Genomic DNA, 271,619 nt, shown 5'->3' with positions numbered 1-271,619 from the left:
GTTGGGATGCTTCAGACGGTCGTAAGGTTTGACTTATTTTTTCCCCCAGTGCTGCTGAAGTTTTGAAAGGTTGCTAAATGGTTTTTAAGTGGAGAGCTTCCCTGTAATTTTCTGGCTGACTTTTCGGGGACTTTGGAGGACCCTGCAAAACGAGGCTGTCACTAAACGAGGACTTCCTCTAATTATTCAGGTTTATCCTAGCCGCCAACTCCGATGGAGATGCGACAGGAGGGAGATTTTACACACACGCAGCGGTACAAGCCTAGCCCGTCGCAATTTCGAACCTTCCCTGGAGATAAATATTTACATTCCTCCCAGAAATGAAGACGGGAGGGGGGTGCTTAAAGGGACCCTCGGAAAAACCGCAGCTGAAGAAATTCCCCTTTCGATGGCCGGTGGAAACAGGAGCTGACCCGGCTCCACTTTTTCAGAAGCAGGTTTGCGAGGAAACAAGCCAGTTTAAGAAAGAGCCTCAAGTCCAGCGACGGGGGGAAGAAACCCGAGAGCTGGGTTCAAGTTTTAAGCAGCCGCTCGCTTGGCCAAGGACCCACCTGGCAGCTGGTCAGTGGCTCAATACGGCCGGTTGGCGTCTTTGGGGCGTTTTAACTGCACCTTCAACCGTTTCATCCCAATCTGGAAGCCGTTCATGGCTTGGATGGCGGCTTGCGCGCTGGCGGGATTGTCGAAACTTACGAATCCTGCGGTAGGGAGAGGGAAGGAAGGAAGGAAGGAAGAAGAGCCAGGGGCCCGCTGAGACCCCACGACAGAGGAGAGCAGGGGCCCCACGCGGATCTCCCAAAACCGGGCAGGAGGAGTCTGAAAGAAGTGGAATTTGGAGAAGATCCGGCTTCCAAAGCAGCATTTCTCAACCCCACTTGGAAGACAAAGTTGGAGGGGGACCTTGGAGGTCTTCTAGTCCACCCCCCCATCCTGCTCAAACTCCCGGAATCTCCCAACCAGCACAGCCCTTGCTAAGAGTTCTGGGCCTAACTTCCACCAAGCACTCTCAAGTTGAGGAGGTCCACTTGGGGGCTGTCCTTTGGGCCGTGGGAGGAAAGATGGCCGAGACCCCCGGTGGAGACCTGTGCATCCATACCGAAGCATTTACTCTGATTGGTCGCTCGGTCGACAAAAACTTTGGCCGAAATGACGTTCCCGAAGGGGAGGAACATCTGTAAGATCTCTGAGTCGGTGAACTCCTGCGGCAAGTGATAAATGAAGATGTTGCACCCTTCAGGACCTGTCAAAGAATAAGAAAAAAAATGTTAAATCTAACTCAGCCGACCCTCTTTGCAAAAATCCAGATCTCCACCAGGGGGGGCAGCAAAACCTCCCCTTTGGGCGCCCACTGGTGGCTTCCCAAGGATATTGCAGCCCCAACATGATCACCCTGCTTCTCTTTTTGGTTGCCGCTGGCATTTTTGCAGCTGGGATGACCCTGGGCTTGATCTGGGGTGGGGGTGGGGGGCTCTCGGGACCCCAACCTTACCTTCTCTCTGCTGTGGGGGAGCCTGCTGGGTTATGATGGCCGGCTGCTGGGGAAAGGCAGTGCTGACCAGTCCGTAGGCTGTAGGGTAGGCAGCTGTGGGAGGAAGGATTAGTGAGGCTCAGCTTTCGAAGGGGAAGGTGTCTCCAGAAGCAAGCTCTCTCTCTCTCTGTGTGTGTGTGTGTGTGTGTTTGTATACCTGTCCTTACCTGTGTAATGTTGCATCCCGGCGTAGGCCTGTTGCAAGGGATCGACGGGCGCAGCTGAGCTCTGTGCTGTGGCATTGGGGGTGGGGGTGGGCAGATGGGAAAACACCACACACTTGTGAGAGTTGCAGGGGTTTCAACAAGGGCCAAGCATCCCCCTTCCCTCCTCCCCCCCCCAACAAGGAGGATCGTCCAGGTGCCTGTGGCGAGGCCACCACAAGCTCCACCTCTCTCTAAGCCCCACTTCCGAGCGGCAGAGGTAGACTGCCCTTGCACAGGGAGGCTCGAAGCTCAACAGGCATGGCTTACGTTGAAGACATGCCTTTTGTTCTAAAATTGGCAACGAAACGGCTTTAAAAAAGGACTCTTGAGCTTCCAAGGTCCTGAACTCGCTGGTTTAATCCTGGCTGAAAGAGACCCTCCCCTTCAATCCAGGGTTGAACAGGGTTAAGTGGGTTTAATCCGGGGTTTCTGAACTTCAGCCGCTTGGACTTCAACTCCCAGAATTCTGCAGCGGGCATGCAATTCACACACGGACTTCTGGGAGTTGAAGTCAAAGCATGCCGGCTGAGGAATTCTGGGAGTTGAAATCCACACGTCTCAGTGCATGCTCGCTGGGGAATTCTGGGACTTGTAGTCCGTGCATCTTAAAACATACTGGCTGGGGACTTGACGTCCACCCATCTTAAAACTCTTGGAGTTGGAGAAACCCTCTTCCCATCCCACCCCCAAATTACAGCAAATGCTCTTCTTTTTCTCTTTCTGCCTGGGGAAAAGGCTCGAACGAGGCTCTGGGTTCGAGTTCTACGCATGACCCCATCCAACCCTGCGCTGAGTCCACACGGGTGGAAGAAAACCCTAACTTGGATACGCCAGGAAGCGAGAGAGTAAAAGGTGGGAATGTGTGTGTGTGTTGGGGGTGGGAAGTACCTGGAAAGGGGTGGACGCCGTTGGTGTACAGCCCCTCGGAGGCCGCTTGGCCCGTGCTCTGCGTGGCCACGGGGCTGTAGCCGTTGACGCTGAGGGTGGCCGGGATGGCAGAGACCGGGGTGGCTGCGATGGTGGGTGGCGTGCTGCTTCCTGCGGGATGGAGGCAGACCCAGTCGACAGCTGCAGGGGGCTCTCTCTCCCGCAGCCCCCGACCCTGACCCAGCTCTGGGGCAGCAATGCCTGCCGCCCATTCCGACGTGCGGAATGCCCCTTTGCTGCACTCAATGCAAACTTCAAGACCCCCCAGCCCCCCCCCACTACTTCCCCGGGAGGCTTGGGGTCCATCTGCCCCTCCCCAGAGGCAGCAAGTCCAGGGGGTTGGGATGGAGCCCCCTCCCCAGGAAGAAAGGGCCGGGCCGGGCGGAGTCTCTGCAAGTCCCTCACCTGAGGAAGGGGTGATGGGGGTGGCGATGAGGCCGTTCGGGGCGAGGGTGGCCATCTGCTGCATCTGCACGGCTGCCATGGGGTTGAGGTAGGCAGAGTGGGCGGCGACCAGGGCGGCCTGCTGGTGCATGAGCTGCGGGGGGGGGGGGAGGCAAGAGAGCCCTGAAGCCTCGAAGACCCCCCTCTCCTCCCTCTCCCTCTCCTCCCCTCTTCCCGGAGCTGCGCGGAACTCAAGCCCCCTTGCCTTTCCTGCCCGCCCCGGGCTCCTGGAGGGGGGGGGAGCAGGAGGACCCCAGCCCACTTACGGCCTGAGTGTAGGCGCTGTACGCCCCGAACTGCAGCGCGATGGGGCTGAACATGCCCAGTTGGTTGGCCACCTGCTGCATCCGCCTGAGCCCCCGCTCCTTCTCCGTGTCCGCAAACTTCACCACCAGGCTGGAAGAGGCGCCCTGCGGGGAGGGGTGGGGGGGGTGGGGGGGGTGGAGGAAGTTGGGAAGCGGCCGGCTCTGGAAAGTGGGGAGCCTTCCTTCCTTCCTTCCCTTTTTCCATCTGTTTATTCCTCACCCTCCCCTTCTCCTTCCTTCCTTCCTTCCTTCCTTCCTTCCTTCCTTCCTTCCTTCCTTCCTTCCCTTTTTCCATCTGTTTATTCCTCCCCCTCCCCTTCTCCTTCCTCCCTCCCTCCCCTCGATTTGGGACCCGGGAACTTTTCACTGCACGGTGTGGAGAGGTTGCAATGGCGCGACCTGGCCACCGGAGGGCAGCAGACTCCACAGGAAAAAAATTCTCTTTTTTTTTCTCTCTCTCTCACTCTCCAGCCTGCAGCGTTTCTAATTATTATTAATTCCAGACGGACCCAAAGCATCTCTGAAGCCGCTAACGGGGGTGGGGTGGGGTGAGGGGGGCTCCACTCACCGGCAACGTGCGGCTCCCGTGCAACGTACTGATGGCCGCCTGGGCTTCTGCGTGCATCTGGAACTTCACAAAGGCGCAGCCTGACGGAGAAGGAAGGAAGGAAGGAAGGAAGGAAGGAAGGAAGGAAGGAAGGAAGGAAGGAAGGAAGGAAGGAAGGAAGGAAGGAGAGGAGGAGGAAAAGGGGGGGTCAGAAAAGGAGCGAGCAGGTTTTGCAAAAACAGACCGAAAGCGAAGGCTCTCCTCGGGCTCTTGCACCTGCGGCTTTGCAACTTTGGCAGCACGCCTGGAAGGAACTCGGGGAGCTGAAGCCCACCCATCTTCAAAAATTACCAAGGGTCGTAAACCTTCCCTGACCTTCCTGGGGCTGAGCAAGCGGGCACCGCCCATGCCAGCTCACCTTTGCTGGTGCCATCTGGGCCCCGGAGTACCGTGCATTCATCAATAGTCCCGAAAGGCTCAAACATTTTCCGCACGTCTTCGTCGGTCTGCTGTTTGCCCAGCATCCCCACAAACAGCTTCCTGTCTTCTGGAAGACACAAAGAAGCAGGAAGTAGGGCTCCCCCCCCCTAAAAAAAGGAAGAAGCGCTCCCTCACAACTGACCAGCCCCTCTAGTCCTTAGCAGAGCCACAGACCAACATCCCAGTTGATAACTTTGGGGGTGCGAATGCTAAATAAATAAATAAAAGAATCCAGATTTTGCTCGGTGCTCTGGAAGCTTAGTTGTTTGGATAATTGCAGAAATCAAAGATTAAAATCTACAGGAAAATGCAGGATCTGCAAGCCGTAATCACAGCGTTGGGCCTGTACACACACACACACACACACACACACACACACACACACACAAGGAAAGCATATACCTCCCCTACTTTCGCTGTCTGCAGGTTTCACCTGGATTGGCCGGTTCATCTGGAAGAAAAAAAAATGAATTTTGAGGCCAGAACAGTCAAGTTTGGTTTGCAAATGGTTCATTGGGAATATGCCTCAAAGCAACCATTAGGGAGCTGACCTGAACGATTTTGTCTCATTCTTTTTCCCCCCTTGCTTTTGTTACAGCTGTTTTCCCTCTAGTTTCATTGTTAGAAGCGAAAACAGAGCGAAAAGTCTGCAGATGTTACAAAAATCACCCCAAATCGGCCCTTTTTAGAAAGCTCTGAACAGCCTCTTCAAACTTTCCAAAATTTCCAAAACCAGCTGTGCATCTTTGCCACCCAAAACTATTGTTTTATTTATTTTATTTTTATTTTTATTCCATTTATATCCCGCCCTTCTCCGAAGACTCAGGGCGGCTTACAAGCTTAGCAGTATTGTTAATCCATTTCTCCCCCCCCCACCCCAATTTAGGCTTTTATTACACAGCAAGCTGGATCTATTTAATAAATAACTAAATAAAAACTCAAAGGCAACAAGGCTTCGGCCTGGAGAAAATTGTGTTCTGCTGTAGAAGACCGAAAGGAAGAAAAAAATGGATGGTGGGGGGGGGGGGCAGGTGAATGGCCCACTGCATAGTAATTTAAATTTAAATTGATCACTGTAATAATAATTTAGTCGTCTTAAAAAATACAGTATAGTAATTTTTTAAAAATACAGATATAAAGGCGCTCTTTATTTTTTATTTTTTATTAGTTTACTTTATCCCAACCAATCCTGGAAATTTGTGGGTCCCTCTTGAGTTTTTTTTTGTGGGGGGTGGAACCACATTTGCAAAAGTCCCCGTCCAAACTCGGAAGGAGGCATTCAGCTCTGTTGCCAGATGTGCAAAATCTTCCCAGCCGCCTCCTTCATCCTGGAAAGGATGCCCAAATCTCCCTCCTGCCTATCACAGCGCAAGAGGCAGGGATGGTGATGGGGTTGCCATGGCGCCCGAGGCCTGTATCTTTCCCTGCCTCCAGTTGCCTAGTTATGTCCTGTTGCCACAGTAACCAGAGCAGCTAAGAGGACCAGTTTGGCTTTTGCTTTCCTCTCTGGCTATCATTATCATGATGGTGATTATTCTTCCAGACAAGTAGCAAGCTTATTTAATTGTTTTAAAAAACAAACAGGCCTTGCTCTTTCTTTCCGCTTGCAGATTTGATGGTGGCTGTAAAACCTCGCCCAGTGCAAAGGATAGAAAAGAGTCCTCGCTCTCTTTAATAGAATTTGCTTTAATCTGTTGTAATATAGTATCTACTTTTACATAATTCATATATTATAATATTATAATCATAAACACGAAGGCAGGGCCAGGGAAAACCTCAAGAAAAGCTTGCTTTTTTTTTAAAGTACAGAGCCATGTTTGAGTTGATTTATTCTGATTTGTTTTCCGTGCAACAACAACAACAACAAAAAAACCAGGGTCTGAATTTGCAAAGGGAAGAAAACGGAGGACAGAGAACCCGGAGGAAAATCTGAGTTTATTTCCTTTTATTTCCCAAACTGAGTTCAGAAGAAGGTACATGCAGCTTTAAAAAACAACAACCAAATAATGTTTTTTAAAAGAGCATTGCAATCTTGCCAGTGCATTGATACAAAATTGAAAATAAAATGAGGGAAAAAGCAGGGATCATCCTTGCCAAAAACAACATCTCTGATCTATTAAGTCACAACTCCACCCCTCCAGGGATAGATAGATAATAGATAGATAGATAGATAGATAGATAGATAGATAGATAGATAGATAGATAGATAGATAGATAGATGATAGATAGATAGATAATAGATAGATAGATAGATAGATAGATAGATAGATAGATAGAAAATCGAAAAGCAGAAAAAATACATAAAGCCTTAACTTTGGAAAAGCTGTTTGCTAAGAGAAAATAAAATATTGAGTTTTTTTAAAAAAGAAAAGTTTGGACGGGTGGGGGTGCCTTGAAAGAGCAGCCAGGAAGCAGATGCCCAGTCTCTATGGCAACTGGAGCAAATACACCATGGCAACTACCCACTCATCTCTCCTTTATCCCTTCCGGTTGCTATGGGAACCATGCTGACATCATCACTTATCTCTATAAACAATGACCAGGAGCGTTTAGCAAAGAGGAGGGCAGATTTGTGGGGGGGGGGAGGAGAGAAAAGAAACGGTGTGCTCTTTGGGGGCTGCGGGGGGGGGGGGCTGTTTGGCAAAGCAGCCCGAAGCAGATTTAAAAATAATTTTTAAAAAGAATCTCCTCTCGAAAAAGCCTATCGGCTCCCCCACCTCGCCTTTTATCTCTCCAAGGCCTTTTCCTCGGAATGTATTTATTTTTAAATCTCTGCACAGTTTAAATCAGGGCAGGCCCTGGAGATTTTAACTGGGGAGGCGGTTTGTAAATCTTTTCTCCAAAGGGGATTTTTTAAAAAAAAAGAAATAACATAGAGGAAGATTAAAGAGAAGAAGAAAGACGATATGAGAAGTGGAGAAAGAAGTATAAAGGGGGAAAAAAGGAGAAATAAAGGACTTCTGATGTTCTTTACGGCTTGTTCTCTCTTATTAAAATGAACAGCATAATTCCCTTCTGCCATAGGTAAACCATTTTAATCAGCAATTCTGAAATCATTTCCTTCTTCCCTCCCTTTTTCCCTTCCTTCCTTCCTTCCTTTCACTCCTTCCCTTTTTCTTTCCTTCCTTCCTTCCTTCCTTCCTTCCTTCCTTCCTTCCTTCCTTCCTTCCTTCCTTCCTTTTTTTTCTTTTCCTCCTTTCCTTCCCCCTTCCTTCCTTCCTTCCTTCCTTCCTCTTTCTTTTTCTTTCTTTCTTTCTTTCTTTCTTTCTTTCTTTCTTTCTTTCTTTCTTTCTTTCTTTCTTTCTTTCCTTCCTTCCTTCCTTCCTTCCTTCCTTCCTTCCTTCCTTCCTTCCTCTTTCTTTCTTTCTTTCTTTCTTTCTTTCTTTCTTTCTTTCTTTCTTTCTTTCTTTTTCTTTCTTTCTTTCTTTCTTTCCTTCTTTCCTTCCTTCCTGCCCCTCCCTTCCTTCCTTTTGCAAAGCAAAACAATCAAGTTCCTAGTCCCTAAGTGTCATCCTCTGGCTTTGAGGTTGGCTGAAAGCCTGCAACATGACCTCCAGCAAAGCCAGAGTGGAGGCCCCCCCCTCCCCCTGCCCTCTTTTTCTCTCCATCTTAATTTCAGTTTGGCCCAGGTAAAACCCTCCTTACGTTTAGGATCCAGGAAACGGGGCCCAGAGGTGGCTGACAAACAGGACCAGCGGCCAGGCTGGGCTGGGCTGGGCTGGGCTGGGCTGGGCTGGGCTGGGCTGGGCAATGCTGCCGGCCCCTTCCCCACCCCAGGACATCCTGCCTCCCCCCCCCAGGTGGGGAGAGAGGAGGAGGATGGCGTGGGTGCGAAAGACGGCACAGGGCCAGGCCAGGTTCTGCCCTTGGAGCATCGCAGGCCTGGCCAGGTGTGTTTGCTGTCTCCAAAGAGCCTGGAATGGTCTCCAGACCACCAAGGAAAATAGAAACCGGGGTTAGAGAGGGATTAGACAGGGATTAGTGACATCACGAACGTGGTTTAACAGCTTCCCTCTGCCATCTGGAGCGAGGGAACCTCGGGTGCCTTGGCAAAGAGGGAGGAGATGGGGAGGGGGGCCTTGGTTCCCCACCCCCGGATGCTTTTGGGGGCGGCAGAAAGCCAGTGGGGGAGTGTTGCCACCACGGTCTACAGATTTCCTACTTTCGCAGGGCAGAAATACCCTTTATTTCGCCTCCCCCCTCCCCAAAAATGGAAAGAAAACTTGACTTTTTAAAAAACAAACAAACCATTTTTTAAAAAAACAAACAAACAAAGAGATGCAAGGAAAATAGCTTTGGGGCCTGTTTTGCGATTGATTTATTCATGAAATTTATCTGCCCTCCCCCCCTCCCCCTATCTTGTATCCGACAACATTTGCGTTGCTCACAACAGAGTGCAAAAAACTCATTTAGTGACAGGCAAAAAAAATCTGCAGGCGGAGCATCAGAGACTCCTTTGCCGCCGCCGCCATTTTGACTTTTTTGACTGTACTGGCCAAGAAGCCAGCAACGGAGAACTTGAAAAATGAATCTTTTCCAACTGGGATTTCCCCCCCACTGCCTTCGCACCCACCCCCTCAGTACCAAGGACAGCTCCCCATCTCATACCTCTGCGCCTGCTCTGATGCCTCTTAGCGTTGACTTTGGGATAACAAATGGTAGACTTCTCCTGCATGTGGGGGCTCTACTGCAGACACCTCCCCCCTCCCCCCAAAAGGAGGCATTGAATAATCCCTTTGGGGATCCATTTTATTAGAGGAGCCCCCCCACAATCCTGCAGCACTAAGGACTGGAATGTTTTCCTGCATCGCCTTGAGCCCGGATGGCGTCTTCTCCTCCTTGTCCCCTGCCTGGGGTGGGGGGGGGGAGGAATGGGGAAGGGGCTGGAGATCAGAAGGTCTGGATGCCCCCTTCCCTAATCCAGCTTTGCCTGCCCCCCCTTACCCGGGCAGCCCTGTTGGCTCGGCCTGCCCAAGCCTAATCTGGAGATAATCCACCAAATTCCAGATCTCCTGACGAAGGAGGGGGGGGGCCGTGGCGAAGGAGGGGAGGCAGGTGCAGTTTTGAACCCATGGTTCATGGCGCATCTGGTTCCATGAGTGGAAGGGTCCTTGGAGGTCTTCTAGTCCAGCCCCCTGCTCAGGCAGGAGACCCTATACCATTTCAGGCAAATGGCTGTCCAATCTCCTCTTAAAAACCTCCAGTGATGGAGCAGCCACAGCTTCTGGAGGCAAGCAGTTCCACTGGTTAATTGTTCTAACTGTCAGGAAATGGAGGAGGAGGAGGAGGAGGAGGAGGAAGAGGAAGAGGGGAGAGATCAAGAAACAGCAGGGATAAAACAGCATTGCAGAGTTACAATGGAGCCCCGTGTGTAGGAGCAGTCTACCTCCAGATGCTGGGGAGAGAAATAGGAGAAGATGCTGGACTTGTGCAGCCCAATTTTTGAGACCCATTGGGGTGGGCGTTGGTGTGCGTGCGGCTTTTCCAAGATGCCCCTTTTTTTCTAATTTTCTGAACTTGAGCTCTAATTTTCCAATTTTCCTTTTGCAGCCAGCCTCTTCCCCGCCCCCCCCGCCCCCCCGGGCTTTGGCAGGAGGCCGTGCCAGGGAGCAAGGTGAGCACTCCTAGCTGTGCGACAGCTGGCCAAACACCTGCTCCCTGTCGCGGCCCCTCCCTGGGCAAATAGCTGGCAGGGAAGCCGAGCGAGCAGGCGGGGGGGGGGCTCAGCCAGGAGGGCAGGTGGGCTGGGGGAGACATGGAGTGGCGCCTTCCTGACTATGGGAAAGAATAAGAAAAGGAAAAGGAAAAAGGAAAGAAAAAAGGAAAGAAAGGGAGGGAGGCAAGGAAAGAAAGAAAGAAAGGAAGGAGGGAGGGAGAAAAGGAGGGAGGGAGGGAAGGAGCGAGGGAGGGAAGGATGAAGCAAGCAAACGAGGGAGGGAGGGAAAGAAAGAAAAAGAAAGGAGGGTGGGAGGGAGGGAAGGAGCAAGCAAGGAGGAAGGAGGGAAGGAAGGAGGGAAGGAAGGAAGAAAGGAAGGAAGAAAGAAAGAAAGAAAGAAAGAAAGAAAGAAAGAAAGAAAGAAAGAAAGAAAGAAAGAAAGAAAGAAAGAAAGAAAGAAAGAAAAGCTTCCTTGGCCAAAGAAGTGTCTGAGCAACCCACCGTCCCATCCCCAAATAATAGAAATAAACTCTCTGCTCCACCCGGCAGGGTCAAACTCTTCCTGGGACAATCAGGGGCCGTTTCCCCTGCATCTCTTGCAAGGATTAAACCTGGTTTGGCTCGTTCACAAGCCGACAGGGTTGTCTCCTGGCCTCTTCCTGCTGCCCTCCCTTCCGGGGTCTTCGGGGTCTTCGGTTTCACTGAGAGGGCCGAGGCTGATCCGATTCCGTAATCCTATTTACCACCAGTCCTTTCTCCCCAGCTCTTATCCCTCGACTGCAGCGTAGCAAGCAAGGCTAAGTCAAGAGTTAATGCCCTGGACAAGAAAGCCAATCTGCTTAGGCCTGAGAAAGATTCCTCAACCCCCAACCCCCCCATTCTCCTTGCAGGCTTTGCTCGATGTGCAGCGCTGAGGTCTAGAAACATGACTACTTCTTTTAAATGAAAAAAAAGCCCAAGGCTCTCCAAATGCTCTATTCTGCCCTTGGGGGGGGGGGTATGTGTGTGCCCTATTTGTTGCAGATAAGCTGCTAATAACAACAACCACAGGGTGACTTTCTAGCTATGTAAAAACTTTTTTTAAAAAAAACCCCTGTCATCTTGTAAAAAAAAGAAAACACACCACCAGGACAGGCAGACGGACTCCCAGCAGCGGGCACCGTCCTGGGACTTACCCCTGGCAGCGTCTTCTGCTCATGCAGCGCGCTTTGGGCCTTGAGGGCGGATTCCCGGGCACAGTACGTCAGGAAGGCACATCCTGGAGGAGAAAAAAAGAAACACTGATTCAAACCCGGTTTATCCAAGATAGCCATCCCGGTGCCATTTTGCTGCCAAATCTGTAATCCAGCCTGAAACTGGTTTCACAGCCCTTTCCTTTGAAGCTCTAAATGAGAGAAGCAAGCTGGAATTAAGGAGAAACTTCCTGACAGTGGCAATCAACCAGTGGAACAGCCTGCCACCAGAAATCGCTGGAGGTTTTCAAAGAGAGACCGGACAATCACCCGTCTGAGATGGTATAGGTCCTCCTGCTTGAGCAGGGGGCTGGACTAGAAGACCTCCAGGGTCCCTTCCAGCTCTATTCTATTCTAAATCCCCACAGGAAAGACCCCCAAACTGGCAGAAAACAGAAGCCACCAACTCGAAATCCAAAGAACTCGGTGTTCAGAGGCAGTCTACCTTAACCTATCGGCTCTGGGATAGCCTCGACAGCGGGTGACTGCCCCCAGCTGTGCTCCAGGCTAACATCTGGCCAGCTCAGGCAGGATGGCAGATGACATACAGAGGAGTTTTCAACTTTATATGGCATCAAATTATAATCATCTTTCCTCTGGATATTTATTCCCTGTGTTTTCCATCCTCTTTAAACACGTGCCATGCCTTGGGGATTCGGAGATCACTAAATCTGGGGGTGGGGTGGGGTGGAAAAAGAGATATTTTACGCTGGAAACAACCAGGTTTAGAAAGCTGGCTTGTTAATCTACAGGTGAACTGTTTTATACACACCAAATGCTTTTTTTCCTTCCAGCTTCGTGGAGCTTAAGCCCTGATTCGAAACAGAATGTTTTTAATGACTTTTCCAGATGTATTTATTTTGATTTTTTTTTTAAAAAAAGGAACCGAAGGGATTCGGGCTGAAGGGTGGGACTGCCGAAAGCTGATTTGAGACTGTTTGTCCCTGATGCTTCTTGCAGACATTTCATGACCCAACAAGCTAACATCATCAGGCTTCTGCAACCCAGACGGGTTCCAATAACTTGAAAGCTGCCCTGAATTTAAAAATTGGCCTGGCTGCCCCCCTGCCCCCACGGTTTGCCATAGGCCGGGGGACCCAGCACCATCGCTATGACCGTTGCCATCCAGAACAGAATATTGCACGGATAGTTCTCCGATGTTCCCAACCAGGCAGCATGGCTTCTTTCGCTTGGCTCCAGAGGCGAAATCGAGCTGGGTTTAAGGACTGAATTTGCTGCTCGTTCGGGGTGAAGTGGGACTACAAAGCCCATCAGCTTTGGTTCTGGCTTCCTCTCCCTCCAGCTCTGGGCCCGGTTTAAAAGAAAGGGAAGTTTTTCAAGGTGATGCCCTCCCATCCCAGCTTCTCCCTTTCTCTGCCCATCTTTAATTTTAATTCCCCTACCCCCCCCCCCAACATTTTCATCAGCAAAATATGCTCCATTTCTTCCCTGGCTTCGGCGCAGGGCCTATATTTAGCCTCTGCCTGTCACAACGGGGCAACGAAGTGGAAACGCTAAGCCTGCCACGCTCCAGCAGCTCGGCCTGATGGTGCCACGTCAGCCCAGCCCTGCCAGCCGCCAGCGGGAGCTTTCTGTGGGGGGGGGAGTTTGTAGGGGGGGGCTAAAAGGAGGGGGGAAAAGGCTACGGGGCAAAAAAATCGAGCCCTTCCCCTCTGCCCGTCCTTCTGATTCTCTTTCTCCAAATAAATGGAGGAGGAAGCAGGGAGAAAAGGGGGGGGAAGGAAGAAGGAAAGAAAGGAGGAAGGGGGAGGAAAGAAGGAAGAGGAAGAAGGAAAGAAGGAAGGAGGAAGGAAATAAAAAAGGAAAAAGGAAGAAAGGAGGAGGAGGAGAAGAGGAGGAGATGGAGAATTGTTTTGTTGTTTGTTGTTGTGATGATGATGATGATGATGATGATGATGATGATGATGATGATGATGGGGCTTCTATGGGCTTCCTCGTAGGTGACTCTCTTTTGGTGCTTGGGACCATCTCAGCCCCCAAATTCAAGGGGGGGGGCAAAATTATTCCCCGTCTCGGTTAAACCTCACCTGCAGAACAGGAAAGGAGTCAGGAAAGTCTCTGATTATTTCCCCGCATCCTCCTTCAACCTGTTTTGTAAAAGTCCAGCGTCGTCCAAAAGCCTTCAGGGAGCCAAAAGCCAATTTTTAATCCACCCCAAAGCCGAATCCTGTTTTTTTGGCTTTTTTTTTTTTTTGCAGGATTGTCACACACTGCCCAAAGTCGCTTTCCACGAGACGGGCAGCCCTATACATTTATTTTAATAAATACAAATCCATCTCAGCCCTCCATTTTGCCTCTTAACCGGCTGTTTTCCAAAAGACAAATCCTAAACCCACCCACCCCTTTTTTTTGCTCTGGGTCAGTTCCCTTTGGGCCCCGATCCTTCCCAATTTTCTGGGAAAAATAAGTCCGCTTCTTCCTTTTAATTTAATTTAAAATTCCCCTGTTGATATGCTCAAATTTTTTCGCTTTGCTTCCTCTCTTCCTTAAAAAATTTTTTTGTTGCATTCTACGTTTTGACAAACCTTATCTTGCTGGTTCAAACAAGCCAAAAGAGAAAACATACGTAAAATATCTTGAACGGGCCTGGGGGCAAATCCCACCGATTTGAGTTCCTTCTAAGTTAGGAAAGATTCAGAGAGTTTTGCTTGGATCTGCTAACTACACCTTTGCTAAACCTGCAGGTTGCAATCCATTGCCTTCATTTTAAACCTCTTTTTGACCCCAAACAAGGTACGCTTACGTCCATCATCCTCAGCCAGGTTGCAGCTGCAGAATAAGGGACCTGGCCTTATCATTGGCAAGGGAGGACCATTGGGTGGGGTAGAGAATAATAACCCAGTCAAAGCACATAAATGTAATAAAGAAATAAAATCCAGGCCACCACTGGGGAGATAAAAGACACCCCCCCAACTTCCCAACCCTTGCCAGCAAAGAATTGTTTTCAAACCTTGCAAAAGCCAATTGATTTGATCAGGGCTTTGCCAAATTCAGAATAACTGTCCAGTGACGGCACCCCAAATTCTCCTACCAAGCCGTCACTCGGTCGAAGGGGCTAAAGCAAGAATTTTTTTTCTGCCCTTCTGCCTGAATTAAAAATGCCTTCCTCCCCGCCCCAGTCCATATCAGCCCAGCCTGATATACAAACTGGCCTCAGTTTTAAAGTTGGACTTTGCCTTTTGCAAAAGTCCCCTCCACTTTTTCTCTTGGCCCCTAAACCTGGCAGATTTTTGCCCCTCAGCGATCCGAACCAGCCCATTTTGGGGCGAGGATAGGTTTTTATCCCGGTTGGCTGCAATGATGAAGAGTCAAACCGCATTGGCAAGCCTCCTGTGCCAGGTCTAAAAGGCCTGGCACGTGCTCCAAACTGGCAGCCAGAGGGAGGGTGACAAGGCGCAGGGCGTCTCTAGCTTTGAACGTGGAAGGCGAGGATGCTCAAAACAAACCCTAATTAAATGCTGGCTTGGAAACCCGGTTGTCAAAAATTAAAGAGAGCCTCTAGGTTTGAAAGTGGAAAAAAAACCCGACCAAATATTGGCAGAAAAAAGAGATTTTGTGCCACTTTGCATGGGGAAAAAAAAATCTTGGGTGCCATGCCCCCTCCGCCTCCAGGAAAAACCTTTGATCTTTTTAAATTTATTTTTAAAATTAAATATCTGTATAATTGGAGAAAAACAGCTGCCTCCCCACCCATTCCCTGGCAATGTCACTTTATCACCCCAACTCAGTCAGTGGAAGCAACCCAAATCTGGGTCTGTGTATGTAAGTTGCTAACTTAGGAGCAGAGGCAAGGAGCCAATTCCCTTGAGGACTAGTAACCTGCCATGATGAATTTGCCCTGGAAAACTTGTGCCTATGGGGAAAGTTGATCCTTCCTATTCTCAGCTCTTAATCCTGAGCCACTGATGGTTTTTTTAATAGATCAAAACATTCTCAGATTTGAAATAGGGTCTCTTCTTTGGTTGGCTGCTAATGTTGATCAGAAATTTATCTGAGGAAATTAAATTATTATTTTTTTCTCCCAGGAGCATTTTACACCAGTAGTAACTGGACACCGCTCGCTGGGTGTGAAATTTCAAATCTTTGTTTACTTATTTCCTCTTGCAAAAATTCTTGCAATCCTAAAAAGGTCCAGATTGATTTCCATCCCACCAAGTTTTTCAGTGGCATCTCTGCAGTTTGGCTTTGCCCTTAAATAATATCTTTCGCCGCTTAGAACTGGATCAAACTGCTGTTCTGAATCAAAAAGGCATCCAAAAACGGTCGGTCTGTTTGCATTTTTTTTTTAAAAAATGGGGGAAAAATAGAATTCAGATGCTAAAAAAAACATATGAAGTTTGTTAGATCCTGTCCAAGCCCTGATGAGAGATCACTGTCACTCTGGTCCTTCACAGCAGGCAAATATGTAACCGATCCCTGCAAAATAAACTAAGGTTCTAGTCCTCAGTGATTCTTGGGGAAAAAAAAAACAACGCCACAAGCCAGCCGATTGAAACTTGAACCTACATAACGTTCTTGTTCTGCAGCAGTTTTAAGAGAAATATCTTTTTTTTTCCAACTCAAGTTTGGAGACAGGAGGTGCTAATTATGGAAGAGCTGTGCTGTTTTCCTGGATTTTAAAGCGAGAATTGACTCAGCAAAGGCTGCTTCTCTCCCCCCCCCATCCCTTCCCAGTTCCTTTCCCGTTGCCAAAAACTCTTCACAGCACGACACAGTGCACACCTGCCAGACTGCTTCATCCATCGTAGTTGGGATCGGCCAACCTAGGTGAAAACAAATCCTTCCCCCTCGCTGCCTTTCCTTGGCTGGATCACCAAAAGTGTGTGTGTGGGGGGGGGGGGGAAGGGTTGGGGATTTAACCCAGATTAAGGGGGACCCAGACTTGGGGATTTATCCTGACGTGTGTGTGTGTGTGTGTTTTTCCCCCTTTCAGCCTCTTTTAACGTTCCTTTAGCACAGTGGCTTTAATTAGATTTTATTCTTAGCTGACTTGCCTCTGGGGAATTGCGTCTTTCCCTCCTTTTAAATGTTTACAAACCAATGCAGATGGTCCTGGTGTTGAAGGGGGGAAAAATCCTCCCCCCCCCTTCCTCTATTTCTTCCTTCCTTCCTCTCCTCTTGTTTCCTTTCCTCCCTCCCCCCTCCCCCCTCTATTTCTTTTCCTCCCTCCCTCCTTCCTATTTCTTCCTTCCTTCTCTCCCTCCCTTCCTTCCTCTATCCTCCCTCCCTTCCTCTCTTCCCTTCCTCTCCTTCCTTCCTTCCTTCCCTCCCCCCCCTCATCCAAATGTCAAAGTTTCGGCCGCTTTCCAATCCCCTTCAGCGCCCACCCACCGTGTCCCCAATAGCCCCCCCCCCCGCCCTCCAGAGAGTCGGGCAAACTCACGTCCCCTTCGGGAGCTCCGTCGGGAAGGCCCGGCCGCTCCTGGCCAGCTCCGGGGGAGCATCTGGAATCGCGGCCAAAGGCCGGCTGGCGAGCGCCTCCTCGCCTTCCCTCCCCGGAGCCAAAAAGCGGAGCCGGAGCTGAGTCAAGCTTGGCGTCTTTCGCCTTGGAAGGAAGCCTCGCTCGGCGGCTCCCCCAGCGCCAAGGCCGGGCCGGGCTAAAAATACCTCGCTTTCCTCTTTGTTCCCTCAAGAGCGCCGGCGGCAGCCTCGCCAGCCCCCCCAAACAGACTCCGACCGCCTCCCGGGGCGCCCGAGCCCCAGACTCCTGGCCGAGACAAGCCTCGGTCTAATCTCTGCTTGTTTTCAGCTCCCACAAACCACAGACCAACCTTGCGCTTTGCAAAAATGCTCCATCCCAGCCACCTTGCGCGGGCGCCGCCAGCCTGCTCGCTCCTCTAGGAACCTTTCTAACACCCCCCCCCGCCGCTCCACCCCACCCCATCCCTGCTTCCGTTGCATCTCCCCCCCCTTCGTGTTTGCACCTTCGCGACTCTTTGCAAGCCCCCCCCCCCAAACCAAACGGGGCCCTCTCAGCTTCTGCCATGGCCTGGAAAGGAGAGGAGGGGGGGGCCTTCCCCCCACTTTCTATTCATGCAAATCTCCCAGCTCAGTCTCCTGCCATCTGCTGTGCCACCTCCCCCCCCTCGCAACCCAACACCCACATCTCCCCTTGCTCGGAAACCCCGCCGAGTTTTGACCGCCTTCCTACCTCAAAAGTCGGTTTACGCGGCCGGCGACCCCTCTTTTAAAAGTCTTTGGAGGGGGGGCGGTCGGTGCCTCTCTCTCCCCCTCCCCAGCCAGCCTGGATTCCCCACCGATCCCTGCCCGCTCCACAACCCCTTCCCAAGACCCCCCCCACCCCCTCACCTTTGTGCATGCCGGTGTATTTATCTTTGATGACCGTCAATTCGTAGATTTTGCCAAACTGTTCGAAAATCGGCCGGAGGTCCTTCTCGTCTAAATTCCGAGGGATCTGTCCGATGAAAAGTTTGATAGCATCCGGTTCCTTCATTGGTCCAAAAGGGCGCAGAACCGGAGCGAGCCTCGAATTCGGAACGCCGAGCCCCAAATCAGAAGCGTTAAAAGAAGCAGCAGCTAAAGGAGAATTACCAGTCTCCGAGGCCAATAAAATGAAAAGGAAATTCGCCCGACTTGGCAGCAGGAGACAAAGAAGATGAAAGGTGGGGACAGTTTCGGATTTGGGGGGGGGGAAGAGGGGGGGACAGGGCTTGGAAGAGCCCTCCGGTCTGGATTTAATTGACTGGCATCTCCTTCCTTCCTTCCTTCCTTCCTTCCTTCCTTCCTTCCTTCCTTCCTTCCTTCCTTCCTTCCTTCCTTCCTTCCTTCCTTCCTTCCTTCCTTCCGCCAAGCCTTCTTCTTCTTCTTCTTCGCAGGAAAATTAGATTCGGTTCAAAAAAATAAAAATAAAAATAAATAAACGGAATCCGATCGAGTTTCTTGCTGGGGTTTTTTTTTTGCCCCCCCCCTTCCCGACGCCGCTTAAACCCGGAGTTGGAGAAAGCTGCCCCCTTTACTCACGAGTTTTCTCCCCGACCCCTCATCCTGACGCTTCGCGGGGGTGGGGGGCGCGGGAAAGGGGGGGGGCTGCAATTGCCCTTAATGAAGTTTTAATCGATCAACTTTTATGCTGGAGCCTTGGCGGATTTTATCCACACCTCCGTCTGTCTTGCTTCTTCTTCTTCTTTCCTTCTTCTTCTTGGTGTGGGGTTTTTCTCCGGGTCCCAACCCCGCCTTCTCGGGCCCCCCCTTTCTTCTCTCGGCTTCTTCCCTCCCCCCCAACCCTCCTGGACCTCAGGTCGGAGTCTCCGGCTCCGCTTCTCCAGCCCTTCGCCTTCTTCACCCGGCGAAGCCTCCAGATCCCCGCTTCTCCCTTGGCTAATAACCGTGTCAGAGTTAGGGACGGGCTACAAAGTGCCAACTCGGGAGAAAAACGCACGGCTGCCAAGCAGGCCCTTGGCTTCCAGGCAAGATCGGAAAGGGGGTGGGGAGAGAAAAGGGGATTACAGCTAGTCCTCGCCACCGTTCGTTTAGTGGCTGTTCAAAGTTACGACGACACTGGGGGGAAAAAAAGGGAGCTTTGACCATTTTTCACCATTGCAATTCCCTGATCAACATTCAGACACTCAGCAACTGACTCTCATTAGGATGGTCGCAGCATCCTGGTGTGTGTGTGTGTGTTGATCCCCTTTGGCGACCTTCTGACACGTAAAGTGACCGGGGTGACTAACTTATCAACTGCAGTGACTTAACGCCTGTGGCGAGCAAGGAAGGTGGCGAAACGGAAGGGGGGAGGGCAAAGCTCACTTAACGAATGTCTCGCTTAATGACAGAAAATGTTGGGTTGTAAGTCGAGGAGTGCCTGGATATATAGTATTTTAACACTGTAAGCCGCCCGGGGTTACCCTGTGGTGAGACAGGCGGCCAACAGAATGGCATCAAGTAAATAAATAAGATTTTACATGGCTTTGCAGCACAAAGCTGGGCGACACGGACGGAATGAAAACTACTAGGTATTTTCAGGCCAAACGTTGACCTAAAAGCTGCATTTTTTTTAGAACTTCAGATCCTGGCCTAGAAATCAACATCCGTGCAACTAGCAAGAGTTAAACATGGGCCGTGGATTCACACAGCCCAGAATCTGAACTGAAAGAGTGTTTCCTTTGCTTCACTCTGAGTGATACTGGTCAAAAGGAACTTTGGGCCGTAATGCACATCCAAGATTTGAGGGGATTAATAAAATCAAGAACAACACCAGACCGTCTCAAACGGTTGAAAGAGGCCTTAGAATAGTCTGTTGCACCAGAGACCCAAAAAAAGGAAAAAAAAAAGCCAGTTTGTTTCACCCATCCAGGGGCCACGAAAATGCTTTGGAAAAACAGCCATGATTCTCCTTTTCTATTTATTCAAGGTAGACTATCTCTGAGTTGAGAAGCTCCATTGCACCATTCTGGAAGGCACAGGGGCTATCAACAAACCTCCCTGGATATATCAATTTAAAAAACAAAACAAATCAAGAAAAAACAGTCCCACCTCTAAACAACAGCCACGATTATTCTCCATTTCTCCATTAAGCACCCAAATGGCAGAGGAATGTCACTATTCTCCTTCCCCAGAATATACAGCCCAAAAATTTGCTTTGTGGGGCGATAAACCCCTAAATTTTAACAAATTTCCAAGCTGCTAATTCCCTCCCTCAGTTCCCAGAAGGCAACCTAAATAAACGTCTTTTCTAAATCTTTTTCTTTCGCTGAACTGATTTGTTTTTCCTGACTCTTCAGCTACCATTTCAGATGGAAATTTTTTTTTGGGGGGGGGTCGAGTTTTTAGGGGGTGGGAGCACCAAGAAAACCTCCGAAACCATCAGTCCCTATTTCTGCATCTCTTCCTCAGCCTGTTCTAAGTTGCATTTTTTCCCTGGCTCCCTCCGGGATGGTGAAAACCAACAACAACATCCACAGACTGCATTGCCACAAAATGCAAGAGATACCACATTAGATACCACCCTCTCCGCCTTTTGGCGAGAGACCCAGGCCTGTAGCTTCCCTTTTTTTAACCCCCATGTCCTGAGCCGAGAGGGCGGCCAGTGGGAATGGGAAAGGGGTCAAAATGTACATTTGGGGCTGAGACATCCTGACCCACAATCTATTTTGAGTGGAGAAGCAACCAGGAAGCTAGAGAGAGGTGGATTTAAACCCTCCCCTAAGGGAGACAAGGACAGGGAGGGGGGGGGCTGGAGATGGAGGGGGCCCTGGAACGGAGGGGGGGGGAGTTGCCCTGCCCTCCCCCTTCTTTCCCCCTCCCCTCCCCCCTCCTCCTGGTTCGGAATTTGCAGAGGGTCCCTAAGTGGCGGCGCAGTCCCATTGTTCAGGAGCTGTCCGCGGTGCTGAAACACAGCTGGCCAGATCACAATTAGAAGAAAGCCGGGCGGAGGGAGGAGGGGCGAGGGAGGGGAAGGGGAGGGGGGGGCACAGCCGCCTGCCCTCGCCTCTCCCCCTTGCCAGCTCCGGCCCTAAAGGAGGCTGAGACAGGGTGGCGACCGGCGTCCAGGTCCTCCTCCAGGCCTTCCCGTGGTGCCGGAGCGCCTGCAGCCAGAGCGGGCTCGCGTCTCTGAGCATGCACAGAGGACTCTCCCCAGCTGGGAAAAAAAAAGACAGTCCACAAACCCAGCCTCTTTCTTCTCTCCCTTCTATCTTTCTCTCTCTTTCTTTCTTTCTTTCTTTCTTTCTTTCTTTCTTTCTTTCTTTCTTTCTTTCTTTCTTTCTTTCTTTCTTTCTTTCTTTCTTCCTTCCTTCCTTCCTTTCTTTCTTTCTTTCTTTCTTTCTTTCTTTCTTTCACCTACCTAACCTATCCATCTTTTTCTATCCATCGCTCTCTCTCTCATCTATTTCTATTATCTGTCTGTCTGTCTGTCTCTATCTACCATCTAAATAGCCTTCTGCTTCTGCATTTCAAGCAACTCAGGAGCCCGGCTGGGGGGCCAGAGGGGGCCATCACCAGAGTATCTTCCAGAACCCCCGGCTGAAGGACTTTGCCCCCCTCCCCAATGCACACGCGCAGTCCCAGTCTCATCTCAGCCAGAGCTGAGAAATTGGGGATCCTCCTCCTGGAGCCACTGGCTCCCACAATGCCTGGCCAGCAGGGCCCGTGGCAAAGGATGCTGGGAGCTGTAGTCATGTCGCTCTCCCTGGCCACTGAGCAGAGCTGAGCCCTCCGGAGGTCGCAAGGCCTGGCAAAGTCCTGCCTCGGCGAGGGAAGTTGGCCTCTGGCGAATTTTGGCTCCAACCAGCTGGCGGCCCTCAGCACCTCTTCCCTGGAAGACCGAGATGCTCGCCGAGGTAATATATATTGACATCTGTCGAGAAGCGTGCCCTGCTTGTGGATATCAGAAATGGCAGGATGATTTAAGAATTTGCTCCCTTCCCACAATGATCTCATCCCTAGAGGAGATGGGAAGGGGGACACGGTCTCCTTCCTGCCTTTGTGCAAACACACCAACACACACACACACACACCCGTGGTGAAAATGTGCACATGGAGACAGCAGGCACACCCACGGCAGAGTGGGCTCCGCGTTTTGCACCTTTCCTTTGTTTTATGCAAGTCAGTTTTTTAAAAAAAATAAAAATGAACAGCCTTGGCTGGACATCCAGGAGCTGAGGCAATTGGGTTATTGTAAAATAGGGGAAGGAAGGAAGGAAAGAGAGAAGAGAGGGAGGGAGGAAGGAAGGGAAGAATGAAGGAAGGAAGCCTCTGCCTGTTTATTGACAATCAACCTGCCTCCCCCCCCAAGGCTATTTCTCATGAATTTATTTTGGAAGTGAGAAAGGCTGAATTCTCACAAAAAGCTCTGCCCATCAACGACTGTGCTTGCAACCACCGCCACCCCCCTCAATCCATGGTTGGAAAACCCAGAAGAACAAAGCACCCGGTGAATCTGCTTTGTGCATCCTGGTTTTACTTTAACCCTGGTTTGTGTGGCACAAGATATGACGTAGTGGGCCTCCACGCTGCCAGTCCGGTGGGCAGGGCTTCAGACCCTGCACAACACAAGCCTCCAAAGCATCAATTGGGGCCTTTTTTTTCAAGTCACAACCATGGGCGGGGGGGGGGGTAGATTGTGAAAAAGAATCCAACGGAGTGGCTTTTTGGGAGGTGGGAGAGAGGTTGAAACAAAATAATTGCATTTTTTTTTCAGGAGGAAAAGTTCCCGGCAGGCCAGATGCAACCGAATAAGAGCTCAAGGACCAGTTGCAGCGTTGGAGTGGGGAAGCGGGCTGGGGGGGGCCCCCTGCAAAATTAATGCAACCCCTCCCCCCACCCCAACCCCACAGACCACCCACTGCTCTCTTCAAACCCAAACCTTGCGTTTGGAATTTGCTTTCCTTGCAAAGCCAGGTGCGAAAGCAGGAAGAGTGGAGGTGGGGGGGAAGAGGAGAAAAAATAATAATAAAGGAAAACAGAAGGGGGGGGTTAACAGGCCTGGTTCTGCGGGCAAGGCCTTGCAACCCCTAGCAACTGTCCCTATGGCAACAGCGCCAACAGCTTCTGCCAGGGACGGAAGCTGCCACCGTGCAAAATGGTTGACGTCACGTCAGGTCTGGAAAACCTGGATGTGGGGGCCCTCCACCCCACGCAGCTGCGTCAGCTCATGACCTACAAGGTAGGGTAGGGGGGCAAGGGACCCCCCCTTAATTTTTAAAGCTCCCCCCTTGCTTCCCAAAGCTGAACCAAGCTGCCAACCCAGAGGAGCCGTGATGCCTTTCCCTTTGCAGGGAAATTCCAGCACACCCCCCCAAAAAACTTTAATCCTAAGGCACCCCCAAAAAAGAAGCTTGTGGGTTTCCTCGATGGGGGAGGGTCTTTCCCCAAAACTAGCCAGCTTGGCGCTAGCCGAGATCACAAGAGACCCAGCTTTGCAAACCGAGATGGCAAAATTGGACGGAAGTTGGCTGCCAATACGGGTTGAGTTTCGGGGTGCGAATGTGGGTCAGCTTGGAAAAAACGACAATTCTGAATTGTTCCGAAATGTTTACTGAGACAGAGGAGGAAATCCTCGATTTGATTTGATTTGATTTTTTTTGGGGGGGTTCCACACGATAAAAAATGTGGGAATGTGGACAGGATTGTTTTGAACAAGCAAGCAGAATGCAATGACAAAATCAAAGGGTTGTTTTTTTTTTGGCAATTTAGGATTTGCTTTCCAGATTTGGGAAAAGAAAATTCTGCCTCTTATGTGTGTATGGATTTTAAGCCTTTCTCCCCCAAACCCTTTCCTATTTCTTCATGGATGGGCTCCCTTTTTTCTTCTTACATCTGTGGGGTTCAGATTATTATTATTATTATTATTATTATTATTATTATTATTATTATTATTATTATTATTATTATTATTATTATTATTATTATTATTCACACAGTCAGCCACATGTTGAGACTGGGTTTGACATTTTGTCTACTTATCGAGTCCTTACCAAGGACCCTGGGACTATTATTATTATTAAATATTATTTTATTACTATCATTTTATTATTTTTTTATTATTATTAGCTGCATAATGCTCAAGGGATTTTAGCATCTTTACGAAAGGCTCCATACCTTTGGAGAAACACTATTCTGACCCTAGTTATACAACCAGGGGACAATTACAAAGAAGTGTAATAAACACACACACACACACCGCACCCAGACACACAAAACAACAGGCAAACCCCCACCCACCCTTAAGAAAATGACGTTAAGGCTGCAGACTATTATTTCATTCGGAGATTTGAAGCAACTGATTCAACCTTAGCCCTTTTCATCTTCCACGCAGCCCTGCAGGGTAGGCTGGTTTTGTAAGGTAGGGGACTGCCGAACGTGCCATTTTAGGAACAGAAAACTGAAACGAAGCCAGGCACCGGAAATGGAGGGGTGCTTCGAAACACTGATTTTTCTGTCTTCTTTTTGTATCTCTGGTTTTTTTTTTTTTCTGTAGATCAACACCAAAATTAACAATGAACAGTATCTCCGGACTCACACCGAAATTGAGGTGCTGCTGTCGGGATTTCTCAGGTCAGGAGGATTTTTTTAAAAAAATTGTTTTTCTCAAGGCAAGGCAAGTCACTTGGTTGTTGCTGATTCAGACAATCCTTAACTTACATCCGTTTAAGTGACCGTTTGAAGTCAACACAATAACGGACTCACAAGGGCCCTTGGAGGTCTTCTAGTCCATCGGCCCTGGGAAAAAAAAAAAGGGTCCGATGACCGCTTTCCGCACTCACGACGGTTGCAGCCTTTCCCTGGTCACGTGTCCAAAATCAGTGACTGACTCATACTTATGACGGCCGCAGTGTTCCAGAGGGTTCGTGTAACAACGGGTGGTGAGAAAGGCCATTAAATGGATGGGGCAAAACTCACTTAACATCGGTCTCATTTAGCAATGGAACTTTTGGGCTGTTGTGGTCGTAACTAGAGGACGACCTGTGTAAACGGGTGAGCGGCCTCTCCCTCTTAGCGGCCAACTCGCTAGCCAAGAATTGTAGATTCGAACTGACGTTCAGCTCTGGAGGAAAAAAGCCACCGGTGAACGGGCCAAATGGCAGGCTGGAGCCTTAGGCTGCCAGTTGCCGACCCCTCGGACTCCAAAATCAATCCTGGGGAGGGGGGGTTGTTTTCCAGGTTCCCCCCCCCCCTTGTGATTTTTCTCCTCTTCTTGTTCGGTTCAATTTCTTTGAACCAACTTCTTTTAACCTCGGTTTTGGGAGCGCCCGGCTAATTGCTTTATCGATTCCCGATGGCGGAGCTGCAGCGTTCCGAAAAAGGTATTTTTAATTGTAATATTTCCTCAGCCGGCTGACTCTCGTAGGCTTTTGTCAAGGTTTATTTTTATTTTTAATCATCGAAAGCTTGGTTCGGGCCCCCCCCCCCGCCCTGTTATTCTGCCCACGCAGAAGAAGGGCAGATATAAATTAAATGTTTTCCTGGGTTGCTAATTGCCTTATCGATTGTCGATAAGGGAAGGGGGTCATTTACCAATTTGACAAGGGCCGAGTCTGGATCGGCAAGCAGGAACTTCGGGGGGGGGGGAATTTCTTTGAAAATCTGTTTTCTGTCTCTCCCCTCCCCTCACCGTTTTTTGTGATTTCCAGAGACGTCTTGATGAAAAGGCCGGAGAATATACGAGAATTTGCGGCAGGTAAAGAATTAAAATTTATTTGAACAACACCCATTGGAAGGTCTGGAAATGTCGGTGTCCAATCAACGCGTGTGCAAAACACACCAGCCTGGGCTGCCGATTGGCCGGAATCAGACTGGCACCGTGGAAAATTCCATTATTATTATTTTTTTTGGCTAGACGACTTTGTGCCTCTCCCCCAAATGTTCCCTACTTCGCCCCAAGGACAACTCTCTTCTGCCGGGATCAAATGCCCACCCGGGTCCTGGTGCTTCAGGGATGCTGCTTTAATGTGGATTATTTTGGACCCTCCCTGATTAATGCTTCCATTGGGAAGGATCCCTGGAGAGTGTGCCAAGCAAGCGTGGCTTAAAGAGAGAGAGAGAGAGAGAGAGAGAGAAAAGCAGAATCCGCTCCCAAAGTAAATAAGGTTTGAAAGAAAGGAACAAGTCTGCTTCAAATAATGAATAATAACTAGCTGATTGCTCAGGCTATGATCAATGACTGCTTAAATTCAACTTCTGAAGATTTTGCATGAAATAGGATCTTTAATGGTGATACGGCTCTCTTTTAAACTTTAAACTTCCTTCCTTCTCTTTTTTCTTTGCCTTTCTCTTTCTTTTTCTTTCTTTCTTTCTTTCTTTCTTTCTTTCTTTCTTTTTTCTTTCTTTCTTTCTTCCTTCCTCCTTTCTTCCTTCCTTCCTTCCTTCCTTCCTTCCTTCCTTCCTTCCTTCCTTCCAATTTCCAATGTGATTAAAACTCCGGATTGCTGATATCACCGCCCTGAGTCCTTCGGGAGAAGGGCGGTATACAAATAAAATTAATAAATAATAAATAAGTAAATATCTGTGGCTGCCTACACACCAGGGCTGGTCTAAAGCGTCTTTCCCTTCCCATTCGCCTTCCAGACTATTTCACCAACCCCGAGCTGCCGAAGAAGATCCAGCAACAGATGATGGAGAAGCTAAACCAGGCTACTTAGGGGCCCCCTCGGGTTGAGCTCCCGCTTTGGGGCTGCCTGAAAATTTAAACGGCCCCTTCTTCTCACAACCCCCCCCCCCCCGAATTATTATATTTCTTGGAATCTCTTTTCTTTCTTTGGTTGTCAATAAAACCAAAACATGCATGAAAATAGCTCGTTTTTTTGCACCCGGTGGGGGGAATGAAACGGGCAAGTCCAGGCACGGCTGCATCCTTACAGATAGTCCTCGGCTTAAGAACATTTCATTTAGTGACCGATCAAAACTCACAACGGCATTGAAAGCAGAGACCTAGGGCCGTTTTTCACCCTTACGATTGCCCTGTCGTCTCCGTGATCACGTGATCAACCCCAGAGGCTCGGCAACTGGCAGGCACTTACGGCAGCTGCAGCGTCCGTGTGTGTGTGTGTGTGTGTGTGTGTGTGACACGATCCCCTTCTGTGACCTTCTGACAAGCAAAGTCAAGAGGGCAAGCTGGGTTCACTTACTGACCGCATTAAAAATGGGGTAAAACTCCCTTAAGAAACGCCTCCGTTGCGGTCGTAAGCTGAGGACTGCAGGCAGCTGGCCGTGTGGCTAAGTTGCAAGCTAAAAGTCCATGGGGATTGGGAATACCCCCCCCCCACGGCCCCTCACCCCCTCAAGCCCCCATGTCACACCCAAAGGTGGCATCCTGGGCTGCCCCCTGGCCGATCCGAGGGGGCAGCCAAGACAAGCAAGGGAAGAATTTTAGCAACTTTTCTGCCTCTCCTTCCTTGCAGACCCCACCAGGAGACTCTCGGGAAACCCTCCAACTCAAGCCCCCCCCCTTTGTGTCTAGGGTGCCCACACCCGCTCTCTCCCCCCCTCCCTCCCCCAGGCCTGGCAAGCTCTCCCGACATTATCTCAGCAGTCACCTTGATAAGGTGGGACGTCAAGCTGGCCGTAATGGATGGGTCTTCCGCAGCAGGCAGAGCTCCGTGTGAATATTCATGCCCTGCTCCGCCGGAGTGCCCCAAACATACCCCCCCTCCCCAGCACCCTCACGTAGGGCTCTAATGATATTGTTGGCAGCTGTCCCTGTTTTGGCTCTTAGGAGGGGGGGGCGGGCAGCAGGCGAACTTTTCCCGTTATCTTCCCCGATGGAGGACGGATGACACGGGGATGGGTGGGTGGGTGGGCTGGCACTCCAGGGCTTGGCAGCTTTGTGTTTCCTTGGGGGGGGCAGAGAGGAGGAGGAGAAGCATGGGTGGGCATAAATTAACCAAGGGATGGCTTGGCACCAGACCCACCAGGGTGCCAAGGGACAGTACACGGGGGCACTGTGTTCCAGCCGGAGCCGAGACGGGACTGTTAATGCAACGAGGGACAGTTGTGTGTCAACGGCAAGTTTTGCGATGTCTGGAGATTGTCGCAAACAGGCCGTTCTGGGACGCGCCTGTCTTTCCCGCAAGGAGCCTGGCATGCCGGGGGCAGCGATGCTAGGAAGGGGGCAGCGGAGACAAGCAAAGACTGCCTGCCCCCCAAAAAGAGAGGGAGAACAGCCCTTTTAACTAACTCGTTTGCAGCCTGTTACTTCCTGCCCCGAGTTCGGATCCAGACCTGTTTGTGGGGAAACTCTTCCTGTGTGTGTGTGTTGCATTTTTGCAACCAGTTAGAAGAATTCAGCCGAATAATCAGCAAACATTAGGGGACTTAAGACCGAGCAGAGGCTAGTTTGATTGAGTTCTCGACCTGCCGCCAGTGCCACCGATTTTAAAACTCTTGAAACATCAAGACTGTCGATCTTTTAAAGGGATAAATCGCTCCAGGCTTGGAAAGACACCGCTACGTTTCTACTTCTAACACCAGTTTGGTACTTCAAAAACCTCCGGCTAATCTAGCCGAAGTTATGTTTCTGCGTAAATTTTAGGGCGACCGGTTGGCTGGCAAGTCCCGGAAAAATAAACGATCCCCTTGGTGGTGAACCTATGTCACGTGTGCCACAGGTGGCAAGCAGAGGCCTGTTACCACTCGCGCCGTCACCCCAGTCCTAGGCCTTCAGCAGGGTTTCATAAAACCTTTACGCTTTAGGTCTCCACCAGCATGTGCAAAAATATATATATGGAGATGTCCATTTTCCTCTAGGAGTTCATGGTGACCTAACCCTAACCCTAAGTGGAATTTTCCTCCAATGGGATTTTCCCATGTATTTTAGCAGGAAACATAAATAGGGCAGCCTAGAAAAGTCAGTGCCCTCCTAACCATACCCAAGAATTCCGAGTTTGTTGGCGATGTCCATTTTGCTGTATGAGTTCACGGTGATCTAACCCTAAGTGGAATTTTCCTCCAATGGGATTTTCCCATGTATTTTGTCAGGAAACATAGATAACCTTAAGTCCATGGTGGCGAACCTATGGGAAGCGTGCCACAGGTGGGCACATGCGCCATCGCCCCAGTCCTAGGTCTTCAGCTGGCTTTTATAAAACCTTTTCGCTTTAGGCCTCTGCTGCTGTGTGCAAAAAAATAAAAATAAATAAATCTCGCAAAGTTGGAATTAACTGAACTTTTTAGTTGCACCCAGTCGGCCGTTACCACTGCAGCCACACCCACCCAGTGGGCCACACCCACCTGGCACCCGACGATACATAAGTGGGCTTTGGGTCTCATTTTGGGCACTCGGTCTCTAAAAGCTTCGCCATCACTGAACGATCCCCTTGAAGCAAAAAGGGATGAGAAGGCGGTCAATTCAAGCCAATAAGCTTTACTATTATTTTCAACAGGCTGGAGTATGGATTTTCCCGACATTAAAAGTCCAGAAGCCACTAAAAGGCAGCTGTTGTTCGCAAGGGGGCCTTGCAAACAAGGCATCGCCACAGAAAAATTGGCGGATGTTTTATTCACCGGTTCGTGCAGCATCTTACCACTTCTGGGAAGACCCACCGCCTGAGGCTTCAAGAGACCCGAAATCAGGCTGGCTTCATGCACCGTGACCAGCTGAAGCAGCCCCCCAAAAGGAGTTTTTGGCTAGAAAAATCCGAAGCTCTGATTCCAGAGCCGGTGAGAAAAAAGTCACTTCCCAGCCTCTTTTTCCAGGAGGCCTCCAGGTCTTCCCACTTCCCCCTCGGTGTCTGGTTCCTTCTGGGCAAGCCGGAGACGTTGGCTGTTCGATTTCGGTTCGGCAAACTGCTGTACCGAAAGAGGGACGCGGACGGTGTCAAGTCCGTTCACCTGCAACGGAGGAGGAGGAAGGGAAGTCAAGTGGCAGGCAGTCCCGTAAACACCCCAACAAGCCAACTGCAGGAGGCAGCTGAGACCCCAAACGCCTTGCAGAAAAGCCCAGAGGGTGCTTACCGTAACTTCGCACCAGTAGCTTCCCAATTGGGTGATGGGCTTTTCCGGGAGAGTCAGCGCCTGGGGGGGCACTACAACTCCCAGCTGGAAAAAAAAAACAAAACAGGAGGGGGGGGGACATACAGCTCCTTAAAAACAGGGTTGCGGATGTGTTTCAAAGGCTCAAGTTGTGTTTCAAGCTAAGTTTTGATCACATGGCTGTGGGGATGCTGCAACGGTGTGAAGAACGGTCATAAAGCCAGGTTTCTTTCAGTCCCGTTGTAACTGAATAGTCACTAAACGAATTATGTTGAGGACTGCCTGTATTAGTCCCATATGCAATAAACAGAAAGATACGGTGATGTTGGTGAGACGTCCGCAAGAAAACCACCAAGCTTAGAGAGTACCACAGTTCTCTTTGCAAACCCCTCTTCTCCCTTCTAGCACTGATGGTGTTGGCTAGTTGGGTCACGAAACGTCTGCAAGAAAACCAGAGCACCACAAACATTAAAAAAGGGCGAAACTCACATTTCGGAGGAAATGGCGGCAGACAATTTCTTTCGTCAGCTCCCAGTGGTCAGACTCGTTCACGCCGATCTCCAGGGTGCAATTCCTGAGGAAGCGGACAGTCTAAAGAAAAGGAACAGGAATCTTATCAGCTGCTCAACTGAGGGAGGCAGCGATGGGAACCCACCCATTTTAGCGGAGGTTCCTCCAAAACATGACCGAAAGGGCTAAAAAACGTAAAATATATTAAATATTTAACAGCTCTAGATTTGTTAGCAGCTTAGGATTTCGGAGAAAGGAGGGAAAGGAGAAGTATAATTCAAATTTTGGGAGAGGCTATATACCCTGCTGTAGTGGCAATTCTTGCTAACAGAAATGGATGGACAGACAGACATAGATGATATAGACAGACATAGATGATTGGCAGACAGATATATATATAGATAGATAAGACGGATGGATGGCAGCAGCTTCTCCAGAATTCAGCTTTCAAATAAAGCTCACTTATCAGTAATATTCAAAAAACCTTGCCAATTATCCCCTTCAAACAGGACTTGTCCGTTATTCTTCCTAGCCTCACCTTCATTCCGCTGTGGGTTTGTAATCTCGGCAACTTCCCCTCTTGACGTAACTACAGAATGAAAACAGAAGAGGAGATGCAGAGAAAAAAATAATCAAGATTTTCTCTAATTTTCCAGCTACGTACGGGAACCTAGTGCCCGGAGCAAACTTACTCGGTTTTCTTCGTCGAAAAACTTCTTGTTTTCAGGAGAGGCATAAACAGCCCGGTTGTGGCGCAGGAGATGGTTGCGCCCAAAAGACCTGTGGACGAAGACCGTCTCCCCGCGGTTTCCCACGTCTGCAAAACGAGACACGGAGAAGAGTTGGGGGGTAACGGTTTTGGTGTGTGTGTGTGTGTCTCGTCCTTGGCTCCTGCTAGTCCCCGACTCACAACAGTGACCATTTAGTGACCATTCAAAGTTACAAGGGCCCTGAAAAAAGAGACTTACGACCGTTTTTCACAGTTACGACCGTCGCAGTGTCCCCCTGGTCTTGTGATCAAAATTCAGAGGCTTGGCAACTGACATGTTCTTATGACAGTTGCAATGTCCCGGGGTGTGTGTGTGTGTGTGTGTGTGTGTGTGAGGTGACCCCCCTTTTGCGAGCTTCTGACCAGCAAAGTCAGTGGGGGAAGCCGGATTCCCTTAACGACCATATGACTAACTTAACAACCGCTTAACAACGGTGGCAAGAACGGCGAGGCAAGCTTCCCTTAAGAAATGTCTCCCTTAACAACAGAAATGTCGGGCTCCCGCTGTGGTCGTAAGTCGAGGACCCCGTACCTTCCACCGGCTCAGTGAGGATGAGTTCGAGGGGCTCCTTGGGCTGATGCTTGAGGTCCTCAACCAGGCGGAAGACGCGGAAACGGGAGTGGTTGATGCGAGGCTGCCGGTCTTTCTTGCTGAGCGGCACCTGCCACCAGCGCTCCACCACGACCGTCCCCTGGAAGGCAGAGGAGGCGGGAAGGGCTCGGCCTGCTGTCCAGTCCCCAAAGGAGGGGAAACTAACCGGGATTTTAGCCAGGTGGGACAAATGCAGGGGCCGACCTGCTTGAGAGCAGGGGAAGCAGACGGGCCAAAGCCCTGGCAGGGCAGGGGGCTCCTTGGGACCCCCAAGTCGGGGTGGATCTAGCAAGGTGCAGCCTTTCCTTTTTTCCCTTTCTCTTCCTTCCCTCCGCTTTCCCTCCGTCTTTCCTTCCTTCCTTCCTTTTTTCAACTTTCTTCCGTCTTCCCTCTCTCCTTTTCCTTCCTTCCTTCTTTTCCTCCCTCCTTCTTCCAATCTAACCATCTCTCCTTTTTTCCTCTCTTCTTTCCTGCCTTCTCTCCTTTTCCTTTCCTTCCTTCCTCTTCTTTCCCTCCTTCCCTTTTTCCTTCTCACTCTCTCCTTTCCTTCCTTCCTGCTTTCCTTCCCATCTTCTCCAGGACGCCCATTCGGGCCACCCAGCCTCTACCCAGGCCAGCCACCCCTCTATGGCCCGGGGCTGCCTCCCAACGCCCATCCTGCGCAGCCTCCCCCGCCGCTGAGCGGCCGCCGTTCTCTCCTGGTGGTCTCCCATCCCTCCCTCCCACCTTCCCGCCAGGACTGTCCCGCCCTCCCCCGCCAGACTCCACACCCGGCCCGGCCCGGCCCTGCAGCGCTCACCCGCGGGGCCGAGAGGCGCAGCCCCCTCCTCAGGGGGAGAAGCAGGAGAGGAGACCCCGCCGGCGCCCACCAGCGCAACGCCGCCGCCATCATGGCTCCCGCCGCCCCTGCGCTGCAGGCCCCGCCCCCTGACGACTGCGCAGGCGCCAAGGCCCGCTAGGCCGCGACTAAACCCCGGCCTGCCGTAGCGCCGCCCTCCCGGCATGGCCCTCTCCTTGCGGGCGGCGCCGCCACGGCAGCCCCCGGCTTCTGGTTCGGCCGGGCCAGAGGGAAGCCGATTGGGAGGGCTTCTTCTCAATACAGGGTGCTGGCTTTGCCTCTAAGCATGCCCAGATGCCAAACTTTAATAGGGTGGGAGGGAAGGGGTCTCTGAGCATGTAAAGAGGGCTGCGTCACCCACCAACAAAGGCATCCTGCCTCCCTGCCATGGATGCAAACTTGTAACAGCGTGGTAGGGAAGGGCAATCTGAGCCTGCACAGAGGGATCTCTGCCAAACAGAAGAGTGGGCAGCACAGTGCCTCTGAGCATGCACAGAGAGCTTTTCCTCCTGAACATGAGAAAGGCTCCAAAGATCCTTTCATTTGGAGGGGATGGTACAAAAGGCTTCTTTTCCTCCCAAGGCAGAAAGAATTCTGAAAAGACCTCATGCCTCTGAGCCTGTACAGAGTGTTTTCTTTCCCACAACCCCAATGTCTTCTAATCTTTGAAAACCAACCACCCAAGTGGCTATAAATGGGGATATATATTGGGTGACCCATCAAGCAACCCCACCCTTCCCCATAAACTGGTTTCAAGTCAGTTTTGGGGAGGGGGCATGTGGACAAGCCACTATGGGAGGGGCCAGAAATGGGAGGAGCTTGGCCTGGGTGGTCACAATGGGAGTCTGTTGTGCGTCCGGTTGCCGGTCTGGGACCACCAGGTCACAATGGGGCCTTTGACTTGGGGTCCTAGTCCTCAGGGGCCACTCATCCCTGGCCAGATGCCACCCAAGATCCGGAGATCGCCCAGGGACCCCGCTGCCTGCTTTGGGGCAACGCTAAGTCTGCTCGGATCCCCTTTATAGCTTCATCCAAACTTCACCCTGAAGGAAAAATGACCCCCTCAAATAGCGAGTGAGCCTCCGCAGCGCCATCTGGGCAACGCTGCCCGTTGCAGCTGGCTTATCTGCTGCTAAGCCAACAATCGTGGTTTGCTGACCCCTGGTGGCCAAACCTGGCAGACTCAGATCCTTCCTTATTCAGGCAGGGCCAACTCATTTGGGTCCCTGGGATGCTGGCTGGCAGAGGGAAAACTAAAAAACTTCCCAAAGTTCCCACTCCAAATGTTTTGCCAGCCCAAGAGCCCGCGACAGAAACCCATGGCTTGTCCTTCTTGGCTGATCCAAGATCACCCGGAAGGCGAGAGAAATGGGAAACCATTTCAACTTTGGCCCTTGCGTTTCACGTGCAATATCCAACTTTGCTCCTTTTGCAAATTGTTCGTGTTTGCAGTTTAAGGATTAAATAAAAGCTGTGAATGCTCCAACATGGGAAGTTTTTAAGAGACTGGACAACCATTTGTCTGAAATGGTATAAGGTTTCCTGCCTGAGCAGGGGATTGGACTAGAAGACCTCCAAGGTCCCTTCCAACTTTATTACTGTTATTAATTTTAAAAAGGTTGGAAAAATGTCATTTTACACCCCCCCTCTTCTCCTCTGCCAGAGCTACCCTCGCCCACCGTGAGATTTTGAGCATCCGTCCTCGCTACTGCCCGCAGTGTTCCTGAGTTCGAGGGCGCCAGCCCCAACCGGCACACCCCCAGTGGCCCGGCAGACTGGCTGAGCCCGACTGAGATCTACAAGGTAAGTTCTACCAAAACTCGGGTTTCAAACCAAGCGTGGCTAGTGGGAGGGGATAATGGGCACTCCTGGGAAGAGTCCACCTTTTCAAGTTTGGTAACTTTAAAATGATGGGACTTTTGACTCTCTGCTTTCTCAAATTGGCCAACTTTAAGAGGGCTGGATTTCAACTCCCAGAATTCCCCAGCCAGCTTCTGGGAGTTGAAGACTAGCCCTCTTAAAGTTGCCCATTTGAAAAACAAACAAACACTACACTGCCAGACTAGTATTATTCTCTTTCAGAAGCAGACAAGTGCTTAAAAAAAAGGAAATAATGTAAAAGCGTGCAACTTTTCACCCTAACGTCTGAATCGCCTAACTGGTGTTTTATGCAATTTCCCTATCCCCCCCAAACAGGCTGCCAACCTCACTGTTTTTGCTAGCAACCGTCAACACCCAGATCAGCCAGTGCAGCTGGATTTTCATTTCGCCCATGGCAGCCAGGGCGCCAGCCACTGGCACGGTCTTCTGCATGGACGCACCCTTTTCCTGGACACCCCCCGGCTGGCGCTGGACTTCAACAGCCGTGAAAGGTGAGGAGGAAGAGAAGGTGGCGGCAAAAATGCACTTAGGAAAAAAAGGTGGCAGGCTGGCTAGGAGGACAAGGAAAGGGTTGGCCTCTGGAGGAAGGGGGGAAAACTTGGTTTAAAAAGCAGGAAGCAAGTTGCTAGTTCTCAAGATCTTTAGCAACTTGCCAATCGGAATTCAGAAATCAATGTTCCACGTTCATTCTTCCTCCTTAGTGCTAGGTAGTTTTTCTCTGGAATTATATTCCTTGACATACAATCACTTCAGTGACCGTTCCAGGTCACAGCACTGGGAAAAAAGGGACTTACGGCCAGCTCCCACACTTACAACCATGACGGCGTTTTCACATGATCAAAAGTGGGATAACCAGCGTGTTATTTATGACAATTGCGGTGCCTGGTGGTCATTTGTAGCCTTCCCATCTGACCAGCAAAGTCAGCAGGGAAAGCTGGATTCAATTAATGGCTTGTGTTGCGAAAGAGAGATCCTAAAATCAGACTCGCTTAAAAACTGCCTTGCTTAGCGAGGGGAATTCTGGCCGTTAAGGCGAGGACTAGCTGTGTGCTGGTTTTCCAGAAGACTCGGATCATTTTTTCCTTGAAGGATCCGATCGGGAGTGTCGGAAATCTTTGCCTCGTAAGATTGTGTGCTATTATAAAACCTGAATCGCTGACTACACGCTCGCCTCCGATCCTAGCTTGACCGCCACGCTGGAATACATCGAAGAAAAAACGGAGGCAGAGCAGGTGCTGGTGAACTTCCGGAAGGCTCGGCGAGACCGAGGTAAAGCAGCGGCTTTTTTGGGGGGGAGGGGACAACTTTTAAGCTGGGTGGTTTGGCCCGAGAGTGAATTTCCCAGCCTCGGAAAGGAAAATCGAGTTTTGTGGGTAGCTTAATTAATCCAAATTATAAAGGGGAGGGGAAAAAAGGAGTTGAAAGAATGAAATTGGAAGGAGGGTCCCCATAACAGGTTGGTGAAATACAGGCGGTCCTCGACTTAACGATAAACCAAGCCTGAAATTTCCATCGCTGAATGGGTTTCTCCCCGTTTTGCGATTTTTCTTGCTGGAGTTTAAGTGAGACGGTTGTAAAGCGAATCTGTCTTCCCCGTGGAATTTGTTTGGTCGAGGGTCGCAAAAGGGAGTCACATGACCCCAGGACGCTGCAACCGTCGTAAATATGAATCAGTTGCCAAGCCTCTTAATTTTGATCACGCGACCCCAGGGATGCTGCAATGGTCGCAAGCTTGAAAAATGATCCCAAGTCCTTTTTCAGTGCTGTTGTAACTTCGGTCAGTAAACAAACTGCTGTAAGTCAAGGACTACCCGTAACTTGTCAGCTGGCATCCGGCCCTCGCAAAGAGAGGCGGAAGGCGACAAAAGCTGGGGGGTCCAGTCGGCCCTGCACCACTAACCCTGCTTTCCCCTTCCTCCAAAGGCGACTTGCTACGAGCTTTCGGCTTCTTGGGATTCGAACTCGTGACCCCCGGCCGTCCTGGCCTGCCCCCCTGGGAAGACACCATCTTCATGGCTTACCCGCTGGAACGTGATCTCGGCTGGAATTCCCAACCCAAGCAGGAAGATGCTGGTGGGGCCTAGAGGCGGGAGGGGGGGCGGTGCTGATGGGGACCCCTCCCCTCCGTTCGAAGCAGCTTAATTTCAGAGCCCCCCTCCTCCGAAAAAGGCATTAAAGTGGCATCAACACTCAGCAGTTTTTGGGTAAGTTATGGTAGGGGAGAACCTCACCCTTCCTTGCCCCCCCAAGCACCCCCTCAATCTTCCATCCCATCCCATGGGAGAAAATTGGGTTCAATTTGCGGGCACCATCCTTGCCCCTTTCCCCCCCGCAACCCCACAACTCTGGCCCCCACTGGCCCCAGCCCAGCCCACCCCGCATTTTCAACTCTTGGGAGAGAAACTGCTAAATACCAGCCTTTATTTCAGACAAAAAGATACACCGAGGCGTCTTCGCTGAAAAGTCAGTGCAGCCATTTTCATCGCAGCCTTTCCAGTTTTAACACTCTGGGTGGCTTTCGAAACCAAACTTAATTCTTGCAAAACGAACTCTCCCTTCGTATTATCCCTGTCCTTTTTAGACCCCCACTTCCCCCCCACACACACACAGACACACCCAGTTTTGGACCAACAATGCAGGGTGTGCCAGGCATCGTGGCTTAGTCCAAAGAAACACAGGCTACCCCAACTTTTCCAGACAGGTGGGGGACCACAAAAAGGATTTAGGGTAAAGAACCAGGGTCTTAACAGCCCAACGTGAACATAAACTTGGGTTTGGGGGCAGAAACAGCCAGCCCCCCCCCCCGCCCCTTCGTCTTCTGTGCAACTTCCCAGAGAAATGGCGACACAAGCGGCTGAAATTCTGTCCAAACTCAGCTTGCCAGGGCAGCCAGACAGTGCCGAGGGATTGTTGGGGGCTGCATGTCCCCCACAAGATTCCAAATCGTCCCTCCGGCAGGTGGGATCTTCCTGTGGCCCCTCCAAGATCTGAAGCAAAGGAAGGGCAGAAGTTAAGATCCGCTCTGTGCAACCCCCCCGAAAAAAAACCCCTACCCCCCCTCTCTCCTTCCATAAGGGTTGGATCTGGGGTGCAAATCGCAGTTAGGGCAGCCCCAAAATACTGGGGCTGGGAACCTGGTTTAGACCAAGCCATTATGGATTAAATTTCTCTGAGCTAAAGGGGGTGAATGGTAGATGGGACACCCACCCCAAACGGCTCTTTTCAAGCCCAAGGGTTTTCAAGGGAGCCTGGGAAATCTAGACTGGAGGGGCTGGGCTCTGCCAAACCTGAGGGTCCCACACTGGGACCAAGCAATCCAAGACCCCCTCCCACCTTATGTTTGGTGCACACACCACAAAGTGTCGTTCCCTCGCCCACCTTCCTGGGACCTCTGAGGCTCATAGCATCACCGTGTTCTCCTCCCCTTCCGACAGGGAGGCCATTTCTGCAGGATCTAGAGACAAAAGATCAGCCTTTTGAGTGGGTGGGCGAGGTGGGAAATGAGGGGCAGAGCTGGAAACAGCCCTGCCTTCTCCTCCCCCCCCCCGCAAGGAAGTCAGGAGTTGGTTAGCTAGCAAGAGAAAACAATGGTTTGAAAGGAAAAAATGCTTGATAGAGACAGAGGAAGGAAGGAAGGAAGGAAGGAAGGAAGGAAGGAAGGAAGGAAGGAAGGAAGGAAGGAAAAGAAAGAAAGAAAGAAAGAGAGAGAAAGAAAGAAAGAAAGAAAGAAAGAAAGAAAGAAAGAAAGAAAGAAAGAAAGAAAGAAAGAAAGAAAGACTCAGTAATACATTTGGGGGGGAAATTTTGAGCCCTTTTGTCTGATCCAACCAGGAGGCCCTCTGCAGTTGTGGGTCCTTAGGATCACTTTCTAACTCTCAACACACACACACACACACACACAATGGGGCTGGCGTAGGACAAGCTGAGCGGCATCTCCTCGGCACTCTGGCGCCTACCTGACAGATTCTCTAACGACGTCCCTGCAAGGTTTCCCTAGAAAACAAGCAGAGCAACAGCTTTGGAAGGGGACGGCAGAGGTGGTTTATTTCTGCCGTTAAAACATTCCTGCCTTGGGCCGGGAGGTTGGACTGGAAGACCTCTTGAGGTCCCTTCCAGCTGTACTGCCCTATCTGCGGCAAGACAGACCGCATGTGGACTAGCCACATAGTCACCCACCTGCCAAATCAGCTGACCCCCCCCCCCCAAAGAGGCTGGATCCACAGCCCGATTACTAACCAGGTTTCCGGGCAGATCCCTCGAGGCTTCCCCGTCTCCGTCCGACAGCTTCCGCACCGCGTAGCCCAACCGGATCAGTTCCTCTCCCACGTCGACAAACTGGGAGAGAAGCCAGGCTGAAAACCCAACTTTTCTTAGGCCAAACTTCACCCGGGAAGCCATTTTGTTTTCCCTTGGAAGGTCCAGGCTGGGAGGGTCTCACCTGCCCGTTGGCGGGTTCGAACAAACGGACGTACGGCCGCACGCTGCTCCCCACAGGCTGGTAGGTGCAGATCTTGCAAAAGACCGACGTCCACTGAGCGCAGTGGGTGAGGCGGTCGAACTCATCCAGGGCGGCCTCTTCCCAACACGGGCCTGGAAACCATCGAAGTCAAGGTCCGAAGGGGAATGCAGGGTTAGATTAAATTCCTAACCCAGGTCTCCGATGCCCCTTGGCAGGGGCTTAACTGCAAAAGCTGGGTGGCTGCAGCTGTCCCACATCCCCCCAGCCAGCCAGCTTTTAAGATGGTGGGCTTCCAACTCCCAGAAAGCTGGCTGGCTGGCTGGGGAATTCTGGGAATTGAAGTCTGCACCCTTTTAACGCCACCAAGATGGCAAAACACTATCCTGGGAGGAAATCAGTTCTGATCTGGGGCAAGGAAGGACTCACCAGCGGGTGCCACACCGGCCAAGCTGCACTCGATGGCCTGGAAGGGGAGGCCCAGGAAATCCCCCCTTCCAAAACAGAAAAAAGAGAGAGGTTAAGAGGAGGAGGAACAGAAGACCCCATCCTGGCCACCCCACCCCAGTTCTCGCCCTTCCTAGCCGCCTCCTTTGTCCCCATCACCCGAGTCTCCAACCTCTCCAGCTGGACCTTAAAATCAGGACAAAATGAAAGTCACCCCAATTACGCGGGGTCTCCGTCCTGTGTGCCAGCCCCTCCACTAAGTGAGCGGTCGTACGTCAAGGACTACGTGCAGGTCACCGTTACGGCATCACCCTGGTAAGCTGGGCTCTGTTCACACAGGACCAAAAGCCCGGCTGATGTCCTCCCAAGAGCTTCAAAACCACCACGTCCCCCACAATGCCGAGGACCCCAAGTTGCGTCTCCTAGCGGTGGGGTCTATGACACCCCCGGTCCAGCCCTCACCGCAACAGCCGCAGCTTCTCCAGCGGCATCTCTCCGTTGTCCCCAAAGTCTACGTAATAAATGTCCAGGTTGCCATTGTCCAGGGTCCCCAGGACCTCGGCCCGATACCAGGAACGATCTTCTAGATAGTAGGCCGCCACGATGTCCCCCACCTGCACGCTTTCCAGCTGGGGAGGGGAGAGACAAGGAGAGGGGTGACGCCCGGGGAGCCACAGCCTTCCCGCCTCGGGGTTCACCATCTCCCCACTTCCGGACCGGGGCCTCACCTCGCCGTCGTCGCTGCCGTCGTAGTATTTGGTCATCTCCTGGACGAGTTTGTCAAGATGGAGAGCCTTGATGCCGATAATTTGGATCCAGAAATGGCTGGGGCTCTCCGAGGCCGAGATATAGACCTCCAGGTGATCCTTGGCCTGGAGGCTGAAAGCCGGGCTGGGCACTGAGCGGGAAGGAAAAGGCGGATGGGTTAGGGGGTCTCCCAGTCAGCCGGGAGTGGCCCTTTGGGCCTCCCAAGTTAGTCACACGGCTTCCTCCTTTGAATCTGCCGGTCAGAAAGTTGCAAAAGGGGATCGCGGCACCCCTCCCGGGACGCGGCGACCATCATAAATACGAGTCGGTTGCCGAGGGTCCGAATTTTGATCAGGTGACCACAGGGAATGCGGCAACGATCATTAAGTGTGAAAAAGGCTCCCACATCCGGTAACTTCCGTTGCAAGCCAAGGACCGTCTGTGCTGTCCTAACTTTGCAGGGTCATCGTAAGCTGCAAGATCCAGGCCAGTCCTCCAGGTCCCGAAGCAGTCTACCTGGGTGACAAAGGGGAAGCCCCATTTTTTAAAAAAACTTGGGCTCACCTTCAAACACGGAGCTCAGCGCAGGCCAGGGGTTTATTGGGGACCCTGCTCCGCTCAATTCTTGGGGATCTCCTGAGCGATCATCGGGGGGCTCGTCGCCAGCCTCTTGGTTCAGGCACCCAGCATCCGGCGTTCCACTGGGAGGCTCTGGGTGCGAGTAAGGCCGCTGTCCCTGGTCGCCAGCCGCCATCTCCCTCCGGGTGCCCAGTGGCTGTTTCCGGTGCAAGCGGGAGATTGCCGCTTGCGACAGCTGGCTGCGGAAAGCTCCGTCCTCCGACAGCTTTTCTCGGATCATTTCCTGCTGGCACAAAATGGGTCAGGGGGAGTGTCTGCTCGGAAGCCCCCTGCCCCTCGTGGCCCCTTAATTTCCCTTCTCCACTGGCCCTGGATTCCCTCTAGCCGGGCCATCCGAGGACGATGGCAACCGTAGCCTGGAGGGAACCGTGTGCTGTTCTGGGCACGACACCCTAACGAGGTAGGCCGTATCAGGTTGGAGGAGAGGGAAGCCCAGCCCGGCTTCAGCGGCCAGGCTCTCACCTTGGCGGCCTGGACCTCCTTGCGCGTCCCAGAGAGGGTGATGAGGCGGGTGAGCGACAGGGCGCCCTCCGCCTCGCGGTTGCACTCGATCTTGGCCCCCGTGCTCCGGCATATGGCCCGCACACTCTCGCCACCCTTCCCTGGGGGAGGAAGAGCAACAGCTGCTGTGAGCAAACAGCCCTTTGGGACAAAGGAGGGGGTGTGTGTGGTGGGGGTGTCCAACAACTAGGAACAACCCCCCCCCCTCCGTGGGATCCACACTGCTCTTCGAGCTGGGTGGTTTCCTTTGCAGACATTTCATGACCCAACTGGGGAGTGGCATCAGCGGTAGAAGGGAGGGGGGATTTGGAGAAGGAGAATGAGGAAGAGGACAAGAAGCAGGAGCGGAGGAGGAGGAGGAGGAGAGGAAGGAACAGAACGAATGAGGGGAGAAAAAGAAACCGCGGGGTCCTTGGGACTCTCCGAGCTGGGTGGTTTCCTTGCAGACGTTTCATGCCCCAACTGAGCATCGGTGACAGAAGAAAGGGGATTAAGAAGCAGAAGCGTGAGAGGAAGAGAGGAAGGAGAACAAATGAAAAGAGGAGGAAAAGAGACATTTCACAACCCAACTAGGGAACGTCATCAGGGCCAGAAGAGAGCAGGGTTTGCAAAGAGGAGGACTTAGCGGTTTCCTTGCAGACGTTTCACGGCCAAACTAGGCCACGTCATCATGGCTAGCCCCCCCCCTTTCCAAATCCCAGAGCTCTTGATTGCTGGCTTCCCAAACCACTCAAAAATCAGCCTTGGGAAGCCCAGCGCGGCCTCAGGGTCGCGAAAGACACACACACCCCCGGTCTTTGCTACTGCTGGCACTGCACACACACACCCCCACAAGGAAAGCTTTCAGGTACCGATGATGCGCCCGACGGCCCGATTCGGCACGGAGATCTTCTCCGACACAGGCAGGCTCTCCTCCAGGATCTGGTGGATGGCGGACTTAGCCTTGCACACCTGGACGGGGGAGCCCGTGATCCGGATCAGCCGCTCCTCGCCGGAATCCTCCAGATCGACGTGGATGCGGGCGTGGGTGTCCTTCCGCAGCTGGGATGGGAGGAGAAAGCGCGGGGGCTCGTCCGGCTACTGTGGTTCTCTTGCCAAAGGGCCCCCGGGAGGGAGGGAGGGGGGGTCTCCAGCCCACCACCCCCTTCTTCCACTTGCCTGGTTCACCTTGGCCCCCTGCTTCCCCAGGAGGAACTTCACGGCTTCTTGGGGCACCTTCAACACAAATTCGATCTCCTCCTCCCCCACGAACGGGATCCGCTCTTCTGGGGGCACCAAGGAAGAATCCTGAGACTTCTCCACTATTTTAGGAGGAACTCCACCCTCCTAAAGAGCGAATGTGTAAGAAGCCCCCCCAAAGAACAAAGTCCCCCTGAAACACACACACACACACACACACACACACACACACACACAGCCCACAAAGCATGTGCAAACTTGCCAGGAACCAGCCCCTGTACTCTCCAAACATTAAACCTGGTGGGCCTTCCTTATTTCTATTATTTATATCCTGCCTTTATTATTTTTACACGTAACTCTGGGAGGTGAACATATCCAGCATGCCTTCCCCCTCTGTTTTTACCCACAACAACAACCCTGTGAGGTGGGCTGGGATGAGAGAGAGAGTGTGTGTGTGGGGGGAAACTGGCCCAAAGTCACCCAGCTGGCTTTCATGCTTAAAGCAGGACTAGAACTCATGGTCTCCTGCTTTCTAGTCTAGTGCCTCCATCCTTAAGCCCACCCTCCCTCCCCCTTTTCAAAGCCCCCACTCCTCTGCCCCAAGGAAGGAAGGAAGGAGGGAGGGAGGGAGACGGGTGGTGAAACATGGACCAGCAGAAAAGTCAAGCTTTGGCCTTGGAGCATCTACCCGGCATTGAGTGGGGGTTCAACACTGCAGGGAGGGTGGGTGGGTGGGTCTGGCACGCTCACCTTGGTCCTCCCAGTACTGGCGGTACAAGATGTAGAGGATGGCGGCGCTGGCTGGGATGCCCAGGCCCAGGGCGATCTTCTGCAGCCAGGTCAGGCCTCCGCCCCAGGAGCCGCCTTGGTCAGCCATGGCTCTGCATAAGGCGTCTGTCTCCTTGGGGAGGGGGGGGCAGAAAAACACACAACCGGGCTGCTTGCCAAGAGCCTGGCTTCCCAGCCCCCCAAGGGGGTCTTGGCCTCCCCCAGGAAGAGAAGGAGGGAAGAAAGCCAGCAGCTCCGACTTCCTTCCCCTCCTGCAGATCTCCAGGGAATCCACCCACTCGGGCCTGGATCCTTCCTTCCTTCCCCCCCCCCTTCCCCGCGCTGCGCAACAAAGCCGAGCATCCCTTTATTTCTACATTGCAATTCTGGATTGCCCCCCCCCCCGCGCCCCGCGCTTCTGCTGAAAATCTGCGAATCCCAGAAGCTCCCCACCCCGCAAAACGGCAGAGGGGAGGGGGGCTCCTCCGCCTGGGCTCCCCTCCCCCAAAAGTAATCATCTTTAAAAACCCTTCGCAATCAGCACGTTGTTCTCGTTTCTGCGGAGCGCCTGCCTGCCTGCGTGTGTGTGTGTGTGTGTGTTGGTGCCATTCCAGCCCTCCCGTTTCGCTATTGCCTCCCCTGCCTTGAACTGCCTTCGAGAGCCGCTAGACTGCCCCTGTCCCTGGAGGCTCCATTTGCCCAGGCCAGGCAACGAGAAAGGGAAGATGTAAAGCTTTTTCCTGGCCTGGTGGGGGGGGGGGGGAAGGGATCTTCGCCGCTTTCCTCGCTCTCCCCGCCTCCTGCAGTGACCCCTCCTCTTTAGGGGGTCCTCAGTGGGGCTGGGAGGGGGTCTCTCTCCCCTTAATTTCGGTCTATGCAGCCTGAAATTTAATTCACCTGTTACCTCTTCCACCCCTCTCCCCGCCCCCTCCTCTTATTTGCATGCTAATAATTCAAATCCGGCTTGCAATGTTCTCTTATCCCAAAAAAATGCTTTCTCGCAAGCAGGCATGCCGGGCTTCGTCCAGGTTCTCCCTGCGGTCCTCCCCGCTTTAGGCCCCGCCCACGAGGCGAAGCCCCACCTGCCCAACCGCCGCCTCTCGCCCGGCCGGCGCTCCGCCTCTGCGGGACCCGCTATTTATAACCTCCCGCCCCGCCCTCTCGCCACGCGCCGGCCTTCCGGCCAATCGGCGGAGAGAGCTAGCTGCCGACGGGAGGGGGGCGGGAACTCGGAACGGAGGGGCCAACCAATCGGGAAGCCGCGGAACGACGAATATGGAAAGGCGGGGAAGAGGAGGCCGGCGTGGGTCCTAATTAGCCAATCAGCGAAAGATGGGGCAAAGCGGGGAACAAATCAGCAATGAGAGTGGGCGGGAGAGGGAGATTTAACTGTCGCTCCCGCCCATCGCGAGAGGCACGTGGTCTCTACGCGGCTTTTTAAAAAAATATATTTTATTAATTTTTTCCCCCCACTCAGTAATTGGTGAACAGTGTGTTTTTCTGGGTTACATTTGTAAAAGAATCATTAACAATTAATTTCTATAATCCACATTCCACATATTAATTTTAGCTTAATTTCCTCTTTCCCCAGAATGCCCTGCGCTCCAAGGGGGGGGCTGCTGAGACTTCATTTATTACCCATAATGCCCTTAGCAAGCCCATGATTGGCAGTTGAGAAGGGATGCTTTTAATTTATATGCAAGTTTTAGGAGTTTGCACACAAAAACTGGATCTTGCTGAATTTGTTCATAATCCTTTACCCTAAATTGACAATTTAATCAAGAAATTTCCATTTTGGGGGGCCAAAATATCAGCTCTTCGCACCAGCTCAGTTGACAGCTTGACTATCCTTGCTAAAAACTCCCCCCAAATAATGGATTGAGAGGAGCACTAACCACAGTTTGCAGAATAAACTATCATATCTCAGATTCTCGCCTTGCATTAAGCCTTTATGAATGTCCCTGGCTGGATTTGCAGGCAGGCCAATCATAGGAAGCCTAATTTTTGAGTTTGGAGGGAAATAGTGGGACCCCCCTCCATTTATCGATCTGAAAAGTTGGATGATGGCTAAGGGAATCCTAAAACAAATGTTCCAAAGAAGAATTCCCTTCCTTGCGGAAAACTTTGCACCCAATCTCTTTTGTTTTATTCATCATAATACCAGCCAAAGTCATCCAGTTTCATTAAATCTTCCATTCCATTGTGTGGGTCTTGTAAAAATTCAAACAAAATTTATCAGCATAGCTTTTCAGTTTATCTATGTGCAATCTCTGAAACAATCTTTTAAGGTACAAAATGCCGTTCTTCCGTCCATTGGCCACACAGAGGATATACACAACTGTATTTTGATGGGTAGTTTCTACCTGCTTTGAATTTCAATACCCAGGGCAAAACATTTCAAGCCCGATTTTCATTTGAAATTGCTCAATCAGCAATTTCCAAATGGTTCTGGAGACTGCCGACTCACACAATCAGCCATGGGGGAAAAGACAATTTATTGTTGAAGGCATAAATTGGGTGCTTCTAAACCTCTGCAAGTCATTTGAAATAAAACAAGTCTAACGGATCCTCCTCGGGGTCTAAAACATGGCTGCTAAAAGAGAAGACGAGACGAGAAGGTGTAGAGAATGTAATTGCGTGTATTCAGAATGACACATAACATTACAAACATGGAAAGCAATCCATAAATAAGATTGAAAACAACAAGGACTGCAAGTTATGTTAGTTTTTAACAGAGGCCAAGATTTGCAAGCTGCCGTTTAATCATGTACACAGGGTGATAATAACTGCAGAAATCAAGCCGAATTCTGAATTGGATAATTATGAAGTCTTCAAATCACAGAACCAGACATCGGTAGCAATTCTCTTTATTTGAAGTTAAATCCCTTTCCTTCTCCTTCCCCTCTCCCTGGAATATGTCTCTGCTTTTCTATTATTCTGCTGGAAAAGAAAAAATCAAAACGTTTTCTATTGTTGCTTATTTTCCAGAAAAGCTATCGGATTTTAACGTCGGGCCCTTCAAAAAGCCTGCATGGAAATTTGCAGACCCCAGAGTTTTTAATCCACGGTAGGAGGTTTATGGGGAGATGTGCTAAATTTAATTGAACAGTTGTAGCTCTCTGTCTGACTTTTCTCCGAGATCAAAAGACACACAACTTTACAAAAAAAAAGGGTTATGTGTTTCTTCTTTTGCATAGAGAGGAGTTAATTTCTATTAACGTGAACATGGGTCTCGTAGCAGAGACAACTCAAATCCCTTCTGTGGGTAGATTTCTTATTACTTCTCTGTTTAAAAAATCCATAGCAATAATTCTGAAAACGAAGAGGTTGTTCCTTTCGAGAGAAATAAATAAAAGATCCTGAGCGTGAAAGGGGAGATTTAAGAATTTGTAGGGGATCTCAGAGATCATCTACTCCAGCCCACAGCTCAATCCTTGTTCTGCTACTTGAGATGCAGCTGGGGCATTTCTCTATTTGTTAAATTTACATCTTTCTTCCAGGAGCAAAGTTGTGGAGTAGTTTAGGCTGAAAGAAGGGGAACGGGGCAAAATCCAGGGAGCTGTGGTAGCTGAATTTGATTCCAGACCTTTGCTCTCCCAATACATTCAACCTTGAACTATATCAAACTCCCTGAGTGATGGCTGACACCTCCTTAACTGAATAACATAATAAGAGAGCTGAAAGGGACCTTGGAGGTCTTCTAGTCCAACCCCCGGCTCAAGCAGATCATCCTATAAAGCTTCAGACAAATGGCTTCCAATCTCTTCTTAAAAATCTACCTTTCTGTACATGAGTTACCTACATCTTTCATAAAAATGGAATGATATTATTGATCGAGAAGGTCTAACAAAAGGGGGGGACCAAGCCCTCACCTCCTGTTTCCCGGTGCACAACGCTTCTGTATACTGTATAGAGCTGAATTTGGCAGTAGCTTTTTTTTTAAGCAGGCATGTGATACAGCAAGCTCCATTAATATGATTCAGCCAGATCGTTTTAAGAAAATAGAAACTATAACCCATCTGAGTTTAAAATGCTCCCCCGAGTTTAATCCATGGAAAGTCCACGGTGGAAAAATTGAAAATGCGGACGCAAAGCAGTTTAGCAGTGGTCACTGTGCAGTCACGCTTAGTGTGTAGCTTAGCTTGGTGAAAATACGCTTCCAGGGTGCGATGCTTCGGCGCCTAACTGGAATAAAACCGCTGCAACCATAGCACAGCTCAAAAGGAACATTTGCTTTTGTTAAAGGATTCTGAGCATCATCCTCACAGCCGACGGATCCAGCTAGCTGCGAGGTACAATTAAATATCATTCTCTCGTTTCCTTTCCTGCCAAGTCTTTTAAGGTGACGTTGTTATTGGAGGGGTGTTAACGCAGAATGAGATTAAGCCAATTACTTCCCTTGCCACATTTTTTTTAAAAAAATGCCAACGATGTTAATGCTATTTTTCTACATTTTTCTCCCCCCGACACTCATGAGGCCGAGACCTTGGCTCCTTCAAGGCTGAACTGGCTTGGATGTTTGTGGCAATTAAAAAAAAAATTGCAGTTGCGTAGCACACATGCAACAAGGAGGGTTAAAAAGACAGGATAAGATGTCATGCCCAGAATATATTTCTTGCAAAACCTGGAAAATATTTTGCCCTTCAAAGCTGGAGGGGAAACCAGGTCAGCAAGGGTCACCAGGAAGCCAAATGAGAACCTCATTACTTAGAAGGACTTCCTTAAATTTCACTTCCAGATCAGAATAAACTCATCCATCGCTTTGTCTCCCCAGGAAAAACAACAACACCACCACACATTTATTTTCCTGGCACTTACGGGCTCTCCTACCACCATCAAACCTTGAGCACTTCTGGAAATGGCCAAACAGACCAACCTCGTATGTACGGTTGGACAGCCTGGTGACCCAGGGGGAGAAAATACGCATGTGCGAAGCGTCCAGACGGAGACCTACGTCTCTCTCCCGGAATTTGGGGTCCTTGGTACGCGGCTTGATGTCTCCAAAGCCAGTTCTTTTGGAAAAAAAGGACAGCGATGGAAAAAAGATATATTTTTTTTTGGCAGTGTGATGGGATCCCCTCCTAGCTACAGATCTGGTCTATAACAAGAGGGTTACTATGGCAAGGAAGGCGGCTCCCGAAAGCGTCAGATCAAGCTCCAGGATTACGTTGCTACTAAGAGCGACCTCAAAAGCCATAATTTCCTCCCTGTAGCCTTTTTCTGTAGCTGTGCATTTGAAGACACCTTCGACCATCGGCGTGTGCTGGCTGAAGCGAAGCGTGCAGGATTGGTCCTCCATGGAACAGGCGTAAAACTTCTCGTCCTTGACCCAACTGTAGCTGGCATGGTGGGACCTTAGCGGGCAGGGCAGGTAGATGTAAGCCGTACGGTCCACGCTGACTTTCTTGATGGCATTTGGGGCCAATTTTTCTACCGCATCCGGCATTTGGGGAGAGAGAAAGAGGAAGGCAGAGAGAAAGAGAGAGACACTCAAGGCAATGAAAAGAAGTGGTGGTGGTCAAAGTTGAAACGCTTGTAAGGATGGGCTGCAGGACAGGACGGGACCAGCTCAGCCCTTCTCCATGGCACTGCCAGAGATCTTAAGGGCAAGGATGCAGAAGAGAAGAGCCATCAACCATACGTGGCTTAGGAAGGTTTGAGTACCTTCTGGGTCAAGTAAAGGGATATAAAACACAAATTTAACCAAGCCAACTTCTTCTCCATTTCCTACCCTTTGAGGTCAACATTGCCATGGGGACAGTATGCTCCAGGCCCTCTTCAGAGAGTTGGCCATTGTATTTACAGGGTGCTATTCTTCTAGGCCTACCCAACCTCCTAAGGCCTGTTTTAGAGGCCCTCCCTTAGGTTGCATCCATGGCTCATGTTGGATTGATCGTGACAAAACAGGGAGGCCCTCTTTGTTAAGGTCACATCCACCTTTCCACCAACACTCCATGTTCCTACAAGGGAACAGAGTTACCTTCAGCAGCTTTGCACGCCTGAGTGGTGCTGGACGAATCCAGGTTCTGAATCAACCTGTTGAAGGACAAGGTGGGAACATCTCAAGAACTTTGCTGCATCAAGCCAAAGCACCCTCTCATTCAGTCCTTGGTTTCTCCCTAGTCAATGATCCCATACTCAATGTTAGCTAACTTCTTAAGGCACACAAGACTGCTCTGTGTGTCAGAAGCTCATGCACAGAGCATTCTTTCTCTTCGCCCCCCCACCGAATCCTCAATTTTATTCCTCTTGGCTTTTGACCAACCTGCTGGTGTGGTTTTCCTGGGAGATGGCAGAACAACTCTTTCCAGCTGCATTCCACCCACAGTAAGGGTCCTGGGCCAAGATGCACTTCCAACAATTTCCATTATATTGGTTGCAGTCTTGCAAGGGGAGACGCGTGACTTCAAACTCGGTGCTCACGTAGAGATGGCCCTACCAGATGAAGATAACCAAGATGATTCCTCAGCCATGGGAGTGAAAAACATATTAGGAAGGAACTCTCTATTATGCTCACTGTCTAGGACCACCATGAGAGCTGGAAAATGTACAGTTAACTCCATGGATCCCTTGACGTTCCTAGCTATGTAACTTCACCTTATTTCAGGAGGTAGAAGTCAAATACCAACTCTCTCCTTTGTTGGCCACAAAACCAAGTAAGTTGGGAGATATTACCTACCATGGTGTCTGCTGAGTTTCTAGTATTTGCCCCCAAATGTTGCAAACTACCAACAGGTCTATTCTTCGTCTTACCGTGGTGGCATCCAGGATCATCTGGGTGACAGGTGCTTCAATCTTGAAGGGGCTTAACTCAGCGATGATCACCATCTGTTCTTTGCTTTGGAGGACTTTATGGATCTTCCCTTTGGCTGCCACACAATAAACAGAACTCTGGTTAGGTGGAGGGAGACCACAATGGTTGTTGCCTAAGCAATAATGTAGATGCAGGATGTCTGGCTAGAAAAGCCTTGGGTCCATCCATCCACGGGGTGAGGATGGCTTGCATCTAAGGATGGGGAAGGAGCAGACTTAATTCAAGAGTGGATGCACTAATGAATCCAGAACCTCAATAGATTTCTGTTCTGTTAAGGTTTTGTTGGTCACCCACTTCGGTGCACAGCACACTCACAAGTTCCAAGAAAGAGGACATCACGGGAGATGTTGTTGGCATCCCGTACTTTATCCATCACCACCTGAGTGTAAGTATCATTCATCTGAAGGACATACAGGGGTTGTTCCTCATCTGGATAGACAACGGCATCTAACTCTGGGTGGTCCTTAATGAAGGCCAGCATTTTGGCCAAGGAAGCACTGGAATCCGGTGGAACACACTGAGGTTGTAGAAAAAAAGAAGCATGAAAAACTAGGGTAGAGAAGGACATCCCAAATTTTAACCCAAATTCTGTCTGATAATGCAGAAAAGTCACTTCCTTCACTTATTTTCCCGGCCAATTAATTTCAAAAGGTGTTTTAGAACACCCTCTCAATCTTAACTTGCAAACTTGCAAGCCCCAAATATTTTACATTATCGTTGAATATAGCAATGGCAGAAATATTCAGGGCTGCAGGAAGACAACAAAATTAAGTGGCAATTAGACACCTAAAATCCTCTTTGAAAACAACAACTGAATCACCCAAATCAGAGTGTCCAATGAACTTTACCGTGCCAGGTCTGGGATGAGGAGTGGAGCCTGGAGCATCCTTGAATTTGGAAGTTTCAAAATAGGACCTGATTCGATTCATGGAGTATGAACAAACCGCAGACGTGCCCCTTGGTAGAAATAAAGCAGAAATGAAAACTTCAAACTATCAGGTGGTGAGTTTTGCACTGGTGTATCCTGGTTCCAAGTCACAATTGGGAATGCATAAGGATTACAAACTGGGAATTTCAGGACCATGGATAGCACCCAAACAGAATCTAGGTAGTCCTTGACTTACAACAATTCGTTTGGCGACCGTTCAAAGTTCCAACGGCACTGAAAAAAGTGACTTATGACCGCTTTTCACGCTTACGACCGTTGCAGCATCCCCGTAGTCATTTGATCAAAATCCAGATGCTTGGGAACTGACTCACACTTGTGACAGTTTGCACTGTCAGGTGCTCACCATTTGTGAAAGTCGATAGGGAAGCCAGATTCACTTAACCGTGTTACTAACTGAACAACTGCAGGGATTCCCTTAACAACCGTGGCAAGGAAGGTCATAAAATGGGGTGAAATTCCCTTGGCTTGCTTAGCAACAGAAATTTTGGGCTCAGTTGAAGTCATAACTTGAAGACTATCTGTATCAGTCTGGGAATTCCAGGACCATGGACAGCACCCAGGTAACCAAGTTGCTCCCACAGGGAATGGATTTAAAGGCTACGCTGAAATTCCTTCTTTTCATTGAACTTAAAGTCTTTCCTTCTAAGGGTCAAGGTTAGATCTCCTATTCCCCCTCCCCCAAGTGAATTCCAGCATAAGCACCATCCCAAGTTCAGAAGACCTGATTGATGTGGTGCATCCAGAACAGCAAGGTTCCAGATGCAACTTCTCGTTGAACTCTCCGTCGTATCTCATCACTCACCATGGGCTGGAGAAGACCCCGTACAACGTCGCCTCGGCCTGACCCGCCTCTCTGAAAACAAAGGCATCCTCCAGGCGGTGGAAAGTCAGGGGTTCGTGGGGGCGCCCACACACCAGCCTCGCTTTGAGGAAGGTGCTCCAGAAATCACCCGAGGCTGGCTTCTCTCCTTGATCCACCTGGAGCCCCCAAGAGATAAAGTCACAGCCTGAATCTAATTTCTTGACATTTTCGTTTCTTTCCACTCCATAAAGACAACGTTCCTTCCCACGATCTGGATACAAATTCAACCTTGGCAGTTCAGATTGGTTTTCCTTAGATGCTCTCATCTGCCCATATTTTCCTAAGATGCTCTGCTCAATCACCCTACAGGCAAGATGGGACCCCCTCCCCTTTCTTTCATGGCCTTCCAGAAAAGCATCAAGACCAGCACTGCCAGCTGGCATGGAGGGTGGGTCTAAGAGTGCCATGCAATCCTGGGGTGGGGTGGGGTGGCGTAGGGTGTCTTGAGGGTGCTTCCTCCGCCGTTTTTTAAACCCTTAAATCGTTGTAGTTCTTAACTTTTAAAACTCTGCTTTCAATAGGGTTTTATTAATTAATTCAACGTAGATGCTGCCCGTCTGACTATCAGAGAGACTCTGGGCAACCTTTACGTTCAATAGATGAATAAACAGAATAAAAAACCCCAGAGTTTAAAAGTCAAGCAGGACAACGGTTTAAAAAAGTTCTTAAAAGTTTCGATTTGGTTTTGGTTTTTCAAAACGCCCAGCGTCATGAAGGTAAGAGAGGTGATGCAGAAATTTGATCGATTGATCCATCTATCCCTCGTCATTTCATTCCACACGTTGCTCTCGCAAGCCCTTACACTTTCCCCCTTGCCTCCCAGGTGGGAAGGAAACGCCCCCTTTTCCCAACCTTGCAGACGCGGCCAAGCCAGACTTTATACAGCTCCTCATCCAAGCCGGCTGACCAGTTGACCTCGTTGTAGAAGAAGAAAATTTCATCTTTCCTTCGGTCTTTGTGCGGGAGGAGAGCTGCTCCTGCAAATTCAGCATCTAGAGCAGAAAATTCAGGGTGAGGGAAAAAAAAAAGGTAGAAAGAAGCAGCCCTAAACGATCACATCCAGAGATCGGTTGCTGTGATCTGCTGACCGCCTGCGAGCTTTGCTATGGAAGCTTCTTGCGGGAGCCCCAAATTTCTGCTGCTAAGTGATACGTTGCTTAAGTGGGTTTGGCCCCGTTTGGGCCCTTTGCTTGCTACGTTTGTTAGGTGGATCCCTGCAATTAAGTTAGTAAAAGGATTGTTAAATCAATTCGGCTTCTTTTCCTGGTCAGAAGGTCGCCAAGGCTGACCACATGACCTTGGGATGCTGCCGTTGCCATAACTGTGAATCAGTCGCCAAGCATCTGAATTTCAATCCCATGACCACGGGGACGCTGCAACGGCCCTAGGTGGGAAAAATGGTCACCGGTCCCTTTTTTCAATGCCGTAACTTTGAATGGTCACTAAATGTCGAGGACCGCCTGCGTTCCATTTTCAGGAAAGTGGCCAAAGTAACAAGGACCATCTCTTACTGCTGATCCAGCTGTCCCTCGTCTTGAGCCCTTTCTTCCGTCCGTAGCTCCTCTGGAAGGAACTTTTATTCCCAGATAGGGCCGAGTAAAGACTGTCTTCTGAAATACAGAGAAAAGCCAGAGCTGAGATCTATTCTTTAACACAGAAATGTCGAAATCTTCATGAGCGACGCTGGTTTGATTTCTTTTGCATAACTTCCTAGCTCTGATGCTGCTATCAGGGGGAAAAAAAATAAGTAGCTTGAGATCTGGAAAGATATTAAAATTTTGGCTTCTTCCGGAGCCCTTACCAATGGCGACGGTGACGGCTTTTTGCGACGGGGAGGCTGAGATGACGTTCTCTCCTACCATGGTGAAAATCTGTCCCTGGCTGCTTCTCTGCAGTGCTGTGTTGACCTGAAAGAAAAAGAGAACCGAAGGCCATCCTGCCCATAAAAGCTGTTCAAAACTGAGAATAATATCCTACTGATTACTGTGGGTCCTCCTGTTTCCCAAAGCTCCTTCTGTATTGGCTGCCAAAGCCCCTTACCAGAATCCAGCATTTGGGAGAACCTGCATTCGTTCCACAGACCAGGGTTTTATTCTCTATTCTTTCGATCATCTGGATGAAATTATCACAGTTGCCCTACGAATGGCAGAACAGGAAAAATAAACCCCATCCAACTGAATCCAACCCAACCCAACCAGCCCAACCAACCCAACTCAACTCAACTCAACCCAACTCAACTCAACCCAACCCAACCCAACCCAACTCAACTCAACCCACCCAACCCCAACCAAACTCAATCTAACTCCTCTCAACCCAACCCAACCCAACCCAACTCAACCTAGCCCATCCAATCCAACCCAACTCAAATCAGCTCAACTCAAACCAACCCTCACTTGGCCTGCTAGAAGACCTCTGGGTGCTCTGTGCCTGGAAGTGGTAGGAAGTAACTGAGGGAGATAAAGTCCTGACAAGTTCCCAGTTTAAGGTGGCTCAGGGAGTTGATTCTTGTTCTTGGAACATGCTAAGATAAGGCCAAACCATTCCCCCCCCTTTCAAACTATCTCACCTTCTGTGCTCTCTTACAATCCTTCTCAGCCTTCTCTTCGACGTGCACTGGCACCTGGAAACCATGGAGAGACACATTATGATTTTTTTTTTAAATCAGGGTCATTACACAAATCACCGGCTCATTCAGCCAGTCCAGCTTCCCCCTCCCCACCCACCCCCATTGGCTTGGCTTATCGGAAGCCAGCTGGGGAGGTCGCAAAGTCTAATCACGTGACCGCAAGACACCCCCCCAACCATGTGAGCTGGTTGCCGAGCAGCTGAATTGTGACCCCATGACCACAAAAGTGGTGCATTGCTCCCAAGTCACTTTGTCCAATAGCATCGTAACTTGGGTCCATTGTTAAACAAACGGTTGTAAACCGAGGACCCTCTCTGGAGGGTTTGGAAGGGGGTGGGATGGTTTACCTCAGTGGGTATGATGTCAGATCCCTCAAAGGTCAGAACCCATACTGCCCCTCGCCCTCCGACAATCAGCTGGGAGGACCCAGCCTCATGGAACATGGCCAACAGCCGTTCCTTCTGATTGAAAGTTCGCGTCGCGACATCTGGAAAAGAAAAGGGCTAAAATCAACACTCTTATTAAAAACAACCTTGCTGATTTGGAACCCGGTCCAAGAGCGCAACCTGTGGTTCAAATCCATTCCCACGTCCCACCTGAGCTTAGCTTCGGTGCCCCAGGGGACACCCTGGCCAGCCCCACTTTGTTCTCCTCTTGCCATTAGAGTAAGGGGGCTAGTTAGAGAAACGAAACCTCTGTGGCTCTCCAACACACACTGTTCACAAGAAAACTGTGGGAGGATGGCACACCTCCCCCCCCCGAGAAAGAAATATTTAGGGACTATTAAAAGGCAGAATATATTTCCCCAAAGGATCTTCAAAGCAGAAAAGCAGGCCCAGTTTTTCTTAATAGCCCCCGGTAGAAACTCAGGAAGCCACTATTTTAGAAATGCAGATGTGATAATCCTATTCAGAAAGGTTGGAGTCAGGAAGCTAGAAGCTGATGAGATTAGAAAGACAAAGACCCCTAAAATCTACACACCCCCTCTCCCAAACCCATGACCTTTAGGACATAATAGGGTTAACCCACCACCCTCAGAATACCAGAAAGGCACACTGAAGCTCAGGTCAAAGTTCATGCCAAAGGAACAGGAAACAACCTCAAAAGCCCAAAAAGGTATAAAAACCCACCACTCCCAGCTCCCTGTGGTCAGCTTGGCCAGAGACACATTTCTGTCTCGCGCTGCTCTTCAAGAAACTGCAACCTTCTTTCTAAAGCAGCCTCCATTTTGTTTATTCCCGGCTTGGACCGGACCCTGATGAAGATTTCCTTTCAACACAAACTTTCCACGCCTTGGCTATCTCCTGCGGAAACCAGGACGTCGCGTCAGGCTCTGCAACAAGCCAGCTCTGTTATATTTGGGCTGGCCTGGATGCTGATGACCTATTTATCCTGGTTGGGTGCAAAAGAGAACATCCAGAACCCGCGGTCGTAATCCATTATGCAAACAGATGCGCTCGCTGAGACGCCTGCCCGGTTGGGCCCTGGGAAATTGCAGCAACAACAGCAACGCTCAGCCACAACAAGGGACCACACCTTGTTGCTGTTTGTGCCCTTCGTGTTATAACCCTCGTCTGTCCTCAGCGCAGGGGAGGGAGGGAGGGAGGGAGGGAAGGAGTTGGCACTGTGGTCTGCAGGGATGAGTCAGAGCGAGGGAAAAACCAGCCCCCCCCAGCAATGAATCCAGAGCACCGTCTGTGTTTTTCTTCAACCCCCCCTTCGAACTCTCCCCCCCCCACTCTGTATCTGGGTTTTATCTGCATTGCAGAGGGGGCCCAAATGGGTTTGACCTGGTGGAACAAAAAAACTCTCCTTTCCTGAAAAGCAATGCTGGGCTGCTTTGCAAAACGGCCAGTTTGTGGCATTCAACGGTCCTTGCACTGGAGGGGGTGGGGGTGGGGGGTAGAGGAGGACAAAATTAATTGCTTTTTTCCCTCCAAGACCAGATTCCCCCCCCCTTAGAGCTGAGTCCTGCTCCTGGGTGGAAAAGAACCTCCCCTCCTTATTTTGCAAGGGAGAATTTTGGAATCGTTGCAAAGGGGAAGAATTGATTGATGGATTTGCTCTCCAGGGCTGGTGACAAATAAAACTGCGCTTTGCTGATTTTCCATGTTCCACGGATTCCATGTTCCACATACCGTGCACGGATTACAAGTGGATCCGGGACCTTAGACTCTTGTATATATAATGAAATTCGAACCTGGGCTGATTTGCACGTTAGGCAGTTGCTTTAACCTCTAGGCCACAGGCTCTTTCTCAGCTGCATTAGGGAAGGAAGAGACGAGGGGAGGAGATACGTCTTGAGTGTTTTTTGAGCACCTCGTCGGCCCAAATTTGTGGCTTGTCAGGGTTTTCACTGACTAAACAGAACTTCCAGTTTGAGAGGCAGTCTATCCGTCAATCGTAGACCTGGGTAGGGAGGACTTCACCCTTTGTGGGCTTCTCAGAAGGATCCAGTGGATCCCTGTGGGGAGGCAGGACTAGCTGGGTTGCAGTCTGATCTGATCCGATTGTCGTGGGATTGAATATCAGAAGGAAATGCTAACATTTTAACCTCTTTCTTCCACTTCTTGCTCTTAATTCAACTGTTGGGAGTCAGCCAGGCCAAGAAACGGGAGGGTGCAGCTTTTGTAAAGCACTCCGAACCGTTTTTTGTTTGAACTGGCCTTGAAAGCATTCCTAAAAAAACAAATTGGGACGTTAAACCTTTGTGGACAGGGGCAGTATATCTGAACCCATAGCGTCCAGAACTCCAGAAAAAGCAGCCGGGCCTCTTAATGCCTTTCTTCTCCCCCCCTGCTTTTGGGGGGCTTATTCACCCATTTAGGGACTCAGCCAACATTTATTTGAATTTTACAGAATTTCTTGCCAACCAGCTTAGGCTGGAGAAGACACACACACACACATGCACACAGCTTTAAAACAGTGCTGGAATGGGCAGATTTTAGCCAGCTTTGGCAACTATTTAGCAGCCATTCTGTGGCTGGAAAGGGGGGGATCCCCCCCTCACCCAAAGTGCCTCTGGAGCTCAATGTTGAGGGCTCTGGCGCCTTGCCACGCTGTGCATCAAAAAATATCAGCCGGAGCCAAAATGTTTACGCTCAGCAAAAGACCAACCAGAGCCAGCAGTTTAATCTCTCCTGCAGAAAACCTCTCTTAAGGAAGCTGCACCCAATTTTAGAATTTTCTCCCCCTCCAATTGAGCTAATAAGATAATAAAAATGTTCCTGTAAGTTCTTTAAAATGGTGAAAAATCATGCTGTCTACGGTCTAAGTGTTCGAAGAAACAAAACGTGAATTTCCCTCACCTTAGACAATGTTTTTTTTTTTAAAAAAACCTTACAGAACCTCTTTTCCTATCTTAATAGCTTCTTGGAAGCCTCGTTGGTGCTTCTTTGCAAACCACATCCTGCTTCTAGTCCTCAAGAATCTCTCTAAATGCTATCAATGCTTTTCTAAACTCCTCCTCTTCCAGTTCCCGCCTTGGCAAGAGAACGGTGGGTTTCAAAGTTCATTTTGTTGCAAGAAAGGGCAGCATTTGGTCTAGCAGCTCCAGGCCCCACATAGGGTTCCCTCCCCTAGCCACAACCGCCCTGCAAGGTAGGCCAGTTCCAAAGTAACCCAAGGAGCTTCCGTGGCTGAATGTCGGGAACCCAAATTTCCCAATTAAATCCATGAAGTCTCAAGAATACGGAGTAAGTAGCCACTAGTCTATTTTCTAAAACGTTCATGACTCAGCAGATCAAATGCACCATCCCTTGCTAAGCAAATGGACCAGAATTTTAAATTGCTTTTTGAGGTTTGCTGAGCATTTTGCAAAAGGAAGAGAGGATTTCAGGCGGAGGTTGGGGGGGGGAAACACCTCCATTTTGCAACAGGATTCTTGCTCTCTCTTTTCCTGCTTTAATTCAGGATCCTGCCTTAATCCAATAGATTCATTAAAGGAGGCAATATTTTTTCGCAGTCCTTTAGAGAACAAGATTTAAGGTGGGAGGATCCATTCCATGGGCAGCTGGAGGTTTCAAAAGCTTGGCATTTAGAAATTCAACTTATGCACCCTCTGCAATTTGAAAACAGGTGCAGAGCAATCATAAAATAAAAGATTTGCAGATCCCAGCTCCTTGGGAAGGACTGGAGGGGTAAATAAAAAATGCCAAATTCAGACTGAACATCTGGATGACTGGGCAAACCACCCTCATAATAAAACAGGTCACCGATTGGAATCCAAATAGGAATAGTAATAATGGAAAAGAAATCTCTTTTTTAATAATAATAATAATAATAATAATAATAATAATAATAATAATAATAATAATAATAATAATAATAATAATAATAATAATAATAATAATAACAGAAAAAAGCGTACCTTTGGAAATCAGAAGGAAAAAACTCATTTTGGCAATGGGAATCATAATAACAGGGGAAAAAAAGCTTACTTTTTGCAATCCTCACCCTAGGAATTATATAGATTTATTATTCCCCTTTGGAATCAACATAATCGTAATACTAGGAAAAAAAGCTCTCCTTTGGAATCAAAATAAATAGGAATTACAGTGATCAAAACTATAGAAAAAAATCCTATGGCATCAAAATAAATAATAATGATAATGATGATGATGATGATGATGATGATGATGATGATGATAATAATAATAATAATAATAATAATAATAATAATAATAATAATAATAATAATAATAATAATAATAATAATAACAGAAAAAAGCGTACCTTTGGAAATCAGAAGGAAAAAACTCATTTTGGCAATGGGAATCATAATAACAGGGGAAAAAAAGCTTACTTTTTGCAATCCTCACCCTAGGAATTATATAGATTTATTATTCCCCTTTGGAATCAACATAATCGTAATACTAGGAAAAAAAGCTCTCCTTTGGAATCAAAATAAATAGGAATTACAGTGATCAAAACTATAGAAAAAAATCCTATGGCATCAAAATAAATAATAATGATAATGATGATGATGATGATGATGATGATGATGATGATAATAATAATAATAATAATAATAATAATAATAATAATAATAATAATAATAATAATAATAATAATAATACCACAGCTTTAGGAATCACAGTGATTAAAAATTAGAGGGAAAGGCTATAATTACAGGAAAGAGCAGCTGACCTTTAGGAATTGCAGTCATCAAAACGTCAGGAAAAAGCCTTTGGCTTCAAAATAATAATCAGAATAGGAAATAAAGCTCACCTTTAGGAATCAGCCTCAGCCGGGGAACAATTTGAGAGGCTCCCAGGTAAAAGAGCGCAAAAAGGCAGAAATGGGAAAACCACCCCATTTTTTCAGTGTGGGGGGGAAGATTGGCTGAAACTCTGCGGGAAAAAGAGGAATTTCAGAAAGCGCTGCAGCAAATTTCTGAAAAGGCAGGAGGACTTGATCCTGCCTGGAGCCAGCGCCGCTTTGCGCCTACCTCCCTTCTCTGTTTTCTAATTTATAGACCCATTAAATAAATAAAAAAAGAAAGAAAAGAAAGAGAAAGAAAGAAAGAAAATAGGATCTGCCAAGAAGCGGCTCCCTCAAGTGGCGGGAGGGGAAGTGGAGAGCCGGCCGGAGTGATGCTGCTGTTTGTTGTTGTGTGTTGTTGTTGCTGGAGAAGGTTGTGCAGGCAGCGGGGAAAGGATGGGGATGGGAAAACAGGTACCCAAAATCCCTGCAGAAGAAATTTTAAAAAGGGGCGGGGGGGGGCGGGGGAGAGGGTGTCATTAGCCACACAGCCCCCGCGGGGGGGGGGATCGCAAGCAGAGAGGGCAGCTTTGGAAAAGATGCAGGATTTTTTTAAAAAAATTATTATTGTTGTTGTTTTGGGTGGTGTGAAGAGTGAATTGAACAGGGACTGCATTTGGCTCAAAATGAGACATCTTTGGGGAGTTTGAAATATTGCTAGATATTCCAAGAGGACCTTCCTTCCTTCCTTCCTTCCTTCCTTCCTTCCTTCCTTCCTTCCTTCCTTCCATCATCTTTTCTTCCTTCCTTCTATCATCTTCCTTCTGTCACCTTCCTTCCTTCCTTCCTTCCTTCCTTCCTTCCTTCCTTCCTTCCTTCCTTCCTTCATATCTTCCTTCCCTTCCTTCCTTCCTTCCTTCCTTCCTTCCTTCCTTCCTTCCTTCCTTCCTTCCTTCCTCTGCCTTTCTTCCTTTATTTCCTCCCTTCTTTCTTTTCCTCTCACCTTCCTTCCTTCTCCATCTTCTCCTCTCTTCCTCTGCTTTTCTTCATTTCTTCCCCTCTCTCTTTCCTTGCTTTTTTCCTGCTTGTCTTCCTTCCTTCTCCATCTTTTCCTCCCTTCCCTCTTTCCTTTCCTCCCTCCCTCCCTCCTTTTCCCAATTTCCTTCCCGCCTGCCTCTCCTCCTGCAGAACACTTATGGGAGGAAACCCCCCCCTCTGAAATTCATCCCGTGGGCTTCACCCTCTCCTGGTGTCCGGCAGCCAAAATAAATCGATCCCTCGATCAATAACTTTCCCTCTTGCTGTGTCATGCTTGTTTTCAAGAGAGAGAGAGATGGAATCCTGGAAGACGCCTGGTGCTGATGTGAGAATCCATCACACACACACACACACACACACACACACACACACACACACCTTTGAGCATCATCAAAATCGTTATAGCCCCCCCCACCCCCCAATTTTTCTGAGCAGCTGCTGGCTGGAATTCACGTTGAACCTCATGATGGCAGATGTGTTTATAAGCCCTTTCAATCACCGCGGATGCAAAACAAGCCAGCTAATTTTTCTCTCTTTCAATCTTTCAATTTGCCAGATCGGCTTTCCCCCCCCCCCCGGCTCAAAATTCCCACCCTTGGCGTGGGAGAATTCGAACCCACTTCTGCGCAGGAATTTCCAGGAAAAGCAAGGACCACCAATGGTGGCTGTGCTCCTTTGAAATCGGGCGCCCTTCATTCAGTCTCGTAATATAGGAAGCCCTTGACAACGGAGCCCAAATTTTTCGTTGCTAAGCGAGACGGGTGGGAGGGGGGGGGGGTTAAGCAAATTTTGCCCGATTTTACGGCCTTTCTTGCAACCGTTGTTAAGTGAAACACTGCAGTTCTTAATAAGGTGATGGTTAAGTGAAGCCGGCTTCCCCAAGTGAATTTGCTTGTCAGGAGGTCGCAAAAGAGGATCATGTGCCCCCCACCCTACCCCGGGATGCTGCAACTGTCATAAATGTGAGTCAGTTGCCAAGAGTCCAAATTTCGATCACGTGGCTACGGGGATGCTGCAATGATGGTGTGAAAAATGATCCTAAGTCATTTCCCCCCCTGTCCTATAACTCCCAGAATCCCCCCATCAGCATGCATGGACTTCAGCTCCCAGAATCCCCCAGCCAGCAGGCCTTTTTAATTTTTTTTTTAATTAAAAAGAAACTTCTACAAACTTCCAACTACTCTGAAACTGCCAGATTGGGTTTCAGAGAGTGGAGTCTGCTCTGGACAAATTTTGTGGGGGAAAAATAGAATTGCTCAGATTAATATAATTAGAGGCTGCAACCCAACAGGGGTAGTTCAGGAATAATAATGGTAATGATAATAATGATAATAATAATAATAGTAGTAGTAGTAGTAGAATTTTCAGGTGCAAGAAAGAATGGGGCGTGTTTATTAATAAGTCTTGGATAAATCTGAATTCCTATCTTCTTTTTTCTACAATTAAAGAATTATTTCCCTGTTTGTCAAAAAGTTTGATTACTATTTAAGTTTTTTTTAAAAGAATTGCAAGGGAGATGCTGCTCAATCTGTTGCTAGGTTATTATTATTATTATTTTTTGTCCTAGCTATATTTCCAGGCGAGAGAAAGACGGCGTATTGGGGCGAACCGAAGAAATGGCTGTGATTCTCCAACAGTCCCCTTCCAATTATCTGCTTGGACGTCTTGATGGAGAAGAATGGAAGGAAGATTTGCAACAGGAAGCAACTCAAGTCTTCATCTCAGCCTTTTTGGGAGAAGTTCTTCGTAGTTTTTGGGGTGAAGTTCTTCGCTGGCCTACGATGGCCTTGTAACCTCGGGAGGGACGGGGCTCGGCGTGAATCACCTGGTGGGTGACCTTCCCTCTGCCTCTGCTGTAGAGGAAGATGAAGGAGAAGCAGAGCAGGACGGAGCAGAGGAAGGGGACAATCCCGATGACCAGGATGCCCACCCAGATGCTGGCGTGGATGAAAAAGAGGGAGGACATCACCGTTCTATTGTGCAGACCGAAGTCCTTCCAGACCAGCGACTGGTTGAAGACAGGAACAAGGACCTTCAAAGAAGCAACCATAGAATCATTGCCGGCTGTGTTGCTCGCAACACAATGGTACAATCCACTGTCTTCAGGGAGGGCGAATTGAATCTTAAGAGTCCCATCGGGAAGGACAGTTGACCGGCCTTTGTGGTTTGAGTCTAAGGTGACGTTTTGAGGGTTTAACCAAGAAATGATGGGTGGTGGATCTCCATCACTGCTGCAAGTCAAGCTGGCCTGCTCTCCTTCATGAACGACCACTTTCTGGAGGGCCTTGTCCTCAATTGTAGACTTCCGACAGGTGAAGTGCTGTGGTAAAGCCCTGGAGAAGTCATGGAAGATCTTTTCTCCTCCTTCTGAGCTGACCGCACAGACAGGCATCTGAGCCTCAAAGTTCAACCTCTGCCGCCTCTTCAAGATCCAAAGGAGGCGGCAGTCACAGGCCAAGGGGTTTCGGTCCAGCCGAAGGACTTCCAGGTTCCCCACTGAATGGAAGACCCTTTCCTCAAGGGTCTGCAGATGGTTGGCCGAGACATTGAGGAGACGGAAATGGACGAGGCCTTCAAAAGCGTCAGCCTGGATGGTGGTCAGTCGGCCCCCCGTAAGGTGGAACTCTTGCAGACGGGAGAGATCCAGCAACTTCCTTCCATGGATCACGGAGATGGGATTGTAAGAGAGGTCGAGGAAACAGAGGTGGGCCAGGGGCTTGATGGCCCTATAAGGAACATCATGCAGGTTGCTTCTGACGATGGACAAGGAAGTCAGGTTGAGGCTAGAGAGACTGTGAGGCTCCAGGGTTTTCAAGAAAGGCCACTGGTTGATCTCCAGAACTTTCAACCGATGGAGCTTCCGAAAGGAATAGTTGTGGAGGACCCTGAGGTTGAGAACATTCAGATGGAGCTCCACCAGATGGTGAAGGTGGGAGAGGGCCTCTGTGGGCAGGCTGGTAAAGTTGCATTTTTGCAGCGTGAAGCTCCACAGATGTTGGAGGCCTCGGAAAGCCTGGCCTGAAATCAAGACCAGAGGATTGTCTCTTATGTCTAGATTCCCCAGGCTGAAGAGATCTTTGAAGGAGTGATCCAGCAAGACGAGGATCTTGTTTTCCCGCAGGTCAAGAACGGAGAGGTTGGGCAGCCCCGTGAAGACCCCATCTGGGATCATCTTCAACTTGTTGCCTGCTAGTCGGAGGGTCATGATCTTCTGAAGGCCGTTGAAGGCCCCCTGTTCGATGTTGGAGATGATGTTATAGCTGAGGTCCACCTCTTTTAGGGCTTGGAGACGGGAGAACATGCCCTGGTGGAGGGTACGGAGGGTGTTTTGGCTTAAGTCCAAGAATTCCGAATCCGGGGGGATCTGGATGGGCACCGTGGCCAGATTCCGGCTGTTGCAGAAGACAACCTTCTCCTGAACCAAACATTTGCACCTGAAAGAGCAACTCCATCCAGGTCCCACCAAGAAGACCATCCCCAGGAAGACCAGCAACCAAGAGGGTGGGAGATCCGGAGAAGACCGCCCGCTCGACATCTCGAGAAGTTCCTGAAACAACAGAGCTAAACAACAGAAAGACTTTCGTGGTTAGAAGGCAATCAACAAACGTGAAGGAGACCCTACTGAAGCTGGATTTTTAACGTCTGCAAGGATCCTTTGCTAGTTTTCTTCACCTTGGACTTCCTTTCTTGCTTGGACCTCTATCGCCCATCCATGCACAGAGGGCTTTGCAAAAAAAAAAAAAAAAAAAGCAAGCTCCTGTATTTCCACACACACACACACCACACACCAGGCCTGCTGCACAGCTCCAGACCCCAGCCACCGCAATGCAATTTCTTTTAAGTAACGCCTTGGCAAAATTCCCACCGGTGCATTAAAACAAGAGGCGTCCGTAGCAAAAGGAGAGACGGAGGCCAAGAGCAGTGAGGCTACGGGGCAGCCTTGGGGGCAGGAGATGGAGAAAAATGGGTCAGGAGAAGTCAGGAGAGGAGATCAAGGTGGGATCTAGGGGGCTTGGCGATTCTCAGCGTGCCCCGTGTCTCTATGGGCTTAAAGTTTGATCCCGCAGAAGAGAGAGTAAGCCAGGATGAACAGATTAACAGTCGGAAGGGACCTTGGAGGTCTTCTAGTCCAACCCCCTGCTCAAGCAGGAGACCGTATACCATTCTGGACAACAAACGCTCGTCCATTCTCTTCTTAAAAACCTCCAGTGATGGAGCGTCCACAACTTGTGAAGGCAAACTGAGAATGCTCCATCCCTGGATGATTTTAAGTTCTACTGCTAATTGTTCTCACCGTCGGGAAATTTCTCCTTAATTCTAGCTTGCTTCTCTCCTCGATAAGTTTCCATCCGTTGCTTCTTCTTGTTCTGCTTCGCTGGCTTGATGTGGGCCACCAAAACCAAGCCACGTTTCGTTCCCTCTCTCCCCCTCCCCACCACTTCCAAACCACAATCCCAACAACAACAACACACTAGCCCCTTTTATAATAGCGTGCTTAGCGCACCAAGAAAGAGATCGGAGGAAGCTCTCACAGGCCTGTTCTAGAAGCCGATTCTTCTTAATTGCAGAAGCTCAGGGCTGGAAAGAGAAATTGGCTCACTTGCTAAAAGCTCTCCAAGTTTATTCTAGCTTAGCGCTGCGGTTGAGATGTTGGGGTGCGACCAATGACCTCTGGAAGGACCGACAGCAACGAAGGTGCTACGTGGCAAATTTTGGGGTGGGGGAGCCCCGTTTTTAGAGAAGTAGGGGAAAAAAAGGTGCTTTGGGGGGAAAAAAATAAAATTTTAAGGGAAGCGTAGATGGGTGGGGAAAAAACAAACCTGAAGGGTTTTTGGGGAGGGGGGAAGAGGAGAATTTGCAGCTGTTCCTTCCTCTTCGCAGTCCTACTCAGCCCTCACCCTTTACGGAGAGCGAGATGTGATGCAAAACTTGGCACATTGCACATTTTCAGCGGGGTGATAGCTCCCGCAAAGTCCCTGGCTCGGAATTTGCATCTTAATGGGAACATTTAATTAACCCAATGCAGTCAAAGTGGGCCAAGAAGAGGCGTTAGGGGGGGAAAAACCCCAAAAACACAAAGCTTCAATGGGAGATTGAGGTTTTTTTGGATTTGCAGGCACAGGAAAAAAACAACAGCCCTCCAGAAATTTCCCCTTTATATATATCTAAAAAAATAGCAATGTATCTGGGTATGGTCCCCCCTTCCTCACATTTCCTCTGAAAAAGCACCAGGTTTTATCCTGGAAGGAGAATCCTTTCACTCCAGATCAGCGCAAGCTTCTAGACCTCACTGAGGAGCCCAGATTTAGCAAGCCATTACATTGAATTCTGTGGGCAGCCTGCTTGTTATGACAAGTCCCTGCTGCTGTCTTAAACCTGTTGGGATTAAACGCCAACCCACCCGGGTTATTTTGCCAGATATTTAACTTACCTTGCTGGTTTAATGGCTAGACAGCTCCGAATTTCAAAGCTTCATAAAGTCTGGTGTAAAAAAATGAGTTGTCAGCTCTTGAGTCCGTCTCCTGTCGCTCCCTCTTCTTCTGCAGTTGTCATCCCTGCCTTGGGAACATTCCCTTCCCGACTTTCTGTAATTTTTCTTCTTCTGTTTCCCCCCCCCCACTGCTTGGCACACGCAGCAGCAAAGCAGGACAACACGCACGCACACACACACACTCACATTCTCACAAAGCTAAAAGCAGTCACCGTTTTTTCATCCCCGCCACCGAACGTCTGTTGATCAGCTTGTGAGTTCAAAGATTAAACCCCGCCGTTTCCAAACTAGGATAGGGCGGGTGGGCTTCCCGCGCCGGGAAGCCCACCCCTCGGTCCCCATTTTGTGCAGGAAGTCCTCGGCTTACAACCCCAATTCTCCATCGTGAAGCGAGACAGTTATTAAGTGGGTTTTGCCACTGCAGTCCTTATGTTAGCTCAATGGATCTGGCTTCCCCCACTGGTCAGGGGGTCTGCAAAAGGGGATCACGGGACCCCGGGACACCGCGACCGTCATAAATGCGAGTCAGGTGCCAAACATCTGAATTTTGATCACGGGACCCCGGAGCGCCACAATGGTCGTTAAGCGTGAAAAACGGTTGTAAGTCCCTTTTTTCACGGTCCGTTGAGGACTACCTACATAGGGAATTAGGGAGCAATCAAATTACTTATCCATGGCACATATCTTGATGCTTGGGAAGACCCTTTACTTGTGGGTCATGGTTTAAGGTGGAAAACCAACATTCTGTGCTGGATTCCACCTCCTGGCACTCAACAGCTACTCTGCCCCTGTATAGGGAGGCTCCATTTAACCCTTAAAATGCCCTGCAGATTTGACAGCTTGCTGTGCGACCTGAAGCCTCTGGAAATCATTCATGCAAACATTAGACGCCTGCATATAAACCACCCTGATACCAAATAAACATTGTTAGATCTGTTTTGTTAAATCTAATTGAAGTCTAACTCCCATTTCTACAACGGTTTTGCAACATCTTCCCACTTTGCTTAATTCAGTATTCTGGATAGATCTGGAGGTTTTAAGGTGTGTGTGGTGGGTGATTCTTTATTTCCCCAATGACCCACACATTTATTAATCTGCATGGCCCTTACGGCCAATTTCTGAAATTTAATTTCTAGCAATGTCACAGTGGCAACCGAATTCTGACTGCCTCAGCAACTTATTCCAAAGCTCACAATAATTAAAAGAGGGCTGGCCAGAAACACAGGTGGCAAAATTGGAACTCCCCTTCGTTGCCTTTAAAATGCTCAGCGGTTACCTTTCCACCTGAAAAACCCCACCAAAACAGGGCAATAGCAATAAAATAAAATAAGGCGAGCCAGCAAGAGAAATAAAAACCCAACCATCTTAGCAATACGCACCGTGGTTTAATTAAATTAAAAAGTAGCTTGAACGGTTTCCATCGTACGCTTTCTAAAGGCCGATTTCTCTAAACTTAGCTTAATAAAAAATAAAACTTTTTAAACTGGTATTTACACAGCCTCCCTTCCCTCCTGTGCTTTAAATATTTCAAAGTATTATTTTTTTTAAAAACCCAAGAAAAAGAGAGAGAGAATAGAAAAAGGAGTTATGTCCACGTGTATCCGATGCAAAGTTGGTGGATTTTTCTGTGCGAACGGCATCATCGGAGCAGCTCTGGACGGGAAAACTAAGAGCATCTTAAATTTATTCCTGCAAGCCGAACCATTTGCAAGGTAGGACGTTCAAGAGGGAAGGTTTTAAACATCAGGAGGCCAACGTGGATTGTGTTGCAGTTTGTCCAAGATTTTTGTGCTATTTACTCCCATGTTGTGCAGATTTCGGCAGAAGAGTCAGGCTTAAGCCACCAACCCAATGCCAGTTTGAATGCTAGGCTGGAAAATTGGCAAGGAAAATTCCGGCTTCCCCATGACAGAATCATTCCCCCCACCCACCCCCGTGTCCCTTGAAGAAAGCTCCCTCAAATTGGCCTCCAAAAGGCATCCTTCAAAGAGATACAGGCATTCAATTTGGGGATAAAACCCAAATTTCGTTGGTGTTTTATAACCGGCCAGGCTAGGGGGAAAATTAGCTTTCCCAAAGCCGATTCCCTGAAGGGAGGCGTGGATCCTAACACTCAGTAAGGAGCTTCTCTCTAAGGGAAGTCCTCAACTTACGACCACAAATGAGCCCAGAATTTATGCCGCGAAGTGAGACATTTGTTAAGCGAGTTTTGTCCCATTTTCCACAGCTGTGAAGTGAATCGGGGCAGCTGTTCAGTTAGCGACACGGTTCTTAAGTGAATCAGGCTTTGCTCGTCAGAAGGTCGCAAAAGGGGATCACGTGACGCACACCTCTGGGACGCCGCAACCGTCATAAATCTGATCTCTGCATTTAAAAAGATCCTGGGAAGATCACCACCACTGCTGTCTCCGAAGGAAACTGCGCCGGCTTTGGGGAAATTTGGGGGGGGGGGAAGTGCCAACAAGCCAACTCATTTGGTTTCTAGATCGCCACTCCAAAGCGGGTCTAAGCGGCCGAGATGTATCCCGACAAGCGCACTTTTTTTTTGCACGAGTGCCGACGTTGAGGCCAGCGGACAAAGTGAGAACGCCAAAGAGAAAGGGAAGGAAAAACAGACCGGGAGATTCCTTGGTTATCAAAATACAAAGTTGGCAGAAAAATAAAATCTATCTTAAGAGGGCCGCCTCTGTCCCTCTCTCTACGTAGGCATACATATATCGTTTCTTTTCAACTCGGCGGAGTCTCTGGCTGTTTAACTGCACAATGAGGTATATTCTGGAGGGGTCACCTAAGCTGGCAGCTACGTCCGAGGCTGCCTTCCGGTGACACCGTATCAGGGTAGATTTGTCGGTTTCGCACAAGGCTCCCTTAACCGCTTAGTGCCTCGGTGGCCGCTAAAACGTAAACTGGAACACTTTGTGGACCGGGATCCTTCCAACGAGGGGAGACAGGAGACCCTGGCCTGCTTTTCTTCCAGGATGAAGCAGGAGGCCCCCCAGAATGAGGACAGACAAGTGATCGCCAGCTCCTGCCCACCCACCACTTCCCTCGATCCGATTCGGCGTTTTGCGCCTGGCTTCCAGCAACCGGGAGGCGACGCCTGGTCTGTCCTCGGCTCGTGGGGAGGGAGTTACTCCCCTGTGGGTCCCTGGATCAGTGGGTCAGAGTCTGAACTGAAGAGTTCTTTGTACAGGGGTGGGAAAACCGCGTGGACGCCCATGGGGTACATCTGTCGAAAGGAGCGGAGCTTCTCCACGTGCTGGGAACAGAGGCTTCGCAACTTCCCTTTGGGTGGCAACTGGAAAGAGAAAGCGGGAGAGGGAATAAGACACCCTCACCTGGTCTGGCTCACCTGGAAGGTGCTCCACTGTAGGAGATGGCTGCTGTTCGAAGCTCTGGAAGGGACCCACCTTTGCCAGGATGCCTTCCCGGTGATTTTTCTGCAGCATCTGCTTGAACGCCACTTCAAGGTTGTTTTGCAAATAAGCCACCTTACTTCTCTCTTGCAACCACGGGCGATCTGCGAAACGCAAAGAGAGGTTGGCCGGGGGCCTCACTCCGTTTGGAAGAGCAGAGCTGTGAAGCAGGACGTTTGGAGACGGGGGGGGGGGAGGCAGAAAAACCCAAAGATTGTTCTCTCTTTGAACAAAGAAGCTGCAACTTCCTCAAACCAACAGCAATTAATAGTGGTCCAAAGAGGAGACGGCCAGCGTTTGACTCCCCAGCCAGAAACCCCCGTTCTTACTTGCGTTGATCAGCACCAGAGCTGTGAAGAGGGCAATTTCGTTCTCGGAGAAGTGGAGCGAACACAGGCTGTGCGCAAAGTCGAAGATGGAGTTGATAAGCTCACTGCACCCTGAGAAAAACAAGAGCAGTCGTTCAAATCACACTCTGAAGAGGAGAGGGAGGAGGAGGGAGAGGAGGGGACAAAGAAAGAGAAGTAGGAGAAGAGGAAGAGGAAGAGGAGAAGGGAGGAAAAGAGGAAGAAGAGGTGACAGAAGGAAAAAAAAGGAGGAGAGGAAGAGGAGGAGGAGACAAAGAAAGAGAAGTAGGAGAAGAGGAATAGCAGAAGGAAGAAGAGAAGGAGAAAGTAAAAGAGGAGAGGAAGAGGAGGAGGAGGAGGAGGAAGAGGAAGTCTATAATAATTCAATGTTCTTCTTTGGAGAAGTTAGATGAATCTTGGAAACCAACTCCTGAAGTTGCAATCACTTCTAGGTGTCAGTTGACGTTCCTCAAACCCACTCAAGTGGCAGGCTTCCACCCTGCCCCCAAAACCTCTTGCCAGACCCTCCCCTTCTATGCCCTACTTTAGACCCCAACCTGGATCTACAGGGGGTTCCACCATTCTTGATCCAGCTAGTAGGGCGCTCTCGTACCCAGAGACTTGAAAACTTCTGAGCCAGCGTATTTCCCCTCAAAGAAGACCGTCCGGTTCTCAGAATTGAAGGCTCGGCACATCCTCACCAGAACGACCTCCATGGCACCTGAAGGGGGGGGGAGGAGAAGGACATCAGGCCCGGCCAGTCCCTCCCTTCTGGGGGGAAAAGTTTTGGCTGACGTCCTCTGCTCAGACCGAAATGGGGTTCTGTGCCCGCCTTGGCTGCTGTTCTGGCCTCTACCCGTCTTTGGGACGGGAGAATCTTTAGGACTTTTCCCACGCTTCTAACCCAGTCGATCAGAAGCCGGATTAGTAAATAACAAGAAGGGGGGGGGGAAATGAAAACATTAAGAGCAAAGCCGAACGCGACGACGTAAACAATGAGTAAGTAGCCCAGGAAAGAAAAAGCGTGAATCCCAGACACCCAGCATGAAGGGCGGGCCTTAAAAACCAAATAAAAGGAAGTATAGTTTGTTCTCCACTGAAAAGGTCCGGTAGAAATCGGATCCACAAAAGTCACTTGGGCATTGGGTGTGGCATCGCACCCCTTACCTGCTTTGAGAAGCACAATCTGATCATTCTGGCAGAGGTCCATGAATCCACCCATTCTCTTGGCAAACTCCACCACATATTGGATGGCTTCCGTGATGCGGCATGCACAACTCTCCCACATTTCCTCCATTGTCTAAGGGGGGGGGGAGGGGAAGAGAGAGAGAGAGAGAGGTGATGAAAAAGTTTGGGTACATCTTGAAAAACAGAGAGGAGTAAAAATTCAGAGGGGTTAAGGAACTAGTCCTGATGAGGTTCCTTAGTTGGGGTCATGAAATGTCTGCGTGAAACCCATCAAACTCAAAGAGCACCAAGGACCCCACAGTCCTCCTCCTCCTCCTTTCCACAAATCCCCCTCCCTTCTACCACTGATGATGTTACCTAGTTGGGTCATGAAACATCTGCAAGGAAACCACCCAGCTCAGAGAGCCCCAAAGACCTCACAGAGTAAAGATGATCCAGAACATCTCTACATGATTTGTGTAGGGATCCTAGATATGCTTCTTAAAACATTTCCTTTATTCTTTAGGCCTCTGGGGCCACAGTGTCCTTTGGACAGAGTGGTCCCTTCTGCCAGAAGTTGAAGTCTCAAAGATCTCATGAAGGTTCAGTGTGACGGTGACCTTCTACCAGGAGATGACTTCTTCCAAACTTGCACCCTAACAATCAGTTGACTGTTCATAGTGGAGAGGGCCATGGGTCTCTTGTGAAGACTTCACACCTTGCCTGCCAAAATAGAGGGCACAGTTCTTTAAGAAAAGGGTCTCTCTCTTGAGGATGGTGGAACCCCATCTTACCTTCTTCTGGTAGCTCCCAATTTCTTCTCGGGTGAAGGTCTCCCACCTCAGCAGCTGGAGGTCTTCCAAGCGGAGTTGACAGGTCTCGCGGTAGGACTTGAGAACGTTCTGGGTCAAGTGCTCTGCAGGAGGAAGACAATAAGATGACCACACGTCTGCTTCCACAGCCCCAGGGAAGCTGCCCCGGGTCTGGTCTCAGCTGCCTTGACTTCTATTGTTTTCCCTAAGCCTGATTTTGAGAGAGGGGCTCCAAACCCCAGTTGTGTCTTGAGATCAAAGAAAGGGTCTTGACAGATTCCTGGAGCAGAAATCTTCTGAAAACCTCCATTCACTCACCAATCTCCATCAGCGAAGCGTGTGGACACTCCAGGAAGCTGGTGAAGTTCAGGTTGGTGTGGAAGTCCAGTGTCTCACTGACGGCTGTCCGTTCTGCTCTGTTGACATTGGGGGACAGGTAGTCTGGTGACACCTGCGCCTCCAAAGTGCAATAGACGCTCGTCCTGGGTTCCACCTTCATGACCCCAGCACCGTGCCCCTTCTTGAAGGGGTCCGGCCGGTCTTCACCCAGGAGGCGCTGAGCCTTGGGGAGCCCGTTAGAGTAGGCCAAGCCCGCCGTCTCATCCGGAGACTGGCTAAGGCGGGTCTGTCCGTTGAGGAGAGCAGGGGAGCAGCTGCTGCCTTCTCGGAGATCTGGAGAAGGGTCCAGCTTGAGTTGTCCATTGGCCATGCCCAAGGAGAAGGTAGAACCTTCTCCACCTTGATGTTGCTGCTGCTGCAGCAGCTGTTTCTGGACCTCGGCGTGGAGGCTGTCGCGTTGCTTCTTGGACATTCGGCCAAATTTGACAGCTGCGAAGAGACGACAAATGAGGGGATGGCTCTCTAGAGATGACAACAATGCAAGACACTGAAGACACGAGCAATCTGAGTTTATTCAGTAGTACTCGAAGCTCCTCAACACCTCCAACCTGGTTCTTCTCCCCTTTGTCCCATTTTGCGGTGTGCCATCACCAAAGTGAGGCAAGGAACAGAGGGAACGTCTCCAGACCCAAGTGCACAATGTTGTGTTTAGAAATCCAGGGAAATCTTATGAGACTTGGGAACTGTTAAGATATTGAATTTAGTAGCGGGAATAGTAAAGTGTATAATGGGCCAGAATACAGTTGTAGTTGATTGGTTGGAGAGCGCTGGCTCCTGCGTGAGGCAATCTATGCTACGATTGGTTGCTGTGGGTGTAAAGGGGGAGTTTCCCTTTCCCCCCGCTTTTTTCTTCTATGCGTTGTGTTTATTGCTGTGTGATTTACCTCATGTGATTTACCTCATATTATTTACCTCATGTGATTTACCTCATGTGATTTACCTGTGATTTACGTCATTGATTTACCTATTATTTATCGCATGTGCTTTATCTCATGTGATTTATCTCGTGATGTTAGTGTGTTCCTGACTATCTTGTCAGCTGTCAATATAGAAGTTAAACGTACTTATTTACATGAAACTACAAGTTCATGTCAGTGTCTCTAACTTCATTGGGACACCAGCTGCGCAATTCCCTGATGGGAGCCCTCCCTGAGGTGCACCTCCACATGGGACTTACCGTCACGGGACATGCCAAGGCTGAGACATTTCTGCAGGCGACAGTGTTGGCAGCGGTTCCGGTTGGTGCGGTCGATCGGACAGTTTTGTTGCCGAGTACAAGAATACGTCACGTTCACTTGCTGGCTGCGTCGGAAGAAGCCCTGGAGAGGAAGCCAAGAAGATGAATGAAGAAGATGGACTCTTGGTAGCTTCACTGGTGGCCTCCAAGACTTTGTGAAGCCCAACAGTTCAGTGGTCCATCAACAAAGAGAACCAAAATTGGTTCAGTAGAAATTTATGGGCATCTGCTTCCAGGAAAGGGAGACCCCCTCTTGACCCCCCACCCAGGAAAGTCTCCTGCAAGGAAGAGGGAACAATTACGGCTAATGGGACTGAAGCCAACATCCTAGATCCCAGCGACTGAGGAGACTGTTCCCCACCTTGCATCCTTCACAAGTGATGACCCCGTAGTGGATCCCGGAAGATTTGTCTCCGCAGATCTTGCAGGGGATCACTTCAATCTGGGCTGTGTGGGGAAAAGAAGACAAGAAGAGACTGAACTCTTGAGAGAAGCACGTGTGAAGCGTGCTCCTGTGGTGGGAGAATCAGCAAGCAGACAAGTCAATATTCTAGAACACGGGTGTCAAACTCGCAACGTCACGTGACGTGTCATGATGTATTGTGACTTTTTTTGCCATTGACGGCAATGGGGTGGGGGTGGTTTCGCTATGATGCATCCGGCAATGATGCATCCGGCCTGCCCTGTTCTAGAAGAAGCAAATAAGGGACCCGCAGATGGTCCATTTTCTTAACTGATGGACAAAGAAGGGGGGGGGGGGTCAACCTATTCTCCAAATCACCTGAAGGCAGGACAAGAAGCAACAGATGGAAACTCATCAAGGTGAGAAGCAGCCTGAAACTAAGGGCAAGCTTCCTAACAGTGAGGACAATTAACCAGTGGAACTGCTTGCCTCCAGATGTTGTGGGTGCTCCATCACTGGAGGCTTTTAAGAAGAGACTGGACAACCATTTGGGTCTCCTGCTTGAGCAGGGGGCTGGACTACAAGACGTCCGAGGCCCTTCCAACTTTGTTATTCTGTTAAAGTCAATTGCTAACATTAAACACTATTTCTTCAGCTGTTACCCAAAAGGCTCTGCAGTGCTCATCAGAGTCCACCAGAGGGCATCCTTGCAGCTGGCACCATTCACAAGACCTGGAAACTCTACGTGTGTGTGTGTGTGTGTGTGTGTGTGTGTGTGTGTGTGTGTGTGTGTGTGTGTGAAACAGTCCATTTAACTGACATCCTTTTCTGGTCGCGTCAGGCACTTCAGCAAAAGTTCAGCGAAATTATTGACTGTTTTTTAAATATATGAACCCGGACAACACGCAGTTTACTAAGCCCTGAAGATTGTTATTCTAAATAAATAAAAAAATAAATGAAATATATTTTTTAAAAAAAATAGAAACGGGCTTCCTCGTTAAGTGTGGTTGTCAAAAAGTCGCAAAAGGGGATCCGGCGATAAATGTGCAACCATCATAAATGCGAGTCAGTTGCCAAGCGTTTCGATCACGGGGTCGTCCAAGGTCAAAAAGGGTCCCCAGTCCCTCATTTCCCTGCCGTTGTAACTTTGAACGGTCGCTAAAAGAACCATCGTAAGTCGGGGACTAGCCGTCCGCACGCAATCTTCTTTCCCCATCGTCTACCCCGCCACTATCTCCCTCCGATCTCCCCGTAACGACAAAATAACAAGTGGAAAGACCAAAACAGAGAAGGCAGCGCAAAACCGCAACACGAGCAGATATTTTACTTCCCTTGACTTCAAACGCCGATACTGGTAAGCGGAGCCTGGGGGAGCCGAGTTGAGTCAGCTTTTCAGTTACTCAGACGATGCTCCTTGACGGAGCTGCCAGTAAGAAGTACTCTCACTTTTAGGCAAAAAAATAAAATAAAAACGATCCTGCCGGTAAATTCGACTTTATGACCTGAGGTCAACGGGGTGATGCAAACACACACACACACACACACACACACAAACACACACACAGAGGGGACAAAATGAAGAGAAAGAATTGAGGTCAGGGATCGGGATGTTCTGTCATCCGCCACCCCTGCCCAGTTACGGATTCAAGTGTCGTCAACACGACGGCAATTACAAGGAGCGATGCTGGTCCTCTGGCATTGACATGGTTTTATATCGGAGAGGTCTGCATTTCAAAAAGGAGGGACGGGGGACTCTGGGACCCCAGGGGCCACGAAGAGGGTCCCCCCCAGGAGGGGGAGGGGGAGGGGGAGGAGGAGGAGGAGGAAACAACTCTGGAATCCTTGGGGCTCTCTGAGCTCGGCGGCTTTCTTGCAGACGTTTCATGACCCAACTTGGTAACATCACCAGGGCTAGAAGCAGAAGCGGGTTGGAGGAGGAGAAGGAGAAGGAGAATTTCCAGCTTGGGCATCTTCTGTTTCTTGTGGCCCTTATTTTGGAGCCAAGTCACTAGTCCCTGTGAAGGCCAGGCTCTTGCTGGAGGTCAACTACATGCAGACAGGGTGTCTGCTCCTCGTTGCCAGCTCCTCGTTGCTACACTCACAAGCCAGGCCAGGAAGAACTGACCTCCCACTCCTCATTTACGTTGTTGCCATCAAGGTGGGTCTTTCAACCTTCTCTCTTTCGAACAAAAATCTGGAGCACCTCCCCTGCACCTGTTTGCGAGCACAAAACCCCCCAAACCACACCGCTTGGCTCTGACGGAGCCGATTTGTCTCCCGCACCCCGCCCCGACCCCTTCCCCTCTGGCAGCAGGGGGGGTGCCCACAAGCTGAGGGGAGGGAGGAAGATCCGTTAACACTTTCCCCACATGAATCAAACCGAAATGCTGCGCAAGGAGGTACACACCGCCTCCCCACCCCCGGGGGTGAGTTACTCAGCTCTGTGGGGTGCTGACAAAAGAAAAGCTCGGGGTAGGTGCCCCTCCCCCTGCTTAAATAAAGAACGAGCTTGATTGCAACTCAGGAAACCTCCGGGGTCTTCCCTTGCAAAGGAAAAGTGGAGGATGCAAAATATTGAATGAAAACGGAGGCGGGTTTTGAAGCAAGAGCCGATCCGGAAAGAAAGGCGAAGGGTTGCTGAGTTGCCGATAGGAACAGGGCCTGCCCAAAGACTGGCAGAAGCAATGTGTGTGTGTGGGGGGGGCGGACACCCCCAACTTTCACGCTGAGGATGAGGGAGGGGGAGAGGCAGAGAAAGGCGTGGGGGAGGAGGGCGGTAATGATGGTGCTTCATGCTGAGAACGATGGGGAGGTGGGTCCTGACAGCCCTTTTCCAGGGAGGCAATTTGGGGTCCTTCTTTCACGGGATTGATGGAAGGAAGGGAGAGAAAGAAGGGAGGGAGGGAGGAAGAAGAGAAGGAGGAAGAGAAGGAAGAAGATGGAAGAGAAGGGAGGGAAGGAAGGAAGGAAGGATCTCTATCCTATGCAGAACACCATATCCATCTCCGTTCTCCACCGGCCTTTGACAGGGAGTCGATGGTCACATTTGTTCCGATTTGTCCTGGGCCATTAAGTGCAAGAAGTCCCACTTTCCTAATGAAACCAGCCCTATAAATAACACCGCCTCTTCTTGGCAAAGCCACCCCACCCACTGGATGAGCTTAATTAATGCCTCCCACTTTCCCTGCTGGGTAATTTGGCAGCTGGTGACCAAAATGGAGTCCTGATACGTAATATTCATACCTTCCTGCTTGGCGAGACCGGGACCCCCACCGCTCACGGAGGCCCTGGGAGGATTTCCAAGCACTCGCCCCGCACGGAAAGGTGGAGAGGTTTTTGTTTTTAATGGGCCTTTCCTTTTTGTACACCTGAACACACACACACACACACACACACACACACACACACATACAGAGACAGACAGAGCTGGACATCCTTTTTAAAAAGCTGGACAATGTAATCTTTCTTTCTTTCTTTCTTTCTTTCTTTCTTTCTTTCTTTCTTTCTTTCTTTCTTTCTTTCTTTCTTTCTTTCTTTCTCCTTCCTTCCTTCCTTCCTTCCTTCCTTCCTTCCTTCCTTCCTTCCTTCCTTCCCTGAGAGAAATGAGTCGGGGGCCTAAAGGAGAAGGATGGCCCTTTCCATTCGAAGCCAGCTGAAGCTGATAAACAGATCTGAAGAAGCCACCCTCCACCCGCCCACGGCTTCTTTGCCTCCCTGGTTTCGTGGCCCTGCCCTGCCTCCCAGGCCATCCACAGGGCCAGCCCCACCCAGAGGCTTTCTAAACCTCTCCGCGGCCCCGGGTGGACGGGCACCGCCAAGCCGAGCAGCCGAGCAAGCAGCTCTCAGATACCAACAGAGAGAATCGCTCAGGGTTGAACTAGCCTAGCACTGATGTTGTTACTTAGGTCATGAAACGTCTGCAAGAACCTCACCAAGCTCAGAGAGCGCCAAGCACCCCAGAGTCCTCCTCCTCCTTGCAATCGTAGCACCCATGACGTTCCCTAGTTGGGTCATGAATCGTCTGCAAGAAGACCGCCCCCAGCTCAGAAAGCACTGTGGATCCCACAGCTCGGCGGTCTTCACTGCCTCCTGCTTTCTGCAGCCACACAAGAGTGCAGAACGTGGGAATACGCTCAGCCTCTGGACTTCTGTGCAAAGGCCCGGATCCAAGAGAACATGCTGGCTTCTTCAAGGCATGGGAAGGGTCACTCCTAACTGCGCCACCTTGCGAAAGACACCCAGGAACCTCCCACGGCTTCTGCTAGTTGATTCATTTCTTATCGAGGCCCCAAGAAGACTCCTTTTGCACAGGACCACCCCTAAATATATAATATATATGTATATTGAAAACTTGGTGCGGGGGAGATGCTGAGCTGAGTAGCTCTAGACCAGACACCATCAATCACAAGTCAACTTCATTCTGTCCCCACAATCGGTCTTGTAGCCCTAACCAAGAAGCTGGTTTTGTCACCAACAACTCCCGGGTTGAGTCACCACCATCTGGCTGAAATTGCCGAGATCAGAACACAACCATCATCCCCATCCCTCTCTCCCCCCCCCACCCGAACAGCTTCCCTCCCCATCTAGCAACCCGCAACACACACACACACACACACACTATCCACAGCCCCTTCGCCTGATTGTCAAACCGTGCCACGATATTTATCTGGAATTGGCAGATTCTCCCACTGAGTTAAACGTGTTTGTGTGTGTGTGTGTGTGTGTGATTGTCTGTGTTGTAACAAACCTGAAAGCAGTGAGAAATTGACTCAACCAACCCACAGAGATCAGCCACCCGGGTGGCCCTCAGCGATCAAAGGATCAAAATTGCACGCCACGAATGTTAGCAAGGCTAAAACTGGGCTGTTGCTTGGCCTTGTTGCCATCCACAAAGGGGCTGCATCATCAGCAATGGGGGCTGGACCCCCCTCCCCAAAAGAAGCAAAAAAAAAAAAGGCTCCAGCGATAGAGTGCAAAAATCTTTGTTTTATTCAGCCAGGCGATCTAGTCTCTCCTGGGGAATGAAAAACCTCCTTCAAACTTTTATATTTTAACTCACAACCCCTCCTGACAAGTAGGCTAAGCCGAGGGAGCAGCAACTATCCCCAAGAATTGAACTCAGGACAGCCCAATTTTTACTGCTGCCCTCCGGATGTAGCCTACCTCTCCAATTATGATCCGCCTCTGAGCCTTCAAAAAGCAGAGATATCCAGTTGTGATCAACGATCTTAGCATTACCAGATCTGTCAAGATCTTAGGAAAATATAAATCTGTGAGTTCCCGGAACGGCAAAAACTCCTAACATTGGCAGAAAAACAAAACTTCAGCAGATTAAGATTAAAATATAGCTTAGCAGCTTTGCTCCACTCTTTCGAGGCTGGCGAAAAGGGCAACCTGGATCTTTTCTGAATTGCCTTGAAGTGCACCTTTAGTAAAATGCTAATGTACTTTGCAAAATATGAGAATATTTTCTTTTTTCTTTAAAAAAAAATCCTTTGAACCCCATCCAGGGCAAAGATGATAATACGGTTGTTTGCGGCTTGCCCAGTGGGCTTAATCTGGAGGAAAAGCTGTTCTTTGCTTTTTCTTCAGATTTCTTGAGCTTTCCTTTTTTTGCTATCAAAAGAATTCGGAAATCATATTTCTGCTTAATCCAATTTTCTCCCAAGCTGGCCGTGGGGAGCTCCTCTCTCGAACCAGAGGCAACCCCCCAAAACTCTGTGAATAAACTGATTTAGGTCCCTGTTATCCAAATGCCTCTGGATGAGTTAGCCATGCAAGTCGATTTTTCATCTACTTATTTATTACATTTATTTGCCGCCCATCCCACTGAGTCCCTTGACTCAATGGCACAAGAGGCAATCAGGATGTCATTTATTATCCATCTAAGCTGCCCAGGCTGTCAAACGGAACTCAAAGACTTGGAAAAGTTAGAGAGAAAAGGAAAAATACGTAAGCTATTAGGGTCCATTTAAAACCCTCCAAGCTGGATTCATTCATGTCAAGCTTGGCAAAGCTGCAACGGTCTCAAACTGGGCAGAATTTGCACTTATTCACACACGGTAGGTAAGCAAAAACAGCGTCGTTGCAGAATTGACAGAAGCAAAGATTTTAGCAAGTCATTTAGAGATAACACCCTTTGCTTACACAATGGAGTGAAAATGTATATAAAGAGCTGTTTCTGAAAATGGATCATCAGTTTTATTTTTAGCTTTAATTCTGGGATGGCTTTAAATCAAACCTAAGCCACCAGAAAAGGAAGAGGGGGGGGGGGAAGAGTAATTATCAGTGTTTTTTTAAAAAAATAACTCTGTAAGATGGGAATGGTCTAAGCAGGTTAAGGGAATATTACACTGGATATTAGCTTGAAAAGAACTACTGGCGTTCTGTTCCCTGAACCAGAAGCCGTTTTTCTTAATAAGCCTTTTAAAATTATTTCCACCATTGCTTGTCTTTATTTTTTAAAATCATCATTTTTTTCAATCTGCAATTTTACTGCTCAATTAAAATGGAAAAAAGATATCCTTTCATTATATATATATATGAATGAATATTTACCCAGAAATGGGAGTTGATTGGCATGTTGAAAATGTCCCGCCAAAAAACAGAAGGAAAAATAATATATATATATATATATATATATATATAAAATAATATCTAAAATGTTTTATATATTTACCAAATGAAATGAATAAAAAAATAAGATTTAAAAACTGTATCTGGGCTGTTCGAAAAGCTTCAGGCGTTTATTTTCTCAGCTACCTTTGCTACAAATTTGGGAAGTTGGTGAGTGTTTTTGTAGAGACAGTTAAAACAATTGCAAATCTCTTTCTAAACAGAAATAAACAGACTGCTGTTTATTTTCTCTCTCCTGTTCTACTCCTGGGGAAGACTTCTTTTTAAAAATACAACTATTTGGGGCAAAAATCTTCCTTTTCTTTCAACTGCTTTGAAAACAGTTTCTTGCATTAACGAAGCACAGAAATAATATTCGATAAATATCTTTAATAGAGCTTGCTATTCTAAATGAGCATTTCGGGACGAATGAAAACGTTTTGACCACCTAAATTTTCAAATCCAATTTCCCTCAAGAGAAGGAAAAGAAATATCTCGCACATTTCAAAAAGAGAGGAATTTGCAAATAACGTCCTCAAAACGGGAGCGAACAATTCACCCTTTCTGGGTCCTTATGAAAGTGCCAAAATCCTTCAGGAAATATTTAAAAATATTCTGAAGAAGTGCCAAGTGTTACAAACATATTCTGAAGACGCAAAAATTGTGCTAAGGGGTTGTACAAATGTTTCCGTGTTTCGGTTTTCTTTCGCTATACGTGGCGGCAAATTTGCACAAAAACCCGACAAGATTTTTCCATCAAAATAAGGCAAAATGAAGGAATTTGAAGATTTCCAAACGCTATCCAGAAAGGATCTATTTGGCCGTGAAAAAAAAACAAAACCCTAGAAAAAGGGATTATTTTCTTTCTTTTTCTCTGCACCCCTCTTTAACTTTGCTAACTTTCTTTGCTGTTCATATATTACCTTAGAACAAACTTTAATAAAAACAAACAAAAAAAGGGCATTTTGACACAAGGAAAGTAATATAACGTATCATTTCAAGGAAGGATCCCAAAAAAGCTGAACTGCCATTCAGAATCCAAAAACGCACCACTAAAAGGCCCCTTTGCCACACCACACCAAAAGGCTTCCTGGTTAAAAAAAATGTATTTCTGAATCTCGGGTTTTCAAAGTGAAAAATCCAGAATTTTAGTTCATAAATCTGCTGCTTTGAACAGATTTCCGCTTAAGCCACGGACTGCAAAGACGCTTTTTCATTTTTCTCAAAAATGTCAGGGAAAGATGGAAAAAAAGGGACAAATTTAGGTCCGGTTGAGGTTTAAAAAGGGGGTCTTTTGAAAGCTTAAGGGGTTTCCTCTCTGCTTTATTACAGTCACCCTGTGGAAAAGGGGAAAGGAAGGAAGGAGAGAAAAGAAAGAAAAAGAAAGAAAAAGAAAGAAGAGAGAGAGAGAGATGGAAGGTGTCCTCTCTGCCTTAATACAGTGAATTTGTGGGAAAGGAAGGAGGGAAAGAAAGAAAGAAAGAAAGAAAGAAAGAAAGAAAGAAAGAAAGGAAAGAAGAAAGAAAGAAAGAAAGAAAGAAAGAAAGAAAGAAAGAAAGAAAGAAAGAAAGAAAGAAAGAAAGAAAGACTGACTCTAGTTAGTTAGTTTTGGGTGCAAATGAACAACTTATCCGCTCAGCGAGGGGAACTGGGGCCGAATTTACATTAAAACTGTGCAAATTCTCCCAGGTCGCTACAATGCAATGCCGCATATTGGGCTAATATGGCTTTTAAGTCTTGCAACTGTTTATTTTTATTTCTTTATTCAATTTGTTGGCCCAGTTTTTCTTGATCAGTTGTGCGGAAAGCAGGCACGAAGGAAAGATGACAGAGCAACTGAGGCCTCCGTTTCGCGGGAATCACCGTAAAAAGGGCTGCATTAACTGGGCGCTGTTCCTGCCTCTCTGCACGCTAAATTTGGGTGTGTTTTTCCAAGAGGTCTTTTGTGCCAACCACAAGAGTTACTACTGCACATACAAGATGGGCTGAGTCTTTCTTTCTTTTTCTTTCTTTCTTTCTTTCTTTCTTTCTTTCTTTCTTTTTTCTTTCTTTTTTTCTTTCTCTCTTTTCTTTTTCTTTCTTTGCCTCCTTCCTTTCTTCCTTTCCCTCATTCTCCTCTTCCCCTTCTCCCCCCCCTCCTCCTCCTTCCAATTTATAATGATAATTTGGTGGCAACAGGCTAAGTATTTGAAAGAATTTCTCTCGATGCTACAATATCAAACATTTCCTTGCTGGGTTCATCTTATCTTTTCTTGCCTTCCCTTATCTCATCTCATTTATAGTTTCATCTTATTTCCAGGAGCTTCTGAAACCGTGAACAAGCCAGCTTGTACAAAATGCAACCCGCCACAGAAATCAAGAACTGTAAAATTCATCCATAGCGCAGCGAGGGAAGCACGCACATCACATCACACACGCACGCAGACAGACACACAGTCCCAGCCTCTGCTTCTGCGAGACCCAGACCCGGCAGAGTAAAACTAGGATGCCACCCTAACCCTGGGTTATTCCAAACCACGTGAGAATTTGCTAGGATTCTGCAAGTGGTAAGGTAAGGGGAAAAGTCTGCTCAGCTGCCGTAAATTTTCTCACACGGGAGCTTGTGCCTCTTGAGCAGAAGTTTGCAGAAACTTTTCCTGTCTGTTTTAACTTCAAGTTTCAAGAAATTTGAAGGAACTTTTAAGCTTCCAGAAGTTTGAAGAAACGTTTAAGCTTCCAGAAGTTTGAAGAAACGTTTAAGTTTCAAGAAGTTTGAAGAAACTTTTAAGCTTCAAGAAATTTGAAGAAACCTTTAAGCTTCAAGAAGTTTGAAGAAACTTTTAAGCTTCAAGCAGTTTGAAGAAACTTTTCCTTTTTAACGTTAAGTTTCAAAAAGTTTGGAGAAACTTTTTTTTAAAATTTCAAAAAGTTTGAGAAAGCTTTCCTTTCCTTTTTAAGTTTCAAGGCCTGAAGAAGTGCGCGCCAAAGTCTGTTGCCCGTACCCAAATGTACACCGAGCAGCTGCCCCCTCTGACACCGCTTCCCCAGAGCCGGTAGGTACCTCGCATGATGCCGCCGGGTTGTGGGAAAGCTTCAGAGAGGTTGGCACCTTGACTCTGCCACAACTGTTCAGTCGGAGGACGCCAGGTGTTAAGATCAAGGCTCCGAGGCTGCTTGGTGAACGCCGGTCTGATTTTTATTTCTCCTTTCGGAAAAGGCAGCCGGGGAGCAAGCAAGTCTCCAGGTGATGCTGCTCACCTCAAGACTGTCATTCCTGGGGGCCAATCGGAAGCCCCGGCTGTATTTTGGGGGTGGGGAAAAAGAAGGGAGAAACCGACAGCAGCGGGCTGGAAAGTTTCACAACCGCAAAGACGACAAAAGGAGCGAGAAACAGAACGACCACAAAAAAGGACCCAGTTTCCGTTAGCAAAAAGCAAGAGGGATGGGGTTTTTTTTGGGGGGGGGTCTACTTAGAGAGAAAGAGGCAGGGGCTCGCCAGCAAGTCTTTTAATATTTGGGCTGAAGAGAGCTTTTTTTTCCCCCCTCGTCTCGAAGAAATGCAGATTGGCTCGCTGATTTGAGCGACCTGTCTCTGACCGTTTGTCACTGTTTCTGCAGGTAAGGAGATTTTTTTGGGGGGGGGAGGCGAGTGAAAATGGTGAATATAGTTTCTTGAGATCCCTTCCAAAAAGGGATCCTCTTAGGATCTTGGAAAATTGAAAAGATCAGAAACCACCTCGATGTAAGCAATTAAAACTGCTCTTGAACGCTGAAAGACAAATTGTCAGGTGGTTTTTGCTTGTTTGTTTTAAAATCATTTTAGGGTTCTGCAAAGAGCCACTGTTAATTCCTCTTTATTAATCAAATTTAGAAACTGCCCATCCAACTCTGGACTCTTTATAAATAAATGGCTTTTCAACATCTTTTCAAGAGAGATATTAAGAACCAAGGAGGCCTTAACAATTATACACTAAATCAAGACTGTTGGGGCATCAGTTCAAAATCTTTCTTAAATCTGGGGCTTCCCCCCCCCAGGCCCTTTCAATTATTTAGCTGATTATAAATTATTTCTAATTACTCAGGCCTCCTCCGTTCACTTCATCCGATGAAAAATCCCGTCTCTTTCCAACTCTAAAAGTGAGATATTGTTTTATTTAAAAAAAAACAACAACAACGATCCTTGTTTATCTGAATGGGATAGTCCCAATTTATCTCGTCTGCTCTGCTAAGGGAAATGACTATACATGGGCAAAATGCGCCCGTCGGTGCTTTTTTGGGGGGTCACTGCTGCCCCGAAATCATTGACGTAAAGGGGGAAGATCAATTTCCAGTACAGCCCCCCCCCCGCCCTTTTTGGGTGCTGGTGGGGCCACATGGTACTGAATGTGCCAGCAAAGGATGCGATAACCCATGATGCTGATCAGGCACACAGGATGGGGTTGCACCACACAGAAAACTATACCAGGCACCCCGCAAGGAGGAAGTCAAGGTGTGTGCCCACCTCCCACGCCCAGAGGCCCCAATTTATTTATTTTTTTAAAAAAACAACCAGATTTGGAAAGTGACAAAAATAAAATATAAAAAAAAAAGAAATTGTTTTCTTCAGCTTCACTTCTTGGTTCAGGGCGAGGAAAACAAATAGCTTCTTAAAAGCCAGGAAGACAAATAGGTTGAGCCTCCGTGGAGCCTCCCAAACCAGGAGCAGTCTATCTGCAGAGGCCAACGGGGAAAGGCAGGACGGTGATGGCTTTGGGAATTCTTGCCGTTTTTGTGGCTTTGAAGGCTACGCACCCTGACCTTGCAACTGGGCCACAGGACCTCAGTGCCATTTCCAACTGGCCAAGCCAAACAAAAACCACGATTCAACAGAGATCGAGCTTTGAAGCCCGGTGGCAAAGATGGCTAATTAGCCCTTCCAAAAGCTAATCAGAGGTTCCGGCAATCAATCACGATCAGCCTCTCAAAGGAAACGCACAGCCTGGATTTCCAATAACGCACGGCTCAAAATACCTCCCAAATCAGAGTTTGAAACTAACCGAGTTTAGCAACGGCGGCCAGGTCTCCTCCCGATCCCTTCAGATCAAAAGTAAGATAAGATCCCTCCAGAAAAAAAAATCACAAGCAGTTTCAGCCTCATTCTCCACCGAGCCAGGACACATCCCTGAATAAACTGGCAATGTCAAAATAGGCAAAACTTTTACCAAAAGAAATTGGCAAAATTTTGCTTGTCCTAAAAGAGTTTTTGGCCATCAAAACAAGGCTTCTCTGCTACTTCTCTGCAAATGGGGGGTAACAGCCCCCCAAGTCCCAATCCCCAACTCAGAATAATTACTTGCCCCAAGGGAGCCCCCCCCCCTCAGCTGCCTCTTTCTACCTCCCTAATATCAGGGTTGTTTCTGGATTGCAGGAGACCAGATTTAAGAAATAAATAAAACGACAACGACCAAATGATAGAATAATAGAATAACAACAGATTTAAGAAATACATAAAAATGACAGAATGGTAAAAACGATAGAACCACAGAATTAATAATGACAACACATTTAAGAAGTAAATAAAACGACAGAATGACAGAACCACAGAGTTAACGATAACAAATTGAAGAAATAAATAAAACGACAATGACCAAACGATAGAATAATGGAATAACAAGAAGATGATTTAAGAAATAAATAGAATGACAGAATGATACAGAATAATCAAGCAATAATTGTAGCAAACAAATTTAATCAGTAAAATGATCGGGTCATAGAATCATAGAATCCTAGGGCTGGAAGGGATCTTGGAGGTCATCTAGTCCAACCCCCCCCCCCCTTCCCCTGCCCATCCCGGACAAACGGCTGTCTGATCTTTTCTTGAAAACTCTGCAAACTCTGAATCGATCGAAGAGCACGTTCCCACCGCCCACCCCCAGCGAAACCCAGAAGCCCCCCACCCTCGGTACTCACAGCTGTGGGTCTTCTTCATGGCTGCAGCGCCTGAAAGGAAGAGGAAGGGAGAGGTGAAACCAGGGCCAGTCGGGGCCCCCGAGATGCCGGCTTAGAAACTGCCTTTCCCAAACCATCAATCTTGGGATCTTTCCATCTCGCCCACACCCCTGCCGGGCTATTGGCTAAGATGCTGTGATGTCACGGAAAGCCTGCCCAAAGAATGCCCCAAGCCACGTGAGATTAGCCAATGGTCCACCTGATGCATCAGGAGAGGCAAAGCACCATGGGCTTGGAGGAGGAGGAGGAGTGTGGGATCCTTGGTGCTTTCTGAGCTGGGTGGTTTTCTTGGAGACGTTTCATGACCCAACTAGGGAACATCATCAGTGCCAGGAGAGGAGGGGGTTTGTAGGGAGGAGGAGGAGGAAGGACACGAAAGGGAGGGAGGGGCTTCAAAGGAGCAGCCTCACACACACACACACACCCTCGTCCTCCATCCCAAGAGAGACTTGGCTGGGGAGAACGGTGATGCCATTTATTTTTGCCCACAAGGGGGAGCTTTTGCCCACAGCTGGCTTGGTTGGGGTTGGGTTTGTTCGCCCTGGGAGTGGGGGGGGGGCAGAATAGGGGACCACAGCCAGCCCTCCCCCCCCCCGTCCCCCAGTTTTAAGGCGAGGAGAATCTCACAGCCTGTTCACAGTTCTCTAATGACCTGGTCAGGAGTTCGAATTTTGCAACCCCCGAAGAGCAATAACAACAAAACCAAACGTTTCTGTACATACAAAAAAAAGGGGTGTTTGCGTGTTTAGCCTTGTTTGTGACTGTGAAAAACAACTGAGCGCCTTTCTCCATCCCGGAAAACTTTTAGGGACTAAGGAATCGATCTCACGAAACGCCTAAAATGGAACAAATTTTATTCCCTCCCCCCCATTTCGGTGCTTCGTTGAATCCCCCCCTCCTGGGTTATGCCGAACACAGCTGAACGTTCTGCATATCTGCCACTGCACTGCACCAATCAGGCAACCGAGAGGAATCTGGCCTTCCTATTTAACCAGAAAACAAGGCCGCTAGTCCTCATGAGCCCAGAGTTTTGCTTTCGGGGGGGGGGGGGCTTTTTTTTTTTTTGGCAAGCAAATATCAAAACCCGCAACAGGGCGACTTGCAGAATTTCATCGTTTATCTTCCTTGATATAAATCAACACCTCTGAGTTTGCGGCTTTCACGAACAGATGAAAAGATTGCCAAAACATGCTGAAATTTGAGAGAGAAAGAAGGGAGGAACTTACAAACAAGAGTGTCCCTCCGCGCACCCCTTTTTCTCTGAATTTCTTCTTCTTAATCCTCAAACATGCAATTTCGTCAATCGAAAACATAAAACGCAAGTATCACCACGGCCGATCCAACACAGCAGCCGCTCAGCAACAGAGGCCAAAAATTTAAAAATGAAATTAAAATTTTTTTTAAGTGACTGATAAAACTAATATTGATGTTTGCAGCCTTGAATTACTTAAAATGAAGGCAGGATACAGGTAGATTAGATTAGATTAGATTAGATTAGATTAGATTAGATAGACGGATGGATGGATGGATGGATAGGTAGATAAGTAGGCAGACAGTCAGATTGGAATGGGATGGGATAGGGAGGGAGGGAGGAAGGAAGGAAGGAAGGAAGGAAGGAAAGAAAGAAAAAAGGGAGGGAGGGAGAATAGAATGGATGGGAGGGAGGGAGGGAGGGAGGGAGGAAGGAAGGAAGGAAGGAAGGAAGGAAGGCCCACCAAGCCAATTCACCCCATCCCCAGCGACGCAACCTTCACCCACAATCAAACTAGCTCCTTGCAAACTTTTTGAAGGCCATTCGACCACTGGGTGTGTCTCCTCCTCCTGGCCAAAGGGGTGGGTGGTCTTTTGGAGGTTTCTTCAACCCCCCCCCCCCCCCCCAAAACCTTGGTCTCTCAGATCCCAAGAGTGAACACAGCCAGGCAGAGATGGTGGGAAACGTAGAACTGGGGCTCACCCTGTCTGGCTGCGGGTAGAAAGAGGCAAGGTGAAGGGGGCAGGTTAATTCTTGGGGACCCTTTTCCAAAGCCAACCCCTCCAAAGGCTTCCTAGGAGCTGGCAAGGACAGGTAGGAGGCAGCGTGGCTGAAAACCTATCGAGGGTGGCATCCCCCCCCACCCCACCCCCAAATATCTTCGAGTTTTGCTGGGAAAATCGGCTTGTGGCTGGCTAAGCTGCCGCCAGCCCGTCCTCGCTTGAACTCGGCACTTACATAACTCCCCTAGCAGGTCCTGGCAGGCAGCCAGTCCCGGGGTGCGGAGCCAACGCCAGCCGGCTGCAATGCTTCTCCCCTCTTCCAGGCCTGTAAAGGCCAAGACTGCAAGCGGGAGAGAAAGAGAGAAGAGAGAAAGAAGAGTTAAGTGAGAGAAAGAAGAGAGAGAGAGAGGAGTGAAGACAGAGAGAGAGAGAGAGAGAGAGAGAGAGAGAGAGAGGAGAGAAAGAAGAATTAAGTGAAAGAGAAAAAAAGAAAGGAGAAAGAAGAGAGAGAGAGAGAAGAGTGTAGAGAGAAAGGCAGAGAGGAAAGAAGAATTAAGTGAAAAGAGAGAGAAAGGAGAGAGAGAGAGAGAGTGAAGAGAAAGAGAGAAGAGAAAGAAAAGAGTGGAGACATAGAGAGAAGAGAATGAGGGAATGAGAGAAAGAGAGAGGAGAGAAAGAGTTAAGTGAGAGAGAAAAGAGAGAGAATGAAAGAGAGAGAGAGAGGAGAGAAAGAAGAATTAAGTGAAAGAGAAAAAAAGAAAGGAGAGAAAGAAGAGAGAGAATGAAAGAGAGAGAGAGAGAGAGAGGGGGAGAGGAGCAGGAGAGGAAGTTGAGGGGAGGAAGAGAGAAGCAGTCCATCCCCAGCACTCTATTGATGAGTCAAACGGGGTTAAGAAGGTCGGTGGGTTTCCTGGGGGTGTGCAGAGAGATTTTTGGGGGGTTTGAGGTTATTTTTTGGGCCTCTGTTTGCTTTTTTTCAGAAAAATGGGAGATGTATCGGTGGGGCGGAAAAATAGAGAGAGGGGGGGAACCCCCAAATAATATCCCTTAACTAATTTGCATACTCCCCTTTTCAGCCATATTGGATCTCTGCCTGTTCTGGACACCCTGCTAACCTGCTCCCCTGATTGGCTGAATCCTTCCGTGACATCACAGCCAGCCAGCCAACGGTGGGCTGTTAGAGGAGCTATTTCAGTTTTCTTGAGCGGCTTTTGCCAGGCTGGGGAATTCTGGGAGTTGAAGTCCACAAGTCTTAAACATTGCCACGTTTGGAGACCTCCGATTCGAGAGGACATCTAGACCGACCGGCTAAATGCAAAGCCAGCCTTCTTCAAGAGTGAGAAAATCTAGTGGCCAGGAGTTCCAAAGACCCGGAGCCACCACTGATTAGTTGCTGGCTGATTCGTGCTCACCCAGCTTGGCCAAAGGCGTGGGCAGCCTGTGACGCAAAGCGGGTGGCCCATGGCTGGCTTAGATGCCAAGGAAGCTTGCAAAGCCTGTTGGCATTTAATTCCTCCCTTGGCTGTCCTACCTCGCAGGGTTATTGAGAGGACCAGAGACGGGAAAGGAGATTGGGGTTTGAACCCAATTCACATTTACCTCCCCGGGCACGTCTGAAGCAATGCCCAGCCTGGTTCAAACCCTGCTGGCGTCTTGAAGACGCACGCCCTGCCACTGGATCGTCCATCTCCCATCCTCACGTCGAGACACACGCAACCGCAACCGCACACAAACACCCACTTCTCCACTGGAGAGGCTTTAAGCTCCGCCCAACCTGGCTCACAACTCCGGTCACACCCAGACCGGTGCAAGGGGATTATGTAACCAGGGGCTGCCTTACGTGTGAAGCACAAACACCCAAGTCCTGTAGGCTGCCTGCCTCACCAACGCTCACCAATCTCGCTCGCACTCAGAACCGGCCACGCCGGGGTAGCTGACCCTCCAAAAGGATCCTCCCACCGTCCCTCGAATGACCATATGCTCTGCATCAAAAGATTGCAAAGATTTAGCAAGCTCCCATCCATGCTGTGTGGGAAAGGAGACCACTCAGAGATCACTTGCAAATCAACCCGCGCTGCCCCCCCCCCCGCTGGAATCGGACCTAATTTGCCTAGCTCCTCCCCAGCTTTATTGGCCCTGCCGGAGCAGGAAGTGAATTCTGGGACTGTTTCCCCTCCAAGAAGCACTTAGCTAAGCCCCCTCCTCCATCGAAGAGGTCGGGCTTGGCTAAAAGGGGCAGAGTCCTGCAGAAAATTCACTTAACGGCTGCCTCGCTTAGCAATGGAAAGGCTGGGCTCGACTGCGGTCGTTCAGCCGAGGACTTCTCCTTTGGCCCCGTCATCGGGGCCCTGCCTGCAATTTCCATTTGCCGAGAATCAAACCGGGACGCGGAGAAGCATCTGGAAGGGCCCCGGGTGAGATTTCGCCAGCTTGGCTTCCCAAAACAAGGATCAACCTTTCAAAAGAAAGGAAACTCCCAGGCAGGGCCGGAGAGGAAGGAGAGGCAGTGAAACTGACAAGGTCAGCTTCAGATTCCTCATGAGGGCTGGAGAAACAGACCGGATCAACGAAAGTTGTTTGCTGTTGCACCAAGGAGTGGGGTTGCCCAACAGAGAAAAAGGATAAGTAAATAAATCAATAGATAAAAGGCTGTTTGGCAACAGTTGTTTTGCCTTTGGAAGAGAGAAACAAAGGATCCAGAAAAGCTGACCAGAGTCCGGTCAGTTTCCAAGCCGAGGAAGCAAAAAGAGGAATGAGTGGATAAGATATGGTTAAGAAAAAAAAAGCGTGTCTTTTTTTGCTGCTAAGTCAAGGTAGGATCCTTGGAATTAGCCAGGTTTCAACCAGCTCTGAAGCTCCTTGGATATCCCCGGGTTCAAATGGAGAGCTTAAGGCCTACCTCGCAGGGTTAAGGGTAGAGCTGGGGAAAAGAAACCAGTTTATTTACTCCCCCGCCCAGATCCTTGGAGGATAAAGGGAGAGCTTTTTCATCACATGCAACATTAAACACGATACCAAAAATGTTTCCCTTTTAAAAAGGTTTCTGAGCTCTCTGCAGGGACCAGCATTATCATCATCATCATCATCATCATCATCATCATCATCATCTTTCCAGGTTTCTAGCCCCGAACACATCCCACTGGTTCCTTTCAAGCTTCTCTCAAATCCTTTGCCCGGCAAGCTTTCAAACCAGAGGCAAAAGGGTGAGAGCCAGAGAAAGCCCCCCTAGCTCAGCGCAGTCTATCGCAACATCTTAAGCACTTAACACACACACACACACACTCAAATTAAAAATACTATTTTTGCTGAGGACTTCACCTGAACGTCCCCTTGCCCCCCCCCGCCCCCCAAGCCAAACGTGCTTCTTTGGAGCTGAGCCTTTGCAAAGAAAGTCGAAAAGGCAAGCTGATTTCTTAGAAAATCACTTTCTTTTTAAGAAAACCAAGCCCTCGAGGACCCCCCTCTCTGCAGCCCCCCCCCCCCGTTTCCAAGAGGGGCAGCGCTGGAGGTCAAAGAGCAAAAGGGGTGATTGGGGAAAGGGGCCGTGGGGGCCGGCAGCAAAGGCAGCAAACCCGGAGCACTTCCAAAACTGGACAGGCCCGTTTGCAACCTCACACAGGTCTCTGCCTCTAAGCCAGATACTCTCTCTCTCTCTCTGTCTCTTTCTCCCTCTCTCTCTCTCTCTCTTTCTCTCTCTCTCTCTCTCTTCTCCCTCTCTATCGCCCCTTTCTCTCTTCGCTCTCTTTCTCTCTCTTTTTCCCTTTCTCTCCTCTCTTTTCACACTTCTCTCTTCTTCTTTCTTTCTTTTCCTCTCTCTCTCTCTCTCTCTCTCTCTCTCTCTCTCTCTCTCACTCTCTCTCTCTCTTTCCCCCCCACAAAGCCATGGTTCGAAATTGCTGCAAATTACTTAATTGGGGTTCCGGGCAGATGGAGACAGAGTTTGTCAACAATCTCCAGAGAGCTGGGTTCCTTCACCAGGACTAGAAACTTGCAGGAGGGAGGAGACAGTGCAAAGAAGAGAGGAGAAAAGAGCCCCCGACACTTTGGGGGGGGAGGGAGACCCCCCCAAGATGACAGGGGGCGTCCTTAATCCTCTGGAAAAGCGCGCCTCCCCGCCGCGAGGCTCAGGGGCGCGGGACTCCACGGCCCATGCGGCGCAGCCCGAGTCCCTTCCTCGGCGGGCGGGAGCAGCGAGAGCCCCGGCCCGGCTTACCTCGGGGGGCGTCCCGGCCCCGCTTGGCTGCTGCGGGCTCCATGGGGAGGGTCGTCCGGGCCGGGGACGCGCCTTTCCCGGCTGCAGGCAGCGGCAGTGGCGGCCCGAAGCTCCGCAGCTGGCCCTTCCCCGTCCCGCCCCCTCCCTCCCCCGGAAGCCCAACCGGGGAGGCCCCTATGCCGCTGGCCCGGCACGATGGGCCGTGTAGTGCCGCCAGACAGGGGCGAGTCCCCGGCCCGGAGACCCCTCCCTCCCTCCCCCAGCCCGACCTCCTCCAACCGGCCACTCAACAGGTGAAGCTTCTGCATCTCCCGGAGAGGAAAAGGGGACGCCGCGTTAAGTCCGGGCGGCATTGCTGCCTGTCGGCCCGCTTCCCCCCCACCCCCCACCCCCAGGCGGTTATGCAGCCGGTCGAGCTGCGCCTCCTCTCCTTCCTCTCCTGCCCGCCCCAGCCAAACGGGTCGGGAAAGTTCCCCCCGCTGCGCCAATGCCTCACCTGTGCCCCCGCTGCCTGCCTGGCCCGCCTCCCTCGGCAGGGATGCCGGGGCGAGGAGAAGAAGTTCAACAGGTGCGCCGGGAGAGCGGCGCAAGCTCGGCCTTTCCCCTACGGACTCCTGCCCGGCTCCGGAGGAAGCGCTCAGTCCCCACCGGACGGGCTGCCGCCTAATCTTGCTAATAAGAATAGCGCTAATAATGGGAACCCGGGAGGGGCGCGGGGAAAAGGGGAGGGGGGCAGCCCGCTCTGCCTGCCCCCCCCAGGCGGCCGTGCCACCGGGGTAGCCCCCCCACCCCCACCCCCGAGCTCCCTGCAACAGCGCTCGATTAGCCGAGGCTGCACGGCCGCCCTGCGCGTTACACAACTCGGCGCCGCTGGATCGGGGCCAGGCGCCCCCCAACCCTCGCCAGCCCGCCCCCCCCGCCACGCCGAGGCCGCGTGAGCCGCCCACACGTGCGATCCCGCGTGCAAAAAAACCCCCACCCTGGGCTCGGAGTCCTTTGCACGCCCAGGAGAGAGTTCGTGTTGAGTGTGCGTGCAAAAATAAAAAAGGGGGGGGGACGAGGGAAAGGGCGTGCAAAAAAAAATAATTAAAAATCCCCTGGGGTCCCTTGCACGCGGAAGGGGGGGTGACTTTGGGTTTGAGTTGTGGGTGAGAGAGAGTGTGCAAAAAAAAAAAATCTCCGCTCGGGTCCCTTGCACGCCCAGCCGGAGAGAAGGCGTGCATGTGTGTGTCGGTGTGTGCGCGCGCGTGCGTAAAATAAAATGGGGGGGGGGAAAGTGCAAAAACACTCGTTCCTTGCACGCCGGACCGGAGAGAAGGCGTGTGTGTCTGGGGGGTGCGTGTGTAATAAAGGAGGCAGAGGATAAAGGACGTGACAAAACGTGACACGCGCACGGGTGTTTCTGCGTGTACAAAACCAAGAGAAAGCGTTGCATCCACACTGTGCTCCGGGGCGAGCTCGCTGCGGCAGGGGCAGTCTACCGGAGACTGGGGGGGGCAAAAGAAGAAGAAAAAGACGTGGCACCCAAGTGCGGAACTAATCCTCCGAAGGGAAGGCCGGGGATGATGGGTGCTGCTTCCCAGCCCTTCCAAAGGGCGCCGGTCAACCGTGCCCGGAAGGAGGGGTGGCAGCCCCAGCGGCCTTCCCTCCCCCACCCCTTTGGCTGGGCACACCCTCGGCCGTCCCCAGGGATAATTACTGTTTATGTGCTCGGCTGCTGGGGCGCATGGGTCCTCACCCGGGGCTGCCACACAGGGCGGTTCAGGCAGCGAGACAGGCTGGGAGGGCTGGTGTGGGGGCACCTCACCTGTGCCAGCTGCCAAACCCGCCTTCCCAAATGCCAACCTGGGGATCCTCCCCGCCCCGCAGGGGCTCCTGGCCTTATAATTTGCCGCTTGCTAGAAGGCAGAAATTCCACAGGTGCAGAAGGCCTATTGCAGTGCCCTCGTTCGCCACCCGCCCTCGTTCCAGCACCCACGTCCACATCAGGTTTCAGCTCCCAGGATTCCCTGCCCTCCCTGGAAAACTGGAAAATTGAAATCTTGAGTTCTCGGTGGTGGAAAGGGGGCCAAGAGGAGAAGCCGCCACAAAATTGCAAAGAACGTGGCTTCCTCTGAGCAGGAATGTAATCCTGTCTTTCCATCCAGGGAAGGAGATGGATTTGCATACAGAACCAGTTTTTCCATTTCCCCAACCAATTGAGTCAAAAGCCAGGACAGGGGAAACACACACACAGACACACAGACCCACTCTCTCTCTCTCTCTCTCTCTCTCTCTCTCACACACACACACACACACAGAGAGAGAGAGAGAGAGAGAGAGAAACTGACTAGACCTCTTTTCCAGTTCTACAGATTCCTAGCCAGGCATCCTGGTACAGGATGGTCCTCAACTTTACCACCACAACTGAGGCCCAGATTTGTTAAGGGAGTTTTGCCCTGTTTTACGACCATTCTTGCCGCCGTTAAGTAAGTAGCATGGTGGTGAAGTGAATCCGGCTTGTCAGAAGGCCACAAAAAGGGGATCACGTGACCCTGGGATACTGTGACCGTCATAAATACGAGTCAGCGGCTAGTCAGCGGCTGAGTGTCTGAATTTTGATCACGTGGCCCCGGATGCTGCGTTCGCGGATGAAAAAAAATAAATAAATCTCAAAAACAGCCTGTCAAATGTCTTATCAAACTATAAAGCGTTTATTTTTAAAAACATCCAGCACGTTTGATGAATAAGATTATGTGTAAAATTAAAGTACATACGAGCAGTTTTCTGGCTTCCTCCTAAACGTGACGTTCGTTAAATGAAAGTTAGTTTGCGCCCAGCGGCTTGCCAGGAAGAATCGATCATGGTTTGTTTTGTAACCGGGTTCTCCCCGGAGGGTTTGGGGCCTCTCTGCTGTGTGCTGCCCCCTGCAGGAGTGGCCCTCCCCCTGCACCCCACAAAGACGGGCTGGGTCCTGCCCAATTTGGGGGGGCGGGGGTGGGTGGCAGGCTCTGCCAGCTGCTTATATAACTTCAGCGTGACTCACCTGCTTTTGATCCCGGGGCTGGGTGTATTTTTAAGTCTGGGTGCCAGGAACATTGCAAGGAGCTGGCCCTCAAGGCCTGGGAAGACGAAAAATTCCGTGCCAAGACAGGCGAACCGCGGCGAGGGCCCTTCGCAGGCGGAAATCCACCCTGCGGACGGACCAGGGGAAAAAAAAAAGCTGAACGACAGAGAGGAGAATTTTAACAGAAAAAGAGGACTTTAGAAGCAACTCTGGAGCGGAAAGGAAAGGGTGGGAAGCAGCGAGAGCTTTCTCCCGCTTTCCTATGCTCCAGTCGAGCCTCCTTGTTCAAGAGCAGTCTACCTCGGGACCTCTAAGTGCCAAGTGAAGGGGCAGAAACACCTCCAGTCCTCTTCTCCCGATTGTGGTGTGCATTTTAGACTTTGAATCGCCTTATTCCCTCCCTCGTTCTCTTGCGGAAGTAAAGGAAACCCCGGCTGTCTTTCCCTTCCTGTCCTACCTCGCAGGGAGGTTTGCAAATCGCCAGGTACCTGCAGCCGGCAGACTCAGCCCCCGATGAAGGCGGATATCTCAGTCTGCAGGAAAGCCGCTCTGAAGCTCGATCCGAAGGAGAAACGCAAAAATTAAAAACTTTGGGATGGCAACGCAAACGGAACTAGTTCAGCGTCAAATAATAACTTCGTTGTTTATTTTTAATCCCTGTATTATTTTTAGAATTAACTCCAGGTTGCAAACGTACCAGACTCACCTTCTTCCTCCTATTTTAACTTAACAGGCTGCCCCAATTTTCAATGACTCCGTTGAAGGAGGGTTTTTTTTTAAAAAAAAAATAGTGCCAAAGTTTTTAAAACTTTGGAAGAAGTTTGCTGGCCTCATCAAGGCCACCTAAAATGTATAATCCTCAGCTGCTCTTCTTATTAATTTCATTGAAGCCTTTAATGAGCTCTTGACGAAGCGTCTGCAGGAGTGACACCCTGCTAAATAAAAAGTCTTCTGCAGTCAAAATGAGAAAAAAATAATAATCAAATTTGCAAGATGCATTTTTTTAGGGGGGGGTGCTGGGTGTGTTCTGCAATTTTTAAAGCAGGCAAAGATGTAGGTACCTATAAATTTAATAAGTTATGTTCATTACCTAGAAGACACCTAATTCATTTTTCCAGTCTTGGACCTGTATTATCCCCGTTTATAAATCTCAGGGGTCAAATATATACACTCTTTACGATGGATGCATTTTTCCTGGACTCCTTTCTTACTGCCACTGGACCATTGCGCCTGTAATAAGCTTGTAAACAAAAGACCATCATGATACTAGTCCTCAGCGTGGCTCAGAATAAATCGGAAAGTTCCCATTCCGAGAGACTGCCGCAGTGAGACTTTTACTAGTTAAAAGTTAGCAAACTGAAACAGAAATGGAAGCAGTTACCAGGGCCTAAACACATTTGCCAAGGATAAAAGTAGGAAAAAAAATGGGTTTTTTTTCTCCCCTCCAGGAAAGTTGGAACAAGTAGAATGCTGGTCCTAGCACGCCCCTGTGTGGCTGGAGCAGGAATGGCAAGCATCCTCTAATAATAAACTAGGAATCTAAAAGAAAATGTATGGAAGTTATTAAAAAAGAGAGCAGGACGCTTACACGGACACCCCTTTTTTTAATTTCTAAATGCAAAACTTGCCCGCTGCCAAGAGATGCCCTCTTGTGGCAGAGCTGAGCAATGCAACGGGAAAAGGCAGGGAAAATGCCCTTTAAAAGGGGTGCAAAAGGGATTCCCCCCCCCCCCCGATTCATTTTCCTAATGGCGGGGAGAGATCGCCGCAGCCTCAAAGCACTGCTTCCGTGAATTTTTACCCGTTAATTCCCTATTCAATTATTTTTAGTGCATTCTGTTGCGACTTTGGGAATCTGTAATACGGGGAAGAAAAAAATAGTAATAATTAAGCAGTGAAGAGCGCCCTCTGGTGGCTGCAGGAGGTTTGTGCAAATGTGAAGAGAAATGTTGGCTTCGGACAACATTGAAAAGGCCTTTATACAAAAAGATGCTTTTAAAAAAAAAACAAAACAGAACAAAAACTCACTAAGTTAAGCAACAAAGCCAATCAAATGTAAAACAAAAAACAAAACAGTTTATACTTTCATATTTTTAATGGCAATTTTGTTACTTAAACATAATGTCCACCCCAAAACAACAACACTTTGTGTGAAGTTAGACAAAGGCATTTCAACCACAGGTGTGCATTTCGGAAAAGGAACCGGCTGGCTCAGCTTTCCAGCCAGAGTCTCTCTCCGAGAAGTGCAGCAGTTTAAGAGAATTACCAGCTTGGGATATGCTGAGGCCATCTAGTCCAACCCTTGGTTTAATGCCAGTTCAACCTCCTGCAAGGCCGGGGGTGAAACTTTGGTCCTCTGGCTGCAGCACCACAATTCTGGGCTTGTCCACAAATGTGGGGGCTGCCCCACCCTTAAGAAAGCTGGGGTGCAGCTAAGTGCAAGCAAAAATGGCTTGAAGGAAAGCTCCTGCTATAACCACCTTCTGCCTCAAGGTGGCAGTGATGCCAAGGGCAGCAGAGCTCCCCCTGGCGGCTGGTGCCTGGATCAAGAACACAGCTCAGCTTTGGACTTACGAACGTCACGGATGCAATTGTTGGGCCCGCTTTTAGGACTTTCCTTGCCACGGCCATTAAGCGAATCATGCCGTTAAGCAAATCATGCCTCCTTTACTGCATCCAGCTTCCCCCATCGACTTCGCCTGTAGGAAGGCTGGAAATGGCGAACACGTGACCAAGAGGCGGCAACGGTTTTTAATTGCCAAGTGGTCTAATTTCAATCACGTGATCTTGGGGGAATACTGTGACAGCCGTAAGTGCGAGGACCAGCCATAGGTCTTCAACAAGGCTGGTTGAAGAAGATGAAGGTCCTTCCTTTGCGGAGACGGTGGGGGACCAGCCGTTGACCCTCCGTCCATCTGCGAGGACATCCATCCCACCCCCGGCCCTTCTCTGCCAGGGACCCCCGCTCAGGGCAGAAGATAATCCAGCGGGACGTCGCATTCGCCCAGCACCACGTCCCGCCGCAGGCTGCACTCCTTGTTCAGCACTTTGATCCTCAAGCTGCGCCGAGGAAGCTCCTCCGGAGTGACGTCCTCAAAGAAGAAGTCCTCGTTGAAGATGGGGTTGCGTGTCCTCTTGATGACGGCGCTGCGCTGCCTTTGGCCCAGGCCGGGGCGCAGCTGCAGGGCCACGCAGCAGTGGATGTGGCGAGGGCTGCCCTGGGGCGGGTAGAAGCCTTCGGCGCTCACCAGGCGAACGCGGAGGCAGGCTTGCGGCGGGAGATACTCGCTGGAGAGGCGCAGCTGACCGCCTTGGCTGACCGTGAGCGTCACCTCCTTGGTCAGGCGCTGGTGGCAGCGCATCAAGTCCAGGGGGAAGAGCGGTGCCAGGGACCAGGCACCCGGTGAGATCCAGGCAGGATCGGCCTCACGGCGCAGGCAGCAAGGGCTGGTGTCTGCGGAGCTGGTGTCCTCCGTGGACAAGGAGCTGGGGCGTAGGGATGCGCCGGCATGGGGGGAACGGCAGGCCAGGCGCCGGCGGTGCCCGTGGCCGTGGCAAGGCAGCAGCCCGCCGAGGGGACGCGTGGGCAAGGGGGAATTGTAGGGGGAGTTGTCCGTGGAAGAGGCAGTGTCGCTGTCTGGCCCTGGCGTGGGCTGCGGAAGGGGCCTTGTCCGTGGGGAGGAGAGCCGGACCCCCTGCCCTCGGCGGGGCAGGGGTCTGCTGTGGAACAGCGATTCCCGCCGCCAGGTGTTGGGGCTTTCGGGCAGGCACTCCAAGCCCACCGGGTTGGGGAGCTGGATTGTGGCGGGAGCGCCTCGGAGTTGCACACCGGCCCGGTGTCCCTCCTGCACCGGGACGCCCTCGTTTTTGACCAGTGGGGCCTCGCTCGCCCTGGGCTTCCCAGCTGCACGCCGTCCTTGTAAGGTGGCGAGGTTGGGTGGGATGAAGAACGAGGGGATTGTGTCGGGGGTCAGCACGTTGGGGCAAGCGGGTTGGACGTTGGGGGTCTTTCGCTTGGAAAACATCTCAAATCGGGCCAGAGGAAGAAAAGTCACACGGTCCCTTCAAGAGAGAAGCGAGAGCCATCAGGACGAATCCTCTCACGTCAGTCTGGGAGGAAATCGAAGGAAAATCCAGTTAGAACCAGTTAGAACCCGTTGAACCACCTGCAAACAGGAGCTAGAATCAACTCAGCTTCCTGTGACCCGAGAAAGCATCTCTGATGTTTTCGGACCTCATGAGGACTAGTGACTTGTTTGGAAACACCACCACTCCAATTCAAAAACTAAAAAAATAAAAATAAAAATCCAATTTCCCTTGAGCAGCTGAATAGGAAAAAAAAAAGGATTAATTCTTCAAAGGTGAGTGCCCGCCCTCTCTGCTGATGTAGTTTTTTGGCAGCAGGAGGAACAAAATAAATTAAAACCTGGAGAACTCGCTAAGGAAGCAAACGCCTCTTCTCTCTCTTCACGGTTCCTGGAATTTTGCAAAGGGAGACAAAAGGTCCTACGTTTCGCAGGAGGAAAAAAGAGAAAGAAAGAAAGAAAGAAAGAAAGAAAGAAAGAAAGAAAGAAAGAAAGAAAGAAAGAAAGAAAGAAAGAAAGAAAGAAAGAGGGTCGAGCTCTTTCCCCTTCTTTGAAACGGCGTCCTTCCGCTTTGGAAAGAGATCCAACAGGCGATTTGCACGCTGAGCTGTGAAAGTGGCCGCTTGCCCAGGTGTGTCGGGGGATTATATCCAATTCAGAAATGTCAGGAGGCGTGGAAGAGCAGACGCGACAAACCCAGAGACACGACGAGCAAGCGTCTGAGACGCGCCCACGTCCCCCTTTTCTTCTCGTTTGCCCTCCCCTCCAGACCTGCTGGCCCATTGGGCAGAAGGAGAGCGGGGGGCCTCTGAACGTGCGCAGAGTTTTGTTTCTTCGCCCTTGAAGCAGAAGCCAAGATGGGCAAAGAGATGCTTTGGTGGAAGGGCGAAAGACGAGGAGGAGGACGGGGAGGGGGAGGGATTCAAAGCTTTACAAATCTCTCGAGCCTCACTCTTATTTATTTCCATGCCTGATGTTGGAGCCACTTTGCAGAAATATAAAATATCAGAGGAAGCTTTGGGGCAGAAGCAGAGCGAGAACTACAACAAGTCGCGCTTTTTCCCACCCGGTGGCCTTGCAAAGCCATAGAAAAAGGACTAAAATACAGATTTCTCCTGCAAGGATCACGGGGCGCCTCGTATCCGCTTGTAGGAGAAATCGTGCGCCCGTCCAGTTGCCAAATGACCCCCCCAGCCCATTTACCTGGCCATCCTCCTCCTCCTCCTCTCTTTCTTCCTTCAACCCATCCCCTGGGCCGCTCCCAACCTGCCTTCGTGGCCATCCGAGGCGCCAACCGGCACAATCCATGTTGCTGTTTATCATCCGCAGCCTTTTGATGTCACTGGGGTTTGTGTTTCAGCCACAAACACACTGGTCGGTCGGGGCGGTTCCACCACGGCAACAACCCACCCACCTTCAACAGGTCGAAGTTCAAAGCTCGCTTTCGGAAAAGCATCTCGGCTCAAAACTGGACCGCCGTCCGATGGGAAGCTGGGTTTGGCCCAAGAAAGCCGAAGAATTTGGACGGCACTGAACCCCTTCCTGGCGTCTCCATCGGGCTACACAATCTTTTCCTCCTGTTGTTGGCAGGCTGCCCCTCTCCGATCAGGTTTTGCACACAACGCAAGAACAAAGGGCCCATTCTTTGAAGCCAGGATAAAGGTTTGCAAATAGCGGCAGGCCAAGAAAACACGGCACGCCTCCCTGCCGGGATGGGTGCCGGTTTTGGCAATCCGACGTTGATTGACTGGACTCTCTGCTTTCATGCATGTGGTTTTTTTTTTTTTTGTAAATCAATCTAACACTGATGGCAACAACTCGTAGAAAACAAACATTGCTGTCGTGAAGCACGGGGGTGAACACACAACTTTTTTCCGTCATTCCCTGGGGTGAAAATTCAGAGCAAGCCATCCAGACATGAAAAACGTGGATCGCGCCCATCAGCAACTTCATCATATTTAGGGGAAAAACGGCGAGAGAGAAACGCAGCAAGTTGTGTGTTGTGGATAGATGTGCTATAAATGCAGGCAGCCCTTGGCTCACAGCAGCTTGCTTAGTGACCGATTCAAACTTAACAACGGCACTGAAAAAAAGCAATTTGTGACTTTTTTCCCCAACTTATGATCGTTGCAGCGCCCATGATCAAAACTCAAGATATTTGGAAGCCATTTACGCAGTTGCATGTGATCCATTCACTTCACAACCATGTTATTAACAACTGCAGTGTTTCACTGAACAACTGTGGCAAGGAAGGTCATAAAACGGGGCAAAAATGTCTTTTGGGCTCAGCTGTAGCCGTATGTTGAAGCCTCTCCCTATAAGTGTCTCTTATGGACTGTTGAGCTACGGAAATTCCTTTCTGAGTCTCTTTTTCCACCTGTTGTGCAGCTGAGGGCCAACCTCACTCTTATCTGACAGCATTTCTTCCCCTCCTTCAAAGGTCCGTCCCACATCCCATTCAACGTTCTCCGTTCCCTTTAAGAGACTGAAAATGCTCTCAGGATGCTAAATCTTTCCTTTTGGCCCACTGGGGGCTGCTTAAGAGTGTGGTCCTCTATATTCTTACCCATCCAGTTGCCACCCTATAAAAAAAGACGTTGAGACTCTAGAAAGAGTGCAGAGAAGAGCTACAGAGATGATTAAGGCGTTGAAGGTCAAAACATATGAAGAAGGGATGCAGGAATTGGGTACGTCTAGTTTAAGGAAAAGAAGGACTGGGGGGGGGGAATATGACAGCAGTCTTCCAATATCCCAGGGGTTCTTCCCAGCATTTGAGGGGAAGAGGGGAGTCAAGGTATTCTCCAAAGACCCTGAAGGCAGGAGAAGAAGCAACGGATGGAAACTAATCAAGGAGAGATTCAACTTAGAAGTAAGGAGAAACTTCTTGACAGTGAGAACAATTAAACTGCCTTCAGAAGTTGTGGGTTTTTAAGAGATTAGACAGACATTTGTCCAAAATGGTATAGTATCTCCTGCTTGAGCAGGGGGGGGTTGGACTAGAAGACCTCCAAGGTCCCTTCCAACTGTTATTCCATTTCATAAGCACAAGACCACCCCCTATTCAACATCAGGACCACGGACAGCTTCCCATTTAGCCATGAGCAAAACAGCTCAAAATGTTGCTTCATCAACATCAAAAATGATCCCCAAGCAGAATTTTAACCCCCTTCCGCTGGATCCTGAGGCTTTCTTGAACTCAGACCTCTTCCGAGGGAAGACAGGTGAGTCCCCATTGCTAAGGTGACTCCGGTTGAAAAGAAACAATGACTCAATTCCCTTGATCACAGCAAAACAGGAAATGAGAACAAAAGCAGAAGCAAAATGGGTCGAGGGCACCTTATTCTCCCAATAATTAAATGACATTTAATATTTTTTTTTATTTTGCAAAGGGAAGCGTTCATCATCTGAACTATACATATATAATTGGGAACCTGGCAAGGCAGGAAAAAGTTTTTTCCCCATTCCCTAAAGATTTGGTCTTCCAGTAGAACCGGAGAATCGTTGGGGAATCTCCCCCTGAAAGATCCGAAGAGAAACAAGGACAGCCAGAGCCCAGTTCGAGGTTTTCTCTTCAAGGGTGTGCAAATAACACCGTCAGTCTGGTTTTTCTTTCCCCCCCCAAAAAAGTTGAGATTTCAGGAATCTTTGTGAGAATCAGCTGGAGGTTGTCACTGGATGGGAAGAGGTCTTGGCGTCCAGATGGACCAAGAGAGCTGCAGCCAGGGAGATGGAGACAAAGAGAGGGATGAGACTCCGGGAGGGAACTGTCGGCAGAGGAGACGTGGATGCCTTTCTCTTTGGCCACGTTGTCCACCACGTTATCTCCAGTGCTTCAACCACGCCTGTTGGACCACCTTGCCTTGCAGGAAACAGAGACACTTGTCCTCCACCCAGCCCATCTGCGCCAAAAGCCAGAGCAGGAGAAAAGGGAGGGAAAAGTCAAGGAGATAAACGGGGATTGCGCCCGGTGTGTCTTCTTGTTCCTTCTGAAGGAGGCTGGAGAGAAGGCGGCCTCTTAAGAGACTTTTCCAAGAATGACAGCTGGGGGGTCCAATTGGACTCCACAGGTAAACTCACCTGTGGCTTCTGCGTGGAGGTTTTGCGCATCGGTGCTCCGCACAAAGCCAGACAGAAAAATCTTCTTCTCTTCTACTTTCTCCACCTTGGTTTCCACGAGGACTACGGAGCCCAGCGGGATGGGGCTGGAAGGGGGAGGATGGGCCTGTCAGGGCAGTGGATGATGGGTCATGGCAGCTAAATCTCTCTGTGGGTCCTCCCATGCCTGAAGTCAGAGGACAGGAAGCCATCTCAGCTCCCACCCTTCCTTCTCCTTCTGAGCCATCGACGCTCTTTGCTCTGCCTTTGTCAGCCCAAGATCATGGGGGAAATACAGACTAGGAGTAAGGTCGTCCTCAACTTACATCGGTTCACTTAGCGACGGCTTAAAACTACAACGGCACTGAACAAAAGTGACCGATTTTCACGCACTGTCCCCATAATCATGTGCTCAAAATTCAGACACTTGGCAAGCGATTCATATTTACGGCGGTCGCAAGGTCCCGGGATCACGTGATCCCCTTTCACGACCGACTGAGCGGGGAAGTCGAAGGGGAAGCCCGACTGGCTTCCCTTAACAACTCTGGCGAGGAAGGTCGTGAAATGGGGCCAAACCCATGTCTTTTTACTTGGCGTCGGAAACTTTGGGCTCCGCCGTGGTCGTTAAGATGAGGATCACCTACCCACTCAATTCCTCGCTTACCTCTTGAAGTTCACGGAGAGGCTGGCGGTCACCACGATGCCAAAGGCACAGATGCCGCAACTCGCAAAGGTGTGATCCAGGATGGCAGCCACAGCCCCACCGTGCATGAACCTGGATCGAATCGGAAGAGGGGAAGGGTAACGGGGGGGGGGGGGCGGAAGGAAAACAGGAGCAAGAGTCACAGCCAAGGAAGGAGAGAGATAAAGAGAGATCTCAGCCCAGAGGAAAAAATGGAAAAAACTCTCTCCAGAAACCCTCCCAAAATCTCTGGAAAACAAAAGGCAGGGGGGGAATCAGAGAAAGGTTCCTAGCCTCCCCCCCCCCCCCCCCGTTTACGCTCACTAAATGAAATCAAAGACTACCTGTGCATCTTGTAACAGGTCGTAAGAATGACCTTGAGGTTATTAATAACCTGTGAGGTTGAAAGAAAAAGAAGGGAGAGAATATTTTCAAACTTGGGACTTATTTTATCAGTGGCTGGGGAAGCGAACAAGGGATTCGGAAAATTAAGCCGTACAGTCCTAAGGCAAAGGCCTGGAAAAATGAAGCACCATTTTTTAATTTTCACGTTTTTCCTGCCACGCAGCGAGAGGCTGACGATGGAGCTTCGCAAGAACATGAATTGCCTTGCCAGAAAGACACCAAGGGTGTGTCAGGAGACGTGGCTACCAGCAATTTTATTTATCACTTAATTCGGATTTTGGGGCTGCCCAAGTCCTAAACGAATTTGTCTGGCTCCCTTTCCTTCTGCTGATAAAACTTGGGCGTTGCTATTTATTAATAGCATTTTTTTAAAAAAAAAAGTTCTTCCAACATTAGTTGGGCTGAATGACTTAGAAAATGCCTGCATTTCCAGAGCTTAGGATATTTTTCCTGGCCCCGTCTGGCATTCCTCAAACTGAATTTAAGAAGCTTTATCGACAGCCTCACAGTTCCATGGTGGGATAGTGGCAGTCCTCAAGATCTGACCGTAATTGAGCCTACTGATTATGGCTGTCATAAAATGGGTCACTCACTTACTGGTGGAGAAAGAGGAGACTTGTTGGAACTTGGGATCCTGCTCCTAAGTCCCCTTTTTTCAGGCAGGTTGTAATTTCGAGTAGTCCCTAAGCCGTCGGTCGTTAACTCGAGGACTGCCTGTTAAGCGAGGCATTTTCCCCTCAAATGTTAGAAAAGAGACTCGTAGAGCGTGCCCATCCAAGCTCACCCGATCATCCCTTCCAAATACGATCCCGGCTGGAGCAGAACCACCATCTGTCTCTCGGCCTCGTTGTAAAACATGGCAAATTCGAACCCGCGACCTTCGGCGGCCACGCTTCGGACGAACAAGCAGGCATCTTTCTGCTTTCTTGGGTTGTACCCTGATTTGCTGCGAACTACGAAGGCGGGAAAGAAAAAAAACAAAACGAGGGAGGAAAAAAAAATTATTTAGTTGGGGGGGGTGAAAAAAAGAGAAGAAGGAGATTTCCCTATTGATTAGATTTGGGGCTAAAATAATCATTTCCCTGGGGGGGGGGAATCCAAATCTAGAACATTTTGGGGAGGAGGTAAGCAGAATTGGTTGGGGGGGGTGGTGTCGCCGAGGGGCAAGTGGAAGTTAAAATTTTAAAGCGGGCTACGGGAGAAAAGAGGATGCAACACAAGAAAGGAGGTTTGAGAGTTTGTGCAAAATTGTCCCCGAATGAAACCCGAAAGGTGGATTCTGGGCTTTTCTGGCACTTCAGAGGGTGAGTCTAGCTGCTCTCAATTGCGCCCACTTTAGAGGAACCCAAACAGGGTCTTATACACCCTGGGCTAAGGATTCTGGGAGTTGAAGTCCACCCATTTTCCAAGTTGAGCAACCCAAGATCTTCCTTCAAAGGCTAGGAAATTGGCCTGGCTCCAGTTTTGATGTGGTCGACAGACCGAACTTTCCTCCTACGCAACCTGGTAAGTCAACTAAGGTGGCGCTGCTCAAGCTGGGGAGCTGAAGGCCCGCCTGGAAGGAACGGCGGTGGCCACCCGAGAAATGTCTTCAGTGGGATGGAAAGACTCACCCGGCATGCTGTCCACGCAGCTGTTGTGACTCGGGACGCGTTGCCACGATCCGTCCTCGGACAACTTGGTGAACTTCTGAAACTGGCCCATCATCTCCGGGCTCCAACTTGAGTTGGGGACACCAAGGTCCTTGAGACACTGGTGGGGCTGCCGCTGGGAAAGGACACTTGCGTTGAGGGAGCCCACTCACGGCCACGAGACCCCGCAGGCCACCGGGGTGGGTTATCTGCAGCCCTTCAATCATCTCTGCCCCGCCCCCCCCAAAAATCAGGTCTCTTAGGCTCGGAGTGCCCTCTCTAGATGCAGCAGCCTCCACCTTCTCTGGATCCTTCAGCATCTCCTTAGGATCTCAGAACCTTTTGGGTGGTCCTCCAAAACCAGGGACAAAGAGGTTTATTTGGGGAGGGTGTCCTCCCTCCCTTTTAAGCCCTCCCCAATACTCACTGTGGATGTCCTTCTCAGCAGCAGACGAGGAGGCTGCACCAAGAGTTCTTTCCTTCTTGCCAGACCAGGAATCCTGGGGGCCATCCCTTTGACCGCCTGGTTGACGCTCCTCAGAATACTCTGCATTCTGGATATTTTGACCCGCGGATGCCTGGAGAACGGCGTCTTCTTCTCAGGAGCCCTTCTTTGGGCACAGCTCAGCTCCCAACACCTTTAACCGGCTGCTTCCTTCAATCAGCAGTGGAGGAACTTCACCCAGGACCAATCGGAGTAAGCCTACAGCTTCTTCTTTCCAGTGAAGACACACCCTCAAACCAGAAGGACCTGATAAATGTACTCATGTGGCTGATTTCATAGCAAGACTTTCCATGGGTCTTTAAACCCAGATCCACTGGCCTATTTTTCCAGAGAACATCAAACAAGCCGCCGTCGCACAACAGGTGTTTAAGCTGTCCATGGTTACAAGGCACATTCCCAGAGGTGGGAGCAGAGATGATGTATATTTCCATCAAGCTCAACCTGGCAGATGTGCCTGTGTTGGGCCCTCCCATTAGTAAACACAGACATCTCCCCAAGGAACAAACCAATTTGATTTGAGCACAGCCAGGGAGCAGAGACTTTGAGGGTGGAAGCTGGATGCCATCTCCCAAACCTGTGGACCACGATGGAGGGGGGGGGCACCAGGATGGGAAAGGATCTAGGGGTGTGAAGCCCAATCAGTAAACAGCCTTTCCGTCTGGGAGGCTGAACATTATAGCTCCCACGATGGAAGGAAACCAGTCTTCCCAACCCCGCAACTACAAGCGTCTTCCATCCTTCGTTGAAAGAGGACAATGTCCTATTTTCAGCTGCAGAGAATGGTCACCTCCCAGCCGAAGGACTGGCCACCTCAAGGTAAAGCAGAAACATTCAAACCACCTCAAACCAAGTAGCCTTCATCCAGGATCCAAGGTGCCCACCAGAACCACCCAAGGTCCAGAGACCTGGCAGGTTGAGTAGAGTCTCTAGACAAGGGTGAACCTAACTCCCAGTTGTATCTCGGATACATCTATGAGGTTTACCTGGCCGTAGCCAAACTTTGGGAGCTTCTTCCAAATCCAACTCTCATTGGGAGCTGGGCTTGCAGTAAGTTCTCCACCCTTAATTAAAATTAATGAAGGGCTGTATGCCACCAGGGTTAGGGAGACAAGTCTCCCTTTTCCCCATCCCTGACCTGCGGGCCTTTTTCTCCTTAGCTCCCAGCTGGCATCAGGAAAATCAGGAAGAACAAGAGGACTCAAAAGTGCTTTTTGCACGAGGCAACTGGACTTCCATGGTTTTTTTTCCGAAGGACGTCTCGCTTCCCATCCCAGGAGCTTCCTCAGGTTCTGACCGGAGGGCGGGGAATGGAAGGATTTATGCTCGTGGCAGACAGCTGGTTGTTTGCCTCCTTTTGGAGAGTCGTTGTGGCCGCTTGGAGGTTTATCTGTGTCCTCAGGGTCACCCGAGTGGGGCAAATGGGTGTGGAGCCTTCTTGGAACTGCTGAAAGGAGAGTGTGGTAGGATGGAGATCGATCCACTATCTCAGGTAAGCCTCCAAGTGGCCTCAATGACTCTCCAAAAGAAGGCAAATGAGTATAAATCAGCTCTCTGCAAGAAGTATAAATCCTTCCATTCCCCACCATCCGGTCAAAGCTGAAGAAGCTCCTGGGATGAGAAGCGAGACGTCCTTCGGGAAAAACAACAACATGGAAGTCCAGTTGCATCATGGGAAAAAAAAGCACCTTTGGGATAACTGTGACCTGGATGACTGAGAATGTCCGCAGACAAAACAAGAGGCCTTTACGCAAAGACCAAACCAGAGCAGACACGGAAAGGCGAAATCCGTTTATCTATCCTCTATCTCATTTGCAATCTCTCCACGCTGCTCCTCAAGGCAATCTGTGAAACACTCGTGTAAAAGTAGAGCAAACGTTGAACAAGCCACGCCGGAGGCTGGGCAAAGAGGTAGGCATTTAACAGGCACCCCAAAAGACGTAAGCTTCTGCACCCCACAGACTGCAAGCAAGCCCACTGAAGATGCCCAGGGGATTTGCAAGATGCTGATTTTCAGCACCTGGGCATCCCCCCCCCCTCCTTGCTCAGGAGTCTGTACCCAAGGAAGTGAGCAACCAGGTACGCTGCCGCACTGGACATTACAGCCACTGGTGTCCCCCTTCTTGAAACCAACGCCAACACCATCCCCAAGGTTAAGAAGACAATCCCGATAAGAGTCTGGAGTCACTTGTCAGTTGGACAGCCATATAAATTCAGGAGGGACGCGGTGGCTCAGTGGGTTGGGACGCTGAGCTTGTCGATCAGAAGGTCGGCAGTTTGGCGGGTCGAATCCTGAGTGCCGCGTAGCAGAGTGAGCGCCTGCTACTCGTCCCAGCTTCTGCCAACCTAGCAGTTCGAAAGCACGTAAAAATGCAAGTAGAAAAATAGGGACCGCTACGGTGGGAAGGTAACAGCGTTCCGTGCGCCTTTGGCGTCTAGTCATGCCGGCCACATGACCACGGAGACGTCCTCGGACAAGCGCTGGCTCTTCGGCTTTGAAACGGAGATGAGCACCGGCCCCTAGAGTCGGAAATGACTAGCACGCATGTGTGGGGGAACCTTTACCTTTATAAATTCAATACAATTAAAATAAAAGAGAGTGCTGAACTATATCCAAAGCTTCCCAGATGCCACCAAACCCAGGAGATCCTACAGGTGGATTCTCCCAAAATCAGGCCAGGTGACTTTGCAAAGTTTTATAAAACACTCCACAAATCCCCCCCTCCCTTCTAGCACTGATGATGTCACCTAGTCGGGTCACGCGTCTGCCAACCCGCCCCTCCCAGTCCAGAGAACATGCCCAAATGGACCTCGCCGTCCGATCCTGATCCAATTTTCTCCGACTCCACCCATTTGGAGGCTGGCCTTGAAGAAAAATACATTGCCACATTTGAAAGACCAAAAAAAAACAAAAAAATCATAAAATACCCTCAAAGGGCCAAGAAAGGGGGACCGGGTTCGAAAGCAGTCAGAAAATCTCCGTCAGGTTTTAGAACTATGGCATGAAGGTCAGACTTTTCAGGTGACAATCCGAGAAAAAATACAGTTTTTTAGATTCACGCCTGCCCCCTCCCTTGTCTCACTTGACAAATGACGACACGCCAAACCGGTGTGGGTTGCCTTTTTTGACACGCTGTTGTTCCACCCAGTTGTGCAAAGCTGGCTGGAGAGACAGTGATGAAACTCTGAGAGTGGCTTGTCGCAGGGGAGAGGAGGAAGAGGAGGGTGGACGAAGAGCTGGGTTTTTGGGCAGCCAGGTGGCCTGTTAAGGGGAGCTGTTGGGATCCGTTTCTTTCTGGGGTGAAGAGGGGGGCTGCACTTTGACGCAGAGAACTTTAAAAAAAGGAAAAAAAGGAAAAAAATGTGCCATTTAGACAGTCCCGAGGCGGGAAAAATAGGATATTACCAAAATTGAGGCAGGTAATCAGGATAGCCACCCCTACGCTATATTTCTCGACACCCAGAGGGATTTTGGCCATGCTGCTTGGAATTCTGGGAGTTGTGGTCTGGGGGGGAAGCCAGGTTGGAGAAGGCAGGTTGAAGTGACCCTGTACAGGTAGTCCTCCTCTTAAAACGCTTCATTTAATGACCGTTCAAAGTTACAACGGCAGCGGAAAAAAGATGACTTACGACCGTTTTTTGCACTTACGACGGTTGCAGCATCCCCCATTGTCACCTGATCAAAATTTGGACGCTTGGCAAGGGGTTCGTATTTATGACGGTCGCAGCATTCCCCGGGGTCACGTGATCCCCTTTGGCGACCTTCTGACAAAAGGGGAAGGCCGGATTCACATCCCGTGTCCCTCCCTTAACAGCTGAGGCAAGGAAGGTCGTAAAGTGGGACCAAAACCCCCTTAGCAACAGAAATTGTGTGCTCTGTCGTGGTCGTAAGCCGAGGACCAGCTGCAATAGTTCTGCTTACCAATGCCCTGGGCATAAAGCGTCTGCCCATCCACGCTCCGGACTTCGAAGTTCACAAAGACCTTCCTGCCTTCGGTTCTGTCCGCCCGGGCCTCCACCAAGACCACGGAGCCCAGCGCCACGGGCCTGAGCGAGGGCGAGAAAGAACGTTGTGGGGGTCTGGCCCGCCCTGCCACTCAGGCGCCCTTTTAAAGTGGAACATGAAAATTTCTCCCCCTGTTATCTGTATACATTGAAACTAGACGGCGTTGTTTCTCTGTGTTACATGTGTGCATGTATGTGGTTATATGCGCAATCTTTTGTCATGTTTATGTAGTAGTGTGTGTTGGAGGTGGTTACCTTTTGAGAGCTGCATGCAATGAAATTTCATTTTAATGTATGCCAATTAGTATACAGTTAAAGTGACAATAAAGTTATTCTATTCTATTATTCTGTTCTATTCCACTCCACTCCACTCTTATTTTAATTCTTCTATTCTATTCTTATTTTTATTCCATTCCATTCCATTCCATTCTATTCTATTCTATCAAATCAAGCAAGACCTAATAGGACAGTAGCCCCCAAATCTATTCAGAATTGAGTTTGAATTAATCAGAAAAAGTGTACAGGTAATAATAATCTCTAATTTGTATCTTGCTAATATCAATCTGTCTGTCTATCGATCTATCTGTGGGAGATGAAAATATAGCCCCCTCCCCATATAACAAAATGAGGCTGGAGCAAACCTGAGAGAGGCCCCACAGTAGTGATTTAAAACAAAGCTTCGACTTGAACTTTATACTATTTCACAATACGAACGTATTCTTTGTAATCTACTGAGCTTTGCGCATTATGAAATTGCAAAGTCGATAGGTCTATGTATATTTGGAACATGAGTATTATAACTGTGGGAGAAATAGGGAAGTGAAAGTAGCTGATGGATGTGGGCTGCAATGTACACGGGTGTACGTGGAAAGTTATGTTCAGCAGAAAATACAGTATATGTGGAAAGTAGTTCAGCAGGGGGTCAGTAAGGGGTCCGTAAGAGGTCAGCAGACCATCTGACTACAGTCTTAGAACGAGAAAAGGTATAAAAGGTTGGGACTGGACCTGATTGATTTGCCACTGGCCTACAGCTGTCCTATTGGAATTTGCTATAACCGTTTGGTCCTCTTTGCAATGGGTTATTATTTTATTTATTTTATTTTAATTCCATTTATATCCCGCCCTTCTCCGAAGACTCAGGGCGGCTTACAAGCTTAGCAGTATTAATGTTCGTGATGATGTGTTATTATGCTTAGTGCAGGTTCGCATCCCACCAGGCTCAAGGTTGACTCAGCCTTCCATCCTTCCGAGGTAGGTAAAATGAGGACCCAGATTGTTGGGGGCAATTAAGCTGACTTTGTAATAATGCCGCTTAGGGGGTGTGTGAAAGCCCTAATAAGCAGGCATATACATAGAATGAAGGCTACTGCTAAGCTTGTAAGCCGCCCTGAGTCTTCGGAGAAGGGCGGGATATAAATGGAATAAAAATAAATAAATAAATAAATGTTCCAAATTATTAGAAAAATAAACCTCTGAATCTTAAAGTAAGAATTATTGGTTTGTGTTGCTGTCTCTTCTCTTTTCCACTGGTTTTTTTCCATCTCTCTCTCTCTCTCTCTCTCTCTTTCTCTCTCTCTCTCTCTCTCTCTCATCCATCCATCCATCCAGGACGCCCATCTTATCACAGGGTAACTGGGGCAGCTTACAATTATTAAAAAGAGAAATCTATACAGAATCTAGAGACACTACAAATCAAATACTATAAAAATACAAACGCTCAACAATGTATCTTTGGTGGTCAGCCTTCCCCCCACGCGCACCCCCCCCAAACTTGTTAAGGAGGCTGAGAGATTCCCTTTGGGACAAAAGGAAACGAAACAGGAAAAAACAACACAACAACCGCATCACAATTGGTGCCGTGAAGAGCGAGATTGTCCACCTCAATTCTTCTTCTTTCAATCCAATTCTCTTTTTTTAAGGCACTGACCTCTTATAGTTTATGTTGATGCCAGTGACCCTCGCATCGATGGAGGCGATGCTAGCCCCCACTGTGTGCTCCACGATAGTGATGATTGCACCACCGTTGGCAAATCTTGAGGGGCAAAACAGAACAAAGCTGGAGAACAAATCGCTTGAGCAAAATGGGAAATTGCACCACATTTATTGGCATTGAAAATAAAACAAATCATTTAACATCATTTAGTGGCACCGAGTAACAGAGTGTCAAAACAAGAGGATTTCCCGGCTGCAAGAAATGAACTAAACATTTTATATTTGTAACTTAGATCCATGTTTGCAACCGTCCTGTTAAGATTTCAGATTTTATAGTTATTATTCTGGGTTTTGTGTTTTGAATCCCGTGTTCCTTTCTACTGAAATATGGTGGGAATGTGCCATAGGATTAAATAAACAAACTTAGGAAAGGGCGGCGATCAAATTGTTGCCAGGTAGCAACTCAACCTTGCCACTTTCAGGAAGGGTGTAGATCAGGGGTGTCCAACCTTGTTAACTTTTAAGACTTGGGGACCAACTCCCAGAACCCCCCAGCCTGCACAGCTACAGACCAGGGATCTGCGACCTTGTTAAGTGCACAGCTGGCTGGAGAATTCTGGGAGTTAGTCCCCAAGTCTTAAAGCTAACAAGGTTGGACACCCCTGATCTATACCCAAAGCAAGAAATTCGGACAAGGAGTCAGAATTTCAGAACAGGAAGAGGATTTATATATATCAAAACCCACCTCGTAATATTGCTAGAGAGACGCAGCAACACTCGGCTTTTTCTTGGGGGTCAATTGGTTGGGGGGAAATGGGGCTTCCTAGTGAAAAGTAAGACCTGGGCTTAAATTGAGGAGGCTGACATCACATCCTCTTCTTGTTCTGAAATTCTGACTCCTTGTCCGAATTTCTTGCTTTGGGTATAGATCAGGGGTGTCCAACCTTGTTAACTTTATATATATGTAAAGGTAAAGGTTCCCCCGCACAGGCGTGCTAGTCGTTTCCGACTCTAGGGGCCGGTGCTCATCTCCGTTTCAAAGCCAAAGAGCCAGCGCTTGTCCGAGGACGTCTCCGTGGTCATGTGGCCGGCATGACTGGACGCCAAAGGCGCACGGAACGCTGTTACCTTCCCACCGGAGCGGTCCCTATTTTCCTACTTGCATTTTTACGTGCTTTCGAACTGCTAGGTTGGCAGAAGCTGGGACGAGTAACAGGCGCTCAACTCTGCTACGCGGCACTCGGGATTCGACCCGCCAAACTGCCGACCTTCTGATCGACAAGCTCAGCGTCCTAACCCACTGAGCCACCGCGTCCCTTTATATATACACACACACACACACAAACTGGATTATTTTTTTTAAAGCTTACCCTACAGGTCCTTCAAGATATGGCCCTGGTTGGAAGAGGGTCACCGCTCGCTTCTCCGAAGGGTTCATAAACACGGCGTGCTCAAAGCCCATGCCTTCCTCGCCGATGCTTTGGACAAAGAGGCGGCGTTCTCCATTTTGTGAGTCTGGCTTCTGGTGCCCTTCTGCAGAAGCTACAAAGGAAAGAAAAAAAAAGCAACATCAGTCTGGGTTGGACCCCAAAGGAAACTTGATTTTTTTTCAAGAAGCCAACTGGACTGCCTTGTTTTTTTTTTTCCTTTGAAGACATGTCGCTTCTGATCTTACGAGCCTTGCAAGGTGCAAAGGACCAGCTCGGTCTGCAAGTAGTATACATCCTTCCACTCCCCCACATCTCCTCAGAGCTGAAGAAGCTTCTTGGACGAGGAGCAAAACGTCTTCCAAAAAGCAACAGCAACCAGGAGGTCCAGTTGCCTCCTGAAAAAGCTCCTTTGGGACCCCCGTCTTCAAGCTGCCAAGTTGAGGAACACAACCCCAGACGGTCAGATCTTCCTTCAAAGGCTAGGAAATTGGCCTCACTCCAGTTTTGATGTGGTTGACAGCCAGAACTTTCCTCCTACAATCTGATGGTGGTGTTCCTCAAGCTGGCCAACTTGCAGATGGGTGGACTTCCAACGCCCAGAGGTCCAGCTGCGGGGAGGGGAAACCTGGAGAGCTGAACTCCACCCACCGTCAGGAGGTTGAGCAACCCTGCAGAGGGAAGGATCTGGGTCAACTAATTTGGGATGACAGATTTGAGGACATGCCATCTTCTAATGAACTGACAGCTGTAGAAGGAAGACCCACCTTGGTGGCTACCCAAGAAATGTCTTGAGCGGGATGGAAAGACTGACCTGTCATGTAACTCGGAATGCGTTGCCACGATCCGTCCTCGGACATCTTGGTGAACTTCTGAAACTGGCCCATCATCTCCGGGCTCCAACTTGAGTTGGGGACACCGAGGTCCTTGAGACACTGGTGGGGCTGCTGCTGGGAAAGGACACTTGCGATGAGGGAGCCCACTCATGGCCACGAGACCCTGCAGGCCACCAGGGTGGGTTATCTGCAGCCATTCAATCATCTCTGCCCTCCCCCCCCAAAAAAATCAGGTCTCTTAGGCTCGGAGTGCCCTCTCTAGATGCAGCAGCCTCCACCTTCTCTGGATCCTTCAGCATCTCCTTAGGATCACAGAACCTTTTGGGTGGTCCTCCAAAACCAGGGACAAAGAGGTTTATTTGGGGAGGGTGTCCTCCCTCTCTTTTAAGCCCTCCCCAATACTCACTGTGGATGTCCTTCTCAGCAGCAGAGGAGGAGGCTGTACCAAGAGTTCTTTCCTTCTTGCCAGACCAGGAATCCTGGGGGCCATCCCTTTGACCGCCTGGTTGATGCTCCTCAGAATACTCTGCATTCTGGATTTTTTGACCCGCGGTTACCTGGAGAACGGCGTCTTCTTCTCAGGAGCCCTTCTTTGGGCACAGCTCAGCTCCCAACACCTTTAACCGGCTGCTTCCTTCAATCAGCAGTGGAGGAACTTCACCCAGGACCAATCGGAGTAAGCCTACAGCTTCTTCCTTCCAGTGAAGAGACACCCTCAAACCAGAAGGACCTGAGAACTTTGCTCATGATTCCCACCCCCACAACCCCCACGATGTGAGCCAAGACCTTCCACGATGAATTTGGATACAATCATCTGGCCTTAATCCCAGATCCGTGGGCATATTTTCACCAAGGAGATGAAACAAGTTGCATGCTGTTGCTCAGCTGGTATTTAAAATGTCAGCAGTTTCACAAGAGATGCCTCGTGGTGGAAGCGGAGATGATGTACTACGTTTACAGTATTTCTCCATCCAGCGGAGAATTAATTAAAATTAATGAATGACCGTATGCAACAAAATTTCATTTTTAATGTATACTGACTAGTGTACATTTCAAGTGACAATAAAGATTTCTATTCTATTCCATTCCATCTATTCTATTCCTATTCCATTCCATTCTATTCCACGAGGGATATGGAGATGGTCTCCTTTTTTTGCATCCCTGACCTGTGGCCATTTTTCTCCTTAGCTCCCAGCTGGCATCAGGAAAATCAGGAAGAAGAGGCAGATATACAAATTGGTTCCGAAAGATAAAGCAGGAGCAGACACGTAAAGAGTAGTTACATTTATCATTTTCATTTGCAATCTCCTGGCTCCTAGTCAAACCAACATGTAAAACGCTGATGTAAAAACAGGCTAACGTTTAACAAGTGTCAACAGGTCTTCCAGAAGGCACTCAGGAAGCTGGGCTGAGGTAGGAATTTAACAGGCACTCTTTGTGTCCAGAATTCCCTGTCCCAAAAGGCATTTATAAGCTAACTAAAGTGCTTCAGATAAACACAGTAATACAATATCTGTTTCTTAGCATCCCCAAGGGATCAAATTTCCCTGACCACAGTCCTTGGTTCTCTTCCGAGCTGGCTGGTTTTCTTGCAGACCTTTCGTGACCCAGCTAGGTAACACCATCAGTACTGGAAGGAAACGGGGTTTACCTGACGACGTTACCTAGTCGGGTCACGAAACGTCTGCAAGAAAACCCACCCAGTTCAGAGAGGCCCCAAGGACCCCACAGTCCAATCTTGATCCAATTTTCTTCGACTCCGCCAGCTTGGAGGCTGGCCTCCAAGAAGACACGGACCACATTTGAAATATAAATACCCCGGAAAGGGCAAGAAAGCGGGATCGAGTTCAAAAACAGCCAGAAAACACCCATCTGATTTTAGAATTAGGGCACGAAGCTCAGATCCATTAGGTGACACTTCGGCAAGAAATATGGTGTGGTGTTTTGTTTTGTTTTTTGGATTCACAGCCTCCCACCTCACTTGATAAATGACGACATGCCCAACCGGTGTGGGTTGCATTTTTTTTGGCACGCTGTTGTTCCAGCCTGTCGTGCAAAGGTGGCTGGAGAGAGACCGATGAAACTCCGAGTGGCTTGTAAGAGGGCTGAGGAAGGTGTTCTTCAGGCAACCAGGTGGGCTGTTAAAGGGAGCCGTCAAGATGCGTTTCTTTCTGGGGCGAAGAGGGGGGCGGCAGTTCAATGAAGAGACCTAAAATAAATAGAGGAGAAAGCGGAGAAAATAACCAGGCTAGGAAAATAGGGTATTACCAAAAATTGAATCAGGCAATCGGAATAGCTACCTCTAATCTACATTTCTTTAAACCTGGAGGGCTTTCAGCCAGGCTGCTTGGAATTCTGGGAACTGTAGTCGGGGAGGGGAGAATTCCAGGTTGGAGAAGGCAAATACTTACCAGTGGCCTCTGCATGGAGGGTCTGCTCATCCACACTCCGGATTTCACCACTCACAAAGATCTTCTTGCCCTCAACTTTGTCCACCCTGCTGTCCACCAAGACCACGGAGCCCAAGGCCACGGGGCTGAATGAGGGGGAAACACGCAAATTGGTACAAGACCCTGGACTGATTGTTTCTTCCAAACCTTAACGAATGCATTCAATTCAATCCTCAATTATTATTTTTTACCCCTTAAGGCACTGACCTCTTGTAGTTTAAGTTGAGATTAGCGGTCATCACCCGGCGGGTGAGGTAGAAGGCGCTGGTCCCTACTGTGGTGTCCAGGATAGTGGCGATGGCACCGCCGTGGGTGTATCTTGAGAGGCAAAATAAAATAAAACTTAAAAACAAATGCTCGAGGAAAGTGGGAATCTGCAAACTCAAAAAGGGGGAAAAGGAGAAGAGGGGGATTTACGTCCGTTAAAATAACAGGTTGGGGAAGCTAAATTGTGCTGGGCAACCTTCTTTGCACAGATTCAATGCCAGGGGATGCTCCAAAGAGGTCCACAAGGATATTTATTAAATTTATTTGCTGCCCGCCTCACTACTAGGTGACCCTCGAGCAGCTTGCAGTGTTAAAAAGAATAAAACAATCATTTCGTGTCATTTAAAGAAAGGGCCGCAATCGGATCGTTGAGCAAACAAACCTCGCAGCTTTACAGGAATCGTCCACTCCGGGGGTGCCCAACCTCGTTAACTTTTAAGACTTGTGGGCTTCAACCCCCAGAATTCCCCACTCAGCACAGCTATTATACCTCGTTAACTGCACAGCTGGCTGGGGAATTCTGGGAGTCGAAGTCCACAAGTTAACAAGCTTGGAGACTCCTGACCTATACCCGTTCGGGAATGGAGTCAGAATTTCAGAACAGGAAGAGGATATGATGTCAGCCTCAATTTAAGCTCAGGTCTTTTTTTTCCCCCACTAGGGAGGAAGTCCAATTTCCCCCCAACCGATTTATCCCCCAAAACAGCCGAGTGCAGGATTTTAGCCTGAAGCATCATCTCTATATCAATATTATGAAATTTTTTACAAACAGGATTTTTTTTGTGTGCTTTTTTTAAGACTTACCCTGTAGGTCCTTCAAGGTAGGGCCCTATTTGGAAGACGGCCGCCACCCTCCTCTGCGAAATGTTCAGAAACATGGCGTACTCAAAGCCCATGCCTTCCTCGGTGATACATCGGAGGAAGAGGCGGCGTTTATCGTTTTGCAATCCTTGCTCCCGGCATCCTTCTGCAGAGGCAGCAAAAAAGCAACCTCGGTCAGAGTTAGACCCCACCCCACAAGAACCTACATTGAGCTCATCCTCGGGATTTGCAGCCATAACCCAGCCCGAAATTTCAACTGCTAAGAGAGGCAGTTGTTAAGTCCATGTTGTCCCATTTAGTGGCCTCTCTTGCCAGGGAATCCCTGCAGTTTAGTCACATGGTTGTTAAGTGCATTTGGCTTCCCACATTGACTTTGCTTGTCGGGAAGGTCGCCAAAGGGGGGATCACGTGACCCCGGGACACGGTGACCGTTGTAAATATGAGTCAGTTGGCGTCTGAATTTTGACCAGGTGGCCCTGGAGATGCTACAACGGTCCTAGGTGTGAAACACCGCTGAAGTCACTTTTTTCAATGTGGTTTTAATTTCAAATGCTCACTAAACAAACGGCTGTGCCTCAAAGGCTAAATGTGCCATTTTTAAAATTTTGTTGTTTTGATAATAGCTCATTTGCCTGCCACAAATTCCTCTAAGTAAAGTCCTGTGCGTGGACGGATTAAAGGTGTACAAGCCTATTGACAGAGGGGACAGGAAAGACAACTATACCCAGCCACCCATTTTTAAAATTTACGGAGCTTAGGGAACACAGGGAGTAAAATTTAGAGGGTGAGGTGGGGAGAGACCAAAATAATCTGGATTAGGCCCTGCTGCTCTCCTTTTCAAAGGGAAGGGAAATGGTGTAAATCTGCCACAATTGATCTCTTCAGCTCGACCAGGCAGAATGTGTCAGACTGACTGATTACAGGAACACCCAACATTTCTTTTTGGCTACCCATAACTTCAGAACGATTGAATTTGGGATTATGTTCCGGGGTCACCAAAACTTTAGCCCTGTTTCTGATGGAAGCAAAGGTTGAAATGCTGCAGGCTGGCAGGCAGGAGCTTGCCTGGAAGATGATCATAAACACTCCTGTAAGAGGGCAGCTTCTGCCAACTGTCGTCTTTCGTCATCTCCATGTATCGGTTGAACTGCTTCATCATTTCCTGGCTCCAGCTAGGATTGGGGACAGCTCGATCTTTACTTTTCTCTGTTGCATTTTGCCAAGCCTGGAAACAGAAAGTAGACATCAGAACATGGAACAATAAGATTGGGACCTTGGAGGTCTTCTAGTCCAACCCCCAACATGGTTTGTTAGTCGACTAACTGCAGAAGGCAAAACAGTGGCCCGGGGGATTTACACTCAACCACTTAAAAAACAGGCCTCAAATTTCTGAAGCTCACCTGCTCTGATCATTTGGAAAAGAGGTATCAGTTTGTGTCACCCACCGAACATGGCTTAGAACAGGGGTGGGCAACTCCGGCCCCTTAACGACCTGTGGACTTCAACTCCCAGAATTCGTGAGCCAGCTCAGAATTCTGGGAGTTCCAGAATTCCAATCTGGCTCAGGAACTCTGGGAGTTGAAATCCACAGGTCGTCAACAGGCCGGAGTTGCCCACCCCTGGTTTAGAAGCTACGTAAGCCAGCCTGATGCATTACGCTAGAGCCAATGGAAACAAGCCACGATGCAGATTAGCAGTAAGCGTGCCACAAGCTACAGCGTTTATCAGAGAACCGGATAAAACCAGAGCATGCACCACAAATCAAAGTTATTACCCGAAACTAAAAAAAACAACAACAAAAAAAAACCAGCAAATGTTTTCCGGGTTGGTTAAGAAAAAGGTGGATTGACGGATTGCCAATTCTTTTGATACTCACTGCTGAATCTCCCTGTACTTTGTGGGAGACATGGTGGAGGACCCCCATGGGGGAAATTGGGTCCTGCACCCCTTTTCTAGGGGTCACGAAGCAAGGGAGACCCCTCCACAGCCTGGCCCAGTTTCGCAGCATGACGTGCGCGATTCACTCCTCGGCAGCAAAATCCAGCGCTTTCTCCACAGGGAACCACAACGCAAGAGAGGAGAATGTCACAGAGCTACTTCTGTCAAAAGAATGTGGGTAACAGTTTGAGCGCAACTATCCCGGATGCAGCTTTGATCTGGTTGCTAAAAGGAGACCTCTCAACTTCGCTGCCTCCCCCCCTCCCGCTTCTGGGTTGTCACAGACTCCATCTACCATCTTCCCCAGCCCATAGGCCAGATGCAGTGTTTGTGAGCTGATGGGGACTGCAAAGCTCATCTATCCGGGCCACAGCAGTGTTTTGGGGGAGGGGAGGCCTGTCCTAAGCCAAAATGGCAGAGGGTATCTGGTGAAGGTCGAGCAGCCTGGTCAGCAATTGAGCAACACAGGAGCGCCGGGAGGGCATAACTATTGCCAGCTGGCTTTGACCTTCAGCATTTTTCCAGCGTCCCGTTATATTTATTTATACATATACGTATGCACACCCACACACACACGCATTTATATCTATCTATCTATCTATCTATCTATCTATCTATCCATCCATCCATCCATTTATTCATCCATTTATTCATTGCTGGGGCAGCCTGATTCTTCCCCACCTGTTTCAGCCCTGGAGGGCAGCTGATCTCTGGCTTTGCAACCTTTTGAAGGACCCACTTCTAGATTTTTAATTGCATATATACACACATTTCCTATACATACCGTGTGTGTATATGTGTGTGTACACACATACATATATATAATTTCAGGCTGGCAAGTATACAGAAACACACAAACACACACAATTACAAACACAATATATACGCCATATACGTGCATATCGTTGAATAGATTCCGTATCTATACTTAATTTATATACACGCATGCATACGTAACTGCAAATATCCTCACATTACGACTGTTGCATCTTTTCTACTCGTGTCTGTTAAACGCAACCAGAATTATTTTTCTTTTTCAAGGCAGCCCAGAGCCTCTCGTGGAACCTCAGGGATTCCTGCCTCATTTACGGGTCGGGCAGCAAAATAAGGATTATTTAAATGACCCCCTCAGTTGGGAAGCCCAGCAGGCCTACCTGGCAGGGCTGTCGTTCCTCTCGGCGTGACCTTTGACCTCCGACCCGGCCAGCCACCCCCGCAGCACGACTCACCTCCGTCGCCCTCGCCTCCCGAGAGCAGAATGACCGGGAGAAAGCGTCGCCGGCTCCTGACGTCACGGGGGGCGTGGCCTCACGGCGTTCTCGCGACGGTTTCTCGTTTGCCCCCGTGTCAGTTTTGAATTCGCCCGCTTCCGCCCAGGCCTTCTGAGGCTCTGTCAGTCAAGGCGATCTATCCAATCAGGCGCTGTCCCGCCTCCTCGGTTCCTCTGAAGTTCCCTTGGATTGGGTCTTAGAAGTGCCAGTCCGGCCGAACAAGGCGTTACTCCAATGACACGCCAGCTCGAGCCTCACCTAAGTCCTTCTCCCCTCCCATTGGACAATCTGAACGCCAATCTAGTGTGGCGTGACCTTGCTCATCAAACCTTAATTCCTGACTCATCCGCGCACTTACGTATCCAAGCGGCTTCTCTGATTGGCCCAGGGGAGTGTCAATCGCCCTCCCCTTTGCAGAGCAATAAAAAAGAAAAGAAAAAAAAGTTTCTTGCTCATGCTGGAGAACTTTGCACACGCTCAGAGGCCCCAAACCCTCATTTAAGACCATTCTGGCGCCTGAATGCTTGTGTGCACGGGCAAAGTCCCATTTTCCCCAAGGGAAAGGCATCCCCTGAGCATGTGCAGAGTTCCCCAGGGAAACCAGCCCCTGCTTTTTAAGCAAATTGGAGCATTTTTTCTTCTTCTGCAGGAGGGCAGAAAGCCGCAGCCTTGGCATCGAGAGGGCCTGACTCCGCAGAGGGCGGACAAAACGTGACCAGTGGCTGCTGGCAGAAAAGAACCAGCATTAAATCATGGCTTAATGGCCACTTGGAACTGTCCCCCATGAATCATGCAAGGGAAAAAAAAAATAACACAAAGCACATTTTGTGCCAAGAGCTTCCTTGCAGGCTGGCCTATCCTTGCATGATTGGAAAATGGAGAGAGCCCTGCAGCTGGAAAGCCAGCCTCTCAGGGAACTGCCTCCACCAATTCCTGACATGCTGGTTTTCCACATGCAAGGATTTTTATTTTTTTTTAAAAAAACACCAAAACGGGACAGAAAAAAACCACCTGGGCTAATGAGAGAAACCCCCTCCTTTTCAGCTCGCATCCCTGTTTGGGCCCTGCAGCTGGAAAGCAAGCCTCTCAGCCAGCTGCTTTAACCCATTTCCTGACACGCTGGTTTTCTACATGCAAGGATATATATTTTTTTTTTAAAAAAAAAAACAAATAGCAGAAATGGACAGGAGAAACACATTAACTAATGAAAGAGACCTTCCTAGAACAGAAGGAAATGCTTGCATCTCTACTTTGCATGCCAGCCGGGAATTCTGGGAGTTGGTCCGCTTGCCCATGTTTTAAAGGAAAAAAGGTCCCTTACCCCTTTTCAAAAGCTAAATGCAACATCTCATAGGACAAGTCTCCTGCTGTCGGTCATCTGGGATTCTCTCGCGTGAATCAACAACAAATGTTATTTTCTACTGATTTTTTTTAAAAGGATATTGTGTTCCAAAGTATCCTGGAACAACACAACCAGCTCTATCAGGATCATCGATTATCTATCTATCTATCTATCTATCTATCTATCTATCTATCTATCTATCTATCTATCTATCTATCTATCTATCTATCTATCTATCTATCTATCCTTCCTTCCTTTAGGCACGAAACAGGAGGCGATAAATACCCCAATTTTATGATGTGACCTTTTGCTGGGAGAACATTTCAACTCGCGTTCAAATCGGAAGCCTGTTTTCAGATTGCAAGGAATAAAAAAAAGCAAAATAAAAGGATTTGAGAAAGTCCCCTGGGGGCTATTTGTTTTGATGCATTTCCAAGTCCTTCTCCCCCATCTGGAAATTTTTTGCAAAGCCCAGCAAGTGAGGATGGATGGCTTTGCCCTGTGTCCAAATTCTCTCTTATCGCCTTGGCAATCTTAAGTATTTTTGGCCTAAGCCCCAAGGGCAGGAATCATGCAGGAGAATGAATCATCCCAACCCAGAAAACACCAGAAAATTGATCCTCTTTCAAAAGCCTGCCTGGACTTGGGAAAATCACGTGTTTTTACATGTGCTCCAGAGAAAGGTTTACAGTCTCCCAAGATTAGGAAAAAAACTTTGGTTTTCATATTGGCAAACTCTCCCATTCGGCTTCCAGCCCCTATTTTCATTTCTAAAAGCTTCCTTACTACGGAGCTGGGCAGTCTTGAGACCATCAATCAGTTAAACAAAAAAATAAATAAATAAATCCTGCCCTCAAACCGTTAATCGGAAGGAAAGCAGCAGAAGATCCTTTGATAGCTCAAATGCCAGAGATGAAAACAGAGCGCATGGTTTGCTTCCTAAGCCATTTATTTATCCTGGTGGAAAACAAATGATATTTATTTTGAAAGTTTCTCTGCTGCCCCATTAAAAATAAATCAAATCTCGCCATCAAAATGATTCTGATCGGATCCAGGCACCTTTCCCCAAATTATTTTTCAGAGTAGGGAGCTTCTGTTTTCTCCTGCACTGTTTATGGGTCATCCATGTTTGAAACTACCTAGGATGAGACACACAATCAGGGTTTGGATGCCAGAGGATTGTTACAATACTGGTTGGGAGGGGGGAGGTCTGTTTTACCTTTGAACGGCCACTAAGCAACCCGTCCTAAATTGAGGAGTACAGCCTGTACAGTTATTGGAGTTTTATTCCCAGTAATAATAAAAGAACAGACACGCCAATACACACACACACACACACAATTATTTCTGTGCCTAGGACACAGCGTAAGGGCAAACGGAAGCATATTTTTTGGCGCAAACAAGACGGTCCGTGTGTGTTTTTCACAATTTCGATTCGGGGTTAGTTTCTCCTGTACGTGGTCAGCTCGGGTGGTCAGGCCTGGGACAACGTGTGCCACTTTGAAGCGGAGGGAGCTGGCTTTGGGTGGGGAAGCGGGCAGGCGTGGCGGGCACTGTTGAAGCTCCCCCTGGGCCAAAACGCGCCGTCAGTGCTTGGGAAGAGCCAGCTGGATCTGCCCGGTTCAGAACTTCTTCCCCGTCGGCTTCATTTTCTTGACGTAATACTCGTTGCAGCCGTTGGTCAACCCAGCAAAGAGGGACAGGTAGCCCTCGAAGCCGATTTTGCCATCCCGGCATTCCTCCAAGTTCTTCATGATCCGGTCGATGGCCATGGGGTCCTTCTGATTCTAGAGATGGGTTTGAAACAAGGGTGGAGGGAGGAGGAGATGGTCACGATTGAGAAGGAAGAGACGAGGAGACAGAGGATGGGGAGATGACCGTGATGGAGGATGAGAGGATTATGATGGGGAAGTAGGAGGAGAAAATGAGGAGGTTGAGGAGATGGTCATGATGAAGGAGGAGGAGATAAGGAGATGGAAGATGAGATGATTGTGATGGAGAAGAGGAGGAGGAGGAGGTTGAAGAGATGGTCATGATTTAGAAAGAGATGAGAAGATGGAGGATGAGGTGGTGGTGATGATGATGGAGGAGGATGGGATGGTTGTGATGGAGGAAGAGGAGAGAAGGAGGAGAGGAGGTTGAGGAGATGGTCATGAGAAGATGAGATGATCACGATAGAGGAGGAGGATTGGATGGTTTTGACGGAGAAAGAGAAGATGAGGAGGTTGAAGAGATGGCCATGGTGGAGAAGGAGAAGCGGAGGAGAGGACAATCATGACAGAGGAGAAGCAGAAGATGTGAGGATCGTGATGGAGAAGGTGGAGGAGGAGACGTTGAGATGATCGCGATGGAGAAAGAGACAACGATCACGATGGAGATTATGACAAGATGCCGTGAACACGATGGAGAAGACGGCGAGAAGGAAGATGAACCAATGACCAATGACACGACAGAGAAGATAAGGAGATGATTACGGTGGAGAAGACGAGAAGGAGGACAAAGGGATCATCGTGACGACAACAAGGAGAGGGTTATAACGGAGGAGGAGGAGGAGGAGCAGAAAGGTTGTCTTAAAGGGAGGGTTCCTTTCACAGGGGTCAACTCCTTCCCCAGAAAGGGGTCTCTGGGGGACACCACCCCCACATCCCTTCTCCTCACTCACCTCCATGTACCCTGGGACCTCTTTTTCCATCAGCAGCCGCAGGTCCTCTTTGGTTAGGTAGTTCTTGTCACCGGCAAATTTGTGGAAGGTGAACATGACCGTCTCCATGGCGTGCTCCAGCTGGGAGGGCATCTTGGCGGGGGTCTCAGGGGGCGAACGGAGTCTAAGGAAGGGGTGTGTGTGAAAAAAGAGAAGGTTGCTGGGTCATCTCTCCCCCTTCTGGATCTGGTCCGGAATGCGAGGCCCTCCGTGGGCCACAGCTGTGAGTGTTTGCAACTCCCAGGAGCCCTAACCCAACCCTTACGGGCAGTCCTCGACTTTAAGATGCTTCATTTAGCATCCGGAGTTACGACGGCCCTGAAAGAAGTCACTTAGGGCCAGCTTTCACACTCAACAGCCATCGCTATAAATTTAATAAATCCTAATCCTAATTGCAGCCTCCCCCGCGGTCACGTGATCAGAATCCAGAGGCTTGGCAACTGGCTCGTACTTACGACGGTCGCAGTGTGTCCCCGGGGGGTGTGTGTCACGCGGTCCTCTGTGGCGACCGTCCAACAAAGTCAGTGTGGGAAGCCAGATTCACTTAACAACCGGGTTCCTGACTTAAACAAACTGCACCGTGGTCAGTGGGCCAAATTTCACTTAACCGATGTCTCGCTTAGCGAGGTAAATTTTGGGCTTGGCTGTGGTTGTAAGCCGAGGACTTCTGCAGGAGGGATCCCTCAATCCTTAGATTTGTTCGAGAGCGCTCAAGGGATCGCGGGAGGTTTTCAAGCAGAAAGTCATTTGTCTGACTTGAGCAGGGGGCTGGACTAGAAGACCTCTGAGGTCCCTCCCAGCTTTATTCTGAATTGAATCCACCCATTTCCAAGCTGGCAGGGCCCTTCCAGACAGGAGAAAGTCCAACTTTTATGCTGCACAAATCTCACTCTGACTCTGCCCTCTTGATAAAGGCCATCTGCTGCAACACACACACACACACACACACACACACCCCACAACTGGATGACTAATGGCAGACACATGTTCCTCATCCCTCCGGGAGGCTGATCCATGCAGAAAGGAATGAGTACAAGTGACTCACTGCTTGCTAGTAACGCAGCGAAGAATTTAGGGCTGGCCTTTCTGGTTAGACGCAGGTCCGGTGGAACCCCACACCCTGAGCGCCACCCTTGCAAAGCGGAACTTGGGCCGTTTTCATCTAATCCTGGGAGAAATGAAATGGGAAAAAGGAGAGAGAAAGAAAAAAAAGAAATGAAGGACGAGATAAAGGGAGGGAGGGGGGAGAGGAGGAAAGAAAAAGGAATAAGGAAGGAAAGAAAAAAGAAAGAAAAAGAGAAAGAAAGAAAAAGAGAAATGGAGGAAGAACAGAAGGAAAGAAAGAAAAAGAGAAGAAAGAGAGGGAGAAGGAAAGGAATGGAAAAAAAGGAAGGAAAAGAAAGAAAGAAAGAAAGAAGGAAAGAAAGAAAGAAGGAAAGAAAGAAAGAAAGAAAGAAAGAAAGAAGGAAGGAAGGAAAGAAGGAAAGAAAGAAGGAAGGAAGGAAGGAAAGAAAGAAAGAAAGAAAGAAAGAAAGAAAGAAAGAAAGAAAGAAAGAAAGAAAGAAAGAAAGAAAGAAAGAAAGAAAGAAAGAAAGAAAGAAAGAAAGTCCACAGATCTGTTTTGGACCAACCTGGAAAGTGATGGATTTTGGAAAAAATAATTTTACCTCTCACAGCCAGGTTAAATTAAACTGGGCATCTTAGTTAGAGGTGAATTTCATTGCAATGATGTTTCCCCCCCCCCCCAGAGACCTTTCTTACAAATCAACATTTCTTACAAATGTTGATTATTTTGAAAGTTTGATTCATTGCGACTCTGAGTCCTTTGCTGTGTATCCGCGGAGCTGGCGTTCGACACCTTGTTCTTTTGCAGACGTTCACACTCTGCCCCCCCCCGCCCCCGATCCTTGCAAAACAACAGCCAGGCAGGGTTGCACCGGAGAGCAATCCCATCACTTCAGCTTTAAACTGGGGGAAGCCTTTTCAGCCAAGACTTTTGCCACCCCAGGACAGCAAACGGACCCAGTTTAGTCCTGTTGTTGGAAACAATTTCCTTGCAAGACCAGAACATTCTCAAATTGGGTTGCGCTGCCCAGTTCCTCCCTGGCAAAAACTTCATTTTTCAGGAGAGCTATTTTAATACAATTTTTTTTTCTCCTTCGACCCACCCTACCTCCCTCCTTCTAAATTTCCCCAGCCTCTTGCTGCAGAACGGCTGCAAAACCGCCCCGAGATTAAAGCCTGGCACCCTTACAATCAAGGGGAAGCAACGGAGCTTCACCACAAAGACATCCGGCTGTTTTACTCCTGGGTGTTCCTTCCAGAGTGCCCTTTGCAGAAGCTGGCTTTGAAAGGGCTCGGGGTGTGTGTGTGTGTGTGGGGGGGGAGATGTCCCCTCCTGGTTGCTGCAATGAGTAAGCAAAGCTTGAGTAATTTGGGCGCTGTGCCTCTGCTGCAATCCCAGCAGTATTTTCCTGCCAGCCCTGGGTGTGTCCCCAACTCCGTTCGTACTTTTCGGCCCTCGGAGCTGCTGTTTTATTGAATGAAACTTTGCAAGGGGGAAAGAGAGCGAAGCCAGGGGGATTGTGGTTTGCATCTCTTGGGCAAGCGAATTGGGGGGATTCTCCACCTCCTCCACAGACTTTCCACCCGATGGGATTGTAATGGAGTCTCCTTTGGCCTGGAGTGACAGTTTTTCCAAGCTGGGTGTGGCAGTTTCCTAGCCAGAAACTCAGAGGTCTGCCTTGCCAGACGTGCATTCTAGCCAAGCCCTGGAGACGGGCAATATTTCTAAACAGCCAGCCTCTCCAAGGACATCTTGCGAAGCCCAAGCAAGAGGGGGGGGGAGAGAGAGAGAGAGAGAGAGAGAGAGAGAGAGAGAGAGAGAGAGAGAGAGAGGACTACTGCGGGTCTGTGAGCCTCCTGAGGACCAATTGGCTGAATAGAGGCAGTCAAGCAAACATTGAACGCAATATTATAAATAAATCAATAGATCTGGAGAGGGATGGGGCTGGGCGGTCTGTCCGAGCAGCTGAATCCAGCAGCTAAACCCAGAGTTTCCCCCCCACCCCCAATGAATTATCTCAAACCGGCAGCCTGCAAAACTGCTGCTGATTATTAACCTTTGGGTTGAATTGGGTGCTATTGATCCTAAAAGACTCCAAGATTGTTTGTCAAGAGATCAGGCGCCAAGATCTCTCCCTTGCTGAATAAATAGCCTTAGCTTTTCGACATTTTCCAGCTGAACGTCAGGCGTACCAACCAAGCATGCATAATATTCAGCTAAATATTCTCCTTGATTGGCATCAACCGAGTCCTGTTGATTTTTAGGGACTGTCCCATTTTCCAAAGACCCCTTGGTTAGGTTTGGTGCCCTGCTGACCTCTGTCCCAGGTAGATTCCACCCTGAGTCAGCCTTTGAAGGCACTTTAGAGGTCATCCAGTCTAACCCTTGCACTGGGCAAATTCTAGAAAAGTGTCAAAACTTAACCCAGCATTTTTTGGGGGGCAGGGCTACAGAAAGCAGGGCATAGTATAAATGGAATTTAATTTTTCTGTTTTCTACTTGCAGTCTAGGGTGAGGGGAACGTTTCACGGTTCCCAAACAATATTAAGCCTAGGGTGGGATTTTCAGCTGGTTGGGGGAACTCATGGCCACTAGATGTTGCCATAAGCCATGAGCTCAAATGGCTTCTGAAAGAGCACAGAGTGGAAATAAAATTCCTGGATCACCTCTGCCAAAGTTGGACAGTTCAAGGGTGTCTCCACAAATAGGTACAGTCTATCTTACAGCCCCCAACTAGGGGAGCCAGCTGCAAGGCGGGCAATGCCCTGTTTGGGGCCTTCCCACAAATGAACAGGGAAAGTAGCAGCTTGATCTAGCAAGGCGTGGCAACCCAAGGTGGAACCTCCATACCTAGAGGCAGTCTACCTCGAGGAATCCCCAAGAAAAACCGGAGAACGCCTCTGGCAAGGCGTAGCCACCAGAGGTGAAACCTCCATGCATAGGGGCAGTCTGCCTCTAGGAACCCCCGCGGAAAGCTGGAGCCCGGATCTAGCAAGGCGTGGCAACCCCAGATGGAACCTCCACGTCCAGAGGCAGTCTACCTCTTGAGAACCCCCAAGGAAAACTGCAGGCTGGCTCCCAGAAGCAGTTTCAGCTCGCTTTTAAGTCTGGAATTTGGGGCCTCTCAGCCCCCCACCCCCAGACGGAGCAAAAAAAAAACACCCTTGCCAAAGAAAATGCGACACAGAGTCACTTTCTGAGGTCTTCCAAGCCAACACCCAACCCGTTTTCTAAAATGGGGAGGGGGGGGAACAGGGCTGGGTCACCCCAGTTGGAGGGGGCCTCTCAGCTGACTGATCTGGCCTTAAGCCATTTTATTATGTAGGTCAGGGAAAGTCTGAAGACAGAAACACCCTCCCGTTCACACGTTCTATCTGGTTTCGCCCATGTGTTGGCTGCAATTCACCTCCTGTTTCCTGTTCTCTCCCCCCCCCCCAGAAAAGCTTTCAACTTGATAGTTTTACCAGCCACTCTGGGTGAGCCCCCCTCCCCTTCCTTCCATCAGATCACAGCAGGAACTTCAAAACCAGCCCCCCCCCCCGAAACTCAGGCAATCCTTCGATTCCCCAAATCTTGCTATTAACAACTTTGGAAATTGGGCAAGCGGATTAAAAATAAAAAAAAAAATCCAGAAGCTAAAATTTTTGCAGCAGGGAAAATCCAAGGAAGATGTTTGGGAAGGGGAAAAAAAAAGCGCGGAGTTTTCAGCCCCAAAATACTTCCCCCCCGCCCCCCCACCACTCCACGCCCAAACTCAACCAGCAAAAAAGAAAAGGGGAAGAGGGATTTAAGTCCCTTGCAACGTAAAAAATTGGGGGTGGGGAGGGGCCCGACGCAGAGGAGAAATTCGTATTTGAACTTCATAATTGGAGCCTCAAAAGCGCAGGGTTTTTTTTTGGGCGGGGGGGGGTTCAACTCGGTGAAAACCTGGCACTTCTGTTTCCCTTAGGAACAGTGAGGACTAGCATCTTGTCTACTGTATACCTCCTCTGCAACTCAGGGAGAGCTCCCTCTGTAACCGTTCCCGGGGAGGGCGAAAAACTTAAGGGCCTTTCTAGTAGAAACAGACGTCTCTGCAGGATTTCGCCTCCGGCTGTTGGCCAATGTTTTGGGGCGGGGGGGGGACGAGAGCACTCCCGTTTGCCCAACGCAGGGTGGCATTCATCCCCCGCTCCGTCCCCACCAAAGAAAAACGCCTTTCAAAAATGGAGAGACCCCCCACCCCAAATAGCTTGGCAGCGTTGGGCACAAAGCGGAACCCCCCCCTCCTCGGGCCGGTGTTTCATCAGGACAGCCGGGCACACACGTACGCAGTGCCCCCCCCGCCGGGGGCCACACCCTGAGCCAGAAATGCGGCTTTTCCGAGCCCCGGCGCCCAGCCCAGCGCCGGTTCCCCACTTCTCCCCAAGTTCCTGCAAAAAGACGCGGAGATGGAGTCCCCCCCCTCTCTATCCATGCCTCCTCCTCCTCCCCTCCCCAGAGGGGAGACACTACCCCCCCCACACACACTTGTGTTTCAGGACCCAGAAGGCACAGCCGATTCTTTTCGGGGGGGGGCTCCCCGGTGCAGCAGCAGCGCCCCACTTTTACGCGCGGCGCGCTTTTACGCGCGCCCCGTTACGCGCGGCGCAGCGGAGAGACTCACCCGGTGAGCGAGCAGCCTGGAGCAACGGCTGGCAGAGGCAGAGTGAGGCTGGCCGGCCACCGCCTCCGCAACTCTCGCTAGGCTGGGCTGGGCTGGGCCGGGCCGGGGGCGGAGAAGCCGGACTCACATCTGCAGACGCTCGCGGGAGAAACCAACCTCTTGGAGACGCGCCAAAACTCTGTCTAACTGGGCGTCGGACCCTTAAAGAGAGGCTCTTTCCTGGCCGGACTCCACGAGCAAGGGGCTTGGCCTTGGAATGGCTTCCAAGTCTGAAGTTACAAATTAAAATTTAATGAAAATTCATTTAGATTTTGTAAAAATCTCCTCTTGGTCTCCCATCCAAAGGCTGAGCTTGCTCCAACGGGGAATCCCTTTGGAGGAGCGACCCCTTGAACAGCCGCACCTCAGCTAGTTAAAATAGGTGCTGGATAAGAAGGGGGAGGGAGGGAGTCAAGGATCAACGCTCCCCTTCCAGCCCTGCGAAGTGGGCCGGGTGCTGAAACAGATGCTGGACTGTATCTGTTGGGCTAAATAGATCTCCAAATACCTTTAGATCTTTAAATACCCTGGATAGGCGAAACTAGGATCGTACATCATGGTTTCTCTTGCTTTACTACCGAACTGGGCCCCAGACTCAACCCCAATTTAAACCAACGTTTCGTACGTGTATAAATAACTTGAAAATAAAATAAAGGGAACTGGCATACAGGGAAAAGAGGGGGGGGGTTTCTTCTCTTCCCCCATCCGGAGGCCAAGACTATTCTGCATTCTTCGTTTCTTTTCCCGAAGTTTTCCTGCCCGGCCCACCTGCTTATCCTTCTCTGCATTCCTGAATTCCATCCTCCAGATACAAACTCGCGTTACTCTTGGCTGGCGGCTCCCTCTGTATTGTTGCTTGCACACGCCCTGCTCAGACATTTAGAGAAAGGGGGGGGGCGGGGGAGGCTTTTTTTTTTCCCCAGGGTGCCGGGTTAGGAAATTATGGGTAGGAAAAAAGAGCTTGCCTTCAGAAGTTCTGGGTTGCTGGAGGTATGTTGTTTTTGTTGTTGTTAGCCGCCCTGAGTCCCTCGGGTGATAGGGCGGGATATAAGTCCCATTAATAAATAAATAAAAATAAATAAAATTTAAGAAGAAAATTGGACAGCCATTTATCCAGAATGATATAGGGTCTCCTGCCTGAGCCGGGGGCTGGACTAGATGACCTCTGAGGTTCCTTTCAACTCGATTCTATTCCATTTAGCAAGGCACCCCTAACTAACCAATGCAGTTTGCCTTACCTGGATGCAGGAAAATCCCTCATCCTGTCTGTTCTTGGTTCCTGGTCTCCTCAATGGGTGACCCCCAACTTCCGAATATTATAGCCAGCCCCAAAATATTTCTCCTTTTAGTTTTCTAGGAGGCCGGTTTGTTTAATTTGCCATTCGGAGTCACCTCGAAGGGCCAGATGGAGGGCCAATAAATTTGATAATAAAATAAAATAAAACCACTTAGATTCAATTCATCACTGTATTGGCTAACTTAACTTAATCCCAACTGCCGGGATTCCCTTGACATGGGAAGAAAGCTTGTCAAATGGGGCAAAACTCACGTCTCAAATTTCTTAGCAGCGGAAATGTTGGACTCGTTTGTGGTGGTGAGTCCAAGACTAGCTGCTGAGACCACCTTGGCAGAACAAAGAGGAGATATTAAAACAGAAAGAAAAAAATAATTTCCTTTGGCTTGCCTGACCGGGCTTTTCAAGAAATCTTGCAGCTGCCTCCTTGTCGTAAAGAAAAAGTTCACGAAACTTTTCATGAAACGGCCCTGGAAAAACGGATATTCCCTGTTAGGATTTCTTCCAGATGTTCACCTTGCAAACTTCCAATCCTCACCACTAAGTTTGAGAAATATATATATATATTTACAAGCAGTCCTCAACTGAGTGACCTCAACTCTGTTGCTAAGTGGGGCATTTGTGAAGTACGTTTTGCCCCATTTTAGGACAAATACATCTAGGTTTGTTCCTGGCTAGCTGGCCTGGCCTGCCACACCTTTGCCAGGCTGTTTTGTAAAGATCTGCATTTTTCCATCCCAGAGCTGTTATCTCTCTGCCTTTCTTTCCGGCTTCCGTGGAATTTTTTTTTTAACAGGCATTCTTTCAGCCAGGAAAAATAAAATAAAATCTGTTCTGCTGATTTCCCAGTCTCCATTTCCCCCCAAAGGTTTGTGGTGTATGCCACCAGCATTTACAGTCAAATACAGGCACTGGAACAGGTGACGATATCTGAGGCATAGCAGTAAAGGAAGACCAGAAGGGGAGGGAAGAGGAAAAAAAAAAGAAAAAGCAAAGGAATCTTGTGTGTGTGGGGGGGAGGCTTGTGTGTTTGTGTGTGTGTGTGTGTGTAATCCCAGCTGGTTGTATCGTTGAGGGAAAACTGTGATGCAAACAGGTTGACTAATTTGTGTGATGTGTCAAGACTGAGTTGTGCAACGGAGATTTCGAACTGGTGTCGCCCTGGAAGAAAAATATTTGTGAATTTTCTCCTCCTGGGTGGATCTAGAATAACCTCCGTATACCTGTCAATCAATGAACCAAGCTAGGTGCAGTCTCACCTGGTTATAGCCCTCTTTTCTGGAAGGACTCTACCACTATGGGAAGCGAGAACAAGGGAGGCACATCTTATAGCCCTTTGACCCCAGAAGGACGAGGAAAAATCCAGGAAACAGGAAGAAGCAATGGGAAAAATAGTTGAGTATTTCTTTCCAGCATGAATGGGTGTCGGTAAGGAAACGAGAAAGGGAAAAAATATATATGAAAAATTGCAATCAAAACTCAGGAATGTTAACACACTGGCTGATTATCCTAACGTGTTACAATTGGGGCCTGATTTTTGCAAATGCCAACCCTCGGCCGTTATTCACCGCTGGTGACAAGTAGCCAAAACGGAATGTCGGAGGTCCGGTTATGTATCTGGGTGTGTTTTTCCTGGGTTCAAAATGCACTTTAGAGGACATAAATTCTCTCTCTCTCTCTCTCTATATATATATATATATATGTATGTATGTATGTATGTATGTATGTATGTATGTATACATATAGTTAAATAGTTAACAAGCACTATATATATATATATATATATATATATATATATATATATATATATATATATATATATATATATATATATATATATATATATATATATATATATATATATATATATATATATATATATATATATATATATATATATATATATATATATATGTCAAATGCTTGTTAACTATTTAGATTACCTTGCTAGGCTGCCCTCTAGTGGTTTAACCTGGTATGGCCCATTTAGGAAGGCATACATTAGATTTTTTTTTTTAATGTCGATCTTGTAGCAAGTACAGTCCAGGTAATCACTTAATCACTTAAGAAATGTCTCACTTAGCAACATAAATTTTGGGTTCCCTTGTGGTCGTAAAGTTGAGGATTACCTGTATTTAGAAAAGATTTACTGCTGAAAAACGTGCCCGATTCTCCTTTAGCGGAAGAGTTTACATCTTGCGAGGTGTCCCATCAAGCAGTGTGATATAAAGAAACAGAGCTACCCTGACTTAAGATATGTAAAGGTAAGATTTATAAACACATCATAAATGAATCAAATAAAACCCACCCAGGTTAGGTGTCTTAAAGGCCTGAGTGTCACTTCTCACCCGTCCTGCCAGGTAGAATCCTAGCTGTGCCGTGTTGCCCTGCTCATTCCCCAGACACAGAGGACTAGCAGCCTTATTTTTTAAAAAAAACCCAAAGCACTTTGGAGCCAGGGGTTCAGATGGGGCGCTCCTGAACGATTCCTTTTCCTCAAGGCTACCTTTCCCTGTCCTGCGCATACGTGACTCCATGGGACCGGCGCAGCTCTGCTCCTTTATGCACAGACAAACAAAAATCTGCTTTAATGCTCGATTTTATTCAGATTTTTTTTTAAAAAAAAGTAAAGGGCGTTACACAGCCTTCCCTGATTTTGGAATGTTTTGGAGGATGAGGTTTGAAATCTCCCGGATGCCTTCACAGTCTCTTGGGGGGCTCGCTGGCCACGTGCTCATGGCAGGCCTGGGCCAGGCCTCCGATGAGGTTCAAGAACTCGGAAAAATCCAGCTGCCCATCGGAGTTCATGTCCAGCTTCTTCATCATACGGTCAATGACGCCCGGATCTTTTTGGCTCTGCCAAGGGTTAAAAAAAAAAGATCACACAGAAGATCAGCTGGGCCTTTTTGGACCTCCCCCTCCAAAAATGGATTTGAAGTCCATTGAAGTTGAAGTCCATGAGTCATAAAAGAGGCGAGGTTGCCTACCCCTGAACTAGGCATTGGTGCCTAGCCGGCTTTGCAATTCTACATCCCGCCACCAGAGGGAGCCCGTATCCACCACGGATGCCTAAATCGAATTATGTTTCCCAGGTAGATGTCAAAGAGGCACATAAAACAATAAATCCCACCTTTGTGAAGGAAGCCAGCTCTGTGGCCATGAAGGTTTTGAACTCCTGCTTGGAGAGAGTCTTGGCGTTTCCGTCCTTCCCAGCATAGCGCTGGAAGACCGCCAGCAGCGATTCGATGCAACGTTCGGTTTCGGTGGGGCCCGCGGTATACCTGGACGACTGCAGAAGTGAGAGAAAAAAGCGCATTTTTCAAGCTGCCCCTGTCGCTTCTGAATTTGTCGCAGTTGTGCACTTCACGGAAAGTAGCCTCTTGCTTTCAAGGGGAACTCGAGGGGAGAGGAGCAGTGGAAGAAAGGTCAGGCCAGGGGGTTGCCCCAAACGAGATCGGCAGAGGCAGGCTCTCAAAAGACCTTGAATGGCCAGCAAATCGCTAATTCTCGGTCCTGCATTTTTGTACCTTCAGTCAAGATCAGGAGTAGGTGCTGTGTTTAACACGCCTTCTGTGGTATCGATCAGCTTAGGTTTATCCCGAAGCAGCTCAGAACTACCCAAGCTCCGTGGAAGATAGACTATGCTGATCTAAGGGAGCTCCACTGCCCCCCATGCCTCCGTCTCAGGGACAGAGGTGTTCTGTTCATAACCCAACGCCCATTAGCTGCGTTTTGTGGGCCTAGAACAGTAATTTTTTTTTTAACCTTGGCCTTTGGAAGATGGGTGGACTTCAACTCCCAGAATTCCCCAGAATGGCTGGGGAATTCTGGGCGTTGAAGTCCACCCACCTTCCAGTGGCCATGGTTGAGAAACAGCGGCCCGGAACATGGATTAATTTCAGAGCTAATTAAGTTTGGATTAATTTCAGAGCCAATTAAGTTTGGATTAATTTCAGAGCTAATTAAGTTTGCCTGCCCCCTGCCGCATTTGCTTGCAAGTTTTAAAGACGGGTCTTTCAAATAAATCCCCCCCCCACTCCCCAGGAGGGGAGAGGCACTCCCATTAATATCCCAACAGCCAATTCAGCGAGGGCACTCTGCCCATGCCCAGAGGCTGTTCTTTGATTTGCAGATCAAAACTTGCTCGTTGCCCTCTAGTGGCATTTGCTGGAACTTAGTTTTTGCTTGCAAAGACAAAACCGTCCAACAGGAAAGACTTCAATTCTTGGCTCAAGAAAGAACTCTGTTTTTTTTTAAAGATAGAACACATTTGGCAATGGTTGCAGACATACACAGACAACTTGGCAACTTTGGAGGAGACACACTCATTAGTTTGGCCCTGTCCTTGCAACATAAGCCCTTGGGAAGGAAAAGCCGCAGAACAAACCTACATTCTTCTCCAATCTTCCTCCCCTCCCCAGTAACCACTTAGTTGCATTCACACACCACTTCCTGGTTACTGTGGATTCATACAAGACGGTTTGTGTTATAGCCCGAGTTTGCACAGAAGTTGTGGGTGCTCCAACACTGGAGGTTTTTAAGAAGAGATTGGACAGCCATTTGGAATGGTAGAAGATCTCCTGTTTGGGCAGGGGGTTGGACTAGAAGACCTCCAGGATCCCTTCCAACTCTGTCATTCTGTTAGCCCACTGATACCCACGCACACACAAACTTACAACAAACTCAGGTTAGATTAGCAGATAGTAGACTGGCTCCCATCCAGGTTTTAACCTGGTCAAGTTTCAGGATAGGGTGGAAACACCCCAAATATGTTTTCTTTTTAAAAAAAAATTAAAAAAAAATACTAATGAATCATGTCCAGAGTAGTTCACCAATGTATTTACTTGCAAAAAACATTTTGTAACTCAAAATTTGGGATGTCTTGGCGTAACTCTGTTCGTTCTGTTCTGCCTCTGCCCCAGTAAGCCTTATACCCTACATCTTACAAGCTGACTTTGCAGAAAATCAGCCAAGAGGATTATTTTGAAATCTTTTTACTGATGAGAGTTACCAAATGAGCCACTCTCCAAAGTGCAGGGGATTGCATTTTTTTGCAATCCACACTTACCAAACAGAAAATCAACTTTGAGAGACCGGGAGTGTGTGTGTGGGGGGTGTCTCTAAGGGTCCCTAGGCAGAAATCCCTCAAGGCTCTTATGGGAAGGCAAGTCAGCGGCGAGACTCGCCAGCCACCTGTCTAATTCCTGCCCGTCCCACAGCTCAAACTAAAGAGCTGTTTTTCTCCTTGGCGGTGCTTGTAAGGCCTCGAACCCTTGTGCGGCGGGCTGAAATCCAACTGGTAACGGTTTGCCTTCTGCCTAAGCCTTCCCCTGTTGAACTTTGCTCCTCCCCCCTTCCCCCCACTGTCCACCGGCACAGCCACACCCTTTCCCCCCAAAACAGGAACCACAACTCAAAGCGGCAAAGACTTGACCGCTGGCTACGCTTTGCTCTTCTGAACTTGCAGCAAAGCCAAACCCCACCCCCACCCCAATTTTTCTATCCCGGGGGTGGGTGGGTGGGAAAGAAAGAAAGACATATTCTGGTGAAAAACCGCCGACCACGTTTTGGACCGAGATACAGAAAGAGAGAAGGGAGGCTGATGACAGCCACACCCTGGTGGACGCTTCTCGGCTCTCCGGACTGCTGATGAAGACCACCGCCCCAACTTCTTGGCAAGCCCAGCACTCTGCTTCCCATCATCCCCACCCTTTGGGGGTCTGTGCAGCAGGGGAACAGGAACCCCCCATCCAGGATGAAAAGTCTGGAACTGTCCAAAGGGAGAATGAAGTTGAATTCGGTCAACTTTTGGGGGGTCGTTCCAGCTGCTGTCCATTTCTCCGTCTTCCCACGGTGTCCTTCCCCCCCTCTTCTCCAGCCAGTTTTCCCTGGCTCTGTTTTTTCTGGGGGGGGCTTCCCTCCCCCCCCATTGCAAATGGAGAAGGAAACCCCACCCCTCTTTCTGGCTTGGCATGCTTTGGAGGCATCCTCCAAGGGCCAGGGTGCGCTTACCATAGCTGTGGTCGGCAACTGGCCGGGCAGAGTGGAAAAGTTGGCTGTTGCCGGTTAGCTGGTTGGGGACCGGAGTGGTGAAAGGAGGGTCCAGCCCCTCCCTGGCTGAGCCAATGCCTGCCTCTTCCCCGCCTGTCTTCTTGTTGAGCAATTTTGGCGACACAGACACAGACACACAGACACACACACACAAACGAACGAAGAGCCCGCCCCACCTTATTCCATTCACTCTGGAATGTGCTTAAAGGGAAGTTGGTTTTTCAACTTCTCTGGTTAACTCACTCAGGCCCGCATTCTTTTGCTTTGCAGAAATCACCAGCAAGCAGGCGGGGAACCAACTGGTTGAGCTTTCCCAGCTGCTCAGAATCAGCTGTCTGTCAGCTTTGAAGGCTTTCCAGCTGGTAGAATAGAATAGAATAGAATAGAATAGAATAGAATAGAATAGAATAGAATAGAATAGAATAGAATAGAAAATATGGAATAGAATAGAATAGAATAAACTTTATTGTCACTTTGTACGCTAACTGGCATACATTAAAATGAAATTTCGTGGCATTCAGCTCTCCAGGGGCCACCGCCTCCGATATGCACTACATAAGTATGATAAAAATAAATAAATAAATACAGAATTATGTATCGGGTTATGTAGACGTGTGCATGGCGAGAAAAACGAATCTTGCGAGTATACCAGACAGAGGGTATGGGGAACAAGGTGCAGGCGATAAAAATAAAATATGAAATTCAACCGGTAGCCATCTGCCTTCAGCCTAAGCCTTCAATCTAAGTTTTCTCCTGGCACGTCTTGCACGCTCGAAGCGTGCAAGGCAGACTCTTTTCCTATGTTTTGGATTTGTGCGATTATCCAGTGGGAATGCAAAGGAATCACCGCAGTTTGGAAGTTCCCCCCCCTCCCCTCCCCTCCCCTGATTTTGAATTCCTCCCCAAAATTTGGGAATCCAAACTTTGAGACACAGGGAGGGGAAAAAAATCCTCTGTTTGTTTTTAACTCCCCCACTTTTTACAATTTTTCTGCTTTGAGGAAAAACAGAACAGGCTTTTCGGGACCGAATTTGCAACTTTCCAAATTCAGGCAGACATGATGCTTCAAAGCAAGCAGGAAAATGCCAGTGTGAAGGAAAAAAATAAAATGCACACAACCACAGGCAGAGTTCTGCTTGCAAAGGAAGGGGATGTGGATGCACAAAAAAAATAGGTGGATTTTTTTTAAAAAAAGAGGCCGGGAGAAGCAGACTTGAGTATTTTCAGAATTCAGTTTTCGGAGTTCACACGAACCGAAGCAAACCCAGCTGGCTTTATGATCAAGTTTCTTTCCCAAATTCCTACCCCATACAGTGCTGGAAAAATAACAGGAAACCAGTTTTCTGCAGAGCTTTAATTTTCCTTTGTACAGAGAGGAATGAGTCATCCCCTTACAAGCCCAACCTCCTCTGAGTAAACTCTGAGGAAAAATACAGAGAAAAAGAAGTTGGAGACAGACAATTTTTTCCGTTGCCTCGTGCCAAGGGACGGGTGCTAACTTTGCCATAGGCTGCCTGCTAACTATCACGGCTTCTTCTCTTCTAGAACACACCTAGAGGCTTTCCCCAGAACCATGAGGACTAGAGCCTTGGCGTTTCTAAAAACAGAAACCCCCCTCCCCACCAAAAAAGTTGTCCTCTATACTCCGGAGAGAATTCTTATTATTTCCTTTATCAGCCCTCCTTTTGTCAGGACAGGGATGCGAGTGTGACCGATGTGCAACTGGGGTTTTATGAATTTATGAATTCCTTCCCAGGGAAGGAAGGAAGAAAGCAAGAAAGCAAGAAAGCGAGCAAGAAAGAAAGAAAGAAAGAAAGAAAGAAAGAAAGAAAGAAAGAAAGAAAGAAAGAAAGAAAGAAAGAAAGAGAAATCTTTTAAAATCTTTTTTATTATTTCATCTTTTTAATATTAGAAACTGACCAGAGTTACCTTGTGGTAAGATGGGCAGTCAATATATTTAATAAATAAATAAATTTATAATGTTTTTAGAAAAGAGAGATTTCTTTTAAGAGGATTTTTCCCCCCCCTGAAGATAAGCTGAGTTCTTTCCGCCGTCTTGCAAACTGGAAAAAATCCAGTGCAGATTTTGGTTTGTTTGTTTTAAAGAATTGCATGGTTGGGTGCTAATGAAAAGGAGGAGGCAAAGATCTGGATTAAGAGTTCCCTAGCAACCAAAAGGATGGGGGGGGGTAAACATAGCCCGTAGCAACACCCAGAGGAACACAATTGCAGTGCTGTGTGAAAGACGCAACCTCCCAGTTGCGTTCTTGCGGTTCTGTTTCAACGTTCCTCGTTGCAAGCTCTGACTTGAACATGACTCTCATCCGTCCTTGAACCAGCATTTCCCCAGATATTTAACCCTCTCGAACCCTGGATGCTTTCTGCGCTCTGCCCCTCCCCCTGGTGGCCAGCAGAGGAATCACCCCACTTTTTTAAAAAAAATAATAATAATCAACTAATAAGTAAGGAAACACCGCTAACCTCAGTGGAGGGACGAAAGGAAGGGAAGGAAGAGGAAGAATGGATGGATTCAATCAGAAAGAATTTATTGATAGTAGAAGAAAGATGCCTACGGACACCAAGGGGTTTGGGGGTCTTCCTCCACCGAGAGTCTCATTTGCTTCTTGATCACTCGAGGTAGAATTTGGGGTACCCTCCTCTCATCTGGTAACCTCCTGTGGAGTTTGGAAGGCATTTCAGATTCACCGAAGAGCAAAAGGGCTGATTGGAGGGAAATCCAGAAGACCCCTTCCCTTTTTCTCACCTAGGTTTACATTTCCACGGATACATCCACGAGGGACCAGGACCCCATAATACCCTTTGCTGCCTATCCCCGTGGACCGAAAGGGCTGATTTAGAGCTGTTTAGATTAACTGATTAGAACAAAAGTCAACTGGATCAAAGAACATCTGCAGGAAGACATGGAGGCATAGAGCACTTCTAGAGGGCATCTTCGTCCCAACTTCTAGGTCTCCTCCTGCTTCTTCTGGGCCAACAGATATTCATACAGTGGGTTACAAACCACGCATGATTTGCTTTCCACCAGAGAACTGCTTGGCTTCTCCAGGACAGCTGGTTGGTCCTCGTCCTCCAAAGGTGGCTGAGATTCCTGGGCCCAAGAGCCACTTCCGTCATCTTCCTCCGCTTCAGGTTGAGGAACTTCTCCTTCACGGTGGACTTGCCGCTGGTTGAGGGCAGCAGGTTCCTGAGCTTCATCTCCCTCTCCAGCCAGAGATAATTCAGACTGACCTTCAGCTTGACTCTCAGGGACCTGTCGCTCACTTGGTTGGGAGAGAGCTCTCTTGCTGACAGGTGAACCGGCCTTTCGTTGGGTTTGGTTCACTCCAACATCTTCTTCTTGGGCCTCGGTCTGATGGTCTTGTAGCCACCTTCTTTGGGGACCTCTCAGTTCTGGTCCAGACAAACGTTGGCTGTCTCTTGTGGCCTGGTGCTGCTGGAGTGTGTGTGGACTCACCAGGCTTTCTTCTGCCTTAGATTGTCCAGGCTTCCTTGACGGTTGAGATTCACCACTCTCTGGTGGCTGTTGGTCCCTCAGCAGATCCAATTCACGGTCAGCTGTTTGGTTGGAAAGAGAAGGGGCTTCTTGGGGCTGAAAGCTGTTCCCCATATTATGTTGGGTTACTTCAGTATCCCTGAAATTAGGGACAGAGGACTGCACTGCTCTCCGTTGCTCACCATCCCTTGGGTCAACTTCATATGGGTTGGTGGGTTTCTGATCATCTTCTGCTAGGTCAGTTTGTGTGGGGCTCCACCTGTGGTAAACAGAATCATGTGATGGCATTCTCCTGGGTCGTTGATCATCTTTAGGGTCAACCTCATATGTTGGGGTTCTCCTCTGATTGATCTGTCTTCTACCAGAGTCATGGGAAGAAGTTCTTCTTTGGTCTTCACCTTCTCTTGAGCTAGCCTCATAAGTTTGGGTCTGCCTCTGATCAATGTTTTCATCATCAGAATCACGTACGGAAGTTCTTCTCTGGTGATCACTCTCTCTGTGGTCAACACCACGGATCTGGTCAACATCTCTAATCTCAACATTGGTTCTCCTTTGACCTTCACCTTCTCTTTGAGCGATATCAATTGCCCAGATTTGTCTCTGGCCACTGCTTAGTCTACCATAGCTTTGTCCCCTCCCTTCTCTTTGTAGAGTATGTCTGGACTCAAATATCTGTTGTCCAGTCTGGTCATAGTCTTCTGAACTATCAGATGAAGAAAATCTATCAGGTTGTGTTGGTCTGGTGACTGCTACTCTTGACTGCAGTTGTTTCCTTTCATCAACGCGTGAGTCAACCATCTGATGCCTTCTCACCTCCCTCTCTCTGGGTTCTGAGTAACGTACCTGAGGCCGTCTCCTGTCTCTTTCATTGTCCCAAGATTCACGTTCATAATACCGTTGCCTCTCCTGGTTGTCTTCTCTCTCGGGTGATTGACGAGGCTGGAGCCTTCTCCTTCTTGCAACATCCCTTTCTAGGGAGTGAACTTTATAATCACGGGGTCTTCTCTGATCATCTCTCCTTGGTTCTTCATATCTTTGAGATCGGACGTACCTGATGTCCCTGGCCACAGGCTCAAGGGACTGGGATCTCCTCCTCCTAACTTCCATTTCTCTGGTTTCCTCCCGGCTGAACTGCCGCCTTCTCCGCTCCACGTCCTCAGGATGTTGGGACCTTCTGATCTCTTCTCTGCCTTCAGACTCACGAGATCGGGAAGATTCACGTTCATAATACCGTTGTCTCTCCTGGTTGTCTTCTCGGTCAACTAATTCACGAGGCTGGAGCCTTCTCCCCCTTTCAACCTCTCTTTCTGGGGAGTGAACTTCATGGTTACGGGGTCTTCTCTCATCATCTCTCCTCGGTTCTTCGTAACTTTGAGACCGCTCAAACTTGGGGTCTCTGGCTTCAGGTTCTTGGGATTGGGGTCTCCTCCTTCCACTCTCTCTTGCACGGGTTTCCTCCCGGCTGAACTCCTCATCATCATCTTCAGGATGCTGGGACCTTCTGACCTCTTCTCTGCCTTCGGACTCACGAGATCGGGAAGGTCTGTCTATGATCTCAAGCTCAGAAGAATAGGGCCTCCTGCTGTCTCGCTCCCTGCGTTCCAGACCTTCCACTTCTGGCCTCCTTGAAGCTTCACGTGGTCGTGGTCTGCTCCACTCATCTTCAACACGTCTCCTTTCAGATCTTCTGACTTCTTCCTCTTCTGCCCGGATTGCTCTACGAACATCTTCTCTCGATTGAAAGACATCGCGTTCTTGTCTCTTCCTTCTCTCACCCTCCCTGTGGTCAGCTTCATGGGACTGCGATCTTCTCTCCCCTTCTCTGGACAATGAGCGATGCTCCACAGAATCATCTACTGGGCTTCGGTGACGAATCCGATCTCGGCGCTCATGAGCCGCACGGGGTTCAAAGGCATGAGACCTCCTCTCATTGTGCGTTTCCAGGTCTCTCCTTCCATCTTCACATTCTTGCCATTCATGAGATGGCCGGCTTCTTTCAACATCGTACTCTGCACGATCCACTCGTGCTTGAGAACCACATCTGAAGAGTCTTCCCTTAGTCTCTTGGCCACGGCGTTGCCTCACTTCTTCCCTCCTGGATTCAACTATTGGAGAATACAGGTCTTCTTCATCCAAGGAATCCTGGGCTTCACGTCTGTCGATGTCATTTCTTCTCACGAGTTCTTGGGACTGGCGTGGAGAGACATCTTCAAAGGCTGATTCCCATTGTCTCAGTTGATGAGGTTTCGGTATCTCAATATCTTCCTGCCTTTGTGAGTCAAGATGACGTCCTTCAGAGTCCCTTTCCTGATGTTCCCGAGATGGACAGTCTCTCCTATGACCATCCCTCAACTCACAATCATGTCCTTCAAACTTGTGGTCTTCTTCTTCTTCTTCTACTACTACAGGTCCAATGGGAAGGTAGCGTCTCAGTAGCTCCCGCCGTCTTCCTTCCTCCATGGAATGTAGGGAAGTCCCATCCAAATCTTGTCTCTCGGGGACATAGTCTCCTCTCCTTTCCCCATCCTGAAGCTGCCGACGTTCTCTTTTGGACCCTCCTGATTCTCCCTCATGTAGGGCTCTGCTACTTTCGTCCCGAAGAAGATGCTCTCTGGGCTGCAGGTACCTGTAACAGCCTTTGGCGATTTGGAAGACAAAAATCAGGTACTCGTTGAAGTCCACCAAGCTGTCTCCATTGACGTCCAGCACCTTGAAAGTGAGCTCAATCATCTGAGGGTCACAAGGATTCTGGAAGTGAAGAGAAATAAAAAAGAAAGAGGGTTGGTTTTGGGGATGGACCAACTGGTCATTCCAGTCACCAGTAGCTCCTCAACAGTTTTCACCCTTGAGATGATCATTTATGATGTTTTAAGCAAGGTGACTTCCCAATATAGGTTGTCCCATTAGGATTGCTGAGTGGTTGGCTTACCCATCTGCTCCCTCTGCTGGAAATGAGCCCTGTCATCCCTTCAACCCCAAATTTGATCTTTGCTCGGCCTAGATGTATCCCCTGATTTTTACCCCACATCTGTGTTGTAGCTCAGTGTGTCTCTAGGCTCGTGGAAGGGACCCTAGAGTTTCTCTAGCCCACTTCCTGGCTCCTAGAATAGGCTCCACCAGACCATCTCTGATAGGTGTCCATCAAGCCTGCGTTGACCTTCTCCACTGAAGGAGCACCACGTAAGGATGGGTGGGCATTGTTCAGTTTAGTCCCTCATCCCCACAGTTGGTGCTCACCTCCAAGACTTCAGCAAACTCTTTCTGGATAAGCGTCTTCATTTCTCTCCGGTTCAGAGCGAGGTTGCCATCCTGACTTCGGGCATACTTGTGAAAGATTCCGACGATGGTGCAGACACTGTCCAGAAAGTAGCTCATCCTGAAGTCCTTCTCTGCAAAGACAGGAAAAGGGACAGTGAAGAAGGGCCTCCTATTTCTCTAGGGTGGCCCCAAATTTTTCAACTCACCCAGCTCAGCAAAATTAGGTGAGCAGCCTCAGAGACAAAAGTGTGCAAAAGTCCAGCCAAGCTGAACCCCCTTTTATAGGTCGGCTAATTGTAGCATGCAAGGTGACACCCTCTTCAGAGGATGACCTGATTCATCTTCAGCCCGGCTTGTTCCACCTTTGTGTCTTCTGAACAAATTGCTCGGCGACTTGTATTTCCACCTTTGAGTTGTCACGTTCCTCAAAATGGGGAAAAAAAAGAGAGCCCAAAATAGCATTTGCTGTTTTTCTGCAATTTTAAAAGAGGGGAGGGAAAAAAACAACAATGTGCCTTCCATAGCTTCTGAGGTGCCCACGTCTGGTTTTTATCTGGACATCATACAATGTAAGGGCTGGAAGAGATGAATTCCGTAGCACACGGAGGTTTCTTGATTTGTGTGAAGTTCAGAAATAAGGTTGGTTTCCAGAAGTAAGCGTGTTTAAGCCTTGGCAGGAGAACTTGAGATCTCGTGACGCCATCAGGAATTATGGTTTGATCAGGTGCAGATTTCCACGGATTAAGATCCAGATGGGATCTATCAACGGCTTTTATCTCTATTCATCTTTCCTCCAGGGTGGGAAGTAATCTATCCCATAATGATAGAACTTGTAGACCAAGAACGGGAGCGGTTCCATTCTCTGTCATCACCCAGCAGGAGAACCTCAAAGAAACCTCTGTCACCAATGGCCTTGGTGAAGGATTTCTCTTCCCAGGCTCCAACTGTTATACCTTTTCTTATTTTTCTTGCAAAGAAAACATGCAAGGAGAAGCAGAACCAAGTTTGAGGGGGTTTGAGTGCTCTCCAGGACCCCAAGCTCATGTGACTGTCCTCTCATTTTCCAATTTTTTTTAAAGTTTAACCTTAACCTTAGCAACTTTTAGGTAGGTGGACTTCAACTCCCAGAATCCCCCCCCCCAACCAGCAGGATTGGAGACAATTTGGGGCAAGAAAGTGTTTAAGTCGAGTTTTGAATCCAAGCTTGGCACAGCCCTAATAGTTATGGGGTGGGTGGGGGGGAATAGTGGTAAGAGAAGATAAAATATGTATTGAAAAAATGTGCAATAAAAATTATAGCTATAAGGTAAGATGCATGGTGAGTTCCCCCACCTAAATCAGTTGGATGTAATAACAATAATAATAAACTTTGGAAAGGACCTTGGAGGTCATCTAGTCCAACCCCCTGCTCAGGCAGGAAACCCTATAGCATTTCAGACAAATGGCTGTCCAGTCTCTTCTTAGAAACTTCCAGTGTTGGAGCATTCACCGCTTCTGGAGGCAGGTTGTTCCACTGGTTAGTTGTTCTAACTGTCAGGAAGTTTCTCCTTAGTTCTAGGTTGCTTCTCTCCTTGACTAGTTTCCATCCATTGCTTCTTGTCCTGCTTTCAGGTGCTTTGGAGAATAGCTTGACTCCCTCTTCTTTGGGGCAGCCCCTGAGATACTGGAACGCTGCTATCCTGTCCCCCCTCGTCCTTCTTTTTATTAAACTAGACATACCCAATTCCAGCAACCGTTCCTTATATATTTTAGCCTCCAGTCCCCCAATCATCTTTGTTGCTCTTCTCTGTACTCTTTCTAGATTCTCAACATCTTTTTTACATCGTGGTGACCAAAAATGGATGCCGTATTCCAAGTGTGGCCTTACCAACGTCTTGTAAAGTGGTATTAACACTTCACGTGATCTTGATTCTATCCCTCTGTTAATGCAGCCTAGGATTGCGTTGGCTTTTTTGGCAGCTGCAGCACACTGCTCAGGGGTGGGATATGTCCTCCACAGATGGATCCCCAAAAGAAGGGGACTTTTGTTTTTGGTGGGCTGAGAAGTTCTCAAGAACTTTGAGCCAGCCTTGTTTGCCCAAACCACAAACGTTTTGAGCAAGGCGGGTCAGCCCTGACTATCTTCAGAAATATTCCTTTTCTTGTGTTCTTTCAAAGTTCTCCGGTCTCCATTTATCACTTTATTTTAAGGGTCCCTGCCTTGTTTGTTCAACCAGTGGCGGCCACCTCCTTGTTATTTTTTCGTTCCCTGCAGAAAAGGATGTGAGTAATTTTTGTCCTGTAGCCACTTGTTGGAGCGGCTGGGCTAATTACACCTTGGGTAATGATACCTTAACTCATCTCGTGGTTAAATTTAAATGGGTGTCTTCTCAAAACGGAGAAGGCAGCGTCTCTGGTGGGCTGAAGGTTCCAGCTTTTAAGTAAAACTCTTGGGCCCCAAACGGGCCTGGTTTGACGATGCTCACCAGAAGGTAGACACCCTCCGATCCTTCTTCTTGCTGAATTCAGTTGTGTCAACTTCTTTGTCCTTGTAAGAAGTCAAAAGGGGCCTCTCTTCCTTTAGTTGTTTCTCCAACCCGCAGCACACCCAGCCTTGCATTCAACAACATCACCCTTATGAGCACAACAGCGTCTAAGTTGTGATTTCAGGAAGGTATTTGGGTGAAAAAGCAGGCTGTGACTCGGTGCCAACACAATGTGGTCATCTGGTGTCCTTTCAAGGTTTTAAGAGCTTCACCCCCCCCACCCCCCCAAAAAGCTCCAAGGCATGGCTAAGTGTGGACGATGGGTCTTGTCAAGAGGCCAACAGTTGGGTGAACTTTTGACTTGGAGGATTTTTAGAATAGAACAGAAGAACAGAGTCGGAAGGGACCTCGGAGGTCATCTAGTCCAACCCCCTGCTCCGGCAGGAAACCCTATACCATTTCAGGCAAATGGCTGTCCAGTCTCTTCTTAAAAACTTCCAGTGTTGGAGCATTCACAGCTTCTGGAGGCAGGTCGTTCCACTGGTTAATTGTTCTAACTGTCAGGAAATTTCTCCTTAATTCCAGGTTGCTTCTCTCCTTGACTAGTTTCCATCCGTTGCTTCTTGTCCTGCCTTCAGGCGCTTTGGAGAAGAGCTTGACTCCCTCTTCTTTGGGGCAGCCCCTGAGATACTGGAACGATGCTATCATGCCCCCCCCCCTTGTCCTTCTTTTCATTAAGCTAGATAGGCCCAATTCCAGCAACCGTTCCTTATATGTCACTTGTTCAGAACAGTAAATACGTGAGCTGCTCCAGTCCTCCCCTTCTCGAGGTCTTCATCCCAAATGAAACCACTGCCCTAAAATGGGTATTATTATTATTATTATTAGCCTAAGGGTGTGGGCTGTTCATTTGCTCAAAGTACTACTTATCTTGACGATTTTTTTTTTTTTTTTAAATCTCCCCACCTTTGGTAAAGCAGGAATGATTACTCAAAGCTTGCGGTCTGTGGGGATGCTACAAAAGTCGTAAGTGCGAGGACCAGTTGCCTTTTTCAGCACCGTTTTAACTTCAGGCAGTCACTAAATGAAGGGTTATAAGTCAGCTGTCACAGACTAGAGTTGGGAAGGACTTCAGAGGCCTTATACTCCAGCCCCCTGCTCAGAATACAGAATAACAGAATTGGAAGGAACCCTGGAGGTCATCTAGTCCAACCCCTTGCTCAAAGAGAAGTCCCTATCCCATTTCAGACAAACTGCTGTCCAGTCTCTCCTTAAAACCCCCTTCTCATTAACCAGTAAGGGTGCCTTCCCACCCACGTAATATTTAATCGGATGTCTAACCAAGAAAGACAGAATTCCGGTCTTTCCCTGTAAACTGGTGTTATTTTGGTGTGTGTGTGTGTGTGTGTTTTTAAAAAAGGCAGCTCTAAGGGGGTAAGTTGAAATACGAGGATTAACAACCTGCTTGAAAGAGGTGAGGTGTTGCAAGCTGGGCTGGGCTGGACATAAATTTATCCATCATCCAAGCAGGGTGTCAGCATCTTAAGAAATATATAAAAAGGAATCGGACACCTGTGATTCTCCCACACTTCACTGAAGGCTTCCCACCGTTGAGTATACTGAGCTGGGTGAGTTGGAACCGAGTTCTCGCTACGTTGGGGGGGAAAAAAAAATTAAACTTGGGAGTTCGCTGAGACATTGCGAAAGAGCAGGATCAGGCTGGAAAGAGGAGACGTCGGGGTGGCGAACAGGATCAAGGGCTCATGTTTGGGGGCAACCAAGCTTAGAAAGGGACGCGGTGGCTCAGTGGGTTAGGACGCTGAGCTTGTCAATCAGAAGGTTGGCAGTTTGGTGGGTCGAATCCCGAGTGCCGCGTAACAGAGTGAGTGCCTGTTACTCGTCCCAGCTTCTGCCAACCTAGCAGTTCGAAAGCACGTAAAAAATGCAAGTAGAAAAATAGGGACCGCTCCGGTGGGAAGGTAACAGCGTTCCGTGCACCTTTGGCGTCTAGTCATGCCGGCCACATGACCACGGAGACGTCCTCGGACAAGCGCTGGCTCTTCGGCTTTGAAACGGAGATGAGCGCCGGCCCCTAGAGTCGGAAACGACTGGCACGCGTGTGCGGGGGAACCTTTACCTTTACCTTTTAAGCTTAGAAAAGGCAGGGAGGATGGAGAGTTTGCTGTGATCGGAGGAAGGAGGTTAAGCACAGCCCGGGACTCAACTAGGGGCGCAAATTTTCTTTCCCTGGTTTCTGCAGGCAAAGTCTCCAACATGGCTGGTCTCGTGGACAGTATCTGCAACATCATCGCGGTCTTTCAGAAGTACGCTGGGAGGAACAGGGAATGTTCCTCCATGAAGCGAAGGCAGATGAAAAGACTCATCCAAAAAGAATTTGGCGAAATTCTGGAGGTAAGGAGGTTTTCGCCAAAATGTTGAAGGCTACTTTGGGATCTTGAGAGGTTGGGTGATGTTGGAAAGAGTTGTCCAGTCTCAAAGTGACACGGCCTTTTTTTCCCTTTTTCTTTTTGGTGATTTTCCAGAACCCTCGTGACCCTCAAATTGTCAAGCTGACCTTCCAACTGCTGGACGTGAATGGAGACAACCGCGTCGACTTCAATGAGTTCCTGTTCCTCATCTTTGAAGTGGCCACCGCTTGCTACAGCGTCTTTCATCCCCAGGAGTCTCTTTCCTACAACGAGGAAAGGAGCAGAGCTGTGCGTAACGAGGAACCACGTAGGAACGGAAGCAACCGCCGTGAATTCAGGGAGGAGGACAGGAGAGGAGAGGATGTCCACGAGAGACGGGGTGCTGACCGGGCCCCCCTTCAATCCAGGGAAGAAGCCAGACAAGGGGAGCTTTCCAGCGAACTTGAAGGAGAAGAAGTCGACCGCCACTTTGAAAGACATGATCGTGACTTGAGAGGGGATGATAGGAGAAACCGTTCATCTCAGGAACATCTGGAAAGAGGGCCTGAGCGACGACACCTTGAGCCCGCAAGGCAGGAAGATATTGAGATACCAAAACCTCGTCAACTGAAACAACGGGAATCAGCACTGGAAGGGGACTCTCTCCGACAGTCCCAAGAACTCGTGAGAAGAAATGATATTGACCAACGTGAAGCTCGGGATCCCTTGGAGGGGGATGAAGAAGACCTGTATTCTCCAATCATCAGATCCAGGAGGGAAGACAGGAGGCAATGTGAGGGACGAGAGACTGAACCTCAAGCCCGAGTGGATCCCAGAAACCATCGTGCAGACTACGATGTTGAAAGAAGCCGGCCATCTCATGAACGGCGAGAACGCGAAGATGGAAGGAGAGACCTGGAAACGCACAATGAGAGGAGGTCTCGTGCCTTTGAACCCCGTGTGGCTGATGAGGGCCGAGATCGGATTCGTCACCGAAGCCCAGTAGATGATTCTGTGGAGCATGGCTCATTGTCCAGAGAAGGGGAGAGAAGATCGCAGTCCCATGAAGCTGACCACAGGGAGGGTGAGAGAAGGAGGAGACAAGAACGCGATGTCTTTCAATCGAGAGAAGATGTTCGTAGAGCAATCCGGGCAGAAGAGGAAGAAGTCAGAAGATCTGAAAGGAGACGTGTTGAAGATGAGTGGAGCAGACCACGACCACGTGAAGCTTCAAGGAGGCCAAAAGCAGAAGGTCTGGAACGCAGGGAGCGAGAGAGCTGGAGGCCCTATTCTTCTGAGCTTGAGATCATGGACAGACCTTCCCGATCTCGTGAGTCCGAAGGCAGAGAAGAGGTCAGAAGGTCCCAACGTCCTGAAGACGATGAGGAGGAGTTCAGCCGGGAGGAAACCCGTGCAAGAGAGAGTGGAAGGAGGAGACCCCAATCCCAAGAACCCAAAGCCAGAGACCCCACCTTTGAGCGGTCTCAAAGTTACGAAGAACCGAGGAGAGATGATGAGAGAAGACCCCGTAACCATGACGTTCACTCCCCAGAAAGAGAGGTGGAAAGGGGGAGAAGGCTCCAGCCTCGTGAATTAGTTGACCGAGAAGACAACCAGGAGAGACAACGGTATTATGAACGTGAATCCCGGGACGGGGAGAGAGAGAGGAGACGTGCCATGTCTCTTGAACCTGAAAGCAGAGATGGAGACCGGAGAAGGCTTCCTGAAAGTGCCTCCAGATATGGTGAAAGGGAGAGACTTCCAGAAGGAGACGCCCGAAGGAGGCATTCAGGACGAGACGTGGAGAGTACTTCTGATGCTCGTCGCAGAGAGCTTGATCCCAGCAGCCCACAGCAGAATTCCAGACCCAGAGCCCCTGAAGTCAGACGATCTGAGCCCCGTAGCTTTAAGCCAGCCAGGAAGGACTAGAGAACGAAGGCTGAATCCAGAGTAAGCTGCAGTAGGGGTAACTATGGTTCTCCAGACCACATCTCCCAGTAATTCTGGTCCATCTTATCTAAGACAAGAGTTGCTGGGGAGTGTCGTTCCATCAACATCTGCAGATGTTCTGGGTTCCTTGGCCTTATTTTGGCATCTTTGACCAGGAAGCGAACAGGTATGTTCGTAGCTGTAACCTTAATATATTCAATAATGCTACATTTCCCCACCTATCCTAGCCATTAGAGCGAAGCCGAAGTAACCACGATGAAGAACAAATTGAAGACAACAGTCAAGAGTATCCTTCAAGGTGGACTAACAGAAGCCAGCCTGGTTCTTGAACGTACGGAAGTGTTCACCGTTGATCAAACGAACGTCAACTCCATCAGACCGTTGGACACCGAGGGTTGTGTGTTTTCCCTTCCCCTTTCTCCTCTGCTTTTTTCCTAACTTTTGATTTGGGGTAAACGTGGTGGATTAGTGGGTTCGGGTGGGCTAGTGGTGATGCAAATGAACACAAGATCAATAAAGAGCAGTTTCTTCTAACAAAGATCACATTTGTTCGTCTTTCTGGGATGACTTTTAGCTCTTGGGTGGATGCTTCGGGGTCGGAAACATTGGAGGGCAAAACACAACTTGTAGAAAATAATGGAACTTCTACATTAGGGGGTGGGGAAAGAAAGTAACGGGTGGAAACCTGGATCCAACCTGGAGAAATGTCCTGACTGTGAAAATGATTAACCAGTGGAACTGCCTGCCTCCAGAAGTTGTGGGTGCTCCATCACTGGAGGCTTTCAAGAAGAGATTGGAGAGCCATATGAGAGTCCTCTCGTACGGTATTGTGGTTTGGTATGCTGGTCTGACAGCCGCGGACAGGAAAGTATTACAGAGGGTAGTGAGCACAGCACAAGACATTGTGGGCTGTCCCCTGACACCACTGGATGACCTCGCCAGGGCTCGTTGCCTTGGAAGAGTGAGGAAGATTCTCAGGGACGACTCACACCCTGGACGGTATCTCTTGACTCTCCTACCATCTGGTAGGAGATATAGGAGTATAGCCAGCCGTACCAACAGGCTGAAAAATAGCTTTTATCCGTGGGCTGTTAGGCTTTTAAATGGGACATAATCTCTGTGAACTTATGCAGAATTGACTTGGGAGGCCGGTGTGTGGTGTAGTGGGTTCACATAGTGTGGTGGGATGGAGGGTTTATTGTCACTGTGTGTTGGGGGGAGAGAGCAGGGCGGGGGGAGGCTCAGCTAATCTCAATGTACACATGTTGTACTTTGACAATAAAGGTTTATTATATTATTTGTCCAGACTAGTATACCATCTCCTTCTTGAGCAGGGATTGGATTTGAAGACCTCTAAGTTCCCTTCCAATTCTATTATTCTGTATCCCCTGGGCATAGAGGATATAATTCTTTAAAGCGAGGCTTGACAAGTTGAAGAAATGTGGACTTCAACTCCCAGGATTCTCCAGCTAGCATGGACTGGAGAATTCTGGCCGTTGAAGTCCAGCCGTCTTCAAGTTGCCAAGGTTGAGAAACACAACTCTAAAACATTCCATACCCAGTGATATTTTGTTAACATAATCTGCTACCTTATTCATTAACCACAAGATGGTGCTCCAAGATCGTTAGCTGGCGTTTCTCTAACTAAAATTATGGGTTATTCTAGGTTTATAGAACGGTCCAAACCATAAACCAGAAGCTGGGTTTCCACCAAAGAGGCCAGACTGAAATTATGTGGGTAGAGTAGTTTTTGATGAAGAATTTGGCTTCTAGGATTACTTTTCAGGAATTAAAACTAGTCCCCTTTTTTTGCTGAATTATGCCTCTCAGAAACACACAAACCAAAGCAGATTCTAGTTAGTGGCGCAAACAACTTGGCGTTGGTCCATTTGATTCCATTCCATTTTAATTATACCAAACCGACGGGGTTAGGCCAAAATGTAAACTGGATTAAAGTGAATCCAAATTAAATACAGCAGATGGAGTGATTCTAACTATCTCCAGGACATTGTTGAGCAGAGCAAGTCTTCAGCAGCCCACCCTGAGGAGCTAAAGTCCACAAGTCTTAAAGTTGCCAAGTTTGAAGACCCCTGGATTAGGCCCTTAAAAATCAGATCCCCTCTTTTTTAAAAAAATCTATTTTGGATCTATTCCTCTCTGATCTGAACAGTGACCCCCCCCCCCCCAAAGGTAGCTTGATTTCCGAAATTACCTACCTCAACTAGGTAGAACAAAATCACAATTAGTCCATGAACAAAATCCAGAGTGGCCTCACTTGCTAGAAATCCTGTACAGCTTGGACAACCAAAGAAGTCCATAGTAGATACATTTTCCACCCAGATCCTGAACTTCCAGCTGAAGTAGGGTCTCCTGCCTGAACAGGACGTTGGACTAGAAGACCCCCAAGGTCCCTTCCAACTCTGTTGTTCTGTAAGGGTCTCCTGCTTGAGCAGGATGTTGGTCTAAGAAGACCTCTAAGGTCCCTTCCAATTCTTCTAGGTCCAGGTGTAGACCTTAACAATTTCTACTCATGAGTAGAACATGACTCCTGAGTCAACTGTCCCAGGAAGAGCCCTACTTCATGGCTGGATCCCACCAGACAACAGAGATGCTTCTCACTCTTGACCGTGCAGTCTATGACTGAAGGGCCAACACGAACTCGAGAGGGGTCGCTTTGGGTGATTGTTACTTCTTTTTAAGCATGAAATCATTGTCTTGTAAAAAGGAAGGAGTCCACCTGTGCTTGCAAATATTTGTTTTATTGTATCACAGAAAGAAGCAGAATTTCAGAAACCATGATTTAGATACGCAAGGAATCCAGCTGAAGCTTAGCAATGTGTTTGTGACCCTTACAGTTGATTGTCTACATCACACTTAAGGTTGTGATGCGGTTGAGCCAGGCCTTTCATTCTACAGTAGGGTGGTCATCTAAGGCAGCGTGGCTCAACCACGGCAACTTGAAGATGAGTGGATTTCAACTCTCAGAATTTCTCAGCCACTCAAGTAGCTGGGGGTCTGTGGAAGATGAAGTCCACCCATCTTAAAGTAGCCAAGATGGAGAAACACTGACCTAAGAAGTCCCAAAGGTGTTTTTTTCAGGCGGCAACTGGATGTCCTTGTGATAAGTGGGCTACTGGGACACAGATTATGATGAGAGAGAGGGAAAATGGCTACAAAGACCCCAGGATTCTTCCCAAAGATTCCTTGCATGTAGAAGTAAAAGCATGTTTGAAACAAGGATTCCTGCTTCTTCGGAAAGAAGCAAAGCAAGATCTAAAACTACTTGAGTTCCACTGAGCTAAATGCAGCTCACCCCTGGCATTTACTATGACTAGCTGAAGTCTGTGCTTCTCCACCCACATTTTGGAGATGTAGTTGGTGAGCAAACCCAGGAAGGTTTTCTCCAAAGCTGCAACAAGTCCTGGGTGAGATGAATTGATCTTGGTGGATCATCTCCATTTCCATGGTTTTGTGGAGAACGTCTGGGCTTTCTAAGGAGCGTTTATTGCTTTGTAGACCATGGAGGTGGGAACTGCAATGGCCTCTGTTTTAGTTGAAACTGGGGAGGTTGGGCAGGGCGTCTGGGAGAAGAATCTTGGGAGAACTGGACAATTGTAAGCTCTCCAGTCTCACTGCGTGGGTATCTCTCAGCCACTTGAGGCCTGGTCACTTCTTGAGACGTAGCTCTCTGCTCTGACGGACCACGTTGGCGTTGTTCTAATGTTGCAGGATACCTTTCCTTTTCTTGATGAGGTCTGTAGACCGGCATTTGAGGTTCTTGATGTCGACTTGTGACCTGTCCTGGTGCTTGAACTTCTTGGTCCTGTTGGGCAACCGAACGCTGCTCAACTCTTTGAGATTGACTTCTCTGTTGGTCATCACGCTGTCCGAGCGTGACAGAACGGGATTCTTGGTCACAAATTTGGACCACCGGGGGATTCCTGGTGTGACTAGACGCTGATCTTCTTTCTTCAGCCTGCACTTGCTGGTTCCTTCCTCCAGAAGACCTTTGAAGAGTTTCTCGCGAGGGTTCACGGGTGACTTCCCCAGCGGAGATTTGTTCCATCTCTACAGCTGACCGCTGACTTCTTCTTTCCTGCACTGATGTTTGGGAGGTCACTTCCTCCTGACATGTTGTGCTCCGCTCTTCCACCTGACGCTGTTGGGATGATTGCTGGGGAGCGCCCTGAAGAACACCTTGATTTGCTTCTTGATCTGGGCTGAGGGGTTCCTGGAGACATCGGCGCCTGGGTGGAAGAGCACCCTGGGCAGAAGTCTGCTCAGTTCTCATTTGGCCGGCGAGATTTCCCCTTATCATGTCCTCAATTGTTTTCTGAACTGATTGCACCCTTGAAGTTTGTGTTGCTGGGTGAGTGGAAGCCTCTTCCTGTTGGGACTGCTCATCATAACTGGTATCCAACCTGGTCTTCTCCTTCTCCTGTTCCTGAGGCAGTTCCTCTGTATCTAAAAATTCCTTAGGGGGTACAAGTTTCTGGCAAGGACAAGGAGACACTTGTGGAGTTTTGGTCTCCCACTGCTGGGTGCCAGTGTTATCTCGCTGGGATGGTCCATCTCTGGAGACTTGTTGAGGTGGGATCTCCCGCTGCTGTGTTCTGCTGATATCTCGCTGGGATGGTCCATCTCTGGAGACTTGTTGAGGTGGGATCTCCCGCTGCTGCATGCTGGTGGTATCTCGCTGGGATGGTCCATCTCTGGAGACTTGTTGAGGTGGGATCTCCCGCTGCTGTGCTCTGCTGATATCTCGCTGGGATGGTCCATCTCTGGAGACTTGTTGAGGTGGGATTTCCCGCTGCTGTGTTCTGCTGATATCTCGCTGGGATGGTCCATCTCTGGAGACTTGTTGAGTTGGGATCTCCCGCTGCTGTGTTCTGCTGATATCTCGCTGGGATGGTCCATCTCTGGAGACTTGTTGAGGTGGGATCTCCCGCTGCTGTGTTCTGCTGATATCTCGCTGGGATGGTCCATCTCTGGAGACTTGTTGAGGTGGGATCTCCCGCTGCTGCATGCTGGTGGTATCTCGCTGGGATGGTCCATCTCTGGAGACTTGTTGAGGTGGGATCTCCCGCTGCTGTGCTCTGCTGATACCTCGCTGGGATGGTCCATCTCTGGAGACTTGTTGAGGTGGGATCTCCCGCTGCTGCATGCTGGTGGTATCTCGCTGGGATGGTCCATCTCTGGAGACTTGTTGAGGTGGGATCTCCCGCTGCTGCATGCTGGTGGTATCTCGCTGGGATGGTCCATCTCTGGAGACTTGTTGAGTTGGGATCTCCCGCTGCTGTGTTCTGCTGATATCTCGCTGGGATGGTCCATCTCTGGAGACTTGTTGAGGTGGGATCTCCCGCTGCTGTGCTCTGCTGATACCTCGCTGGGATGGTCCATCTCTGGAGACTTGTTGAGGTGGGATCTCCTGCTGCTGCATGCTGGTGTTATTTTGCTTGTATGGTCCACCTGCTGGACCTTGGCATTCTTGGACCTTTTTATAGCAGGCTTTGACCACCTTGAAGACCAGGACTGTAAATTCTTCAAAACCCACTTTGCCATCACAGTCGGTGTCTAACAGATGGAGCACTGTCTCAATCGTCTTGGGATCATATGGCTCCTGCAAAGAAGGAATCCCAAAAGATTATAAGAGGATCCACTTGTCTCATCTCAACTCATCTCAATTATGCCCTGATACCCAGGAATAGCAAAGTTTCACTCATGTACTCTCCTCTGATGCACGTCTAATGAGGTTATTTTTGCAGTTCTGCAGTCATAATGCAATAAATAAATAAGGAAACAGACTGAACGATAAAACCAATTTGTAAAAAAGATCCATAAATAGTATTCTAGGAAACAAACTGCAATCTGCTGATCTCCCTACTCTCCTGTGTGCAACTACTAAGTTCTTAGGAGAACACCACTGGGAACTTGTGCAAACCTTGGCAAAGTTTCTTCAAAAATAATTGTGTAGAGAGACTAACTCAGATTCTCTGCATCTGGCTGGGAGCACCCAAAGTTGAAGGACGTTTCGGAGTGTGAATTTAATTTTTTGGTTGGGTTGACTTGCCATTCCAGAATGGAACCTGGTGGTTTGGCATCAACTCAGTTGTGGTTCCCCAACACAGTTTGGGGGTATCAAATGCCAACAAACCACGATCAAATCCAACCATGGCTCGATGTGATCCACATTCCAGATTTTGTCCCTTCCTACTCTAGGCTTACAATTCTCCACTGTTCTCCTAGATAATCCATCTTGGTCTCCTTCTTCCTTCTGGCCCAAGTTCTCAGCACTCACCACAATGACATCAGCAAACTCGGTCTGGATCAGCTGTTTCAGCTCTCCTTTGCTCAGGGTACTACAGTCCCCATCATCCTTGGCATACTTCTCGAAAATGCAAATGATGCTGCGTATGTTGCGCAGAAGGTGAGACATCTCATCACACATGTTGGAGGTCTTGGAATGAAAGAACAGAGAGAGATCAAGGTGACTCACAAGAGCTATTTTTTTCTTTCTTTCTTTATCTCCTTCTCCTTCATTCCCCCTTCTCTTTTTCCTCGTCCTCTTCTCCTTCATCTCCTTCAACCCCTTCTTCTTCATCCCTTTCTCCTTCCTTTCCCCCTTCATCCCCTTCTCCGTCGCTTTCTCCTTCAGCCTCTTCTTCATCCCCTTCTTCTCCATCATGATTCCCTCCTCCATCCCCTCCTCCTTCTCCCTCTCAACTCACCTGTTTGCCAAGTTCCAGGATTGCAGGTAAAAATGCACCGTTTGGTTGGAGCGCCAGCTGGCAACCTGTACCCTTTTTATACCCAGGCCTCTTAATGACGGCTCGGTGCCAGGGACCTCCTCCTTCCACACTGCCTCTCTGATTCAGCCCCCAGCTATCCCGAACGTGGCTCCTTCACTCACCAAACCTGGCTTGTCCAAACCCCCCCAGCCTCAACCTCTCGCCGGGCCTTCCACCCCCACCCAGGGTGAACAAGCGGTTTCCGACATTGGTGTTAGTTTTAGCGGGCCGTCGGAGCCTCGCCAAGCCAGTCGCGCAAGGGCGAGGCTGGCACAACCGGCATATTGTTTTAAGAAAAGTTTTTCTTTCAAAGTTGTCATATTCGATTGTTTTTTCATTCTCGGGAGCTGCTAAAAAAAAAACCAACCACAACAACATTAAGGAGAGGGGAAAAAACACAACACACTTTATACACCCTTCCATCCCTTCTTTCGTTTTCATTAACCCGCACGTGATTTTTCTAGCCTTGTTCATCACCCCGAGATGTGTGCATGTGGCTCAGCCGCCCAACACCTTCTCTTTCTTTGCAGGAGCAGCGCTTCAAGGTAGACTGCCTCCGGACCAGGAGGCTCCATTCTTCCTTCTCTGGCCTCAGAAATTGAGGAGTCAGGCTGGGCCAGCCCCCTAAGTCCATCCCAAAGATGTGTAGGGTCTGATGTTCGCTTTGTTAAAAAAAAAAATAAGACGCTTCTAGCCCAAACATTAGGAACCAGAGATGTAATATACCGGTAGGTAAGTCCTCAACTTACAACTGTTCATTTAGTGACTGTTTGAAGTTACAACAGCACTGGAAAAAGGGACTTATGACCCTTTTTTCCACCATCGTGACTATTGCGGCACCCCCGCGGTCGCGTGATCCGAATTCAGAGGCTCGGCTCATATTAACGACGGGTTGCAGTGTCCTCCGTCACGTGTGTGTGTGTCACGTGATCCCCTTTTGCGGCCTTCTGACGAGCAAAGTCAACTTGGGAAGCCAGATTCGGTTAACAATTAGGCCAGTAACTTAACAACTGCAGTGATTCACGTAACGACTGCGGCAAGGAAGGTCGTAAAATGGGACAAAATTCACTTAAAAACTGTCTTGCTTAGCAACAGGAATTTTGGGCTCCATTGTAGGCCGAGGACTACCTCTAGACTGGAGAAGCAAGCCACCCATCTCTCTAAGACAGCATAACACAATAAAAAAAAATACATCAGAGTTGGAAGGGACCCTGGAGGTCATCTAGTCCAACCCCCTGCTCAAGCAGGAGGTACCCTCATATCACCTCACACAAATGGCTGTCCGGTCTCTTCTTGAAAGCCCCCCAGTGATGGAGCAGCCACAATTTCCAGTGGCAAGCCGTCCCACTGATTTTAATCCACTGATTTTTTTTTTTAAAAAAACTTTTTTGTCCTTTTCTTTCTCACTTAATATTTTTTTAGGATCGCGTGACGTAAAGGGAGCCGGTTCCTGGAAAGCAAGGGAGAGCAAAGTGTTGCTTTGGCCGTTGTTTAAATTTGCTTTTGCTAGGAGAACATAAGGAAATCAAAGTCAGGAAATTTGACCTCGGGCGACGCGTAAAATGCATTTCTTGTTCCTCGCCGCCGGAGCAGAGCTGGGAAGAAGGGTTCCTGTGTCAAAATGAGTTCATTAAGCCAAGTTTTCCCACCCCCCCAGGGAGAAAAAAATTTCAAAACTCCACTTAACAAGGAAATGAGTGACAAGATAATCTCAGATGTCAGATGGGCAGGTCAAAAACGTTGCCAGGCTAATCCACAAGCATTCCTGCTCTGGGGAAAAAAAATCATAGCTCTGTTTTTATTTAAACGAGGGAAAATATCCTTGGCAGCTTCGGAGACAAAGATGGTTTGAGAAAAGAAGCAGGTTGCAAGCAATCATTCCAAAAAGCGGTTATGCAGCCATCATCCGTGGCCAAGTGGGACTAGAAACCTGAAAGAAGAAAGTGGGGCTAACTATAAACCTGCTTCCTAATTTCAATCAAGTCTTCCCTTCCGGGAAACATGAGGACTAGCATCTTGCTTTGCTTCATCAGTGTTGTTTTCCTCAATCAGAAGAAACTGGGTGCAGTCTATATATCTCCTTGCTAATTTCAGCCAAGTCCTCCCTCCCGAGAAGCATGAGGACTAGAGTCTTGCTTTGTCTCATCCATTTTGTTCAATCCATTAGAAGAAACTGGGCGATCTCCATATGCCTGCCTCCTAATTTTAACCAGTTTCCCCCCCCCTCCTGAGAAACATGAGGACTAGAAAATTGCCTTGTTTCATCAATTCTGTTTAATCAAACAGGGGAAAGCGGGCGTTTTGGGGCATCGCTCCTGACGTGAATTAAAAATAAGTTTTTTTATTCTTGGAAAAAATTACAAAGTACTTCTGGGCATAAACCTTCACACCTGTCCAGGAGTCCCACGTTGTTGCTTCTATTGGCAGCTGGTCACTAAAAAGTGGACCGACCAGTTGGGTCAGTTTTTTGTTCTTCTCCTGAAGGAGTTTCCCACAATGCATTGGGCCACCCATCCCTCGGAGCTAAACACCTGGAGAAGCAGCTGGGTAGATTTTTCCAGATGGGCCTGAGAAATTACGAAGAAAAGAGGACACATTTTTTTAAAAAAATCTGCTCCAGGATCCATTTTGCTCCCCCTTTAGAAAAATTTTTTTTTCCCGATCCTCCTGTCTCCATGCAAAACCTACAATTCTGAAAGTTAAATTCTCCTTGACGGATTCGTTCGAGCGGTTAACATTTTAAAAACGGAAGGATCCCAAGACCCCTTTGCACAAGCCATCGTTTTATCAACTCTATCGCGTCTTCGGATTTCCAAAATGCAAAACCATACATCTGGCTTGGGACAAATGTCTGGACTGCACCATGTGGAAATCCTTTTTGAATTAGGCCAGCGATAGACTGCACCACGCCAGGGAGGTTCTGTTTGCTTGCACGATTAAAAAGAAAAAAAACACGTGTTGCAAGTTATCAACATAAATACTTTTCACTCTTGGCTGCTCTGGAGATGGGCCAAAATTCAACAGCTGAAAAGTCATTAAACAAGCATCCCCTAATGGATGAAGAATCAGGGAAGTGGCTGATTGAAAATTCAGTTAGTCAATTAACACCCACACCCAGTGGACTTAAATCTTGTGGTAACAGGAAGTGACACAACTCGGGGAACGAATAAAAAGGGCAGATGGCAGTTTTGGGCCCCTCCATCCGTCCTGGTGGTGACTTTTCTTGGTGTCTCTGTGTCTTCTTGCAAACGTCAGGTAAGTCCTCTTTCTTTCCACCTGCAAGGGGGGTGACATCTTACCCTTGGAAAAAAAAATATTTTTTGGGCAACTTCTGAGTTTGGCTTGGTCAGCTACAAAGATGTTGGTGGAACCTGAGTTTAGGAGAAGGTGGGGACGCTGGCAGATGTCTCTGTCCTGGCAAGGAGGTGGAATTAACTGAATGACAGAGCTGGAAAGGGACCTTGGAGATCTTCTAGTCCAGCCCCCTGCTCAAGCAGGAGACCGTATGCCATTCCAGAGCAATGGCTGTCCCATCTCTTCTTAAAAGCCTCCAGGGATGGAGCACCCACAACGTCTGGAGGAGGGAAGCTAAGTTCCACTGGTGAATAGAATAGAATAGAATAGAATAGAATAGAATAGAATAGAATAGAATAGAATAGAATAGAATAGAATAGAATAGAATAGAATTTAGGAATAGAACAGAATAGAATAGAATAGAATAGAATAGAATAGAATTTAGGAATAGAATAGAATAGAATAGAATAGAATAGAATAGAATAGAATAGAATTTAGGAATAGAATAGAATAGAATAGAATAGAATAGAATAGAATAGAATTTAGGAATAGAATAGAATAGAATAGAAAAGATTGTAGAATGGAGTGGAGTGGAGTGGAGTAGAGTAGAGTAGAGTAGAGTAGAGTAGAGTAGAGTAGAGTAGAGTAGAGTAGAACAGAAGAATAAAAGAATAGAATAGAATAGAATATAGAGAAATGAAGAATAGAATAGAATAGAATAGAAAATATTGTAGAATAGAATAGAATAGAATAGAATAGAAAATAGAATTAGAAAATAGAATAGGATTAGAGAATAGAATAGAGTAGAATAGAACAGAATAGAATAGAATAGAATGACCTCCCCCCTCTGTTCCTGGCTATGCCTCTGGATTTCTGCAAAAAAAGAAGAAGAAGCAAAAAACCTTCACAGTCCAAAGTAGATTTGGGATTTTTTTTTGGGGGGGGGGGCTCTGGTGGAACAAGACACTCCTGTTCACTAAGTTTCTATTTTCCTCCCTTTCCTTTGCAGGCTTCCCCCCCCCCCGGAGAACTATGTCACAGCAGAAGCAAGGCTGTAAGGTCCCTCCCTGCCCAGAGCCTTGTCACCCCTGCAAAAGCCCCCCCAAGACTTGCTGTTCACATCCCAACAAAGGGGTTCCCCAAAAGGATTCTGGCTGCCCTCAGAGCAAAGATGTGAAGAGTCCTCCCCACAAGGCCAAACAGCCTCCCAAGGGCTGCTGAGGTTTGTCGTGCCCCACTGGAAAAGAGAAAGGGGGAGAGAAATGTCTCTAACTCCCCCCCTCCCCTGGTGCTGCTTCCATGTCTTCCCACCCAGCGTTCATCTTCGTGTCCTCAGGAGGTCTCCACCTACATCTTCTGGACGTGGTCCTGGTGGCGCTTAGATCTTCTCAAGAACATCCAGATTTTGTTCTAATTTCCCACCGAGTCATTCTCTTCCTCTCGAGGAGATGACAGCCAAGCTTTAATAATAATAATAATAAATAAACTTGCTTCTCGGCAGAAACAGCTGAGCGTTTGGTTTTTGGTTTTCTCTTGGACAAGGTGCCTCTGGAGAACATCTGGGGATCAGGGTGGAATCTGAGTTCCAATGCCGTCAAGGATGCACCACATCTGGGCAGGCTGATCTGATCAAAGATGGGGAGGCCAGGAAGGAAGGAAGGAAGGAAGGAAGGAAGGGAGGGAGGGAGGGAGGGAGGGAGGGAGGGAGGAAAAGACAAAGAGATAGACAAGGAAGGAAGGAAGGAAGGAAGGAAGGAAGGAAGGAAGGAAGGAAGGAAGGAAGGAAGGAAGGAAGGAAGGAAGGAAAAAAAGTTGCAAGACAAAACTGGTCGAATATATAATGATTTGAAGCCAGCATTTGGAAATTCAAAAATTAAAATTTCCAAACCTTTGGCCCACCCAGGTGGACGAATCAGTGATGTCCATTAATTCCCATTTCTCCATTTCTCAAGTCTGCAATTCCTCCCCAGCCGGGAAGGGAGACAAAATCCGAAGCAAATGCTTAAGAAAACCCCCCAGACAAAACAGGTCCCCGAGAGATCATCTAAACGGAACGGATTGCTAATCTTTACAAGTCCCGCAAAACCAGAACTTTTTTTGTATATGTGTGTGTGTGTGTGTGTGTGTGTGTTCCTTGGGATTTGATCCCTGGATCAATTCATCTCGTCTCCTGCTTAGCGCAGCCAAACAAGAAATCACTTCCAAAGATGCGTGTAGGAATAAAACAGCATTTTATTGCGACTTTATTAGAGGCCGAGAAAATATCTAGCGAAGAAGAATTTTCTGCTCGGACGCCAAGGGCGAACGCCACCAAACAAACTTTAGCATGGGGGAGACAAAACCGGAGGGGTGTTTCCAAGCTTTGATGTTTTATTTTTACCTGGATGCAACAGGTGATGGAAATAATGTCCAGTTGCTGGCAAGAGGAGGCTTGAAGGAAAACAGGTGTCGGAAATGGTTTACCCTGAAATTTCTGACTTAAATAAAGGAGAAAGCCGGAATCAGGAGGAGAAGGAGGACAAGATGAAATATTTTTCTGTTGCTCCAGGGTGTCTGGGAGAAGCTCCCTAAGTGCAGGCAGGCAGAATTTCTTCCATAAAATTGTTTGAATATGCAGGTGAGCAGACACCCAACCGATGGGTCTTCTCCAAATCGCTTGGAATATTTGGCATGCCCTCCACTCCAAAACCAGATGCTCATACAACTTGAGCCGCTAGATGGCTCTTTCAAGATTTTTCTTCCTTTTGGCACTCCGATTCTCTTCCAGCACCCATCGGAGGTTTCAGAAATGCTAAACCAGAGTGACTTCAAATCACCCTTGCCCCAAACCAAGTTAAGTACAGGCCGTCCTTGATTTACAGTCACAATTGAGCCACGGTTGTTCTTCCCTCAGTTGCTAAGCGAACCGCTGCCTTCCAACGAGCAAAATCAAGGGGGACACCGTCTCACTAACTTAACAAATACAGCAATTCACTTAATAACCCCTGGGGTAAAAAAAAGCTGTGAAATGGGAGAAAACTCCCTTAACAAAGGTTTCTCTTAGCAACATCAATGTTGGGCTAATGGTGGCTGTAACCTGAGGACAGCGTGCCCATTCTTTGCACAAAGTTCTGTGTGCAAATCCAGGTCTTAATACTTTAGAACAACCCCGTAAACGGCTCTGTAAACGTCAGAGGGCTGCAAAGGCTGAATTGACTCCTGAGGTCTGGAAATTGCCTGCTAAACATTTACTATGAGTCCCAGCTACGGGGGGGGGGGGGGAAACAACAACAGATGGGGAATTTTCAAATGTGTTCACACCCCGTTGGTCCGTCCCTGCCCTTCATTAATGCCAATTAAAGAGAGAGAGAGAGAGAGAAAAAAAGTCATAATCAAAGAGCTTTGGTAGATGAGACTTACTCATCCCACATCTGGCAAAAAGCCCGTTTGCTTTTACACGTAGTGAGGCTTGTAAGAGGGCAGAAAAATGGTATCGTTCTCCAGTTCTGGAGAACCAACACTGGGCTTTACCGAAACAGATCCAGATGGTTCCAAGCAGACAATGGAACCTGGACACACATAGGACATTCCCCCGTCGCCTTGGGAATCCGAGCAGTTGCTTGAACAGCTGGACCCACATGTGGGTGGAGATGGAGGGGTGCTAAACTCTGGAGCCACCAAGGAGCAAGGTTGGGGGTCCTCAGAGCCGGGACAGCAAGGCTGCGACCCACACGGGACGGAAGGAGATTCTGCACAGAATTCGGGGTGCAAGGATGTGCAGGGCGGCGCGAAGGGGATGGAGGTGACCATGAGGCACAGCGGAGCTGCAAAGGAAGGCGCTGCGCAAGGCTGCTTGGCTTGGTATGAGAGGCCATCGGGGGCGTTGCAGGCTTCCGAGCAGGCACAATCACAGCTGGGGACACCCTGGGCCGTGTTGGTGAGCGTGCAAGGATCCTTGGTGTCTTGCAAACAGCGGGCTACGTCGGTGGGTGGAGGAAGGCAAGGCACCTTGCGTTGGTAAGGCATGCTTTGTAGAGGGTTAGGAGCGAGGTCTAGAAATCAAAAGAAAACAACCACCCATCACAACTGTGCAGGTTTTATACGCGGGAGCAATTTTGCAAAAGAAGGTCTCTCTTGCAAGGCAGACGGGAGGAGCCAAGCTGCATAAATGGGACAGAATAACAGCATAAGAAGAGTTGGGAGGGACCTTGGAGGTCTTCTAGTCCAGCCCGCTGCTCAGGCAGGAAACCCTATACCATTTCAGACAAAGAGCTGTCTTCTTAAAAAGCAGCTACCGTCTGCTTTGCCAGTTGCCAGTCCTTCCTCTGACGCCCCTCTTGGATGCCCCATCTCTTAACAAGCGTCCTTATCGTTTCTTTTTTTTTTTTAGCAAGAACGTCGGATGCAATAAAGGCCCAAATCCACCCATCCATTCATTTTCAGGCAGAGAGAAAGGAAGAGAAAGAAAAACGGGACATTTTTCCCTTCTGTCCTTAACTGCCAGAGGTCCGCTCCGATTTCTTTCACCTAGCGATGGTTATTGAAATATAGACTGCCTCAGGAGATGGAGGATCTTCGTGCCCTCTATATTAGCGATATTAAGGAAGGAAGGAAGGAAGGAAGGAAGAAAGAAAAAGAAGAGAAGAGAAAAGCAAGCAAGGGGATGAAAGAACCACCCTAGCCCACCTCGCTCTCTCTTATCTGATCACCTCAAACCTCCCCCCCAAAAAACCCTTTCAAAGGAATTCAAACAAACCCGCAGGCTGACCCAAAGCCCCCTTCCCCACCCACGGAGGCCAGGCTGCGGCTGCGAAGCCCGCAACCTGTTTGCAGTCGGAGCCCCCCCAACTCCCCCTTTCTCCTCGCTTGGCAGTGCCGAGCTCAGGGCCCTGAATCCTCCAAGGCTGCGAAGGCTAACTGGGGCACGGAGGTCATCCAAACTCTCTCCAGAGACCCACCGGGGGGAGGGGGAGGCGTTTTCCCACCACCCAGCAGCAAAAGCCAGAGATCAGAGAGGAAGGCAGAGCCGTGCTTCAAACGCAAAGGAGCGAAGGAAGGAAAAAATAGAGGACAGAAAACCCTCCTTAGACTTACTCAACTCTGCAGGTGCCGGGAGAGACGGAGCAGCTGCCAAGTTTCGTGGCGAGGTGTGGTTGAGCCAAAAGCTCTTTTTTTATACAGACAGATAGCAATATTTTTTTCCCCTGCCTATCCGTCCTTTTTGGCCCGCCCTCTCCTTAATGAATGAATTCCTCCGGCTCTTAACCGTGCCTAATGCAGGCGGGAAGGGCTTGGCATAGGAGGCGATTTCCAATCTGGATCCTTTCGGCAAATCCCCAGCTCTCGCTCAAGGTAGCAGGGCGGTCCTATTCAGAAGCGTTTCTTTTTGACCCTGGTTGTTGGGACACGTCTGGAGGACAGGATGTCCAATCTCCCCCGATTGATGGGCCTGTCGCAGGAAAAATCTTCCATCGGGGCCCAGTCCAAGCCGGGAATAAACAAAATGGAGGCTGCTTTAGAAAAAAGGTCGTAGTTTATTGAAGAGGAGAGCCAGACAGAAAGATGGCTGTGGGAAAAACTGACCCCATGTAGTAGAGGGTGGTGGGTTTTTATACCATCTGGGGCTCTTGAGGTTGTTCCCTGTTCCTGTCTGAGGCTTTGTAATTCCCGTGTTGTGTACTTTGACCGGAGCCTGAGTGTGCCCTTTTGGCATTGGCGGCTTAATCCTATTATGTCCCCCTGTCCTTAGAATTTGGGTGGGGGTATGTAGATTTTAGGGGTCTTTGTCTTCCTAATTTCTAGCTCCCTAACCCCAATCTTCCTGAATGGATTACTGGATTTGCCTTTCTACTTACTTGTGAGTAGGATAATAAAATCATATCATCAGCATAAAGCAAGCTGTTTCAGTAAGTATTTAGGATCATCGGCATGTGTACCGTGGTATCCTTCATTAACCCTGGCAAGTCATTGATGTATAAATTAAATAATAATGGGGCCAGGATGCACCCTTGCCTTATCCCTTTATTTGTGTGAATCCTGTTAGTCAGGGCCCCATTAACCCCATACCGCACCTATGTCTTCCCTCCATCTAGCCGTCTTTCTGTCTTTCTGTCTGTTTGACTGCCATCTCTACCTTCCATATATTTAGCTTTTGTCTGTCTGTTTGTCTGTATGACTTCCATTGTCATCCACCCATCCTTTCGGACTCTGAGATACGTGCCAGTTCTTGAAGAATTTCAGACGCACCAAAAGAAATTCTTTCGTCTGCTTTTATTTGCTCTGGATTAGCAGGGAAGCGACAGGAAGACAAGAGAAATCCGTCCGTCCACGAGGCAATTAAAAAAAAGGGACCCCCCTTCCCACCGATGAAAAAGGATCCTTCAGAAGACCTGAATGCAGAAATTGCAATCTCAGGATGCAGCAGAAGTGGCGAACAGAGAAGCTGTAAATGGATATGGAGAAACCTTCTCCCGGATGGGGTCAAAAGAAGGAACGCGGGCAAAATTCACGGAAGAAGGAATTCACCACGTGCCAACGTGGTTGGCTTCCCACACCCCAGCTTTGACGGCGGGGTGTGTCTGCGCGTGTTCAGCACTTCTTCACATTGCACTGGTTCGTGCAGGCCGACTGGCATCCCTTCACACAGACCGTTTCGTCGCAATTTTTCACGCTCTTGACGGCCTCGCAGGGTTCCACGCAAACCACCATTCCGGGGCCAGCGCATTTTGTGGCACACTTGGTGGCCCCCTGGGAGGCAACAGAGACGTTGCCACAGGGGTCCTGGCAGATCACCGGGGCGGGGGCCAGCGCCGCCGCGATGGGGGAGATGCACACAGCATTACCAGGAGAGGCGCAAACGGTGGTGCAACCGCTTTGGCTCTGGGTTGTGGCCACAGGTGGGCAGCAGGCCGCACACTGGCATCTCTGCGGTTGGGGGACGCAAATGGGTGCCCCTTGGTTCTGGCTGACGGAGATGGTGGCACAGGGAGGGTAGCTTTGGCTCTGCACCGGCGTCACCGCCACAGAGCCGCAACAATTCTGGCAATTTTTATCACACTGGCCCTTGCTTTGGCCTTGGGTCACGCAGACGGCCCCGGTGGGCGAGGTGCAGACTTCAATGCTCTGTCCCTGCGTTGGGGAGACGCAGACGGTGGTGCCCGGAGCCACACACACAGTGGCGCCCTTTAGGCAGGGGGGAGGGAGACAAGGTTGTTTGCACTGGTAAGACATGGGGAGAGGAAGAAGGCTGGTTCTGCAAAAGAAAAAAAAATATTTCAGAATAGTTCGTTTGGGAAGAGGCAGCTGTCCAACAAGCCAGCATCTCTTGTGTGCAACCCGGTGACATAACCTCAAAAGCACAGGGCTCGCCCCACAATTCTTTAAGAGTCTCTCCAGATGATTTTTTTTTCCTCTACTATGGTTCCTTCAGTTGGAGAACCAGTGAGCGAGGATGGGGCCCGGTCAAAAGTTATTCAGAACAGAGTAACAGACTTGGGAAGGGACCTTGGAGGTCATCTAGTCCAACCTCCCTGCTCAAGCAGGAGATCCTTTACCATTCCAGACAAATGGCTGTCCAGTCTCTTCTTAAAAACCTCCAGTGGTGAGGGCGGAGGGAAGGAAGGAAGGAAGGAAGGAAGGAAGGAAGGAAGGAAGGAAAAAAGAACAGCAGATGAACAATAACAGAGTTGGAAGGGACCTTGGAGGTCTTGTAGTCCAACCCCACTCAGACAGGAGACCCTATACCATTCCAGACAAGTGGCTCTCCAGTCTCTTCTTCAAAACCTCCAGTGATGGAGCACCCACAACTTCTGGTGGCAAGGAGTTCCACTGGTTAATTGTTCTCACTGTCAGGAAGTTTCTCCTTAATTCCAGCTTGCTTCTCTCCTGGATTAGTTTCCATCCGTGGCTTCTCGTCCTGCCTTCAGGCGCTTTGGAGAATAGGTGGGACCCTCCCCCCCTCTTCTTGGAAGCCCCTCAAATATTGGAAGACTGCTATCCTGTCACCCCTTGTCCTTCTTTTCATTAGACTAGACAGACCCAATTCAATTGACCAACCTCATCCTACACGGATTTTCTTTTCCAGAAAAAACCTGCACTTGAATTCCATTAAACTTGTTCCTGGAAAAATAGGAATTACCACTGCAGCTTAGAGTATGATCAGAAGTTTATCGTAACATTCTCTATGAGAATGGCCTGGGGAGACCAGAAAGAGAGTCTGGACAACCAGTGTGTAAAGGTATCAGCCCACCGCAGAGGGAGAGCAGGGGACGCGTGTCGGAAGGGGCCTTCCCTAATTTAAAAGGTAAAGGTTCCCCCGCACACGCGTGCTAGTCGTTTCCGACTCTAGGGGCCGGTGCTCATCTCCGTTTCAAAGCCGAAGAGCCGGCGCTTGTCCGAGGACGTCTCTGTGGTCATGTGGCCGGCATGACTAGACGCCAAAGGCGCACGGAACGCTGTTACCTTCCCACCGGAGTGGTCCCTATTTTTCTACTTGCATTTTTACGTGCTTTCGAACTGCTAGGTTGGCAGAAGCTGGGACGAGTAACAGGCGCTTACTCTGCTACGCGGCACCCGGGATTCGACCCGCCGACCTTCTGATCAACAGGCTCAGCGTCCTAACCCACTGAACCACCACGTTCCTAATTTACCAGAGAGTAAAAGGAAAGGATTGGAGTAACCCTTTCTCTCTTGCCAAATTCTGTGAATAGAACTCTACAATAAAGATTCATTTCGTGCTCTTGGTTGTCCTTCTTCTCCGAAGTAACTTACAAGGCTAAAATTTATTGACTCAGGAATAATCCCACTGGAGGACAGAGGCCCCACGTCGCGAGAGAATAGCTGAATTTGCAAAACACATTTTAGCCGGATTCATGAATTATTTTGAGCCGCTTTTGTAATCCGCTAACACTCAGGAAAAAAACCCCGAAACAGGGATTAAAGTGAGGCAAGCAAAACCTGTTTGCTGGGTCTGATATGAATATGTATGATAATTTTTTTTTGGGAAACTCCTATGGAAGCAGGGTTGATGTTCCTGCCATCCATTCAAAAATACATTCCAATTTAGTGAGTTTTTTGCTGAAGGGTTTTGCTGCGATACTCTTGTTAAATTGTCTTCTTTGTATGATATGAAATGGCTGGCTAGTAAACAGCCCGAGCTACCTGAAAAGCTTCTAGAACTGCTTAATCCAATGGCATGAACACACCTCATCCCCAAAACAACATAATTATCATCATTTTGACCCCGTTCTGCACGGAAGACCAAATCCTCGGCCCTTTTCCAACTTGGAGACTCTTGAAGGAGAGCCATGTTGGAGGCATCTCCAACCATCTAACATTCTCCCTGGTGTCCTGCCTCATCTGCTTTATGCCAACTCTTTACTTCACATCATGCCAACAAGGTGGGTGACTCACATTAAAAAGAAGCCACTGAAGTCCCCATCAAGTTGAGTGTGAAGACTTCTCCACCGCCAGATTGCCTGACTCTACTTTTCTACAACCCGGCCATCCTCTTTCCATCTTTCTTCAATCTTCACTGTCTCCTTCAACCAAATACAATTCACCTCCCTTTTGTGTCTCCGCTCTGCTTTGATCCTTTCTTTGCTCCCTGTAATTCTCCATCCCCATTCATTTACGAAATTGCTTTCTCCGGCATCTTGAAGAGATGGGTTGGTACCTCATTCCTTTCTGTCTAAGCACCATGAACTGCCCTGAAGACACCGGTGGAGATTGCTACCTTGACTCTTTTCAATCATCTTCTGCCCCCACTTGATGGCCAAGCCCAGCGATCAAGGAATGTCGCCACAAGGTTCTTGGTTGCTAAAGATGTCTCCAAATCCTTTTGAGGAGAACATCTTTTGCAGAGCTGGGGGACAAGAGGGAGACACTTACCGCAGTGGCTGGCGGGTGGCAGGAATTTCCAGGAATCTGATGTTCTCTTTGAAGGACACACTCAGATCTGGTGTCTTTTATATGGCTTGGAGCAGAATGGCCTCCAGAAGGTTGCCCCAGGCGAGAGAGAAACCTATGGTTAGGAGAATCCCAATGAGTTCCACCTAGTGATCTTCAAATTGCTGACTGACCAGCCACATTAGTTTTGGATGGAATTGGGTGAGAGGAAATCCTAAGTAATGAGAAGGTTCAGGAGTGGGAAGCATTGGGCCCTGACCTTCTGAGGTGACGTGGAAGGGATTAATGCACGTGGAAGCAATGAAGGGGCTAGGCTATCTAAGAAGCACCCAGAACGAGTAACTTTTTTTAAGACGCTCAGCTATGGGGTCCTGTTGTTCTTATCTTCAACCACAACCTTTGTTCTTATTTTCAACTACAGCCTTTGTTCTTATCTTCATCCACAACTTTTGCTCTTCTCTTCCACCACAAAGGCCAACCTCTTCTGTTGGAAATGTTGGTGACTCCCATTGCTTGGAAGTTTTGTAGCTTTTTAGGGCTTAGTTAGGAATGGTGCTCAGCTAGAAGATAGCTGTGGGGCCAAATCCATCTTAGAACCTCATTCTGGAAGGAAAATTAGTCTACCATCACCAGCACCCCCGTCACTCATTCCAAAATCTGCTGTTTCACAGAGAAATGAGTTGATGGCTGATATTTTATGTATACAGAGTCAAATAGGTTGTCTGTGGCCATTAGGAAATGCACATATATGCATGAAACCACCAGCATCTCATTGCCAGGTTGTGCAAAAGCGGATGTTGCCTTGTAAATGATTAAAATTTGGCACACCATCTGCAAAGGGACTCACCTGCCAGAAGAGCCATGGGTCACAATAGGAATGTGACCACAGGGAAACGTGCATGTGGATCTTTGATGCTCTCATCCTAGTTTTATTATTTTTAGCTTTATTCTTTGTAAAAGGAGGCAGAAAAGGGAGCAGAGCAGACAGGGAACACAACAAAGGGAGCTAATTCTACTTTATTCTAAAGCTACTTTAAGAGAATCTTGTGGGTCTGAAAGTACTAATCTCCCACTGCGTCTTCAATAGCCTGAGATATACAGAAAATCCCTTCTTTTCCCCCCTGTCCTTTATATAGCTGTGGGCTATGTTGTCTCTTATCTGATTGCTCTTTAGGCGGTGCCTCTTTCATCCCTTTCTCAAGGTCTTCCTCACATACCATTATAGAAGAGAAAGTTGTCAAATCTTTTGCTCAGAGACTTACAGGATCCAGTTTCAGATCCAGCTGGGATCTTCGTAGAGCCAGTCCCATTTTTCTTTTGCTACAGTGGTGAGGTTTTGTGCAAAACAACAAGACCCTGTTGTGTTAAAAAATGTACAATCTATTGGATAGAGGGGTCTTGTTCTGAGGCTACAGTTGGAGACTCTAAAAGGAATTCTGTACAATGAAAAAGTCATGTTTATTTCAATGATGAGAAGGTTGAGATCCTTTAATATCTAATTGACCTTAAGATTAACCCCCCACACACACAAAATTGTTTTTTTTTAAACAACAACAACAACAATTGTTCAAAGGACTTATGGACTGATAGAATATGGTCAATTGATGCATCTTTCTCTTTGACTAAAACCTAATTGAAAGAACAGCTAATTGAAAGAATAGCCTGTCAGGTATTCTTAGAGCCAGAAAAACAACAATTACGATAATTTTACAAAGTCGCGTGTTGGTTTTGTACTGGATAACAATGTCATCTGTTTCATGTCCTCTTTTGATCAGATTTTGACTTTTGCCTAAAACAAAACAGGCTGTAATTAAATAGCTTTTTTTTTGCAGTTCATTGATTTATTTCAGAAAACTATTAGGACGGTGTTCCCGAGGACACGCATTTAGTTATACACCCTGGAACAATAAACCAGGTATTTAACACAGAAATAGGTGTGACTGCAACTTAAAAGCTAAGACTGGGTAATTTTTCTTAGTCTGCCAACCGAGCTTTTGATTTTTGATTGCTTGTCTTAAAAAAGGCAGGGCCAGGTTGAAAAGAAAAGAAAAGCTGAGAAAAAGGAAATAGGTCTGGCTCAACTTTAAATTGCCTCGAATTAAATCCGCACCGCAGACCTCATTAAAATCAAAGCCAACGAAATGCAGTTTGTGGCACGGCTCCCTCAGCGCTTCGTAGCTCCCTTCCCGTAGCTGACACCTTAAAAACTGCAATTTGATGGCAACGTTCAACAGCGTTTTGGCACCAGGCCCAAACTTTTTAAAGAGCCGCAATTTGTGCGGCTTTGTGCGAGTTCGAAATAGCAGGTCGAGTTTTAATAGCTTCGAGTGGGGGAGGGGGTTCGAAACAGATGTTCCCAGAGGTGGAGGTGCTTAGAGTTTAAACTTAGGCCCTCGCAAATACAGAGGAGGGATTGTGTTCGACTCATTACAGCCTTGCTCAGATAGTCCTCAAATTATGGCAGTTCGAAGTTACGACAGCACTGGAAAAAAGCGACGTAGGACCATTTTTTCACGCCGTTGCAGCATCTCCATGGTCACGTGACCAAAATTCAGACCTTTGGCACAGTGACTCCTATTTATGACGGCTGCAGAGCCCTGGGATCACGTGATCCCCTTGGGTGACCTTATGACCATTTTTCACACTGTTGCAGCCTCTCCGTGTGATCAAAATTCAGACGCTGGGCCAGTGACCCATATTTATGACGGTTGCAGAATGGTGGACGATGGAAGGATTTATATTTCTTAGCCATCATCTGTTTGTTAATACTCTTTCTGAGTATTGGAAGTTTTTCCGTGGCCTCCAGATGGCCTCAATGGCTCTCGGAAAGAATACTAATGAACGGATGACTGCAAGGAATATCAATCCTTTCATCCTCCACCATTCGGTCAGAACCGAAGAAGCTTCTTAGATGAGAAGTGAAACAACTTCAACGAAAAACGAAGTCTAGTTGCCTTTTGAAAAAAGCCTTTTTGGGACAAAAGTAGTCCACTAACCAACTAGGAAACCTCATCCAGGTCAAACACCAGAGGAATTTATCGGTGAGTTTGGAGCACATTTTGATTTTGACCTTCTAACTGGGACATTAAGAGCCTTGCTATATTTGTGATCTAAGGTAGCAATTATTACGAATAGACAAGCCATCAATCAAATTGTTTATTACAGCCATAGGTCCGGTAAACTATTTAATAATAGAACTGTCACAGTCATCTTTGTATATAAAACAGTCATCTATGTATATGCAATAGTCATCTATGTATATAAAACAGAAAAACAATTAAAATAAGATCTAGAGATAATTAGCTGTATAATAAAATAATATTATATTATAATATTGTAAAACTGATGAATAAATAGACGAAAAGTTTAACAAAACAGAAAAAATCTGCGTGGTGATTGTTAGACAATCACCCACACAACTTAGTTTTCTGGCTTTAGGTGCAAATTTTAATATTTGCTAATCCCCCCTCAGCCCTTTGAATAAATGACCAAAGGCGGCTTCTAAACTTAAGAGCAAGAGATGAAGTACCTCAGAAAAATAAAGGATTATCAAACTGAATATCGTATACATTCACTGAGTCATTCGTTTTGGAAAATAAAAATTAAGAGGATTAAGTGGCATGACCCATCAATTCACAAGGGATTGTGGAATTTGCTCTGTCACCCGAAGGGTGGATCAACCGTGAAGTTCTCAAGAACTTACTGTATGTCATTCTTCTGCCTTTCAAAACACTTAATGGATTAAGGAGACTTATTTTGTTTTCCCATTGGAATTGCAAATGGCAGCAAGCAGGCTGCATCATTGCCCCAAGAAATCGGCCTTCAAGAGTCTCTGATGACTTTGCCCCAGCTGACAAAGCCAGGGTGGCTGTTGCATGATTAGGACCTTGTGTCCGATGTCACAACCTTAGGGTGATGTTGCATTCTTTGCACAGTGATGCCCAATGCACATATTGGAAGTGGCACCTCCATATTGTTCTTTGCTGAGGCCAGGGTTCCAATTTTATTTCAACAACAACAATAATAATAAGAGCGGTGACTTACGAAAACCTGTAGGCTGTCCATTTTGTTTCTTCCTGGAAAGATAAAGAATTAATACCAAGGCCAAAGCCATCCTTAATTCTGTTTGGAATTCTGTTTGGAATGAGTGGGCAGGGAGACAAGGAGAAAGATCAAAGGGAGAAGTCTGCCAGGGATCTGCTTGCTCAGCGATGTCTCCGAACAGCCCTCAAGAAAACCACAAGCCTCGTTGCGGGTGGTTATGTTATTTCCTGAGATGTCTTAGGTGGTGTGGTTTAATCCCATCGTTAGTTCCTTGTTTCCACTCTTTGTGGTCATTTTCTCCGGACACTAAGAAGACCAGGGACTGGGTGAGTGCGAAGAAGTTTGGTGGGCATCCATGGTCCACATGAAGTTTGGTGGGCATCCATGGTCCACATGAAGTTTGGTGGGCATCCATGGTCCACATGAAGAGCCAAATTCTCTCCAGACAGATGAGTCTGAGGAGAATTCAAGAGCCAGGAGTGCGGTTTCTACTGAACATTGGATAAAATGCCCAACCATCAAGTGTGTTGGCCAAGCCAACCTCCCAGGCAGAGCTGGGATGGTCATTAGCCCACCTTTCATCTGGTGAAGGAAATCCAGACGGTTGTCCCAAAGGTGCTTCCCCCCCCAGAGACAACTAGACTCCCTTTGTTTTTCCTTGAAGACATTTGACTTTTTATCCAAGGAGCTTCTTCAGTCAGATTCTTCGATGTGAAGCGAAAAGTCTTTGAGGGACAACAAAGTCCTCTTGAAATAAAGCACCTTCGGAAGAATGTTTCCTAAATGGTCCATGAAGATCTGGTCTTCACAGATATTTCCTACCACATTCCATCAGGTCTTCTCCTCGCTGGCCTAAACATTCCTTGCTCCTTCCAACTAGACTTCCCTCCCCATAACTTTCTGATCATCTCCAAAGCCTTCCTGTGAAACCATCACTCTACATTAAGGTCCAACCTTCCTTCCTTCCTTTGGCTTCAGTGACTCTCTCGTTAAACAACCAAGCACAACACACAGTACGACTTTTTTTTTTATGGCCACAGAGAGTGCCTTTTATTTGCTTCAGGAAATATTTTAGGCAGAGGTCAGATAAAAAGGAGACAACTTTTTTTTTTTGAAGAGGAATAATATGATCCCTTGGCGCAGCGTATGAAGAACGGGGACTCACGTCCGGTAATGTCCTTGGCCTCGCGATACAACTCATGCACTCACAGCTGAGGTTGTTCCAAAAGCCTCAAGTGAGCCGTGCGCATGACGATGTCATTGCATTCGCGTCATCAATCTGACAACTTCACACATGGATGTCATTGTGTCTTCTTAAGGTCACCAGTGCCAAGACGGATGAAAATGAGCAGAGCGTAACCCTTCCTTCCTTAGAATAGAATCGCCCAGTTGGAAGGGACCTTGGAGGTCATCTAGTCCAACCCTCTGCTCAGGCAGGAAACCCTACACCGTTTCAGACAAATGGTTGTCCAATATCTTCTTTAAAAACTTCCAGCGTTGGAGCATTCACAACTTCTGGAGGCAAGTTGTTCTACGGGTTAATTGTTCCAAGTGTCTGGAAATTCCTTCTTAGTTCTAGGTTGGTCCTTAAACTGCACCCCAGTTGGTTGTCAGGACAATAGGGGAGTTTAACATATTTGGGGGGGGACATGTGACCAGGGAAGGGGGGGAACCTTGAAATGAGAAGAAAAAAGAGAAGAAAAAACGCACAGCAAGGAGACGGAATATTCCAGCTGGTGTCAGTGATGGGTCCTTCCATTTCTGCTCTTCTTACCGACAGTTACTGGGCCTACAGCATACTGCACACGATGAGGCGGGTGCGCTGGTGGGTTGCACAAGATGTAGAGTTACTGGCACGCAAGTAGGGGCAGGGGCAGGGGCAGGGAGAGCACAGATGGTCAGTGTTTGGGCAGGGGCAGACTTGGGGGCCTGCAAGGGGATCCCGCAGCAAGTAACAGACTGAGATTGACACTGAGATTGAGTGGTGGACTGGGCCGGGATACAGATAGTCAGTGTTTGGGGTGGTGGACTGGCAGATTTGGTCTGCAAGGGGATCCCGCAGCAAGTAACAGACTGGGTGGGAGCGTGGGCCGCGGCTGGTACAGCACAAATCGACACCGTTTGCGGAGGAGGAGAGCTGGTGGTCTGCAAGGGGATCCCGCAACAAGAAACAGACTGGGTGGGAGCAGGGGCTGAAGCACAAATCGACACCGTTTGCGGAGGAGGAGAAGGAGGTGGGATCGGCACGGGTATCCCGCAACAACAGGCACAACTCTGGGGTGCTGAGCAGCTTGCTGATTTGGTCTGTCCGCCGGATTTTGTGGCCGTCTTCAAGCATGCTGGGAGCTCAGGGGGCAGCTTGCACTGGTGAGTCATCCTCAAGTTTCAGAGAGAACCCAGTTGCCTGAAAAATAAATAAAAAGACAGAGGTGGGGGTTGGTTCAGCTTTTTTGTTAGTGGCATCCTTATTATTTTTCCCCCCCAGTTGGCACAAATCATCGCCACCATTTTATTCTAGTTCTATCAGGTCTGGAGGAGGAGCCAAACCAGGGGACACCATGATGGTATGGTTAGTTATAGCAATAGCCCTTAGAATTATACACCACTTCACAGTGCTTGAGCCAGTCGGGATCAAACTATGGAGTTATGGAAGGAAGGAAGGAAGGAAGGAAGGAAGGAAGGAAGGAAGGAAGGAAGGGAGGGAGGGAGGGAGGGAGGGAGGAAGGAAGGAAGAAAAAGCAATAGCAATAACATTTAGACTTATATACCGCTTCACATTACTTTACAGCCCTCTCTAAGCAGTTTACGGAGTCAGCCTATTTCCCCCAACAATCTGGGTCCTCATTTTACCGATCTTGTAGTGGGGAAAAAGAAAAAAAAAGAAAATGGAGGGAACCAATGGTAATAGATCAAACTTGAGGAACAGGAGAAGGAGAAGAGAAACTGGAGTCCACGCCAGAACGGTAACCGATTGTAGTTATAAACTGAGGACTACCTGGTGAACAAGCCCTTAGTTATACAGCAGGAAGCCAGGTGCTGTGCCCAAACCAAAGAAAACCCTTTAGGTAACTTCAGGAACCAGAGAAAGAGAAGAAACTGGGCCAGAACTGTAACCAAAGTCCCAACTGTGCTTGTAAATTGAGGACTATCAGTACTTGCTACATGACAAAACGAGTCCTTGGTTGTAGAGCAGAGAGCCCAAAGAGAACGCCTTTAGATACGTTGTCCTAGAGTAACTTCCAAATTGACAGGAACAAGTGTCAAAGCAATTTACCCCGACTTTCATCTTGCAAGCTATAGTTATGGACCTCAAGTGAACTGCTGCAGGGGGAACACAATTCCAAGAGAAGCTAATGGAGATCTCCAGATTCCTTTAGAGGAACATCTACCAATCTTCTGTGCCTCTTTGAAGTCTCTCGTTCTGCCCCTGCTCAGCTCCTCCATCCACCAGGTTAAAATTACCACCGATATCCAAGCTCCTGAAACATCCCAAGCCAAGCTTCTGTTGGCCAGATTGGAAGATGAAGGTCCCAGAAGGACTGAAAGGTGATGTCCCCAAATCTTCTTCGTTATTAAGGACAACACTCTTGGTTCATCTCCAGAACGATTGTCCGTTGACGTCCTTCCACGTTCCTGTGAAGATGGTCAGGTAGAAGACGCAGGAAGCTAAAGATCTCCCCATAGATTCCAGCACACTTACCTGGATCGGTATTGGTAGAAGCAAGTTGTCAATGAACCAAGCATAGAATGGCAATCTGGGAGGACCTAATCCTTTTTATATGGTTCTTAAGAACACGGAGACCCGGAAATTAAGAGCCCAGGGCAACGAGAAGGAATTCAATTTGGGTGACCCTTCAATTACTCCAGAGCTTGATTACCGCAAATGGAACGTGCTTAATTGGAAAGGAGAAGACCACAGGGCAAAAAAAAACAATGCTGGTTATTCATTGTATCTTCCACAGTACATCCCTATCTTCAAAGCTGGTTGCCATCAACTCAGTTCTTCATCCGGTTCTGCCATTTTTTTAAATAATAATAATTTTTGTCTTCTTGTTCTTCTGAGAAGATCTGACTGGATAACATTTCTCCCTCAGTGCCCACTTTGACTGATTATGAGATAGAGGGCAAATAAATTTAAGAAATAAATACATTACGGAGGCAGGTTTGGCAATATTTTTTCAAGAGGAGTTCAGCTTCCTTTGTTTGGGAAGTCCTTCCACTGAGTGGATATACCTGGATTACCTTCTCTGGCTTGGTTAATTGAGGACAGGATTGGGCTATAGAAATTGATTGATTATTGATTGATTGATTGAATGAATGAATGAATGGACAAACGAATGAACGAACGCTGATTCTGGAATTTTATTTGTTTATTTTAAAATTTATTAGCTGCTCATCTCACATCTCGGGAACTCTGGGCAGCTTACAATATTAAAAGAGAAAATGGTATAATTTATAATAATATAAATACATGCATGCAAATGCATGCAACATGAACTCAGTGCTATGGAATCATCTCAGATTTCCAAGCATGGGACACAAAAAAAACCCCATCCAATTTTTTTTTCCCTTTTGGAATTATCCTTGCAGATAGACGAAGAGATTTTATCCAAAGCGCCTTTCCCAAAATAGATATGGTAGCATTTTAAAAAAGAAGAAGAAACCATTGGCCAAATTTTCAAGCTCAACAAACAGACAAACAAGCGTTGAAACGTAGCAACGAAAAAAACAGAGGTGGCCAGGAGGCATGCAAAGTCTTGGCCCTTTGCCAAACCTCTTAATGAAGGGAGCAATGAGTGCATTCCCCACCCCCCAAGGGTAGCTCAACTAATCAACCTGACTCTGATTAAAACTCAACCCGGTGCCTTTTTCCCGCTGGCCCCTTTCTCAGGAGAGGTGTCAAACTCATCAACTATTTGCCATTCTCCAGCGTGACGCCTCTCATTATCCCAAAATGAGCAGATGCTGAGAAAGAAATGTCTAAATGGGAGCATGACCCCTAGCGTTGCCCACTGCAGCTGGTGATTTGGGTGCCCATTTGAAGCTGATACAGAGATTTGCAGCGTTCCAAACATTCCCTAAATATCTCATCATTCCAGGAATGGTGACATAGATATCCATCGGCGGATGGAACCAGATTGGGTGAGTCAAGAGGAGAAGAAGATTGAATTTGTTTCGTTCACCCCACATCACGTCAGCTAATGGCTAAATCATAAGACCGGCATCGTGGTTGCATTGCCAGGAGTCTTAAAATCCCTCTTGCCGGGAGACGGTTTTTCTCTCCAAACACAATTTTTAATGTGCCAACGGTGACCTTGGCTGGCGTTTGCAGATAACTCGGTGTCGGTTCTGGAAGATTCTTTAAAGTGGATTGAAACATAAATGGGCAAATCCAAGAGTTTGGGGCCTTAGCAGGTTTTAAGATTAATAAGCAGAAGACAAAGATGGTAACCAAGAAGAAGAAGAAGAAGAATAGAAGACCCAACAGAACGGATGAACCAAAGGGGTTTTATGGTTGAGAAAATGGTAAACCGTCTGGACCTCACAATAATAATAATAATAATAATGATAATAATAATGATAATAATAATAATAATAATAATAATAATAATAATAATAATAATAATAATAATAAGTTGGAAGGGACCTTGGAGGTCATCTAGTCCAACCCCCTGCTCAGGCAGGAAACCCTATACCATTTCAGGCAAATGGCTGTCCAGTCTCTTCTTAAAAACCTCCAGTGTTGGAGCATTCACCACCTCTGGAGGTAGGTTGTTCCACTGATTTAATTGTTCTAAGTGTCAGGAAGTTTCTCCTTAGTTCCAGGTTGCTTCTCTCCTTGACTAGTTTCCATCCGTTGCTTCTTCTCCTGCTTTCAGGGGCTTTGGAGAATAGCTTGGCTCCCTCTTCTTTGGGGCAGCCCCTGAGAGATTGGAACACTGCTATCATGTCACCCCTCACCCTTCTCTTCTCTTCATTAAACTAGACATACCCAATTCCAGCAACTGTTCCCTATATGTTTTAGCCTCCAGTCCCCCAATCATCTTTGTTGCTCTATTTTATTTTATAATAAGAATTGTGTGTTACTTCAAAAGAACCATGTTGGCGTGGGACAAAGTTTAATTAAGATGAGAGAAACAATAACTATCATCGCTGGAGAATATTTAATGTCTCACCTAATATGACGTTTTTGTTTCAGCGTCTGTGTTTTAACAAGCAACGCTCCATTTCAGCAATGGCGGAAGGATATATCTAAATTTGCGTGGTAAGGAACAAAAAGCAGGAGTTAAATTATATTGTAACAGGATGAAAAGGAAAGAGAGGATTGGATATCTCTCAATTGAAATTTGCATTTTTCAGCTTGTGGTTTGGTTTGAAAGAAAGAGTGGGTGTCGCTGAGAAGTAGAAGACTGTTAGAATTAGAAGGACATGATTTGAGGTTTGGGTGGCATGGATTTTTGTGGTACAGTCAAGTCAAGATTGCTGTCGACTTTAAAAATCATGATGTTAAAGGCATCCTATGGAAAATATGGAATGGATACCAGCCTCAGTTGTGCCCCACAATGCCTTTGTGGCTGTAAGCACAAGAAGCATTTTCTAGATGAGAAATAAATAGGCGAAACAGAAATGACTAATTTAATGCGAGGTAGTAGAATTTTGTCCAGGGGAATGTAAAATGAAATCAAGAGAAGGTTTTTGGTTGGCAGAACTGTCAGTGGTTCTCTTATTTATAATTGTTTATAATTGCTAAAAAAAATGTAAAGGAGACAAAATCATTTATGAAAATTGTAAGAAGGGGTTTGAAAAAGGATTGTGTACATATGATGAATATGCAATATGATTAGATACAACATATCATTGAAAGAAGAAAGTTACTGCATGTTGTAAAAATAGAGGTAAATTTGCTATTCCTTCCTTCCTTCCTTCCTTCTTTCTTTCTTTCTTTCTTTCTTTCTTTCTTTCTTTCTTTCTTTCTTTCTTTCTTTCTTTCTTTCTTTCTTTCTTTCTTTCTTTCTTTCTTTCTTTCTTTCTTTCTTTCTTTCTTTCTTTCTTTCTTTCTTTCTTTCTTTCTTTCTTTCTTTCTTTCTTTCTTTCTTTCTTTCTTTCTTTCTCATTCCTTTCTTTTCCTTTCTTTTCCTTTCTTTCTTCTTTCCTTTCTTTCTTTTTTTTCCTTTCCTTTCCTTTCCTTTCCTTTCTTCCTTTCCTTTCCTTTCCTTTCCTTTCCTTTTCCCCCCTTTCTTGCAATTTGGTCTTTCTCTGATTTCTTTTTTTCTTTCCATTATAAAAAAAATACTTTTAAAAATACAACAAAATTTTCAGAAAAGGGCTGGCAAAAGTTTAGATGCCATTTTGAGTTAATGTTTGCATTAACACGATAGTTTCTTTCATTGTGCAGCTATTCTCTTTTCATTCTCTGTTTCTTTAAAATGCACATTTATGCTGTGTTTTTTGCTGGTTGGGAGCAGCAATTCACCTCATCAAATTCTTTTAAAAAATGTGAATTTGGAGGCATTTAGCCTCCAGGTTCTTTTCTAACAAGGGATGCTGGGAAATTATTATTTTATTTATGCAAAGAATGCTCAGCTCAGCCCTCGGTGTCTCCAACGCTCCTCGCTCAAAGGGCTGGAGAAAGCTAACCACATTTTCACCACAACCTGTTGAATCATCTTTGTCATCTGGATAACTGTAGAATTGTACAGAGCTTGTGTGATTGTGTTTTCTTCCAGAGCTGTCATCTCCTTTGTGGTATGCTAATGATTGCCCAATGGGCTGTTAATTTCCTGCAAGGCTCATGGGTGTGATTTTTACAGCCAACTTGCCAAATCAGGGAAGGTGATCAAAATGCGCATTGTCACCCTGCATTGTGAAGGGCTGAAGACACACCCTACGCTTGCACATGGTTCTACTCATTCACTCCAAAGCACCTGAAAGCAGGACAAGAAGCAACGGATGGAAACTAGTCAAGGAGAGAAGCAACTTAGAACTAAGGAGAAACTTCCTGACAGTTAGAACAATTAACCAGTGGAACAACCTGCCTCCAGAAGTGGTGAATGCTCCAACACTGGAGGTTTTTAAGAAGAGACTGGACAGCCATTTGCCTGAAATGGTATAAGGTTTCCTGCCTGAGCAGGGGGTTGGACTAGATGACCTCCAAGGTCCCTTCCAACTTTTATTATTATTATTATTATTATTACTCATAAGAAGTTGTGGAGACTGGAGGCTTTCAAGAAGAGACTGGGCAGCTACTTGTCTGAAATGGTAGAGGGCCTCCTGCTTGAACAGGGGGCTGGACTAGAAGACCTCCAAGGCCCCTTCCAACTCTCTCCTTCTATGATTCTGTAAGGGTCTCCTGCTTGAGCAGGGGGCTGGACTAGAAGACCTCCAAGCTCCCTTCCAGCTCTATTGTAATTAATTGATGGATAATTTAATTCAGCAGGGATGTCCAGCTTGTAGAGCTATCTATGCAACGTATGAAACATATGTCTCATACATCACACACAGACACACAGACACACACACACACACACGCATATGTTTTAAATGTTTGTTAAGCATTCAGAATACACTTGCTTAGTCCCAGACACGGGACAAATCTTATTTCCTGTTTCAGCCTAGCCCAAGGCCATCTACAGGCAGTAGTAGCCACAGCAGTGGCAGCTCATATTTGTGTAAATTTTTTTGGCTTGTCTCCCTTTATTCTTTGTTAGCAAGCCAAAAAAAATTACACACACACACACACACACACACACACACACACACACACACATTATATATTATATATTATATATATATTAGATTAGAGACAAATGGTTTGTTTTTTTATACATGTGAAGGTCTGTTTGATGCCTTCAAAATATCAACTATCCAAATAAATGGAAGACATGGATGAGAAAGTCTGTTAACTACTCAAGTTCTAATATTTGCTTTTAAATATCCATCAACTAAAGACTAGAAAACAGCCAGGCTCAATAGCCCGTGTCAAATTCAGAAGCAGACACCAGCGATGAGACCCCATTGGTTCTCCAAGCAAACAGACTAATTCTAAGTACATGGTAAGCACCAAGACCACGGATGGAGATTTTGTCCTGAAGTCCAGATTAAGGTGTAGGTGACTCAGTGGTGGCTACAGAATTCTTGACCAGGTAAGGTGTCTAGGTTTGGGATATGGAAGAGAGAAACAGCGAGAAAAGGAAGATGGTGCGGTTATCACAGACAGGGAGGAAGGGGAACGTTGGCGGAAAAGATTCAAGCATTCAAAATGGACTGTGTGGTGGTGGGACAGGTGGCTTGGAGGTGATGGGACAAAGAAGCCCGTAAAACTGTAGATTCCTGTAGTTCTGGAGATATAAATCCCCACTGTAGCCCAGCCTAGCCTGAAAGAATCAATCAGGCTTTGGGGCAGCCCCTTACTTGATTAAAAGAAGTCATATTCTGAAGCCACGAGAAATCAGAAGTATTTGCTCATTTCTCCCCATAACAGGACCCAAGTTGTAGAATGGTAGGCCCAGGATCCATCCCACCAAGAAAACGTTCTCTTAGTCATGGACAGCTTTTATTAAACATGGACGTGCCTTCCAAAGGAAGGTTGAGGAGAAAGGAGAACATGACACCAAAGCCACCCAACCCAGGGCATACAAGACTTCCCACGAAAAAAGTGCTCAGAATTGTCTGCTATAGACATCTAGCCTAACTCATAAAACTACACTTCACAGGATTCTCCACTACTGATGCATCCTGGGAGTTGAAGTCCCTTTTCATCGAGAGACAGAAGACACCATGAGGTTGAATGAAGAACTGGGAAAAGGAACTTATGGGTTCTAAATAGGATTTGTGTCTTCACAATTCAGCTGGTGAACCAGGTTGGGAGCACTCTTACTTCTTGGCAAAATTTTCATTCGGTGGGGTGTAAGTTTGCGACAGGGAAAGAGTGCCTATATTTGGACAGGAAATGCCACATTTCCCTGCCCACTTCTGTATAACCTGGGGCACAGTATAAGTAGGAGACTTGCATGGAGTAATGGTGGGCAAGGAAGGGGTGGATGGGGCTAAAATTGCATTTTTAGTGGCACAAGGAACTGGGCAAGCACACTGGGGCAGTAAAGGGATTGTACTCACACATTTTGTGGCACAGGGGCATAGGGTTGTGGCACCCTTTGTCGCATATGGGCTTGTGGTCACACCCTTAGTGGCACATGAGACTGGGCTGGCACAGTTTGGAGCTGGTAAAATTTCCACACCACATGGGTAGATGCCACCAGACTTGGTGCCACATGGGGATGTGAGGGTGGCCCCTTTTGTGGCATATGGAATTGCACTGGCACCCTTAGTGGCGCATGAAACTGGGCTGGCACAGTTTGGGGCTGGTAAAATTTCCACACCACATGGGTAGATGCCACCACACTTGGTGTCACATGGGGATGTGAGGGTGTCCCCTTTAGTGGCATATGGAATTGCAGTGGCACCCTTAGTGGTGCATAAGGTTGGGCTGGCAAAGTTTGGAGCTGGTAAAATTTCCACATCACAAGGGAAGACAGTTGCACCCTTGGTGTCACACGGGGACATGAGGCTGGCGCCCTTTGTGTCATATTGAATTTCAGCGGCACCCTTAGTGGCACATGAGACTGGGCTGGCACAACTTGAGGCCGGTAAGATTTCCAAGGCACACGGCATGCCGTTGGCACATTTGGCAGCAAACGGACACGTCATGGTGCACGGGGGAGGGCTGGCACATTTTGAGGCCTGGGGAGGTTCCGTGCTGCACAGGCTTGCACCCTTCGTGGCATACGGACCTGGGGCAGCAATCTTCACATCACAGGGGACCATGCTGGCACAATTTGAGGCCAGCGGAAGTCCCATGCCACAAGGAAACATGTTGGTGGGCTGGATAGCAAAGGGGATGATGCACATGGAGCCACAAGGGTTCTGACACAGGGGAAAGTTCATTAGGCAAGGAGGTGCAATGCTATGCGTCTGTGCCTGGAGAACCCACGGTGAGGGTTCCACAGGCGGGGGGAGCGGAGACAAAAAAGCTGAAAGTGTAGGCAGCTCATTTGTGAAAATATTCTTCTCCTTCCAGGGATCGAAGTCTGAGCTCCGTGGTGACCAGGACATCAACATGATGGGCCTCTCCATGGCCTCGGGGACAGGAGAAGACGGGAGACCCACGCACGCCAGAGGGCCACTGGTGCCACACAGGGACGCCGGAGGTTTCAAACCCGCCCTCCGGAAGACCTTGTAAACAGGAGGAGTTCTCGAACCGAGACAGGGGGAGCCCCCTGAGCAGGATGACGCGGAAGGCGGAAGGCAAGGATCAACGGGGCTGGTGACGACGTTGGGGGTTAACCAGCCCAGCTTTTTATGAAAGAACATTCTTTTTCCCGATGACAGTTCGTCCTGTGAGGAGGAAAATAACACCACTCATTCAGAAAAGGTGCAGGTAAGGTGTCTTCAAGACTACCTGTGTACAGGTCATGCCTGACTTACAAAGTTCAAAGGTACGGCGACACTGAAAAAAGTGACTTAGGGCCGTTTTTTGCACGTACGACCTTTGCAGCATCCCTGGGGCCACGTGATCAAAACTCAGGATTCGTATTTAGGATGATGGCAGTGTCCGGAATCGTGTGTTTATTTTTTGCAACACTCTGACCGGCAAAGTCAAGGGGGAAGCCAGATTTGCTTAACAACCGTGTGACCCATTTAATGACTGCAGCGATTCGCTGAACAACGGGGCGAAATTCACTTCACATCTGTCAAGAATACTCCTACGTCAAGGGGTGCCTGCATCTCCATCGCTAAATCGGAGACCGCAGGTGTCAAGCACGTGGTTTGAAAATCAGAATCCACCTTGTCCCCTTATTAGGAGAGGAGAAAAACCGGAAGTTTGGCCATAAAAGAGCAAAATTTCATTAGTTTGATCCGGTTCACCCTTGTCACCTGCTTCATCCCTCAGGCTTCTTAAGCTTCTCATTTCCACTTCCACCCCCAAAACCTATTTAAATCTCCACCCACGGTGCCAATCCATTTAATTGTGGGGTTTTGTTTTTTAAATGAGGATAAGAGAAGTAGGACAGCTGGTGATCGGTGTCAGAGAAAGGGGCTGGTTTAAAAGAGCCGAGCGTGGCTTTAAAAGAAAGCCGCTTTCTTAGATATTTGTTTCTGCATTTTCACTGTCACCCTCTGCCCAGATAATGCAAAGAGAAATGGCCAGCCATAGGGACGTATCCTTGCAATGCTGGTGCATATTTCCCCTCAATTTTTTTGGAGTTTTTTTTTGAAATCCAAAGGGGCATCTTCCTTCTGTCAAAATATCTTAATATGATAGGAACAGCCCTCCAACTCAACACCCCTCTGAGGTTGGAAACAGCTAGGGAAGAAACAGAATACGAATATGAGAGAGAGAGAGAGACAGAGACAGAGAGACAGAGAGACAGAGACAGAGAGAGAGAGAGAGAGAGAGAGAGAGAGAGAGAGAGAGAGAGAGAGAGAGAGAACCCCACCACAATTCGTAACTTTGCAATAATTAAAGGTAAAGGTAAAGGTTCCCCCGCACACGCGTGCTAGTCGTTTCCGACTCTAGGGACCGGTGCTCATCTCCGTTTCAAAGCCAAAGAGCCAGTGCTTGTCCGAGGACGTCTCCGTGGTCATGTGGCCGGCATGACTAGACGCCAAAGGCGCACGGAACGCTGTTACCTTCCCACCGTAGTGGTCCCTATTTTTCTACTTGCATTTTTACGTGCTTTCGAACTGCTAGGTTGGCAGAAGCTGGGACGAGTAACAGGCGCTCACTCTGTTACGCGGCACTCGGGATTCGACCCGCCAAACTGCCGACCTTCTGATCGACAAGCTCAGCGTCCTAACCCACTGAGCCACCGCGTCCCTTTACCTTTTGCAATAATTAAGTCAGCTCAAAAGTGCCTCCTCCACCCCACCCCCAACAACATTTTTAAAAGTTGGAAAAGTAAACCAGAGGGCGATTTTGACCCCATGGTGGATAGAGAAGAATTAAGAAAAAGCTGCTGGCCATCGAAAAAGCTCCTGATTCCACAGCTTGAGTCCTCTCTGCTCCAGCTGGCCATTAGACGTTTTCCTCCTCCCTCCCTATCCCCCTTTCCTTTAATGCTATGCCTTTTAGACACCCACGCTCCCAGACGTAGCCTGTCCCTTGCTCTAGCACTGAATTTCAAGAAGCAAATCAAGCCCACATCCGCTAGGAAGGACCCAAAACTTTGCTCCTGGGTTCTCCCAAAGCAGGTCAGTGAGAGAATTTGGAGAAAGCCCAGCTGAAGCCACCAGAGAAACTCCGGTTGGTGGAATTCCACCACCAACATCATCACGTTGAAACCCTGGATGAAGTTGAGAAAAGCGCTTCCGAAACCTCGACGCGCACCAGAGAAAAAGTGGAAAGAGCTCAAAAATACGACACTTACTGCGTTCCTCCTGGAGACCAAAGACAGAAGCTGAGCAATTTTTCAGGTAAACTTGTTTTATGGGTCCTTCTTAGCTTCTAGGAAGAGAAGCACCGTAGGGTGAAGAAGTCAATATACATGGTTACCTGGCCAACTCCTTTAATTTCCACCTTAACCTTGATATTTCAGATGGAAAGCATCTAATTTGATAGGGTGTGGGCTGTCTGCTTTTAAGCGAGTGTTGCCTTGTGCACATTGCTCTCTTCTTCCACCTGGCTAAGGGTGGAAATGACACTTGGAGGGCGCCCCACTGATTTATAGAGTTGCCTTGTTCGCCTTTATGCATCTTATGCTCTCTGCTTCCACCTGGCTAAGGGTGGAAATGACACTTGGAGGGCGCCCCACTGATTTATAGAGTTGCCTTGTTCGCCTTTATGCATCTTATGCTCTCTGCTTCCACCTGGCGCCCCACTGCTTTTAATGAAATGCCAGCAAAATCCCACTTAGCTGTCCTGATGCAGATAACCTTTGGGGGGGGGAGTCCATCAAATTCAACTAAACTATCATCCTGCTTGGGGGAAAATAATCAAACTTGTTTGAAGTCCTAGAAATAAAATTAATTTCTGGCAGAAAAATCACACACCTGTGCAAAAAAATTGGCAGGGAACATTTGGCATCCTATAATTATTTATTTTTTTTAAAAAAAAAATTAGGGTCCTGAATTTTTAAGGCCAAGCAAAATGTCAGGGTGAGGCTTGGAGACCTTGCTAAGAATGGAGGAGACGTGAGATGAGAAATAAGGAAGGCACCAGAGGGATTTTGCTACTTTGCAACAGCAGGTGGTGCTCAAAGGCTCCGTAGGAAGAAATGTTAAAGAAACGGGAGAATAAATCAGAGACAGATAGCAATGTGACTTTAATAGCAAGGCAAAAGCGTGTCCCAGCTAAGCATCTTTGCAGTGGCGGTGAAGTGTCTAGAAAATGCAGCCCCACAGGGAAGGGAGGGGTTTGAAAGTTGTTGCATATATCTTATGGACTCCAAGGGAAATTCTGATTAATTCTGATGCTTGTTTTTGGGACTCTTAAGAGTCTGTTAAAAGTAAGAATAAGGAATACAAAATGGGTTTATTTGACCCAAGTTAAAACAGATATATTATTATTATTGCTGGTAACTCTTAAAGACTTTTGCTTTAAGAATTTGTTTATAGACGAGAGATGAACTATAGGTAGAAGAGATCCTCTGTTATATTTTAAGAGAAGGTGATTACTAAAATCCATTAAAACGTTGCCATGAAAGAGAAAGTCATTTCTTTGTATATTCTTTTCTTTTTCTTTACTACCGTCTTTCCTCTCTCTCTTTTTTCTATTCATTTCCCCTTTTTTCCGCACCTTCCATTTTTTTTTCCTTTTTTTATATCTGCCATTAGAGTGGTATCATCTGCATATCTTAGGTTATTGATATTTCTCCCGGCAATCTTAATTCCAACTTTTGATTCATCTAACCCTGCCTTTCTCATGATGTGCTCTGCATATAAGTTAAATAGGCAGGGCGACAGTATACAGCCTTGCCGGACTCCTTTCCCAACTTTGAACCAATCCGTGGTTCCGTGTCCAGTTCTCACTGTTGCTTCTTGGCCCGCATGTAGGTTTCTCAAGAGACAAATAAGATGGTCTGGTACGCCCATCTCTTTAAGGACTTGCCACAGTTTGTTATGATCCACACAATCAAAGGCTTTAGCATAGTCAATGAAGCAGAAGTAGATGTTTTTCTGGAACTCTCTAGCTTTCTCCATGATCCAGCGTATGTTGGCAATTTGATCTCTAGTTCCTCTGCCTCTTCGAAATCCTGCCTGTTCAATTTTAATGTTCAATAAAATTACTATTAAAAAAAAAAGCTGATTCACGCCTGTCCTTGAGGCTCACAGTCTCTAACCAATCTTCTGTTAGCACTGGCATCCCATAATAATAAAGAAAAGGCTCAAATGTTTCCACCTTATTTTATTGTGTGTGTGTATGTGTTTTTTTATTATTTTAAAGATAGTTTCAAGGGACTCGGAAGCTCAAGAGATAATCACCAGTTGGTGGCAAATACCAGACAAAGTTAAATATTTTTTTCCTACTTCGTACATTGTTTAATGCTTAAGTCACAGTGAAACTTGCCCCTATAGCATTATCATTCCTGGACATTTTTGACCTGGAGCCAGATCACCTTTTATTTCCACCAAATTTAGGGTGGGAAAAATGCCTCCTTGTCAGAAACACCAACACATCCTATTATGGTACAGTAGGGTATTTCCATTAAAAGTAATGAAGCCAGAGTAATTTTAAAGATTATTGCTTAGAACCGTGTGGAATATTTAATATTAGGTTTCGGGTATCCTTGGGCTGTTTCATTTCCAGAACCCAGCTTATAAGAACGGTATAAAAAGTGTTTCTATCTCTCCAGGTTGCTCAGAAACTCAAATCTTTGTCTGTTGAACCCTTCTCGTGATCCTAGGGTGAGTGTCTCCAAACCATTGGTGGGGAGAGGTGGTCGTGGTTGAGTTTTGGGTGTCGTTCTGGAGTTTGGGAGGGAATCGGTTTGGACAAAGACCTGTTGAATTGATCTTCCTTGGTTCTGAGGACCATCTAGAGAACATCCAACACTAGGTGGATGGTGGGACAAGGTTAGTGGTCCTCCTTAGGACGCTTGCTAATTTCAGAGAAATGTTTTGGAGGTGGATGATGTTCTGTGCTGTTGTTTGGTTGATTATGAAGCTTTTTAACAAAGAGAGAGAGAGAGAGAGAGAGAGAGAGAGAGAGAGAGAGAGAGAGAGAGAGAGAGAGAGAGAGAGAGATCAAGACTTGCATTCAATCCTTAAAATCTTTAGAAGTTGAATTAACTCATAAGGAGCTGCAAACATTATTCCCTGGGGAAGAGAAATTGATAATTGGATGTTTTCTCCCAAAGGACAATTACGAAGTCTGTGGAGATGTTAACCACGTATTCTTGATTTATCATTTATAAGTTGTCAGATTCAAATTGCACTCCCCGGGACGGAGCAAAGGTCTTTCTTGCTGTGACACATTCATAATGTTCCTAATTGCTCGATTCTCTTTGCTGAATATTTCTTTTCGTTTATTTAAAGCAGATCTAGTTTGCTCTGGAGGATGGGTTGGAAGGGCCACAGAGTAGCTTAAGTAACGGTGAAAACAAGATAGCTCTTCAAGTTGGAAAAAAGAAAGACACAGCAGCAGAGTAAAGGATGCTGCAGAGGGTAGAGGAAAAATAAACATTGCTACTTAGACAAAAAATTTTCAAAGCATTTCAAGCTTTCCTGGAATGAATTTGAAAACTGTGTGTGTGTGTGTGTGTGTTGTTTTTAAGAGAGTGATGTAAAGGTTTCTAGAGCGAATAAGAAACATAAAAGTCTGATCACATGCCTTAAGTTGCTCCTTCTTAAAGGGGTGAACATTACTAATCCTCACATTCCTTTTTCCTGTCCTCTGTCTTGCAGCTTAACCTCCAATGACTTTCCAGTGCAAGCAGCCCTGCTCGTGTCCTCCTGTTTGTGTAAAGTCCGCTCCTGCCCAGGCGCCATGCAGCCCACCCTGCTCATGCGTTTGCATCTCTGAGCCTGTGAAAGCTGAAAAATCATGCTGCGACACCAAGGCCCCGGCAGCTAAGTGCACCTCGCCGTGTAGCGGCTCCTGCTCGGTCGTGCGCGTCAGCTCGTGCGAGTCAAAGCCAACCTGCTCTTGCCAAACGGCCACCTGTGTCGTGCCCAGCTGTGATTGTACAAAGCCATGTCAATCCACAAAAAGCCCCCCTCCATGCCAGTCCTCTGCCACGCCGTGTCAAGCCAGCATCTGTGTGGTGCCTTGCCAGACTTCTGCTCCTGCCCCTGACCCCTGCCAGACCCAAACCTGCACCTGTATCCCCGTCCAACTTAGCCAGTGCTGCTGTGGCCGGATCGTGCTGGTGCCCTGTACCCCATCTGCACCCCCTGCCCCGTCCTGCACTTGTTGTACATGCTGCTGCAACCCGTGCTGCAACTAAAGTGCTGTGTCTTGCGTCAGTTGTGCAATCTGGCTTTGAACTCCTAAAACCCATTGCTTTCTTTCTCCTGCTCATGCGTGGTGCCCCCTTTCCCCCCCCCAGCTACATTCTTGCACTTAAATTTCCCCCCTGCCTACATTCACACACTGTATTTTCCGTTTGGGAGATGAAGCTCAAGTTGTTGGACATTTTTGCGCAATGCAGAACAACACGCAGAATGCAGAACCGCGTACAGAGCATAGAACATGCAGAACGCAGAACGACGTGTAAAACGCAGAACAACATGCAGAAAGAACGCAGAGCAACGCGCAAAACCCAGAACAAACAACACAGGAACAGCACATAATGGAAATTCAACACTGGGAATTGAAATTCAAAGTGCGACACTTCTGCTTTTCGCTTTTTCAAGTTTTCGAAAGCTATGAGGGATAAACTTTGGCGAATTGCATTCTGTCATCTTGTACAGGTAGCCCTTGAGTTAGGACCGTAATGGAGTCTGCCCAACACGGTCGTAACTCATGACAGTCATAGTTTTTATAATTTTATGAGCCTGTTTTTCCCCTAGGGGTCATTAAATGAATACTGAGACACATTCTCTCCCCTTTTCTCCTCTGCTCGCTTTGTGTGTGAAGTTGTAATCAAATAAACTTTGCTTTCATAGCAACATTTTTCTCTTCGTTTTCCTTCCCTCCTTGATGCATGTTTAATTCATTCACAATGACTTTTCTATCCTACCTTACCGCCTGTGGCCACCGTGTTCCTCACAACAACCCTGCGAGGGAGGTTGGGGGTGTGTGTGGAAGAGAGTGTCCATGTTCCCAAATCAAGTGGGAATCTGAGCTGAATTATTTCAAGTCCCACCCTGTCATGCACCCTGATTATGAGATCAAGCTTTGGGGTTCTGATTCATCCAACCCAACCTTCTTTCCCCCCCCACCCCCCTCCTCCTACTCTGTGGAGTTCAACATTGGACAGGAAATTTGATCTACTTCCCTAGGCATGGGGTTCAAATATCTGCAATTTTTGGAAACAAGACCCTGTGTAGACTACAAAGTTACAAGGTGCAAATTCTTTCTTTTCCTTCCTTCCTTCCTTCCTTCCTTCCTTCCTTCCTTCCTTCCTTCCTTCCTTCCTTCCTTCATCCTAGATTAAACCTTACTTAATGGCCTCAGCCACCCAAGAAAGCAAACAGATGTCCTGATCGTGGTCCCAAGCATAGATACTTTTTTAATTGACCAGATGTTGTTCTTGACTGGTTTTTGGGGGGGGAGGGAGTTTGAATGGCAGAGGGTCTAGTCCTTAGGTGTTCAAGATGGAAGGCACTTCCATATTTGGCCAACAAATACTAGAGGAGATTTCATGTCCAGCCATCCAGATGTTCCGCTCAATTCCATTCCTCTTAGCTAGTATCCAAAGCCAGGCCAAATTAGGAACCAATCTGCTTGGGTAACCTGATTTACTCCTCCAATATGTGTCTGACTTCAAGGGAAGCCGAAGGAACAGGGTCCATATTCATGACCCAGGAAGGGTGTAGAAGCATGGAGGCCAGATATGAATATATTATGTAAAGCAGGAGATAAAACAAGTTATGGAGCTGACTCAATATAACGATTCTTCTAGCTTGCTTTTTATCTACTTCCTCTGGTATTTATTTCCTACAAATCAAGTTTCCTGGTCCTCTATAAAAGACATAGATTCCAAGTCATCCTCAATCAACCAGATGTCACTTGGCAGACACGGTGGGTGAAGCTGACGCTGGTAAGTTCTTCTCTTCTAGGCAGATTTGAATGGGGATGGTCTCTGGTTTGGTCCCCATTATCTTCATCTAATGATGAGAAAGAAAGTATATCCAGATATCTGAGAGGGCTTCCTAATCGTTGTCAACGAGCTTGTCTCCAGAGTAGCTAGATGTAGTATGGTTTCAACCTCTTTAGATGGCGTTGGGGAAGACTGGAGAGCTAAGACTAACTTGAGTCTTTTTGCTAAGGTCAGATTGTATTTTTCCCTCATTCTACTCTCTTGAACCTCTCCATCTTTGGCTGTCTTCCTGTGAGATGATTCAATGGACTATGTAAACAGGGTGATTCAACAATCAGCTTAAGCCTCCTCGTTATCTTTCTTCCTCAACGAACAGGCTAGAGCCAGCTCCTTGTGCCGAGTTGATGGGTGGGTCGAATTTGGTTGAAGACCAGAAGAAAAGAAGCTGAGGGCAGAGGAGGTTTTGGACCTACTGGTTTTACGTCCCCAGTTTAGAGAGTGATTTGAGTTATCATTCCTCAAGAATCAGCATTTTTGACCTATCAATCTCCTTGTGTTTGTATTTGAAGTTCTCCTGGTTGATCTTCAAGCTGGGATGAGGTGAGTTTCAGGGACCTTTAAAAATCACCCACTAAAAACGTATTTCCTCTTTCTTAAACCCCAGAAAGATGTCTTCTAAGGACCAACAGCAGAAAAAGACATGTTGCACCTTCCCAACACCCGAAGAACCTCAGAAAGCCAATCCTCCCAAAAACTGTTGTGTTGTGAAGCCTCCAGAAACATCTAGTCCTTGTTGCCTGAATCCCCAGCCTTGTCCTCCTCCCCAGAAGCCTGGCTGTCTTTCTTACCATCCTTGTCCTCAAAAACCCAAGTCCTACCAGCAATGACATGCTGTCACGTTATGGAAATATCTACATGGATCATCGGTGGTTGGAGGAACAAGGCCATGGATGTCCCCAACATCTGCATCTTCCACACTCCCATCCCATCTCTTGGCTCCCATCTGTCTCATCTCTTCTGCAACCTTAGCCAGAAGGAATTGGGGAGGGGGCTTCCAGAACAAAAAAAGATCTGCCACTTTCCCTCCTCAAGCTGTATTTTTTCTGTTAATTTCTTTTGTTAGTCCTTAATTATCTAGGCTGAAGGATCAGTGGCTACTTCTTAATTTATTTTACTGCAATAAACTTTTTTGCAATATCCATCCTTAGTCCTTCTGTGGTTTTCTGAAAAGTTCTTTGCAGGGTGTGGTGGGTCAAATATGGAGCAAGAGATATCAATAAGGTGCACGCATCTCCCTTGGTGTTTACGGCTCTTACACCGGTCAAGAAGAAGCTTTGAAGGTCAAGAATAACTCAGTAGGAAACTCAAAAGCTAAACCCTGAAAGCCAGCATTAATTGGGTGAAGAACATCTTCAAGAAGCAGAAAGGGTGATGGTAGGAAGCATTGTAGCTTGTTTACTCCTTGAGAAAGGAGGAGTTTGAAACTATTTGGCTCTTTAAAGAAGTCCTTTGAGGAACGGATGACCCCCTTTTTAAAGATCATTCCTTAAGAGTGTCCATCATCTCCCTGGCCTAGAAAACCATCCCCCGTTCTTTGCTTTCCACCCAACCGTTCAAAACCTAGTCCACTTCCTCTTAATCTGAGAAGATGGTGGATTTGTTTGATATGAGAATCTAAGCAGGGTCCAGTCTGGTTAGTTTGCGACTGAAAACTAATCTAGGACCTAGATTAGACCAGGAAATGGAGGACAATTTTTGTAGTGCTGTCAAAGAAACTTCCCGAAAGACTCCATGAAACCACTAAGATTAAACTCATAGGACCCTTCTCCTTACATAAGTATTAATTAAACTGGGCTTCTTCTGATTAATGACCACAATAAAGTTGAATTATTAAACTGGGTAGCATCCAGTGGAAGAATCCAGAGACTACGAACTCAACATAACTCAACATCTGACATTACTGAAGTCCTCCAAATTAACACGAAAAAGCAGACAAATGTATGAAGGGTTTTTCATGAGCGGAAAGACCTGACCTCCATCTTGGAGGGGAGAATGTCCTCCTAGCAACAGAAGATTGTAGGAACTCAACATTTTATGTTCCGGTGGTAAAATAATGTCATCCAAATATGCCCGGAATGAAATAGAACTGAACCAGGCATTTGTTGGCCTTTTGATCCCTTAAGAGGGTTGAGGAATATAATGAACTGAAGCGCTTGAAGAAATGGGTCAAATGCACAAGAAGGTTTATGCAGAGAAAAGCAGATTTATTGATGACAAAGGACACATTTGCAGAGCACATGGCTGGCTATTCAGGTATATTTCACAGGGGTAACATGCAGGCAAAAGAGGCCGTGAGATTCACAAATTCAGCCAACCCCCAACCCTCAGCATTCAAAAGAGAGAAGAAATCAATCTCTCCCAGAATAGGGTTTAATGAGTTTTTTTTAAAAAATAGGATTTTTCAAATAAAAATTTAAATAGTCTCTTCCCATTCACTGGGCAAGCAATTGCTACAGATCTTGGTTTCTCAGTCCTGCGTGGTCTTTGAAGCCCACTCAATTCTTTGAATCTCCGCTCGGATGGGACGGTGCCGGATCCCTTCTCCTCTTTTTTCTTCTCTCTTTCTTCTTCCTTCGCTTCCCTCTCCTTCGCCTCCTTTCTCAAACCCTGCCTGAACATACGCAGTCCTTCAATGCGAGCAGAAAACCTAAATGCAGCTCCACCACCTCACAGGGGCTCTAGGTGGCCCTGAGGAGGCACGGGGACCTCATCGTTAGCCTTGAAAGGGGAAAAAAAACACCGCCACCAAAATGCAAGCCAAAACAGAACTTGGGATGGAAAATCCAGAAGGTACCCAGATCTGAGCTGAGGTCAAGACATTCTCCTCATTCAGCGGAGGAAAGTTAGAGCTTGGCTGAAGGAATCCGAGGAGGAGGAGTTGTCTGGAAGGGGATTAAACGTGGCCACCAGCTTCTTCTCTAGTAGATCTCAACGAGGTCACAGGGATATTGGGGCGGGTATTTGGGGTAGCATGGACGCCCCCAGTAGGGAGGACAGGGAGGGTAACAGCCTTTCTGGGGGATACAGGGAAAGGGTCTGGGGTAACACCACTGAGGTGGGTACTTTTGGCAGGGGTACCAGGGGTACCATGGTTTGGGCCATTGGGGGAGGGGATACCAGGGATAGCACCAAGGACGCTGAGGTCTAGGAGTTGGCCAGGGAAATTGGCAGGGAAATGGGCATTTAGGATATTTAGGGGGGTAGTAGGGAGGTTTGTAGTGCTTATAAGGAGGGCAAGGCTTGGGGTAATAGCCCCCTTTGCTAGACAGTGCGATGTCTTCGCTGGCTTCAAAGGAAGAGGGGTCAGCCTCCTCAAGGAATTCCGGAGACAGGTATTCGTAGTACATCTTGCAGATCCTAAGAAGGAAAAGAAGTAGAGAGAGATGAAGCTGGAAGGATCCATCCTTCTTCTTCTCTTTTGGCAGAGATCACCAAAAACCATACTTTGGAGAAAGGGCTTGCAAAACCAGGACAGACCCAGATGGTGAGGAGCAATTTCATTCTGGGTTAAAATACTTCCAGGTTGGAACAGGACGGAGATCAGCTCTCGGGGTGATCTGGTTGAGCCAAGCAGAGCCATGGAAACTGAATGGCAAATTGGAACCAAGTGGATTCCATGAATCCCATGGCTGATTCAAGTCAATCCCAATGGATTGTTCCAACTGAATCACAAATTGCTTTCAGGTTTGGTCTGATTCACCAGTCAGCCATGCTGACTCAGGAATTCTGGGAGTTGAAGTCCATGAGTCATAAAAGAGCAGAGGTTGCCTACCCCGGTCTAGACAAACAAGACTGGAGAACTCAATCTCTCTATACTCTTTTTGTGCAGTTCTTATCTTTCCAGTTACCACTTTGTTCCCCATTTGTATTTTGTGAGACACAGATAATCCATATTGTCCCTTTTGGTAGTCAAAGTTGGAGCCCACAGCCCTATCCAACTGAGATGGAAGAGCCTTCTAATCATGGTTCGATATAAAAAACCCATGCATTAATCAAAACAACAAATTGCTACTTTTCATCAAAGGTGGACAAACAAATTGGACCTATAGATTTACTGCAAGATGTTGGTTTTTCCCACCCCCACCTGTCTACTGGGCCTTGTAGAGGGAAATAGACTGAAAACATCAGAAGATGATGTTGGTTCCAGAAGGAGAAAGAGCAGGCTCAAATTTGGCCTCTCAAAAACTTCAAAAAAGCTCTTTCAGATTTCCTTCATAGAGCTTCAAAATCTGAACTATTACAAATTTAGATGTTAAGAACTAGAGTTACCTTAAGTTGACTCGTGGGTATATGCTCACCAACATCAAAACATGGGAAGATGTTGGCTCGACAACCAACCCAACATACAAAGCTTCTCTCCACTTAAAAGTCCATGATTGTCACCCCCAAATTAATGACCTAAATCCCCAAGAACAGGGTGTTCAAGGCCCTGGTCAAGAGCCAAAGCTTTAATGATGGAGTTAAATTTTCTGTGCTCCTGTTCTCTCAAGATGACAATCATCTCCGAAGATCTCTTCAGAACATCATCAACTTCTCACCCAGCCACCGCTCTCCCTTAAGCACAGCTGGAAAATCCCAGTCTTAGAACATCTCCATGCCCAGAAAATAGGGATATGGAGAACTAGACTAATGCCCATATAAAAAAATGGACTTACCTTCTAATCTTCTCAAGAAAGACAGAAAAGTCCTTTGTTGTGATGCTCAACTACAAGGAGAGCGCTTATATACTCTTCTTCCAACCTCGTGGTGATACCACACAATGCGGAAAAGAAGTCCAGTCCCACAGATTTCTCAACTTATCATTAAATTTTTTAGCTTACGTGGTGCTGGCAACAGGCAAATTAAAAAAAAAACCCGTTCCTCTGACTCTGGAGGAGGCAGAAAAAGAGAAAAACAAAATTTATCTTCTGATCTATTAATTTGTTACTATCTTTATTTAGTGTCAGCAGAAAAATATGGTTCAGAAGATGCCGCAAAGGAATGTCTGCTTCTGCCTGCTTCTCCCTCTCTCCAATTTTCTAATTATTTTTTGGATTCCAATTAGAAGAGCTGAGATAAGTGTCAGCTCTGCTCAAAGTTTCGGACTCTGTTCATTTTGGAAAGCCACAACATCCGGGATGCCTTGCATACAGTCACTCATGCACTTGTGACCTCTTGTTTAGACTACTGCAATGCTCTGTATATGGGGCTGCCCTTGAGGACCACTCGGAGGCTTCAGCTGGTGCAGAATGCGGCCACGCGAGTTGTGATGGGGGTCTCCCGGTACTCCTGTGTAACACCTCTTCTCCGCGAGCTGCATTGGCTTCCGGTTGCCCTCCGGGTGAGATTCAAGGTGCTGGTGATGACCTATAAAGCCCTAAATGGCTTGGGTCCGGATTATCTAAGGGATCACCTGCTGCCGGCGTCATCTTCCCTTCGTCCTGTGCGCTCCCACAGAGAGAGCCTCCTCAGGGTGCCATTGGCCAGAGAGTGTCGGCTTGCGGCCCCCAGGGGGAGAGCACTCTCTGTGGGCGCGCCAGCCCTTTGGAATCAATTACCGGTTGACCTCCGGATGGTCAAGACCTTTGCTCTTTCCGCCGGGATCTGAAAACCTATTTATTTGAACAGGCCGGCCTGGTTTAAGGGTTTGGGGTATTTTTAATTATATATTGTTAGGGCTTAATTAATTTAATTTCATTTTAACTTTTGTATGTAAAGCTTTTACTGCCCTGTACACCGCCCTGAGTCCTTCGGGAGAAGGGCGGTACAGAAATTCAATTATAAATAAATATAAATAAATAAATAAACATTTCCCGATGTCCTACAATTTTGCCCTAAATATCTCTTACGCCTTCTTCACACTTAAATTTCCCCCCTGCCTACATTCACACACTGTATTTTCCGTTTGGGAGATGAAGCTCAAGTTGTTGGACATTTTTGCGCAATGCAGAACAACACGCAGAATGCAGAACCGCGTACAGAGCATAGAACATGCAGAACGCAGAACGACGTGTAAAACGCAGAACAACATGCAGAAAGAACGCAGAGCAACGCGCAAAACCCAGAACAAACAACACAGGAACAGCACATAATGGAAATTCAACACTGGGAATTGAAATTCAAAGTGCGACACTTCTGCTTTTCGCTTTTTCAAGTTTTCGAAAGCAATGAGGGATAAACTTTGGCGAATTGCATTCTGTCATCTTGTACAGGTAGCCCTTGAGTTAGGACCGTAATGGAGTCTGCCCAACACGGTCGTAACTCATGACAGTCATAGTTTTTATAATTTTATGAGCCTTTTTCCCCTAGGGGTCATTAAATGAATACTGAGACACATTCTCTCCCCTTTTCTCCTCTGCTCGCTTTGTGTGTGAAGTTGTAATCAAATAAACTTTGCTTTCATAGCAACATTTTTCTCTTCGTTTTCCTTCCCTCCTTGATGCATGTTTAATTCATTCACAATGACTTTTCTATCCTACCTTACCGCCTGTGGCCACCGTGTTCCTCACAACAACCCTGCGAGGGAGGTTGGGGGTGTGTGTGGAAGAGAGTGTCCATGTTCCCAAATCAAGTGGGAATCTGAGCTGAATTATTTCAAGTCCCACCCTGTCATGCACCCTGATTACGAGATCAAGCTTTGGGGTTCTGATTCATCCAACCCAACCTTCTTTCCCACCCCCACCCCCCTCCTCCTACTCTGTGGAGTTCAACATTGGACAGGAAATTTGATCTACTTCCCTAGGCATGGGGTTCAAATATCTGCAATTTTTGGAAACAAGACCCTGTGTAGACTACAAAGTTACAAGGTGCAAATTCTTTCTTTTCCTTTCTGTGTTTCCTTCCTTCCTTCCTTCCTTCCTTCCTTCCTTCCTTCCTTCCTTCCTTCCTTCCTTCCTTCCTCCCTCCCTCCCTCCCTCCCTCCTTCTCTCTTTTTGAAGCTACTTCCTTGCCAACAGCTGCAGTCTACATCCTAGGTTAAACCTTACTTAATGTTGGCCTCAGCCTCTGTAGCAAACTAGCTACCGTAGCATTTCTGCCTTGTTCTAGATTTAGATTATTATTTGGTGCTGTGGCATCACCTAGTGGCCCATCCTCCAAATTGTCAGTCCTTGTTGCCCGAAATTGGCTGCAGAAAAAAGTGTGTCTCATTTTGGGGAGCAAGCAGGAAGTTGTAGATTCATTTCGGTGTCGGTAAATAAGGAGACACAAAGCATAGCCAGCACCTCTCCCTTTCCAGAGGCATTTAAGGCATTAAAATGCCAAATATGATTTTAAACATCTGGCTGTGTGCCCGACCACAGTAATAAAACACGACCAAACAATGTTTTCCAGGCAAGAATTCCTATGACTCAAAGAGTCTTGTCTGATCCAGGAAGCAGCCATTTTATTTTATTTTATTTTTATAAAAGACTGAAAAACCTTGGTGGAGTTTTTTTTTCCTGAACCAAAAAGGGAACAGGTGATTCTGGTATTTACTAAGGGCAAAGGGTATTTTATAAAAAGAAGGGAACTAAGATGATGTAATTTTGGGAGGGTGGAATCCATAATAATTATGCTAGCAACAGCAGCAAAGATTGGAATTTGTTTGTTTAGATATTTTTTACTTTTTTTCCTAACTCATTCTCACTTTATCTTTTTATATGTTTCCCCTATTTTGCTTTCTTTTCAGTTGCTGTAATATTCTAATTAAATATAATTATTGAAATACTGTATGTATCTACATATGTCACCTAGAAATGTCAGCTATATATGTCACCTATGTTATCTGTCTGTCTGTCTGTCTGTCTGTCTGTCTGCCTGCCTGCCTGCCTGCCTGCCTGCCTGCCTGCCTGCCTGCCTGCCTGCCTGCCTATCTATCTATCTATCTATCTATCTATCTATCTATCTATCTATCTATCTATCTATCTATCTATCTATCTATCTATCTATCTATCTATCTATCTATCTCTATCTATCTATCATCTATCTATCTATCTATCTATCTATCTATCTATCTATCTATCTATCTATCTATCTATCTATCTATCTATCTATCTATCTATCTATCTATCTATCTATCTATCTATCTATCTATCTATCTATCTATCTATCTATCTATCCATCCATTCTATCTATCTATCTATCTATCTATCTATCTATCTATCTATCTATCTATCTATCTATCTATCTATCTATCTATCTATCTATCTATCTATCTATCTATCATCCATCCATCCATCCATCCATTCTATCTATCAATCTATCTATCTATCTATCTATCTATCTATCTATCTATCTATCTATCTATCTATCTATCTATCTATCTATCTATCTATCTATCTATCTATCTATCTATCTATCTTCTATCAGATAGTCATGAAGAAATCAACCAGAGGGCAGAAAATCAGAACACAATTCAAAAGAAATCAACTTCTAAGAATGAAAGGGGACGATGTCCAGATTAGGGTTTAAATTAATTTAATTGTATTTTCCTTTTACTAGAGACTATGTATCTCTCTTTCACACACACTCTGTCACATAAATACAAAATTACAGCTGACAATTACAGTTGTGCAATCAGGCCACCCAAGAAAGCAAACAGTTAGTAAGATGTTCAACCAATTCAGCAATCCTATTCTTGTTTGGTTTGCAGATCAGGAGACAACTTCTGATCTTGTCTTCTTTTAAAAACCAAATGCCTTATCTGGGTAGGTCATCAAAATGACATACCTTTGCAAGGCTAGCTTTTAATGAACCAGAGCAATCCCGTGGAAGGCCTCATGGTTGATAGAAGGGTAACTGAATTTTTATTTAGCCTGAGATAGCATTCTGAGGAGATAAGATTTTTATTTATTATGATTTATTTATTAAGGAAATTAATTCATGCTTTCTTCCCCTTTCTTTGAGACAGGATAGGTGTAAGGGCAAAAACAGAATTGCTGTTGAAGGAGCAACAGATCATCTTTGCCATTTTTAGAGGAGGGGGCTCAAGTCTGGTGTCCATCAAAAATAGAGTTGTCCACATTTAGGTGTTCATTAAAAATAGACTTGTGGACATCTGAAATGTCCATCAAAAATAAAGTTGTGGACATCTTAGGTGGTCCATGAAAAATAGAGTCATGGACATCAAGGTGCCCATCAACAATAAAGTCGTGGATATCTAAGTTGTCTATCAAAAATAGAGCCATGGACATCAAAGTGTCCATCAAATACAGAATGGTGGACATCTGAGGCAGGACCTGGTAGAAAAGAACCACTTTCTTTTGACTGTCCAGATGTCCTGATCGTGGTCCCAAGCATAGATACTTTTTTAATTGACCAGATGTTGTTCTTGACTGGTTTTTTGGGGGGGAGGGAGTTTGAATGGCAGAGGGTCTAGTCCTTAGGTGTTCAAGATGGAAGGCACTTCCATATTTGGCCAACAAATACTAGAGGAGATTTCATGTCCAGCCATCCAGATGTTCCGCTCAATTCCATTCCTCTTAGTTAGTATCCAAAGCCAGGCCAAATTAGGAACCAATCTGCTTGGGTAACCTGATTTACTCCTCCAATATGTGTCTGACTTCAAGGGAAGCCGAAGGAACAGGGTCCATATTCATGACCCAGGAAGGGTGTAGAAGCATGGAGGCCAGATATGAATATATTATGTAAATCAGGAGATAAAACAAGTTATGAAGCTGACTCAATATAACGATTCTTCTAGCTTGCTTTTTATCTACTTCCTTTGGTATTTATTTCCTACAAATCAAGTTTCCTGGTCCTCTATAAAAGTCATGGATTCCAAGTCATTCTCAATCAATCAGATGCCACTTGGCAGACACGGTGGGTGAAGCTGACGCTGGTAAGTTCTTCTCTTCTAGGCAGATTTGAATGGGGATGGTCTCTGGTTTGGTCCCCATTATCTTCAGCTAATGATGAGAAAGAAAGTATATCCAGATATCTGAGAGGGCTTCCTAATCGTTGTCAACGAGCTTGTCTCCAGAGTAGCTAGATGTAGTATGGTTTCAACCTCTTTAGATGGCGTTGGGGAAGACTGGAGAGCTAAGACTAACTTGAGTCTTTTTGCTAAGGTCAGATTGTATTTTTCCCTCATTCTACTCTCTTGAACCTCTCCATCTTTGGCTGTCTTCCTGTGAGATGATTCAATGGACTATGTAAACAGGGTGATTCAATAATCAGCTTAAGCCTCCTCGTTATCTTTCTTCCTCAACGAACAGGTTAGAGCCAGCTCCTCGTGCCGAGTTGATGGGTGGGTCGAATTTGGTTGAAGACCAGAAGAAAAGAAGCTGAGGGCAGAGGAGGTTTTGGACCTACTGGTTGTACGTCCCCAGTTTAGAGAGTGATTTGAGTTATCATTCCTCAAGAATCACCATTTTTGACCTATCAATCTCCTTGTGTTTGTATTTGAAGTTCTCCTGGTTGATCTTCAAGCTGGGATGAGGTGAGTTTCAGGGACCTTTAAAAATCAGCCACTAAAAAACATATTTCCTCTCTCTTAAACCCCAGAAAGATGTCTTCTAAGGACCAACAGCAGAAAAAGGCATGTTGCACCTTCCCAACACCCCAAGAACCTCAGAAAGCCAATCCTCCCAAAAACTGTTGTGTTGTGAAGCCTCCAGAAACATCTAGTCCTTGTTGCCTGAATCCCCAGCCTTGTCCTCCTCCCCAGAAGCCTGGGAGTCTTTCTAACCATCCTTGTCCTCAAAAGCCCAAGTCGTACCAGCAATGAGATGCTGTCACGTTATGGAAATATCTACATGGATCATCGGTGGTTGGAGGAACAAGGCCATGGATGTCCCCAACATCTGCATCTTCCACACTCCCATCCCATCTCTTGGCTCCCATCTGTCTCATCTCTTCTGCAACCTTAGCCAGAAGGAATTGGGGAGGGGGCTTCCAGAACAAAAAAAGATCTGCCACTTTCCCTCCTCAAGCTGTATTTTTTCTGTTAATTTCTTTGGTTAGTCCTTAATTATCTAGCCTGAAGGATCAGTGGCTACTTCTTAATTTATTTTACTGCAATAAACTTTTTGCAATATCCATCCTTAGTCCTTCTGTGGTTTTCTGAAAAGTTCTTTGCAGGGTGTGGTGGGTCAAATATGGAGCAATAGATATCAGTAAGGTGCTCGCATCTCCCTTGGTGTTTACTGCTCTTACACCGGTCAAGAAGAAGCTTTGAAGGTCAAGAATAACTCAGTAGGAAACTCAAAAGCTAAACCCTGAAAGCCAGCATTAATTGGGTGAAGAACATCTTCAAGAAGCAGAAAGGGTGATGGTAGGAAGCATCGTAGCTTGTTTACTCCTTGAGAAAGGAGGAGTTTGAAACTATTTGGCCCTTTAAAGAAGTCCTTTGAGGAACGGATGACCCCCTTTTTAAAGATCATTCCTTAAGAGTGTCCATCATCTCCCTGGCCTAGAAAACCATCCCCCGTTCTTTGCTTTCCACCCAACCGTTCAAAACCTAGTCCACTTCCTCTTAATCTGAGAAGATGGTGGATTTGTTTGATATGAGAATCTAAGCAGGGTCCAGTCTGGTTAGTTTGCGACTGAAAACTAATCTAGGACCTAGATTAGACCAGGAAATGGAGGACAATTTTTGTAGTGCTGTCAAAGAAACTTCCCGAAAGACTCCATGAAACCACTAAGATTAAACTCATAGGACACTTCTCCTTACATAAGTATTAATGAAACTGGGCTTCTTCTGATTAATGACCACAATAAAGTTGAATTAGTAAACTGGGTAGCATCCAGTGGAAGAATCCAGAGACTACGAACTCAACATAACTCAACATCTGACATTACTGAAGTCCTCCAAATTAACATGAAAAAGCAGACAAATGTATGAAGGGTTTTTCATGAGCGGAAAGACCTGACCTCCATCTTGGAGGGGAGAATGTCCTCCTAGCAACAGAAGATTGTAGGAACTCAACATTTTATGTTCCGGTGGTAAAATAATGTCATCCAAATATGCCCGGAATGAAATAGAACTGAACCAGGCATTTGTTGGCCTTTTGATCCCTTAAGAGGGTTGAGGAATATAATGAACTGAAGCGCTTGAAGAAATGGGTCAAATGCACAAGAAGGTTTATGCAGAGAAAAGCAGATTTATTGATGACAAAGGACACATTTGCAGAGCACATGGCTGGCTATTCAGGTATATTTCACAGGGGTAACATGCAGGCAAAAGAGGCCGTGAGATTCACAAATTCAGCCAACCCCCAACCCTCAGCATTCAAAAGAGAGAAGAAATCAATCTCTCCCAGAATAGGGTTTAATGAGTTTAAAAAAAAATTAGGATTTTTCAAGTAAAAATTTAAATAGTCTCTTCCCATTCACTGGGCAAGCAATTGCTACAGATCTTGGTTTCTCAGTCCTGCATGGTCTTTGAAGCCCACTCAATTCTTTGAATCTCCGCTCGGATGGGATGGTGCCGGATCCCTTCTCCTCTTTTTTCTTCTCTCTTTCTTCTTCCTTCGCTTCCCTCTCCTTCGCCTCCTTTCTCAAACCCTGCCTGAACATACGCAGTCCTTCAATGCGAGCAGAAAACCTAAATGCAGCTCCACCACCTCACAGGGGCTCTAGGTGGCCCTGAGGAGGCACGGGGACCTCATCGTTAGCCTTGAAAGGGGAAAAAAAACACCGCCACCAAAATGCAAGCCAAAACAGAAGTTGGGATGGAAAATCCAGAAGGTACCCAGATCTGAGCTGAGGTCAAGACATTCTCCTCATTCAGCGGAGGAAAGTTAGAGCTTGGCTGAAGGAATCCGAGGAGGAGGAGTTGTCTGGAAGGGGATTAAACGTGGCCACCAGCTTCTTCTCTAGTAGATCTCAATGAGGTCACAGGGATATTGGGGCGGGTATTTGGGGTAGCATGGACGCTGCCAGTAGGGAGGACAGGGAGGGTAACAGCCTTTCTGGGGGATACAGGGAAAGGGTCTGGGGTAACACCACTGAGGTGGGTACTTTTGGCAGGGGTACCAGGGGTAACATGGTTTGGGCCATTGGGGGAGGGGATACAAGGGATAGCAAGGACGCTGAGGTCTAGGAGTTGGGCAGGGAAATGGGCAGGGAAATGGGCATTTAGGATATTTAGGGGGGCAGTAGGGAGGTCTGTAGTGCTTATAAGGAGGGCAAGGCTTGGGGTAATAGCCCCCTTTGCTAGACAGTGCGATGTCTTCGCTGGCTTCAAAGAAAGAGGGATCAGCCTCCTCAAGGAATTCTGGAGACAGGTATTCGTAGTACATCTTGCAGATCCTACGAAGGAAAAGAAGTAGAGAGAGATGAAGCTGGAAGGATCCATCCTTCTTCTTCTTCTCTTTTGGCAGAGATCACAAAAAACCATACTTTGGAGAAAGGGCTTGCAAAACCAGAACAGACCCAGATGGTGAGGAGCAATTTCATTCTGGGTTAAAATACTTCCAGATTGGAACAGGACGGAGATCAGCTCTCGGGGTGATCTGGTTGAGCCAAGCAGAGCCATGGAAACTGAATGGCAAATTGGGACCAAGTGGATTCCATGAATCCCGTGGCTGATTCAAGTCAATCCCAATGGATTGTTCCAACTGAATCACAAATTGCTTTCAGGTTTGGTCTGATTCACCAGTTCCTGGTAACAAGGACAGTGTGGGGGTCAGTGAGTAGAAAACATCTAACCTGGCTTGGAAAGTGGAGATGCCTTCAAATTTTCTATCAGGCCAAATGTCAGGATATGCCAGTGCTTTTCCTATCTTTTGGTCTAGACCAGGGGTAGGCAACCTCGGCTCTTTTATGACTCATGGACTTCAACTCCCAGAATTCCTGAGCATGCTGACTCAGGAATTCTGGGAGTTGAAGTCCATGAGTCATAAAAGAGCCGAGGTTGCCTACCCCTGGTCTAGACAAACAAGACTGGAGAACTCAATCTCTCTATACTCTTTTTGTGCAGTTCTTATCTTTCCAGTTACCACTTTGTTCCCAATTTGTATTTTGTGAGACACAGAGAATCCATATTGTCCCTTTTGGTAGTCAAAGTTGGAGCCCACAGCCCTATTCAACTGAGATGGAAGAGCCTTCTAATCATGGTTTGATATAAAAAAAACCCCATGCATTAATCAAAACAACAAATTGCTACTTTTCATCAAAGGTGGACAAACAAATTGGACCTATAGATTTACTACAAGATGTTGGTTTTCCCCACGCCCACCTGTCTACTGGGCCTTGTAGAGGGAAATAGACTGAAAACATCAGAAGATGATGTTGGTTCCAGAAGGAGAAAGAGCAGGCTCAAATTTGGCCTCTCAAAAACTTCAAAAAAGCTCTTTCAGATTTCCTTCATAGAGCTTCAAAATCTGAACTATTACAAATTTAGATGTTAAGAACTAGAGTTACCTTAAGTTGACTCCTAGGTATATGCTCACAAACATCAAAACATGGGAAGATGTTGGCTCGACAACCAACCCAACATACAAAGCTTCTCTCCACTTAAAAGTCCATGATTGTCACCCCCAAATTAATGACCTAAATCCCCAAGAACAGGGTGTTCAAAGCCCTGGTCAAGAGCCAAAGCTTTAATGATGGAGTTAAATTTTCTGTGCTCCTGTTCTCTCAAGATGACAATCATCTCCGAAGATCTCTTCAGAACATCATCAACTTCTCACCCAACCACCGCTCTCCCTTAAGCACAGCTGGAAAATCCCAGTCTTAGAACATCTCCATGCCCAGAAAATAGGGATATGGAGAACTAGACTAATGCCCATATAAAAAAATGGACTTACCTTCTAATCTTCTCAAGAAAGACAGAAAAATCCTGTGTTTTGATGCTCAACTACAAGGAGAGCGCTTATATACTCTTCTTCCAACCTCGTGGTGATACCACACAATGCGGAAAAGAAGTCCAGTCCCACAGATTTTCCTGGAACTGTTCTCAACTTATCATTAAATTTTTTAGCTTACGTGGTGCTGGCAACAGGCAAATTAAAAAAAACCCGTTCCTCTGACTCTGGAGGAGGCAGAAAAAGAGAAAAACAAAATTTATCTTCTGATCTATTAATTTGTTACTATCTTTATTTAGTGTCAGCAGAAAAATATGGTTCAGAAGATGCCGCAAAGGAATGTCTGCTTCTGCCTGCTTCTCCCTCTCTCCAATTTTCTATTTTTTTTGGATTCCAACTAGAAGAGCTGAGATAAGTGTCAGCTCTGCTCAAAGTTTCGGACTCTGTTCATTTTGGAAAGCCACAACATCCGGGATGCCTTGCATACAGTCACTCATGCACTCGTGACCTCTCGTATAGACTACTGCAATGCTCTGTACATGGGGCTGCCCTTGAGGACCACTCGGAGGCTTCAGCTGGTGCAGAATGCGGCCGCGCGAGTTGTGATGGGGGTCTCCCGGTACTCCCATGGAACACCTCTTCTCCGCGAGCTGCATTGGCTTCCAGTTGCCCTCCGGGTGAGATTCAAGGTGCTGGTGATGACCTATAAAGCCCTAAATGGCATGGGTCCGGACTATCTAAGGGAACACCTGCTGCCGGCATCATCTTCCCATCGTCCTGTGCGCCCCCACAGGGAGGGTCTCCTCAGGGTGCCATCGGCCAGAGAGTGTCGGCTTGCGGCCCCCAGGGGGAGAGCTCCGGATGGCTCCCGACCTTTGCTCTTTCCGCCGGGATCTGAAAACCTATTTATTTGAACAGGCCGGCCTGGTTTAAGGGTTTGGGGTATTTTTAATTATTTATTGTTAGGGCTTAATTAATTTAATTTCATTTTAACTTTTGTATGTAAAGCTTTTACTGCCCTGTACACCGCCCTGAGTCCTTCGGGAGAAGGGCGGTATAGAAATTCAATTATAAATAAATATAAATAAATAATTGAACATTTCCCGATGTCCTACAATTTTGCCCTAAATATGGCTTACGCCTTCTTCACATCAGACCAATATTCTTAGGAGGAAAAAAAAAAGTTTTTATTAAATGGGAAGAAAGGCCTATTTCATCGTCAGAGTCGTAAGAATCTGACCGAAAATATTTAGTTTATTTATTTAGGAGGAAAGCAACTTGAAAGCATGTAAGTCCAACGCCTTGAAGCTGATTGCTATGAGCAAGTTCCATTAAGATGGAAATACAAACATATTTTTCGGCTCTTGATTGTTTAAGTGTTTAAGTAGCACATGGGGTGGGTGCCGTAGTCACAGGGCGACATATTAATTAAGTGCCATTGATGACCAAACTGAATTCTCATGGAAAGCCTGACAAAGAGGACTGGAATCTTGTTTTTCTCCATTTTAATATTTATTGTTAAATACATTTGTGGCTTCACTGTCACATGTCCTGAGACAAACAATTATGGGGTGCTTCCTGTCTCAGCTAGTTCTGGAAAACTCTGACTCACAACGCGGAAGATCACAACTGCAGATTCAATCCGATTACAAATAATGGGCCGAAGGAAAGAAACTAAGATTTATCTGAAATAGTATATGTTCTCCTACTTGAGCAGGGGGCTGGACTAGAAGACCTCCAAGGTCCCTTCCAATTCTATTCTATTCTATTCTATTCTATTCTATTCTATTCTATTCTATTCTATTCTATTCTATTCTATTCTATTCTATTCTATTCTATTCTATTCTATTCTATTCTATTTTCTAATTCTATTCTCTATTCTATTCTATTCTCTAATTCTATTCTCTATTCTATTCTATTCTCTAATTCTATTCTATTTTCTAATTCTATTCTATTCTGTTCTGTTCTATTCTATTCTATTTTCTAATTCTATTCTGTTCTAATTTCTAATTCTACTCTACTCTACTCTACTCTACTCTACTCTACTCTACTCTACTCTACTCTACTCTACTCTACTCTACTCTATAGACTTTCTGAGGCTGCTAGAATCCTGGGGGCGCCTTGTTTTGGGGCTTTTCCTGGAAGTGGTGACCACCAACAGCACTATGGACCACCGAGTCACTCTCTGTCCATTTTGACCCGCAGAAGCTGAGAACAACAACCTGGAGGTCATTATGGGGAACTGACCCAGAGATGAGACGTAACTGCCCAGATCTGCGGTATCAAAATGGATGAAAGTGAATTCCTTGCCGTGGGGACATGCCCAAACCATCTCAAGACGAATACACGGCACTAAGAAGCTAATTCTTCACTTTTCAGGTCAACTGAAACACACCTGTGTCGACTGCTCACACTTAGTATACAACCCAGCTTTGGAGGCTGCAGAAGGATCTTTCTTCAAGGGGTGGATTAGAGAGGATTACACAGTTTTAACCACAACCCAGGTGTCAAGTGGATTCTGCTGTGAATGAGCATCCACGAGTGGCTCTTTGATACCCAGTTCAGGAGATCCCCAAAACTTTCAGGCAACTGAGTAGGGGGTTGGACTGGAAGACCTCCGAGGTCCCTTCCACCTCTGTCATTCTGCATTCTGAGCAGGGGGTTGGACTAGAAGACCTCCAAGGTCCCTCCCAATTCTGTTATTCTGTTCTGTTCTACTTCACGAGTTTTGGAAGCCCACCTACCCTCTGTCAACAGTGTTTTTCACGCACCCTGCTGCAGCGGGGTGCGTGAATTTAAGAAGGAATTTTTTTTTAAAAAAAGGGTCACCCAAGGGATCCAAATCCAGAGAAAGCTCACAGACATTGTGTTCCTTGCAGAATAATTCCAGAACAAAAGGTTGAAGATAATACCGTGTTCTTTAAATCCTGTTTTCCTGTAAGCCTCAAGCAAGACTCTTAAAAATCTCTTTATCATCTGATTCTTCCCCGCCCTCTCCTTAGTTCTGCTAAGCCATCAAATGTCTCTTTTCTTAATGAACAGTTCTGAGGTTTGACTTCTCTTTCATCCTGTTCCCATCATCCAACTGAGCCTCGCCCAAGCCTCAGACACTTTGGGCCAGACAGAAGACACGCTTTGGGGGGGGGGGTCATCAGGAACCTGAGAACGTCCCGCATGATAGGCCAATTTGGGATGCAAAAAAGTGTCGCAATTTCTCTCTCTCTCTCTCTCTTTTAAAAAAATAATGTTTATTGAAAACTACCTTAGCTAGAGCAAACCAAGAGGAAAGTTAGAGGAAGGAAAAAAAGATAAAAGAAGAAATTATGGGAAACAACTCATAAATAAAGAGATAATTTTAAAAGTATCAAAGAATTCCTTTGCAGCAGTTTCAGACAGAATTAAATCCTCTGTTGTAGGTACTTCAGTATTTCTCCACTGTTGTGCATATAATAATCTTGCAGACATTTCAAGTTTTTTTTTCCTCTCAGATGTCAGAAAAGCGTTTAATTGAGTTGGGTTTGATTTAGTGTGTTTCATTTAATTTAGTTCAATGTTTGGTTTGTTTACCTTAATGTTTAGTTTAATATAGTTTTGTTTAATTTAATGTGTAGTTTAATTTAGTTTAGCTTAATGTAGTTTAGTTTAATCTAGTTTCATTTAATTTGGTTGACTTTAATCCAGTTTATTTAATGTTTAGTTTAGCTTAGTTTAAGGGATGCGGTGGCTCAGTGGGTTAGGACGCTGAGCTTGTCGATCAGAAGGTCGGCAGTTTGGTGGGTCGAATCCCGAGTGCCGGGTAGCAGAGTGAGCGCCTGTTACTCGTCCCAGCTTCTGCCAACCTAGCAGTTCGAAAGCACGTAAAAATGCAAGTAGGAAAATAGGGACCACTACGGTGGGAAGGTAACAGCGTTCCGTGCGCCTTTGGCGTCTAGTCATGCCGGCCACAGGACCACGGAGACGTCCTCGGACAAGCGCTGGCTCTTCGGCTTTGAAACGGAGATGAGCACCGGCCCCTAGAGTTGGAAACGACTAGCACGCATGTGTGGGGGAACCTTTACCTTTACCTTTTAGCTTAGTTTAATTTAGTTTTAGTTTAATTCAGTTTAGCGGAGGAGCTGTGAGCCTTTCTAAAACGTGATTCGAATCTCATTGCAACGTGAACCAAAGGGGAGGAGAAAAAAAAAAGTTTAAAGCACCCAGAGCTTTTAAATTTTAATTTGATTCCGATTAGTTCCATTCTAACCTTGTTGTCTTGTTGGGATGTGTTCCCTCCTAAAGGTTGGGTGTGTGTGTCTAACATGTGTAAGATTGTACTCCTTCATTTCCCCTGATTTCCATTGGAATATTGTGTTTCCAAAGTAACAATCCTCAGGAATAAATCCACTTTTATTGGATTTTATCTAAACACGATCAATAATAAACACACATTTAAAGCTTGGTGCATTGTTTCCAAGCTTTCAGAAGAATCTCATACGTGCAATCTCTTTGGGATGAATATATACCAAACTTGGGGAAATCTGAAAGTTTTCCACTTGAAGGAATAGACTCCTATCTGGAGATACTTCTGGAAAAAGAATTGATCCATCTATTGGTTTCAGAAGCATCCCAGTTTTTGACTCTACAAGCCTAACATTCTTCTTATTTCTTCTTATTTTCTTCTTAATTTGTCTCTTGTCCGGGACATTTCTTGAACGGAATAACAGAATAATAGAGTTCAAAGGGACCTTGGAGGTCTTCTAGTCCTACCCCTGTTCAAGCAAGAGGCCCTATACCATTTCAGACAAATGGGTGTCCAATATCTTCTTAAAAGCCTCCAGTGATGAAAGAAGGAAGGAAGGAAGGAAGGAAGGAAGGAAGGAAGGAAGGAAGGAAGGAAGGAAGGAAGGAAGGAAGGAAGGAAGGAAAAAAGAATAGCAGAATAAAAGAATTGGAAGGGACCTAGGAGGTCATCTAGTCCAACCCCCTGCTCAAGCAGGAGACCCTAGAACATTTCAGACAAACGGCTGTCCAATCTCTTCTCAAAAGCCTCCAATGATGGAGCAGCCACAACTTCTGGAGGCAAGCCGTCCCACTGATTAATTGGTCTCATTGTTAGGAAATTTCTCCTTAATTCCAGGCTGCGTTTCTCCTTGATGAGTTTCCATCCGTTGTTTCTTGCCTTGCCTTCTGGTGCTTTGGAAAATGGGTTGACCTCCTCTTTTTTGTGGCAGCCCATCAAATATTCTCACCTTGAATTGTCCGGAAATGTCTTTCAGTTGTTTTCCAAAAGGGTTTTCCCCTCTCCTTGGGCAATTTTCAAAATCAGCTGCCTTTGAAGAAATGTGTTGGATCAGATTCCTTTGCGAATCACACTTTTTGGTGGCTGATAGGGAGAGCGAAGATCAGGCATTGTAACGTTCCAAGGATCGACTTCAAAGGAAAGTCAGGTGACTAAGAAACCTCAAGACAGGGAGATGTCCGTTCAATTTAAAAAAAAAGTATTGGAATAATTATTTCCAACTAGCAGTTTAAACATTATGTAGGAGTAACATCCTGAAGTCATCTAGGAAAAAAAACAACAACACAATCACAAGTTCCTAGAGCTTAAGGGTGCTTCCTTTCTGGAGTTCATTTTCAAGCAACTGGTATAAAAAGAGGTTCTTGACTGAGGTTGATGTTTCTTCTTGACTTTGGGATTGGCACTGGTTTAGGTAAGTCTGAAATTCGTTGATTTTGATCATTGCTCAGTGGAATTATGGCTTCTAGGAAGCTATTGGGATGGTCCTGCATTTTCCTTTAATCCATTTTTAGGATGGATTAGGACATTTGAGAAGGTTGCTACTGGCCACCTGTAATAGCTTGCTACCAAGAAAACCCTCCAAAAGAATTTATGGGGTAAATTTATCCTTATGGAGTAATATTTCTCGAGGTTACCTTGCTGGTCAAGTAAAAACCAGGAGACAAAGTCCTAGGTAAATATTTGCAGGAGAATAGATCCATTAACGGTGGCAAGGTCTTAGGTTTCTTGCCACCCTTAATGGATCTATTCTCCTGCAGTTGAAATGAATCATGGAGAAACCGGCCTATTTGTTCTTATCACAGCAGAGTTGAAGTTCTCGAGATAAAACTTACAATGTTTCTCATCAGCTTCTATGTCCTTTAAGCCAGTGTTTCCCAACCTTGGCCACTTGAAGATGTGTGGACTTCAACTCCCAGCATTCCCCACTCAGCATAGCTGACTAGGGTATTCTGGGAGTTGAAGTCCACACATCTTCAAGTGACCAAGGTTGGGAAACACTGCTTTAAGCTACCTTCACGAGTGTCTGACATCCTCTGAGGATGTGCCAACCAAGGAATGATCTTCTCTTCTACTTATTTTCACAGATTGATCCTTTTTTTCTAAAAAAAGAAAAAGAAAAAAAATATGTCTTATCCGTACCAACAGTGCAAGCAGCCTTGTCTCCCGCCTCCCATTTGTGGAAAGGGATGTGCTACACAAACCAAGGTGTGCGTGCCGGCCTCTCCCTGTTCGAAGGTACCCATTTGTGTAAGCCCAGGCGTTAAAGTTATCGGGGAGCCCTGCATCCCCGTTTGCCCTCCTCCATGTGCTCCAAAGGGCACAGGACCGGCCGTGGACAGCATCTGTGTGAAACCGCAGGTCGTTTGTCCGTGCGATTGCAAGTGTCCCGATCCGTGCTGTAAGTAAGGCTGTTGAAAGAATCCCAAATCCACCATGATGAAAAAGCATCCCATAATATTCACTACTGACCTCTTCGTGCATTCGGTTTTGGGGAGTGTTGCTTCAAAGTTTCCAGATGTTCGAGCACCTCTGAATTCTTCGGTTTCCGGATGTTTGAGCACCTCTGAATTCTTCAAAGTTTCCAGATGTTCGAGCATCTTTCAATTCTTCAAAGTCTCCAGATGTTTGAGCATTTCTTGATTCTTCAAAGTCTCCAGAAGTTCAAGCATCTCTCAATTCTTCAGTCTCCAGATGTTCAAGCACCTCTGAATTCTTCAGTTTCCAGATGTTCGAGCAGCTCTCAATTCTTCACTGTTTCCAGATGCTTGTGCATCTCTCGTTTCAATGGCTGTGTCCTTTCCTTAAAATTGTGTAAGTTGCTGGGATTTACGGTTGTGGTAGGCAGGGATGTCTTTGTTCAAAAGAAACAAAAGCTATGAAAGCAAAAAGAGTCTTCAATGAGCAAAAGGCCCAGAACTTGGGTTTGTATGAAATAAAGACTTTATCTTGTGGCATTACGCAATCTCTGAAGAGTTGTGTTATTTTGTGGTTTATACCTACCTTACAAAATTGGGAGCCGGGCAAAAATATGAATAATTAAGACATTCAAAGTTCCTCTCATTAAAATGGTCCTAGGTTAATTCCCTGCCCCCCCCCGGTGCTGTGCAACTTTGAACAGTCTCTAAATGAATAAATGAATCTCCTACAAATTCCCACGGATTCCTAGTGACCTTGCAAACATCTCCAAAGGCCTCTGTGAACATCTGTCATGGCCTCTTTTCCCCCCACTTGGTAGTTTAGGCTACCGTGGTCCGACTCCTGAAAGTTGCCCATTCAAACCTGACCCAGGGCCAACCCTGCTTAGCTTCCGAATCCCACAAATGGTCCAAGCTGCTCCCTACTAAAGCCACGGCTTCATCATGAGAAGAAACCCATAAAGATCTTTTTCCAGCCTTGAGAAAAGAGTGAAAAACGGCACACTTTAAATCTGCCCCAGTTTAAAGATACCCATTATTATTATTTTAAAAATACATATATATTATATTATATTATATTATATTATACTATACTATACTATACTATACTATACTATACTATACTATACTATACTATACTATACTATACTATACTATACTATACTATACTATACTATTATATTATATTATATTATATTATATTATATTATATTATATTATATTATATTATATTATATTATATTATATTATATTACATATATTATCCCCAGAGCAGCAACTCACCTGAAGGAAATGGGGCGTTTGCCAAAATTCAGGTTGACAGATTTTTGTTTGATTATTTTGATGATGGTGGAAAAATAACAACAAACCACGCTGGCAGGATCCACCTTCGTGGGGAGCTTTGTCCAAACATGTTTTAGATTTTTTTAGCAGAGGGTCGAAAGTTTGCAGCTCTCTAGAATTTGGTTTAGAAAAAGAAGCCCAGACTTCCACCTTGAAGGATTGCGGTTGTTTCATCAAAAGCCCTTTCGTTATTTGCCTGTTTTCAAGAAATCCTAGAATCACAGGATCGGGAGGGACCTTCAAGGTCTTCTAGTCCATTCCCCCAAATTATTTTATGGCGAGCAGACCTGAAAGTTATTTTGATTGGGGAAACAGCCCCGGGGACTGAAAAAAGGTCATCCTGAGGTGTTTTGATTACAGTTAGTCCTTAATTTACGATGACAACCGGACCCAAGATTTATATTGCTAAGCGAGACGGGTTGCTAAGTGAATTTTGCCCCATCTTATGACCTTTCTCGCCATCGTTCTTCAGTGAGTCGCTGCAGTTGTTAAATTAGTAACGGGCTTGTGAAGGGATTCCGGCTTTCCCATTCTCTTCGCTTGTCAGTAAGGTCGTAAAAGCGGATCACGTGACCCCAACCGTCACAAGTGTGGATCAGTTGTCAAGCATGTGAATATAAATCACGTGGCAGCGGGGATGCTGCAACGGCCATTAAGTGCGACAAACGATCCTATGTCACTTTTTTTTCAGTACCGGGTGTAACTTCAAACGGTCCCTGAACGAACTGTCATTAAATGCTCGATAATTAATAAATAAATAAATAAGTAAGTAAGTAAGTAAGTACGTATGTAAGTAAGTAAGTAAGTAAGTAAGTAAGTAAGTAAGTAAGTAAGTGGAACCTCTAGATACCGGGGCAGTGTACCTTAGGGCCAGCTGGGAGGAAGAACATTCTCAAAGAATGACATTCCGCTAAGTTATAAATTTAAGTTATACATAATTACGAGATCAGGAAGATTCCTGTTTTGTTCTTTTTTGTTTTGTTTTGTGGGCGCAGTGTCTTCACTTCCGTACCCACCCAGGCTTCTTCCCTTCTCTCTCTCCACCTAACAGGCCACAACAAGCTGTGTCAAAGCAGGAAAACCAGAATTATGCTTTGTGAGACCTGCCACCACTCAAACCTCTAAGTAGATCCTTGGCTCGTTTTGTTGAGAAAGGCATTGTTGTATTGGAAGCCAAGCGTATCGCAGTAGCGCAAAGCCGGGACTGAGAACCGAGGGCCAAAAATTCCTCAGTTAAACTTTTCCCTCCCTTAAGTGCCTTCCCTCGCTGACCTCCCCATCCCCGTCCCCCGTGACCGATCAGGTTCAAGCAAGACGATTTCAGAACGGTCACTTCCGAGCACAGATTGGTAGGCAGCTGCCGTCTCCTCCCAGCTGGGTGACCTTGAGGTGGCATCTCGGGGAGATTCAGTAGCTACTTTTGGTTTCCCCCAAGCATTCCCTTCTCCCATTCCCCGCTCCCCAGAGTTCAGGGCAGACTGCCACCGCAGGGTAGCAAAGCACAAACAAGCGTAATGTTTGTGGTGTCTCAGCTGTCTCCAACCCTCCCTGCCTCCAACCAACCAAGTCAACACGAGAGATTCCAGAGTGCTTGGGAAAAAGATTTATTGACAAGTGGCCTTGTGGGGACCACGTCAGAGAAGCAAACAGGTTGCAGTGAGCGGCAGAGAAAGTAGAGGACAAGTCCAGACTCTGGGAGTGGGCTTGAGAAGGCGATGCCGGGCCGGCTGGAAAGCTTGGTGTAGAATCCGATGAACCGGATGAGTAGAGAGGCGAGCGAAGGTCAAGGACGGCAGAGAGAAGATGGGAGACTTGCAAAGTCCCTCTTGGTAGCTGGATTCCTCTGGAGCAATGAGTGGGCTAAGCTCCCTTAGCACGGGCTGGATCCTTGGCAGTCAATTTGGCGGTGCCCGTTGTGCTCTGCGCCCTCGGTGGATCCTTAGTATTTGGTCATGGAGCCACCACACTGGTCCACGGGAGATCCCTTGGCCTGGCCTCCACACGATCCCTTGCCCTGGCTGATATCAGAGCTTCTGCAATGGTCCACGGGAGATCCCTTGACCTGGCCTCCACACGATCCCTTGCCCTGGCTGATATCAGAGCTTCCGCACTGATCCCTGGAGGATCCCTTGGCCTGGCCTCCACACGATCCCTTGCCCTGGCTCACAGGTGAGCAGCCACACTGATCCCCGGAGGATCCCTTGGCCTGGCCTCCACACGATCCCTTGCCCTGGCTCACAGGTGAGCAGCCACACTGATCCCCAGAGGATCCCTTGCCCTGGCCTCCACTGGATCCCTTGCCCTGGTTTCCACCAAATCCCTGGCACTGGCTGATGCCAGATCCTTGGCACTGGCCCATTCCAGATTCCTGGCACTGGCCCAACCCTGAGGAGTGGATCTGGGTCACTCCTGATCCCTGCATCTGGCTTACACCCTGTGCCTGCATCTGGCTCACCCCTGACGAGTGAAACTGGGTCACCCCCGAGCATTGGGATGGTGCTGGCTCCTGGCACTGGCTCACGCCCGTGCTCCTGCACTGATTCCCAGCTGATCCCTGGCTCTGCTGCATAGCTGGTCCTTGGGTCTGGCCACCAGTTGATCCTTTGCCTTGGCTGACACTCTGGCCCATTGGGGGGAATCCCTGAGGCTGCTTGCACTGCTGCATAGTAGGTTCGTCTTTTGGGTTAGGGTCTGGAAGAAAAGAAAAGCCCATGAAAACCCCTTCCTCAGTCCCCAAAACCAGCCCTGGGATCCACCAGGAGAATGAAGCTAACGGTTTCCAGAAGTTGAAGGATCTCTCCATCTTCAGAAGAAGATCTGCTCTCTCTCAACCTCCATGCTTTTCCTCTGCTTTTCCCCCCCCCTTCTTGCAGCCTCCCTCCCTCCAAAATTCAAAAGAAAAACTATGTTTGCTTCCCTATCCTGATCCACCAGAGCCAGACTTTTCCTTCTGTGCCAAACCTGAGGAAGACCCAGCAGTTCACCTACTGCTCAAAAGGACAACCAGCCTGAAGTCAACTTACCCAACACAAAGTGTGAACTTGGTCCAGGCAGGAGGAGAGGAACGCTTGCTGGATCTGGAGCGGCGTCTGGTCTTTTTATACCCGTTGAGGTCCTTCCACTTCTAACCTACCCAGGAAGTCAACGTGAGTGACTGAAGACTCATGCAGCTTCAACACCCCCCTTGTCATCAGGGGATTTGCCTCAAATGGACTTGTGTGATTTTTAACTTTTTTTTCCCTTCAGTAATTAAACACCCTGTTTTGAAAACACGTCCGATTTAATGAGGGCATGCAACTTTCCTTCAGAGAGTGATGAGTTTGAGTGATCGAGTCAAATGTGGTGGCCACCATCATTGGTGTCTTCTCGCTCAACTAGTTCCTCCTTGGCCTTCTCACATATCACCAATCAAGGACCCTTTTTTTCCAGCCGCGGTCTTCTGAGATGGTCAAACTCTGCTCAGAGTGAATGCTGGGTGATTTTCCAAGGTCACATGTTGGTCAAAATCTAGCTACCTAAATATCCTTCTGCAAGACCGTCTTTCCTTCTCCTGGAATTTATTTATTTATTTATTTGCTAAAGGGTGATCTGAAAATGCTTTGGACAAATGTCAAACATGTCTGGGAGAAGGAAAAGGAGAAGAAGTAGCAGGCGTAAGACAGAAATAATAACCACATTACTTGAATAATTCCTAAATTTCCGGCTGGATTTGGTGCATCTAAAGAACGTCACCATTTTATTTGCTCTTTGTTCTAGGTTATTCCTTGAAGAGTGAAATAAAGACAACCACAAAAGAGGGAACTTTAAATAGCACATCTATGGTAGGGGAACATTTCATAACCCAATGGACAATGTTGTCTCTCTTCCAAGTGGACTTTAATTGGACCACTTTGCCTCCACTTGAGGCCGACTGAATTAATTTAGGTAACTAAGCCTTCTAAGAATTTGCACATAGATTTAGGGGGATGTATCCAGGATGCAGAATCTCCTGGACCTTCTCCTTATGGCTTTCATCCCCCCATGATGCCAGCTGAAGCTGATGGCCATCAGCCAAGGTTGGCTCTCCCAAACCATGTGAGATAGGAAGACAAAGTTATGAACGCTTCATTAGCCGTAGCTCAGCCATCTATCAAAGCCTCATTAAGAGAGACATGTTGTTCTCCACGTGGGTGGATGCTTCTTCTGTCCTTTATTATTTTTTTCAGGAAAAAAAGGGAAATTTAGGAGCTGAAAGCCCCATGATGCCACCAGGGTGGCTTCTCTTTCTGTCAATCTTCGCGAAGGACACAGACCTTGTCATTCTATGTTTCACGATGAATTATGCCATGAGGAGCTATATAAGATCTTTCCTCTGAACACCTGACAAAGCTTTCAAGCCTTCCTCGAGCATCCCCGTCTGTCATCAAGTCGTGGGTAAGTTGGATCTGTTTGCTTTGGGACATCTCTTTCTCTGCCTAATTCTTACTCAAGGGTCAACGATTTCCTTAGTAAGTTGGTTCAGGCAACAACCTAGCCAGGGTCTTCTGCAACCACGTCCGTTGGAAAACAGGTGCAAGCTCAACTTAGGTACCTGTTCCTCAAGGTCTACTTCCCTGTTTTCAAGGTTGAGGGATGCCTAACGTTGAGTTAATGGGATTTTGGTGGTCCTTTGGCTGGATGCTTATTATGGAAAACAGCAAGGCTATTTTATCTAGGATGGGTTAGATAGACCTCAAGCAGATTTTTCTTCACCTTCCATGGAGAAGAAATGCCCAGATGATTCATTTGGGCTGAGGTCCTCTTTTGCGCAGTAGATGGCACCTGACTGACCATGGATCTCAGTCAAAGAGCTTTCCCAGCATGGCTCACTCCTCTTTCTCAACTAATGGGTCAAGATCAGAAGCTCGGATTTCAGATGTCGTCATTTATGTTCCTACTTAGCGAATGGCCCTTCCCAAAGTGGTTCTTAGGAACTCAGTTTGGTTGTTTTAGATCGCGGCGATGCTCATTAGCCGAGCCGTGGTGTGATTTCAGAAGGTGGACAGTTAGTCCTGCTGGCTTCACGTGATTCTCTTTGATCTCCACTTGGGAGTCCTTCTTTAGAAGGTTGAGAAAGAAATGAGTCATGGCATGTGGAGCCTGAGAGAGAGCGAGGTTAAAATATAATTGTACTTGTAGCTGCTTTGGGGAAAGTTGGAAACCACTTCTTGATGTATTATTATCTTTTTTCTTTACCTTCTTACTTTTTTCCCCCTTTTCAATTTTAGCTTGTCCTTTTCTCTTTCTTTTTTTTTGTTTCTCTTTAGCTTGTGTTGCTTCTTCTTGCTGTAGTTAAAACACTCAATAATTTCTCGCTGTCTCTTCATCTGTCCTCCTCAACCTATTCCTCTCTCTCCCTCTTCCCTCTCTCCTTTTCCTCTCTTTCCCTCTCCCCTCTTTCCCTCGCTCCCTCTCTCCTCTCCTCTTTCTGTCCTTCTCTCTCCCTCTCTCCCCTCTCTCTGTCTCTGCCTCTCTCCCTCCCTCTCCTCGTTTTGAAGATTGCACAAAGGAACCTGGATCTTTCAGATCTTTAAGAACTAAGGTTTGTTCCCCGCTCGAATTAAGATCTGCGATTTTTCTGAACAAGCTAGGGCGACCAGGTTGACCAATGAACGTTGGCCTGTGACCCCAATCCAATTCATGGCCCCAAGTCTGGAGGATAAGACATTTCGGTTGTAACCCTAGCCCAGAACAAGGTTCTTTTCTGCCTCCCAAGGATCCAAGAGTCAAGTCATGGAGAGATCCGTGCTATTCTATGTGTCTCTAAAAAATGTTTTCAATTTTTGCTCTCTTTAATCTTTCCAGTTCTCCTTGAGCTGAAGATGTCTCAACAGCAGTGCAAGCAGACGCCATGTGTCCCACCGGTATCCTGCCGGTGTACTTCAAGTTGCTCAAAGCCATGTGATTCCTCAGCATGTTATGCCTTGCCTGGACCTCAGTGCCCAGGGTCAACTGGACCTCAGTGGCCAGGAACTACTGGACCACAGTGCCCAGGATCTACTGGATCTCAGTGGCCAGGATCAACTGAAATTCATTGCTCAGGATCAACTGGAAGTTCGTGCCAGAATCCCACCTACCCATCTGGAGGAGAGGGATGCTTCTGCCATCACCCACAGCAGCAGTGCTGAACTCCCGTAGGAAGTTTCCTTTCTCTAGCGATGGCAGCCTATCAATAAATGTTTGTTTGTCAGCAAATCCTCGCTTGCCTCCTCATTCCTCTCAAGACCTTCTCGGGGCTCCTTCCTCGTCCATGCATGTCATAGTGCGGAGCTGTTGCTTTGAGCTGTGGTGGCGCAGTGGTTAGAATGCTGTATTTGCAGGCTAACTCTGCCAACTGCCAGCAGTTCGATCCTAACCGGCTCAAGATTGACTCGGCCTTCTGTCCTTCCAAGGATGGTAAAACGGGGACCCAGATTGTTGGGGGAGATAGGTTGCCTCTGTAAACTGCTTAGAGAGGGCTGTAAAGCACTGTGAAGCGGTGTATAAATTTGAGGGCTATTCCTTCCTTCCTTCCTTCCTTCCTTCCTTCCTTCTCTCTATCATCTTTTCTTCCTTCCTTCCTTCTATCATCTTCCTTCTGTCACCTTCTTTCTTTCTTTCCTTCCTTCCTTCCTTCCTTCCTTCCTTCCTTCCTTCCTTCCTTCCTTCCTTCCTTCCTCCCCTAAATTAATGGTTGCAAATCAAGGATTACCTGTATATTGAAGGAAGAAGTCAAGGATTCTTCCTACCAAATTACACATCTTTCTCATTGGAGAAAGTCTGGAGCAACCCAGTAAATCAATTCATATTAAATATGAGCCCCAATAGGAATTTCACCCCTTAACTCAACAAGAGAAGATCAGACTCAAACTTCCCCCGTTAAGAGAAGCTTGGATGTTATGAAATTCAGAAATTCTAGCTTCTACAAGGTTAAAACTGAATGTCAGGGGAGGAAATTAAAAAGAAAAAAAGGATACTGCTGAAGTATTATTGCTCACTTCGGATTTTTCTAGCACTTTCTGCAGTCCACAAAAAAGGGCAGACAATTCATTTATGAACTAAATTAATCCTGCTATTAAAACCTTTTTCCACGCAGCTTCCCCGTCTTCCTGCTTCATCAGATGAGTTCCCACGTCTTATCTCAACTTTCTCCTTTTCTTCCTGCCCAAATTCAGCCTGCAGAGATCTGGTTTTTTTCTCTCCAAAAAATAAATAAATAAAACCTTCCTGACGTGGATTTTGCAAGTATGCTGGAATCCTGCCTCGGGAAGAATGCAGGAATATTTTTATTTTGATAAGAACTAGCCGCTCCCACAGAACAGGAAGAAAGTAAGTGAATAAACATGATGGGGCAGTAAACCTGCTCTTCTTACAAACTAGCATAAAGCAGTATACAAACTGGAGACTAATTGTGTCCTGTCAGCCTTCCCACGTTGTGCACGCATCAGCAGAGTTGAGAGCACCCTCCCTCATTCTTAGCAATATTGTAATTTGTTTTTTTTTTTTTTTGCATGTTCACTGTTAATGGACCTCTTATCAGCACAGTATTTCTTGCTTGATAAATTACAATCGCTTCCCAGCAAATCTAAATTTTTTAGCCTCTAGGGCTTAATTCACCAAAAGGTTGCTTGGAGTAGGTATCTACCCTTGAGTAGACTTGTCACTTCATAGGCCTACTCTCTATTGTTGATCTAGGTGATCATCTAGTAGAGCACCTCCCGTTTGTTCAACTCCCAGAATTCTCCTTGAGGATCACGCTGGGTGGGTTGAAGTGGACACATCCGGAAGTTCTCCAGACTAAGTTTTGACCTACTAGTTCTGCTGTAACATTGATGGTTGAGTCTTTGGAGTGTGGTGGGATTGTCTCCTCCTTGTCCCTATTCAGTCTTCTGAAGGCCCCCTAATTCTACTTCTGCTGATGGTTCTGGAGTCCTAAACTCAAGATGATCATCTAACAGTGCTTGCTTGATATATTCCAGGGCACTTTCTGTGAAATATACAGGTCTTCCTTCCTGTCAGTGGGTTACAATTAGAAAAATGGAATCTCCATCTACTGTCAGCTTGAGGTCATCTCCACTCTCAAAAATTAGCTTCCACATTCTAAATCTGATCTACACATCATGAACTTTGACTTTGTGAGAAGTCTGACTTCCCCAATGATTTAGTTTTCAACTTATCTACATCTGTCTGCTTTATCCCCATTCTTTACCACACTCTACTTGCTTCATATAATTTAGTATTTTTTTTTTTTTAAAAATTAAAGTCAGTGCTGAATTCCCAGGACTGAACCTTGATGCAGATTTTTTTTTTACCCAAACTGGATGTAGATTTTTTTTCCCAGAACAAAAGTCAAGAGATTCATTGTTTTTCCTTTATTCATTCAATTTATCTACAAGTTGGTTAAATATAAATTCGGAAGTGTGCAGACTCAGCATCTTTGTAGCAACGACCCCCCTGAAGAGGAGACAGACTTGATGATACAGGTGTCATCCAGCTTCCTGCAATCCAGTTCACAATTAAAAATAATAAAAATAAGCCCGCATTACTGTACTGAAAACGATGACTTTCTGAAGGCTAATTATTTTGGGGTGTAACTCTGATGGAGAAACCCTGAAAAGTTTCATTCTTTCCCCAATATTTCATTGGCAGCTGATAGGTTGAGTTTCTCCTGAACTTCCCCCGGAAGATTGAAGAACTTCCCAGTGTCTTCTGATGGGTCTTGCCATTCCAGAAGACAACTGAGGTCCTTTTGAAAGACATCTTGCAGGACTTAAAGAGTTTGTTGGACATTCAAAACCAAGATGAAGAATTTACGGCCCTCGGGATATGGTTTGTAGTCCAATTCCTACCCATCCTAGCCAATAGGATTATTGGCCATTGATCCAATTATAGTCTTATCAACCTCTGGAGAGCCACCAACCCACAATGTCTTCTCTACAGAGAGCAGATCTGGCATTTTAGTTGACCTAGGAAGGACTTTGACTTATCTAAAGGTAGGACAAAGAGCTGTGACCCTACAGTCACAGAACAGATCTCTAGTGACAGTGAAAGGAAAGAGCTTAAATAACAAGATGGACCTTCTCTCTCCTCGGGGAGATCTAAGCTACCTTTACATTTCACGGACACCCAACCCAATCGTGTTCTTTGAGAACCGCTGGTGTTAAAAAAACAAAGAACCCCACCGAGTCCCCCAGCACACCTCCTTTGGGGATATATAAATGGCACAAAGAATAGTTAAGTAATTACAAACTTTACAGGCGAACGAGACCATCAGGAAAACGATAGAATAAATGTAACAGTGTGGTTAACATAAAGAGAAAAACGCCCAAAGAAACTGGAGATTCTGTTGCACCTCTCTTGAAAAAAGTCCCACTCTGGCTGGAAGTTGACACCAGATCACCTCGGTGGACATGACGTTGTTTGCTGTGATTCCCCTCGTGCAACGTTAGAAGAATTTCCTAAAAGCATTTCAAAGGGATACAAAGATGAGGTATGTTTGACGTGGTGAGATGTAGAGTTGGAGAAATGGATTCTTCACTCGTCGTTTTTTTCCCCCTGACCCGCTCATTTATTCTGGAGCGGCCATGAAGATGGCTGCTTCTTCTGCTGCTGGTCACAGGGAGGCGGCTGTTTGCACGGAGGCTCCTGAGGACATGGTTTGGGTTCCGGGCATGGGATGACCACCACAGGTGGCTCCTTGCAGGGAGGCTCCTGTGGAGGTTTGGGTTCTGGACATGGAGGCTGCTTGCACTGACTCGTCTGTTGACCATTTGGAGCTGGCTCCGTTGGAGGACACGGTTCTGGTTCTTTAGGAGGACATGGAGATGGTGCTGGTGGCTCCTTGCATGGAGGCTCTTGTGGAGGACGTGGTTTGGGTTCTGGAGATGGAGTGGGGATGACCACCACTGGTGGCTCCTTGCACGGAGGCTCTTGTGGAGGACGTGGTTTGGGTTCTGGAGATGGAGTGGGGATGACCACAATTGGAGGCTGCTTGCATTGAGTCTTCTGTTGACAATCTGGAGTTGGCTCCTTTGGAGGACATGGTTCTGGTTCTTTAGGAGGACATGGAGATGGTGCTGGTGGCTCCTTGCATGGAGGAAATGGTTCTGGTTCTTTAGGAGGACATGGAGATGGTGCTGGTGGCTCCTTGCATGGAGGCTCTTGTGGGGGTTTGGGCTCTGGGCATGGAGTTGGGATGACTGGTGGCTCCTTGCCTTGAGACTTCTGTTGACAACACTGTTCCTCCTGAGGAGGACATGGGGTTGGGACTGGTGGCTCCTTGCATGGAGGCTCTTGTGGAGGACGTGGCTTAGGCTCTGGACATGGAGTCGGGATGACCACCACTGGTGGCTCCTTGCATGGAGGCTCCTGTGGAGGACGTGGCTTGGGTTCTGGACATGGAGTTGGGATAACCACCACTGGTGGCTCCTTGCATTGCTGCTCCGATGGGCGTGGCGCCGTCTTGCAGAGCTCAGGGGGCAAAGTGGGAGTTTGCTTGCATTGATGCTGGTGTTGGGAAGACGCCATTTTCACTCCAAAAAATCTGAAGATCAGAGAGAAAAGGTTCACACTTCATGTTCTCACCATCCCACAGACCCAAAATACTTGTAAGAAAGGAATGTTCAAACCACTTATCATGAGCAGCTCCACAACCCGGTGAAGGAACCCAAAAGATTCCCTCCAGAAGTTGTGGATGCTCCATCACTGGAGGCTTTTAAGAAGAGACTGGTCAGCCACCTGTCTGGAATGGGACAGGGTCTCCTGCCTGAGCAAGGGGTTGGACTAGAAGACCTCCAAGGTCCCTTCCAACTCTGTTATTCTGATTGACTAAGGGTTATTATCACAACTTGTTTCTCATCTTCCAAAGATGGCCCATTAGCAGCTTTCCATCAACACAAGATGCAGAATGAATCATCTTTATACAACAAATGCCCAGTTGGATGAATACCCTTAATGCACAGTTATCATAAAACGTTACAATTGTAGGAATAGTAGCTATGTGCTGTAGTAGCACTGTGAGAAGTAACCCCAGTAGCAAGATGAGGAGGAGCTCCTGCCAGTTGCAGCAGTAATAGCAGCACCCGAGCTGAAACAGCTTATCCAAGCAACTCCAGAAATGTAGACTATCAGGATAAAATTAGAACTTTGTCCAGAAGTGTTAAGAGCAGAAACAGCCTTACCTGACACGTCTCTGAGGTAATGCTGGAAGGAATTAAGTTGCTCCCCAATGTCGAACACTTTTATATTGTCCCCAAGCCCAGCCCTTCTGATAGTGTGTGCAAATCAGGGTGACTCTAACTTTTCACAAGGCTGGATTAATCACTGTGTTTCTTCAGGAGGGCAACGCCCTTCTTGAACATTGCTTCCGAGATGCCTCGATGCAGCATCTGCCAACCTTCTGCACCGACCCATATGACAGAGAGAAGTTCCTAGCGCCCTCAACCATCAGAACCAGCAAGGTTTACGCGTAGAAAGAGAAAAGTGAGGAAGGGGATAAGGGGAACTCTGGTGGGCCCATCTGTCACCTTCTTTGCTTGAAGAGAATTGGAAGTTTCGACTCAGAAATATTATCTCAGAATGGATGGTGCCCTCCATGCATCTAGCTTTTGGGATTACTCCTCCTTCTTCTCAGCAGACATTATCAGAATCTCCTCCATCTTGTATCTTCTCTGTTTGAATTTTACACATTATCCATCTTTTCACGGTTAACATCTGAAGTTTCCGGGATTCTGGGCTGGCAATGGGAAACAGATGGACTGTGAATAGAGCTTTTTCTATCCATGGAGAAAGACCATCATATGAAGCAGTCCCGATTTTACAGTTGAATCTGACCTCCTAATGTGATTGGAAGCACACATTCCATTTAGAGATTCAACCAAATGTCTTCTGAATTAAATCTCAGAAGGACTTTAGATCTTCCCACAAACCCCTTCTGGCTAAAACATATGAAGAACAGTTGCAGGAATTGGGTGTGTCTAGTTTAAGGAAAAGAAGGACTAGAGGTGACATGAGAGCAGTCTTCCAGTATTTGAGGGGCTGCCACAAAGAAGAGGGGGTCAAGCTCTTCTCCAAAGCACCAGAAGGCAGGACAAGAAACAATGGATGGAAACTAATCCAGGAGAGAAGCAACCTGGAACTAGGGAGAAATTTCCTGACAGTGAGAACAATTAAGCAGTGGAACTCCTTGCCTCCAGAAGTTGTGGGTGCTCCCATCACTGGAGGCTTTTAAGAAGAGATTGGAGAGCCACTTGTCTGGAATGGGATAGGGTCTCCTGCCTGAGCAGGGGGTTGGACTAGAAGACCTCCAAGGTCCCTTCCCACTCTGTTATTCTAATTCCTCTACAGGAATTTTCCCATTTGACTATAAGACTACTGTTTTACACCCACTGAAATGTCCAAAACTTCCATCATTCCTGCCCATTCCTAATTCTTTGGGTGTTTCTTAGAGGCTCAACTCAATTTGTCAAAGCCCGCTGGACTTTTCATCGGTGGCAAAACTGAGCCAGCGTTGACAGTTGGCAGCTGACATTGAAATATTGCTAAGAAGGGTGGACAGATTGTCCCTTACCATCTGCCCCATCGTGCAAAGATTTCAAAATGTATCTATGCTGGATCAGCAATTCTGATTTTTACTCTCTGGGCAAAACCATCCGTCAGCAGGCTCCCCTGACAGTGTAACACCTGAGATAGCTGGTTTTATTAATTAAATTTAGCAAACCTCCTGGAGAATGTTTTCATCTTGATGCTAATGTTCAACGTGGAAAGTCTTGCGAGTCTTATTTATCTTGGCCTTTGCAACGGCAGAAGGTCTAGGCGATTCCTGCAAAATATGGAGATGCCAGATCCCTTAGATCATAGACCCAGTGATATTATCTCTCCCCCCCCCCCCGCTCCTTCTATGCCAGAAGGAACATTTTAAATTATCATGAATCAACTGCGGAAGGCAGTTGTCCACTCTCAGCACCTTTGGACATACTTTGCGAGGGAAACTAGCAACATTAAACTAAGAGAAGTAGATCTTGAAAATAAGAATGGACTTGGTTTTGTCCACTCATCTGAACAAGCCAAGCTGAACAAATCCAACTCAAAAGATTCTCTCCTGTCCCTCCCCCAATTGTCTCTTTTATTGACACAAAGATCAACTCTGGTTTCCCCTTGGTGGTCTACTGAATTTAGAAGACCTCTCAATTCCGCCGGGTTTCAATATCACACACACACATATATATTTATGGAGTTATTCTAAGAAGGTTGGCCAAAAGCACTTGGCTAGCTTCAGATTGACCAGGAAAGCCACCATTAATATTTTTTTTAAAAAAACCGTCCTAATAACTCATAGATGATCATTCTCCCCCACTGTCTCCAAGAAGCCACGTGAGATACAACTCAAAAGATGGAAGAGGACGATCGAGATTGCGTTCCGTGTTTTGCTTGATCGTCTTCATCGCCACCACTTAGTTTAATCTATGCATGACACTGTCCTGAGGGAGACATGCAACAGACGTTATCTGGCAAAGGAAAAATAAATATCTGTCTGTAAAACCACCATGTCAGCTCATATATTGATTTATGGAATCTGCCTGAGACACGTCCAATAACCGGGGCGAGGTGTGTCCCATTATCATGAAGTCAGGGGCCCAACCCAGGGAAAAAATCTTGCAATAATTCAGCTGGAGCATTACTCATTCCAATCCTGAGCTAATTTTCAATTACAAAACCTGCAGCTAGCACCTGCAGGGGAAAAAAATAACACTCAAGAGATGTCTCTTGGACAATGAGCTGTCAAGGGCAGTTCAGAAATGTGGCAAGACCAGGCAGGCAACTGCATAAAAATGTATCTTCCATCATGTCCCCAAAAAGGCTTGTTCAAGAGGCAATTTTTTTTCCTTGAAGACGTTTTGCTTCTCATCCAAGAAGCTTCCTCAGTTCTGACTGGAACTGTTGGTCAGAATGTAAGAAGCTTCTTGGATGAGGAGCGAAATGTCTTGAAGGAAAAACAAAGTCCAGTTGCCTTTGGGACAGACGTGTCCTGGATGACTGAGGATCTCCATAGACGTGTAGCTTCTTCCATCACCAATCTGCGGAGGGGCAGAAACTGTCCAGCTTTTGTGTCTCTATGGCCAGGTGAGAGCTTCCCAGCTTAGTTTCATGGAATGAAGGTTGCGTCTGGGTGTTTTGTGAAGGGATTTCTCTCTCTGGTTGTTTCTGACCCAAACCCATCTTTTCTCTTCATGAAAAGAAAGATTCTGCAAGATGGAAGGGTGTCTTGATGATCTTTAGCAACCTCCACCTGCACTTCTTTTTAGAGGCAGGCCTGATGTGATGTAACGGATAGAAAGATGGCTTAGGGCCATGGAGAAATACGGAGAGAATAGGAACAGAACAGAACAGAACAAAAGCAGAATAGAACAGAACAGAGCTGGTAGAGACCTTGAGAGGTCTTCTAGTCCAGCCCCCTGCTCAAGCAGGAGAACCTAGATTCTAGATCTCCTCATGTCCACCTTCAAGGTCCTTGACAGAACCACCCATCCTTTGTAGACCTTTCTCAAGACTTGAAGACACCATGAATAGACCTCTGGGTTGATTCCATCAGCACCTTGACAAAACTTTTGACATCTGAGAAAAATAAAATAAAATAAGATGGGGACATGACTTTATCTTCTGACAAAAGAGGACTGGCGACTTAATCCTTGTGCTGCTTTTTTTAAAAAAAAAACAAAAACAAAACTCATCCAGCTTGTAAGAGACAACCAGCTCAACTTCCTAAAAGGTGAAAATACCTTCCCCTAACGGAAGCCTTCTTCCAAACTGTCAGGAGTCCTGCAACTAGTGTTTTTTTTTAATTAACAAATTTTAATTTTCACTTCTCACTTTCCCTGGTCATTTTGGCATCCCGGACAGAAGCGATGCCCTTTAATCAGACTTGCACAGGGCTTACTCCCAAGTAGTTAGTCACTGGGTAAGCCTTGATTGATGCTTCCACGTCAGGCTTAATGTCTTCAACCTCCGAAACCATCCAGTAGGATTGCAGTTGGGTTACGTCATGGTGCTTGAGTCATTTAGACGGTGTGACACCTTCCGGCAACCACAGAACCAGATGTTGGCTTGAGAGTCCTTTGGGACGGTTGGATTGAGCTGCTCTGGAAGTTGGTGTGAACGTGGGTGCCCCATAAACGTAACCTCCTGAAAAAGGAGGTGAAGGTGACCTAATTGGGAGGCTACAGGTGAGGGGACCCTAGAATTCCAGGTTGTCCTTCCTAGGCGATTGGTAGGGTGTCCGCCTCTGATGTGAAGGAAAGGAACGCGTATTCAAAGTCTTCATCCAATGCAGAATTGGGCACGATGAAAATGACCGATTGGGGCATTCGCTAACATCTCCAGAATCAAAATGAAGTCCTAGAGAGGCCACCCTCAAAAGAAGGCACCTCTAGCCACTTGGTCACGATGGCTGTTTTGCGGTTCATCTCTCTAAGGATGTGATGGTAGGGATGGGGAATGAGTGGACACCAGGGTGTTGTTGGAGATTTCCCCCTTACTCAAAAGCTTTCCTAAGTTACCTTGATTCAGATTGTCCTGCTCTGGAATCTCTGTTCGCTTCTTCTCTAATCAGGGGGTAATCAAAGAGGAGTCGGAGCATAGTCAAAATGACAGCCGCCACCACCAGCACCCTGGTTTTGTTCTGGAATGAGGTCCTTGATCGTCAGAGTTTGACTCACTCTGATGGCTTTGATCTTGACCTGAAACAACCAAAAAGAAACCATCATTGATTCTTGAAGAGCCAGCGGGACTGATAACATAGCCAACGTTGGGGGTTAATTTGCAAGGTAACTTATAACCAAGATATAACCAATGTTGGGTTATAAATGATTAGAATGCAAGATAGCTTATCCGGGGAAGTAGTTCCTCTCGTGTGTTTTTTTTAGAAAGCTTGGTTTTTCAGCAAATCGCCTCTGACTTTTGAGATGTCGGGGTGAATTCTCCAGGGCTAACCTTCTTTTAATCTCCTCTTCCACGATCCAGTGACCCTAATGTCACAAGGAACTTAGTTGAAGGCCAAACTAAACTTGGGCTGTTGGAAGCTAATTTTCTCTCCTGTCAAAATTAATTAGTTCATGGCACTGGTCCAACATAGGAGCCCTTCCTTAACTCAATTTGGCATGCCAGGTCAAGGTAAACATTGGTAGACGGTGCCCTATTGCATATTACCCTATGCAATTAGTTGGGCAGGTAGTGGGGGAAATGAAAGGGAAATGAGAACTTCTTTGCATGAGCTGTAATTAAAAGATGAGATAAGGAGTCACAAGATGGAGTAATGAATGTCAGGTGAACTGGCATGGGATGAAGAACAATGACCTAATCTGCGCAGGAGGAGAAATCAGCTGAATAGAGGAAGCTCTAGCCTTAGACCTAACCTTCTGAATCCTAGTTAGTGAGGGGAATCCCAGGATTTGGGGCCCAGGAATCCCTGGATGGATGGATGGAAGGAAGGATCTGATCTTTCTTGAAGAGATAACTGGGAGAAATTTCACAGCTTCACCATGAACGGTAGCTTTATCAGTTGAACTTCCATTTGGGTGCTTTTTCAAAAAGGCAACTAGGCCTTGTTTTTCCTTGAAGACGTTTCACTTCTCATCCAAGAAGCTTCTTCGGTTCTGGCTGAAGAACTGAATTGTTCATCTAGAACTGAAGAAGCTTCTTGGGTGAGGAGCGAAAGGTCTTCAAGGGAAAACAAAATCCAGCTGCCTTTGGGAAAAGCACCTTAGGGACACCACGAGCTGGATGGCTGAGAATAATCTCCACAGACGTCTGTTTGGGCGACCACCTTACTGTTGAGGAGAACCTTTCCCTTTTTGCCTTGTGCCTGGCTGGTGCCTTCAGCTCCGGGTTCAACTCTCGTCACCTGAGAAGGAACCGTCGCAGTTCCCTGGAATGCATTTCCTTATATACATCAGAAGCTGCGCAACTGGCTTTTCAAGGGAAGGGCTCAGCCTGCATGGCTAATGATGGGTTATTGTCCCCTGCTTCTCCACCCTTTCTCACCAGCTCTTCGTGTGTTCCTATGTTTTCAAGGGACAGCCCCGCATTCCACCTGCGGTGGATCATTTCATTTTATTTCTATAAGCTCAGCTGCCACTTCACGTGAAAGAGGGGACCAAAATCAATCAATCAAATGAACTGACTTCAGTCAGTGCGGACGTTAAACAGAACGAGCAGAGTTGGAGGTCTTCTAGTCCAACCCCCAGCTCAAGCAGGAGACCCTACACCATTTCTGACAAAACTATTTACTGGTTTTCCTTCCGTATTCCGTATTTATTTTCCTGGAGAATTAAAGTCCCTTCGCACGGCTTGGACCCAGAAGGAGCAAGGCAGGGCGGCTTCGTGCAAAAAGCCCTGTGATTCATTTCCTTGCTTCAATCACCCTCCTGATGTTTAGAGTCAAGAGAGAAAGAGGGAGAGAGAGAGAGAGAGAAAATAAACCAACAATCACACAGGGTGTTTACAAAGCCCTGGGATGTCACCCGTGGCCAACTTGCAGCCTCTGAGCGGTGACATCATCGGCCTGATTCAGCCAGGAAGGTGGATGGAAAAGCAGGCGGGGGAGATGGAGGGGGCGGGGGGGGGGGAAGAGCTATGAGGAAGAGGAAGGATGTGTGCGCTCTGTTTCTTACACACCGGAACACTTATTCACACTCGGGCACAGACACACATATTTAGGAGTTTTGTAAATAGTCTGCTGATATGTATCAATGAATACTTTTGCCCTCCTTGCCAAAATCCTCCTTTGCTTCCTTCCTTCCTTCCCTCCCTCCCTCCCACCCTTCCTGCCAATATCCTTCCTTCCTCCCTCCTTCCTCCCTTCCCTTCTCTCCCACCCACCCACCCACCCACCCTTACTTCCCTCTATCTCTATCTGAGAGCAAATGCCCTCCTTTTGGCTGGTTTCCCCACGTGTTCAGCTGGCCAACTTCTTTCTACCCTTTGTTCCATTTTGACAACCAACATTTCTTTACCTTGACTAATGATCAATGTCTCCGGGATGAACCTTCCCCACACTTGTTCAGAAACCATCAGAACCAGTTTGATGTTGTTGAGAACCACAACGCAACCCTTGGTGGGTTAGGATGGTTAAAAGAGGGAGCATGGCTGGGATTCCTTCTCACTGACAATGTTCAGCCCAGACTCTGGTCCTTGGTTGCCCTCTTGTGAGGTGTCAGAGAAGCTCTAAAACTTTTCAAGAAACACCGTTCAGGTGCTCCAAGCCAGCTATGGACAGTCTTTGGTTTATGGAGATTTTGAGGCATGAGGTCACGGTTGTCCCAAAACTTCAGCTCAGAGGTGAAGAAGCGAAGCTTCATGGATGAGAAGTCAAACATCTGCAAGAAAAAAAACCAAGGTTCAGTTGCCTCTTGAAAAAGCACATTTGGGCTTCCTATACGTTTACAGATTCCACGTCTTCCCTCCTAGCTTGGCAAGTTGAACTTCCAAATATTAGCAAGGGAATAGTTGACTCTTCAAATTGTCCAATTGTCCCTAGGACCTTCGGGAAGCCAAATACTCTAGAGCAGGGGTCTTCAAACTCGGCCCTTTTATGACTCGTGGACTTCCAAGTCCCAGAATTCCTCAGCCAGGCACGCTGGCTGAGGAAGTCTGGGAGATGAAGTCCACCAGTCATAAAAGGGCCAAGTTTGAAGACCCCCTGCTCTAGACTTTCAGGCAGTTCTCTGTTCTATGATTCCCCGGGTTTTCTCGTGCCTTAATCCAGAAGACCATAGCTCAGGGATCTTCAAACTCGGCCCTTTTATGACTCGTGGACTTCAACTCCCAGAATTCCTCAGCCAATTGAAGTTGAACTTGAAGTCCACAAGTCATAAAAGGGCCAAGTTGGAAGACCCCCTGGCTTATGTCATCGTTTCGCTATTTTGCTAAGCTGGCTGAGGAAGTCTGGGAGTTGAAGTCCACGAGTCATAAAAGGGCCGAGTCTGAAGACCCCTGCCATAGCTTTAATTTTGGAGGTTCATTCTTTGGACTCACTACTCATTGGTTCAATACTCATGGTCTTGATTAAAGGCATAGTGTAGAATTCCCACGAAGACACACACAGGAAACAAGTCTGGGAATATCTCCACCAGCACGTCGTGGTCCCTCTACCTCCAAGTTTGCTAGTTCTACAGAGGTCAACTAAGTCAATGGCTTGGCTCATGCAACCCACCCTTCTAGCCACCATTCCTGGCTTGACCCATTGGTTACTGTGGTGACACGAGTGCCACTTCCATAGGGCCCTCCCCCTCCCCCATAACATAACGAGGTCAGCACGAGAAAGAACATTCTAGAGCAGGGGTAGGCAACCTTGGCTCTTTTGTGACTCGTGGACTTCCAACTCCCAGAATTCCTGAGCCAGGCACGCTGGCTGAGGAAGTCTGGGAGTTGAAGTCCACAAGTCATAAAAGGGCCAAGTTGGAAGACACACACCCCCCTGGCTTATTTCATCGTTTTGCCATTTTGCTAAGCTGGCTGAGGAATTCTGGGAGTTGAAGTCCACGAGTCATAAAAGAGCCAAGGTTGCCTAGCCCTGTTCTAGAGGTCTGAAGCGGTAGACCTGGTGTTCTTCTGCCGCCCCCTGCTGGTGAGTGGAGGAATCGTTCCACGCCAAAAATAATAATTTAAAAAAAAAGCTCATTAATCCGCAATTCAGACCCACAACTGCCTTGTTCCCTCAGTCTTACCCGGGAGGAAAAACAGCGTCCCTCTTCTGAGGGAGGGTCGGCGGGGGTCGTCAGCCGAGCGCTGCTCGCTCACGGCTGCCGTCGGTGCCGCTGAAAGCAAAGCGTGGCTGCCGGCGCTGGGAGAGGCGAGCAAGAAGTGAAGCTGGGAAGCCCCGCCCGTCGCTTGGCTGAGGAATTCTGGGAGTTGAAGTCCGCGAGTCATCGAAAAGGGTCCAACAAGAGCCAAGACCCAAGTTTGCTTTTGGCCAACTCTGCGGGTCTCTTCTGCCTTGTCAGCATATCCCCGGTGGGGTTTGTGAAGGACAGACAGTGGTGAAGCAATCCCCTCCTCCTCCTCCAGTTCAGCTGGGCTGATTGCAGAATCTATCCAGATTGCAGAATCTATCCGAAGCGATTCCCACGCCCAAGTCTGCCCGTCTCTTGCCAGGTCATGCCAATTCTGCTGCTCCTTTCAAAACTTAAGGCTGTGGTTTAATTTTTTTTCCCAACAACCAGGTTTCATCATCGCCCACGTTTCTGTTGTTCTTTTATTACTGCTGCTATTCCAGGTCAGCTAGACCACCTCTGAGGTCCTAATCCAACTTCTTGTCCTGTATCCCATGCCGGCTCTCTGATATCGCTGGGTAGAGAATCATCATCATCATCATCATCATCATCATCATCATCATCATCATCATCATCATCATCATCATCATCATCATTGCTTTTTTTGTAAAAAGAAAAAGGTGCCGGAACTCACACATGTCATACAACCCGCCTTGCCTACCCTGCAAGGTTCCATCCAAAAAAGGTGCCGGAACTCCGTTCTGAGCGTTGTATGACCAAAAAAAAGCCCTGATAATAATAATAAACACAATTCAACCAGCTCAGACTTCATGCAAATTCAGCAAATCCCTGGTGTTTATTCTCTTCCGCCCAGCAAGCGAAATTGACTAGACTTTCTTCAAAGCAAAGGGCTTGGGCCAGGCTACACCCGCGAAGCTCTAATTCAGGGTTGGATCCCTAGGATGGCCACCACAATCTTGTTAACTGTTTCTTCCAAGCCTCGTTATTAGAAGAGGAGGTGGAGGAGAACAAAGGGAGTGAACTCAAGGTTATTATCAACCACCCTTTCATTCTCCTGTTTTATGACAAAAAAAGGGGTGGCGGGGAATGAGAAGGATGCGTATTGTAGCCCTAATTAGCAGTTTGGGTTGTAGAGACAAATGAAATTCCTCTGGATGGAGAGATTTCCCGAGGCTTCGCCAAAATTTAATTAAAAAAGCAAGATAGGATCACAATACTTTGTTTGGCATCCGAGACTTAAGTCTACACAGTAGTTACAACAGGTGTGGGCCTCTCTCCTTTTCGGATCTTACTTTCCTGAACTTGAAAATCATTTCCTGGACCGAGACATTTTGAAGCCAAATATTAGTTCTTCTGCTTTATGTTTCTGTTTGGCTCACTTTTGGGCTGATCCCAACTTTCGACTTTAAGCCACCCCCCCCCCCTTGTTTTCTTCTTTCGTCACCAAGATTTCCTCAGTGGCCTCTGGACATGATGAGAAAGGTACTCTGTGCATGCTCAGAGGCCAGGCCAGCTGAAATCTTTGTCCTGGGACCCAAATTTGCATCTTCCAAGTCCAAATTTTGTACAGAGCGGTCCTCAACCCAGTTTGCAAGGAGAGATGGGAAGGCCTGGAAAAAAAACTGGGAAAAAAATTGGGGAAAAAACAGGTTCCCCCCCCCACTTTTCTCCAAACGGCTTTGGGGAAAAAGGAAAAAAAAACAGACCCCCCCCTTTCCCTGCCTAATTTTTCCAGTTTTTCCCCCAGCCTTCCCATGACTAGATGGGACAGGGGTTTGCATCTTGGATATTACATAGTAATATTACATAGTAACAGTCCACAATAAGATTTAACAAGGTTAAATCCAGCAAAGGAAGTGTGTGTGTGTGTGTGCTGCTCTTTTTTCTTTTGCAAACTCACAAATGCATTAATTACCCAGTGGAAATCCTTTGCGCAAAATAATGGAGATACTTTTGCAGCACGCCTTTGGCTCAACGCAGTTTGCAGCCAACACAGTGGTTAACGCATTTCCTGCTTTTCAAGGCTGTTTGGCTGAAAAGCAAAATGAAAAATACTCCAAGAGCTGTGATGAAGTTTAGCTGGCATATCCACCGATTTATTTGGGAGTTTTAAAAAGTGGGTGTGGCTGCCTTTTTTTTTCTTTGCCTATTTTTTTTTCTTCCTTTTACGGAAAAAGGAGAAACTTCTGGTGGTTTTAACTGTCCAACGAGTGCAAGTTTTGGTGTGTTTTTTTCTTCACACGCCCTCTCCTCTGTCAACTGGTAATTTTTGTCACTGCTAGAAAGTGCTGGACTGACATAATTTGGGAAGGAGAAAAAGTGGGAAGTTCAGAAGGTGAGCATCTGTGGTTTGGCCAGAATAAAGCTAGAAATAATAATAAAAAAGTTTTCTTGAGCATCTGTGCCCTTTTATGGGCTTTGAATTTGAAAGAGGGGAGGGGAGGGGAGGGGAGGGAAAGGAGGGAGGAAAGAATAGAGGAGGGAGGGAAGGAGGGAAGGAAGGAAGGAAAGAAAGAGAGAGGAAGGGAAGGAGAGGGAAGGAAGTTAGATGAAGGGAAGATGAAAGGAAGGAGTTAGGACAGGAATAAAGGAAAGAAAAAGAAAGAAAAAAGAAAGAGAAAGGAAGGAAGGAGAAGAAAGGTGAATGGAAGGCAATTTCCTATTTGTTCTTTTAAGGGCATGTTGTGAAGAAGAAACAGGATTTTAGGAACACCATCATTTGGTGACACAACTTTCCAATTTAAAAAGCATCCCTGAGTTTTCTCATTGAAAAGTAGCCTCTCTCTGCTGTGTAAAATCACAACAACAAATGTGTTCCACTTCCATTTCCTCCACAAGCTGTGAGACAGCTTACCGAATGACACCCATCTCAAGGAGTCCTGAATCTCCAGGGCATTTCTCCCACCCAGTTAGATTATCCTTTGGGATTAAGTGTGTGTCTGTGTGTGTGTGTGTGTGGGGGAAGCAACTAAATTCGGACCCCCCCCCCCCCCGCAGAGCCAGCATCCGGCTGCTCCTATTTCATTGACACAAATTCCTCCTTTGCAGCTTTGCAAGGCACACCGTGCAATAAAAGGGATTTTTAACTCAGCAGCCAATCGGCGTGCCCAAAGATGGGAAGATCAGAGCAAATTTTGGGGTGTCATGATAGGCAGGTTGGCAGGGAGGTCCCTCCCAGCAAGGGATGCTTCATGTCCCTCCGGGGAAATTTTTTAATCTACTTTAAAAATGCTCGTTGTGCTCCCAGGTCTTTCAACAGCAAAGGCCTCTCCATCCAGTCTGGCATCCGTGAGCCAGGTAAGTCAGCCTCTCCCGGCAGGATTCGTGCGTGGCCAACCTTGGCGGGGACCAGAAAGCTTGAGAAGCTAGCTTTCCACACCCGGGGAACCCTAGAAGCTTTTTTCTCTCTCCCCCCTTTCATTTTGCAGGGGGGGGGAGGGAGAAGGGAAAGGGTGGCTGGTACAAAAAAGATAAATGAGAACAAAGGATGCAAATGTTTTGACCGAATATTTCTAGGGTTATTTTTTTTCCTTTTTTGGGTGGGGGGCAGTTGGTGGATGAGGCATTTTAAAATTTTAATTTAAAAATAAAAAATTAGCTGGGATAATGGTGGAGAGCCAGAAATTGGGAGCCGAAGCCAAAACTTTTTCATTTTGATTTTCCTCTCCAAGTCCATGCTTGCAAAATTGTTTTTTTTTTGGGGGGGGTCTTCCTCCTTGATCAAAGAGACGATCAGATAGAGAGAGAGAAAGAGAGAGACAGAGACAGAGAGAGACCCTCCCACCAAAAAGTTTTAATAAAATTAGGAACATTTTGAAAAGAAGTCATGCACAATCTCTGCCTCTGCGTTATGTAGGTAGGTCTCGCTTAACGACAGCAATGGGGACCGAAAAAGCAGACGGAAACTGCCACTGTGCTAATATTCTTGTTTTAATTATCCTTGGTTTTACAGATCATCGAGAGGATTAGCCCCAAAGTTATTTTTTAAATCACTGTCGTAACTGCCAAAGGTCACTAAACGAGGCAGCTGCTAAATGAGGACTATCTGTAATTTAGCCTCTCTGAGATTCACAAGGATGCTATTTCTGAGATCTGCAGAGACTAAGTCAGGATGGGGTGCTGGCGGTTACTCACCACTGGCCAACCAAGGCCCGAAATGATGGGATTTGTAGTCCCATCAATCTTCAGTGATTGATCAGCAATGCTTTCAAGCCACAACAGTCGCCAGATGTTAACATCTGGAAATCCAGAAGTCCTAATAAGATTTTTTTTAAAAAAGAACCCAGATTCCTATCCCAAATCTACTCTTCGATCTCAAAAAGAGGGATCCATTGCTTGGATTCCATTTTTTCCCTTCCCTCCCTCTCTCCCCCCCCTCTCTTTTTTTCCTACTTGCTAACTTTGCTTACCTGTGGAATCTGTGTCGGCGACATATTATCAGAAGGCAGGGTGGTTTTTTTTGCTTGGTTGTTGTTTTTTGCACAGCCATATATTTAGGCTGGGTGCACACCACCACAAGAAATGAGGTTAAGCTGGAGTTGTGGAGTTTGTGAGTCAGTACCCTGGGGGGAAACCTGGCTATAACACAATGGTGTGTGTGTGTTTTCTTTTCTCCATTAAAGACTCCATTGTAAAGGGTACAGATTTTGCTGCTGCTCCGGAGCACATGGACCATGGAATTCGCAATAACCCCTTGCAGTTTTCCCGCCGGTAAGTTGGGGGACAGGAAAAAAGGGGGAAAGAGCTATATTGGAAAAGTAGATCCCTGAATCCTCTTCCAATTTGGCCTGTTCATCCTTAACATCCATCCATCCATCCATCCATCCATCCATCCATCCATCCATCCATCCATCCATCCATCCTTCCATCTAATCATTCATTCATTCATTCATTCATTCATTCATTCATTCATTCATCTTTGTTCAGCACATTTTTAAGGATGGATTTTAAACACTTGTAACATGCTTTGCAAGTGACGCAACTGACAAGAGAAAGGGAAGAAGTAGGAAAGAATTCATATCCTAATCTCTCAAAAGAATTATTATTATAAAATATGGCTGGAATACTACAAACTGGAAAAGCTACTAACCATTTTTTTTAAAAAGCGAGCAAAAACAGGGTGCTTCAGTAAGAGTGAGACATTCTCAAGCTCTACTTTAAGAGGGTTTCACCCACAGTTAATAGCGGGATTCACGTAATGTGTGAATGCTTGCTTCATTTTTATCCGTGTGAGTCCATGTGGGAATCCAGCTCTGGTGAGGTTTTTGGCTGAATTAGGATTATGAAAATCCCCCCCCCCCCAAAAAAATGGGTTAATTCTCTTCTGACTTGGCCTGTTCATCCTTAACAATGTTTGGTCGCTGAAACAAAGATGAATCAATGAATAGTTATTGCTGGTTTAATTGAATGAATCCATGAAACCAGGGGGCTGAATGTTTAAGCAGTTCCTTTTTTCTTCCTACAGGGGTCGCTATCCCCGAGAAAAGATGCCCTATTATGCCTATCATTGTAAGCCGATAGGTCCCCCGTTGCCAATGTTTGTGAAAAAAAGACTTCCAAGATATGGATCCCAATATATTCCACTCTACGGGTCAAAGTTCATTTCCTCCAGCTACATCCCGCTCCATAGAGGAGGGATTTGGGTGACCCCCTACTCTCTGGCCCGCATAGCAGGCTATCAGCCCCGGACCATCCCTGCTGAGTTTGACGCATTTCCTAAGAAGGGTCTGAAACCAAGAACAACCAGGAATCCGACGAGGCCATATGTAGAGGACTATCCATACCCATTTCAGAGTACGGCTGCCTATGACGGCACAACGAAAGGCCCACACGGCCCCATCAACAAAGGTTCGTTGCCTTGTATGGTTCCCGAGCGCGTCCCTCGGATGACCAAGGGACCGGTGCTCTATTCCTCCAGAGATCTTCACCCAGACTTAACCCAGATCCCACGTGTCTCCAGACGACCAACCTTTTACGCCTCTCAGGAGCCCTTGCTTTGCTCGAGTAAGGAGGACCTATCCCAGAGGAACAGAAGGCCCACGCAGTATCCATCAAAGGTCCCAATGGGAAGCAGAGCCAGAGACTCAGATCTTCCCGTGACCAACGACCCACCACCAACTGAAGCAAAGATCTCCCAACCGCGGGTCACCAAAGGCTCACGGGTCATCGCCACGAAGGTCCCGCGCACCAACTTCCTGACTCTTCCTCATTCTTTCATCAAGCGAGGGGCCCGTTCCTTTCTAACGAAAACCTCCCAAACTCACTTCTTCAGGGGCTCTCGGCCCTCTTTGGCCAAGGGATCTCAGCCCAGCCTTGCCCAGACCGCCCACTCCCCAGCCGCGAAACATCTGTCCAAAACTGTCAAAATTTCAAGCACCGGGAAGAAATATTCCTCAGCAACCAACTGGCCATTTTGAACACCAGGAAGAGACATCGCGGAAGTGTTCTCGACCCAGTCAAGGACAGAAGAAGGATTTTCTCCCTCTGCAAAGAAACATTTGACATTCCCCCGAAATCAATAGGCAACCTGGAATGCAGTTATTTATCTTTTTTATTGTATATATATTTGCACTTCCTAGAATTTTGTGACACCGTTTGTCGGCCTTCTCTGTTGCACATAGTGTGATGCTGGGAGAATGTGTGTGCAAATCTCCCGTGGACAGGAGTGAAAAAATATATATATCTCCAAACCAACATTAGAGACAAAAAAACCCCACCTGCCTATCAAAGAAAATTTGCATTTCCACACCCTTTGCAAGCAAAGCTCCATTGAGGTTTGTTTTGAGAATCAATTTCCATTCCTACGTATTTTCCATTTGTACATTTATTCAGAAGGTTTGCCGGCAGGTCCTGTGTGAGTGTGTAGAAAAATGTTCCAAGCTCTTTTCTTGTTCATCTGACATCTCTTTTCTTTAAACATATCTTTATTTTCCCCACATAAGTTCACGCCTCCAAATATGGCAATGATTTATGATTTTTTTTACAAATAAAAACATTTGAGAAAACCGTTGCTATAAAACTTGTGTAGTTTGTTATGTTCAGCATGAAAGAATATTTATACACCCTATTTCCCCCCTATTACAAGAGCCACAGTCACAACTAGTAATTCTGGACAGATTTCTATAACCTATGCATGATATTTCCTTAAGGAAGGGGGGTGGGGAAAGACAGGTAGAAATTCCAAATTTTAATTAAAGTTGTAGTTACTGTTGAAAATGGGCTACTACAGGGGTGTCAAACTCAATTTCACGGAGGGCTGCGTCAGCATTGCGGTTGCCCTCAGGGGGCCGGGTGGGTGTGGCCTGGGTGGGCGTGGCCTACTGGGTGGGCGTGGCTAGAGTGCATATGGCCTACTGGGTGGGCGTGGCCAGCTCTACATCGTTGGCATCAAGGGTGCCTATGGGGGCCTGGGCAGGAGTGGGACAGATCTGAGGGTCTCTGGCAGAAGGAGGGTCTCTGGGCCAGGGCCAAGGCAGCGGGGGCCGTTTCCTCACTGTTTCCAGGATGGCTTTGCGGGCCGCATGGAACCACTTCGCGGGCCGCATCCGGCCCCCGGGCCTTGTGTTTGACACGTCTGGGCTACTATTTTGTCCTGTTGCTATATGAATCATCTGATCTAAGGAGTTTGTTAACTGGATCAGGAGAATGTATAACATCTAGTTAGTGACAAGGTTATTGAATGAACTAACACCAAAGGAAGCAGATTATTATCCAGCAAAATTGAGTACAGTATATAAATAAAACGTAAATGAACTTCTCCATAATCACCCCTGGATGGTGCTATTTTGGCATCAGGCTTTTTTGGCCAGTTAAAATCAGCCCCCTGGTGGCTGTTAGGAAGTCGTGCAGGTTTATACTTCTGGTTCTTTTTAAATTAGGCTCAAGAATACTGACTAAACTGGTTCAGGACTGACAAATAAGGTGTGAGACATATTTGGCATTGTGCCACTTTATTTATTTGGATTTATTTGGATTTATATACTGCCCCTCTCCGAAGGGACTCTTTGCCTATATTTTGGTTGCTTAAGCAGCGCCATCTAGTGGCTCGTTCAAGGAAACATGGCATAACCTTCATTTTTGAAGGTGCAATAGCTGGGGTTGACCACAGGAGGGCCACCCTTTACATTTTTTTTTCTTTAAGTATAGAATAATAGTAAAGGGTTCAAAATGTTAACCTGGAAAAGAAAAGATGGCGCCCTTATACATCAGATCTGTTATTCTTGACCCACACGGGACAATAAAAATAAAGTTAATCTAAATATATATATATATCTTTCCACAGTGTGGCCATACCAAAAACTGCAGAGAAATGGAATCCTATTCCAAGGTTTGAATCAATTGTTGAATTTAATTTAGATTTCATGGATAGCATGGTGGATCTCCCCATCGTGAACCTCATCAACCACCTATGCCACCATAGCCACAGGGGCCATAACATCTGTGGCCAGGCCAGCCACTATAACTCTCACTACAGAGGTTGTAGCAGGGCTGATATTTCCACTGTCCATCATGGTAGGGAGACATCATAATTGGACGGAGGGGGGGAGTCCTTCCTTCCTTCCTTCCTTCCTTCCTTCCTTCCTTTCTCCATCCATCCATCCATCCATCCATCCATCCATCCATCCATCCATCCCTGCCTAAAATCCACTTATCTTCTTCCTTCCTTCCTCCCCATCCCCTCCTCTCCTTTCTTCTCTCTCTCCCTCCCTCCCTCCCATCCATCCATCCATCCATCCATCCACCCATCCCTTTCCTTCATCCCTCCCTCCCTCCCTTCTTTCTTTCTTTCCTTCTTCCCTTCCTCATTTTCTCTCCCTCTCCCCTCTTCTCCTCCCTCCCTCCCTCCCTCCCTCCATCCATCCCTGCCTGATCCACTTATCTCCTCCCTCCCTCCCTCTCTTTCCCCTCCCCAATTTCATTCCTTTAGCTTTTCACAATCTTTCTGCTGCAACCACCTTGTGGCCTCTTGTAAATTTGCAGAGCCCTTGAAAGCTCATTTTATAAAAATTCTCTTGAAGGTGACACCAATAGTGTACATTTAAGTCTTCAGCCACCCGTTTCCCCATTGATCCATCTCCGTGTAATAAGTTTTTAGCCTACTCTATCATCCATTCTTCCACTTATTATTCTTTGGTTTCAAGTTTCGATAAAAAAAAACCTATCCATTCTAGCAATTCCACGTTCATCATCTGCGCTCAGTCCTATTTCAAACAGTGTTTAAAAAACTTAATCCTTCTGTCTTCTATAAATCTTTCTAACCACCGGAAATAATGAGTAACCGTATCCCTGTCGCCTTCTCTTGATTTTATTTGACATTCCCTTTGACAAAATTCTAGTATCTCACGATAAAATGCTATAAAATGCTTCTCGTGCTGAGACGACAATATTGCGTCGCAAAAGAAAGCTTTGGCACCAGCCAATCAGTTAAAAACCTACGTTCTTTTTTTTTCCAGCCGACACAGGTTTTTTAGCTAGGGAGAGATAAAAGGTTTTGCACAGATGAATATTCATAGGAAAAAAACCCCCTATTTTAAGATCTCTCTGTCTTTCTGCTGAGAGGGAAGGCGCTTCCTTTGATGATTGAGATCTAATGAGAATAAAAATGTTAAAAGTTTGGGGTGTAATTCACTATTTAATTAGTGCATAGGGAAGAAGTCTGGTGATTCCCAGACAAGGAAAGAATGCATTAATTCTTCGGGAATGACTTTTTAATTTGTCATAATTTACCGTCATTGCAATTGGTGGCGGAACAGGTGGCTGCATCAAGATAAATCTATTTTAAAGACTGCCGCCGTTTGTCTCTCTGTGTTTGTGTGTTCTTTTCTCAAAGACCAATGGAGTGTCGGGGACAAATTTCACCCCACAGATGTCACAATTTTTAACCGTGGTTTTGCTCAAGGGTTGCTTCACACGTTGGGCTAAGATGTGGCTTTATTGAACCATGGTTTCTAGACCGTGCTACTCTCTTTGTGGTTTATGCCACGATTATCTTGTAAACTGGAGTTTTGCTAGGCACGAGGGTTGGTTGCCTGGGAAAAGACACAACCCACCAATAGGCATGTTTATTGCACTTTTAAAAGGAAAAAAATAGCGTTAAAAATCATATCCAAATGTTATCTCCACCATGTTCCTCCATCCTCACAGTTCTTTTTAATAGCTAAAGTTATTTGTCTCTCCAGATGGAGAGCCTTGGTGGAGCAGTGGGCTAATGCCTCCTTAGGTAACACCAGCTGCCTGCAATTAGTGCAGGTTCGAGTCCCACCAGGCTGAAGGTTGACTCAGCCTTCCATCCTTCCCAGGTAGATAAAATGAGGACCCAGATTGTTGGGGGCAATAAGCTGACTTTGTAAAAATGCCGCTTGGGGGGGCGGCGAAAGCCCTAATAAGCAGGCATATACATAGAATGAAGGCTATTGCTAAGCACATTGATTTGTGCTTTAAATTGTAAGCCGCCCTGAGTCTTCGGAGAAGGGAGGGAGGGATATCAATGGGATTTAAAAAAAAATGTTGCTTGTTCTCCAATTCTCATTCTTAAGTTATTCAGAAAATCGTGGCTTGTTCTCTAATTCTAATTCTAAAGTTATTTGTCTCTCTGGATGGAAATCGTTGCTTGTTCTCTAATTCCTTCTTATTTGTATTATTTCTGTTCATGCTGTTCAGTCCACTCAGACAAATGGCTCTCAAGATGTCATAGGACTATTAGTCCTACGGAAGGGTGTGACCTAGGAACCAGTGGAGATATTCAAAACCGAGCTTGTGGTTAGATCAGCCCAAATTCTGTCTCAGCAATTCCCAAATCTTAATGACAGACACGTAAGAAGGACAGGAAATGGCTTCTCTGATGCTGAATACATTTTATTAGGAATTATAACCTAGGAAACCAACATCCCACGTTACAAGCAGACAGCCGATCAAGGGAAGCCACAATGGAAGGCGCCTTGTAGACAGTATTCTCTAAAACAACGTGGAGAAACTAAAGTCCCTGACCGATTTAAGAGGCAGTAAGGGAACGAACAGGGAAAAAAAAGAACAAGAAAATGGATAATAGAACTCCATGGGTCATAGATATTGACCCTTTCACTCCTTAGAGGCATTGCCAGGTCATCCGCATGGGTGGAAACCAAGTTCTTCTCTCTTGGAATCTCCATCGTGATTTAGCAGGGATACCGGTAGATGTTGCACTGACCCCTTGGGGGACCAATGCTTTGAAAGCCACCCATGGTACCACCTCTGAGGCAACCTCCCATTGAACCTGACCCATAGCCATAACCTGAGGATCCATAAGAGCAGGGTGAGGAACTACTGAGTATCTTGGGGGGCATGATTGCAGAGACAACGGGTTCAGGAATGGACAACACACAGGTGGGCGGCTGGATCACTATTTCCGATGGTGGAAGCTGGCTCGTTCTTGAGAAGTTGGCTCCAGATGTCAAACCAAGAGTGCCTGATGACCCTCCACCAATGGCTCCTCCAAAGCCACCGTAACCATATCCACCCCAACCAGAGAAGCTGGGTCCACTTCTGCAAGACCCAAGTCCGACGTTTGAGAAGGCCCCTGGCATGGTGTAGCATGGGTTGAAACAAGCCATGGTGAAGTGATGGAGGTTGGCTGCAACAAAGCATGGAAACCAGAGATGAAATGAAGTAGAGGACATGAAACTCAACTGAGCTACTTTGCTTTCTGATCTAAGCTACATACTTGCACAGTAGCTGCTCTTTCAGTAGGAACTCCCTGATTAGAGAAATATGTAAGGTCCATCTTTGATAGCTTCTGGAGATACCACCAGAGCTTGGAGGACATATTCATGCTAGCCTGCAACTGGTTGGGTCTTAAATTACTCCAATCCCAATCCAGTTCTAGATATCTGATATTAGCAAGCTCATGTAGAGAAGGAACCTCTTGAAGGGACGTCATCTTCACCACTTAAATTCTTCCTGTCCTCTTTGCTTCCAAAACTCAGATTCTCTGTAAACCACAGTTGAGATTAAACGTCTCATATGGAAGAATTGTTCTGGGATATTTTTTTGTCTCCTTCCCCAGAAGTGGGCAAGTCAATAGGAAGCCCCAGCAAATGTTCTAGAGATCTTCTCCACGACATTTTGCTACTAGCTGCTGTTCCTCTCGCCACAGCAACCTCAAACTGATGACCAGACCAGGACATTTAAGGGGATATTAAAATAATGGACACACCCTCCCCTCTTAACAGCTGCTCCCTTCCTCTTCAAAATGTATGTGAAGAAAGTCGGACTCTCTATCTTTAGGATATTCCCCTGGAACCTGGTGGATCATATCTCCCTTGACCCTTGGAGGATCCAGCTGGAGATCTTCTCCATCTCTGTCCACAGTTGTCCAGTGTTTGATGCAGATCAAACATTGCACAAACTAGCCCCCTTTAAGAAGTTTGGGCAAAGTTTGATTTGGATCAAAGTAAACATCTGGATTGAGATTGTACCTGGCGCTGAAATTAAAACTGGTTTGGGACATCTCATTCCTCAGGGGAAAAAAAAGACAGAATCAATGAAAGAAAATAGACTTACCCGGATCTGCAGATAAGTTAAAGAAGCAGCTGAGAAAGATTGAATTCGACGTGCTTTTTATATCCAAATTTGGGCCCTGAGCTGAGATTAAGACACCATATTTTTCTAAGTACTTAATTAATACTGTCACTGTAGTATTTTATGGAGTTCTAATCCAAATGGCTTTATTTTCTCGTCTTCGTCAGCAATTTTAGTGTGACATTTTCAACATTATCCCTGGTGTCCTTTAAAAAAAACAAAACAACGGACTTGCTTTTTAATTTGGGTGCCACCCAAAATCAACTCGTGTCCTATTTAAAAATTCATTTTAAAAAATGTAGCATTCATTGGCCGAGGAGAGCCCATATTTAGGGGTGCTTTCTCTGCAATAAATAAAACCATTGAAGCAATCTCGTTGTTTAGTAATCATTTAATTCAAGTAAAAAGGCTGACTCCCAAGTTGAATGTAGCCTTCATCAGAAACCGAGACGCATTCACCAGGCCCAAAGATTGAAATCCTTGTTCTTCTCCAGACGTTTCAGTATTGTCCAGTTCTTCCAGCTGGACACATTTTTTTCCAACCTACTTGCTTAAGTTCCCAGAGATAACAGAGTTGGAAGGGACCCTGGAGGTCTTCTAGTCCAACCCCCTGCTCAAGATCACCCAGTTGAAATTTGACTTATCCCATCGAGCTGAGTCAGAAGAGAGAGGAAAAGAGCAGATAGGGCTTTAGATTAACGTTGAACTCATGTCCACGTTTCAACACTAACGTACTTTCCCTGCTAAACTTCAGGGAAAAAAAGGGTGTGTGGAGTGGCTTCTACAGAACTTGAAAAAGATCTATTTGATTTGAGATCTTCCTTATCTTGCAGTTCAGGAGTTCTTGATTGTTGAAGAGGCTCTGTAGATCATTCCACACAGCTGGGTGTAAGTTGCTGGGGAACTGATAGTCTAAAGCATTTCCTGAGAAATGGGTGGAGAAGCTTCTTGGTTGAGGTCCTTCTGACCAGAGTCTTTAAGTTCAAAGGGTAGAGTAGAGTAGCAAAGCTTGGATAGAGATTATTAACCTGAGTCCATGTCTCTATAGACTGACTTCCTTTCTCACCCCGTCATTAAGGGAATGCAATGGATGATGTTAGCTGAGAGGGCTTAAACCCCCCCAAACACACAATGGACATGGTAAGCAAAAGGAGATGAAGGACACAGAGACACTAAGCATGTGGAAAGGCCAGTGAAGATCTGTGAAGGTCTGGATGAGAGTCTAAGGATATCACAGGCCAACAAGGCACCTTGGATTACAGCAGATGCAACATGGTCAACGTCCCTTGGGTGATGCTTCATTGCTTCTTCTCATCACAAATTTAGCCATCCCATTATTCTCTCTTCCAAGCTCACCCAACCATCTATTTCTGGAAGTGGTTTGCTTTCTGTCTATCTCTTGGATATCTACAAAACTCAGAAAAACATCTCTTGCTAATAAACATCTTTCTGCCCCTGTTTCAAAGCCAGGTTACATCCGACATTCGGCAATGGCCTGTCCTGAGGTGGGTTAATAGAGTAACAGAATGACATAATTGGAAGGGACCTTGGAGGTCTTCTAGTCCAACCCCAGCTCAAGCAGGAGACCCTAGACCACTCCAGACAAGCGGTTGTCCAGTCTCTTCTTGAAAGCCTCCAGTGATGGAGCACCCACAACCTCTGGTGGCAAGTCGTTCCACTGGTTATTTGTTCTCACTGCCAGGAAATTTCTCCTTAGTTCCAGGTTACGATTAGAGTTCAAAGGCTAAAGGTTAGGGTTCAGAGTCTAGTTCAAGGGTCTCCAAACTTGGCCATTTTAAGATTTGTGGACTACAACCCCCAGAATTCCTCAATCCGCCATGCTGGCTGGGGAATTCTGGGAGTTGAAACCCACAAGTCCCCAGGTTTGGAGACCCCTGCTCTAAAGGGAAGAGGCCTTACACTCAAGACTACATTCCCCTTAAAAAGGAAATTTAAAGAGAACGAAAAGGCCCATCTCGTATTTGTATTTGCAAGGAACGTAGGGGATCCGGAGCCATTTTGAAAGAAAGAAAAATATCGGCCTTTCCTTTTTCCAAGAAGGAGCTCCTATTGCAATGAGAAAAAACAACAAACAAAACCACGTTTTTAAGGACACAAGACTTTAAAAAAAAGTCTTCTCCTCCTGCTGATAACTCTCTTGATGACTTCATCTGGCTGATCCTTGATTCATTTCCGAGCATCGGCTGGAAGAAATGCCAGAGGACGGGTGGTGGCTGTGATCTGAGACTTCTTTTACCCAAGCAATCTAAAAATTTTGCAAAACCTCTAATTAGCGGGATGCCTCTTCTTATTCTTCTTCTTCTGTTTTTTGGTTTTTTTGCTCCCCCCTTCATTTATGTGCAGAAAAAGGGGACAGATCTTAAGGAGAGAATCCTTTAGAGATTGCGCCCAACGGGAGATCAGTACCTTTTTTATATAATGGGGACAAGTGTCTTCTCAACAAAATCTGACGGACTGTCACACCATCCCGGCGAGCAATTAATTGTGGTGGACACCCTGAAACAATTGGGCTGAGCGTGCGTATTTGTGTTTTTGTGTGTGGGGTTTGTTTTTTTTTTGCAAAGCCTGATGAAGAAACAGCTTCCTTTTTAAGTGGTTTTTGTGGGCAGATTTTTAATTTGCCTGATATTGGTCAGCAAAACAGGGTGGAACTCAAAATGCTACCAGAATAACAGGCTCAGGGTTTTGGAAAACAGCAACACAGTGGCAGGAATATTATATATTTTTTATTTTCTTCCACTTCCTTTGTACATTTAGCCAAAAGGGACCCTGGGGTGGAAGGGCAAAAATTGGGAATAATAAAAGTTTTATAATAATGTTGGAAGGGACCTTGGAGGTCATCTAGTTCAACCTCCTGCTCAGGGACCCTGGGGTGGAAGGGCAAAAATCAGGAATAATAAAAGTTTTATAATAATGTTGGAAGGGACCTTGGAGGTCATCTACTGTAGTTCAACCTCCTGCTCAGGGACCCTGGGGTGGAAGGGCAAAAATCGGGAATAATAAAAGTTTTATAATAATGTTGGAAGGGACCTTGGAGGTCATCTAGTTCAACCTCCTGCTCAGGCAGCAAACCCTATACCGTTTCAGATAAATGGCATCCTTAACAGAGCTGGATCACTTATGATCCTGTGTCCATCTGCAGGTTTTGAAGGCCCTCTTGGCAAGAGATGGGTTAAGATCTCTCTTGCTTTCTTCGCCACCAATTGAGGACAATTCGAAACGAAATAAAATAACGGTGTAACCAGACGCAATGAAGTATTCCCCAGGAAATGCACCCCTCTGTTAATGCGTAGTTCTTTTTTCTTGATATTTATTCGATCCATTTTCTTTATTGGTTTGTTGAATTAATTTAGATGGCTGCCCAGCTCATAAGATTAAAAACACAGAGAGAATGAGAGGGAAGGGGAGAGAGAGAGAGAAAGAAAGAAAGAAGAGAAGCAAAGGAGGGAGAGAAAGAGAGAGAGAGAGAAAGAAGGAAAGAAAGAAAGGAAGGAAAGAAGGAAGGAAGAAAGAAAGAAAGAAAGAAAGAAAGAAAGAAAGAAAGAAAGAAAGAAAGAAAGAAAGAAAGGCAAAGGTGCTTTTCCAAAAGGCAACTAGGCTTTGTTTTTCCTTGAAAAAATTTCACTTCTCATCCAAGAAGCTTCTTCAGTTCTGACTGAAGAACTGAACTGTTCAGTCAGAACTGAAGAAGCTTTTTGGCTGAAAAGCAAAACGTCTTCAAGGAAAAATCCAGTTGCCTTTCGAAAAAGCACCTTTGGGATAACCATGACCTAGATGACTGAAAAAAGAGGGTTGGGGTGGGGTAAGAGAGAGAGAAGAGAGAGAGAGAGAGAGAGAGAGAGAGAGAGAGAGAGAGAGAGAGAGAGAGAGAGAGAGAATTTGGAGACGATTTATGGAGGGAGATGTTTAAATTCCATACCTAGTCTAGACTGTAGAAGAACCCAACATAAAGTCACGGAAAGGAGACAATTGGTCCTTTTTAGGATTGCATATTCCTATTTTAGTAGGAATACAGTTGACTGTTCCAGAAAAATGACCCTGAATAATGGGGTTCAGGAAGTTGGATCATGGTGGCCAATTTCTGTCAATTCAGCAAAGTCCAACCTAAGCTAAATCCATTTGGTTGACTCCCAAATGCGTTGCCAATTTGAATGTGCCCTTGAGTTCCAGTTTGAGATAAGTGCGCCCGAAATGGCTCTCTTGATCTCTCGCACCTAGGGCGGGGATTTCTTCTTATCCCATTTGCAGCGTCGCCTTCTTCTTCTTCTTCTTCTTCTTCTTCTTTTATTATTAATATCATTATTATTCTGAAACGGGAATTGTACCAAGGGCGAACGACAGATAAAATAGCTCTTTTGGGTGGAGTGTTTTCCAAAAGATTAGGTTGCGTGAAGAAGGATGGGCCACCGTCCACGGCTCTTTAAGCAAGGGGGGGGAGACAAAAACAGAAGGCAGACACTCTGCAATTATTTGGGGCAAGGGAGATAGCGATCAAAGCCTGTTAAGAAAACAATTAAAACCTTAAATGCATCGTGATACGCCTCGTTTCCTTGTGACCTGCCTCTGGTCCCCAAAAAGAGTATAAAAGGCTGGATCACTCGAGGTGTCTCCAGCAGCTTCTGATACCTTCTCCTTCTGCATTCAAGCACCAGGTAAGAACTTCTTTTATTTAATATTCAATTTATCATGCTTCTTTTTCCTTGGAGTGCCTTCGTTTTCGACAGTGGTCGAAAAGGACTCCTAAGGGATCTGAACTCGGATGCAAACCTACCAGGCGTTCGAATTGGCGAACAAATCCGGCACAATGTCAAGGGAGATTTTTATTTGAGGGATATTAAGTCTCTAAAATGAGAGTCAGGGACACGCTCTTACCAAGCTCAGAGACTGGGCATTGTCTAACTGAGCTCAGCTGTTAAATGATTTTCCTAAACCAAGATCTTCCCTTGTGGAAGTAGACGGCCCTTTGGAATCGAGACTTAGGCTATGTCTGGACTGGATCTCCCTGGAATTAAAATGATATTGGGTGAATTAAAATTCTGGCTGAAATAATTACTTACTTGCTGTGTTCAATCAACTGTCACATCTGGAAATGTCAACATGGCTGCATTCACTCAACTTGGTTAGATGGTTAAATCTTGGCCTGTTTTCTTGTGGCCTTGTTGTTTACACAATAACCAGTTAATCTGCGTTGTGTGAACTTGGCTCTGGTGGTGGCCTTAACCAGGAGTTGTAGAAGTTGTTTTAATGAGACATTGGAAGAACTTTTATGTGGGAATCGCCTAGGACCTCTGATAGCTGTTTATCATTGCAAAGTGAAGTGTAACCCCAGGCATACTAAAATTTAGATGAGGACAACTGTGGTTATCTTGGGGGGGTGTTATAGGACCCTGCTTGAATGCTAGCATCTTGTGCAAACCCACTCTTTAGCTGACATCTCAAACCAAGATTCAGCAAACCACTGGTTAGCACAGCATGTTAAACCCAACCTGTGTGAGTAAGGGCACGATTTAATTTGCTCCCGTCATTTGTTTCTAGAACTCATTGCATTCTCCCAAAGCAAACACCCAGTTCAAACAACCAGGGAACCCTCAGCGTGCCAGGTTTTAGGTACCTGTTGCGAGTCTTGCCCTTGAGCTCTCCTTTCGTCAAAATTAACAAAATTAAACTGCATTTATTCGTTAATGAAGCTGCACCACCTCTTCTCCCTTTCATAATTAGCTCCGGCACATTTGTGGATTAAAAGTCACCAAAAACTTGTTTGGTCCTTGAGATATAATCACTGCGTTTGGGCTAAACACATAATGAACCTAAGTATATGAGTATAACTTCCATGTGAGGGTGAATAATGAAATAATTATGGCTTGGGTTTCTTCAACTGGAGGTAGCTTAATGCTTCTGAAAAACAGCCCAGCAGACAATTGTCAGTTTTAAAAAGTCTGCAGTTCTAGCTCAGCTTTCTCCAGAGCAGGCCACGTTTCTACAAAGTGGTTGAACTCAAATCACAAAACATTTTGAGACGGGAACCAGCTTAGAGGCTGGTCCACTGACTCCTTGAAATAGCTTCTCCTCCTGGTTTTCAAGCTCCTGGTTAAAGCCAATTCCAGAGCCAAGTTCACACAACACAGCTTAACTGGATTCTTGTGTAAACCCAGTCTCTGGATTGGCGCCATCACTGGAGCGAAGAACTAAACCAGCCATCTAGATTCATACGACACGCAAAAGCCCTAAGAAAACGGCCAAGGTTTAAACATAAACCAGGTTATCACCACAGTCTTGGTCGGTGAAAAAAAACGGCACCCTAACTCGAGTCGTTCAGAGTCTTGTGGAACCTTTGAGAGTTTTGTTAAACTGAGTTTAAACTCAACCAGTTCTGCTAACCCTTTTCATTGATATTTGGTGGGGCTGCATTGCTTTCCAAGCATATAAGGCAGTAGTTATTTTACTGACCCCTTATTTTTTTCTTTTAAAAAATGTAATGCAATATTTTCTCTTTCCTTTTTATATTTCAGCTTCCTCTCGCATCACCCAGCCATGCAGTCCCAGTGCGCCCCATCCTGTGCCATCCCCAGCTGTAGACCCACCCACAGCATTGGATCCTGCGGCATTGGCGGTGGCTTTGGCTACGGCAGTGGCGGTTTCGGCGGCGGATCTGGCATGATGGGATACGGTGGTGGCTCTGCCACCTCAGCTAGCAGCCTTGGTCTGCTTCCCGGGGTCCCTGTGTCCTGCATCAGCCAGATTCCCCCCTCTGAAGTAGTGATCCAGCCTCCTCCGTTTTCCTTGACCATCCCTGGACCCATTTTGGCCGCCAGTTGTGAGCCCCTGGCTGTAGGGGGCTATTCCCCATGTTCCTATGGAGGTTACGGAATGTCTGGGGGTTATGGCTCTTCCCGTTACGGACTGGGAGGTTCTTGTGGGTACCTGGGGGGTGGCCGAGGCTATGGGTCCAAGCGTAGGCAAAGCATCTGCGGACACCCCTGCTAGACATCCAACCGATTGTATGCGGAATCGCTGACTCCAGGAAATTGGATCCAACCTTCCCTCAACCTCATTCTCCAGAAAGATCAACTTGTGTTGCCAGTGCAAGCTATGAACTAAAACTCATGCTTTGTACCCTTAACCTAGACAGGTTTTCTCCTTTCTGATGTTTCTATGACTAGTGGCTTAACGTGACTCTCTACCTCCATTGTGTAATATGTAGCTGGGTATTTCACGCCGTGGAGACCCAAAACCAGATTATCATCTTCTGTATGCCCATTCTGCATTAAAACTTTTGTCGCATCACACACTTTGCCTGTCTTGTCTTGGGGTTGATGAGTGGGGTGTCCTCCTTTTTGGGGGGTAGGGGAGAGAAGAGGACTCACGTCACTTTCTAAAGAGCCTTCAAGGGTGGCATTCAAGTCCAGGCTTTGGAGGAATGCTGTCTATGGGCACAAAAACATCTGGGTGGAGGGCTCTTCAAACACCTCGACAAGGGTAACTATTCATCGGTTCCTGGGGTCAAGAAGTATCTGGGTCTAGCTGAGGAACAGAGTTACCCATAGTGAGAGGTTCTCACGTCATTTAAGGTTGGTGAGAAGTTCTGTGAAGATCAAAGCAAGACCAGGAGAGTGGCCTCCTCGTGCCCAGACAAGTTCAAAAGCCAAATGGTTGAGGTTCCTTGTCTTTGTTCCACCAGAACTTCAAGAAGCCTGTAGATTCTATCACTTCTCTTCACATCCTGAGTCCTGCATGACTTAATCCTCTTATCCTGAGATATCTCTTGTTTTCCTCCTCCAGAAAACATGTATCATCCTTCAGTTACCATTCAAGAAAAGGCAGTCCTCAGTTGCTTACATGCTACAGCCCACATATCTCCAGCCTAGATGATGCTCAACCTGCTGCTGTTGAGCTATGCTTTAGGAAAGAGACTGACTATAACTGCTCACGTTATTAAGAACAATTTTAGATTTGGAACTCAAGCTGAGAGGTTTCCAGGTGGGGAAGGGGCAATTTGGAATGTCCCCGGAAAACCAATTTCACCCAGTCCTAAACAGGTCCTTGTCTACGATAAACTAACTCTACTCCAAATCTCCTTAGGGGGAGACTTCAGCTCTCTCTACATCCACAGAGGCAAGTTCTAGAGAGGGCTTCTGAAAACAGAGCCACTCTGGACATCCCATCTCTGTGGCAGTTCATGATGGAATTCTAAAGATGGAATCTGTGAACGTTTCCAATCCGTGGTCTGTGCAGGAGACCACATTCGATCATCTGAGACAGAAGGTTGATCAGATGCCTCCAAAGGTAGGGAGATGGGATGGTCATTTTTTGTCCCTTTCAGCAGGGGATGAAAACATGTTCAACCTCAATGAACCTCAATGGTATAGGTTCTCCTGCTTGAGTAGTGGGCTGGACTAGAAGACCTCCAAGGTCCCTTCCAGCTTCTATTCTATTCTATTCTATTCTATTCTATTCTATTCTATTCTATTCTATTCTATTCTATTCTATTCTATTCTATTCTATTCTATTCTATTCTATTCCATTCTGTATTCTATATTCTATATTCTATATTCTATATTCTATATTCTATATTCTATATTCTATTCTATTCTATTCTATTCTATTCTATTCTATTCTATTCTATTCTATTCTATTCTATTCTATTCTATTCTATTCTATTCTATTCTATTCTATTCTATTCTATTCTATTCTATTCTATTCTGTATTCTATATTCTATTCTATTCTATTCTATTCTATTCTATTCTATTCTATTCTATTCTATTCTATTCTATTCTATTCTATTCTATTCTATTCTATTCTATTCTATTCTATTCTATTCTATTCCATTCCATTCCATTCCATTCCATTCCATTCCATTCCATTCCATGGTCATCTCTTTGAAGGAGACTGTAACCCAAAATTGATACAGGACAATTCCTAGGAATCAGTTGGACATCCAGTTTAACAAAGAGTCACAAAGTCCTAGCACACCACACGAATGGACACTTTGGACAAAATAATGGCTACCGAACGTTCTTTTGCTCATTCTCCATGCCACAGACACTTATGGGTCTCCCAAAAGGGAGCTTCCCAAATTCTTTCTAAACATGGCTGCTGAAATCTGATAAAATGGAAATTATTAAATGCTTGAGGAACAGCAATAGATTAATGGCATCAAAATAGCTACACAAAAACCTACGCAAAAGAAAATCAAATAAATTTTGATTTTTTAAAAAACAATACTAAACCCTTATTTATTAATTTTTTTAGAAAACAAAGCCATCCGGTATTTTAAAACTAATCTGAATTACTTCAAACTCCTTGACTATTAACGGCTTGGGTTATTTTAGTAGTTGGAAAATATTTTGAAACTTAAGGGGTGTGTATGTGACATAAATCAAACTCTCTGGTTTGGGGAGGGTTCAGATTCTCCATTAGAGTTAAATTATTTAACAGGCATTTATGTCGCCAGACGTTTTGTGGGCATCCGCCACAATGTCATTTGAGAAACAAATGAGTTTTTCCATTAAATTAGTTGTCACTAGTTGCATGTGTTATTTGGGGTTATATTTTAAAACACTGGGAGCAGTCTTTTGGTTATGATGGCTTAGGAGAGTAATTGTCCCAGTCAGGAGGAGGAGATAAGTGGGGAATTAGCTTAGACTCACTATGTAAACACAAGAGGGCAAGTTCTGATTCCCTAAATGTCTTTGAGCCTTATCTGATGTTTCCCAGGTAAAAAGCTGCCAGTCTGGGGGAGATTCCTGTATTATAGGCAGAGAACCATGAAATAGCTAATTTCAACTCTACACGTGTGCGTCTGGTTGTTCACGCCAGATACCGCTTAAACAAACCACCCCAGATCTTGACTACTGCTGTGCACTCGGAATGGGACACCCCTTGAAGACTTTAGCATCAATCAGAGTAAACCACGTATTTCTACCAAGAACAGGGAGACAGTCGATAAATGGAGAGGAAAGTAAAAAAATATATCCACAAACAGGACTTATAATGCAGCACAAGCTTTAATAGAGCAGGAGTAAGTCTCATCACAGCAGCAACAGCTGGATTCTAACATTTCTGTCTGTCTTCCAATTTTTTTTCCCCGGTGCAAAGAATAGATGAAAATGACAGAAAAGTTGGCTTTGAACGTGCGGTTTCGAAAGAACAAGCAAAGAGAAGAGTACATGTTCAGGAAAAGCGCAGAGCACGGGACAAATACCTGGACTTGGTTGTCTCACTGGCTGAACGCCTTAACAATTCAGCCGGCAGTCTCTAAATTTCAGGCATACATTCACTGACGTCGCAATGGTCTTCAGGCCTTTGGGTCTTCTCGGGTGAGCTTCGGTTTAGCAAGGTGGGCCACAGACGCTGAATTTGCGTCGGGGGCCACAGATGCCCCTGGAACTGCCAAGCAGCCCACGGGAAGAGGATCCAAAATTTCCCGCAGCGCATCCTGAATAGCCACCGACGGCCACGGGGTCACAACTTGCCGCGAGGATGGGTCCCGGGATGGTTATCACAAAGGCTGGAGGCTGGATCACTACTTCGGATGGGGGGATCTGGCTGATGGGAGATGGGACCACTCCGGCAACCATGCCGAGGCTGCTAGCTGATGCAGGACCTCCACCGGAGCTGAAACCCCCAAAACCGCCATAACTGCCCAAACCGCCGATGCCGCCATAGCCACTGAGGGCACATGGGGTTCCACATCCTCCCAGACCGACGAGGGGTTTAGAAGCGCAAGATGGGATGGCACAAGATGGAGGGCAGCAAGGAGTACAGCAAGACATGATGAATCTGGAAGAAGAAATTTAGAAAAGATATCCAAGCTGAATAATGGCTGGTGGAAGAAGTCATATCTTACCCAACTAGGTAACATCATCAGTGCTAGAAGGGAAGGGGGTTTGTGGAGAGGAGGAGGAGGAGGAGGAGGAGGAGGAGGACTCTGAGATACTTATTGCTCTCTGAGCTTGGTGATTTTCTTGCAGATGTTTAAGGACCCAACTAGTTAACATCATCAGTGCTAGAGGGGAGTGGGATTTGTGGTGGAGGAGGAGGAGGAGAGGAGGAGGACTGTGCCCTTTAAGTTTGGTGGTTTTCTTCTGGACATTTCATGACCCAACTAGCTAACATCATCAGTGCTACAAGGAGCATTTGCAGCAAATCCCATTAGCACCGATGATCTTACCTAGTTTGGGTCATGAAATGTCTGCAAGAAAACCACCAAACTTAAAGGGCACCAATCTTCTCCTTACCTTAAGGATCTCCTCCAGTCAACAAACTACTACCTGTTTCTTCTGGAAAAAATAATAATCTGCATTTTACTGGCTATGGGGCTGAAGTAAGCCATGAATAGAACAAGAGTTGGAAGTAGGAAAGTCTCCTTATCCCCTCAACGCTGAAGCTGAAGCCAGCCAAAGCTTGGCACTCATAAGAACTCACTTCATCCATCTCTTCCTCCTCCCACAACGAATTGCCTTCCGGGATTCAGGGAAGAGATGGAGAGCTCTGAGCAAATTTTTGTCTGTTGTCAAAAAATGTGGAAACAAGCTTGAAGGAGGCCACCCACAGGCTCCTAAGGTCTAAACTGGTCTAAACTGTTGGTGTTCTTTCCAGACTAAACAAACTGGGATATAGCAAACATTGGGGATTTTTCAAGATGCACTAAGTGGCCTTTTTTTTTTTTAGCAATGATAATACATTGGAATTGCCCTCCCTAATGGCTATTGCTATTGCCCTTCCTTCCTTCCTTCCTTCCTTCCTTCCTTCCTTCCTTCCTTCCTTCCTTCCTTCCTTCCTTCCTTCCTTCCTTCCTTCCTTCCTTCCTTCCATAACTCTGCCAACTGCCCGCAGTTTGATCCTGACTGGCTCAAAGTTGACTCAGCCTCCCATCCTTCCGAGGTCGGTAACATGAGAACCCAGGTTGTTGAGGCTGACTTTGTAAACCGCTTGGAAAGGGCTGTAAAGCGGTGTATAAGTCTAAGGGCTATTGCCATTGCTAACTGAGCAGTTCCCTCCGTTTGTTGCCATACAATCGCCGGTTACCGACGGGGCTAGCAGAGTCTGCATCAAGATACATCAGCTACCTGAGCTACAATTCTCCTGATGCTTCCTTCCACCTGGAGCTCTGACTTGACTCGGCCCTCCGAACTCAAGAACCCCGATTCCTGCAGAGAAGGAATTAGAGAGAAGGAATGCAAACTTACCCGGTTCTTTGCAGTGCTCAGAAGAAGCGATGGAGTTGCAAACGAGAAGTTCACACTGGTGAAGATGCAGTGAAGGATCCCAGCTTTTATACCTTTCTGGAGGCAGGCAAATAATTGGGAGACGTGCCTTGTTCCTGGAGGTTTAATTAATCCATAACTAGCATTTATTTTCCAGTTATCTTTATTTTGACCTCTGGTAATTGAATAATTGTCTGTTACAATTAATGAGTTGCTGGTTTGTTTTTTTCTCCTCTTTCCCCCTGTTTTTTTCCTTTTCTTTTTTGTTAGCGTTGCGGATTTCAGTTCCACCCTCACGTGCTTTTAACTTGGCTTGCACTTTGTTTATCTCTATCCATCCTTAAACTCAGAGGTCCCGTACCGAAAGATGAATAGGTCCCTGCCTTTGGCAAAGGATGTGAGTCAAACGGGTTATTCTGCCCATGATTTGTTGCGTACCAAAACCACCGTCCACATCCCAGGTAGAGGTCAGTAAATTCTGGACGGCAGCAAAAAGAGGAGAGAGAGAGAGAGAAAAAAAAAATGGAGCTGCCCATTCTCTCTATGGATGCCAAGGTTGCTCAAGGCGATCTAGATCAACTGTGTTTGCAGAAACAAACAGGAGATTTTTTTGAGCCAGGATATTACGTGTCCATGATTGCTGACCAAGTAATTCACCTCTGTCTTTGGCATAGGTTAGCAATTTTAAAAATTTATTTATTTTAATCCCATTTATATCCCGCCCTTCTCCGAAGACTCAGGGCGGCTTACAAGCTTAGCAGTAGCCTTCATTCTATGTATATTTTATTTATTTTAATTCCATTTATATCCCGCCCTTCTCCGAAGACTCAGGGCGGCTTACAAGCTTAGCAGTAGCCTTCATTCTATGTATATGCCTGCTTATTAGGGCTTTCACACACACACCCCAAGCGGCATTATTACAAAGTCAGCTTATTGCCCCCAACAATCTGGGTCCTCATTTAGGGAAGGTCTATCGATATCCCGTTTTGCAGAATGAGTTTGTTGTTATGTTTTGAAGGAACCTAACCATCTACACTGTGCGTGTTCCTCAATGTCTTAATGCTGTTAACCGAAGGTCCGCTTAATCATCAGAATAGAGTTAGAAGGGACCTCAGAGGTCTTCTAGTCCAACCCCCTGCTCATGCAGGAGACCTTATACCATTTCAGGCAGTTAGCTGTCCAGTTTCTTCTTAAAAACCTCCGGGGATGGAGCACCCACAACTTCTGGAGGCAACTTCTGTTCCACTGGTTAATTGTCCTCGATGTTAGGAAGTTTCTCCTTAATTCCAGGTTGCTTCTCTCCTTGACTAGTTTCCATCCGTTGTTTCTTGTCTTGCCTCCTGGTGCTTTGGAAAATAAGTTGGCCCCCTCTTCTTTGTGGCAGCCTCTCAAATACTGGAATACTGCTATCATGTCACCCATTGTTGTTGTTAGTTGCGAAGTCGTGTCCGACCCATCGCGACCCCACGGACAACGTTCCTCCAGGCCTTCCTGTCCTCTACCATCTTCTGGAGTCCATTTAGGCTCACGCCTACTGCTTCAGGGACTCCATCCAGCCACCTCATTCTCTGTCGTCCCTTCTTCTCTTGCCCTCAACCTTTCCCAGCATGAGGCTCTTCTCCAGTGAGTCCTTCCTTCTCATTAGGTGGCCAAAGGATTTGAGTTTCAACTTCAGGATCTGGCCTTCTAAAGAGCAGTCAGGGTGGATCTCCTCTAGGACTGACCGGTTTGATCGCCTTGCAGTCCAAGGGACTGCATGTCACCCTTAGTCCTTCTTTTCTGTAGAAGAAGGATAATTTTTCCAAGGACATTTTTATAGTTGTTGTTGTTCAGTCGCTGAGTCCCGCTTGACTCTTCACAACCCCATGGACCACAACACGCCAGGCCCTCCTATCCTCCACTCTCTCCCTGAGTCTGCCCAAATTCAGATTCATTGCCTCAATGTCACCATCTGCCGTCCTCTTCCCCTTTGGCTTTCCATCTTTCCCAACATCAAGGCCCTTTCCAAGGCATCCTCATTTGGTGGCCAAAGTACTTCAGGATCTGTCCTTCCATGTCAGGATTGACTTCCTTTAAGATGGACGGATTGGATCTCCTTGCAGTCCAGGGGACTCTGAAGAGTCTTCCCCAGCACCACAATTCGACAGCATCAGCGCTTCGCTGCTCGCCCTTCCTTATGGTCCCAGCCACACATTTATTCCTGGGAAAACCATACCTTTGACGACACGTATCTTTCTGGATCAGAATCCAAGTCTTAGTTAGACAACCCATGGATCTGATATCCTCCTTTTTCACTGTCTACTTTTATCGACCAAATTTTAAGTACTTGACCTGAATTGGATTGAGATCATCACCCAGTTCTCTGTCTTTACTTTTCTTTTCTTTTCAAAAAAAAACACAACAAAAAACCCCACTTGTAGAAATGCAAGATTTCAGAGGAGAAAATATTATCGGCCAGAAATAGTCAGGGGGCTCCTTAAATTTCATTTGATGGGTTTGGAAATTGGATTCAATTGACATTCAGGGGCCTTTTTTTTTGGAGACACTTCTATCCTGAAGTAGCTCCAGTGCCACCCAAATCTTACTGAAGATCTATGGAGTGTCTGTACAAAACATTCTTTTTCCGGGGATTTGGGGATTAACAGATCTAAATGAAAATCTGACCAAACCGTTTGAGAAACGCATCAATTATTAAAAGCTTGAATGGTCAACACCTTTCTGTGTGGTTTCCCCCCCCCCCTCTCTCTCTTACGTTTGCTGAGTCGCTGGTTTCGATCACACGTCCTTTCCTGTTTATGAACACGAGAAAGCGGACCGAAGGTTAATAATAAATGCAGGGTGGAAGGAAGCTCAAAATATGTGAGCTTATTATACGACTAACAGAAGAAAATTATTCAATTAGCAAAGAAGTTACTAGTCGAGATAAAGATAACATGACAAGTCGAAATTAATTAAAACCTGGGGGTTATTCTGTTCTGGCCTGTCATTAACCAGTTACCGAATGTGTATAAAAGTCTCCGTTCGTTCTGCAGTTCTCAACAGCTACAGCTCCGCAGCAAAGCTTCGCCTTCTTCTACCTGGGTAAGTCCGTAATTTTCCCCATCTGTTCCTAGCTTTGATGTTCTCTTCTTTCAGATTTCCACTTAGTAGCTACCAACCTAGCTACTGTGTTATGGCTGATTTTCAGAATGAGAGAATGAAACTTGGCTTGTTTGGTGGCCCTGATGGTTGGACATGTAATCCATCCATGCTACCTCTTGTAGCAGCTTTTCAAGTCCATCCTTCTAAATTCCAAGTCTCTTGATTCTGGATGGTTTCATCTTCAATATGTTGACCAAGACTTTTGCAGGACTTAGGTTTATTTCTGCGATGGAATCTTACGTTGTATATAGTATGCTTTAAATGTGTGTTATGTATGTGTACCCTTGAGAGCAAGCAACTAAATATGATTTTTAATGGGTGCCATTGTACCCACAGGAAAAAAAAGACAATAAAGGTTATCTAATCTAAAAAAAAAACAACGCACCCCTAATTTGGTACTCCCTGGTTATTTGCTTGTTTCTACTCTGTTCTCCAGAGAACCAGAAGGTACATTTTGATTCCATCGTAGCAGAAATTAAATTTAGGACATCTTTAAAAACTAACCAGTTTGTAAGCTATTTTCACCTGCTCTTTTGTCACCATGATCTACTGTACTCTGGGTTTAGTAAACCCAAGCACCCATTATTTGTAAAATTGCCATCCAAATTCTTACTCGAGTAGCAATTGTTTCAAGCATGAATTTTGGGACAGCAGATATGAGATGGTTTGAGTTGTCTGAATCTCTAAAGGAAGACAGCAACCTGTCTCAAAGAGATATGGAGCCGAGTGAAAAAATTTGTAAAGATTTTTAACTGAGTGATGTTTTACAATAGAAATACATGCTAGGACCTGCAAGGTTTGTCTTATTTTATATTTTGCCTTTCTAATCAAAAGCATTTAGTTGAAAGTAACCCAAACTAAAGCTCCTTCATTTTTCCTTCTGAGCAAATTTGTTCTCCAGCTAGCTTGTTGTGACCCTGATCTGGTTATTTAAAATCAAATTTCCCTTTGAGAAGCATAAAAATTCTCCTGTACAATTACCTTTCCAAATTTCCAGCACAAAGATTTGTCAGCTGTTCCATACCATTTGTCTCAACTTTTGTGTACTGCATTTGTGTCTCCCGGCTTTTTTTAATTGCGACCCAGAAGAAAATTATACAATCTGCCTTCCCATTTGGGCTAGCACTGTGCCTATTGTATTTGGCTGGTGCAAATTTGGTTTGGTTTGATTTTTGCTAAGGATTTTCCAAACCTCACCCAAACAAATAAATGTAGTTAAAAATCCCTTCCTGAATAGGTTTGGAAAGAATAGGTGAGTTTTAAACCAGGTAAGAAAAGTAGGCATATGAGATCAAAGCAGATGTATCAAAACCTACAGTTAAAATTGGCATTTTTAAAAAGGGTTGATACAAAGTAGCAAAAGCCTATGAAATAGGACATTAGATTCGAACATCCCAAAATTTTAAAAAAAACCACAGATCATAATACACAGAATATAGTAATCATGGCAATAATTGCTTCTACTTATTTCATTTAAGACTCATGTCTGTCAAGACTTGCAAGATTTTTGCATAGAGTACCATCTAGCGGACAAGGACGATATTGCATTTGCAATCCTTTCTTTTCCTTCCTCCTTCAAAACAGTGCAACCAGCTCAATTTTATTAAAATGAATGAAATCAATAAACAGGTTAAACTGGTGCACAAATGCCTCCGCTTAATTAGCAATCTTGGCTCATTTGCCTTGCTTGGAATCCAAGTGCTGGAAGATAGGAAATTAAAAAAAAAGAATAATTAATCCAGTCTGTTTACAGACATGACCTAAGGGGGGTGCTAAGCTTCTGTAAAGAAGTGAAAATAATTCAAATAGAGCAGTGTTTTCCAAAACCTGGCCACTTTGAGATGTGCGGACTTCAACTTCCATGATTGAGAATTGCTGGCTGAGAAATTCCGAGAGTTAAAATGGCCATGTTTGAAAAACACAGATCTAGAGATTCTTCAAGAGTAGATCTTCCACATCTGGTCTGCACAGCCTGGGCAGCCACTAGATGTCAACCAAGAGATGCAAAGTGCTTTTAACCTCTGCCACCCAGATATAATAATTTGCATGAAAAAGAAAATCAAAATAATTGCATTCCAACTTTGCAAGCCAGACACTCATTATTGGGAAGGCAAAGTTTCAGACAATTAATTAATCATTGACTGGTGATCTTGAGACACAACAACGGAGCTGCTGATGCATCTCAACAGACCTCAAATAACGCCTTTGGGTGTTGTGTCTGAACAGCTCTCGTATTTACGGTGACCACAGTGGAGCAGACTTTGTTTGCTTCGACATCCTGATTGCTCCTCCTGGAAACATCTGCCCGGCACAGCTTTGGGCAATCTGAGCTGATTAATTCCTTTTTTTCTTTAAAATTATTTTTCTGGGTTCTCCGAGAAGGAGGAATCGTTCTGGGTTGACACGTGTCCTATGACACCAGCCTTAATCTGATGTCCAGCATGAGTGACTCAACTTCTTTGCTAATTGACGTGTTTTTCTCCATCCTCCCCAGGTTCACTCCTGCCATCAAACATGTCTTGCTGCCCTCCAATTTGCCTGCCTCCTTGCCCACCCTCCTGTGCCATTCCTTCTTGTGCCTCTGTTCCAAGGATCGGGCTCGGCTCCTGCGGGGTTGGCTCAGGACTCCTCGGATACGGTGGCGGTGGCGCCGCTTCTGCCAGCAGCCTCGGTATTCTCCCAGGAGCCAGCGTGGGCTGTATTAACCAGATCCCTCCTTCTGAAGTGGTGATCCAGCCACCACCAGTCATCGTCACCCTTCCAGGGCCCATCCTTGCCGCCAGCTGTGAGCCAGTTGCCGTGGGAGGCTACAGTGCCTGTGCCCCTGGTTCCGGAGGATCTCTTGGCGGTGGTCTTGGAAAGATCTGCTGGCCAAGACGCCGATCCAGCATCTGTAAATACCCTTGCTGAATCGAAGCAGGGTGGGACTGTACAATCACGACACGGAAACGGAAAGGACTTATGGACGGCGTCTTCAGAAAAAAAACAACACTCAGGGCCCAACCTGGGAAGGACTCTGAACCTCAGGTGTTTCTTACCTCTTGGAAAGGGAGGGTAATTTATTTTCTCTGACTCCTTCAAGCTTTTGTAAGCCAAACCACCCCATGGTGTTCTTTCGTGTACCTGTTTGCTTTTCTTCCGTTAAGTTATAACTTTCCTCCCCCCGCCCCCCTCTTTTTAATAAACGCTTTCAGCATTGCAGCTCCTGACTCTTGCATGGTTTTTGGTCTAAGACAGGATGTCCACTTGGGGTAGATTCTGCTTCGGTCTCTGAAACCACCCCTTAAAAGCAACCAGTGTATGGCGAACGGAGAAGGATTGAATTCCTGTGACACGCTGAACCACAGCCTGTCCAACTGCATGTTAGTTTAGTGTAACCTCACGGGTGATTTCAGACGGCAATATTTGGGTGTGGGGGGTCTGGGTTTACCTCTTTTGCGAAAAGGGCAAAGGCTTGGAACGCCTGAAAGGCCATTTATTATGGTGATTATTATTAGATTCTTTTGCCTCCTATCTCCCCACGGTGGCTCACCATCATAAAAAAAAATGAGGAAAGAAAAAAGGAAGATGAAGCAAAAGTGAAAGTAAAATAGAATAATAAAACAACCAGGGAAAAAGAAATTGAGGAAAATATATGAATATGATTAGTTTTACAAAGTGTCAAAAAGTGCTGGCTGTTCCGCATGACCCTCATGGAGAATAAAAACATTCACACAACATAGGTAACATTGGAAAGCTTAACAACTGCATTGAATATCAAACTTGACAAACTTTAACCTTCAGGCCCAAATGATCCTACTTGGGATACAGGCGCAGGACTAGCTCTCTGAGGAAGGTCTAAGGCTGCGGAAGGGGGAAGGAAAAAAGAATGGGATGGGATGGGATGGAATAGAATAGAATAGAATAGAATAGAATAGAATAGAATAGAATAGAATAGAATAGAATAGAATAGAATAGAAAATATGGAATGGAATGGAATGGAATGGAATGGAATGGAATAGAATGGAATGGAATAGAATGGAATGGAATGGAATAGAATAGAATAGAACAGAATAAAGAACAGAACAGAACAGAATAGAATAGAATAGAATAGAATGGAATGGAATGGAATGGAATGGAATGGAATGGAATAGGAATAGGAATAGGAATAGGAATAGAATAGAATAGAATAGAATAGAATAGAATAGAATAGAACAGGAATAGGAATAGGAATAGGAATAGAATAGATGGAATGGAGTGGAATAGAATAGAATAGAATAGAGAAAATATGGAATAGAATAGAACAGAACAGAATAAAGAAAATATGGAATAAAATAGAACAGAACAGAACAGAACAGAACAGGAATAGAATAGAACAGTATAGAATAGAATAGAATTAGAATAAAAAGAAGAGAAGGGAAGTGACCTCAGAGGTCATCTAGTCCAACCCCCAGCTCAAGCAGGAGACTCTATGCCATTTCAGACAGCTGTCCTGTCTCTTCTTAAAAGCCTCCGGGGATGGAGCACTCAAAGGTTTGGAGGACAGAAAAGAGAGGGCAACGAGCAGCAGGGTGGATGGACTTAGTCATAGGGAGGAGGGGGGTCCCATTGGGAACCTGAAGGACCTACGTACAGGCAGATCGTTCTGGAGAAAGTCTATGCTAGTTGCTAAAAGTTTGACGCTGACTTGACCACATATATTCAGTCAAGCTTCAACCTTGGTTTGCTTTCTGTGGCTTAGTATGTTGCACATACAGTACAACCTTGTGAGATTCCTATATGGTTTAATATCTCTTATGAGGACTTTGTTCAACAACTAGGATTAACATCTTGCTAGACCGCAGCAACCCAACTTTCTTGGGTCTTCCCTCGTCGTGCCCATACAAATAAATAGGTTTTGAACATATTTCTTGCAGCACTCATGTCCAGTTGAAGCAAACGTTGTTCTTTTAAAGCTGGTGGCAGAAGGAGGTAGACCTTGAAACAATAACATTGTGTGTTCAACCTAGCTTGTAGGTCAACCCAGCTTTGGATTCATTGAGAAACAGATTTGGACATTAGAGAAGACAACCAGGATGGCCCAAATAAGCTGGAATTGTTTATCCACAAAACTGCATGCAGACTCGTCAGCTACGGCAAGGTAGAAGTTGGACAAA

The 271,619-nt window shown here is 47.1% G+C and overlaps 15 protein-coding genes across 36 annotated transcripts in view; 2 read left to right on the top strand and 13 right to left on the bottom strand.

The window, feature by feature from the left end:
- Positions 1-17,800, bottom strand: part of CELF3 (CUGBP Elav-like family member 3) — a gene marked incomplete at its 5' end in the record, with an annotated part of 22,540 nt that extends 4,740 nt beyond the window's left edge. Inside the window, 12 exons of the mRNA XM_081340684.1 lie at positions 552-698; positions 1,097-1,240; positions 1,490-1,582; positions 1,696-1,761; positions 2,623-2,772; positions 3,067-3,199; positions 3,372-3,515; positions 3,979-4,058; positions 4,376-4,504; positions 4,840-4,888; positions 11,269-11,351; positions 17,656-17,800. Of these exons, the coding sequence (XP_081196810.1) occupies positions 571-698; positions 1,097-1,240; positions 1,490-1,582; positions 1,696-1,761; positions 2,623-2,772; positions 3,067-3,199; positions 3,372-3,515; positions 3,979-4,058; positions 4,376-4,504; positions 4,840-4,888; positions 11,269-11,351; positions 17,656-17,800 (1,344 nt within the window). The 3' untranslated portion in view covers positions 552-570. The remainder of the gene's footprint in view (positions 1-551; positions 699-1,096; positions 1,241-1,489; positions 1,583-1,695; positions 1,762-2,622; positions 2,773-3,066; positions 3,200-3,371; positions 3,516-3,978; positions 4,059-4,375; positions 4,505-4,839; positions 4,889-11,268; positions 11,352-17,655) is intronic.
- Positions 17,801-22,869: 5,069 nt separating this feature from the next.
- RIIAD1 (regulatory subunit of type II PKA R-subunit domain containing 1) lies at positions 22,870-26,950 on the top strand. The gene is made up of 4 exons (XM_081340780.1): positions 22,870-22,969; positions 24,284-24,360; positions 25,437-25,483; positions 26,371-26,950. The coding sequence occupies exons 1-4, from the start codon at positions 22,886-22,888 to the stop codon at positions 26,442-26,444; spliced, it is 282 nt and encodes a 93-aa protein (XP_081196906.1). The 5' UTR covers positions 22,870-22,885; the 3' UTR covers positions 26,445-26,950.
- Positions 26,951-28,197: 1,247 nt separating this feature from the next.
- Positions 28,198-32,541, bottom strand: MRPL9 (mitochondrial ribosomal protein L9). 3 transcript variants are annotated; one of them, XM_081340733.1, is made up of 8 exons: positions 32,443-32,541; positions 31,584-31,743; positions 30,975-31,099; positions 30,821-30,871; positions 30,262-30,363; positions 29,755-29,838; positions 29,032-29,631; positions 28,198-28,912 (listed from the first exon to the last, which is right to left on the bottom strand). In XM_081340733.1, exons 1-7 carry the CDS (start codon positions 32,533-32,535, stop codon positions 29,473-29,475), a joined length of 774 nt encoding a protein of 257 aa, XP_081196859.1. In that variant the 5' UTR covers positions 32,536-32,541; the 3' UTR covers positions 28,198-28,912; positions 29,032-29,472. The 3 variants fall into 3 exon arrangements, with proteins under 3 accessions (XP_081196859.1, XP_081196857.1, XP_081196858.1); XM_081340731.1 differs by lacking the exon at positions 32,443-32,541 and having other exon boundaries at positions 31,584-32,368; XM_081340732.1 differs by lacking the exon at positions 32,443-32,541 and having other exon boundaries at positions 28,198-28,909; positions 31,584-32,368.
- Positions 32,542-32,645: 104 nt separating this feature from the next.
- Positions 32,646-36,446, top strand: OAZ3 (ornithine decarboxylase antizyme 3; the record flags this gene model as incomplete). Its single annotated transcript, XM_081340122.1, has 5 exons — positions 32,646-32,694; positions 34,175-34,284; positions 34,678-34,853; positions 35,546-35,631; positions 36,286-36,446. The coding sequence occupies 5 exons, from the start codon at positions 32,646-32,648 to the stop codon at positions 36,444-36,446; spliced, it is 582 nt and encodes a 193-aa protein (XP_081196248.1).
- Positions 36,447-36,766: 320 nt separating this feature from the next.
- On the bottom strand, positions 36,767-43,403 carry TDRKH (tudor and KH domain containing). 2 transcript variants are annotated; one of them, XM_081340660.1, is made up of 13 exons: positions 43,082-43,403; positions 42,311-42,417; positions 42,004-42,193; positions 41,114-41,253; positions 40,577-40,874; positions 39,994-40,163; positions 39,728-39,894; positions 39,248-39,312; positions 38,801-38,952; positions 38,599-38,697; positions 38,319-38,355; positions 37,716-37,816; positions 36,767-37,349 (listed from the first exon to the last, which is right to left on the bottom strand). In XM_081340660.1, exons 1-12 carry the CDS (start codon positions 43,206-43,208, stop codon positions 37,761-37,763), a joined length of 1,608 nt encoding a protein of 535 aa, XP_081196786.1. In that variant the 5' UTR covers positions 43,209-43,403; the 3' UTR covers positions 36,767-37,349; positions 37,716-37,760. The 2 variants fall into 2 exon arrangements, with proteins under 2 accessions (XP_081196786.1, XP_081196787.1); XM_081340661.1 differs by having other exon boundaries at positions 37,741-37,816.
- A 4,794-nt stretch (positions 43,404-48,197) lies between these two features.
- Positions 48,198-54,793, bottom strand: LOC308675120 (semaphorin-7A-like; the record flags this gene model as incomplete). The annotated part of the gene is made up of 13 exons (XM_081340121.1): positions 48,198-48,529; positions 49,080-49,135; positions 49,365-49,534; positions 49,853-49,968; positions 50,229-50,430; positions 50,762-50,870; positions 51,665-51,840; positions 52,577-52,716; positions 53,236-53,334; positions 53,526-53,631; positions 53,765-53,860; positions 54,291-54,344; positions 54,698-54,793. The coding sequence occupies 13 exons, from the start codon at positions 54,791-54,793 to the stop codon at positions 48,198-48,200; spliced, it is 1,752 nt and encodes a 583-aa protein (XP_081196247.1).
- A 7,325-nt stretch (positions 54,794-62,118) lies between these two features.
- LINGO4 (leucine rich repeat and Ig domain containing 4) lies at positions 62,119-64,744 on the bottom strand. Its single transcript, XM_081340619.1, has one exon. It carries the CDS (start codon positions 64,123-64,125, stop codon positions 62,299-62,301), a length of 1,827 nt encoding a protein of 608 aa, XP_081196745.1. The 5' UTR covers positions 64,126-64,744; the 3' UTR covers positions 62,119-62,298.
- A 3,275-nt stretch (positions 64,745-68,019) lies between these two features.
- Positions 68,020-94,407, bottom strand: RORC (RAR related orphan receptor C). Of its 7 annotated transcripts, none has more exons than XM_081340667.1 (11): positions 94,370-94,407; positions 86,406-86,435; positions 73,821-73,906; positions 73,400-73,541; positions 72,142-72,651; positions 71,806-71,927; positions 71,012-71,144; positions 70,458-70,565; positions 69,827-69,937; positions 69,492-69,601; positions 68,020-69,379 (listed from the first exon to the last, which is right to left on the bottom strand). In XM_081340667.1, the coding sequence occupies exons 2-11, from the start codon at positions 86,422-86,424 to the stop codon at positions 69,212-69,214; spliced, it is 1,509 nt and encodes a 502-aa protein (XP_081196793.1). In that variant the 5' UTR covers positions 86,425-86,435; positions 94,370-94,407; the 3' UTR covers positions 68,020-69,211. The 7 variants fall into 7 exon arrangements, with proteins under 7 accessions (XP_081196793.1, XP_081196791.1, XP_081196788.1 ...); XM_081340665.1 differs by lacking the exon at positions 94,370-94,407 and adding an exon at positions 93,128-93,294; XM_081340662.1 differs by lacking the exon at positions 94,370-94,407 and adding an exon at positions 92,632-92,741.
- Positions 94,408-97,423: 3,016 nt separating this feature from the next.
- On the bottom strand, positions 97,424-101,991 carry C2CD4D (C2 calcium dependent domain containing 4D). 2 transcript variants are annotated; one of them, XM_081340709.1, is made up of 2 exons: positions 101,177-101,991; positions 97,424-99,787 (listed from the first exon to the last, which is right to left on the bottom strand). In XM_081340709.1, the coding sequence occupies exon 2, from the start codon at positions 99,700-99,702 to the stop codon at positions 98,644-98,646; it is 1,059 nt and encodes a 352-aa protein (XP_081196835.1). In that variant the 5' UTR covers positions 99,703-99,787; positions 101,177-101,991; the 3' UTR covers positions 97,424-98,643. The 2 variants fall into 2 exon arrangements, with proteins under 2 accessions (XP_081196835.1, XP_081196834.1); XM_081340708.1 differs by lacking the exon at positions 101,177-101,991 and adding an exon at positions 100,966-101,168.
- Positions 101,992-103,119: 1,128 nt separating this feature from the next.
- Positions 103,120-108,696, bottom strand: LOC308675405 (acyl-coenzyme A thioesterase THEM4-like). 5 transcript variants are annotated; one of them, XM_081340725.1, is made up of 6 exons: positions 107,003-108,696; positions 106,558-106,705; positions 105,729-105,897; positions 104,522-104,632; positions 103,840-103,964; positions 103,120-103,661 (listed from the first exon to the last, which is right to left on the bottom strand). In XM_081340725.1, the coding sequence occupies exons 1-6, from the start codon at positions 107,126-107,128 to the stop codon at positions 103,417-103,419; spliced, it is 924 nt and encodes a 307-aa protein (XP_081196851.1). In that variant the 5' UTR covers positions 107,129-108,696; the 3' UTR covers positions 103,120-103,416. The 5 variants fall into 5 exon arrangements, with proteins under 5 accessions (XP_081196851.1, XP_081196850.1, XP_081196849.1 ...); XM_081340724.1 differs by having other exon boundaries at positions 106,558-106,711; positions 107,003-108,690; XM_081340723.1 differs by adding an exon at positions 104,884-104,933 and having other exon boundaries at positions 106,558-107,137.
- Positions 108,697-108,929: 233 nt separating this feature from the next.
- On the bottom strand, positions 108,930-115,925 carry LOC308675420 (acyl-coenzyme A thioesterase THEM4-like). Of its 3 annotated transcripts, none has more exons than XM_081340756.1 (6): positions 115,684-115,925; positions 115,256-115,391; positions 114,385-114,556; positions 113,010-113,114; positions 111,000-111,124; positions 108,930-110,410 (listed from the first exon to the last, which is right to left on the bottom strand). In XM_081340756.1, the coding sequence occupies exons 1-6, from the start codon at positions 115,807-115,809 to the stop codon at positions 110,343-110,345; spliced, it is 732 nt and encodes a 243-aa protein (XP_081196882.1). In that variant the 5' UTR covers positions 115,810-115,925; the 3' UTR covers positions 108,930-110,342. The 3 variants fall into 3 exon arrangements, with proteins under 3 accessions (XP_081196882.1, XP_081196883.1, XP_081196884.1); XM_081340757.1 differs by having other exon boundaries at positions 115,256-115,388; XM_081340758.1 differs by having other exon boundaries at positions 115,256-115,385.
- A 180-nt stretch (positions 115,926-116,105) lies between these two features.
- LOC308675419 (acyl-coenzyme A thioesterase THEM4-like) lies at positions 116,106-122,004 on the bottom strand. 3 transcript variants are annotated; one of them, XM_081340755.1, is made up of 7 exons: positions 121,984-122,000; positions 120,693-120,862; positions 119,882-120,041; positions 118,799-118,961; positions 117,935-118,045; positions 117,689-117,813; positions 116,106-117,486 (listed from the first exon to the last, which is right to left on the bottom strand). In XM_081340755.1, exons 2-7 carry the CDS (start codon positions 120,822-120,824, stop codon positions 117,419-117,421), a joined length of 759 nt encoding a protein of 252 aa, XP_081196881.1. In that variant the 5' UTR covers positions 120,825-120,862; positions 121,984-122,000; the 3' UTR covers positions 116,106-117,418. The 3 variants fall into 3 exon arrangements, with proteins under 3 accessions (XP_081196881.1, XP_081196880.1, XP_081196879.1); XM_081340754.1 differs by lacking the exon at positions 121,984-122,000 and adding an exon at positions 121,909-121,937; XM_081340753.1 differs by having other exon boundaries at positions 116,110-117,486; positions 120,693-120,915; positions 121,909-122,004.
- A 2,631-nt stretch (positions 122,005-124,635) lies between these two features.
- S100A10 (S100 calcium binding protein A10) lies at positions 124,636-131,888 on the bottom strand. The gene is made up of 3 exons (XM_081340774.1): positions 131,780-131,888; positions 126,030-126,192; positions 124,636-125,154 (listed from the first exon to the last, which is right to left on the bottom strand). Exons 2-3 carry the CDS (start codon positions 126,159-126,161, stop codon positions 124,990-124,992), a joined length of 297 nt encoding a protein of 98 aa, XP_081196900.1. The 5' UTR covers positions 126,162-126,192; positions 131,780-131,888; the 3' UTR covers positions 124,636-124,989.
- A 3,807-nt stretch (positions 131,889-135,695) lies between these two features.
- S100A11 (S100 calcium binding protein A11) lies at positions 135,696-139,327 on the bottom strand. The gene is made up of 3 exons (XM_081340773.1): positions 139,125-139,327; positions 136,243-136,401; positions 135,696-135,968 (listed from the first exon to the last, which is right to left on the bottom strand). Exons 1-3 carry the CDS (start codon positions 139,125-139,127, stop codon positions 135,813-135,815), a joined length of 318 nt encoding a protein of 105 aa, XP_081196899.1. The 5' UTR covers positions 139,128-139,327; the 3' UTR covers positions 135,696-135,812.
- Positions 139,328-226,633: 87,306 nt separating this feature from the next.
- Positions 226,634-236,957, bottom strand: LOC308675401 (uncharacterized protein). 4 transcript variants are annotated; one of them, XM_081340711.1, is made up of 4 exons: positions 236,782-236,957; positions 234,328-234,507; positions 231,492-231,593; positions 226,634-229,316 (listed from the first exon to the last, which is right to left on the bottom strand). In XM_081340711.1, the coding sequence occupies exons 3-4, from the start codon at positions 231,509-231,511 to the stop codon at positions 228,338-228,340; spliced, it is 999 nt and encodes a 332-aa protein (XP_081196837.1). In that variant the 5' UTR covers positions 231,512-231,593; positions 234,328-234,507; positions 236,782-236,957; the 3' UTR covers positions 226,634-228,337. The 4 variants fall into 4 exon arrangements, 3 of the variants coding, with proteins under 3 accessions (XP_081196837.1, XP_081196836.1, XP_081196838.1); XM_081340710.1 differs by lacking the exon at positions 231,492-231,593; XM_081340712.1 differs by lacking the exons at positions 234,328-234,507; positions 236,782-236,957 and adding an exon at positions 233,709-233,750.
- Between the last annotated feature and the right edge of the window lie 34,662 nt (positions 236,958-271,619).

Source organism: Vipera berus, assembly GCF_964194415.1.
Source record: "Vipera berus genome assembly, chromosome: 16".
Taxonomy (NCBI): Eukaryota; Metazoa; Chordata; class Lepidosauria; order Squamata; family Viperidae; genus Vipera; species Vipera berus.
Note: the sequence above shows the minus strand (reverse complement) of the source record. Positions and strands in the feature narration are given on the sequence as shown.

Coding starts and splice junctions, on each gene's coding strand:
- S100A11 (XM_081340773.1), bottom strand. Junction 135,969..136,242: donor AGCTGGCTTCCTTCACAAAG/GTGGGATTTATT, acceptor AACCCTTGGCAG/AGCCAAAAAGATCCGGGCGT.
- RIIAD1 (XM_081340780.1), top strand. CDS start 22,886: ATGGTTGACGTCACGTCAGGTCTGGAAAACCTGGATGTGGGGGCCCTC. Junction 24,361..25,436: donor CTGCTGTCGGGATTTCTCAG/GTCAGGAGGATT, acceptor TGTGATTTCCAG/AGACGTCTTGATGAAAAGGC. Junction 25,484..26,370: donor TATACGAGAATTTGCGGCAG/GTAAAGAATTAA, acceptor TTCGCCTTCCAG/ACTATTTCACCAACCCCGAG.
- C2CD4D (XM_081340709.1), bottom strand. CDS start 99,702: ATGTTTTCCAAGCGAAAGACCCCCAACGTCCAACCCGCTTGCCCCAAC.
- LOC308675405 (XM_081340723.1), bottom strand. CDS start 106,895: ATGCTGAAGGATCCAGAGAAGGTGGAGGCTGCTGCATCTAGAGAGGGC. Junction 105,898..106,557: donor CTGCGTGGACAGCATGCCGG/GTGAGTCTTTCC, acceptor CCGCCTTCGTAG/TTCGCAGCAAATCAGGGTAC. Junction 104,934..105,728: donor TATTTGGAAGGGATGATCGG/GTGAGCTTGGAT, acceptor TCAACCTCACAG/GTTATTAATAACCTCAAGGT.
- MRPL9 (XM_081340731.1), bottom strand. CDS start 32,088: ATGGTTAGATTGGAAGAAGGAGGGAGGAAAAGAAGGAAGGAAGGAAAA. Junction 30,872..30,974: donor TTTTCGACGAAGAAAACCGA/GTAAGTTTGCTC, acceptor TTCATTCTGTAG/TTACGTCAAGAGGGGAAGTT. Junction 29,839..30,261: donor GCCGCCATTTCCTCCGAAAT/GTGAGTTTCGCC, acceptor TTTTTTTTCCAG/CTGGGAGTTGTAGTGCCCCC.
- LINGO4 (XM_081340619.1), bottom strand. CDS start 64,125: ATGTCGAGCGGGCGGTCTTCTCCGGATCTCCCACCCTCTTGGTTGCTG.
- LOC308675420 (XM_081340756.1), bottom strand. CDS start 115,809: ATGCAGAGTATTCTGAGGAGCATCAACCAGGCGGTCAAAGGGATGGCC. Junction 113,115..114,384: donor TATCTTGAAGGACCTGTAGG/GTAAGCTTTAAA, acceptor TTGCCCCTCAAG/ATTTGCCAACGGTGGTGCAA. Junction 110,411..110,999: donor GCTTTATGCCCAGGGCATTG/GTAAGCAGAACT, acceptor CTTTTTTTAAAG/TTCTCTGCGTCAAAGTGCAG.
- TDRKH (XM_081340660.1), bottom strand. CDS start 43,208: ATGGCTGACCAAGGCGGCTCCTGGGGCGGAGGCCTGACCTGGCTGCAG. Junction 42,418..43,081: donor CCAGTACTGGGAGGACCAAG/GTGAGCGTGCCA, acceptor TGGTGCCCCCAG/AAGAGCGGATCCCGTTCGTG. Junction 38,953..39,247: donor GGCCGGTGTGGCACCCGCTG/GTGAGTCCTTCC, acceptor GATGGTTTCCAG/GCCCGTGTTGGGAAGAGGCC.
- S100A10 (XM_081340774.1), bottom strand. CDS start 126,161: ATGCCCTCCCAGCTGGAGCACGCCATGGAGACGGTCATGTTCACCTTC. Junction 125,155..126,029: donor AGGTCCCAGGGTACATGGAG/GTGAGTGAGGAG, acceptor ACCCATCTCTAG/AATCAGAAGGACCCCATGGC.
- LOC308675419 (XM_081340753.1), bottom strand. CDS start 120,824: ATGCTGCGAAACTGGGCCAGGCTGTGGAGGGGTCTCCCTTGCTTCGTG. Junction 120,042..120,692: donor AAGTACAGGGAGATTCAGCA/GTGAGTATCAAA, acceptor TTCTGTTTCCAG/GCTTGGCAAAATGCAACAGA. Junction 118,962..119,881: donor TGTTTATGATCATCTTCCAG/GCAAGCTCCTGC, acceptor CTGCCTCTGCAG/AAGGATGCCGGGAGCAAGGA.
- LOC308675401 (XM_081340710.1), bottom strand. CDS start 234,407: ATGCTCCGACTCCTCTTTGATTACCCCCTGATTAGAGAAGAAGCGAAC. Junction 229,317..234,327: donor GCAGGACAATCTGAATCAAG/GTAACTTAGGAA, acceptor TCTGATCTTCAG/ATTTTTTGGAGTGAAAATGG.
- RORC (XM_081340662.1), bottom strand. CDS start 92,674: ATGGAGCCCGCAGCAGCCAAGCGGGGCCGGGACGCCCCCCGAG. Junction 70,566..71,011: donor GATTGTGCTTCTCAAAGCAG/GTAAGGGGTGCG, acceptor CCCCCCCTTCAG/GTGCCATGGAGGTCGTTCTG. Junction 69,380..69,491: donor GGGAAGGCATCCTGGCAAAG/GTGGGTCCCTTC, acceptor TTCTCTTTCCAG/TTGCCACCCAAAGGGAAGTT.